Source organism: Candoia aspera, chromosome 4 (assembly GCF_035149785.1).
Source record: "Candoia aspera isolate rCanAsp1 chromosome 4, rCanAsp1.hap2, whole genome shotgun sequence".
Lineage (NCBI taxonomy): Eukaryota > Metazoa > Chordata > Lepidosauria > Squamata > Boidae > Candoia > Candoia aspera.
In genome coordinates, this window is record NC_086156.1 from 118,840,772 (window position 1) to 119,091,932 (window position 251,161).

General features: G+C 58.5%; 24 protein-coding genes across 43 annotated transcripts; 12 read left to right on the top strand and 12 right to left on the bottom strand.

The window, feature by feature from the left end:
* The first annotated feature begins 4,302 nt into the window (after window positions 1-4,302).
* On the top strand, window positions 4,303-8,062 carry PFN1 (profilin 1). Its single transcript, XM_063301828.1, has 3 exons — window positions 4,303-4,515; window positions 6,740-6,932; window positions 7,614-8,062. Exons 1-3 carry the CDS (start codon window positions 4,384-4,386, stop codon window positions 7,709-7,711), a joined length of 423 nt encoding a protein of 140 aa, XP_063157898.1. The 5' UTR covers window positions 4,303-4,383; the 3' UTR covers window positions 7,712-8,062.
* A 560-nt stretch (window positions 8,063-8,622) lies between these two features.
* RNF167 (ring finger protein 167) lies at window positions 8,623-18,658 on the bottom strand. 2 transcript variants are annotated; one of them, XM_063301811.1, is made up of 10 exons: window positions 18,583-18,658; window positions 14,771-14,899; window positions 14,259-14,339; window positions 14,073-14,189; window positions 13,795-13,882; window positions 13,617-13,704; window positions 12,889-12,994; window positions 12,262-12,355; window positions 10,015-10,095; window positions 8,623-9,787 (listed from the first exon to the last, which is right to left on the bottom strand). In XM_063301811.1, exons 2-10 carry the CDS (start codon window positions 14,864-14,866, stop codon window positions 9,426-9,428), a joined length of 1,113 nt encoding a protein of 370 aa, XP_063157881.1. In that variant the 5' UTR covers window positions 14,867-14,899; window positions 18,583-18,658; the 3' UTR covers window positions 8,623-9,425. The 2 variants fall into 2 exon arrangements, with proteins under 2 accessions (XP_063157881.1, XP_063157882.1); XM_063301812.1 differs by having other exon boundaries at window positions 13,617-13,707; window positions 18,583-18,656.
* A 345-nt stretch (window positions 18,659-19,003) lies between these two features.
* Window positions 19,004-23,224, top strand: SLC25A11 (solute carrier family 25 member 11). Its single transcript, XM_063301815.1, has 8 exons — window positions 19,004-19,139; window positions 19,266-19,418; window positions 19,518-19,724; window positions 19,817-19,907; window positions 20,252-20,342; window positions 20,662-20,761; window positions 21,085-21,136; window positions 22,839-23,224. Exons 1-8 carry the CDS (start codon window positions 19,057-19,059, stop codon window positions 22,992-22,994), a joined length of 933 nt encoding a protein of 310 aa, XP_063157885.1. The 5' UTR covers window positions 19,004-19,056; the 3' UTR covers window positions 22,995-23,224.
* Window positions 23,225-24,865: 1,641 nt separating this feature from the next.
* Window positions 24,866-29,617, bottom strand: CHRNE (cholinergic receptor nicotinic epsilon subunit). Of its 2 annotated transcripts, XM_063301802.1 has the most exons (12): window positions 29,535-29,617; window positions 29,318-29,457; window positions 29,155-29,194; window positions 28,746-28,854; window positions 28,522-28,677; window positions 28,245-28,348; window positions 27,887-28,087; window positions 27,622-27,736; window positions 27,422-27,536; window positions 26,135-26,339; window positions 25,316-25,446; window positions 24,869-25,226 (listed from the first exon to the last, which is right to left on the bottom strand). In XM_063301802.1, exons 1-12 carry the CDS (start codon window positions 29,599-29,601, stop codon window positions 25,071-25,073), a joined length of 1,539 nt encoding a protein of 512 aa, XP_063157872.1. In that variant the 5' UTR covers window positions 29,602-29,617; the 3' UTR covers window positions 24,869-25,070. The 2 variants fall into 2 exon arrangements, with proteins under 2 accessions (XP_063157873.1, XP_063157872.1); XM_063301803.1 differs by lacking the exon at window positions 28,522-28,677 and having other exon boundaries at window positions 24,866-25,226.
* A 1,095-nt stretch (window positions 29,618-30,712) lies between these two features.
* GP1BA (glycoprotein Ib platelet subunit alpha) lies at window positions 30,713-38,079 on the top strand. Its single transcript, XM_063302932.1, has 2 exons — window positions 30,713-31,333; window positions 35,487-38,079. The coding sequence occupies exons 1-2, from the start codon at window positions 30,713-30,715 to the stop codon at window positions 37,503-37,505; spliced, it is 2,640 nt and encodes an 879-aa protein (XP_063159002.1). The 3' UTR covers window positions 37,506-38,079.
* Window positions 38,080-39,433: 1,354 nt separating this feature from the next.
* MINK1 (misshapen like kinase 1) lies at window positions 39,434-69,276 on the bottom strand. Of its 9 annotated transcripts, none has more exons than XM_063301785.1 (33): window positions 69,099-69,271; window positions 59,773-59,838; window positions 56,949-57,005; window positions 56,630-56,755; window positions 56,427-56,537; window positions 56,177-56,267; window positions 53,185-53,315; window positions 52,940-52,994; window positions 52,755-52,833; window positions 52,223-52,398; window positions 52,063-52,132; window positions 51,769-51,976; window positions 51,525-51,641; window positions 51,239-51,325; window positions 50,968-51,153; window positions 50,638-50,817; window positions 49,974-50,234; window positions 49,495-49,589; window positions 48,656-48,771; window positions 48,140-48,228; window positions 47,785-47,808; window positions 47,187-47,368; window positions 46,956-47,073; window positions 46,465-46,608; window positions 46,008-46,119; window positions 45,386-45,544; window positions 45,156-45,299; window positions 44,829-44,963; window positions 44,499-44,599; window positions 44,229-44,378; window positions 43,967-44,126; window positions 40,830-40,969; window positions 39,434-40,591 (listed from the first exon to the last, which is right to left on the bottom strand). In XM_063301785.1, exons 1-33 carry the CDS (start codon window positions 69,153-69,155, stop codon window positions 40,508-40,510), a joined length of 4,011 nt encoding a protein of 1,336 aa, XP_063157855.1. In that variant the 5' UTR covers window positions 69,156-69,271; the 3' UTR covers window positions 39,434-40,507. The 9 variants fall into 9 exon arrangements, 8 of the variants coding, with proteins under 8 accessions (XP_063157855.1, XP_063157854.1, XP_063157857.1 ...); XM_063301784.1 differs by having other exon boundaries at window positions 51,525-51,644; window positions 69,099-69,270; XM_063301787.1 differs by lacking the exon at window positions 69,099-69,271 and adding an exon at window positions 60,776-61,042 and having other exon boundaries at window positions 51,525-51,644.
* Window positions 69,277-69,632: 356 nt separating this feature from the next.
* Window positions 69,633-84,030, bottom strand: PLD2 (phospholipase D2). Of its 2 annotated transcripts, none has more exons than XM_063301795.1 (25): window positions 83,949-84,030; window positions 81,850-82,011; window positions 81,628-81,758; window positions 80,165-80,307; window positions 78,708-78,807; window positions 78,333-78,398; window positions 78,179-78,237; window positions 77,991-78,083; window positions 77,744-77,896; window positions 77,325-77,474; window positions 77,152-77,235; window positions 76,642-76,720; window positions 76,434-76,544; window positions 75,984-76,163; window positions 75,435-75,567; window positions 74,773-74,891; window positions 73,866-73,979; window positions 73,426-73,680; window positions 73,134-73,222; window positions 71,904-72,017; window positions 71,735-71,784; window positions 71,343-71,477; window positions 71,098-71,251; window positions 70,580-70,697; window positions 69,633-70,097 (listed from the first exon to the last, which is right to left on the bottom strand). In XM_063301795.1, exons 2-25 carry the CDS (start codon window positions 81,902-81,904, stop codon window positions 69,873-69,875), a joined length of 2,910 nt encoding a protein of 969 aa, XP_063157865.1. In that variant the 5' UTR covers window positions 81,905-82,011; window positions 83,949-84,030; the 3' UTR covers window positions 69,633-69,872. The 2 variants fall into 2 exon arrangements, with proteins under 2 accessions (XP_063157865.1, XP_063157864.1); XM_063301794.1 differs by having other exon boundaries at window positions 69,636-70,097; window positions 73,426-73,530.
* Window positions 84,031-84,708: 678 nt separating this feature from the next.
* Window positions 84,709-85,504, top strand: C4H17orf114 (chromosome 4 C17orf114 homolog). The gene is made up of 2 exons (XM_063301830.1): window positions 84,709-85,185; window positions 85,273-85,504. Exons 1-2 carry the CDS (start codon window positions 85,095-85,097, stop codon window positions 85,431-85,433), a joined length of 252 nt encoding a protein of 83 aa, XP_063157900.1. The 5' UTR covers window positions 84,709-85,094; the 3' UTR covers window positions 85,434-85,504.
* A 906-nt stretch (window positions 85,505-86,410) lies between these two features.
* PSMB6 (proteasome 20S subunit beta 6) lies at window positions 86,411-88,052 on the bottom strand. Its single transcript, XM_063301820.1, has 6 exons — window positions 87,909-88,052; window positions 87,683-87,750; window positions 87,471-87,602; window positions 87,170-87,299; window positions 86,757-86,901; window positions 86,411-86,662 (listed from the first exon to the last, which is right to left on the bottom strand). Exons 1-6 carry the CDS (start codon window positions 88,002-88,004, stop codon window positions 86,535-86,537), a joined length of 699 nt encoding a protein of 232 aa, XP_063157890.1. The 5' UTR covers window positions 88,005-88,052; the 3' UTR covers window positions 86,411-86,534.
* A 3,525-nt stretch (window positions 88,053-91,577) lies between these two features.
* Window positions 91,578-94,566, bottom strand: GLTPD2 (glycolipid transfer protein domain containing 2). Of its 2 annotated transcripts, none has more exons than XM_063301805.1 (4): window positions 93,830-94,566; window positions 93,656-93,741; window positions 93,036-93,199; window positions 91,578-92,367 (listed from the first exon to the last, which is right to left on the bottom strand). In XM_063301805.1, the coding sequence occupies exons 1-4, from the start codon at window positions 94,500-94,502 to the stop codon at window positions 91,839-91,841; spliced, it is 1,452 nt and encodes a 483-aa protein (XP_063157875.1). In that variant the 5' UTR covers window positions 94,503-94,566; the 3' UTR covers window positions 91,578-91,838. The 2 variants fall into 2 exon arrangements, with proteins under 2 accessions (XP_063157875.1, XP_063157874.1); XM_063301804.1 differs by having other exon boundaries at window positions 93,656-93,744.
* A 2,745-nt stretch (window positions 94,567-97,311) lies between these two features.
* Window positions 97,312-99,499, top strand: VMO1 (vitelline membrane outer layer 1 homolog). Its single transcript, XM_063302933.1, has 4 exons — window positions 97,312-97,476; window positions 97,933-98,054; window positions 98,587-98,928; window positions 99,395-99,499. The coding sequence occupies exons 1-3, from the start codon at window positions 97,312-97,314 to the stop codon at window positions 98,888-98,890; spliced, it is 591 nt and encodes a 196-aa protein (XP_063159003.1). The 3' UTR covers window positions 98,891-98,928; window positions 99,395-99,499.
* An 86-nt stretch (window positions 99,500-99,585) lies between these two features.
* On the bottom strand, window positions 99,586-101,775 carry TM4SF5 (transmembrane 4 L six family member 5). The gene is made up of 5 exons (XM_063301824.1): window positions 101,545-101,775; window positions 100,846-100,926; window positions 100,411-100,550; window positions 100,019-100,211; window positions 99,586-99,744 (listed from the first exon to the last, which is right to left on the bottom strand). Exons 1-5 carry the CDS (start codon window positions 101,716-101,718, stop codon window positions 99,730-99,732), a joined length of 603 nt encoding a protein of 200 aa, XP_063157894.1. The 5' UTR covers window positions 101,719-101,775; the 3' UTR covers window positions 99,586-99,729.
* A 1,241-nt stretch (window positions 101,776-103,016) lies between these two features.
* On the bottom strand, window positions 103,017-110,198 carry ZMYND15 (zinc finger MYND-type containing 15). The gene is made up of 13 exons (XM_063302934.1): window positions 108,781-110,198; window positions 107,266-107,966; window positions 107,012-107,167; window positions 106,532-106,692; window positions 106,274-106,432; window positions 105,468-105,554; window positions 105,238-105,354; window positions 104,830-104,918; window positions 104,325-104,426; window positions 103,980-104,109; window positions 103,837-103,895; window positions 103,479-103,639; window positions 103,017-103,237 (listed from the first exon to the last, which is right to left on the bottom strand). Exons 1-13 carry the CDS (start codon window positions 109,195-109,197, stop codon window positions 103,057-103,059), a joined length of 2,520 nt encoding a protein of 839 aa, XP_063159004.1. The 5' UTR covers window positions 109,198-110,198; the 3' UTR covers window positions 103,017-103,056.
* A 4,218-nt stretch (window positions 110,199-114,416) lies between these two features.
* Window positions 114,417-125,207, bottom strand: LOC134497267 (serine protease 55-like). Its single transcript, XM_063302935.1, has 5 exons — window positions 125,108-125,207; window positions 124,611-124,827; window positions 123,865-124,118; window positions 115,630-115,769; window positions 114,417-115,016 (listed from the first exon to the last, which is right to left on the bottom strand). The coding sequence occupies exons 1-5, from the start codon at window positions 125,205-125,207 to the stop codon at window positions 114,666-114,668; spliced, it is 1,062 nt and encodes a 353-aa protein (XP_063159005.1). The 3' UTR covers window positions 114,417-114,665.
* Window positions 125,208-125,534: 327 nt separating this feature from the next.
* Window positions 125,535-128,850, top strand: CXCL16 (C-X-C motif chemokine ligand 16). The gene is made up of 6 exons (XM_063301813.1): window positions 125,535-126,407; window positions 126,502-126,625; window positions 126,730-126,812; window positions 126,965-127,171; window positions 127,261-127,467; window positions 128,641-128,850. The coding sequence occupies exons 1-5, from the start codon at window positions 125,927-125,929 to the stop codon at window positions 127,431-127,433; spliced, it is 1,068 nt and encodes a 355-aa protein (XP_063157883.1). The 5' UTR covers window positions 125,535-125,926; the 3' UTR covers window positions 127,434-127,467; window positions 128,641-128,850.
* Window positions 128,851-133,103: 4,253 nt separating this feature from the next.
* Window positions 133,104-133,912, bottom strand: MED11 (mediator complex subunit 11). The gene is made up of 3 exons (XM_063301825.1): window positions 133,663-133,912; window positions 133,461-133,591; window positions 133,104-133,387 (listed from the first exon to the last, which is right to left on the bottom strand). Exons 1-3 carry the CDS (start codon window positions 133,910-133,912, stop codon window positions 133,250-133,252), a joined length of 519 nt encoding a protein of 172 aa, XP_063157895.1. The 3' UTR covers window positions 133,104-133,249.
* Window positions 133,911-136,634, top strand: LOC134496060 (uncharacterized). 4 transcript variants are annotated; one of them, XM_063301816.1, is made up of 8 exons: window positions 133,911-134,001; window positions 134,094-134,157; window positions 134,255-134,309; window positions 134,430-134,503; window positions 135,091-135,321; window positions 135,464-135,526; window positions 135,871-135,934; window positions 136,226-136,634. In XM_063301816.1, the coding sequence occupies exons 1-8, from the start codon at window positions 133,911-133,913 to the stop codon at window positions 136,283-136,285; spliced, it is 702 nt and encodes a 233-aa protein (XP_063157886.1). In that variant the 3' UTR covers window positions 136,286-136,634. The 4 variants fall into 4 exon arrangements, with proteins under 4 accessions (XP_063157886.1, XP_063157888.1, XP_063157889.1 ...); XM_063301818.1 differs by having other exon boundaries at window positions 136,336-136,634; XM_063301819.1 differs by lacking the exon at window positions 135,871-135,934.
* ARRB2 (arrestin beta 2) lies at window positions 136,625-144,630 on the bottom strand. Its single transcript, XM_063301808.1, has 15 exons — window positions 144,480-144,630; window positions 143,856-143,886; window positions 142,560-142,620; window positions 142,199-142,243; window positions 141,356-141,558; window positions 141,154-141,213; window positions 140,970-141,037; window positions 140,494-140,629; window positions 139,556-139,640; window positions 139,228-139,300; window positions 138,920-139,057; window positions 138,648-138,731; window positions 138,481-138,563; window positions 138,343-138,397; window positions 136,625-137,296 (listed from the first exon to the last, which is right to left on the bottom strand). The coding sequence occupies exons 1-15, from the start codon at window positions 144,500-144,502 to the stop codon at window positions 137,203-137,205; spliced, it is 1,239 nt and encodes a 412-aa protein (XP_063157878.1). The 5' UTR covers window positions 144,503-144,630; the 3' UTR covers window positions 136,625-137,202.
* Window positions 144,631-144,895: 265 nt separating this feature from the next.
* Window positions 144,896-154,874, top strand: PELP1 (proline, glutamate and leucine rich protein 1). Its single transcript, XM_063301792.1, has 18 exons — window positions 144,896-145,263; window positions 145,357-145,421; window positions 145,584-145,689; window positions 145,804-145,953; window positions 146,033-146,104; window positions 146,194-146,253; window positions 147,217-147,367; window positions 148,598-148,727; window positions 148,819-148,906; window positions 149,101-149,189; window positions 149,275-149,391; window positions 149,751-149,901; window positions 149,991-150,129; window positions 150,392-150,447; window positions 150,765-150,971; window positions 151,233-152,054; window positions 152,303-152,956; window positions 154,673-154,874. Exons 1-18 carry the CDS (start codon window positions 144,925-144,927, stop codon window positions 154,763-154,765), a joined length of 3,489 nt encoding a protein of 1,162 aa, XP_063157862.1. The 5' UTR covers window positions 144,896-144,924; the 3' UTR covers window positions 154,766-154,874.
* A 576-nt stretch (window positions 154,875-155,450) lies between these two features.
* RNASEK (ribonuclease K) lies at window positions 155,451-157,216 on the top strand. Its single transcript, XM_063301829.1, has 4 exons — window positions 155,451-155,612; window positions 156,022-156,098; window positions 156,335-157,145; window positions 157,176-157,216. Exons 1-3 carry the CDS (start codon window positions 155,535-155,537, stop codon window positions 156,474-156,476), a joined length of 297 nt encoding a protein of 98 aa, XP_063157899.1. The 5' UTR covers window positions 155,451-155,534; the 3' UTR covers window positions 156,477-157,145; window positions 157,176-157,216.
* Window positions 157,217-157,692: 476 nt separating this feature from the next.
* Window positions 157,693-158,988, top strand: C4H17orf49 (chromosome 4 C17orf49 homolog). Of its 2 annotated transcripts, XM_063301822.1 has the most exons (5): window positions 157,693-157,792; window positions 157,872-157,966; window positions 158,044-158,145; window positions 158,294-158,628; window positions 158,754-158,988. In XM_063301822.1, exons 1-5 carry the CDS (start codon window positions 157,772-157,774, stop codon window positions 158,822-158,824), a joined length of 624 nt encoding a protein of 207 aa, XP_063157892.1. In that variant the 5' UTR covers window positions 157,693-157,771; the 3' UTR covers window positions 158,825-158,988. The 2 variants fall into 2 exon arrangements, with proteins under 2 accessions (XP_063157892.1, XP_063157893.1); XM_063301823.1 differs by lacking the exon at window positions 158,044-158,145.
* Window positions 158,989-165,414: 6,426 nt separating this feature from the next.
* On the bottom strand, window positions 165,415-176,903 carry ACHE (acetylcholinesterase (Yt blood group)). Of its 4 annotated transcripts, none has more exons than XM_063301800.1 (4): window positions 176,723-176,903; window positions 169,183-170,723; window positions 168,366-168,532; window positions 165,415-165,930 (listed from the first exon to the last, which is right to left on the bottom strand). In XM_063301800.1, exons 1-4 carry the CDS (start codon window positions 176,738-176,740, stop codon window positions 165,809-165,811), a joined length of 1,848 nt encoding a protein of 615 aa, XP_063157870.1. In that variant the 5' UTR covers window positions 176,741-176,903; the 3' UTR covers window positions 165,415-165,808. The 4 variants fall into 4 exon arrangements, with proteins under 4 accessions (XP_063157870.1, XP_063157871.1, XP_063157868.1 ...); XM_063301801.1 differs by lacking the exon at window positions 176,723-176,903 and adding an exon at window positions 176,360-176,697; XM_063301798.1 differs by lacking the exon at window positions 176,723-176,903 and having other exon boundaries at window positions 169,183-170,855.
* A 38,049-nt stretch (window positions 176,904-214,952) lies between these two features.
* On the top strand, window positions 214,953-226,780 carry MUC3A (mucin 3A, cell surface associated). Its single transcript, XM_063302936.1, has 13 exons — window positions 214,953-215,126; window positions 215,262-215,666; window positions 215,928-216,206; window positions 216,468-216,751; window positions 216,929-219,446; window positions 219,708-219,986; window positions 220,248-222,686; window positions 222,948-223,226; window positions 223,488-223,766; window positions 224,111-224,222; window positions 224,458-224,846; window positions 225,039-226,466; window positions 226,649-226,780. The coding sequence occupies exons 1-13, from the start codon at window positions 214,953-214,955 to the stop codon at window positions 226,778-226,780; spliced, it is 8,997 nt and encodes a 2,998-aa protein (XP_063159006.1).
* A 462-nt stretch (window positions 226,781-227,242) lies between these two features.
* On the top strand, window positions 227,243-236,915 carry LOC134496057 (mucin-3A-like). The gene is made up of 10 exons (XM_063301814.1): window positions 227,243-227,446; window positions 230,228-230,346; window positions 230,998-231,056; window positions 231,343-231,489; window positions 232,506-232,561; window positions 233,042-233,219; window positions 233,997-234,167; window positions 235,871-235,983; window positions 236,284-236,378; window positions 236,793-236,915. The coding sequence occupies exons 2-10, from the start codon at window positions 230,236-230,238 to the stop codon at window positions 236,826-236,828; spliced, it is 966 nt and encodes a 321-aa protein (XP_063157884.1). The 5' UTR covers window positions 227,243-227,446; window positions 230,228-230,235; the 3' UTR covers window positions 236,829-236,915.
* Window positions 236,916-251,161: the final 14,246 nt, after the last annotated feature.

Consider the following 251,161-nt stretch of genomic DNA (forward strand, 5'->3'; position numbering starts at 1 on the left):
ATTTCAGGGTTTTTTTAAAAATTATGTTATATAACATGAATGCACTGCTCAGAGGCCTTTAAGACTAAGCTGTTTTAAACATGAGATAGATAAAATGAATGTAGCATTAATGTAAACCTGCCCTGAATCAAGCTCAGTGAAAGATGATTTACAAACAGGATCAGGGACCAGTTTCCTTACTTGATAATAAATAGTTTCACTGCAACCACTACGGAAATAGTGGGTGGTTTCAGAGCAAGTTTGGGGTGGGGAGATGATGTAGAAGAGCAGAAAGTCTCCCCACTCCCTCGAAGCCGAAAAAAGCTTTACCGGTTGAACTGGTGATGGCCGGCGTGTTAACCAAGGCTACACCAGTAAGGAGGGAAAGACCAGGCTTGGCGATGGTGAAGCCTCCGCCTGTCCCCAACCTGCGCTCACATTACCCAGAAAGTCGCTGAGGCCTCCGACGATGGAGATGCTGCCAATCGATCGATAGGATCGCCTCGCCTCGGGAGAAGCAGAGGGGCCTCGGGGCTCCTCCCCGCGCGTTCCCGGACATCAACCGCTAGGGGGCAGCCGTGGCTGCCGCCTCACCCACAAAGCCCCCTGCCTGGGCAGTTCAGCGTCGGCGCGGCTGCCGAAGAACCCGGACAGCACCCGTCGCCCCTTCCCATATGCTGTGGCCCGATGTAGCAGAGAGGCCCCAGCGGGTCTTGCCTGGTGGGCACCCTGCCTGGGCCAAATCCTGCTCAGGCACTTCTAGGTTGCAAGCCTCCGGGTGCCATCTCACACCCCCTTCGCTGGCTGGCCTTTGGGGCTCAGCTCTGGGACCAAGTTCCCCGTTTGCGTAAACTCTGGGGAGCAGACAAAGGGCAGGGAATTCCCAAAACTGAAGATAAAGCTTAATTAGGGTTCGCGGCTTGGGCTTGGGTCTCTTATCATTTTTTTCCACTTCACTTTAAATTTTTGCTTTGGGTTTGAAGTTTTCCTTCTTCAGTTAAAAAAAGCAGCATTATATTGTATTTGGTTGTTCGTGCACGCAAGTGATGGCACCCTGGCCACTCCGTTTCCTCCAGAGCAGGGCTCGTGCACACCATTAAGGCTCAAGGCCCAGGCAGGCAGGCAGGCAGGCAGGCCGTGGTTTGGTGACAGCGACCCGCCCACCCATGAGCAGCCGGCTCTTCTCAGCCGAGCCAACCACATCACTGTCAAAAGTTCCTGCATGACTCAAAGGCTCACAGTGTCTAGAAGGAACTGCTTTGGGGCTAGCTGGGAAGTTGGTTGCTCTGTTCTATGGGCCCCCCTCCAACACCTCCACTGTGCAACGCTCACCTGCTGGGTCCGTGGCCCTGGGCCGCTCTGCTCTTCTTCCCCTTTCTGCCTGCTCCCCCCAGCAGCCCTTGAGACCTGCAGGTTGCGCCTCCCAGGATCAGCTGTCCCCTAATTCTAGCTCCCCATTGTGACAGTCTCAGCCCCCCCCCCCCCCCGTTGCCAGGGCTCCAGCTGCAGCACTTGCACCTACTCCTCTGGGTTCAGGATTCTTCCCAGACCCCAATCCACTTCTTGGTCTCTGAGAGCCCTGGGTCCCTCCACCCCTTTTCCAGCAGCCTCACCAAACATGGGGATTCAAACTCAGAACTTGCCTCAGCTTGAAGGCAGCCCATCCATGAGTGGCTGGAACTGCTACATCAACAGCTTGATGGCGGACAACCCAGGACATGGCCATCGTGGGCTACAAGGACACGCCCCCCATCCTTGTAGGGGGGGCTGTCCCCAACAGCTGGAGGTGCAGGCCAGAGAAGGGAAGATTCGGCCTCTTCACCGCCACGTCCTTCTCCACCTGGCCATGGGCTGTTTAAGGGCAAATGGGAGTCAGCAGACTGAGGCACTTCCACCTGCAGGAATGGAAATTTTTCCAGTTTTGCCTCCTTTCTGGGAGTGGGCTGTTTGGGTTTTAACATTCTGAAATGCTGTTTCAAACACAAGCAGCTAACAGGAAGCGTACCTCTAACACAGCAAAGCAAGCACAGCAACTTGTGGTTTTTATCTGCCCGGCCAAAGCTTAGTGAACGCTGCGTGTTCATTTCCACCATCATGCTTTGCCTGGTATGAGGCGAGGCGTGATGGAGGAGGACAAGTCTGGAACTCTACACTGGGAGCGTGCTTGGTACAGGAACGAGGAGGCAAAGCCCACCGTCTGCTTAGTGCAGACTCTCCGGGGTGTTGGAGAAAGAGCCATCCCTCCCCTTTTGGAAATTCAGGAGCTTGCAAATTACAGTTTGCAACCTTCTTCTGCACGCTGGCAGGAAAGCGCCCTCTTCTAGCCTGGAGAAGAAACACTCTGGGCTGGATGCAGGTTTTCAGCTAAGCCAGGCTTGCTTAATGACCATTTCGTAGTTAAGCCATAATTAACTCCCAGTTTGGAAACTTTGCAAACTCTGCGGGGTTGGGTTAGCACTGAGTAGGCCTTTGCACAGACCCAGAAGGAGCAGTGGCCTGTTACGATTTTCTCAGGCAGCGTTCCTGTGAGTTGCAGAAAAGGCCGAGAGGCAGACGCTGCAGGCGGGGAGCTGAGGAGGGCCAGGTGGGTTCTGACCTCTCCATCAACTCTGACAATGGAATGGGGCCCCCGAGTCCTCATAGGGCCCCAGACGACAGAACAGCAGGATGATGCAGACCTTGTAGACCAGCAGTTCTCCACTTTGGCGACCTTCAGATGTGTGGACTGCTGGCTGGGGAATTCTGGGAGTTGAAGTCCACACATCTCAAAGAGCCCAAGGGGGAGAAACAGTGCTGTAGAAGCTTCACCCAGATCAGCAGAACGGATTGGAGGCAACAGTCCGATCGGCAGCCAAGCTGTGCTCAGGGCTCCCAGAGAAAGCCTCCACACTGGCAGCAAAGTGCCCTGGAAATCGGGAGGGGAGGATCTTCACTAGCCAGTCATGCCAATGGCGGGCACCGTGCGAGGGGCCTTCGCACCACCGGCCTGCCTTCCCTTGGCTAGGCAAAGCAGCTGCACCCTCGTGCTCCCCTCTCCGTCGGCTGGAGTCTGAGCAGCCTTCTCTGAGGGTGTGCGTGCCCTCTGCTCCCAGGCATTGCTACATCCCTGGGGGGCGCTTCCCTGGAAAAGGATGAAGCAGCCCGTGGCTTGGGCAGAGAGCCCCCCCCAAGGACCAAGCCCTGTGTCTGAATGTGCCCAAAAGGAGCTGGAGGGAAGGAGCAGCAACAAGCCAGGGCTGACCCCAGAGAATGTGGGGATCACACCAGAAAGCCTCGCTGGCTCTGCAGCTGGGGGCGAATCCGGGCTGGCAGGCTTCAGAGGGCTGACTCTGCTGGAAGGCCACCGCTGTCCCTGGGGGCTTCACGAGGGGGATGCTCTTTGCACGTGGTCTGAGGCAGGTTCCCCCCACCCGTACCCCAGCGGGAGCCTCGGTGGGCACACCGGGCCCTTTCCGCCACTCTACAGAGAAGGCCGAAGCTTCTGCAGGGGCTGCCGCCGTTCCCCTCCTTGACATCTCGGCCCACCTTTGCAATCTGCCGGGCAGGTCGCCCCTTCCATTCTTCCGGCCGCCGCGAGCCGAAATGGGGCGGGAAACCCATTTCCGACGTAACCCTGGCTCGTGCGGGCCGCGAGGCTGGGGGAGGGGGCGCGCGGCGGAGGCCCGGGCCGGAGTGGCTTCCCCGCGGCCGCAGGGGGGCGGGTGGGTGCAGCCGGAGGGAGAACTGGCCGGTTCGCCCCCACCCCTTTCGCGGGCCCAGGAACTCCGTTGCCGGACCGCCCCCCCTCGATCCTGGGAGCTGGGGGGTCCTTCGCCACCCTGCCCCCCAAGTCCGCGGCCGGGAGGACGAACCGGGGCAGGGCTCCGCGGCCGGTCACGGGCGAGCGGAACAGCCCCGTTCGGAGAAGGCGGCCGGGGCGGGAAGAGGAAGGGGGCGGCGCGGAGCGGGGCCGCTAGGACCCCCTCTGGAGGGACGGCAAAAGCTGCGCGGCGGCGGCGGCGGCGGCTCCCCTTTGTGTTTGGAGTCGCCCGGCGCACCCCCCCCGCCCCAGTGCCCGCGCCCGCCCGCGACGCGGAGCGAAAGGAATGCAGGGGAGGAGCGCGTGCGCGTGCGAAGCCCCGCCTCCCTTGCCTCCTCCTCCTCCTCCTCCTCCCCCCCCTCCTCGTTGGGCGCTCGCCTCCTCCTGCTCTCGGCGCAGTCCGCTCCTGAGCTGCTCCGCCGTCGCCTCGCCCGGCGCGCCAGGGAGCCCCGCGCCCGCTCCGCGCCCTCGCCTCGCGGCCCGGCGGAGACCCACCAGCCCGCCCGCCGCCCCCGGCCCGGCCCGGCCCGGCCCAGCGCCCCGCGCCCCCCTCCCCTCGCTCGCTCCGCTCCGGTGCCGAAGCGCGTGTGCGCGTCGCTGCGGCCATGAGTGGCTGGAACTGCTACATCGACAGCCTGATGGCGGACAACACCTGCCAGGACGCGGCCATCGTGGGCTACAAGGACGCGCCCTCCGTCTGGGCCGCCGCCCCGGGCAAGACCTTCGCCAACATCACGGTGAGCGTCCCTGCGGCCACCCGGAAGCCGGGCGCGCGGTCGTGGCGGGGCTCCTCGGCCTAGCGCTCCGCTCTGCCGGGCGGCGGCCGCCCCGGGCCGAGGGCGCGGAGCCCGGCCGCTTCCGCTTCCGCTTCCTCCTCCCGGGCCGCCTTTGTGCCGATCGGCGGCCCGCGGCCCGCGCCCCGTTGCTGGGAGCCCGCGGCGGGGGCGGGCCGGGCGCAAGAGCGCGGCCGTCCGGGTCGGGGCCTCGCGCCAGAGGAAGTGACTCAACGTGGGAGCGGCGGCGCGGCCACGCCGGTTGGGGGCCCGGAGGCCTGACGCGGGGAGCGCTCCCGGACTCCTGCCGCCGCCGCGGCCGAGCTGGGTGCCGGGAAGGGGCGGGCGGGACCCCCGGGCGCCGCGAGGCTCCGGCCTCCTCGGGCGCCCCTCGGGAGCGAACTTTCCTGCCGCGCCGCGCCCCGCCCCGCCCCGCCCCTGCCGGCATGCGGCGACCCTGCCGCTTCCTTCGCCCTCCGGCGCGGGCGCTGAGAGGCGCCGGCCGCCCCCCGGGGTCCGGGGCGAGGGCCGGCCGCGTTCCTGGCCAACGGGGGACGGGGGGAGCGCGGGGCCGCTTGAGGCCCGGGGCCTGCGCCGCGCGCTCGTAGTTGCCGGGAAGGGCCCTCGCATCCGGTGCCGGGCTGGGCTCAGCTGCCCTGGACCGGGGAGGCCCTTCGCCGTCCGCGGCCGGCCGGCCGGCCGGCCTCCCCTCCCCCCCCCGTGCCACGTCCCCACGCCCGGAGCGCTCGGCCGGCGCCTGTTCCCGAGCCGGCCGGGCCGGGCGGGCCGGCCCTTCCCGGCCGGCCCCGGGCCAGATTTCCGGTCCCGCTTTTTTCTCTCCCGACCCGCGGCGTGTGGAGCGGCAGCGCCCGGCTCGGCTTCCCCGTTTCTGCGCGGGCGGGTGGGGACGGGCTCGGAAGCCCCCGGGCCGCCCACTTTTCGGCGCTGGGACGGGCGTGAATGGAGGAAAGGGCGGCCCGGGAGCCTCCCCCCGCGCTAGCGGAAGGGCAACGCGGGGAGGGGCGGCCGGAAGCGCGGCTTCTGCCGCTTCTGGGCGTCTCCGGAGGCTCCGAGCTCCGGCTCCTCGGTGGAAGCTCCCGCCGGCCGGCCGGCCGGCCCTGGGCTCGCCATCCTTGCAGAGAGAGTGGGCAGCGGGGCCTGGGCCGGGGCGGGTTCGGGGGGGGGCTTCTCTGCCCACGGGCCAGCTGCGCTGCCTGACGCCCCAAGCGGGGGAGGGCGCGCTTTGCCCGGCTGGCTCCCCGCTGCTGGGAGCCCGTGGTGTTCAGAGGGCTGGCGGTGGTGGAATTTCCCTCGCCCTTTGAGCTCAAGCGGTCGGTCCGCGCAGGCCAGCTGGGGCCTCCTCCCCACCGGGCTGTGCTTTCCCACGAGGCGGGCCCCCTTCCGACAAGGGGGGCCCGGGGGATCCAGGCCCGGCGCAGGCAGCGGCAAGCGAAGGTTGAACTGTGCTGGGTTGGACTGTGGGCCTGAAGGTCACCTGTGGGTGGGGAAGTGGGCAGAGGAGAACCGGGTGCAGGTGGGGGCCCTTTGTCTTGCGCTCCCGGCCCGCTACTCCTGGGCCAGTGGACCTGCAGGCAGCTTGCATGGGACACTGAGTGCTGCCCCAGCAGGAAAGCGGCCTGCATCATCTTGCCTGGCAGACAGGAGGAAACCTTTTTTGTTCAGATCTGAGTCTTGAGCAGCACAAGGCAAGGCTGGGAACGAATTGCTTTTGAATTGAGGGAGGGGGCAGCTGCTCTCCTTCCTCCTCCTTCCTTCCAGGGAGAGCAGGTGGGGCTGCAGACCCCAGGCGGGTCCCGAGTGATCAGTCACGCTGGCCAAGAGGACTTCCCCCAGGACTGGGGCTCCTGTTTGAGAGGGGCAGGCTGGAGGCTGGCTTCCAGGCCAAGCATCTGGGCCTCTTTCCTGGAGCCTGAAATTTTGCCAGCCTTTCGGCCTGGAAAGAAGTCGGTTTCAGCTGCTTCTGCTTTTGGGCAGGGTGGGGCCCTGGCTGAGGAAGTAGAGACTGTGGGGGGGGGCTGGCTGGGCTCATTATGCATGAGGCTTTGGGGGTCTTCGGCTCCCCTAATCCTACCCCCCTCGAAGCCCCCTTCACTGTTGGAAGCCTGGGCCTTCCTCGCCTGGGGGGGCAGGCCCAGGTGGTCACCCTCGCCTCTTTCGGTCCCTACAGCCCTCCGAAGTGAACGTCCTGGTCGGGAAGGACCGCAGCAGCCTCTTCGTGAACGGGCTGACGCTGGGCGGGCAGAAGTGCTCGGTCATTCGGGACAGCCTGCACACGGACGGGGAGAGCACCATGGACCTGCGGACAAAGAGCTCCGGCGGCGCCCCCACTTACAACATCACGGCTGCCATGACCAACAAGAGTGAGTCAGGGAGGGGTGGCGCTCTTGCAGCTGCCCACGTTTCCTGCCCGGGTGGGGCCACATTCCTTCCCTTGCCCGGCAGCTGTGGAGGGGCTCCTCTGTCAGCCCCTTGGGTGGGGGGCAGGGGAGCAAACAGCTGTGGCTTAAACCAGTCCACTGCAGATGAGGCAGCCCCTGTTGTGAGTCTGCAAAGGGCCATAAATCTTGCTCAACGGGAGTCCAGCCATAGGCTGGCAGGAGCGCACAGAGGGTCAGGGTGGGGTGGAGGACCTTCCAAGGGGCATATCAGGCACTGCACTGGACAGGGCTAAAATGTTCATTGTGGGCCTGAGAGGGGTGGGGGGGCACTTCCTGCAGGGCTCTGGCCTGGCCTCCCTCCATCCCTTTTGGTTACTTTTGACCCAGTTGTTAAACTAATTTTCTAACCATTTTAGCCAGACCCGCGGTCTCAGCTGCTCCCCAGCAGCACACGCTTTTCTAGGCCTCTGAACAGCTTTTTCTGACCTTGTTCAGGAACTTCCACTGTGCCCAATTTCTTTTATCCCCCACCCACCCATAACCATGGAACCTTAGGTGCTGAGGGCCTCAGCCTGTGTTGGGCAGAGGGGGAAGGACAGCCCCTCAGTGGGTCTTGGGGCCCCCTGCCTGGATTTGCCACTGACCCCTTCTCTCTGGCCACAGCAATCGTCCTCGTCATGGGGAAGGAAGGCATCCACGGTGGCTGCATCAACAAGAAGTGTTACGAGATGGCCAACCACTTGCGGCGGTCACAGTATTGACCCGCCTGCTGGTCCCATCTGTGGTACTACTGATGGAACGGTTTGAGGATGTCCAAGACGGCAGCGACCACCCGGGGGCCCCGGCCTCGCCATCGTGGGACCGGCCCTGGTACAAGATCGCCGCATATTCCAACATTTCCTGCTCACGGCCTCTCCTTCCTTTGCTTCTCCCATTTTTTTTCTAACGCCCCCACTCCTTGCAAACCTTCCTCCCTCATTTTCTTTTTTGCCATTTTTTTTCTACCACAAATCCTTATCGCTGCCAAATTTTCTGGTTGTTACAAGGTGTAGCTTTTTTGATGAAGAAAACTATATTGGAACAAGAAAAAATAAAAACAAATTGAATTCTAAGCATGGAGTGTCTTTGGAAGCATTGAGCGTGGCACCCTGCCTTTGTTACACTGGGCCCGGGCTTCCCGCTCTGGCGGGCCCGCCTGGCTGGTTGCCCTCCCGGTTTCTGGGTGGGGAAAACTATTGCCCGACGCACGGGCCAGAGACAAGCTTGCTTGTTCCTCCAGACAACAGTGTGTTCCAAGAATGGAGGCAATGGGAACAGGCCACTTTCTGTTACTTCAGTGGTCCGTTCAAGGAGACTGGATGGATGAGTAGAGCTGCAGAGGCTGCCCTAACTGGGCACCAGAGGCATTTGGCTCCCTGGCACCAGAGTGCCACTCAGGTGGAGTTCCCAGGCGAGGGAATGCGCTTTTTCGGGCTGCTGACCGCCTAGGCTTCGGCCAGGTCCGTTCTTGCAAGCTGGCGTTGAGCAGGGCACAAAGTCCAGCAGGCCACTCTTCTTGCAAACATGCAGCTGAGCCAGGCTTGTGGCTGCAGCCCACCCCCCACACTTTGATGCTGGGACGGAGGACTTTCTCCCACCTTTGGTTTGTTTCGCTACAAAAATGGTCCAATCAAGAATTTAAACCGTATTTTTATTGACTGACTGGAGGGCTGCTGGTCCTTTCATCTTCCCTTTGCCCAGCCCTGGAGGGGGGATACAGACCCCAGCCCTGCAGGAAAGCTGTGCCCTCTCCCCCCACTGTCCTTTGGCCAGAACCCTCCCAATCAGTCAAAAGCCGTTAACAGTAAAAACCCCCCAGGTGTTCAGTGGAAGGCAAGGTGGCGGCAGCAGCATGGCAGGGAGGCTTGGTCCCAGAAGGGGGCTCCTCGCTCCGTTTTCTGAGGGGCTTGCCCCCTGAGCAGCAAGAGGAAGGGAGTTCGGAGAATGAGGCTGCTGCCGCTTCTCTTGGCACGTGGCCAGTCCAGCCAAAGAGAACAAGAGGAAACCAGGCCTGCATGGCAAAGGGGGAAGGATCAGGCCCCCCCGCATCCCCCAGGCTACTAAGAAGCGCCCCCTGCTCTGCTCCAGGCCCTCCTGCTTGGCGGTGCTCCCCCAAGCAAAGTAGGGCACCTGGATTGCATCTGTCCCTCCAGCCCCCGCCCCCAGCCAGAACTCTGCCTGGGAAGGGGGCTGGGAAAAAGCACAAAGGATATGCGCCCTCTGGCCAAGCACTCTGCAAGGCTTGGGGGCTGCTCTGTAGGAGGACTCAGCCCCCCAGTGGCTTACCAGCCCTGAAAAGTTACAAATCTGGAAGCTCGGGGGTGTGTGTGTGTGAAAGTAGAGGCCTCTTCTGCATCCTTTCACACCCCCACTGAAAGGAGGGGGTTTGTCTGCCCCCTGGAGCGGGGGCAACAAACCACGGGCTGAGGCGGTGGGCTAGACAAGCAGCTGGCTCTGTAGGCGAGGGCTGGGAGGGGGCTCCCCCCCACCCTCAGCCAGGAGACCCTGGGGGCTGGAGGGGGGCGACTGGGCCATGCTGCCGAAGCAGGGGGGGCCCACGGCTGTGCTGGGTGAGGGCCGCAGCAAGGGGGTGCGCTCTGTATCATCGTCTTCCTCTTCCTCCTCGTGCCCGGCGTCCTGCACTCCTGCCTCGTCCTGGGGAGGCACATCTTGGTCAGCGCCCTCTTCGCCACCGTCTGAATCCGAGTCATCCGGGGAGCGGATCACTCGCTGCTTGCAAACTGGGCAGGTCTTCTTCGTCCGGGTCAGCCACGGATCCACGCACTTGCAGTGGTAGGCTGAGAGGGGACAAACGGGTCACAGCCCCATCCTCCGCTGGCATGCCCCGCCAACCTCCCCAGCTGGCTAGTCCTGACACCCTGGCCCACCTGCCTGCCAGGAGCTGGACCCTCCTCCGGCTGAGGCCCCTTTGCAGCTCCTGACCAGGGCAGGGCACAGTGCGCTGGCCACCCCCTCGAGCAGGCTGCCAGTTGCCCCCGGGCTGCTGGCAGGAGTCAGGCCTTACCATGGGAGCAAGGCAGGATCCGCAGCCGGTCTCCATCTTCGTACTCCTCCAGGCAGATGGCACAGACATCGTAGTCATCCCCTGGCAAGAGAAGCCGGGGCATGTCGGCCACCCATGGCCATCTAGGGCTGCGCCCTAATTTGCTAATGCCTGTGCCCACCATGCTCCCGTTGGCCACTCTCTGGCCAAGAGCATGGCTGCTCCAGCACTGCCTTGGGCAGGTCAGCCACCTCTTGTGGAAGGTGGCAGGGCTTCCCCCTCCTTCCCCGAGGACCTGTGGCCTGTGTTAGGGGCAGAGGAAGGGCATCTGGGTGGCCTCTGGGGGCAGCCACACCGGCCTTTCCTTGGGAGGAGGCACACCAGGGTGGGCACATCTTGGCTCAGTGGCCACAATCCACCTTGTGGCTTCTAGGAGAGCCTGGCATTTCTGGGGCGGGGCAAGGGTTCTCGGGATGCTTGCTCTGGCGCCCCAAAGAGATCTCTTCTGTGAGCAGGGCAAGCCCGGGGGAGGAGGCTCAGCCCTGAGGAGCAAGCGGCTGCTGGGAAGGTACTGACAGGGAGCGCCCCATCACAATCCCCACGGTGAGGGTGAAAAAAGGAGAAAGGGAGGAGGAAACAGGTGCCCCGGGGGTCTCTTGGAAGGGGGCGGCCCCGCCTGACCCTTCCCCCTACAAGGCGCCCTGGCCTGGCGCACCACCTCTCCCACCATGCCACCCGCCCCTCCACACACGTGGGCGCGGGGGGGGCAGGGCCTCTGCGGGCAGCGAAAACAGGAAGCCGGGCTGGGCGGCTCGCCGCGCCCGTGAAGGGAAGTGGTTGAGGGCGCCTCGCAGAGTGCAGAACAGCCGCGCAGCAGCGCCTTATAAGGCAAGAGCCCGAGCTGGGCCGGCCGCTTCCTGCCTCCCTTCCCGCTCGCAGGCAGCCGGTGGGGCTGCAGCAAGCCCGCCCGGAAAGGCAAAGTGCTGGCTTGGGGCCGCCCCCTGCGGAGAACGAAGCTGCCAAGCTCAGCCCGACTGGGGGAGCGGCTGGGGGAGTGCCGCTTCTCCCATCCCGCTTGTCCCTGCAGGCCAGAGGGGAGGGCGGGGCCGCAGCTCTCCGGGCTGCCTGGCCTGCCCAGGGCGGCGGCGCGGGGGGGGGGGAGATTGCTCCAGCGCTCCTGCCACCCTGATGCCGGGAATGAGACTGAGGGCCCTGAGGAGGAGGGGGAGCAGCGGGGGGCAGGGGAAGCGGCCCAGCCAGAGCAAGGAAGCGGCTGGGAAAGTTGGGGGGGAGGGAAGGCAGGCCTGCAAGGCAGCTCCCCTCTCCTGGCTTGGGGCAGCAGCACCAAAGGCCCCCTCGTGCTCCTGGCCTGCAGCGAGCCCCCCTGCCCCCTCCCCTTGGCCGGGAAGCTGAGCGGCCATTTTCGACCGGGTCCAGTCCTGCCTCTGAGGAGGCATTCTTCGGCAGGAGCTCCCCCCCAGCCCCACGACCGCAGCTCCTAGTATGGAGTGCGTTGCCGTGCGGTCTCCCTTGGCCCCGTTCCACCCTGGAGGGTTTTTCCACTGCTGGAACAACGGTGCCTACTTCCTTCGCTCCACGTTAGGAGGAAAGAGAGGCGTGGGCAGCCGCAAGCAGGCCAGGTCAATGGGGGGGGGGTCCTCATGTGGAGCAGCGGCCCTGGGGAGGTCAGGTCGGCTCAACCTTGGCTGCTGGGTGGGGGCAAAGAAGTTGTTCCTTGCAGGCCTCCCACTCCTCAGGCTACTGCTTGCTCAAAGCTGCCCCCCCCCGGAGGAGAGACAGCAGCAGCCACCCCAAAGACTTCCGGCCTGACAGGGCCTGAGAACTGGGGCTCACAAAAGTGGTCACCTTGGGGAGGGGGTTAGGGTTAGTCTCCCACTCTTTCCCCACGCAACGGAGGGGCTGGACACCCCCGAAGGCAGGACAGTGGAGCACGCAAGCTGTGTCTGCTGCTGCTCCTTCCCCAGGCTTGAAAAGGGAAGGAAGGAAGGAAACGAGCTGGTTCAGTGGGAGGCGGCGGGGGGGATGGTTGCAGTCACAGTGGTGTCATCTGCCGTGTGACGTGGCTGCAGAGGGCATCCTCTGGGGGAGCCAGGCAGAAGCCAGCCAGGCCCCCAACTCCGGCTCGCTCAGCCTACTTCTCCCTCCTCTGCTACAGCCGCCCCAGAGACCGTCCTAGGTGTCCAGGTGGAGGCAGAGGAAGGCAGGTTCTGATTCCCCCAGATCCACCCCCCCGAGGCCCCCACTCACCTTTCTTGTACTTGTGCACTGGGATCTTCTTCAGCTGCTCCTTGGAAAGTCGATCCTTTCGCATCCTCTTCCGATGTTGGATACAGCGGACGATCTGCCGCAGAGAAGGAAATTTCCCAGATTCCTGGCAAATCTCACCCACACACACCCTACACCGGTGTTTCTCAACCTTGGGCGCTTGAAGATGGGTGGACTTCAACTCCCTTGCTGGCTGGGGAATTCTGGGACTTGAAGTCCACCCATCTTCAAGCGCCCAAGGTTGAGAAACACTGCGCTGCACGCTCGCATTCCCAAAACGCTGGAGAGGCAGGGCAGAAGCGAACCTGTGTCTGGAAACACAGAGCTGGCAGGATCAGCTCGGCTTTTTCTATCGTCATCATGGGAATCTCGCTGTACAATCCAACCCAGGGCCAGCTGTCCAGTGCCCGCCACGCTTGCACTGAGGGAAACAAAACGCTGCCTGCCACACAAGATGGGCTGGGGCACAGGGCGTGTGGCGAACGCAGCTCTTGTGCGAGGCGAACCTGGGCTCAGCTTGTTTCTTTATTGTGTGTCCCCTCTGATGGGGAAAACCAAGGCTCAGAAGTACAGCTGACTCCCACCCCAGCTGGACCCAGGGCTGCTCACCAGGATGGTGCACATCACAGCAATCACAACGCCAACCACGCCGGTGAATGGGATGAGGTAGTAGCCCAGTGGGAAGATGTACTCCGGGATCAGGACCACGTGGCCCCTGAGGAGGAGGAAAGGCATCAGACGAGCCCTGGGAAACCAGACTGTGGAGATCCACTCCCCCTCGCTCTGGAAAGGTCCCCAGGCAGGATGGTTCCGCCAAAGAACGGTCCTGGCCACACAACAGAGGCCCTCCCAGTGGCCAGGCCCCGGGGTTGGAGCTGTCCCAGAAAGTTTTTGAGAATGGTTAGGAGTCGGGGGGGTCTCCCTCATGCCACCCACGTGGAATCCATGCCATCTGAATTCTCAGAGAAGGCTGTGGCTGGTCCTCGAAGGGATGCTGAGATTCAGAGATCCAGGAAACAGCTCATTTTTAACGCAGGATACAAAGCTATCAGAAGCCCCAGTGCTTTCGGAAACCACGTCCCTGAGCACGTGCACAACTTTCTAAGTTTAACGTCATGACCACCATAACTAAATTGACTTGTTTGACTCCTGTCTGTCAGCACCGTCCTTTCTTCTCCCATCACTGCGTTTTGCTCTTTTGACGCTTCCTGAACCCTGCTGTAAGCCCTTCTCTTAAAAAAAAGCTGGGAGGCAGCACGTAGGCCGGTGGTGGGCAAGTCCTTTCCTTCCGAGCCCTCCTGTTAACCCCCCACCTCCAGCTGTGCCGGGGCGCCTACCCTCTCTCATAAGTGAAGAGGCTACGCAGGTACGTGGCTGCTGTTTCGCCGGTGAAGACAGACGGGACGGTGATGCGCCTGCGCAGATCTTCTGGAGAAGAAAGGGGGCAATCAGAGGAGAATGGGCTGGAGGGGAGGGTCCCGAAGACCCAGAGCAAAGCGGCCTGCCTGGACTCACCGTCCTCCCAAACCATGTTGAGCAGATCGTCTGAGCCCACGTTGTGCACAATGACTCCCAGGAACCCAGCCTGCTGGGCGTGGTAGACCTGGCGGGGAGACGTGGGATGGGTGAGGCCGTCTCCAAGCCCCTCTGCTCCGCGAGCAGCCCAGAAGACCCTTGGGCACTGGCCGTGTGGGGGTTGGGGCAGCCCAGCCCCATCTCCCTGGCCCAGGACGGGCAGGGCAGAGTGGAAATCCCAGCGGGGGGGTCTCCTGGGCCCTCCTTTGGCCCCTCACCTTGATGTCAAAGCTGCAGTTGTACCGCCGGACGAGGGCGATGAAGACGCTCCTGTTGGACGGAGGCGCCTCGAGTGGCAGGCAGGCGTTGGCTGGCTTGGCTTCCACCAGGAGACCCTAAGGGGGAGGCAGGCAGATCAGGGAGGGAGGGAGGGGGGACACCTCTCCACCCACCCAGATACCCACCATGAGTCCTTCACGGGGCAGGGGGTACCCGAAAACGGCCGGCTGGTCGGGGAACTCCATGCTGGTGTTGTGGTCCGACACCTGAAGACAGAGGAGGGAGTGAACGGGGGCGGCCAGAGCTGGGGGGCAAGTAGGGAGCACGCCCGCAGTCACCCTTCGGGTGCGCTGCCTGCAGCTGCGGGGCCCTCCCCCGCTCAGCAGCCCCAAGGGAGCCGGCCCTTAGGTGCCCCCCCGCCCTCGCTGCAATCGCCCCCTTCTCCAGCCCAGCTGCGCGGGGTGCAAACCGCCCGGGCTGCTGCAGCTTCTCTGGGAGGGAGGCGGGACCCCAGGCGGCAAGCCGCTCCGCCCGGCCGCTGGGAGGCCATCTTGCCCCGCTGAGCCGCGCCAGGCCCTGCCCGCGGTCCGCGCGCCCTCTGGCGGCCAGAGCCGGCGTTTCAGGCGGCGGCCGGCAAACCGGGGGGGCGGGGGGGGCTCGGCCACGCCGTGCTGGGCGGGGGTGGGGGCGAGCTCACCGCGTGGATGTAGCCCTTCGCGGCCGGCAGCTCCCACAGCAGGCACACTGGCAGGACGAGGGCCGCGGCGGCCGGCAGGAGGTGCCTGGGATGCATCCTGGAGCGGGAGAGGGAGGCCGGCAGGAGCGCCTAGGGTGGAGGCACAGGCGCCCCGTCAGGGTGGGGCACGCCAAGGGGGCTTCCGGGCGGTCCGCCGCGCCCCTCCTCCTCCGGCTCTGGGGCAGGGGCGGCGGCCGCCCGACCAGCCGGCTCGGGAGCCCCAACAGGGACTGGCAGCGCTGCTCTCCCTCCCCAGGGGGCCTCCTCCCCGTGCCCCATTGCTCCAGTCCCAGGCTGGCCGCGCCCCCGTTTGTCATCGGGGAATTCCAAAAGATCACCCACCCATCCATCCGTCCCTCCATCCCTCCAAGAGGGTCCAGGCTCAGCCCCCGTTCCAGGACGCGGTGGCTCGGCGCGTGAACGAAGCGCCTGCCCTCCCCCAGCCCACTGGCACCACAGAGAGGACGTTCGGATCTGGCACGCTGGGCGCAGGAGGGGCACGCAGGACCTCCAGAGCAGCGTTTCTCATCCGTGGCCGCCTGAAGATGGGCGGACTTTAACTCCCAGAATTCCCCAGCCAGCCATGAACGCTGGAATTCTGGGACTCAAAGTCCACCCATGTTCAAGCAGCCACGGGTGAGAAACGCTGCTCCTGAGAGGCAAAAAGATCTCTAAGCGCCAACCAGCGAAGACCCTCCTGGAGCCGACAATTAAACCTGCACAGCATCAAGAAGCCCTTTTCTTCTGGTCGAGCTGAACAACTTCCCCACGGTCCCACGCCGGGGTAACGCTGGGCCTGCGTTTCCTATCACCGGAGGCCCCTCTCTCTCAGGCTCCAAGCTCAAAGGCTCCAGACCCTACAGGGCGCCATGCCACCCTCCTCCTCACCTCCCGCCCTGCCCATTCTCACCACCATCTCCAGCTGCCGAATGCTGTTTTTCAGGGACTGGAGCTGAGCCCGGTGCTCTGTGGGGGGCGTCCCCAGAGATTTATCTCCAGGCACGACCCTGCCCGCCATTTTAACACTGGTCCCCTTCCTGGGGCTTCACAGCACCAACTTTGCCTTCTGGGGGCAGCTGCGCATGGGCAGATGGGAGAGCCTGCGCCTGTCCCACCTGCAGCTCAGGGAAAGGGTCAACCCCGAAATAGGGCCTGCCTGCCCCCAGAAGCTGAACTGCCCCTTCGCCAGGTGGGCCCCACACCCCTATACAAGAAGCCTGGGTCCCATGGGGCAGCCCCACAGAGTTGCTCCCCGATTTTGAGTAGGAAAGGTGGCGTCCCGGGGGCACGTTTCCCCCGAGAGTCAGGATAGTGTTGCCACTAAGCAAATACAAAATTAAGAGGTGGCTGCAGAGGATCGACTTGAGGTGCCTCAAGGACCCCACAGTGGTCTCTGGAATTCAGGGCAGGAACCACCCTCTTCTCCCCCTAACCCTAACCTCCCCCCTTCCTCAGAACAACTGGCAAGCTGGCTGCCAGGGGCCTTGCTGAGCAGCAAGGCTGAACGAGGCCCTTTCACATATCACACTAAGCCATGGTTTGCTGCATCATGGTTTACTGATTAAGCCACAATTGGCTGGATTCACACAATACACCCAAGCCAAGGGACCCTAACATGGCTAAATATATTGTGGACCAAAGCCCCCAACTGTCGCTGAGCTTGGCATGTATTCTGAGCACTGAAGAGCTGAGCGTGGTGCTCAGGCCTACCCGAGGGACATTTTCTCCACCATGCAGTCCAAGCAGGCTTCTCCCAGGCCCTTAGAATCTTTGGTCCCACGGGACCCCCAGCAGGAGGCTCTGGATGATGGGTCCTGGAGGTGGTGCTGACAACCCCCCTACTCCCGCAGGGAGAAAGCCTGGCCGTTCTTGGCCTGGCCATCCAGAAGCATTGGGAGAACAGGACAGCTGAGTTTGTTTAGTGGTGGAATTAGCGCATCGAGCAGTCCTTCTTTTCTGATATCCTTAAACAGGTCAGCAAACTGTTCTTTAACAGCAGGTACTTCTGCAGGTCCTCCAAGACGCATTCCTCTTCCCCTCTCACCCAACCCCTCAGATGCTTCCGTTCATCCAGGCTGTCGTCCAGCGTCTTCCCTTCTTCTTGTCTACGATCACTTGAGCGACGTGTCCTCACCCCATCCCTTCCTGATTTCTCAGCAAATAATTCCAAATAACTCTTCCATCAGGGCATCGGGGGGCATCCTACGGAGCCAGCAGGTTGCTGGTGGCGAACATCGGTCTGCCAGCACACAGGCTGCTGCGTTTGTCCGTGGCACTGCGCCCTTGACCCGACATCTTGCTCTCCTGTCCCCATCAGGCACTGATGGTGGTTTCTTGTGGGTTTCCATGGGGCATTGCCCAGTTGGCAGAAGGGTTTCAGCTCTCAGCCCTTCCCTTCTTTTGCGGTACTCCTTGGGCGCTGGGTCCTGGGTCCCCTCTTGCTTACTTGGGACACCCTCTGGTTAGCCCTGATTTCTCCACCCCGCCATCGTGCCCACACCAGCGACACCCAGGTGAATGCTTCCGCTTCCATCTTGGGCGACGAGGGGCATGGTCTTCCCTCTCCTTAGGGGGATCTCCACCTGGGTGAGTTCCCACTGCCTCAAAAAAAAAAATTGGATGGACCAGGTTTACTGCTTTTCATCCCGACTGCTCTGCTTTTCCATCTTTCTGTTGTGAGCATCTTCTGAGGCATGTGATTTGGGAGTCACTGCTGCTGGTCCAGAAGAGCACCGTGCAGGTCATCCCGGGCCTCTCCTGATTCACCCCATCTTGCCAATTCCGACCCTGGCTGGGTCTTTAAGAGCCTCCGTTTAAACTGCCAGCGCCCCCTTTTCAGACCAGCTGAGTTTAACCTACCTTCTTTGGCACTCAGCTCCATTGCGCAGTCAAGGCGGCTTAGGCATCTCATCTCATCTCATCTCTCCCCCCCATTCTGCTGATGCACCCCTAACCTGCTGGAATCAGCTCCCACCACATCTGGGGTTGGTCCCTGGAAGTTCAAGGCCGCCCCTCCTTTGCGCAGAACCAGAGAGGAGCCAGAACTTCGCTCTTCCTCTCCCCAGATTTATGTCGCAGCTGCGGTGGAAACCAGGAAACGTTCCCGGTGACCAGGAGGTTGCTTGTTGTGTTTCACCCCCTATCGCAGACGGCCCTTCAACGAAAGCTGGAGCGCCGGGTGACCGAGGGTCACCACTCACACAGCAACGCCAAGAGCCGCAGCCCGGCCAAGCGTTCAGCGAGCCAACCCCTCGAAAGCGCACTCTGCTCCCGTCAGCCCAGCGAGGGCGAGAGGAGGGCTTCTGCCCGGGGGAGGGCAGCCCACCGACCGCCCCAGCCGAAGGGTCTTTCCCGCCGCCGCCGTGCCAGCCCCGCAGTCGCCGCGCCCAACCGGGCAGGGCAGGGCAGGGCAGGGCAGGGCAGGGCAGGGCAGGGCAGGGGCTGAATTCTTGCCGGGAGTGCCCGGCCCGCGGAACCCCGGCAGGCATTTTCCACCTGGAATCCGGCTCCGGGCGCATCGGGGGACGGCGCGGAGCAGGCGGGCGAGACCCCGCTCGGGGCGCGCGCAACTCACCCCTCTTCGCGGACCGGCTGGACGGGCAGGCAGCGCGCCGGGGGCGACCGGGACCAGCGGGGGCGCGTCCGCCCCGCCCCCAGGCCGGGGACGCGCTCCGCGCGGCGACTCCCCGCGGCGCGCCCGCGGCCCACGCGCCCCACCCCCCTCGGGGGTCAGCCCGTCGCGGCCCCACAGGGAACCCGCGCCGCCCGCTCACCTTCCCGGGAGGGGCGTCCGCCGCGCAGCACCTCTGTTTACAAGCCCTGCAACGACGCAGGACGCGGCGCTCTCGCGAGAGGCGGGCGGGGCGCCGGGGCCCCTCCCCGGACCGCGGGCCTCCTCCCTCCGCCCCACCCCGGCAGCGTCACCCCGACGGGCCGGGAACCCTGGGAGCTGTAGTCCGGACACGGAGGGCCTTGGGGCCCGTCCCTCCCCCCGCCCGGGCAGGCGCAGAGCCTCCGCCGGGCGCGGGGGCGAAGGGGCGGCTGGCGCCGCGGGGAGGGGGGCGCGTCGGGGGTCGGGCTCGCGGCTGGCCTTCTCGCCCGCAGCCCCTTCCCCCGGACTGGACTCCGCCCCGGACCAAACTCCCATAATCCTCCCGCCCGCCGCTGCGCGCGCACCCACGTCCCGCCCCCCCCCGCCCGTCCCCCCCCGCCCGAGTCACCTTGATCCCGGCGCGAGCGGAGCCGGCATGGCGGCGGGAGGCGCGACGAGGCCCGCGAAGGCCAAGACCTCGCCCAAGTCCGTCAAGTTCCTCTTCGGCGGCCTGGCCGGGTGAGGCTCGCGCGCGCGCCCCCGCCCCCCCCCGCGCGGCGCCTCCCGGGCCCGGGCGCCCCCCGCATGGCGCCCCTCCCTCCCTCTCCCTCCCTTTCTCCATCTGTGTCTCCCGCTGCCGCGCAGGATGGCGGCGACGGTCTTCGTGCAGCCGCTGGACCTGGTGAAGAACCGGATGCAGCTGAGCGGCGAGGGCGCCAAGACGCGCGAGTACAAGACCAGCCTGCACGCGGTGGGCAGCATCCTGCGCCGGGAGGGCGTGCGCGGCATCTACACCGGGTGGGTAGGCGGCCGGCCGGGCGGCGGCGGGGCGGCGGGCGGGGGGCGCTGCGGGCGGGCGCTGAGCTCTGCTGCTGCTGCTGCCGCCCCCGCCCGCAGGCTCTCCGCCGGCCTCCTCCGCCAGGCCACCTACACCACCACCCGCCTGGGCATCTACACCGTCCTCTTCGAGAAGCTCACGGCCGCCGACGGGACGCCCCCCAGCTTCTTCCTGAAGGCGCTGATCGGAATGACCGCCGGTGCCACCGGGGCCTTCGTGGGCACCCCCGCCGAAGTGGCGCTCATCCGCATGACTGCAGATGGGAGGTGGGTGCCCCCCGCGGGAGGGGCCAGGTGGCGCCACGGGGCTTCTGGGCAGTGGCCACCGGCCTCCCCCTCTGTTTCTGTCTCCCTCGCAGGCTGCCTGTCGACCAACGGCGCGGCTACACCAACGTCTTCAATGCGCTCCTGCGGATGACCCGTGAGGAAGGGATCCCCACACTCTGGAGGGTAGGCGTCCTGGGACACGAGTATGTTGCCTCAGCCCTGGCTGTGCTGTCACCACGCTCTCGCTTGGGGACCCGAGCCGGGCCGGGCCAGCTGCCGGGTGGCCCCGGGGCCGTCTTGGATTGCAACCAAGGGGAGCCTGGATGGCACCTTGGGGCCCCATGCCCAGCTCATTCCCCGGCCTACTTGCAGAGCAGTACCGCCTGCCCGGTCCCCTCTGCCAGGAGAGCACTGTTGGCCTACCCCCAGGGCCTCTGCCTTTCCCCTGAGGGGAGAGCCCCCTCCCCCTGGAAGGCGGGCAACAGGGGGCTGAGCACCGCCTTCCCTGCTCCACTCTTCTGCCCTAGGGATGCATCCCCACCATGGCTCGGGCAGTGGTAGTCAACGCAGCCCAGCTGGCGTCCTACTCCCAGTCGAAACAGTTCCTCCTGGACTCGGGTACGTGGGCTGTGCTTCCAGGCAAGGGCGGAGCCCTGGGAGCCTTTTGAGGGCCTGCCCTTCGGGCTGCCTTCTCCTGGCAAGCTCTTGCAGAAAGAGTGGACCCCTGGCTGCTGTCTGCACCAGGGGGCGGGGTGGGGGGTGTTGGTCCTGCAGCAGTGGGGAAGGGGGAAGCTCCCGGGGGCGGCCTCACCTTGCCCTGGCTGAGCGGCTCATCTCTCGCGCAGAGATCCTGGGCAGAGGCTTGGCCCAGACGATGCAGCACCACTTGGGGTGGGTGCAGCAGCAACAGCCCCCCCTCCCTTTGCCTCACCTTCAGGGTACTTTGAAGACAACATCTTATGTCATTTCTGTGCCAGCATGATTAGTGGGTTGGTGACCACGGCGGCCTCCATGCCAGTGGACATCGCCAAGACCAGGTCAGGCTCCTCTCCCGAAGGCGAGAGGCCGTCTTGCCCGGCGGGGGCCCTTATGGAGAAGGGAGAGAGAGCCCGGGGGAATCTGCCAGACCAGCCTTTCCCAGCCTTGGCAACTCAGATGCGCAGACTGAAGCGCCGGCTTCTTCAGCTGCTTGGGTCGATAAACGCTGCGCTGGGCCTTTTTCAGAAATCCCGGTCACCTTTAGGTTGGGGGCAGCGATGGCTTTGGCTGGGCCGTTGGCAGCCTCCCCAGGGCACAGGGTCCCTGCAGCCCGGCCTCTCCCTCCGGCTGACGGTCCCCCGCCTCTTCTGCCTTTCCTCAGGATCCAGAACATGCGGATGATCGACGGGAAGCCTGAGTACCGAAACGGGTTGGTGAGTGTGGTCGGCCTGCGTCTTGTTGCACCTGCCCTTGTCTTGTGCACAGGGGGGGCATCTGAGTGCTCCTCTGCAACTGCACCTTCGTTGACACGCTGGGCTTCCTCGCAAGTCAAAGCGGCAGGTCTGCGGTGGCGGCGGCAGCACCAAATCACTGCACGGTCTGGCCGCAGGAAGACCTAACTCCCCGCACCAAAGCCTGCTCAGGCCACAGAAAGGGTTTGGAAGGACTGCAACATGTTCTGCGCTGGGGGGGCTGCCGCTGGGGACTTGCTCCCTCCACCCCCACAACAGCACGCAAAAGCTTGGCTCCTCAGCTGGGGGGCAGGTTGGGAACCGTGCTCAGGTGGAAGGGGCAGCCAGGGCCCTTCAGCTCCAGAGACCGCCCAGCAGAGGCTTCCCACCGCCTTCAGCGGTTTGGAAGAGGCCTTCTGCCAGGCACGTTTGGTGTGTCCGCTCTGGCTGTGTTGGAGGAGCAACGGGGAGCTTTCCCGGGTCCCGTCTGCTGTCCAGAAAGGGAGCCGAAGCGTCCGAGATGGCCGGGGGCTGGTTGCCCGGGTTCGGGACTGGTCAGGGACAGCTGGCCTTGGCTGCTGCTTGTCAGCCCCTTTGGATTCCTTTGGGCGTGGAGATCCCTCGTGAAAGGGAGCAGATGCTGCCCTCCGAGGGGCGGGCGCTCCCTCCAGCTTCAAGGGGGCCTTTCTTGAGGGTGGGGGTGGCTCTCCTTCCAGTTCCCGATTTCTGGAAGTGCTCTGGGATGCCCAAACCTGGTGGGGTGCTGGAGTTTGACTGGATTGCTCCAAACCCACCAGAACAATTCATGATGTGGAAACTTTCCTTCTGTCGATGTGGTCTAAAACCGCTGGACTGTCCCAAGACCTTTTTTGCAAGTCCTGCAGCCAAGCCAAGGGCCCCCCACCTTGGCGTTTGGTTTAAGTGAAAAATGTATTCCTGTTAAACGCTGTTACTTTTAGCCTATTTCTTCTGCGGGATATTAGCCACCCCAACCATCTGCAGATTTAATCAGCCTTCCCTCCCTCCCAGTTGTTACTGGAATCCCGGAAAAGTGGAGACCAGGGCTGATCCTTGTGCCTCCCCCTTAATGGCCCTCTGGTTCAGTGTAGGGCTGAGGACTCTCCCTGGCTTTGGCACCACTGGCCGGGTTTGGTGTTTTCACGGAGCAGTTCCCAGGCTGGACCCTGAGCAGGTGTGAAATTGCAGAGGCCGAAGCCAGGGACGACCTGGATGAGCTGGGGAGGGTTCAGCCTCGCCTGGGCCGCCAGGGTGGGGGGCCTGCCTCGGAAGAGGGTGATGCGGCCGCACTGTGTCTCCCTCGCCCCACCGTGCTTCCTCGTGGGAGGGAGGGTCAGGCTGTGGAGGCGGCCAGGGGAGGGTGGGCATTGCTGGACTTTAGCAGGCCCCGGGCAGGGGGGCCGACTCTGCAGGGACCGGGCGGTGGGGCTCCAGGCCAGCCATGCACACCCACGGGCTGGTGACCTTGTGCTGGGGTAGTGGTGCTGCTGCTGTGGCCTTTTCTCTTTCCCTCCCAGGCTCGGCTGGAGGAGAGGCGGCCTCTGGCAAAGGCCCGCTGCCGCATGGGGAGCTTCTTGGCCCTCTGTCCACACGGGGCAGGGGATGCAAAGCGGACTGGCGTGTCGTGCTGCTTGTTCACGGCCTTGTGGCGTTTCTCCGTTTGCAGGACGTGCTGGTGAAGGTCGTCCGCTACGAAGGCTTCTTCAGCCTATGGAAGGGCTTCACGCCCTACTACGCCCGCCTCGGCCCCCACACCGTCCTGACGTTCATTTTCCTGGAGCAGCTGAACAAGTTCTACGGGAAGTTCTTTCTCGGGACCTGAGGGGCCCGTCTCCCTGATGCCCCCCCAGCCAAGGGCAGACGGAAAGGCCGGGGCCCCTCTCTTGTCCCACCAATCATGAGGACGGACTGACTCCTCCCAGGATGGGGAGTGGACACTATTTATTGAGGACGGGGAAGCATCTGGGCCCGGGACCTGCAGGAGGGGGTGCTGCAGAATCCGGCAGCCGCCTCATTTTGCTTTCAGCTGAGTAAATGTGATCATGGTCCGAAGCGACTGCCCCCTTTCTTGAGTCTTGTGGGGCCAGAGGGGGAGCCGGAGCAAGGGGCCTCTGGGTGGGTGCTCTTGGGGGGGGCCAAGGGAACATCATCCTGGCTGCCCATCTGCTTGGGGAAGCCCTCCCAGCCCTCTTCTGAGGGGACTCCTGATTTCCAAGTGTGGGACATGCCACCTTTTGTGGGGGCAGGATCCTGCCTGGGGGGTTCCCGCATCCCCTCTGCCCAGAGTAAGGCAGAGGCAGCAGAGCAGCCTTGGCCTAAAGCGCGGCCAGGAAGGTGTGCAACCCTCAGGAGCACCATCGCCCATCGGAGAATGCGGCGCAGCTAGCCGGCCGTGCAGACACCACCTTGTTCTCCTGTCCAGCTCTTGCGGAAGATGCATTCGGAGGAGCTGTCTTGAGGCGGCTTGTGTGGTGCTGGGGTGCCTCCCTCCCTCCCTCTGCATGGCAGGGGCCCCAGAAATGCATGACAGGCTGGCCCTTCTGAGGTGGAGCAGCTGGCAGATGCCCCACCAGGGGTTCTCTTCCAGGTAGACGTAGGGACACGCCACCTCAGAAAAGATGCCATCTGGCACGTGCTGCAGCCGATTCCTTTCCAGTCGCAGGATCTCCTGGTTGGGCAGCTTGGCCAGCAGGTCTGGGTGCAGTGCCTCCAGGAGGTCCTCCGACAGGCCCAGGTCCCTCAGTTCCCCCAGGCCCTGGAAGGCTCAAAGGGAGCCAGGAGGAGGGGGCCAGCAGACCCTGCAGCATCTGTGGGAAATGCATTGTTTGGGGCCTGCTGGGGGGAAGGAGAAATGGGGGCAACGGGGCTCCCGTCTTCCTGCCCCAGTCAGAGGGAAGCACAGACAAATGGCAGGAGCCCTGAAGCCAAAGTCCAGCAAGTGGAGTGGGCATTGGGGGCGAGGGTGGCCCTCCTTCTGGAGCAGAAAGTGAAGTGTTGCTGGACAGGGGAAGAGGATGCAGCAGAGCAGGAATGGGGCAGGCGAGGCTGCTGTGCAGTTGCCACCCAGCAAGGGAGCTTCCTGGTTTTTGGAAAACAGCCACAAAGGGGAGCGTGATAAGGGAGGGTTGTGGGACCAAAGACAAGTGGGTAGGAGAGGAAGGTGGGCGCCTGCTGGTATCTAGCAAGGATGTCCGGCCCCAGGCAGGCATTTGCCCCCTCCAGAAGTGGTGAAGGCTGGTGGCTTCATGATAAAATGTGGTGAGACTGAGGAGTGGAAGCAAGGGCTGCCCTCCGCAATTCCAGTTTCAGGTGGTAGCCTGGCTCTTCTGGGCCCCGAGACAGACAGACATAGGGACATGTTTGAGTCCTGCAGGGCCTGCCTTGTCTTCCGGGTGTCTGGCTGGCAGGATGAGCCACAGCCAGGAAGCCTTTGGCCAGATGCAGCCCCAGAGCCCTGTCCTTTCTTCCTGCTCCTGCAGGGAAGCGGGGGGGGGGGGGGTTTCCCAGAGGTGGGGCCAGGGCAATAATCGAAAAGGAAACTCTTTGGATGGGGGGGGTGCCATGCTCTGCTCCCTTGTGGGCCTGGGGCAGAGACACCCAACCTGACAAGACAAGGCTCGCAAGGGGGGAAAAGCCTGCTTCAGACAGTCCAGAGGGTCTTTGGCTTTTATTCAGACATGTTGGGGGGGGGTGAGCTTTGGGGCTGCGCAGAGCCCCTGAGCAGCTCCGCAGGAATGGCTGCCGGTGGTGCCTGGATCCCCCCCCCCCCCCGGCTTCTATCTGCTTGGCTGTCTGGGCTGGGGACTGGGCAGTCCCACAAACCAAGCAGGGTGGGGTGGGGGAGAGCCTCTTTTCACGTCCAGCCAGGTCAACGTGAGGCTGCAGAGAGGCCCCCACCCTACTGGTCTTCCTGGCCTGGGAAGGGGTCCTCGGGCACCGTGTTGAGGTGCCCCATGAAGAAGATGGCAAGAGTGCCAGTGGTGAAGAGCAAGATGGCAATCCAGAAGCACAGCTTGTCTATCATCTGCCCAATCAGCACCCAGTTCTCGATCTCCTGGAAGGGGGAGACATTGCACAGGGTCAGGACAGAGGGGGGGACGGAGCGGGGGCAGCTTCTCCTTGAGCTGGCAGTGACCGACTCACCGCCCCATCAGCATTCTGGTCCTTGGTGCTCTTGGTGATGAAGTTGCAAGCGTCCACACATTCCTTGATCTCCGGTGCCAGGCTGGATAGGTTCTTGTACAAGACGGTGGTCATCTGCACATCCAGCCCATCTGGGGGGGAGAGGGTTGGGTGGGAAGGCAGGCTGTGAAAATTAAAGTGTAATCCCCTCTCTCTCACTCACACCTGGCTGCAGAGCGCTTCTGCGTCTCACTTTTTTGGTGCTGAAATAAGAGAGCCTGTTGGGGAGTGCCGGTGCTGCCCCATCATTCATTTGTAGGGGGTATTTCTGCCCCCCCCTCTGGCCTCGCTGCACTGCTACGCATCGTTCTAGTGCTGGCAATTCTTCCCTGGCAGCTCCAGGGCTTCGGATGTCGCAGAAGCAAGGAACACGGGAGGGAGCTGGCAGCGATCTCAGGGAGCCAAGAAGGTCCTATTCATAGCTGAAAATGATGGCGGCTTCTGTGGGGATCTTAGAGACCTCTCCGCCACGCAGAGGCGACCTGAGTGCCCCCCCCCCCAGTGTATGATTTCAAGGGCTTGACTGGGACTGTGCGTCCTCTCAGGAATGCGGAGACCTCTTGCCTGAGCTCAGCTTTCCTTTGGAGGGCAAAGCGGGGCAAGGCCAGGCAAGATCATGTTTGGTCTTCTGCTAAGATAGCCCTCACCTTGGGCGGGCAGCCAGGCAGGCGGGAGGCAAGACATCCGGAGGAGTCCATCCTGCTTCTTGTAACCTGCCCTTTGTCTGCCTCTCCCCCCCCCGCCTGAATCACCGTCCCCTCGCTCCCAAGCCGCACGCACCATAGTTGGGTGCCCTCTGCAGCCCGTGCCGCTGCCCCTGGTGCTCAAACAGGATCTCACTCCGGGCCTTTTTTAGGATGTACTCCTCGGCCTTGACCATAATGGAGAAGGAGCTGTGCCGGCGAGGGCGGGAGGCGTCCTGGGGCTCATCCCCTGCTGGCCCTATGGTGGAGCCCAAGTAGTGTGGGAGGATCTTCAGGAAGAGCTGATGGAGAAGAGGAGAGTTGAAAAACTGGCACAGGAAGAGGCCCCATCGAGGGCAAGAGAGCCCACGCGCTGCCTCCCCTCCTCCTCTGCTCCTACCGCTGCCGTTCCCTCCAAGCCAGACTTGCCCATTTTTCTAAACAATGGTCCAAAGTACTTGGCAATTAAAATGCGTAGGACTGGATTCACCTTGCTCCATATTTACTGACTCTGTGCCAGCTGGCTGGGTTTCTCAGCCTGTGTGGCTGACCCTATGCATGAAGCCATGGGAAGGAGCGATTGGTGTAACTCCAGCTTCTGCAGACCGTAAAGGCTACTTATTTAACATATTTATGGATAGATGTATAAGGAACCCTTGCGGTTAGCAGCGTGTTGGGGCTGTGGCATGTGCGTTTCTGTGCAGAGGTTGCTGTGCCGAGAACCCAAAATATCTGCAGCGGATATCAGGATGCAGGGAGGTAGGTGGATCTACAGAGTTGTCGATTGAAGACTGAGGGGGTCGGGGCTGATGAGGGAAATGGAGCAAACGATTGCAGGTTACACCTAGGGGGTGAAAATCAAGCGCAAGCAGCTGAATTTGCCTTCCTGGCTAGACTGTCTACTGAAGAGGGGGAGGCCTTCCTTTGCTCATCTCCTGCCTTTAATCTCCTTTCTCCTGGTGTTCCTTCCTTCCGGCCTGTGAGAGGAACTGGGTGATGGGGTGGACGTCTGGAGGCCCTGACAGAGTTTGCCTTGCTGCCTTCCTGCTTCTGGCTGGGATTTTCTGATGATCTCCCCCGAAGAGGAGATGGCCTCGCTTGGCACTTTGAGATTCGACAAGGTCATCTACAAGGCTGCCATAGTCTACTGGCAATAGTCTACTCTGAAGTGTTAAAATCTGAAAGGGTTGTTGCTGAAGCCTTAAGAAGTGGAACAACCTACAGGGTTTCTGCCGTATCTCTCAGCACCGAAGCACAAAGTTTAAAGAGAGTGTCCATATCTGCATTGGCATCACACTTGGCTTCGGCCAAACCATCCTGGCATCATTTTCTGCCCTTTAACAAGTAACGGGTGCCCTCCCTGGCCCTGGGCCTTCCTCCTCACATGTTTGAGGTTCGGGGACATGAGATGGGTGCTGGGGCTGCGCAGGGAGACGTTCAGCACGACAACACAGTTCATGACAATCAGCGTGGCCACTGTCATCACAAAGAGCAGGTACCTGCCACCAGAAGGAGAAAGGCAACGGGAGGGGCCAGGCCATTCCTCCGGGCCCTCCCCAATGCTGCAGGCTGGCAACCACTCACTTGCCAATGAGGGGGACACTGAGCGACGTCTCGGGCACCTTCTGGGCGATCAGGAAGAGGAAGACCGTCTGGGCCAGCAGGACCGAGATGCTGACAGTGCACTTCTGTCCTCCGGCTGCCAGGCAGGAATCCCGTTGGCAAGAGCTGTGAGGCTGCTCAGGGCCTCCTGACACCCTCTCCCTTCAGAGGGGGCTCTCCCCACCCACCCCGGGCAGCCCCACCTCCCTGTCTGGGTGTCCCCAGCCGCCACGCCACAGCCCCTCACCCTGGGCAGGCAGGAAGTACACCAGGACTACCAGGGAGGAGATCAGGACGCAGGGCACGATGATGTTGATGATATAGAAGAGAGGCTTGCGCTGGATGACGAGGAAGTAGTGGATCTCGGAGAAGCCAGGGGCCTCAAGACCGGTCGTGGGGGCCAGGAGCTGGCGGGCTGGGAGGTGCCGGATGGCCCACTCCCCGTTCTCTGAAACAAAGGTCCTCCTGGCACTCCAGCTGGCAGCTCCGAGCCTGGGTTCCCCAGAGGACCCGGTCCCCCGAGGTCAGGGGTACCCAGGGCCACCCAGGGCCAGGGGCCTTGGCCCCCGCTTCCGGGGTTAGCATGCGAGCATCCCCCCAGCTACCTGTGAAAGCCTTTGGGTCAATTATGATCTGCTTCGCTGGTTCCTGGGTATTGTCATCAAGTCCATACTGGAGTTCTATTTCTTTGGCGTTGTGTGTTTTCGAGCTGGGGAGGCAGAAGATGAGGCCTCTTTCTGGGCTCAGAGGAAGGCCGGGCCTCCCCTGGCTGCCAACCTGTCTCTGCAGCAGTCCCCCCCCCCCACACTCTGCGGCTGCAGCGTCAGAGTAGCAGGGCCGTCCCGGGCCAGGTTGGCCCCGGAAGCAGCGACTCTCACCCACCGGAAAACGAGGGAGCAGTTTTGCCAGTCAAAGGGGAAGTAAGTGACCTCGATGGGGCAGGAGCTGCGGTAGATGGCGGGGGGGAGCCAGTACACGTTTCCCCCGGGGTAGATCAGCACGTTGACAGAATAGGACACGTCAAAGTTGCCATCGATGCTGGGGGAGAGGGCAGTGTTAGGAGGGGTTGCCTCCCCTTCGACAGCCCCCCCTGGCCCCCCACTCACTTGTTCTCCAGGACAATGTCCGGCAACCACACCAGGTCGGCTGGGACTCGGAGGGCTTTGTCGTACTCCTCGCTGCTAAAGTTCAGCCGATAGTCCACCCATTCCTGAGGTCATGTGGGGAGAGGAGGGGGAGGTGACCCACCCGGCCAGGCAGATTCCCCCTGGAGAGCCCCCCGTTCCTCTGCCCCATCTGGTGGGGTGGGGCCCAAGTGAGACGGAAGCTGGTGGCTGCTCCAGAGGCCTGGCAGGGGCAAATTCTCTGGGGTGGGAGGGGCAGATAAGCCCCTGCAGCAAGGCTGGGGGGGGCAGTGGCCAACTGAAGCCCCTGTGGGGACCCCCAAGTTGCGGGCGGCCAGCTGGCTGTCCAGCATCTGGCAGGTTCACAGTCCGGGGCTGGTCCTTGCCTGAGTAATCCAGACATTGGTGGTGAGGGTCTCCTCTTTGGTGTTCTGGAAGGGAGGGAGGGAGGGAGGAAGTCAGCAGACCCCTTTGTACCACTGTCCTCCCCTTCCCTCTGGGGGGTCAGTGGGGGAAGGCCAGGCTGTGCAGCTGGGGAAGGGGGCCCTCCATACCAGGGAGATGAGGTTGGTGAGGGTCAGCTTCAGAGAGATCTTCAGCACTTCGCCCACCCTGCGCACCGGCCACCTGGACTTGTCATAGTTGGCAAAGAGGCGGTTGAAGAGCTGGAGCTCCTTGTTGCCCTCTGGAGACCCTGGGGGAGGGGAGGGGGCAGGATTAGGTCCCAGGAAGTGGCTCCCCCAAGCAGCCAACCGTTGCCCCTCTCCTTACCGAGGGCTGCCCAGCAGAGAAGCAGCCCCAGCCACAGGTTTTGGCCCAGGCTGCCCACCGCCTTCATGGTGAGCCTGCAGAGACTGGCTTTGCGGAGGGGATAGAGCTATTTTGAGGCTGCTCCTGGTGGCAGGGGGCGGGGCACCGGATGTCCTCCCCACTCCAGCATCAGAGACATTTGCTTCCCAAGCTCTCCTGCACCTGTTGGCACATGCCTGGCATGCATGTTGAAGCAGCTAGTGGTGGAGGGAGATGCTTGGCTCTCCCCACACCACCTGCCTGGCCTTGAATTGCCTGGGGATTTGCTGCTGGGAGTGCTCCTGAAGCTGGCTGGACTCCATGCTCAGCCCCCTGGCCCAGGGCAGCCTGGAGAGGAGCAGCTGGCCAGGAGCTGCCCTCCGACCTGCTGACTGCCGACCCGCAGGAGATGGCAGCATGTGGACCCCACCCAGCCCACCCTCCCATCCCAAGTGCCAGCCTACCTAAGGGGCAGGCCCAAGGCCCCAGGAACCTGAAGCATCTTGAAGCTGATAGCAAAGGGAAGGCAGTGCCCGAGTCCCGATTCCCAACCTGATGAAAAACTGAGCCATGGGCCACACCTCAGAAGAGTTTGGGCAATCCGCCCCTGTAGTCAAATCTGCACCAAGCACGAGGGTCAGTGGCAATGAATGAGGACTAGAGACTTGGAGACATAAGCTCTCCCTCCCCACCCACCCCAGCAACCCCTCCACATCAGTCAGGTTGGGGGGGCCCTGCCACTTGTCAGAAGCTGTGCTGCCCCAGCAATCCACCTTCACCCCTAGCAACTGGGGGGCCGGGGACAGTGGTGGGTAGAAACACGTCTGTCTCTGAATGCGGGCTGCATGTGCCAGAGATGCTCAGCCTGGCCATCTGCATTCACACAATGCATGGCACCGGTCACTGTCCCAGGGGCGGGATTCAGGGCATGGCAGGGCCCCGAGCAGCAGTCGCCTGGCCTTGTGACCTGGGTGGATGAAGCCAACCCGTCTTTGGGGGCCCAGGATGGAGCAAGCAGATGGGGGACCCCCTGTGCCAGAGAACGGGGAGCTGTCTCCCCCCAAAAGTCTCCCGGACGCAACGAGGCCATCAAGGGCTTGGCTGACCCAGTGAGAGATCCCTTCTCAGGGTTCTGACGGAAATAACCTGCCCTTTGCCGGATGCTCTGCACGCTCCGCTTGGAGGTCCTCCTTCTGGGGTGCTCTTACCTCAAGGGGAACCCCCAAAGCCCAGGGCCCCTGCAAAGGCAGTCCCTTGAATTCACACACCTGCTGGTGGGCCTGGAGGGCTGGCTCCAGCAGCAGCTGGCTGGTGGGAGAGGGACCAAGGGAGGGCTGGAAAACCAGCCAGGCTCTTCCTCCCCAGGCCTCCATCTGGGCGGACAGATAAAGCCCCATCCCTCCACCCCCCCCACCCCACCCCTAGCAGCCGGCCTTTATCTGGCTTCCGTGGGGAGGGCAGGACGCCACATTCACACAACCCTTGTGGCTAAGATGGGACAGGCAGAGAAGGACCACCACCCTTGCGGCCAGGGGGCAGAGGCTCCCGGCTCCTGCAGCCTTGCAACCGAGCCGGGCCTCCCTTTGCTCAGGTCTCTGCCAGCCGGGCTGCCAGCCCTCAGGCATGCGATCCCCTTGGAAGGCCCCTTAACCCCAGGGGACTTCCCCCAAAGGACCCTGAAGCGGCGGGGGGGGGGAGCTCCCCAGCCATCGCAACACCACCTGAGCCGCAGCCTGGGCCTGGAGTGCAGCCAGTGTGCAAGTCAGGAGCATCAGAGCAAGGTAGGAGCGTGGTGGGGGGAGAACACCTACCCTGCGTGGTAGGCTTCTCTGTGGTGAAGTAGAAAAGCGGCAGGCAGTGGCATTGGTTCATGGGGCAAGAACAAACCATTGGAAGAAAAAGGAACTGTCAGACCACGAGCCCAGGAAAAAAGGCTCCGGGTCCCCCAGACGGGATGCCAGCAGGCCAGAAAGCGCTGGGGCTTGGCGGGACTGAAGAGAGGCAGCTCCGCTTTGCAGCTTTGTGCGATTGCAGATGCGCATCAACTGCGAGGTGACCTTGAATCTCAGCTCAAAGCATCTTTTTTCCCCAGAGCCTCACAGCGCTAGCAGGGGGCCCGAGTGGGTCTTCTCCCCCAGCCCCCCCCGCCCCCCCCCCCCCCGTGGCTGCAGCAGCCCTGGCACTCAGCGGAGACGTCAGGAGGCCAAAGGACAAGGATGCAGCTGGCTAAAACCCCGGGAGGCTTCTGGGTGGCCCACAATGCCCACACACTCCTCCCGGGAATCTGCCGCTCCCCTGGGCAGAGGCGTCTCCCGAGAGCGCCTTTGCCCGCTGGCCTTCCGCCCCGGTCGTGCCTTCCGCCCCAGAAGCCGCGGCTGCCCTCCGATGAGCCAAAGGGGTTTCGGGAATGGCAGCAGCTCGAGTTGAGCAAAAAGGGTTTATCTTCTGCACCAGCATGGATGGAGGTGACCCAGAAGTCAGGAACGCTCTCAGCTGACTCAACGGGCATAAATACCCTTTGCTGCTTCTGGGTTGTAAAGTCTCCATCAAAACCAGTAATACATTTTTCTTGCATTCCTTGAACATTTCAGAATAGTCGTGTGGCTTAGTCACGCAGCTGCTTCCGACTCCCAGTGGCCAGATGCCTCCTTTAGCCGGGATGCTCGCTCGGGGGAGCTGCTGCGTCTTCTGACGGCCTTTTCCAATTGCTCCGAATTTCCCCAAGCAACGGCATCTTCTCTGTGGCTCTCTTGCCTTTGCCTTACGTGTGCAAACCCTCCAAGCTTGAGCTTTGTTACTCACGCTTCCTGTCAGCACGCTGGTTTTCTTCATCTGGTCCTAAATGATACGACCTTCTTTCAGATCAAGGCCTTTGCCTAGCACCACAATTCAAAGGAATCCGGTTTTCTTTACTCAGCCTTCCTGACGGCCCAGCAATTACAGCCGTGTTGCAACCGGGAAGACAGTGGCCTTGACAATGTTGTGATTTTGATGCTTCTGCACAGCAACCTTTGATCCAGATGCGTCACGATTGTAGCGGGCATTGCTTTGTTTTACAGCTACAGTCACCACCCCATGAATGTTTCAGCTGAGGAAGATAACGTCTGTTACTACTTTAGCTTCTTCTTTGCCTATCTGCAGTGGGCTGGCTTTGCCTTCTGACATAGCTTGTTTATATCGAGCAGCAGACCAGCTTTTGCACTCCTTTGTCTCACCTTCGGCAAGAGATCCCTTACGTCTACTTTTCTTCCAGCCATCAAAGTGGCATCATCGCCATATCTGAGTTTGTGGGTCTTTCTCTCAGCAGTTTATTAATTCCAACTTCTATTTCTCCTAGTCCAGCATTTCTCATGATACATTCTGCATATAACTTAAGTAAATACAGGCTATACGGCCTTGGTGCGCTCCTTTCCCTATTCTGGACCACTGGATCCATTGCCCTATATTCTGTCCCAGCTCCTGCTTTCTGGTCACCATACAAATACTTTGGTGGGCAGGTAAGATGGCCTGGAACATTAATGTCTGGAAGGGCTGGTTATAAGTTTGTTGCACCCTACGCAGTCAAAAGCCTTTTACCTTTTCCTTTTCTTGTTGGCTTTGTCTTTAAAGATGCCTCAAATTTTAGCCTGGAGTTTTTCTATTGATCTAATACAATCCATTAAATCTATGCTTTACTTTTGCTGCATAATCAGACAGAGTAGTGTTCAGGTTGTGCTTTATTGGTCTGGTTATTTTGTTTTCTTTAAGTTACAATTTGCAGGAAGTTTGTGCTCCAAGTTGCAGCCAGCCCCAGGCCTTATTTCTGCTGACTGAATAGAGCATCTTCCCCTTTACTTACAGAGGCTATAGTCAATTTAATATTGGTACAGTATCGTCTATCCAGTGGGACATGGTGGTGCTGCGGGTTAAACCACTGAGCTGCTGAGCTTGCCGATCGGAAGGTCGGTGGTTGGGTGAGCTCCCGTTGCTAGTCCCAGCTCCTGCCAACGGAGCAGTTCAAAAACATGCAAATGTGAGTCGATCAATAGGTACCGCTTCGGCGGGCAGGTAACGGTGTTCTGTTTGGTCATGCTGGCCACATGACCACGGAAGTGTCTACGGACAAACGCTGGCTCTTCGGCTTTGAAACGGAGATGAGCACCGCCCCCTAGAGTTGGACACAACTGGACTTAATGTCAAGGGAAGCCTTTACCTTTACCTATTGTCTATCCAGTGCTGTCCAAGGGTAGTGGAGGTTTTTTTTTGGGGGGGTGGGGGAATAATTATTCTAAAGAAACTTTCTTCACATGTGGCTTTGCATTTATCAGTTTTTTAAAATCACAGATGAAAATCTAAGTAAATTGTTTAAAGTTCCACTTTTCTCATGGGGAAAGTTAAAATTGTTTTTCAAGTGATATATTTACTCAGAGGTCTTCCTCTGAGGTATTAAACCACATCTGGCTTGTTTAATCAGGTTGCTAAGCTATTAAGAACTTCTTTATGGTGAGGACAATTCCCCTAGATTTTCTTTATTTAAATTACAGTTCTCATGTAAAGATGGGAGATTGGTTTTTGTAGAAGTTCAGCTTTTTCATGTGGCTTACTATTCTGACCCTAGCTTCATTCTGGAAGATAGTTACATTGATTACCAGGAGGCAGGGACTAGATAGTCAGTTTCATCCTATTGGGGACTCCGCAGATGTGAGTAGCCAGATGTTATTCTATAGGTTCAGACTCTCTACCGGGAATCAGACCTTTGCAGCAGCTTAGGAGCTATCCCAGTCCTGGTGCTCAGCACTGGCAGAAAGGGATGTAGAGAATTTATCAAAATGGTATCCATATACTCATTGGGGGAGATGGGCGGTGATATAAATTTAATAAATACATAAATACATACATACATACTGTTCTGATAGATATTGCAGGTGTTCAAAATCCATCATGGATTTTGATATCACAGTGGGCTCAGCCCCATTTTTAGCCATAGTTCTTCTGCATTTCCTGCACTAAAGGCTGCAAGACGTACTTGGAAGTTTTGGAATGTAAATTACTTAACACCGCAAAATGACCGTACAGTCAGTTAATTCACAATTGGACCCAGATGCATTGGCTGGGTCTAAAACTCCTGAATTAGCATCAGTAATGGAATCTGTTTTAGTTCACATCCAAACCTCCATTTTAATTTCAATTAATAAAACCGCCCAGGGTCCCTCTTTTTGGGGGAGATGGGCAGTAATAAAATTTGAAAAACAAATAAAAATAATGGTTATGAAGGTGGATTCCTGGAAAAAGTCAATCTCTGTGGTCACATCAACACCAACATGATGGCACATGATCAATCAATTGCAGGGAATTCTGGGAGTTGAAGTCCACAATCTTCAAGTTGCCATGGTTGAGAAGCCCCGGTCTTAGGCTTATAATGCTGATAGAGCTGTTGGGCCTCCTGGACACCCCCACCCCCCACGGCCTGGAAAAGAAGCTGTAAGGCCAGCCAGAGGGGGCTGCCATTAACAACTGTTTGCAACCAAGGGATGGGCTGATGTAAAGAAGCCTTCAGGATCCTTGTAGACTGAGAGAGACTGAGCTTGTTAGTCCTATAAGAAGACCCAGTTGCCTCTCTGTTTTGGGCTCAGTGGGAAGTGCTGAGGCTCGGCAAATTCCTAGCAGTCACTCGCCTTCCTGAAAGGCCTCTAAAGGGTCTTCTCCAAGGTGGGTCCCAGGCATGGGGAGCTGCTCCTTCCTCGGTACTTCTGCATGGGCCCTCTTTCTCCTGGGGCTTTTCATCAGGCCCCAGAGGTCCCCATTCTCCATACCTCAGGTCAGAGGGATGCGGATGCAAACTTCTACATCATCCACTCCGAGTTCAGAACAATACCCAGCCCGAGACACCCCACCCCTCTTAAACAGCCATGGCTTGAATGCTGACCCTCAGACCCTCTCTGTGACTTCCCACAGATGCTGCAGGGTCTGCTGGCCCCACTCCTCCTGGTTCTCTTTGCTGCTGTGGCGGCAGCCATGCCTCCCCCAGAGCACTGCGAATCTGAGATGAACAAGATCAAGGATCTGCTCCAGGTGAGCTGTGTGGGCAAGGGGCTGACCATCATTCCCACTGGGTTGCCCAAGGACACGGGGATCCTGCTTCTCAGCTCCAACCGCCTGGCCCAGGTTACCACAGCCTTCTTCCAGCACCTGCAGCAGCTGAGTGAGCTGGACCTGTCCAACAACAGCCTGGAAGCCCTGGATACCAGCACACCACTGCCCAATCTCCAGCAGCTGCTCCTGTCCCATAATGGCCTGGAGAGCCTGCCCGCTTTTCCAGGACTGCCCAGCCTGAAGCGCCTGGCCCTGGGGCACAACAACATCTCCCAGCTGCCCAAGGGGGGCTTCCGCGGCCTGGGCCAGCTGCGTGACCTGGAGCTCCAAGGCAACCGCCTGCAGAGCCTGCCCTCAGGAGCCTTCCAGGGCCTGCGGGAACTGAGGGACCTGGACCTATCAGAGAACCTCCTGGAGGCGCTGCCCCCAGACCTGCTGGCCGAGCTGCCCAACCTGGAGATCCTGCGGCTGGAAAGGAATCGGCTGCGGCACGTGCCAGATGGCTTCTTTTCTGAGGAGGCCTTGTATGCCTATGTCTACCTGGCAGAGAACCCCTGGCGGTGTGACTGCCAGCTGGTGTACCTGCGGGACTGGATCCTCGAGAATGAGATCAGCGTGTACACTCGCACATCTGTGCAGGAGCAGGGCTCCGAGAAGGTGGTCACGGAGAACGAGCCAGGGAGCGTTCAGTGTCACGAGCCACCCAAGGAGAAAGGCCAGCCTGTCATGCATTTCCAGGCTGCCTGCAGGAAACTTGGGGATGAAGAAAAGATGGAAGATGGAGAACACACTGCAGACGACCCTGGGACTCTTGCTCCCACTCCTCCCTCTCTGAAGCCCACCACGGGTGTCCCCCCGAGTACCCTGCTCCCTGCGCCTTCCAGCCTTTCGCACAGCCCCATCACAGCCATCACCCCAACCGGTGCTTCTCCCACGACCACAAGCACTTCCACATTCTCTTCCACCCCCACCAGCCATGTTCCATCAACCGCTGTTAATGTTCCCACGACAATAACCATGGCTACTTTCACCCTTTCCACCACTGGTGTCATTGTGGAGAGGCCAACCGCAACCTCCAGCGTCCCCACACCAGGCTCCTCGACCACCCCCCCCCCAACTGCCCCACCCAAAACCTCCAGCGTCCCTACCGCAGCGACAGCAACCTCCCCCACCGCTTTTGCTCACAGAAGCACTGCCCCGATGCGCACAGCACCTGTTCCCCAGAGTACTCTGCCTCCGGCAAGGACTGTGGCCAGGCGTCCTCCAAGCACTCTGGCCCTTGTCCCCTCAACCGCGCCCGTCAGAACCTCACCCAGAATTTCTGCCTCCATTTCCACCCGCTACCCTTCTCCACCCCCTTCCTCCAAGCCCGCTGTTCACTGCCTCTGCCCTGCCCTGCCCGTCCGGGTTCTTGGAGTGGCCACTCATAAAGGGTCCCCAGCAAACTGGCCAGCTGGCTATTGTTGCCTTCTGCGTCTGATCCTGTATGTTGTCTGCCTGGCGCTTGTGGCCCTGCCAACCCTGGCGGTGCTCTGCTGGCTGGGCTGGGCCTACCTGAGCTGGTACCAACCAGCTCTGCAAGGGGCCCCTGGGGCACGTCTGGTCGGAAACCAGCAATGGCAGAAAGTCACCCCAAAAGAATGGCGGCTGAAGACCGCTGAAGCCCCAAGTCCTATGGCCGGGCCCCAGATCTATCACGTTTGCAAGAAGTTCAGGATTGGCCCTTCCCGCCACGTCACCTGGCTCCTCATCAGCCTGCCAGGGTCTGCCAGTGAGTGGCCCTGGGGACGCGGGCAGGACAGGCTCTCCTCCTACAGCTTGGACCGGGGCAGAGACACCATTGGGGCCGTGAGAGTAAAATATGCTGCGGACTCCTTATAAGGGCCCAGCAAGTCAGAACCCCGATGATTGGAAGGCCCAAATGTCCAAAAGAGGGGGGGGGAGAGTTTGCTTGAAGCACAGGGGGAACTGTCGCCCTCCGGCTCGAGGCCTGCAGTTCCACCTTCCCATCCACTGGCCAGACTGCTTGCAATCAGGGGGACTGCCGTCCGACTGGGGCAGGGGACGACCGGTTCCAGGCGCCAGTTGACTGGCCGCCGTGAAGGCACAGGGCCAGAAGAGCCAGGAAAGGCTCTCGCCAGCATTGCTTACTCTGCTCAGGAGGGCAGCTGCAGAGGCCCATCCTCAAGCATTTGACCGGGTGGTCAAACCCAAATAAGCTGCAGGATGCATGTGGGAGAGAGACGTGTCCTCTTCCCAACACGCTGAACTCAAACGACCTCAGCAGCAGTTCTGGCAGCTCTTGCTCCACAAATCTTGCAACCGCCCTCTCCTTTCCGCTCCCGTCCCTACTGCCTCCCTCTATCGTTGCTATTAGATTGACGTCCCGTCTTATTTTGGACAACTCAAGGCAGTGCATGTAACGCTCCGGCCTCCTATTCTCACTGCAACAGCAGCCCTGTGAGGTGGGTTGGGCTGAGAGGGGGGCTGGCCCCAAGTCACCCAGCCGGCTTTCACCCGAGGGAGGACTGGGGGGGGGGGAAAGGGCAATCACTTCACCTCCCCATTTGTCCCAGCACAGAGACACACTTGCCCCCAAGGAGGCTCCTGCGAAGACCGGCAGCCTCCCACCCCCACACTTCTGTGAAACGGTCGGTTGTAGCTTCCGGGCCGCCTGTTCCTTTTCAGAGCACATGGCACAGGAAGGCCCTTTGCGGACAGCCCGAAGTCCCTCGCAGCAGCAGCAGCAGCAGCCGCCACCGCCCACAGGAGGAGCACGCGCATCATGTCCCGGCCTTGCCTGAATGCAGCAGATCACACGGCGACAGCAGGGCTCCCCGCTGCCACGAGAGGGCACTCTTTTCCTGAGGATGCCAGGAATCCTGGGAGCTGATGAAGTTGGGCAAAGTTCTGCCAGGGGTGGATGACGGGTGGCGCCTTTGCTGGAGACTCGCACGGAGCCTTCTGGTCCCCTGTGGGCATTTCTGCACAGGGTGGGGGTTATGCAAGCAGCCTTCCAAACAGGAGCAAGGAGCTGGCGGGCAGCCTCCACACCTGGAGCTACTGCTTGGAGCACGCTGGAGCAGCGAGGGCCCCGTGAATGCCCCCCCCAAGTCTGGGGCCCAGTGCAGTGCGCAGGACAGCCACTTCTTTTTCACTGTCGCGGGGGGGGGGTGGCAGCCACCCTCTGACACAGCTGCATGTTTGCCCACAAAAGGGCGGGGACGGCGGCTGAAGACCCTGGTTGGAGAGGCACCCCTCCGGTGCAGCCGGGAGTTTCGGGGTGGGGCACAGGTAGGCCGCCCTTCCTGAGCATCTGCACTGGAATAAAACCAGCTTGTCTCGTGAGAACTGCCTGCCTGCGTTTGCTGCTTCTGGGCTCTTAATCCAGTTCCCCAGTTGGGGGTTGGGATGTCGTTTGAATGAAGACCATTTGCAGTTCGCTTCACTTGGCTGGCATTTTGGGCCCAGACATTGCTGCAGTTTCGGTTAACATTGCCAGGTCCCTCTCATGGCCTTCATGGAAGGGAAACTGAGCCTTTGGCCGGCTGGCGATGGTGGTAGAAGGTTAAGAAGAGGCCCTGCGCCTGCCTTCTCCTGCTAGGGCCACCCACATTCCTGCCCCCCCCCCCGGCCAATTGGGCTTCCATCCTTGCCTCGCCTTAAGGGGAAGCCAGCCAGCTGCTCCCCCAAAGCTGAGCAGAAACACCCCTCCGGGGCCTTGTCCAGGTAAGGCCAGGGGGGCCCCAAGACAGAAGAGGGGGCTTCCCTTTTCCACAGTGCAGAAAGGAGCACAACCAGACAAGAGGGATCACAGATTTTGGTTCTTTTATCAAGAGATGAAATGCCAAAGCCCCCGCTGATTCCTGGCGGGTGGGGTGGCCCCCTTTTTCCACAGAGAGGTTGCGGAGGGGATTATATACAAATGCAAGCGAACTGCACAAGAAATCAAGTTGCCCAAGAACAGTTGCAAACAGGAGCCTTTTCCTGGCCTGCGTCTGCACCAGCGGATCACCAGAGTAAGCCCTGTGGAAGCACCCCAAGCCTAACCAAAATGGAGGAGGGGGTGGGGGAGCCAGCAGGAGGAGGAGAGCGGAGAGCACCCCCTCCTGCCTGGGAGAAGGAGAGGCCCCCCACCCGCTCTTAAGGCCAGCAGAGGCCTCACGGGAGGAGGAGGAGGAGGAGGAGGAGGAGGAGAGCGGGGAATGTGGCCCAGGCCCCTGCGGGTGCCCCGTGCCCACCCTGATGAGCTGGGCCATTAAAGTGCTTCATTAGTTAATTACTTAAATTGCCATTACAAAAGAATAATTAAAGCAAAATATACACAGCCCCCCTCTTGGTTGGGTGGGGGAGAATTCTGATATACATCCATGTTGAGCCCAAAGCTGGGGGCCAGGAGGAGGAAGAACAGCTCCCCCCACCCCCTGTCCCCAGGGGACAGCCAGCACTGCCCCCAGGACTCCCGGAGAGCAGAGGAGAGCCTCCTTGGGAGGAAGGGCCTTCAGGACCGCGGTGCCTGGGTCAAAGCTGGTGGAGGAACAGAACAGTGCCAGAAGGCTGAGTGCGCATGAGTGTGAGGGTATGTGGCAGGGGGGTGCCGTTCATATCATCATCATCATCTCTTCCCCCCCCCCATGCAGTTGGGATGAGGGTTGTTCTTGCTCCAGTTCAAGACAGCGAGTGGCGGGGGAGGCGCCGGGGCGGGGCACGGGGGCTCTGTCAGGATGAGGCTCCGACTGCCAAGAGCCCCTTCCCCCAGCTGGCCTGCCCCAGGAGCCTCACCCTCCTCAGTGGCTGCTGGGACGGCCCACCCGACTTCCCTCCCGGCGACTCCCTCAGCTGGCTGGCTGGCGCCGGGCAGAGAGCAGGATGAGCGGCCTGCTTCACCAGTTCATGATGCAGTTCCTGTTCAGTGTCATGAAGTAGACTTGGCTGCTGCCGCCCGAGCGGACCGAGGCGAAGAACACCTGCAGGGGAAAGGTGGGGGAGGTGGGCCCAGAGGAGGAGAGGGAGATGCGCCCGCCCGGTGCCCGAGGAAAGCGAGCTCCCTGGCTGGGCCGGGCCAGTGTGCCCCCTGCCCCCTGGCTGGCCGAGGGACCCCTCCAGGCGCCCTCACCCCCAACTCCCCTCTGTGCAGGAAGCTGAGCAGCGGCAGGCCGGGGCTCCCACCTCGGCACATGAACGGCCCTGGTCCCCCTCAGCTACCTTGTCGTTCCGTTCGCACAGGAACTTCAGCCGCTGGGCCCGCTTGTGCATGAAGACGCCGTCCAGGTGCCCTGTCTCCACTGAGCGGATTTCGATGGCTTTTTCTCCCCAGCCCATGATCTGGTTGGAGCAGATGTACGCTAGAGGGAAGAGGGACGGACGTTGTTTGGATTTCCATGCCGAGCAGCTTCCTCTCTGCTGTGCTTCTGGGGTCGGAAATCACAAAGAAATGGGATCCCCCCCACCCCTGCCCGTAGAATAGGAAGGCCTTGGGGGACCGCTCTGTGCTGTCTCCTCCCTGAGGCCCCCCTTGCCCGGCAGGGAAGAGGCAGCCCTTCCATCCTTCCCAAGGCCGGCGGGGGGGACCCTCCACAGCCTGGGGAAGGGTCTCGGGCAAAATTACCCTGATCAGCAGGAGAGGCTATTCTAATTCTTCCCTACCGGAAGAGTCAGTTTGTGGAACAGCCAGGGAGAGAGTGTGACAGGTTTTTCCAAGAAAACAGAGGTTTAACTAATTTGGGTTCAGGGTACATTTTGAGCATTTATTTTTGTTAAGATCACAGCCCAGGCCTCCTGGATGAAAAAGGCGTGTGAATCACAACGTGGAAAAACTTAAATTAAAAAAAACAAAACACCAGGAAACATTCCAAGCTTTTAGATCTCTTGGGTTGGGCCAATCCTACGCTTTGGACATGGAATGAAACCAGCGCAGTGGAAATAGGGAGGACAACCCAGGAAAATTTTGGCTTCTCACTTGAAACAGCTGCAATGAAGTAAATTAATACTTTTGATAGGATATCAATCCATATTTTACACAAGCCTAGTAAAGTGAGCAGATACATGCTTTTTTAAATATAATAAATCTTTCAGAAATTTCCATTGCATGGTCAGATGATTCGGCTGAGCATTGCAGGAAATCTCTGGGGCTGCAGGTGTGGGGAAATTGGAAGGGCCAGCCTGATGGTATCACCCGTTGGGCTCTCCATGGAAACAAAGGCTGGACAGCTGGGTACGAGGAGCCAGTATCATCGTCCCTCCGGAAGTTGGAACAGGTGCTACCCAGTGGCCAGGGGGCTGCCCAGCATCTCTGTCCGAGATTCTGAGCTACGCTGGCCAGAAGGCGGCACGGTTTCACGAACGGGTGTCCAGTTGCAGAGGACACGGGACTCCAGCCTTACACGCCAGTAGACGCGAGTCTCTGACGTTGACTTCGTCGGACATGGAAAATGCTTTTGATGGGGTCCAAATAAAATACTGAGGACCTAGGAATGTATCTAGTTCGGCGAGAAATTCTCTCTGGGGTCTCTTGGACCCTGCATAGAATGATGAGAAAAGGCTGGCTCCGACTGTTTCTCTGCTGGAGAGAACAACCCATTCAGTGGAACTACGGAACATCTACTGTGGGCGTGTCTGTTCGTCCTGATCGCTTAGGTATCGTCACATAGTCTTGCAGGCCAATTAAGGCTTAAATATATAAATACGTTGTGTTATAACTATATCCCCCAAACCTGGAAGCGTTGAGTCTCCGAATAACTTTTCATGTACCTAGCTTGGGCCGTTGCAAAAAAGCTGATTATGTACTTATGGAAGAATGCTTGCACCCTGGGCCCCTAAGGGTGGTTATCAGCCCTCAGCCTTTCTGCTAGCTGTGTACCGAAGGAGCGGCAACGCCTGACAATGTGATTCAGTTTGGTTGAGGTTTAATTCAGCACTTAAAAACTGAAATTGAAATTGAAGAAAGTTACGTGATTTTTAATAGCCTCATATGTATTTATCTTTAAATAGCTCGTAAATGTATGCATGTGCATATCATGCGCACACGCAAATACAAAAAAGATTTAATCTAGGTGTTTTGAATTAAATGTAAATCATGTGTTTAGAACTGTTAGTTGTTCTCTGTCTTTAAAGGAGCTTTTGTGTTTTCCAGATTTTTAAAATCTTTTTTCCTCTTTTTCCCATAAGTATTTCAGTATAGCGTTTTCTTGGGACTTTTTACTATATAGCTTTTATATAATAGCTTAGGTTTTTATTTAATTTTTATTTTGTATTTATTGTAATGTTTTAAAGCTTAGTAAAACTATATAGGTAGTCCTCCACTTATGACGACAATTGGGACTGGAATTTCCATCGCTAAGCGATGTGGTCATAAAACACAACCACATCGTTTAGTGACAGCAATCCCTGCAGTCCCAGTTGCTGCCGTTAACTGAATCCTACGGTTGTTAAGCAAAACAACTTCCTGCTGGCTTCCCACAACCAAGTCAGTGGGGACGCCAGCAGGAAGTCGCAAGCCCCGGGCAGCTTGCAAGCAGGTAAGTGGCTGCTGCCGGGTGGGGGAGGCTACGAGGGGGTGTGAGGCGATGCGCAAGGGAGGTGTGGCAAGGGTTGGGGAGGATGCACAGGGGTGTGCGAGAGGAACAACAAGGGTGCATGGGGGTGCAAGTGGCTGGTGCAGTGTGAGTGCAGAAGGGCTGGGGGAGGGTGTGCGGGGGGGGGGGACTTACCCCAGTGACTTTCTGGGGAAGGCGGCAGGGAAGGTCACTAATGGTGATCATGTGATCACGGGGCACTGCAACAGGTTGTACGTGTGAACCAGTTGCCGAGCCCCCAGATCAAAGCCCCAGGTCACAGATTCCACTGCCCAGCTGCATCTGCCTTCCTTTAACTTCAACTCCAATTCCACATCCTGCTCTCTGGAATGCAATCCACACACCCCGAACCTTGCTGATCTTGACCCTGGGGCAGGGGGGCTGTGACCCCTTTCTGAGTCTGACTGAAGTTTGTATCTGTGGTTGTGGTTCACCTGACATGGGCTGTTAATGTTGGTGTTGATGATCCTGGCTGTTTCTTCTTTTGCTTTTAAAATGCATTAATTTTATTCTATGGCAACTGAGGTGGCCTGTTAATCAGCTGATTAAAAAATTACATTAATGGGATCGAGGGAGCCTAAAATCGCATTTTCTTTTTCGCAGCCACATTGGATGCTGATCCACCTTTGGCTTGCAATCTACTCCTACGATGAGATCTTTTCCACAGGTGCTGTTCCCCAGCCAGGCATCCCACATCCCATATCAGCCCCATCTGAGCTCCTGCCCTGCTGCTGAAACCCCGGAGCTCAGCTGACCCCCCAGGCTCACCAACGGAGGTGGGCATCTCCCCCCACTGCAGGACAACATCCTTGATGATGCGCCCGTAGGTGTTGACGTAGACACCCTCATCCTCGTAGCAGAGAAGCATCTCCATCCCATCCGTGTTGGGTAAAAAGACGATGGCGTGCGGGGTGATCTGAGACTGGATCTGTGGACCAAGGAGGAGCAACGGGGTTGCCAAAATCCCCATTTGGGCCTAGGGCAGGGCACCAAGGGGGCCCAGGTGCCAAAGATACCCTTCTTCACTCACATGGACTGGGATGTAGATGTCATAGTTGTTTCCTGAGTCCACATCAATGGCATGGAAACCGGCACACGACCCGTAGATGACCTTGAGCCGCTGGCCTTCCTCTACTGTCAACTCCACCAGCAGCGGCCGATGAGGCAGGTCAGCGAAGGACTATGGGCCACGCGCAGGGGAGAAAGGGAGAAAACCTACTCACCTGGCTGCCTGGGGAGCAGAACGATGACAGCTGCAGGCCCTCCATCTTCTGAGCTCCCCCCACCCACTGCCCAGTACCTTGAAGGCCATGAACTTGTGGTAGGGCTTCGGTGCCCAGGCGTAGACCTCCACCGAGCTCTTGAGCGCAATCACCAGAAACTTGATCCGCTCGTACTTCACTGCGGGAGAGGGGGAGTCCCCTTAGGGCCAGAACTGCCCAGCCCTCAGGGGCTCAAGGAGAGAAGGACAGTGTCAGAACTGGGCCCACCCTGTCCCTCAGGGAGTCCCTGTTGCTGGGGGGGGGGGGTTCAGAAAATGGGGTGGCTCTGTGACGCTCGTTTTGGACACAGAGATCTGGACGATGAGCCCCCAAGGGATGGCGCCTTCAAAGCCCTGCCCCCAGCTCACCCACGCGGTAGTGAATGCAGCCTTCCATGTCCCCCACAGTGGTCCAGCCTTGCTTCTTCTCGACTTCAGGGTCGTTGTGCAAAATCTTGTTCCGCAGCCAGGAGAGGTAATAGACCCGCAGCTTGTTCCTCTTCCCTACAGATGAAGGGGAACAGGGTGGGGTGGGGGGCACTAGGTCACCACCACTCTTAGGGAAGGAAGGAAGGGGGAAACGGGCCAGGGATGGAAAGGGCCCAAAGGGAGCACTGGGGCTTGGGGTTATTAGCTCTCCCCACTTCCCAGCAAGGCCTGGTCTTCATCCCTCTCTTGAGCCTGGTGGCCTCTTACCTGAGATGGTGGTCAGGAGGTTGAGGCCCTCCAAGACGTCCATCTGCTGAAAGCGGCGGCGGTTGATGAGGCTGTAGACCTTGCCCTGCCCACTGCGGTCCAGGAGCATCAGCCCATTCTCAGTGCCCACCAGCAAGTTCACTCCTGCAGGCCCCGCCCGAGGAGGAAGCAGAAGGTGAGTGGCCTGCCGCAGGAGCCCCTTCCCCAGCCACCCCCGCTCCAGCCCTCACCCCAGAGTGCTGCGCAGAGGATCTCGGAGTTGAAGCGCTTCTTGTACTTGCGGATCTCCGGTGTGTCGCTGTGGGGCCGCGTGTTGGTGGGGTTCACGTTGACCACGGAGCCCTTCCGGGCCTCCAGCTGCAGCTGCTCCAACCGTCCAGGGTCAAACGCTGCGGGCCAGAGGAGGCAAAGAGAAAGGGCTCAGTGGCCGGAGAAAGGGGGGCGGCGGTGGCTTCTAGGCCCTCTGGCCCTTGAGGGGCCACCACCCATTGTGCAGATGGCACTGGAAACCTGGGGGCAACTTTCATGGCCAGGTTACTGCCCAAGGTCCCTTGGACAGGAGGGCCCTTCAGCCGGACAGGAGGACGGACACGGAATGGAAACTGCTGGGGGACCTGCGGACCAGCGTGTGCAGTCTTGGGACATTCAAGGCGATTCAGGCAATCCAGGTTCAGGCACTGAGCTGGCCCTTCAGCCCACTGGCAGGCCCCATGGGCAACGCGTTGTGGGGCAATGCCGATCCTTGGGTCTGGGCACAGTGTAGGAAAAAAAACTCCCAGCGAGGCCAAGCAGGTGCCCCCGTCTCCTCCCTGCAGAGGAAGCCTCCCCCACTCACACCTGCTCCTCACTCACCAGTGATGGGGATGGTGTCTCCTCCCCCAGGGGAGCTCTGATAGATGCCCAGATCCACAAACATGGTGAAGGAGCTTTTGCCAGGAGCCTTGACGAGCCCCCGGGACTGGTACTGCAGGCGGGAGAGGGGGAAGACAAGCATCAGCAGAGGGGTCGTTTCCAGGGAGCAAAGCAGCTCTCCCGTCCACGCCCCTGCGTGCAGCCCCTGCTTCCTCCGAGCCAACCTCGCTCCCCACTCTCGTCAGAGTTTGCCAGCGTGTCCCTGGTGACAACCGAACGCCGAGGACCCCGGGCAAAGCCCTGGCGATCCTTGGGGGGCTATGCCTCTGGCAGGTGGGCCACAGCTGAGAAGAAACCCATGGAGACCTGAGGCCCTGGCACAGCCCCAAATGGGTCGTGCTCCCTTGGCCCTGCCCGAAGGCCCCTCTCCTGCCTCTCGGGCTTCCTGCCCACTCACGTCAGTGGCTGCGTCCTTGGCGGGCGAAGAAGATCCATTGCTGCTTTTGGCCTCTGTGGGCGAGTGGCTGGGCTGAACCACGTCAGGCAAGTTGGTGTAGCCGTTGCTGTCGCTGTGCAGGAGACCACGTTCCTCTTCGGGGGTCTGGAGAAGGGAAAGAGGAGGCCGGAGGCTGGGTCACCCACTCCGAGACTCCACTGTGGCCCACCAGGCACAACTGGGAAACTCACCGGCAGGGCAGGGGCTGGGCAGCAAACAGCCCTCGCAGCTGGCAGCCAGGGAGCAGGCCCAGGTCCTGCAAATCCCAGCCTAGCGCCTCGAGGGGGAGCTGGGTTTCAGGGTGGGGGAGAGGACCCGTCTGTCTTGGCCTGTGAGAGCTTCAGGCCCAGCCCAATCCTGGAAAAGGGCGCACCAGCTGGGCTCACCACCTGCTATGCAGGAAGCAGAAAAGGGCACCCTGGGGGTGCAGGCGGGCCGAGGGGGCTGCTTACCCGCTGCACCAACATGGTGCCCTCGCCGTAGGAGCTCTCTGAGCCGCCACTGCCACCCCCCGTCAACTCCTCCACGTCGTGCACCACCATGGTGCTGACCGAGTCCGTGTCTCCGTCCCTGCATCCGGAAGAAGCAGGCGCTGAGCGCTGCATGGGGCTGCACGTGCGAGGCCTTCCCCAAGAGGGGAGACGGGGGAGAGACGGACGCCCCCCGCGCCCCCCGCCCCTCACCTGGCCCCAGGGGTGGTCGTGCAGGGCTCGGAGCGCTCCCCCTCGCCCGCCTCCTCCTCCTCTTCCTCCTCCTCCTCCTCCTCGCTGGAGTCGATCTCCTCGCTGGAGGAGGAGTACTCCAGGGCCTTCTTGAGTGGCTTGGGGGCTGCCTCCTCTGGGCGCTCCTTGAGCAGGACAAAATTCTAGAATGCGGGGGAGGGTCCAGACATTGGTAAGAGCACCACCCCGCCAGGGCCTCAGGGGAGGGTCTGTCTCCAACACCTGGGAAACCTCCCCTGCCCAGGCTGCCAAGAACCTTCAGGGGCAGGACGGGGAGTCCAAAGACGCAAGTACCCCGCTGCTGCCAGAAAAGGGGGGCGCGACTGGCGCCCCCATCCCTCCCCAGGCACCTTCCCCAAAAACAGCAGGACGAAAGGGCACGTGCGGGGTGGCAGGCCGGGCTGGGCGTAATGTAGGGAAAATAGTGGGGACCGAGAATTGGGATTGGGGGTGGGAGCTCGGAGGCAGCAGGTGCACGCAACCCCCCACAAGCCGTTAGGGGCAGGAGAGACAGAGAACAGGCAGATGACAGGGGTGGGAGTGGGGAGGTGGCACTAACCTCACCAATTGCCCGCTTATAGCTCTGAGTCATGCAGGAGGGAAAAAGAAGGAAAAGATTAGGCTGCTGTTCCGAGGGCGCTCTGTGCCCCCCTCCCCTAGCCAGCTGCCTGCAGCACCGGGGCCCTGCCCCACCCTGCAGCAGGAGGCTACGTGGGCTGCTCCATTTCTTCCCCCTCTGCAAAACATTATTCCCCATTTCCGCCTGACACTCGGCCCAAACCTGCTAAATTCTTTTCTGGCAAATCTGAGGTCCCCCGGCCTGGCCAGCCACCTCCCTGCAAGGCGGGCCTTTCCTCACACAGCTGCTCCTCATCTGAGGCCCACCCTCCCCAGTCCCCCAGCTTCCCACTCACTGCTGGCCGCCCCGGCCGTGAGCGATGGTCCTCTGCTTTGACCTTCCTTCCTTGGGACAGGACGGGGGAGCTCTCCAGCTTCAGGGGAGCTGCGGGGGAGACCCAATTGCACACGAACAGAAGCGTTACCTCTCCCAAAAAGTCCACATCCGGGCAGGCTGAGCACCAGGGACACAGCCGCTCTCCTGGGCCACTCACTGCCTGGGCTGTGGGCAATGGTGCCTCAGAGCCAGACTGTCCTTTCACCCACTCTGCGCGCTTCCTCGGCAAAACGCACACGCCCATGCCTGTTCCACAGAACAGCACATCTTCCACACAACCCGACAAAGATGCGTACCGAGGCACTAAAGGTACTGGCACACACACGTTCCCCGCTCAGAAAAGGACATCCGAGGCTCTGGAGCCGCGGGTAAAAGCCAGACGCCCCTGAAAAATGTGGCTGGCCCCCGGGCAGCCCTGCTCCCACCCCTCTGCCCCTCCCTCCGAGGAAGACCCGGCCCCTCCCGGCCCCCTCACCTCCTACGCGGTTGCGCTCCAGGGAACCCGCCTGGGGCAGGTTGGCAGCCCCTGACGCCGGCAGCAGATTGTCCGCCCGCTCCCAGCCGGGGTCGCTCCGCCGGAGGTCTGGGTTACTGCAAGGCAGGGGGGGCGCTGTGCTCAGACTGCCCGGCCCGCCCTGGCCCCACCCAGCAGTGGCAGCGGCAGCAGAGCCCAAGCCCTCACCGAGGCGGGAGAAACGCCACCAAGCACAGGAGCCAACCAGCCCCGGCAGTGACGGAAGAACACCAGCAGGCTTCCATTACCTACTGGTGTTTGGCACGGAAGGTGGCGGGCACCGGGATGGGGTCTGGCCTGCAGGTGGGGGGAGAGGAGGGGCTGGCAAAGGATCCCGCCCCCCGGCCCTTTCTCCAGCTGGCTCTGCACGTGGATGTGCCACGCAGACTTGCTACGGGGTCTGTGGAGGGGAGCAGAAGCACGGCCGGGCCCAGGAGAGCGCAGTTGCTCTGCCTCCCTGCCCTGCTCCGGGGGGCTTCTCTTCCTCGCAGGAGGTGGGCCACAAGTCGCCTACGCACGACACCGAAAGCATCACCTCGCGCGCTCCCCGAGACGGCCTGATTCAGCCGCAGGGGAGAGCCCAGAAAGCCTGCCCACCACCCAGCCTGGGGGCAGCCCAGCCCACTGTTTCACGGAGGACAGGGTCCCCACTGGCCGCGGCTCGCCTGGGGATGGGATGCGGAACGCCACGCAGGGCTGGCTGGTGGAGGAAATTCCAAACGTGGGAGCAGCGCGGCCAAGGGGTCCCGGTTCCCCATCCCACCCCCAGAAGCAGGCAGTGCTGAGCTAGGGGTGCCCACCTGGCTCGGACAGCGTGGACAGGCCGCGTGCCACTGCCACTGGTCACTCCGCTGGTGTTGAGGGCAGTTGCTATGGAGGACGTCCGCTGGGGCACCTGGGGTGGGAGGAGAGGGTGAGGGGCAACAGGTGAGTGCCTTCCCCCCTCGGCACCAACGTGTCCCCCCTTTACCAAGGATCTGATGGAGGCTTTCAGGCAATGGCCCCCCTTACAGAAAACGCGTGCCGCCCCATCCTCCTGCAAGGATGCCCCTCCGCCCAGCAAAAAGCGGTTCGGAGCAAACTTTGCCAACCTTGGCTGGGGAGGGAGGGGGGCAGGAGGGAGTCACAGTGCCTGCAGAAGGGGAAGGGGGGCTGCTGGGTGGCCCACGGCGGTGCCCCTCCCACCCCAGAGCGCAGCCTGCCTACGTGCGGGGACAGCCACTTGCTCTCTGCCGGGCTCAGGAGTCCCCATCCAACTGCCCGTCCCCCCAATGGTTACCTGGGGGGGGCCATCGGGGTCCATTTTGACCCAGGGTCCTCGCTGCTCGGCGGCGGGCCGGGATGGCTGTGGGGCAGGCCCCTCAGAAGTGGGGTCAGAGTTCTGCCGGATCATGCCCGCTCGAGGAGGGGGCGGGACAGAGGAGGCGGAGTCATGGGCAGGGAAGGCAACCACATTCTTGCCGGGCTGGTCCTGCAGCGACTGGGAGCGAGGGACGGGGGCAGCGTATGGTTTGAGCGGGACGCGGTGGGCGAGGTGGCTCTGCGGACGGAAGGGCGTGTGCAGGGGTCACCGGGGAGGCGGGGCTGGCTGTTCCCCCCCCCCCCGAGCCTGTCTACAACGCTTCACCGGGTCCCCGGGCAAGGAGGAGGGGGAATGACCGCCGCCTGGCTCTGCCCTTTCCCCAGGTCAGCTCCCCAATGCCCTCCTCCCTCGCTGGAGCCATGTAGGCTCCCCGGGGCCCTTCACCTGAGGGAGGCCCTGCCAACACCCTGGCCGTCTGCTCAGGGGGCCCCGGGGGCCTGCAGCCTCCTGCTCCTGCCACCCATCTGAGTGAGGGAGCAAAGGCAGCATCCAATGGGAGAAGCAGCTGATGGCAAGAAGCAGCTGGGATGGGGGAGGAGGAGGGAGCAGAGCAGATGGGAGGGGGAGGGGGAACACCCACCTTGTGCTGCCCCTCCTGGGGCTCGACAGGGCGCTGCATGGGGGGCGTCTGCGAGGACAAGGCGAGCGACCCCGGCTCGGTGCAGGACTGGGGGGCGGCATCTGGACCTGGGCCCGCCGGCTTGGCCTTGGCTGGGAGCGAGGGCGAGTTCTCCTTGTTCGCGCAGCTCCGCTCCTCCACCTGCGGGCAAGGCTGGACTGGCCCACGGCCCTTCTGTAGCCTGCTGGCCCCACTCCCCAAGGAGGGCCGCCCTCCCGCCTGCCCGCCTCCCTGGCCCTTTGGGGAAAGTGCTGGGCCTTGTGCCGGGGGCGTCCCCAGCGCCGAGGGTACCTCGCGGGCCCAGGCGGGCTTGTCAGCAGCACTGCTGCGGGCGTAGTGGTAGAGCGGCTTCTTCTCCTGCTGCTGCTGCTGCTGCTGCTGCTGCTGCAGGGACTTCAGGTAGGCGTGCTCCTGCTGGAGCTGCCGCTGCAGCCGCTCAGACTGCCGCTGCTCCTCCAGCTGCTTCCGCTTGTACTCCTGCGGGGGCATGGAGAGGGGGCTGGGAGAACGGCCACCCCGCAGGCAGGCCCTGCAGGCCCTCCCAGCGGCCGCCCCCCTTTACCAGCAGCAGGGCTTGCTCCTGCAGAAGCTGCTGCTGGAGGATCTCCAGCTGCCTCTGCTCCTCCTCCAGCTTGTGCCTGATGTACTCCTGGGGGCGGGGGGAGAGAGGGGACAGAGTGGCAAGTGAGGAGGGGAGCGGCACCAAACCCCAAGAGGCAGGGAGGCAGACAGGGGGCCGCAGCCCCCCCACGCCCCGCCAAGCACGAAGCCCCGCCGGGGCCTGGCTGACCCCTGCAGCCCCCCACCGAGGGAGGCCAGGCCAGGCCAGGCCGTGGGCAGCGTCCCACCTGCTCCCGCTCCGCTTGCCGACGCTCCTCTTCCCGGCGCATCGCTTGCAGGTCCTCCAGGCGCCGCTGGTGCTCCTTCCCCTGCAGCTTCCGCTGTTCCCGCTCCCGGCGCTGCTGCTGCTGCGGCCGAGGGGAGAAAGCGCTGCAGCTTCAGCGGGCTGGGCCCATGTGACCGGGGCCCGGTCCTGGCCAAGTGAGGCCCCCAGAGGGAGGAGGCCAGCAGAGTCACGGCCCCCCCGCCCACCTCCTCCACTCGCCGCCGCTCCTCCTTCTGCTCCTCAATGCGCCGCTGGCGCTGGTGCAGCAGGTGCTTGATGTGGGCCTCGGAGTCGCGGTGCTGGGCGGCCAGCTGCTGTTGCAGCTTCAGGGCTTCGGAGTTGGTCTTGTTCTCCTGCTGCAGGCGGAGGAACTCCCTGCGCAGTGTGGACTCCCCAGGGACGTTCATGATGGAGCTGCAGGGGGGAGGAGGGCAGCTCAGCTGGCATCCTTCCCCGTGGGGCGGGTGAGGGTGCGGATCCCGGCTCCTCTGACCCCATACCTCGGCTCTCCTTCCTCGCCACGCCCGTCATCCTCCTCTTCGCTGCCGCTGTACTCGTACTCCGTCTCATCTGCCGGGGGGGAGACACCGAGAGGGTGATGTGGGGCAGAGTCCTGGCCCCTGCCCCCTGCCTGAGGCAGGCCCACCCCGCCGCACCCACCTTTCTCCCCCCGCTTCTTGCGGGTGCGGTCGATGTGGTCCTTGAGCTGGATGCGGACCTGCCGCTCGGTGGGCTGGTCCCGGATGAAGGGGAACTTGAGCAGCTGTTCGGTGGGGGGGCGGCTGGGGTAGGCTTTGATCAGGCAGTTGTCAATGAAGTCAATGAACTTCTTGGACCTGCTCCGTGGGGGGGGAGGGGTTGCAGAGGCGAGTTCTGGTCCTGCTGCCGAGACACAGGTGGGGGGCCTGGTGGCCCAGCCCGGCCTAGCCCTCCGGCCCACCCAGACCTTCCCCTCCGGCCCACCCCAGAAGCACAGCGCGCAAGTGGGACGGCCCTGTTTGAAGTCTTGTCCGTTTCAGTTCTCTGCCGGGTACGGTCTCGGCCAGATCCTGCGACAATGCAGCCCAGGAAAGGTTCCCTGCCACACGTCCTCCCTCACACCCTGTGGAGGAAACCTTGGCCAAGGCGAACGGAAGGGCTCCTCACAGTGCCCCCCCCACTGACTTCTCGCTGGCCCATGGGGAACACGTACCACTTCTTGGACTTCAGCTTGGGTGGCGGATTGCGAGGGATCAGAAAGAGAGCACGCATGGGATGCATGTCACACAGGGCTGCAACAGGAGAGAGGAGGAGAGATGAGTGGTGCGGTGCCATGGCCGACAGGCCCCTCCCTTCCCAAAGAGGCATTTTCCCCAAGATCCTGCTGGAGACGCTCACGTGGTGCTCCTTCGGCCATCTCGATGGCGGTGATTCCCAGGGACCAGATGTCACTCTGCGGAAGGAAGGAGGGTGAGAGAGAGGGAAAGTCTGCTGCCAACCCAAGGCCCGGCCAGCCACGCCTCACCCCTGCCCAGCTTCTCTTTGCTCGCCAGCCACACCTCTCCTCCTAGGTCTCCTCGCCCCCCACCCCGGCCTCTGTGCTGTTCAAGACAACCAGCCCTGCAGGCTTCCTCAAGACCTACTCTGTAGTCATACGTGGCATCAGGGTTTTCATCGCAGGCAATCACTTCTGGCGCCATCCAGTAAGGGGTACCGATGAACGTGTTCCGACGCCCTACCGTGCGGTCCAGCTGGGCGCTGACTCCGAAGTCAACTGCAGAAACAGAGAGAACGAGAGCAGCTTAACTGGCTGGCTACCTCGGGGTGGTTTCTGGGGCAACGGAGATTCACAACATTCACTGAAACAACCTGCAATGAGACCTTGGGCCCACCAGCCCTTCCTCTCCCTGGGACCCATCAGACGGGGGCCCCCACTGGTCCTGCCCTCCAGAAATCAGCAAGAGGCCATTCTGGGAGAAGGGGGACCCACAGGTTGGCACAGGTCACCTCTCCTAAGTTGGTTGTCATGACCTGGGCTCAGACGACTGGCCTGTTGGACACCCTGGTCTCCAGCTTCCATTGGTAAACCCCAGACCTGCGGGGACCAAGACTGCACCGACCCACAATAGGATGCGGATGAATGCACAGACCCAGCTGGCGATGATGGGATGTTGCCTTACTAAAGATTTGCCAGTCTCAGGGTTTCCAGCAACCGTGAAACCAAAGCCAGGGAAAGTGGGGCTGCTGGGATGGTTTGCGAGAGTCTTGAAGTGGCGGGGAACGCTATCGCAGAGATGGAGGGCTGCGGGCATCTGCAGGTGGAGGCGTGCCACGCTGACAGACTATAACTTCTGCTGAGCTGTCAAGCAGCGGCTCTCTGTGCGCTTTGGGGCCTCCTCCTGTGGCCAACAGAGGATTCCCAAGGCTTCCTTGTGATTTCACAGTCTCCATGGCCCTGACCGCATGGGCGGGCACTTGTGTGAGTTGGGCTTTTACTTTGGAGCAGATGAGGCATGGTCTGAAAACAGAGAATGTTAGCGTCTGCTCTCTGCCACGATCAGAAGACTTCCCTGGCCAACCCTGGGGCTCTGCAAGGGTGGTGGATCCTGGAGCAGTCTGCCCCAGGTTCCTTGGGGATCCAGAGGGTCTCCAGGGAGCAGTTGGCAGCATCCTGCAAATTGGCAGTTAAGTCCTGCCTCACACCCAGCGGGACTCAGAAGTGGCCAGACTGCAGGATGCGTTTGCTGCAGCGAGGCCTCTAACCAAGCAGCTCGCTGGTTTACTGGGAGCCGAGGGAAACAAAGCGAGTCAAAAACCACCTAAAGAAACAGTGGCACAAACCCCAAAGTGGGTACAGTCAGGACTTGGAAAGAGTTCAAGCCTACCCAGCAGTGTGCTTCTCCCCTGTGCTTGCTGTACCTGCAGATTCCCAGCTGGCAGCCCTGTTCAGAGCGACCCAGCCTTCTTTAGGAAGCTCCTGCCGCTCAGATCCATCTGGCTGAGATGCCAGCTGGGCAGGGTCCACTGTGGCAAGAAGGACATCCCCCTGGGTTGCCGTCTGGGATTCTTTTGACCGTGTGGAGCAAGGGACATGGACAAAGTCCCCCACTGTCTGAATTCCACCACCTGCAGACCCTCCTGCTCATCTGGATGGGGGGGAGAGGGGAACAGCTGGCTCCAGGAGATAGCCAATGGCTCTATGAGAGGCCCTCTCTGGACCCAGCTGTTTTTTGTCCACTAGCCCAGGGTCCAGCCGCTCGTCATGCAGGTGGCAGCAAATCAGCTAGGGGTTCCTAGATGGAACACATCCACGTCCAACCCTGGTTACAGGACAGAGGTGGCCCTGGTCACTCTGGTCAATGACCCCTGGGGAACGCAGAGGGCTGGAGCGTGCCCTCTTGGACCCTGTCGCAGCACTGGCATCCCAGCATCCTTCCAGGCCACCGGCAGGGGCTGGCAGGGGAGGGCAGGGCTCGAGGCCCTGGGAACTCCAGCCAGGGCTTCTCAGGGCTCGGGGCTTCTCCCATGCTATCTGACCTCTAAGCGGAACAGCTGAGGGAGTCCGCTTGCTGATTCAGAGCAAGACACCACCAGTAAGCCAACGACACTCAATTATTCATTGCCGCCTTCAGCTGAGCCAGAGACATTACCCAATTCCTGAGCGGATGCTCAGAGGCACAAAGTGTCCAGATCAATGTTTCTCACCTTGGCAACTTTTAAAGTGTGTGGACTTCTACTCCCAGAATTCTGGCTGGGGAATTCTGGGAGTTGAAGTCCAGACCCAGGCACCTTAAAGTTGCCAAGGTGAGCAGCACTGGTCTAGATAGTGCTGAACGAGCCAAGCACAGATGAACGTCCGTCAGGATGGTGATGCTCGTGGTCAGGAATCACTGGCATAATCCAGTGACACCAGTTCTGGCAGTTACTTGGGACAAGCGACCCTCCTCAGAAGGAGTGGGTTAGGGCCCTGGAGCTTTTCCAGGCTCATGGCTCCTACTTAAAGGGCATGCAGGAGCTCTGGCTCGGGGAACCTTCCCCACTTCAGCTGATGTGCCAGTCGAATCAAGACGCCTTGGTGATGAGCACGCAAGCCTTGGTCACCCCCTGGATGGGTTACTGCCATACATTCCACAAGGGGTTCCTTTTGGGAAAAACCCAGAAGCTTCAGCGGGCATGAAACGCAGTGGGCGGCTGGGTTCCTGGCAGAACGCCCCCACAGGCCAGGGCAATACTTACCAGAAGTCCCCGCACTGGTTGCCAGAGGCTTTCCAGCCCGCTTCGAAAGCTGGTTATTGCCTTACGCCCTTTATGGCATGGCACCCAGACACATCGGGTGATGTCTTGTGAAGCCAAATCCAGTTTGGTCATTGAGAGGGGCCCTGTTGCAGGTTCCCCCTCCTTGTGAAATACATGGGGGAGGGGCAGAGGCCTTCCCAGGGGCGGTCCCCATTTAGGCAACCCTCTCCCCCAAGGGATGGCCAGCCCTCCCTTCACTGGCACTTTGAAAGCTAGCTGAAGCATCGTTGTCCCAGCAGGCCTCCAGCAGGCCCTTCTCAGAGGTCCATTTATTGGTGCCCACGATGCCCTTGATGCCTGTGGGCTGGGTCACAAGGTGGCAAAGCGGCCCTCACATACCCAGCTTCACCTCAGCATTTTCAGTAAGAAGCACATTCTGCCCCTTGATGTCTCGGTGGATCACTTTGTGTGCATGGAGATGAGCCAATCCCTGGTGGGGAGCAAGACGGGAGAGATCACAACTTGCACAGGTGGGAGTGGGGAGTCCGAAGGGGCCGGCCGCAACAAGCCTCCCCCACCAATGGGATCCTTCACCCCTGGGAAGCAGTAGGGTGTCCCCCTCACACCTCTGCCCAGCCACAGCCCTTACCCGGAGGATCTCCCGGCAGATGTACGCAATACAGTCCTCCTTCAGGGCGTTGCCCTTGGTGTTCTTCACCAGATCAGTCACGGAGCCGGCCCCACAAAACTCCATCACCAGCTGGGGAAACAGGGGTGGGGGGGAGGTCAGGGCTGCAGTGCAGCAGCTCGGCTAGCCTGCTAGCTGCTCTCGGGGATCCCCTCTTGCCTCACCCAGAGCTGATCGTCATTCCCAGGGGGGCTCTTCTTAACAAATGCCCCATAGTAGGTCGCGATGTTGCGATGGTGGGAGTACTTCTTCAGCATGTTGATCTCCTGCTTAATCTCTTCTTCTTCATCCTTTTACGGAGGGGAGGCCAAGTCAGACGGGATCGTGCCCCGTCCCTCAGAATCTCAGAATTCCCTCCAGGGCAGCACTGACTGCTGGACACCAGGACAGCCACCCTTGGATCTGGGCGCGGCAGTCCATCCTCCTCCCTCCCTCAGAGCCCCCTGCCCTGCCCTGCCACCCTCCTTGGGTCAGAGAGCATACCTCGGTGACATCCATGACTTTGATGGCAGCCAACTGCCCTGTCTTGACATGGCGGCCCTGGGAGAGGGGAGGGGAGAATCAGCTCAGCTGGTCAATGCCCCGCTGCCTCTTGCTCCCCCCACCCCCGAGATGCTTCCCTGGAGGAGGACCATCCAACCACTCTCCCGACCGAGCTGGAAAATGGGGCAGGCACTGGGTCTGGCCCAGAAGCACGCCAGCCTTAGAAAAAGCGGGTCTCTGCCTGCGCCGGGCCTGCTGCTCCCTGCTCGGGTGTAAAGCTGCCTTCTTCCTAGGGGGGCCTCTGTGCTCCCCATGGCAACATCCAGCGTGCCTGACTTCCGATCATGGCTCCGGCATCTGGGCCTAGAAAGCCGTTGTCTCCCTGCCAGTGTGCTGAGCCCAAAGCCCTGTCACTGCTGCCACGGGCAACAGCGGGACCCGCCAGGCTAAGGACTGCGCTGGTTTTGAGAGTCTCTTTCCCACAGAGGCCCTTCCCTTCAGCCCCCCCCCCATCGCTGCTCCTTTCTCTGCCGCCTCACCAATCACAGCTGGCTTGAACCCATTCTCCCCCGCCGCCTCTGAGGGCTCTTTCTGCGGACCACAACAGGAGGGTAAGCTGCTCCTGCCCCCAGCAGGTGGGGCAGACACCCCACAGCGCGGAATAAAGGGGGAGTCCACCCGCCCCTCCTTGAGGCACCCGCTGCGTTCCAAGAGCCTCATGCTGGCAGAGGGAGCCAAGGACTCACCGTGGCCTCGCTCCCTGGCCCCTGCCCCCCCGCCTCTCCCAGGTCAGCTGCCTCCCTGCCTGGCAGGGAGCACACGGAAGGACCTGGAAGCCTGGAATAGGGCGCGCCTTCCCTCGGTCGGCCGGGGAGGGGGCAGAGGGGGCCGGCGGGGACCCTGGCGCTCCCCCTGCCCACTGTGTTCTTGCAGCCACCTTGCAGAGAACAGGAGAGGGCAATGCTCAAGGGCAGCCGGGATTCAAAGCCTCCGCTGCTGGAGTGCTGCCCTGTCTCTGGTGCTGGGAGGGACCCCCTGCTCTAAGCGCCCCGAAGCAGAGCCGGGCTGAGCGCCACAGATGGACCCCTGAAGGGCCTGGCATGCTGGGTGGGGAAGAGACGAGGGCTGACTCTCCTCCTGAGGAGCTCTGAGGGCCAGCTTGGAGGGCCAGGCCAAAGAGAGCCTTCGCTCCCCGCAGCTCTTTTCCCCTCTGGCTGGGGGGAGGACGGGTCCCAGCCCTTGAAGAAAACAGAGCCCCAGACCTCGTCACTTGGCCCAGCACCCGGGTTCTCATCTGCGCCCCTTTTCACAGCCAGGCCACTCCCCGACTCAGCCGCCCAGGAAGCGCGACTGTCGCCACGGAAACAAAGCCAAGCCCCCTCTTCAGCTCAGCATTGCTGGGCAGCCTTGCCTCCTCTCTGCATCCTCCTAGCGTGCCCACTGTTGCAGGAGGAGGAGGAGGGAAGAGCCATGAGGCGATTTCCAAGAGCCCCCCTGCCCTCAGCCATGTGTTGGCATTGTCTTCTCCGCCACACAGCCTGGCGTGGGCAGCTGTTGCTTGGCAACCACCTTCCGCTTCCTTTCAAGGGGGACCAGCGCTGAAAAGGCCCCCCCTCCCCTGAAGTGTGAACAGAACGATCTGGTACGCCTCCTCCCTCGCTCGCGCTGTGCCTCCCTGGAGTGGAAGGGAGGCAGGGGGGCAGGGAGGGCTGCAGCCGCTCACAGACCACCACGTACCCTTGGCAAAAGTTCTCGGCAGAGCCTCCCCTGCCCCGTCCCAGGCAAACCATCAGGGGCCACGTGCCAGCAGGGCTGGGACTGGCACGAAGGGCAAATCATGAAAGGCCTTGTGCTGGAGGACAGGAGAACCTGCTTCTGACAGCGGGCACGGCTTGGACAGGTGAGGGGGTTGGCAAAAGGAAAATCAATCCTGCCACAGAGGAAGAGGAGGAGGACCCCTCCCTCCCCAAAACATTTGGCCATGAATGGTTCAGTCAGGGGCTAGGATGGAAAACCAATGATTTGCATGGTGACCGATCTGCCTTCCTCCTCAGCGGGAGGTCAGACTATGGAGGGAAGCAAATGGGACCCCCACAAGTGAGCCAGTCTGGACTGGGGGGGCAGGTGGCTGTTCAAAGAGCATGCCAATACACAAAGGCCACGACCGTCCCTTCGCCCCTACTCGGATACTCAACCGCTGTAGGAGCTCCGGGCTCTTTTGCTGCTGCCCGCTCGCCCCCGGTCACCCCCCTGGAAACAAGCTTGCCCTCTCTTGTGTGTCTATCCGGACCTTCTTGCATCACGTGGGAAGCTGGGGGGAGGGGAGAGGAGTCTGCTCCTCCTGGCCCCTCGGACAGCTGGAGCATCTCTGGTGGGAAGAGGGGCCACGTGGGTGGTGGGGGTACCTACAGACAAGGCAGGCACCTGTGACTTCCTGAAGGGACCCCCCACGCTGCCCTGGCTCAAAGCTGCATGGAGCCCAAGCTTCCTGGAGAGGGGAGGCCGCCCGCCCATCAGCAAAGTCCGCAGGTGGGGAGCATCCCATCCCCACCAGGCAGGCTCAGAGGCAGTGGCGGCGGCAAAGGGGGACACCTGACTGACTGCAGGAGGCCCTGAAGTGGGATGGAGCTAAAGGCCAGCCTGGCCCAGTTCTCGCTTCTGGCCGGGAAGGCTGAGCAGCAAAGGCAGGGGACAGCTCCCCTACCGCAGAAAAGCCTCAGCCACGGGGCCAGCCAGCGTGCCCCCCCGGTCACAGGGCTCCAATCAGTGCCCGCCCTGCAGGGAAGAGACAACTCAGTGCCGCCCCGTCGCCCCGGTCGCTCACCTTGTAGACCTGCCCATACGTCCCATTGCCGACCACTTCCACCAGTTCAAAGATGCCGGCGGGATCCTGCGGAGGGAAGGAGGGGGCGGATTAGACCCACTGCCAGCAGGAGTGAATTTGGTGGCCGCTGGGGAGACAAAGGGCGCCTCCTCCCCACTAAGGCCTTGGCCAACACGGACCTGGCCCTGCCCATGGTAGAGGCTGGATTTGCACCATCTCTCAGCAAGGGATGGGACTGCTGCGAAGCCCCAGAAGGCCCAAGGGGCTGCCCTGGTTCCCCTGAGGGTCCCCACCCAAGGAAGCTGCAAAGTGGTGCTCAGAGCCGCCCCCCGCCCCCCCGTACCTTACACACACCCAAGGACCAGCTTTAACAGCGTTTCTCAACCTTGGGAACTTTAAGCTGTGTGGACTTCAACTCCCAGAATTCCCCAGCCAGCCATGAATTCTGGGAGTTGAAGTCCACACAGCTTAAAGTTCCCAAGGCTGAGAAACACCAGGCCATAAAATGCAGGTGTGGGGCATCCAAGCATATCAGGTGTGCGTGGGGCGCAAAACTGCTCTGAGCTCATCCATCTCCCGGTGCAGACCTGCGCTTCAGACTTGGCAACTTTCCATGAGGGGCCACTGTACCCCAGCAGTGCCAAGGAAGGTCGCTCCCGGGTGGGAGAGAAGATGCGCTGGGCCTCCCACTCCACTGCCAGAGGAGTCGCCAGGCAGCCCTGGTGCAAAGACAGGGGCTGCCCAGAGTGGAGGGCTGCCCTCTGAGGATGACCTTTCCTGCACCACCAGCGCAGCCCCAGCCCCAGAACTGGCTCAGCGAAGGGTGCCTCCTCCCCTTGGAGACCACCCAGCTAGAAGGGCCCCCCGAGGTCCCGGAATCCCACTCCTGCTCCATGTGGGGGTCCGGATGAGAGTGCTCCCTGGTGACTTTCTAGCCTTTGCCCAAGAGCAGTGGGGGAAGGGGCCCAGCAGGGCCTTGAGCTCGCTTGGGCGCTGTCCTCACCATTTTCCGGTGTCCTGCAACCCTGATTCATCTTCATCTTCTGCTGTATCTCGGTCACATTTCCTCAAGGCTACGCACCCCTGATCATCCTCACAGCCCTTCCCCACGGCTGCCCCAGTTTCTCCTGATTCTTTCTCTGTCCCGTGCAGAATTGGGATCCTGTGCGGTCCTCTGCGGAGCTCTGCCTAAAATCTAGGGTACGAGCCGCCTCTGCTGGTGGGCCAGGTCCCTCAGGACCAGTATTAATAGCTCCGCATTAAGGCAAGGGGGTGGGGTGGGCAGGGCTGTGCTGTGCTGTGCTGTGCTGGGAGGGCCCAGGCAGTCCGGACCCAAATCCAGGAAAGGCCTCTCTAAAGCTCCCCGGAGAAGTGGGGCCAGATCAAGCCTCTTGCAGCAAGGCCGCAGAGTCAGCAGACTGGAAGGATACGGCCTCGGATCTGTCTGGCTGCCCCAAGTGGTGGCGGGGAGGGGGCATAAAAGAGGTGTTGTTCGTCACAACCTGCAGCTGGCTGCCACGCGCAACCCATCTCCAACTTTCCTCTCGGTTTCTGGCTTGCACCCAGCAGCAGCAGTGCTGCCCAATGGGCATGGCACCCGAGGGGTGATTTGTGCAGAACCCGGGGCATTAAAGCTGAGGAGCACCCAGACTGAGCAGCTACCTCAGTTCGGAGCGGAAGAAGAGGGCCGCTTTGGGAAGCAGCCTTTCCTGTCCCAGCACAAGCCGACCATCAAGGAGAGGGGAAAGACTCCCACCTGTAACAGGACTCCCAACCCCTTGCGGAGGCCGCTGCTCCTCCCCACAGGTCTGATGCTCAGCCAGGGGCCCAGCCCAGCAGCCTTGGCCAAAGGGGTCTCCTCTCCCCACCTCAGGGTATGGACACCCCTGAGGGCAGAGGATGTCATGAGTACTGATGGCGAGCTGGAAGAGGCCTCTATCCAGGGGTGAAAACGCATGCGTAGTACTGAGGAATTAAGCAGCCATTCAAAGAGACACAGATCAGACCTGCCTTAACTTTTGGGGGTTTTATGTCTGGGTTTTTCCCACGCTTCTTTAGTTTGTTAGGATTCCATTTAACGTAGCAGTAATAAACACTAGAGACCTACTCCTCGTCTCAGCGTGATTTCTGACTGTTAGGACAGAGACAGAAGGGGGCGGTCCCTGCTCTTCTGGAGCTAGGAAAGCTCTACAGAAGCCCCCATTGAGAGGCAGCATTTAAGGGGTGCCCTGGCCACTGTGCCATCCCACAACCCAGCCAAACCACCAGAAACTCACAAGGTCGGCAGACCCCTCTCAGCATCCCGTCCGTACTGGGAGAGGCCACCAAGGCCATACACCGGGGCCTCTGCGCTTGTTCCTCCCACCCGTGGCCACCCTTGGGCACTGTGCAGCCCCCAGGGATGCAGGCCCCGAGCAGCAAAGGCCCAAAGGAGAGACAGTCCTGGCACAGAGTTCATTCAGTACCCGTGCCCTACTGGCCCCCTTGCCCCCAAGTCCAGGCCTCTCTTGCAAAGCTGCTCACAAGACCGCCAGCCCGCTGGCCGATCTCGTGGGCCACCCCAGCTCCCTGACCCTCTTCTCCTAAGATCCTCCAGGGGGAAACTGCACGCCAGGAAGAAGATAGCTCAAGCAAGCGGGGACCCTCCGTTGCTTTGGGTGGGTGGAGAAGGGAACAGGGGAGGGCCAGTCCCTCACAGCGCCCCTGCCAAGCTGCCTTCTCCCTTCAGAGGGAGTGGACGACAGCAAGCTGCTCAGCCCTCTCGCCCTCGGAGGGGCTGGGGGTGGCTGTGAGTCAGCAGAAAGAAAGAAGGAAAGATCAGACCGAGAGGACCCGTGCTGACAGCTGCCCACCCCACGGCCCCCTCCACAAACCAAGCCCACGCCGTGCACGGGCGGGCAGGTGGGCGGCAGGGGGTGTGGTAGCTGCTGGAGACACTCAGAAACGCCTCTTCACCCACAGTCAGTCAGTCGAGCTCCCCTGCAAAATGGCATGAATTAATTCGGGTCTCTCTCGCACATCCCTGTCCCATTTATATGCAAACAAGGCATTCCGCAGCAAAGGAGCTCAGGCACATTCATCTTCCAGAGCACAAGCCGGCCTCAAGCAGGGCCCGACGGCCTTCGGCAGGGGTGGGGGGGCACGAGAGAAGCCAGAACAGGCTCTGGGGAGCTTCCCCGGGCCTCCCCACGACAGCTGCTGAGAAACAGGAATGTTGCCCTGCAGGGTGGAAGGCAACCTTTGCTCCTGCAAGCAGGCCGGGCCAGCTCCCCTCCCCGCCTGGTTTGCAGATGGCATGCTGACATGCCAGCTCTGGGCGAGCTCTTCCTGGCCTCCCTGCTGCCCCCTCTTTTCCAGGGCGCAGAGCAGGGAGCGGCCAGGAGAAAGTTGGGGGTCCCTGCCTTCCCCAGGTCAGCTGCCCCAGGCAAGGCCACCCTGTTTCCTAGTCAGGGAGGGGATCTGTGGTCACCACTCTGAGGCCGCCTTCACACCCAGAGGGGGGCTGCCCCAAACCCCAGCTAGGCCTGTGGGGGTCCTCCAGGGCTCCTGCCTTTGGAGAGCGCCTGCAAACTATGCCAAGGCAGGGGGGGGAGGAAGCATACTAGCCACGCTCCCCCCACCAGGGCCACCTCCATCTTCTTGAATGAGGTGCGGCTACGGCTGCCTTGCTCCCTGTTCCAGCTCTGGCTCAGCTCTGCACACGGCCAGACTCTCCTGCCAGCCCCCGGCCGGCCTCCAGAGGAGACCCGGCTTGCCGCTGCCAGGGAAATTTCAGGGGGCAGGAGGAGCCCTGTTGTACAAGCTTCCACCACCCACCGTGAGGGCTTAAGGGCAGCGGCTGCAATGGGGCCAAGTGCCAAGTTGAGGGCCAGCTGGGCTGAAGGCTCCCTCTGGTGTCCCTTGATCCCCCCAGACAGGCCCAAATGGCCAATTGGCCAGTGGCTGGGAGCAGGGGAAGGGGAGGGCAGAGCACGCCGGAGAGGAAAGCAGCTTTCCCAGCCCGGCAGAGGGGTTCGCATCAGCTGGCCACAACCCGGCACCCCTTCCCCTTTGGACCCTCAGGAACTGCAGCCCAGCCCCCTAGCCAAAAATCTAATCTGATGCTGGACCCCTGCCCCAGCCCCCTCTGGGGGAGCAGACCCACTGCCAAAACAAGATCCCCTCCCACCCCAAGCCCCGCAGGTCAGTCTCCCATGAGGCGGAGATGGGCGGTGAATAAATTTATAAATAATTTTTTTTAAAAATTAGCAGGGAAGAGCATTTCCCACACTCCCCCATTCCCCTCTCCCAGCACCCTCAGCGCCCACCCGGTACGCAGGCTCCCCTCTCCCCTCCTCCTCAGACCTTCAGCAGGCCCAGGGCCGGCGAGCAGCCAGCCAAGGCGGCCGCCTGCAAATGCTACTGAGTGGGGCTGGGCAAGTCAGGCTGCCGCTGCCTCACCCTGGACGCATGAGCCACAGACTCTGCCTCGCTGTGCAGCAGCAGCAGCTGCTGCTTCTGGCCAGCAGGCCCCCTTGCCACCCTCCCCTGCGCCCTCAGGTGGGGGCTTCCCCTGCAGGAGGTGGCAGAAGCCAGGCCCCTCCCCCCCATGCAAGGTAAGTCCAAGGCAGGGGACCAACCAGCTGGCCCTCGCTCCCCAGCAATGCGAAGGTCAAGGCAAATGCCGACCAGTTGCCACTGGCTGTCAGGCCAGGCCTCGCCTGGCCAGACCAACCAGCAGCACACGCTTAATCCTCATGAGGCCTGCTGATGATGACGGGCTTGGGTGCCTTCACCCATTCTGGGCATCTCAATACATTTATGGAGGAAAGGCCCACCAGTAAGGAAGAAGAGCCTCTCTGCGCCCTGGAGGCACCTGGGAGAGGCCAATGGCTCCCCATGAGTCTTAGTCCTAGGTTCCCACCCATTATGGGGGAGCCACAGCCTGCCATCCTGCAGACAGGGACACCATCATCCCTGTCCTGCCCGCAGCAGCCGGGAGGCCCTGCCAACGTAGGAGGATGGAGGGAGAAGCGGAGGGAAGCGTGCCGAAAGCAAGGCTGGGTGCTACGCTCTGGCCCGTCTCGGGGAACTCAGGCCTTGCAAGGCACAGGTTGCCCAACAATCTCACAGGGACCAGAAGATGGATTTTTAAGGCACTGCAAGGAAATTATTGTCCGGTGCCAAACAGGTCATGATCCCACTGCTGTAACACAGGAAGATTTTCATTACAGGAACAAAACAAACAGCTGCCCCAATCCACCGAGGTCAGCAAGACTTCAGAGATGGGGTCTTTGCGAGAGGGGGGGGGGGAAGGGGGGGAGAGGAATGCCTCCTTTGCTTAGCGGGAAAAAAGCCCTGAACAGCTAAAATATCTTCAGTCTTGTCAACATGGCCTCAGACAGAAATGAAGAAGATGGCCGGGCGACATTATCCAGCAGCAGAGCACGCCTTAAAAATCTAGCCATAGTGACCCTAGTTCCCACAGAATGGCTGCTTGGAGAAGGGCAGGGGAGTGAGGCCCTTCCTGGGCCTGCACTTGCCCCTATCCAGGTCTTTTGCAAGCCGAGCCCTGCCGGGCCAAGGCGGCACCTCCCCCACAACCCCAGCCCGCAGCCAGTGCTGATCCCGCAAAGTGCTTATTCACCCACGGCTGCTACCGGGACAGAAAAGCCGGTCTGGGCAGATCCACCCTTAGCAAAGAAAGTTGCCCCACCCTCTGCACCTCCCGGGGGTGGGGGAGCTGCGCCTGAATCAGCTGAACGTCACAGGAGCCAGGAGGGAGCTGGCTCACCTGCCCTCACCTGGGGCAACCACCTCAGAGTCCCCTCTCTGCCCTTCCAAGGGAGGGGGAGGGTCACCACAGGATTGCGTTATCTGGCTGGGGCTGCACCCGGCCACAGCAGTTCCGTGCTGCCAAGTGGGAAGGTGGGGCCCAGCAGAAGCTGAGCCCCCTGAGCTCCACCACAGCCCTCCCAAGCCCTGCTATTTCAGCAGCCCGGAGTGGGAAAGAACTGTGGCCTAACAGGGAGGTTCATCCAGACCGCAGGAGGCCCCTGCCTGCCAACCCCCCGTGACTGTGCACGAGAAGCAAGGCCCCCAGGCTGGCGCTCGGTCACCCTCCCACTTGCCCAGGGCTCCGTGGAGGACCGTCCGGAGGGCAGCCGGCACCAGCCTTGCTCAGCATGCGGCACCACTGGATAGAGGGGGGAGAAGCTCGCGTAGGCAAGCGTGAAAGGAGGAATTGTGATTCAATTAAGGCCAACACGCTGCAGTCAACAAGTTCTCCCTAGCAACAAGCAAGAATGGTGGCGTGAACAAGCCCAGCGCGGAGATCCTTTTTCAGACTCAGAGGCCAGGCAAGGGGACCAGCCGCCAGGCACAGCCAAAAGCTGACCCATTGTGCCCACCAAGAGCCAGAACCATCCAGGAGGAAAAAACAGCAGAGGGGAGGAGACCAGGCCTGCCCCAGCCCCCCTCTGGGGCTGGAAAGATACCACAGCCCCTCTCCATTCTCCCCCAAGCAGAAGGCCTCCTCCCTCCCCCCCAGCTTCAACCAGAGAGCAGGTGCGCCACAAAATCAGGACACCCCGTGTGCTCCTAGTCAACAGGATGGGAAATTTCTTCCCAACTTCAGCAACGGCCATTTGATCAGGCCAGAAGATTAAGTGGAATGTAGGGGGGTGAAGCCTGCTGTGATAGGAAAGAAGAGCCACGTGCCCAAACACGAGCAGAGCAATGGAGTACCAGCTGGCCTACGTTGGGAAAGGGAGGAAATCTCTGTGGCAGCCATATAACCTCAGCGCCCTGACAGCAGGGACCCAGGCAGAGGCTGGGACAGATGGACCCCTTGCGTTGCCCCGGACTGTCTCCAGGGACCGAAGGTAGCTGTGTGAGTGCCCAGGCACCATGAGACCCCCTTTCCCATCTCTGCTCCCAGACCAGCCTTTCAGCCCAGGAGAGCAGGGCAAGGCTCCCCTACATGGGGCGGCCTTCTGGAGGATGCCAATGAGCAGTCGCTCGGTGGGGATGCCCGCTCCCACAGCTGAAGGAGAGCTTCCAGGGGAAGACTGTGAAAACGCCTCCCTGGAAGATTTAAGGCAAGAACCCCCAGTTGGGGGCTCTACTGACCATTCCCCAGCTCCCTTTCAAGCCAAGCAATTCCAAGCTGTGCTCGGCTGCCCCACTCGATGCAGGTGTGGCTCAACAGAAGTACCCATACCCCACCCCCGCAAGGGCCAGAGCCTCTGCCTCTAGCAATCTGACCCTACCGGACAAAGGTGGCCTGGGCACAGTCCACACAAAATCCCCTTCGGGGCACATGAGCATTTTGGCCCCTTCCTGCCCTCGAGGCCAACCACATGAAAGAGGTTTGTGGCCAAGGGGTCAACTCTCAAGACAGGGACGCCTCCCTGCTGCCTCACACTCCTACCCCCACCCAGCCTTGTGATTCCTGCCCAGAGGAGGACACTGTGGCCCAGCAGTGAACGGCAGCCCCATCCCCACTCACCAGGCCCTGGAGTGCCCTCCCTTCCGACCCCGGAGAAAGCATAACGCAGCACCTCCACCCTCTGCTGCAGATCTGTGGATCCAGAGGCTGAAGCCGGGCTCTGCCCTTACCTCAGATCTCACAGACGCTTCCTGTCACCCCAGAAAAACATGAAAGGCAGCCTCCCCTCCCCAAGCCCAGGGCGCAGCTCCTGCCCTGGCGTTCCCTCGGACGCCTGCCCAGCCTGCAGCACACCCCAGGGCAGCAGATTCCCTGACCTGCTTTCACAGGCAGCTCATGGGTAAATGTCGCCCTCTGTTCTGGGGCTGGAATCAACACAGGAGGCAGGCATGGCATTGGGATGGCAGGTTTAATCAGGGTGGGGGCACGGGTGGGATCCGGCCTCTCAGCCCAGGGCCGCCTGCAAACGACCTAGCGGCAGGCAGGGAAAACCGAGATGCTGCTGCCTCGCACCCAGGCCTCCCATCTCCTCCAGGCCATGAGGCGGGATGGGGGGCATCCTTCAGCTCAGAGGACTGTCCCTGAGCCGCTCCCCAAAGCTTCAGAGCCCCCGTAAGACCCTGGGCTTGGCCTCTTCTGCTGGGGACTGGGAGGGAGCTGGAAGAGCCGCTGCTGCGGCAGAGCGCCCTCGCTCTGTTCTTCCCTTGACGGGAAAGGGGAGCACCTCACCGGTGTGCCCGGAGCAGGCTTCCCCGTTCCGCAAGCGGGCTAGGTGGAGGAACTCTCCCAGCTCCCCACCCTCTCCGCCGCGACGCGCCTTACACAAAACCCCCAAAGGAGGCAAAACGAGGCCACCCGGCGGCTGCCGGTGTCGGGCGGCTGGATTGTACGGCACCAGGACCGCCCCGCCGGGCAGGGCGTTTCTGGGGTCAATCGTCAGCGCTGGTCGAGACCCTGCTCCCGCAGCGCGTTCAATCGCCGGACGTATTAGGCTCCCGACCTCTGAACCGATGCTGACTTAACTGGTCTTACCCCACTATGTCAACTTGAATCTTACTATTTATAGCTGCTGCTCTTCTTTTACTGCCCCCTCCCCCGTCCTGCTACTTTCTAATGTCTAAAAAACGAAACATGGTGCTGTTTTAGGATTAAAACTGTCCCCGGAGAGGTTAGTCCTGTAAGAACCGTGGGGCGAACAGGGCTCGGGTGGGTCTATGATTGCACGCGCGATGGCTGCGCACCTCCTGGGAAGACCTTCTCCCTCCATATGCTGCCCTTTACTGCGAACTGCAGACTGTCCACTGAGTCCTTACGGAGGCGGGTTTCGCCGGACAGCAGGTCCGGGCAGCTGATCTCTAGCGACTCCATCTTCCCGTTCCTCGCACCCCCTCCCGCACGCCGCGTCGCCTCCCAACAGCAGCAGCCCGCAGGCAGTGTCGGCCCGCGACTGCATTCCGGAGACTGAGAAGGGGCTTCGGTGGCGGGCGCGCACCGGCCTGTTTCGGGGCCCGGAGCCCTTTCCCTGCGGGAGGCCTCGAGATCAGAGGGCGCCGGGCCCGGGCCCCTGCGGAAGGCGAGGTCGGGCGGACGGGCGGGCGCGGGGCCGGCCTGGAGGGAGCTAGAGGCGCCCGCCGATCGCCGCTGCTGTTCCCCGGGAAGCCGGTCCCGCCCAGGAGGCTGCCGCCCGCCCCGCCCGGGGGCAAGGGTCGCCTCGGCGTCCGCGACGGGGTGGGGGGGCGCGGGGCTCTCGGGCGGGTCCGTAGGGGCGTCCCGGGGGCGGCCTCAGCCCGGCCGGCGCGGGCTAGACCCCTTGGCCTCCTCGGCGGGACGGAGGACGGGCCGGGCCGGGGCGAGCGGGGACGGGGACGCGGACGGGGACGGAGGGCGGCCCACTCACCCGGAGGGCGGAGAGGTCGATGTCGTCGAGGCTGCGGGCGGGGGCCGGGTCGGCCATGGCGGCGGCGGCGGCGGGGCTCCCACCCGCTACGGGCCCATCGCTCTGCCCGGCCGGCCGAGCGACCCTTCGAGCGACCTGCCGCCCGCCTCGCTCCGACTGAGCGGCGCCCGGAGGAGAGGGCCGCCGCACTGCGCACGCGCAGGGGCTGGGGGCGGGGCCTCCGAGCCAGGCTCCGCGAAGCGCTTGCGGGAGGGGGGGGGAAGACGGAAAACAGCGCGCGCAGGCGAGCATGCGTGGAATCGCTGGTCGTCTGGGAGCGTGAGGGCGGAAGGGGCGGGTCCAGGGCACTTCCGGCGGAAGGCGGTCATCGGGGGAAGAGGCGCGGCGGCCGCACGTGCCGGGCACTAAGTCGAGGCGAAGGGTTGGCCACGCGCGTCGTGCGAACCCTCCCGCCCAGCCCACCACAGGTCCGGCAAAGCAGTCGCGGGACAAGGACGCGCGGGCGGAATGCGTGTTTATTGAACGTGCGGATATGCGTCCTTCGCTCGCGATTAAAAAGTAGCTGATCCCCGCGGACGGGGGCATTGGGGCGACCGCCTCGACTGGCCAGGCGCTGGGCCCCTTTCGTCTGGCGCCCGCAGTCCTTGCGTCCCCCGCAAAGCTCAGTCCGGGCGGAGCCCCTTCCAGTTATCCCGCGAGGGAGCGGCTGCCCGGCCGGGGCGCGGGGCGTCCAGGGGGCCGGTCTGCGGGCCTCCCTCCGCCCGGCTCTCGCGCTCACGTCCACACCTCCGTGGGGATCATGCCCTCCTTGCAGTTCAGTGGCGGCAGGAGGTGCTCCTCAGCCAGGAACTCCAGCGGGAAGCCAACCAGGAGCCCCCGCACCGCCCGCAGACGGTCCCGTGCCAGGATGGGGCTGAGCGAGGCCAGGCTCTCCACCGCCACGTGTTCGCGCAGTGCCCGGTGCGACCGAACGGCGTTGGTGGGAAGACAGCGGAAGACCTGCAGAATTGGGGGCGGTGGGAGCCCAGGGTTGGGAGTTGGCTTAGTAAAAGGAAGCTCCCAGTTGGGAGGTGGCTGGTGCCATCCAGGGTGGGGGAAGGCAGCTCTGCTCCCCCCCCAAAAGACCCTGAGAGCAGACACCCAGACTCCCCCCCTCCATGGATGTCTGTCCTCCCTCTGGGCCTGCTGCCTCCTCCTGGCAAGGCAGGAACTCTGGCCGGGGCTCTAGCAAGGCCCTCCTGACCCCGTGGAGGGAGCTAAAACCTGCACCTGCCTAATTCCAAGGGTGGGTTTATGCTGGCTGGCCAGCCCAGCGTGGCCGCGGTGCTCTTTAGCTCAGCCCAGCTGACTGGGAGAGGAAATCCACACAGCTGGAGGCTAATTTACAGATCAGAGTAAGGGGCATCCTAACCGCCCCTGCGTGGTCCTCGTATCTGACGTACGTGACCTGTGAGACTCCCACCCCAGATGCTAGGCCATACCTCCTCATAAATGTGGGTATTGGATAAGGCTCGGGCACACCAGACCTCATGGAAGAAGTGGTTGCTGACGGGGTCCTGAATGCTGGCGTTGTTCTCCGGAGTTATCCCCAAGAGGTGCCTGCCAAGGTTTTCCACAGGGAGGCTGAGTGAGGGGTGCCCGTCTCTGCCTTCCAGCGGGGCAACAGCCTCACCGGCCCCTAATCCATGCAACAAGGAGGGGGCACTGGCGGCCCTTCCACAGTGGAGAAGGCATGGGGGGGGGCAAAGCAGCTTTCTTGCAAGGGAAGGGGGGGTGCATCTGGCTGGGCAAAATGTGCCCAGAGAGAGTGGGACTTCACCCTCAGCCCTGGGGCTGCCTGGGCAGAGGCAGCAAGGTTAGCTGGGGAAAAGGATCCTGTTGCCCTGCATCTGCCGGGCCCACCTGTCAGCCCTCTGTGGCCCCCAGGGGGCTCCACTCCCTTTGGCTTTTGCTGTGTGGAGAGGGTGGGGGGGGGCCCTTCTGCTCACGCAGGGCTCACCTGAAGCATTCGAGGCGCAGGCTCAGCGCGAACTTCCCTGCTGGGTACTCCTGCCCATCCATGACGGATGGCAGCAGTTCCGTGTCCTCCACCAGGACTGCCAACTCGCTGTCCCGCTTTCCCAGCAGACTCCGGTCGTTGATGTTGGCCGAACCTTTGGGCAGGGGAGTTGGGCATATGAAGCATATGACTGCCGGGGGCTGGGGTCACCCCGCACAGTGCCCCCTCCCAGCTCCCCAACCCACCAATGATGACGCGCCGGTCATCCGCAAGGAGCATCTTGCTGTGGACGTAGACCAGCTCGGTGAGAAGCGTGCCCTGCAGCTCCCCGTGTGTCCGGAGCCCACAGAAAGAGATGTAGTTCTTCCAGGCCTCCCCCACTTTTTGAGATGGCAGGGAGAGAAGAACAGAGCCTTCAGCCCTGCCCCTGGATGTTTCAAAGGCAGGAGGGCACCCTTCTACCCTCACTTCTGGCCCAGGGCCTTCCCACTCCACGCCCCAGCCCCGCACCGCTTGCCGCACTGCTTGCCGCACTCCTGGGGTGGACGGTTGTGGCAGAATCGGGGCACTGGAGGCCACAGCTCCAAGGGGCGGGGTTGAGCTCTGCTCCCGCCCTCCCCTCCCCGCCCATACTCACTGACTGCCTGAAGGCGACTAACAATGGACGACTCCCCACGGCAGAGAGTCCTGCAAAGTGAGAAAGGAATCAGGCCGCCTGGCCCTGAGCCCTATTCTGCCCCCCTCCCCGCTGCCCCCAACAGTGGGGAGCCGGGTCCCATGCCCCTGAACCCTGGGTCCAAACTCACCCGTAGGTAAAGTGAAGGATGGCTTGGATGGAGTTGCTGCCCCCCTGTGCAATGTCTCCCTCAAATCCAGGCAGGAGGGGGAGCAGCACGTACACCCGGAACGGCTTCTTCTCGCTGTGTTGGGGAAGCCCACCAGGGGGTCAGAGGATATGGCACAGGGGCTGCTTCCCTGCCACCCTCCCAGCCCTCTTGCTCCTCCTGTGGCTTGTGTGGCATTCCGGGCCTCGATGGAAAATCGAGGCCCCCTTTTCCGACTCAGGCGTTTGATTCAGAGGCAGCAGCTTTCGTGCACAGGAGCAGCTCCCTTCCTTGGGCACGTGGGGGGGGGGCTGGGCTGATGGAGGATTTAAATTGGGGGGAGGCAGGGGAAACGGGGGGGGGCAAAGGGAGGTTATGCAGAGGCAGGTTCCTGTGAGGCAGCTTCCAAGAGCCAACTGGCCATTGCGGGATCAATCCGTGCATCCGTGAAGGGAGCCACTACAGCTCACAAAAGCTTCTGCCTTTCGGTAAAATGTCTCAGTCGGAAAAGGGGCTACCAGACTCCTGATTTTTTGCCCCCATGGACTAACACAGTTCTCTCGGGTTGGCCAGAGCCTCTGATCCTGTACAGAGGGTACCAGGAATTTAAGGGGGCCCAACTGTTTTGGAATTTATGTTCACACCCAAGCAGCCACCCAGTTGTTTCCTGATCCAGGAGCCAGGATTCCCACGCTGCCTGCCTTTGACTGGTGGGGGGTGGGATGGGTCTCTCTGTGGCAGCAGGGTCAAAACAGGATCTGCCAGAGCTGTTTCAAAGTGCCATTTGGCAGGTCCTGGGGGAAGAAGATCCTCTTGAACCCCTGCTGTGCTGTGAAAGGGGTCCATCCTGGCTCCTGAGGAGGGAATGACCTTGGGAGACAGAGCGAAGAGACAGCTGAGCCCGCAGCAGGAATGTGGGTGGGGTAAGGGCTCGGAAGAGAATAGCTTAGTTAGGCTGTAGAAGTGACAGGGAGAAATGTCCTTTCAGACTTGCAAGATTCTGTTAATGTAAATAAATAAAGTGGGATTAGCTCATCTGGTCGTGTTTCCTGTCTGGGCTACCTCGTAAGGCAGACAAGGACTTGGCAGATAGCTTCCCTGACGGTGCATGGCAGCTCTTAGTACATGCACGGAGGCTCCTGCTATAAGTATGGAGTCACGCAACCTGGATGCATCAGCCCCGCCCCCCCGCCCCCCATCAGCCAAACAAACCTGTGAGCAAGCAGGATCCGTTGCAGAACCGCGTCTCCTACTGTGTTGAGAACTGAGCGTCCGTCTGTGCAGCTAATGAAGAACTGGTTCTACGAGAGGGAAAGGCACCTGGGCCAGTGTGCCAAGCTGCCCCTTGGCAAAGGGGAAGGGGGGGCTTGCCCCTCCCTGCTCTTGCAGTTCTTTTCAGGGCTCCCGTCCCACCCCACAAAGGCCTAACGAGCCATCCCTGCTAGAGTTCGTCCCCAGGCTGTCCTGTGGCCGAGTGGCTGCCCTGCCTGGGCTATGGCCCTACCTCGATGTACAGGTAATGCTGGCTAGTCTTGATGACATTCAGGTAGGCGTTGTAGATCGAACATTCATGGAGGCCGGCTGACCACCGGTCCACTGAGCGCAGCACCTGAGGACGCAGCCGGAGCTCTTTCAGGTCAAAAGGGGTGTGGCTGGATGCTGAAATGCCCCTCCTGGCAGGCATCCCCACTGCACCCCACCTTGCTGGGAGCCCTTTTACATCCAAGGTTACGGGCTCTGCCACCCCCTCAAAAAGATCCTATGCGTTCCGAACCCCAAAAGGCAAAAGAATGTGCAAAACTGGGGGGACCTCTCGGTCCATGCATCTGGGCACCTGGCATGTTGTCTCATCCCCAACGCCGTCCTTGAGCAAGGTGCTCAGCCTCGGCCCCTTGAGGCCCCAAGCTCTGCTCTCCAACCACCAGCGTGCCTTTGCTCCCTCACCTGGACATTGGCAACCTGGGCACCAGGCACGAGAAATGGGAACCTCGGGGGGACGTGGGGGGACTTGGGCAGCAGGTAGGGGTACTCGGAGCCCTTGTACTTGGCCTTGATTGTCTGTGGAACAGAAACGAGGGAGTCAGCATCCCTGGAGCCCCTGGCCAGCACACGGCCTGTAGCTTTCCTTGGCTGCTCGTCAAGCAGGCAAAAATTACTCGTGGTGAAAATACAATGGTGCAACTCCTCGCCCCCATCGAAACCTGTTTCTGTATTATTTATATGGGTCTCTGAATACTGACAAGCCATATAATGTACATCAACAGTTATCAATAAAAAGAGACTATGTAGGCTATAAAATTAAACAAATAGAAAGTACTCATAAACTATGCAACCTACTTTGACTGTCACTACTGTCACATGAAAGCGGTATCTATTTTTTCACTCCAAGTCCCCACAGCTGGAGGGAAAATGCAAGGCTGTCCCTGCCCCACCAACACCCTCCCCAGCAACTTTTGCCCTGCAGGATCACAAGCAGCGAGTGGAGAGATCTGTGGCCAAGACCCCAGAAGAAGCCAGGAGAAGAGGTACTTTGCCTTCCTGACCTGGGCCTTCAGCTGCAGCCCCCCCCCCCCCCGCTGCCCAATACTCAGGGAAGGGTGCAAGGGGTCAGTGCCTTGCACAAACACAAATTGGGCTGGTGGGTTTCTATTGTTATTTGGCATTAGTTACTTGTTGCTAACAATCTCCACTACAGAAAATGTATTTGCTTCTTTTTGCAAGTTACCTCCAATACAGCTGGAAAATACCATCCGGTTCAGTTTTATAGCTGAGCTGCTGTTGCGGCTTCTGGGGAGGAACCAAACCCAGATCTGCCCACCAGCCAGGCCGGCCTTCCCTGCCTGCCACCCACCTTGGTGAAGTTCCAGCGTTGAACAAAATGCCGGGCCACGTCCCGCGCTGCCACGCCGTGAACAGCCACCCCCACATCCCGCCAAGGCATCCGAGGGGTCTGGAATCTGTCAATGAAATCTGGCCCAGCCAAGGGGTGCGGGGTCACTGTGCAGCACCGGGGACGGCGGATTCCCCCAGCACGGGCCAGCGTCACCCTGAAAGGACCAGCAGGGGCGCAGCGGGGCTGCCTTTCCTCTGACGATGGGCCAGGGCTGCCTCAAATGCAGACAAGACCCGCCCGCCCCCTCTTCTCCCCCTCGCATCCTTCCATCAGAGAGCCTGCCAAAGGAAGCTGGTCTGGGTAAAGCAAAGCAAGCTGTGCAAGTGGGGTCTCTCCTTCACTGGAGACCTTTGAAGGGGCAGCTGGAGGGCCACTGGCTGGGGAGGCTCAGGCAGCCCCCTCTGGATACAGAGGGGGCTGGGCTACAAAATCAGCAGGGCCCCCTTCCTCACACAAACCAAAGAGCAGCGTGTGCGTGACAGCAGCAGGGGAAGAGAGGTTCCCACATCCAGCTTCCAGGCAAAGCAAATTCCAGCAGGTCTCAGAAGCCAGGAAGGCTGTTTCGTCCCCCCACACTGCCCAGAATCTCTGCCTGCCCACCCTCGCCCCTCCCCGCTCACCTTCAAAAGGCTTGTCCAGCTGCACCCAGTCCTTGGCAATGAGGTTGCTGTAGTCCTTGCCCAGCCAGAGCAGCCGGTTTGTGGCCAGGTCCACGGGGGCCTCCTCACCCGGCCCTGCAGGGGCGCCCCCGCCCTGAGTGAGAGAGACAGTCAGGGAGGAACATGGCGGCGAAGGAGGGGCCTGGGACCAGCAGTAGTGGGGAGAGGAAGAGAGCAGGTCTGAATAGCACAGGGGGGGCAACCACCCAGGAACAGCCCGCTGAAAGATGCCCATGGCTGGCCACCTCCCTACCTGCTCAAGGCCATGTCTGAGCACTGCTGTGGGGTTACAGGAGGTCGGCAGAGGCGAGCAGGGGCTGCCCATCAAGAGAAAGGGCAGCTGAGCTGCAGAGAGGGAGGGAGGGAGGAAGGAAGGTGAAGGAGGGAGGGAGGGAAGGAAGGAAGGTGAAAGAGGGAGGGAGGGAGGGAGGGAGGGAGGGACTTAGTTGAGCAGCAAGAGGCAGGAAACAGCTTGGCTGCAGGCCTGGGGCAGCTTGGGCAGTGGCTCACCTTGGGGCCATGGCAGTTCTCACCATCCAGGTCTGCAAGGCGATATTCTGGGGTATCCCAGCGCCCGTAGGCCAGATCCAGCCCTCCCAGGAAAGCCACCGACTGGTCCACCACCACCAGCTTCTCGTGGTGAGCCCACAGGAAGACGATGGAGGAGACGTGGTCCGGATGGCGCATTACCTGGCAGGGAGAGAAAGCAGAGCAGGGGATGGGAATAGAGCGGGGAGGAAGCCAGGAAGAAGGCAGGAATCTTCTGCAGAAGCCCCTGGAGCCCGAGAAAATCCCCCTGCCCACCCCACGTCCTGCTTTCTCTGGATGTGTGAGGGGTGGCTGAAGCCAGGAGGACTGGGGGGGCTGGGGGGACCAGGAACTGGGGGGGACTAGGAAGGGAAGGCTGCAGACCCACACCTGAATTCCAGGGCTGCCCATCAGAAAGAAGGGCACATTTACCTTGATGTTGGGGTGCAGCAGCATCAGGGCCCTTTTGCTGTACCCGCTGTTGATGCCCAGGGCCAGCTCCACCTCCTTGAACAGGAGCACGCAGACATGCACCCCCTGCTCCTGCAAAGGTGAGCCATTCGGGGGGGTCATCTGCTGGTCAGGGAGGCCAGCCCGATCCCCTTCCCCAGCACCGTGAGGCCCTGCAGGGGTCACTCACCGCTTTGTGCTTCAGGATGAGGTCCAGCCTCCACTCATCTGACTGAGCTGGACGCTTCATGTAGATCTCAGGGCTGAGCCTGGAAGAGCGGGAGGGAGGGACGTCCGTCCTTGTCCAATCCATGGATTGGCCCAGGAAAGGCAGGCTTGGCTCCTGCTCCCCTTCTGGCTTACAGGAGGGACCTGCTTCCCCCGCATCCCCTCTGGCAGGACTGGCTGCAGGCAAACTGCCATCCTGCCCTGGCAGATCTTCCTGCTCTGGGAAAGGGTTCTGGGCCCTGGAGCCCAACCTGAGCTGGGTGAGCTGCTCCAGTTTGCCAGCAGTAGCAGGATCCAGGCACTGCTGGCTGCTGGGCGGCCAAGGCTATGGGGCTGATTGCCCCTGAGCTCCTGGCTTCAGGCCCACGCTTGCTCTCCCAGAGGGATGGGAATGGGCAGCACAGCCAGAGGGGGCATCCTGCCCAGTCCCCCAGGGCCGCCCTCAGTCCTGAGCGGGTCGCTCCAGGCTCACCACCAATCCGTGATGAAGATTTCCTCCTGGGCCAGGACCAGGGCGTCTGCCACAGCAGCAAAATACCCGGCTCCATTAAGAAACCTGCCGCAGCAGAGTGAGAGGTGAGAGTGGGCCAGCCTCGGCTGTGCTGGCCCCACGCCCCCCCGAGCAGCAGTGGCAGCAGCGCTCACCAGCGGGCGGGGGTCTCCTCGCGGACAGGGGCGAACCCGTCGTGGCGGTGCAGCTGCAGGTGCTCCTGGCCTTTGCTCTCTGCCAGTTCGGCAACCTGTTGCCCCCACCAACGGGCCTGCCGGTAGCTGCTGCACTTCAAGACAAGGGACCTGGGGGGGACATGAAGCTCTCCCAGCAGCTGGCTGGGGCGCTCCATGCGTGGCCCCGGCCAGGCTCCCACCCTCTTGTGGGGCAGGGAAGAGACCAAGAAGGGCCGCTCACTGGCTCACGCCAGCTTCGTGGCAGGGGGAGGAGGGCACTTTGCTCTGTGGCTGCCCCCCCTTGGGGCTTTGCCCAGGCTGAGGGGTGAACAAGGGCTGCGCTCAGATGAAAGGCCCAGGTCATCTGCCTGGGCCTCCCTTCGCCCCTCCTGACTGACCTGCAGCTGTTGTCCACACGGACCCCGTACTTTGTCTCTGTGGGTTTCTTGCCCACCTGGACGCTGAAGGCTGGGTCAAAGAGCAGCACGCAGGAGATCACGCCCGACTCCGGCTTCAGGTAGAGCAGGAAGGCGTCCTTCACCACTAGCCACCTGCGGGGTTGAAGGGGAGAGGTGGGGTGTGGTGGGGGTGGCAGAGAAATCGGACCCCCATTCCGCCCCTCCCCCTCCAGCCCCCAGGACTGACCTCTTGGACCAGCGGTAGCAGACCTGGTGATGCCCAGCACAGTTTAGCCCCTGGATGTGGTGGCCCCCAGACCGCTTCAGGATCATGCCTTCCCTGGAGGGAGAGGAAGGGGACGCAGGGCTTGGAAATTGGTCTGTGGCCCAGCCCCCCCCAAATGCCGAAGGGCAGAAGACAAGGGCTCAACTCACAGGCCTTTGGGCCCAAGGTCCGGAAGGAAGGAGAATTGGCTCACGTCCAGGAACTCTGCCTGCACGGAAGGAGCAGGTGTTGCTCAGGAGAACCACGGCCAGGCCTGGCAACCTCCCCTGCCCCGGCCGAAGGGGAGATAGAAGGGAACCATACCATCGCATGGTAGTCCCGGTAAACACTCATTTCCAGCAAGGTGTTCAGGTAACTTTCAAGCTGTTTCTGTGGGAGAGGAGTCAGGAGGAGGGGTGGAGGGGCACTGAGCTGCCCCTCCACCCTTTGCCACGCCATGCCCTGTCAGCAGCCGCCACCTCCCTGGACATCAGGATGCAACTGAACAGCTGCAGTCCTTTCCCCCCCCATCCCTGCATCCTTCCACTGATTCTTTGAAGCCCCCCAGTCACCGGAGGCAGCTGAGGGGTCCTTCTGCGTGCATGTGGAGGACCTGTGCTTCGTGGAGCTGCCAGCCGGCTGAGCAGAGCCACGCTGCTGCCCATCCTTGAAACTCCATCCAGCTCTCTGCTGCCTCACCTGCTTGCTGGATGGGCGCCGGGAAACCTCACCGCCCCCGTGTGGCAAGGGGGGCAGTTCCAGGGAGCTCCGTGCTGGCCATGAGCCATGCAGGACAAACCTGCCAGGGAGAGAGAGATTCACAGCTCAACCTCACCCTGCCCAGAAGCAGCCAAGACAAGAATGCCAGCAGGTTCCCTCAGGCTCCTGGGGACTGGATAGGGAAGCCCCCCACCCCTGCCCCCCAGCCTGGGTCACCAGAGGGTTGGGAAGAGGCTCTCTTTGCTGAGTGGTGGGGGAGGCAGAATGCAAGGCCTGCAGTAGCCTTGGAGGGCAAATGGGTCTCCCTACAAGCCAAGCTGGAGAAATGGGGGTTCCCTTTGGGGGGAGAGATGTTGAGAGGAAGTGCCCTGGCTGAGTTCATGCCACACCCGGTGCGTGCAATAAAAGGTGCGTGCAATAAAAAACAACGAAAGGAGATTATTTCCTAACTGAAGGTTTTGCCTGTGCTAAGGCTTTCCTGGGGCTTATAAAACTGTTGGCAAATTCTGCTGACACTTATGTGAAGCAATTTAGCCTCTTCTTGCCAAGGCTGGATTTCTGCACAAGGCTGTGTGCGCAAGTAGAATCTTCTTGTGATTACATGAAGGATGATGCATGCAACAAAGGAGGGAGAAAAGACATTTGCACAAAAAAATCATGAATTTTATAGAGAGCCCCAGGACAGCTCTGTCAACCAGCCAGCTGAGACACATATTCAGGCTTGGCAAAAAGCTGCATCCAAAAGGTTCTCTTAACTGGAGTCCTTCAGACACTACAACTCCCATCTCTACAAATCATCACATGCATGGCCGATAGACTGTGTCTAGAGAATGTCACCCAAAAGCGGTCATTCCAAAAAATACCACAGGATTCACACGCCCTTTGCCAGCCACCATGGAATGTTTGCAGTAAAGTAAAGAGCCAGTCTGGTCTAGTGGTTCAGGTGCTGGGCTAGAAACCAGGAGACCGGGAGTTCCAGTCCCGCCTTAGGCACGAAAGCCAGCTGGGTGACCCTGGGCCGTCCCTCTATCTCAGCCCAACCCACCTCACAGGGTTGTTGTTGTGGGGAAAACAGGAGGAGGGAGGAGTATTAGGTGTGTTCGCTGCCTTGAGTTATTTATAAAAATAATAAAGGCGGGATAGAAAATAAATAAAATAATAAAAATAAAATAAATGGGAAGGAAATCATAGAGGTATTTAACTGGCCCAAATCCATCCCCCCACTTTAAGATTTACAACATGCTTAGAGAAGGAGAAATTAATAAATCTGAAAGCAGAGAGGGGGCCCTCCAGATGAGAACCATGCCAGGGATTGCTACTTGCGAGATCTGTGTCCCAGCCTGGACTCAGAATAGCCTTCCCCAACCTGGCCCCCTTCTCCACCCCTGGGGCTAGGAGGAGACCCTGCCTGGCTAGGGCAGGTGCCTGAATCTCACCGGGGTAGCGGGAGCAGGCTCAGGAGCAGGCGGTGCTTCATCAGGTCCCGGTGCAGCTCCTGGAAGTGCCGGAAGAGCTTCTTCATGCTCCAGGTGAACTGGCCGTGGCTCAGCCGCAAGGTGTAGACCGTGCTGGGCCGCACCTATTGGGAGGGAGAGTCGTGCAGGGCCCTTCAAGGCATTCTGGTGCAACCCCCCAACTCCCCTCCCCGTCAGCCACGGGACTGGGTGGAAAGAACACTACCAGCTGTGGTGCCCTGTGCAGAATTGGGCAGTTTGGGCCCTTTGTCCTGGAGGGAGGGGGGAAAAGCGTGGCCCTCTTGAGGGACTTCCCAGCCGTGGAGTCGAGGAAGCCGCTGAAGAGAAGGGCCCTCTGGCTTTGGGCCTCAGCCACAAAGGGGCCATTCTGGAGGGATGCCTCCCTCGTCAGGCAGGGAAAGAGCGGCATTGGTGTCTTCCCCTGTTGCCCCCCCAGTTCCCCATCTCCTGGGCCTTGGCTGCATCCCCTCCACCGTGAGCCTGCAGCCTCGACCCAATTCCTCCCTTAAGGTCTGGGTAGCACTTACAGCCGTTAACGTTAATTAGATAGCTGGAAATACACATCCAGTTACTTGGCACAACTTTGAATTGCACCTGAACTGAGACTTCCCCTTTTATGCCTTTGATTCAAAGCATCCTGCAGCCAGCTGCACGGGGGATGGATAGCACCTCCCAGAATTCCTGGCCTTTGGTCATGTTGGCTGGGAATTCCGGGAAGTTTGGAGGCTGTGCAGGCCAACCAACTTTCTGCATTGGCAGAAGGCCATTTCTGGTGTTCTTAGAAGCAAGATGATCTGGGGCTCCAAACAGTTTACCAAACAGAGAATATCCACAAACGATTTATCAGTCTTACAAACAACTGACCCAACAATTTGCACAATGTGGAACAGTTTAAATATGAACTTCCTTACACAAAAATGTAACTATTTCTCAGTTTATGCATTACCAAAGTGAGAATGTCTCCAAAACTGCATGTGAAATTGCTGTTTTTCCAGTTGGCAATTTGGAAAAACAAAGGACTTGTATCTCCCCCAGACCCCTCATCCTCTCAGTCTTCGGTTGACGAGAGTGAACAAAATCCAGTCCTCCTCCTGGGTCCTGTGCGATGGCTGGCTGGCTGGCGATTCTCCAGCCAGGACTAGAAGTAGGCTTGGGTGCCCCCAGGACATTCCCGGTCCCCCAGTCGGCTCCTTCTTCCTTCCGTCACTGCTTGGCCCAGCCACTGACCCGGTGACAGAAACATGGTTCTGCCTTGAGGACGGAGGGCCAGGCGCGTGCCTCCCACCACCATCTCCAGGCCAGAAGAAACTGCTAATGAAACTGTTTCCCAAAACAGGGCCCTGAGAACCGCCAGACTTTGCCACGTGGAACTGCAGGCTGGAGGCTCACAGGCAGGTGCCTGTAAAGGGACTGGCTCCCCTCACCTTGGAACCGCTGGTGTACCGCTCTGTGCTTTCCACTCGTGCCATGATGGGCACCCCCTTCAGGAAGAGCGGGGCCTGGGAGTGCAACGGCACGGGCTTGTAGATCACCAGGGGGAAATGGCATGGCTGACCTGGGAAAGGAGGAAGAACTCAGCCCAAGACCCTGGGGAATGCCAGGAGCCGCCCCCAAACTCCCCACCTGCCTGCCTGGCCCAGACGGACCTGGAGCCGCCTGGTCCTGAAGGGTGTCGCTCTCGTCGGCTTCTCCAAGCTGCATTGAAACGTCTGCAGAGGAACGGTTGAGTCTGTTATCTGTTCTTCTGTGACTGTCTGGTTTGGTTCTGCAACCACGCAGGAGATACAGACTTCCACGGATAGTTAAGTCTGCAGAAAGAATTATTGCAATCCGCCTGCCTTCTACAGAAGACCTGCATATTGCAAGGGTCAAAAGGAGGGCGGAGAAGATACCTGCAGACCCTTCGCATCCTGGACATGAACTGTTTCAACTTCTGCCATCAGGACGGTGCTACAGAGTACCGTATGTCAAAACACCTAGACATCGAAACAGTTTTTTCCCTCGTGTGATTGCTCTGTTGAACTCCTAATTAATGTAGCCTGACATAAGGATTGACAATGTATGGTAAGACACGACTGCTGAGATGTGACCGGTAATGCTCTGTTAAATGCGAACATATGTTGGACAACAGATGCAGTATACTGTCCCTTAATTCTCCTTTTAAATAGGAGTGTGTGTTAGTTAATAGCTGTAGTATTATTTCCTTCAATTTTTTTTCTTTCTTGATTGTCTAGTTTTAGTAAATAGCATTATTACTTTACTATTATTTTTGATGTTATGTAAATATATTGAGTGCTCTTCCACCGAAGTCAAATTCCTTGTATGTCTAATCATACTTGGCCAATAAAGTGTCCTGTCCTGTCCTGTCCTGTCCTATCCAGATGTTGCCTGCCTGCCCTGGAAAGGAGAAAGATGAAGCAGGGGAAGTCCTGGGGCCCATGGTCTCCTCTACCTGGAAGCCCCCCCCACACACACACATGCAGCAGGTGCCCATGCCTTGCAAATCAGCCTAACTCCTTTGAAGAAGGAAGGGGGGAAGGCAGCTGCTGGTCCTGAGCCAGAAATGGGCCTGGTGGCAGGCAGACACATTTGACAGGATGGCTGGTCAAGTGGGGGAGGCAGTGATGGGAAAGGGCTATGGCAGAGGGGGTGGACACACCAGAGGTCATCTCTCCCAGTACAGCCTTAGCTGGATGGAATTCTAGGTTCAAGCCCTGCAGCTGGGTTCACCTGGCCCCTCCCACTAGCACCATGTGGGGAGCAGCTACTTAACTTGGGGAGCACTGTACAGGCAGCTGGGGTTGGGCTATGGTACACTGTGCCCCCCCCCCATGCATGAGGAACTTGGGAGCTTCACTAGGCTATTTCAGTGCAAACTCTGGCTTCCAACAGACTATGAACCCACAGGGCTGCCTGCAAGTCAGAACAGGCAACTGCACCCTCCCCTCCCGGGGGGGGTGGTGGTTCAGCTGTGCCTTTGTGCAGACACACCACTGGGCCTTCTGGCAGAGGCAGGCACACATTTGCTGGAGGCCAGGAATGGCATGATGTGCTAACTTAACTGTGGTTAACTTGGGATTTCCTCAAGTTTCTGGGAGAGCAGGAAACATTGAATCATCATCCCCTGCGCGGGCCGAGGGCCGAGGCAGCCGGTTCGCCTGTGTTTGGTGAGTTGGGGATCCAGCCACCCCTCCAGTCTGCCCCCAGCGCCGGCTCGGTTACCCGGTGAGCGCGGACGGGCGCCGCCACTGCTTCCTCTTCCACCAGCGGCGTGTAGACGTGGCTCGGGGACCCCACTGAATCAACTCGCCAAGGCACGCCGGCCAACCCGGGCTCCGCTCCGCGGGCGGAGGTAGAGGGCGCCAGCAACAGCGCCAACAACCTCGCGGGGCGTCTCCGAGCAGCGGAGACCTGCGAGAAGCCCAGCCCCGCGTCCGCGGGCTCGGCGCACCCCCTCTCCCCCTCCCCGGGCCGGAATCCGGAGCCGAGATTGCGTCCTGCCCCTCCTTCGCTTGTGCGCTGCCTCCCCGCAGGGCGGCCCCTGGGCAGCGGAGTCCCGCAGGCGACTCGGTGGGGTTGAGTCATCCGTCGCTGCAACGAGGGACTGGCATTCTGGTCGCGGGCGGGTGGGCGGAACTGGGAATCGGGCTCGGGACTCGCCGCCAAGAGAAGGGCGGAGAAGCGGAGGGGCTCGCGAGCGCAGGGACGCAGAGACCGCGAGGAGGGGGGCGGCGCTAGTGGCTACCTGCCGGCGGCGGGAACGGCGGGTCCACGGAGGAGCGGGAGGAGAGTGCGCGGAGGAGCGGAACTGCCCCGCCAGGATAATCAAAAAGGGAAGGAAGGGCCGGAGAGGAAAGGGCTGGATGCCTGTCCCAGGAAGGAGGGCCGTCCCAGCATTGGGAGAGTGCACAGCGCAGCGCCGCCCCGCTGACGCAGGGACCGCCGGGGCATGTGCAGAGCGCCGCCCCTCTCTCGGCTGGCCGAGTAGCCGGCACGCCTCCATCGGGGCCGCTTCGCCGGCTGCCTCAGAGGAGGTTACGAGAGGTTGGCTGGACAGCACGGGTTGAGACCCGGGCCGGGACCCCCGAGGGCTGGACCGACGAGAACGCTGTGCGCCCCAGCTCGGCCTCCCGGGCGGCCGTTCCTTGAGGGAGACCCCGCTTTCCCTCCCTCCGAGCAAGCACCGGCCAACTGCTTCCCGTTTGCCTATAACCGGGTGGCGAAAGCGCGGGCGGCAACCAGACACCCCAAACTTTCTGAGCGCGGGAGTTTTCCTGCCCTTTTCCCGGGGGAGCCGCTGCGCCCAGGACTCTTCGGCCGGATCGTCTGCTCTGGGGCCTTCGGGGGCGGTGAGGTCTCTCCGCCCGCCTGGGAAGCAGCCCAGCTCGGCCCGGCGCTATCGCCGCGGATAGGATCCCTGGCGGGGGAGGGTGGGCGCTGCGGTTCTCTCCCCCTCCGCTCCCTCCAAAAGCCGCCGGGGTGGAGCGGGCAAAGGGAGAGGCCGGCGCCCAGTCCGTTCGGCGAAGGCGGCGGGAGGGAGTCCTCGGCTAGGTCGGCCCGGCCGCATCCCAGCGCGGAGCAGCCAGAAAGGCCGCGCGAATTGTGCCACGCGTTCGGGAATCGGGTGGGAATCAGGCATAAACACCCCCTTCTGCTCAGCAGGCAGGTGGCGGGCGGGAGAGAGGCTCCGGGGGCCGTGCCCCTCCCTGGCGCCGCGGCCGCTGTGGGACAGCCCCCCTCTGCCCGCCCCCTCGCTCCCTGTAATTGCAAGGACTCGGCTCCCCCTCCTGCCCCAAACGGGAAGGGAGAGGCAGGAGGCCGCTCGAAAGGGCAGCGCCCCCAGAGCTCTCCTGCGCGGCTGGCGCCTCCCGCTCCGTCTGGACCCCTCAGGATGGGCTCCAAGTTCCGCAGCTGCTTTCCGCGCGTGAGACGCGGAGGGTCGCGGCGGGCCGGCAAGGCGGGCCCGGGAGAGCCCCCGGAAGGTAAGGTGGCGCAGCAATGCCCTCCCTCCCGCCAGTCAGGCAGAGGCGGGGGCCAAGCCTTCACTTCTCCTCTCCCCCACCCCCCAGCAGCTTCTCCCGACGGCCCCGAAAGCGCGGCAGGCCGAGCACGGTCTACCCCCTCCACCAGCAGCGAGGGCGACCCGCAGAGCGGCCGGGCGTACTTCAGCGGCAAAGCCCGCGTCTCCTTCCGCCACCAGCTCGACTCGGAGCGGGACTCCACCAGCTGATCCTCCGGGACGAGCCGAATGCAGGGACGCCCGCGGGGAAGCCTCTTAGGAATAAAACGCTCCACCCTGTCGCCTCCTTTTCTGCGCAGCGATCTGGCAACCTGAGGGAGAAACCCCCTCTGCCGGGGGGGGGGGGCAAGAGCAGGAGAGCTGGTCCAAGGTTGCAGCATACCCAGCCCCAATCCCCCAGCCTTCAACAAAGGAAATGCCAGGCCAGAACCCCCATCCCCATCCTGGAGCCCAGGAGACTCTGTGGCTCAAGCGGAGGTGGAGGGGGAAAGACAGGCAACAGTTCCTACTTGGAGGAGGAGGTGCCAAGGAAAAAGCTGCCTGGAGCAGAGCCAGCACCCCACCCCTGCCGCCGGAGCAGTGGAAAACGCAGAGCCTTCCCCAAAGTGAGCTTTGGGCCTCTCCAATCCCAATCCCCCAAGTCTCCACAAGAGCAGGGAGGAGCTGAGTGAACCCCAATGGGTGTGTGACCCCCTTATCTCAGCCACAGGCTCAGTGTAATCACAGTTGGGAAGCAATCAGTACGTCAAGAGACCACGAGGAGGAGCGGAGGGAACCAGACTTGGGGGGGCGATGGGAAGAAAGGGCCCACACCCTCTGCTGGCTGTCCAGGGAGGCAAGAGGAGGAAAGGGGCAAGCGAGCAGCATTCACTCAACCCACCCCACCCCCCATCTCCACTTAACCCTATTTTCTGACTTTGCACAACGTCCCGGACTAGAACCACAGAGCCTGGGTCAGAACACCACCTTGAAATGGGGCTGGCTGCTGAGGATTTAGCGTGTTGCGTGCAACCAGCTATTTTTTTGGTGTTCCACCATGGAGAATGAAGACTCTTCCCTGCGAAGTTCTTCCTGTTAGAATGACTATTCTTACAGTGCTTGGGAAAGGTGCAGGCAGAATAAAACGGAAACTGCCGTCTCCCCTTGCCCCCCCCACCGGACCAAGAGGAAGCGGCAACCACACTCTGTGGAGATTCTCTGCCTTTAATACTCATCAAGCACACATGAAGACAAAATAAATTCCCATCCCCAACAAGTGCAGGCCGTTCCTAGCGTCATCCGGGGGGCAACCCCTCTTCCCACTCCTCCATCTCAGACGGAGGAAAACCGGGGTAGATCGTTGCCGAGAATGACCTTGCGCTCCACGCCGTCCTTTGTGATGGCAGCCAGGCGGATCACGCCCCCACTCGAACCGTCGCGATCCATGGCCAGGGAGAGTGCTGCACGGGAAAAAGGCAGGCAGAAGCAAAGTAAAGCCACCCCCTCCCCAAAAATCTGGCCCCTGCTTTGGCCCTGGGGCTGGGGGCTCTTTACCGTTGGCCGTGAAAGTCAGGCACTCCTCCTTACTCATGCCAGGCTTGTAAGAAACATCCACAAAACCGTATATGTAGGAGCTGCCAGAGCCCCCAATGGAGAAGGGCTGGCGAACCATCATCCCCCCCATGGGGACAGAGTATACCTGGAAGGGGCAGGAGAACAGGTGGTTAGAGGAACCTTCCACAGAGCAGAGGAGGCAGGCGGTGCTGGTTGGTTGGTTGCCAGCGAGTGGTTGGCAATAAGCCGCCACAGACCAACCCAAGGCAGCAGCTGAGTTCAGATAAAGGGCCCTCTGCCAGACAGAGCATCCTGCGGCTAGGCGGAGGGGGGCAGTCAACGCGCTGAGGGAATGGCTGGGCTGCGGCAAGGTCCCCCCCCAGGCTGAGCGATGCGCAGAAGCTGCCCCTCACCTGGCCCCCCTTGCGCCTGTCCCAGCCGGCCACCAGAATCCCGGCCGTCAGGTCCTCGCGGTACCGATAACACATCTCCTTGAAAAGGTTGGCCGCCGTGTGCACCAGGGGCTGCTGGTCCAGCTCGATGCTGCAGGGCAAGGCCAGGGAGTCAGAGGCAGCTTTCCAGACCCCGCTCCTTTCAATCCCCAGAATGCTTTCCTGGATCGCCCCCCACAGCCCTGGCAGAAAGCGAGCGGGGCGCCAGGAACGACAGGGCGGAACAGCCGCCCCCGGAGGCCCGCAGGCAGCCCGGCCTCACCTGTGGAAGCCCAGCTGGTAGGCGACGGCGTCGGCGATGGCCTGGGTGTCCGCGGCGGAGCCGGAGCGGCAGCAGAAGATGCGGTCATGGATCTGGGTCAGCTTGTCCGTGACGCGGTTGGCAATGTAGGACCTGCGAGCGGCACAGCCGTCATCCCCCGCGCGGCCCGCCCGGGACCCCCCCGCCCGCCCGCCCCACCGCCGGCCACTCACCCCGTGGTGGTGCGCGAGTCCGCCCCGATGACCACGCCGCCCTCGAACTCCACGGCCATGATGGTGGTCTGGGCGCGCGAGGGAGGAGGAGAAAGAGCGTCAGCGCCCGCCCGCCCGGCCGTCCATCCGCCCACCCGGCAGCCGGAGCAGCGAGGGGCGAAGGGCGGCCGCCGGGCCGGCTCGGACGGGAGCCCCGGGCAGATCCCCCCGCCCCGTCCGCCCTCACCCCGGTGCTCTCCGCCTGCTGGGTCCAGTCCGGGCAACCCCCCGCCAGTCCGAGACTCGGACCCGCCGCCACCGCCACAGTCATCGCCGCCGCCATCTTTGCTCCAGCGCGACACTGCCGCGAAAACGCCGACGCGTCCGGCACCGCGCTTTACGGCACCGCGCCTTGGAGGGAGGCGGACCCGAGGGGCCCGCGCCGTCACGGGCCGGTCCGCCGGCGGAGCTCGTGCAAGCGGCGCTCCCCCGCTGGCCTCGGACTCCGGCCTGTGAGCGTCCCGGTCACTCCACGCCTCCCTCCCGTCGACCGGCTGCCGGTCGCCCTTTTCTCAGGGAGTCTCAGGCGATGCCCTAGAGCGGCACCTCCTTTCCCGGCTCCGAAGACTTCCGGCGTTCCTCAAAGGGTAGTAGCGGAAGCACGTCAGCCCCCGGCGCCCTTCGATGTGCCCGGAGCGGCGCGCGGCAGCGTGCGAGGTAGTGCCGGGCGGGGGGGCAGCCGCGGCTGGGCGCTAGGAGGGCTCGCGCGCGGCGGAGGGAACGGCCTGGAAGATGCTGCCAGCGGCGCGGAAATTGGCCGGTGATCGTGACTGTGTCATTGGGGATTAAAAGCTCCCCTAGAAGTGAACCCACACCCGCCACTGGGAGGGAAAGATGCTGATTTTGGGAGGCTTGGAAGCAAACCATTTACATCTCCGGCACAAATTACGATTAGCCGTCACAGAATCCGCAGATGCCAGAGTCCTGGAATCCTGGGGTTGGAAGAGACCTTGGAGGTCTTCTAGTCCCACCCGTGCCCGGGGCAGGAAGCCTTGGAGCATCCTGGACAAACGCCTGCTGTCCAGCCTTTGCCTGAAAACCTCCAGGGATGGAGCCCCACGACCCCAGGAGGGAGGCCATTCCCCTGCTTAATAGCTCTCACAGCCAGGAAATTCCTCCATGCAGGTAGACCTCACTTAACAACCATTCATTTAGTGACAATTTGGACTTACAATGGTGCTGAAAAAACCGACTTGCAACCAGTGCTCACACTTATGACCATCATGGCATTCTGTGGTCATGTGATTTTCAACTTTCCCGGCCAGCTTCTGGCAAGCAAAATCAATGGGGAACCATGTGATTCACTTAACGACCATATGGTTCACTTAATGCCCATGGTGATTCACTTAATGACCGCCACAAAAAAGGTCATAAAATCGGGTCAGATTTACTTAATGACCACTTTGCTTAGCAACTGAAATTCCGGTCCCAGTTGTGGTCATTAAGCGAGGACTAACTACCTGTATTTCAAGTTTGGGTCTCTCTCTGTTAATCTTTTACCTGCTGGTTCTTGCCCAACCCTCAGGCGAGTTTGATTCCCAGTTAATGTCAGGTTAGAGGAAATGTCATGAGTACTGATGGCGAGCAGGAGGGGGCCTCTATCCAGGGGGGAAAACTCATGCGTAGTACTGAGGAATTAAGCAGCCATTCAAAGAGACACAGATCAGACCCGCCTTAACTTTTGGGGTTTATCTGTCTGGGTTTTCCCACGCTTCTTCAGTTTGTTAGGATTCTGTCTTATGTAGCAGTAATAAACACTAGAGACCTACTCCTCGTCTCAGCGTGATTCCTGACTGTTAGGACAGGAAATCCCCTATTATCACAGTGGCATGTTTCCTGGATACTTCAGCCATCTGGTCTGCAAAGACTTTGTCTGTGTCTTCTGTTTGGCTGGGTGGCCTGTGGTACTGTCAGGATATAGAGCGAAGAACCACGCTGAGATCAGAAGCTTTACCTCTAGTGTTTATTGTTCTGCTCTACGGTACAGAATCCTGCTAAATTGAGAAAGCCCCAGCAATTCGACCCAGGAAAGCCCAGAAGGCTAAGGCGGTTCTCTTCTGGATTTCTTGACAGGGAGGCGAGGAGAATCAGCGCTGCGCGTGCGTTTTTCCCCCTGGAGAGGCCCCCCCCCTCCTTCATCAGCAATGTCCATAACAGGTACATACCTACAACACCACCATTTTTTTTCCTTTTCCCTTAGTATTCACCCAGACACTTTCAGCAGGGTTTTCATCTTTAGAATTGAGAATTTCTGTAAAGGTGTAGTCATTCTTTAGTGCAACTCTACTCTCCCTTTTGTCTAGTCTGTTCCTTTTGAACAAATTATACCCTTCTAGTACTAGTACAGTGTGACGGTACTGTATTCCTAGTACCGTCACACTGGTCATTACGTCCTTTCAGTAGTGACTATTTATTTTATTTATTTATTGTTCAAATTTGTATGCAAGAAACATGGTTTTGGGTCACATACACTTTCCATAGTATACAGTCAGTTTGGTCTAGTGATTCAGGCACCAGGCTAGAAAGCAGGAGGTGGTGAGTTCTAGTTCCGCCTTAGGCATGAAAGCCGGCTGGGTGACCTTGGGCCAGTCACTCTCTCTTAGCCCAACCCACCTCACAGGGTTGTTGTTGTGGGGAAAATAGGAGGAGGAAGGTGTATTTGGTATGTTCGCCCCCTTGAGTTAGTTATAAAAATAAAGGCGGGATTAAAAATCCAAAAATGAATGAATGAATGGCCTGTGAGAGCCACCTGGATGCACCTTGGCCTGGAGGCAGCTTTCATGGCAAGGTGTCAGGTCTTCGCTTGCAAACTGACAGGAAAGAGATCAGCAGAAACAACTGCTTTACTTCTTGTTTAAGTGGGACTGTAATCTTTCAATCCCTTGAACTGTGTGCAGATCTTTTTCTGCCTTACAAAGCATGCTGACCTTTCCCCTTTTGCGAAGCTAGCAGCAGAGGGCCATGTGGGGACACCATGAGTCAGTTGAACGCTGTGCTGTCTAGAGGGTTGCCTTTCCCAGGATTAATGCACCCTGCTGCACAAAAGTGCAGAGTAGCCTGGTGTGTTTAGTAGAGCTTTGTACAGAATCATAGAATTGTGGAGCGGAAAGGGACCCTGAGGATCACCTGGTTCAACCCTGGTTCAGCCCTCTGCCATGTCCAGGAAATCGAGTCAAACCAACCATGCACGAGAGGTAGCTCTCCAGTTTCTTAAAAGCCTCCAGCAATGGAGAACCCACCGCCTCCATAGGTCGACTTTTCCACTGTGGGGCGGATCTTGCAGGCTAGATCACAAGTTGCTTATTGCAGAACTTTGAAACTGGCTGGATTTGCTCTTCCACTAAACTAAAAGCGTGCATGGGGTGCATCTCCCCGCTAGCTGGGACCTGAATGTCATGTGAAACCTGCCCTGTGTTCCCAGGGCCCTCCTTGCCAGCACCTAAGTGGCACTTTGAAAAGTAGAGATTGCAAGAACCAGGCACTCCAGCAACCAGCCAGACCTGCCCCCTGAGGAAAATGCGACTGGCCACAGCCCCATCTAACCTTAAAATGCAAAGGGACTGCAGAGCAGGTGGGGGGTCCCCAGAAAGAAGGCTCTGGGCTGGAATGGTGCTGCTTGGTTCCCTGCGCACAAAGCGGAGCCCCTGCAGCCTGGCAGTTCCTGGCCTGGGGGTGGGAGGGGCAGGCTGTGTCTGGATGCAGACCAACCCATAGGGGATCTTCCAGAGCGGGGCTGACCAACCCACCCTATGGGGGCAGGGCGTGAAGTGCAGTAGCGTTCGCTGCACAGTTGAAAGAAGGCCTGAGGCAGACCAGCAGAGGGCAGTCATGATGCTTGGTTCCTGTGTGGGTAAATTCTCCCAAGGGCATTTTATTGATTAAAGGGCTGGAAGACAGTCAAGTCTCCCTCCCCCCAGAACAGTTCCCCTGCTGTCTTCAGGATTCTGTCTTCAGCTACCTCCAGGATTGACAGGTGGGCTGCTGCCTGGGTTGTCCATGGGGCAGGGATGGTCCTCTTGAGCCACTTTCTGCCAGGGAGAGCAGATCTCGGGCCCTGAATCCATTCTTCAGGCAGCAGGAGCAAAATCCAACCTCTGCTCCGGCGGGTTCTGAGGTATTAGGGCAGCTGCAGCATCCCATGGGCGGAAAAGACATCTTGGGTGATGTTGTAGACTCGGCCCAGGCTCTCCACCGTGGTCATGACAATGGCCCAAGCTGCCTGCTTCTCCTGCCTGGCGATGATGATGCGGTAGAGCTCCTGGTGGGAAGGCATGGCTAAGAAGGCCAGGGCGGCCGCCTGCCGCACCCACCAGCTGTGGTATGGGGCCAGTGCCTCCCGGTAGGCATCCATGCACATCTGAGAGGGTTTGTCATCCTTCTGGCTGGTCCCCAGTTTGTGCAGGAAAAGTTCCAGCCACTTCAAGGCACGATGAAGGCGCAGCAGCGTCCGGCAGCCAGAGGGAGGCCAATCAGCTGGCAGGGATTGGAAGCCCACCAAACCGGAGGCCAGCTCAAAGTTCACCATGGACTGCACGGTGCGGTAGTGGAGGCCATGCTGCCCATCCTGGTGCTGTTGCATAATGGTGATCTTGGACTGAGTTTCCTGAGAAATTAGTCCGAAGGCGTTCCCCAGCACGTCCATAAACCTGTAAGGAAGAGTGTTCCTTCCAGCCACTGGCTACCCTCTGGGCCAGCCTTCCCATGCTAGAGCCTCCGATGCATGGAGACTTTGCCTCCCAGAGCTGCAGGTTGTGCAAAGAGAGGATCCCTGGGGGTCAGTAGCTCCTAGCCCGGATGGCGGTGGGGCTGCTGAGAGACTAGCAGGCTTCCTTGGCACCTGTTGGCCACCGGGAGAACAGACCGCTAGCTGAGATGGGCCAGGGGTCTGATCCGGCAGGGTCCTGCTTATGGCACACCTGGAGGGAGCCATGCTGGGGAAGACTGGTCTGGAAGGCACTGACACGCCCCCCTCCTCTTTCTGAAAAGAATTTACAAGCATCAGTGCCACAGGTAATGCTGGGAGGAAATCCAAGGCGGTCTATTTCTCAGCTGCCTTTGGGTCCCTGAGCCTGGGTCCCTGAGCCGTATCTGTGTTGCCTCAGCAAACGAGCCTAACAGCCAGCTTTTGCTGAGAAAGGGGAGGTGCCCTCAGACAGAGGAATCCCTCTCCGGGTGGGGCAGATGCTGCTGGCCATGGGGCATTCTTAGGGGTCAACTTTCCCTGTTGTCTTTGGGAGATGTGCCAGCCCAGATCTCCAGGGAACATACAGTATTGTGCAAGAGAAAATTGCCAGGCCCCCTTCGCTTTCCTCACTTGATCAGCTGTCTCCAGCCACAGAGGTATTCCTGGAGGAGGATCTCGCCCCTGGGAGTGAGGCTGTCCATGAAAGCCCTCTGCAGGCGCCTGATGTCGAACTCTTCGCCCCTGAGGGGGAGGGGTGCTTTTGGGGTCCCGGTGGGGGCAGGCCCAGGAACGTGCTGCAAGCAAGATAAACAAGGAGGTGCTGGGGGTGGGGGAACAGTGAACTGGGAGTGAAGTAGTTAAAACACCCCCCTCCCTGGTTTCCTTGTTTCCCCCCCCCCCCCGTCTTCGTTCAGTTCCGCCCTGCTAACCTATAGGGAAATCATGGTTCTGAAATGCCATTTGGGGCATTTTATGTTCTGCATGACGAAAACTGACTCTCCACATCGAGGGCCACTTTGGGCTTCCCTCTGTCTGTCCAGTCTCGCCCTCCTCTCAACTCAAAGGCGATTCCAGCTCTTGCCAACCCCCCCCCCCGCACCTACCAGGCGCTGGTGGGTCTAAGCTGCAGCAGGACTCCAGGCAGAGTTTTGTCAAAACCACTTGCAAACCTCCAAGCCCAGAGAGGAAGGTTCGGCCCCTCCCATTATGAATGGATGAGGTCAACAAGTCAGGCTTGCCCTTCTTCTCACCTCCTCTTCCTCTTCTTCCCCGGGCAGCGTCTCCCCGAACCAAGGGCAGGGATGCCCTCCCAAGACACAGGCAGAGAGGGAAAGCTCTGCTGCGGGACAGGAAGCAAAGGGTGGGTGAGCCTCCGCCTGGGCATTCCCCCCCCCCCGGCCCACCGCCCCCAAGCCCCAACTTACGGAGGCGCCGGCTGGAGAGGCAGAGCAGGAGGAGGAAGACCCCCAGGAGGAGGAGCAGGCGGCAAGGGCACAGCAGAGTCCTAGCGAGAGCCCCCATTTCCAGCCCTGCCCGGCGCTGCCTTTGCACCCTGCCCTCCGGACTCTCTTCCGGGGACGAGATAAGGACGATCGCGTCGGGCTGGGAGAGGGAGGGCCCCTCCAGCAGGGGAGGTGGGCTTCTTTGGTCCTGTCTGGAACTGGGGGCCGGCGGGGCCCAGTCATGTGGGCGGCCAGAAGGGCTGCCGGGACTCTGCAGGGGGGGGGGGCTCCGAGAAGGTCGGGAACATCCCGGGAAAGCCAATCTGACGGCTTCCTTCCCCAGTTCGAGGGCAGGAGGGATCAGGCGCTCTGCTCGCGGCTGACCTTCAGAAGGGAGGCGTTGGAAGGGGAACCCAAGCTGGGGGGCTACAAACAAGTCCCCGTGGAAAGGGTGGCTGCCTGGGGCTTCTGGGCTGGGGGGAAAGGTGTTGATGGAAGACTCGCCTCCGGATGGGGAGGAGGCTTCACTGAGTGTGTGCCAGCCTTTCCAGGCTTCCACTGTCCCCCCCCCCCCCCCCCGACCATCCGCGCGACCGTTTTGAACCCCTCTGCGAGGACGGGGCTCCAAAGCGTGTCCCACGGAGTGGTGGTCCATTTGAGGCTTCCAGACCTTCCAGGCGTGGCCACCTCCACCCTTTTGAGCCCCCGCCCGATCGGCCCGGCCCGGCCCGGCCCGGCGGCAGAAGGACGCATCCGGGGCGGGCTTCCGAAGCGGGCACTGTGATGGCCACCGCCCGCTTTGGATCTGCCGCTGGCCGCCTCCCGCTTGGGGTTCGGGAGAGCGGTTGCCCGGCTTCTCTGCCCAGCGCCGTAGGAGGACGCGCTGCCGTCCGAGGGTTGAATCTGTCCGACCCTGTCTGTGGGGTTTTGATACTTTATTTGCTTTATTTCGGGGGTAGGTTCATTTTTTTATTTTTCGGGCGGGGGGCGTGCCAGGCCATGTTTCTGATCGTTAGCTGCCCAGAGCGTTTGGGAAGGGGTGGCCTGGAGATGAAGCAAATGGATGAATTTGCGTCTGAGGCTCCTGCATCTTTCCCCCTCCCCCAAAGGACCCCCCGAAACGGAGGTAGCTCTTGCTTTGACCCCCTTTGTTAGTAGAGGTGGAGGCAGGTGGAGAAGGGGCGGCTCCAGACCCCCCGGTGGGAGAGGCCAACGTCTTCTTTGTAAGCGCGATGGAATGCGAGGGCGACCTTGGAGGACAGAGGGAAGAGGGGCTGCCGCAACGGTCAGATAAGAGGGAAGGGCATCCGGGAGCGGGTGGCGGTCTAAAGAACTGACTTGGGAAAGACGCACCCTGACGCCCAAGCGGTAAATAGGGAGGGCGGGAGAGGAGACCTGTCCTTTCGGACTTGCAAGGTTCTGCCGCAAGCCTTACAATAAAGCAGCATCAGCTCCTCTGGCCGTGTTTCCTGCCTGTCCACCTGGAAGGGCTGGCAGTAAGGGCAAGACGGGGACGTTCAGCCTATGGAGCAGTCGTTTCCCTGGCTCAGCTGCTCTGAGACGAGGAGGAGCGACCGGCCACCAGGAACAGGCAAGGCGCCGCGGATCACTCCCGCAGCCGCGGTTCAGCTGGGCGCCAGCTGAGTGACGACTAAGGCAGCCTGTCGAGCCACGCAGGCTCGCGGGGAAACTAGGAACTGAAACAAGACTTTTATTGCAGCTCCTCTCAGGCCGCTTTTATGGAATCTGTGATGCGACCAGGTCTGAAGTATCGTTGGGAGTTCCTACGAGCATGGCCCTGCCCTGAACGCTACCAGGCTCCAAGGCCACCTTTGTGCCAGGAATGAATGAGTGGGTAGAAGTGGGACGGGGAAGGGACAACAGACATTTCAGAGCATGGGGTTCAGCAGCGGGCCCGGGGAGGATGGGCTGGCAGTGCACTTCTGCTGGAGTGGTGGAATATGTACTTCCCCACCTCAGTGGACTGAAATCTAGCACCCCCCTCAAGAAATTCCTGCTTGACAATGTGTCAGGACTTGGAGAGCCCCCCCCCCCCAATGGCTGTGCCACAAAGGTGCCCATGCCTTCTGGCCCTGCTGCAGCTTCCTGAATAAGACCAGCAGGGATCTGCTGAGGTCCCCATCCTGAGATCCCCGGAGGTCTCCGCTGCAGCCCCTTTCTCATCGGCCTCTCTCTGACCCCTGAGACTCAGGAAGGGTTCAGGGCCCCTGGCAAATCCCTGGCATGGGTGGTCCAGCCACTCGCCACCTTCCTGCCTCCCAGGGCCTTAGGGCTCAAGCTGAGAAGCAGCCCGGTGGGGCAAGGGGCTCTCGGCTGCTCCAGGCACTCAGGAAGGTTGGGAGCTGATGGGGCCCAGGGGCCGAGCTTCCAACTGGGGGAAGCAGCTGGAAACCCCACTGAGGTCCCCGCTTCTCTGAATTGGCTTTGCCAGTCAGGCTAAGCTGCAAGGGAGCCAGGCCCAGGATAGCTGGCAGCCAAGTCGGTGAGCGAGAGCTGGGCTGCGGGCGATGCCCCAGGAAGGAGCAGCAGCAGCAGCAGCAGCAGCCAGGGTCTGCAGAATATTGGACCCTCCATACCAGGGGAGGGGTGGGGGGCCCTCAGGCAAAAGCCTGGCTCTTGGGCAGTTGCTTGACTGCCCCACCCACCCCTGCCTCTTTACAAAGCCACCATATTATCTCAACCTCACAAAGATCTTGGCCCGGTCCAGCCCAGGGCAGTTTATTTGGCCTCAGCGGCTCAGAGGTTGTAGGATAAAATGGGAGGGACCATATTAACCCCCACCCACCCAGCCAATTCATTCACTCCCGTTTTTACCTAATCCCTCTAAAAACATCCCAACCAGTAGCTGTCACCCAATCTGATGGTAGCCATTCTGCAGGTGTTCTCCTGAGCAGCCCCTTTTCGGATCCCCATGGTATTAAGGGAGTGTCAAAGGTCCCAGTGTTGGCAGAGAGGAAGGAAGAAAAGCACCCCCGCTGCCACATTTTCTGCCTAGGCAAGAGTCCAATAGCTCCCTTTGGTCCCTCCATGAGAGGCTGAGAGGGCCCCATTCAATTTTCCTTCCAGGGACCCTGGAGCCCCCATCCCCTTGCAAGGCCCTCGGCTGCCCCTTTCGGACCTGCCCCTCCAGGAAAGAGAGACGGCACAGCCAGAAAGGCAGAGGGCCCGATACCTCTGTTCTCAGGGCCCAGGCGGACTCCTGCCAAACGGGCCTTTGTCTCCTTCCTGGAAGAGTGTTTGGGACTTGGAGTTGGATTTCTGCATCTGTTTTGTTCTGGTCTAATCCTAACCGGTTGAACCTCTCCCCACCAGTGGCACAGGTGGGATCCCAGAAGGTCATTTGATCCTAGCTCTCTGCCCCTGCAAAGGCCAATCCGCTTGCCTTTTGGCAAGAGGGTATAAAACCAGAGCAAGCACACCTCCAGCCAGATGCGGCTGGGACCATGGCAGCCCCAAGGCTTTGGCTGTTTGCTGCAGCCCTGGCAGGAGTTGGCAGTGCCCCAGAAACCTGGCCTGTCATTGGGGTATCCAATGGTGGTCCTTGGGGCCCCTGGACCTGGCAGGAAATGTGCCCCCAAGAGACTTATGCCACAGGAGTCAGCCTCAAGGTAATCTCCCCTCCCCTTCCCTCCTGCCAGCTCTCCACCCTGGCCCTGGATTCAGGCTGGGGGACAGCCCCAGGTCCTGCTTGAAGAAGGGATGGTTGGTTGCTGGGACGGATGAGCCAGGGGAAGGAGCGTGGAGGGTGTGCAAGGGGCATTCTCCTTCCATGGAATGCAGACTGACCAGGGGAGCCACGGGAGGGAGGGAGGGAAGGAAGGACAGAAGGCCTCTGAACGTGTGCAGAACAATTTCTTAGTTTTTTCCCAGCCCTCAGATTAGCATCCCCCTCACCCGTTTCTCCTGACTCTGCGAGCGGCTTGTGTTCTGGCGCTACTCTGCCCACGGCCCCTCCTCGCCTGGCCGGCAGCCTTCGCCCCTGAAAGGTCACTCCCTGGAAGCCCTCCCTGCTGGAGGGGAGGCCTGGCCTTAACATCCCTACCCCGCCTTTCTTGCTGCCCCAGGTGGAGCCCTATCAAGGGCAGGCTAAAGACGACACGGCCCTGAACGGCATCCGACTGTATTGCACGCGTGGCAGCCACGGCGAGAAGTCTGAGGCGAAAACGGTGGAGTCACAGAGCAATGTGTGAGTCAGCACCTGGCTTGGTGGCCACCACAGCACCCCATCCCAGGGCTGCCCAACACCCTTTTCCTCATCAGTCCTCAGCGCAGCCCAGCCCAGCCCAGCCCAGCCACATGTAGAGAGGAACGTTGCCTCCATGCCAGCTCTGGCTGCATTGTTTTGCCCCTAGCTTTATATGGGCGTTCAACAAAGGCGCATGCTGTGCAATGCCGTGCAATGCACTGGGTACAGCTCCAGGATGCACAGGCAAGGCCCTCCTGGGACCCTGGAGGGTAAGTTCGCTTTCAGTCAAAAGCTTCCTCTTCCCAACTGACGGCCAGAAGCCAAACCCCACAGGGCCACCTTGCTGTGTTAAAGAAGACAGGGAGTGAGGGGGCAAGAGGAGAGGGCCCAGGTGGCTACTTTATTTTATTTATTTATTTATACATTTATTCACCGCCCATCGCTCCCCAACAGGGGGACTCTGGGCAGCTACTAGGGGAGGGAGGTGGCTAGCATTTTAATCAAGCCCCTCCTTGACTCTGCCTCCCTTCAGATGGGGCCAATGGACCACCTCCCTCTGGTGCCCCCAGGGCACCTATCTGACCAGCTTCTCCCTGCGGGTGGAGCACGTCCCCCGTGGCATCCACGACTACATGGGAGCCACCAACGTCCGCTTTGCCTGCTCAAATGGGAAGGTCCTGGAGGGTCAGGGCCTGCCCTGGGGGGAGTATGGAGCCTGGAGTCCCTCGTGTAAGAAAGGTCTGTGTGGGATCCAGACCAAACAGGAGTCCATACGTGGCGTTCTGATGGATGACTCCGCCCTCAATGACGTCCGGTTCTTCTGCTGCAGAGAGTGAACAGGTGCAGACCTCTGGCCAGGTCCCTGGGCAACCGAGTGAGTGGTCGGAGTGGTTGGGCACAGACGCACGGGCCCTGCCCTTTCTGCTGGGTTTTAAGAGGACAGGATCCAAAGAGCTGCGCAGCTCTGTTGGCTCCAGCCCCTCGCCCCATGGGAAACCTGCGAGAGGCAGGACCCGGTGCCCACAGGTGTTTCCCCGGTGGCCCCTCAGGCTGGTAGGAATATGCATCTGGCCCAGGCGGCCGCCTCTCCCTTCCGCCCCTGTTCCAGCCATCCACGCAGCCACCATCAGCGGCACAGCGAGTTTCACCGGCCAGCAGCCCTTCCTCTCCCCCCCTCGCAGCCCCCCCCATCCTGGGGAGGGTTGCAGCAACCTCTTTTGGGCCCCCCCTTCCTAAGCTAGAGCGCACCACTGCGGCAGAGTCACTTTGGCCTGGATTGCCCAACAGGTTCTTTTCTGCCCTCCCCAGGCCAGCTGCGAACTCTCTGCCTCTTGCTCCAGGACGCTTGTGGCTGGTCCGTCACCCCTGCGAGGAAAAGGCTCTCCGCTGGCTCCGCTTGCCCCCCCGGCTCCCGGCTGGGGAGAGATAGCATCTGTGTGCCACCCGGCCTTTCCTCCAATGTTGCCTGTCCCAACACCCGGCTTTCCACAAGACCCCCCACGCCCGAGGACCTTCAGGAGCAGACGGACACTGCAGCAGAGAGAGCAGTTTATTTTGGGATCTTCCAATAAACCATCCAGATTGCACTCCCTCTGGCCAAGAGATTTGGGGAGGGGACGAGCAGGTGGAGGAGTGGACGTCATCGGTGCAAGAGCGCTGGCTGGTCTCTGCAGTCTCACAGGCCTTCCCCCTGCCAGGAAAGTCGAAAGGAGAGCACTGGCTATGGGGTTGCAAAGAAGGGCTGAAACTCTCACGCAGGGCCCTCCTGCCCTGCTGAGCAGTGCTCGGCCAGTGGCCTCTGGACGCTTGTCCGCAAACAATGTGGGGCCCATGGGGCTCGTCTGGGGCCGTTTGCTCCCTGACCTCCCACCAGAGAGCAAGGGAGTGGCTTCTCTGGGCCAGTCCCCTCCTTCCCACTTGCCCCATCCAGGCTCCTTCACCTCCCACTTTGCCGGGCAACTTACGGCGCGATCGGTCGCCTTGCGGCAGTCACCACACACAGTCCCCAGGAGGCCATTCACCACTTGCACACTGCACAGCAGCAGCTCCAGGAGGCCCAGGCCCAGCAGGATGGAGAACAGGACTATGTGCCAGAGGACTATGGAGGGAGGGTTGACGCACAAGTCCCACAGCATCTTGTTCTGTAGGTAGTTCTCACTGCGGGGAGGGGGGCAGTCAGGAGAGCTCAGATCTGGAAGGGGGCACAGAGATGTCTCCCATGTTGCCCCACTCCCGTGACACAGACTGGCCCGTGGCTCAGCTGCCTGGCAGAAAGCATGTCCATGCCCACCATGGAAAGAATGGGAGGGGCCTTCTGTTCTGGGGGAAGACCTAGGGCCACCCACCCCCCGCTCACCTGAGGTTTTTGAAAGGGGATTCCCACTTCTGGGCCACTGTTTCACACCAGGGCCCATTGGCCAGTGCCGTGGAGGACACCACCACGCAGTAGAAAGCGCCAAGCCCCCCAAAGGCGGAGCAGAAGACGGAACGCAGCATCTGCCGGGGACAGGAAAAGGGGGTGGGGGGCTCGTCCCCTCTGGCTCTTCTCTCTCTCTCTCTCTCTCTCTCGCACCAGCAAACCACCTTCTGGGTGTGCTGAGGCTCGGTCAGGCCCACAGCTGGAGCACAGACACTCACCCCGACCTGTGTTAGCCCACCCGGCTTCGGTGCAAACTCCCCACGGCCCCACCAGTGGCCGCCACCCTTGTCCGAGCTTGGCCAGGCCCGCCCTGCAGCTCAGTGTCGTGGGAACCCTGAGAGTTAGGCCTCCTGGAGAACACGTGTCACCTACCCGGCAGCGATTCCCGCAGCACCCATAGCCGCAGCAGCCCTTCCCACCGGCCCGCACGGCAGAGCAGCCAGTGCAGAGGACCTGCGGAGAGAGGAAAGCAGCCGGCTGGGAGGCACCCTGCTGCTTCGGACAACCCCCCCCCGGGGAGGAGGCTCAAGCGAGACAGCCAGGGCAGGCAGCACTCCCTGCTCCCCTCCCCACCCTGTGCATGGCACCGGCTGGCACCCAGGTCAGAGCCAAGCATTGGGCAGGGAGGGGGTTCAAAGTCCAGGAGGAGCAGGCCTGAGCCTGGGGGGGGAGCAGGCCAGCCCAGCACAGCCCTCCCGGCCAGGGGAGGGCGTGGGGTGAAGTGGCAGAGTGGCCGCCCTCTCGGGCTCTCTGCTTGCAAAGGAGCTGGAGGGCAGCTGGGGCAGAGGTCTCCGTCTCCCCAAGGCTCCCACCCCTTGCAATCCAGCGGGCGCTCTGCCTCTGGGCGGGAAAAGGTCCTGCCCCAAAGAGCATCAGCCTCGCCCACTTTCAGAGCCTTCGGTTTCCAGACCAGGTCCAGGCAGCTCAAGAAAGTGAACCAAGCCTCCTTCTTTGCCCCCCCTGCCCCCTCCCCAAGGGTTCCGGTAGGAAGCTGCTCTCCAGCATGGACAGCTCCTGAGAGCCCCGGAAGACCCCTGAAGCAAGTCCCTCCCCCCCGTCTGGGCCACTCACCATCAGCCCCCCGCCGAGGAGGCCACCCATGAGCCAGGCCTGCAGTGTGATGTGGTCCGGTGTCCACTGGCTCTGAGCGTTGGGGAACAGCAGCAGGATGTTGGCCACCAGGCAGGCCAGGGCAGAGGCCACCAAGGTGAGGCCCACCAGGCGGGAGCATTTCCCTGTACACATTGTGGCGTGTGTGCAAGCAAGAGAGCAGCAAGAGGGAGTGTTTCTTCAGAGGAGCTGGGCAAAGGGCTCCCCTGGGTGCAGTGCTCCACCCCCTGCAGTCCCAGCCTCTTCCTCCTCTTCCGTCCCGGTGGCCCCGAAGCCCTGGGAGAGGCCCAAGGGCCACACAGATACTCAGCTGGAGGCAGGCCGCCCCTGCTTCCAGGCGCAGGATTGCTCTGCTGCCTGAGATGGGTGGGCATCGGTGGGCATCTCCTCTGCCCCCAGAGGGCACAGTCGAGATCCATGCCAGCCCAAGTTCCGAGGTGAGAAGTGGCAAGGCGAGCCACGGCTCAGCCCGGGCTCTGCAGCTTTCGAGAATCTGGAGCCAATTCTCAGTGGCTTGGGGAGGAGAGGACAGGGCATGGGGCTGGCACTTCCTTTGGGCAGCGAGAGAGACCTGCTCCGCAAGCCCTTGATCCTCCTGAGGATCCCCTGCTCAGCAACTCCTAGGCCAGCCTGCCTGCCCCAGCACCCCACCGATCTGTTCGGTTGTTGCTGAACACCCTCCGAGCTTCCCAAGGCAACCTGGTCAAAGCCCCCCCGCCATCGATGCTCACTCCCCCACCCATATCCGAGCAGCCCTCTGGAGAGAACCAGGGTGGGTGTGAATGTGTGTGTGCACACATGTGCACATGTTTGGGCATCAGTTGATCACCCTCTGCTTCAAAGGCAGCAGCTGTGCTGGGCCCGAGGAGGGGGAGGCGAGAACCGTCCAGGGCCAGAGGGAGCCCTTTCACCCACTTGGAGGTCTCCATTGGCAGACAGTCCTGCTTCTCGCATGGGGGCGTTCCTTTCTGTCCCCTGGAGCAGAGGGCCACCCACTCTGCCTGTGGCCAACAGAAGAGAGGAGTAGCCTGTTCCCTGGCCAAGGGATGGCTGCTGGGCCAGGTCTCTGGGCCCTGAAGGACCTGCCTGGGACCCCAAATTCCATGTGTCCCTTCCTTCAAGCAGGAGCCCCGTGGTTCTGCTCTGCAGAGACTTGTGCTGTGGAGGGAGGACCCACGCAGACCCCATTTTGGCCCCCCAGGCAGCCCGGGGATGACCCCCAGCAAGGGACCAGATGCTGGGGGGGCAGGGAGAAGCCCCCCCCCCCCCAGCCGAGCCAAACTGTAGGGAGGTTCTGCTCCTTCCGGGCAAAAAGTGAGCTGGGCGCGGGGTTTCCAGGAGGGAAGAACCAGCGTGGAATTTCTGGAGGCCAGAGGCCCTGGCACCTGCGGGATGCCAGCCAACATGCTGCCGAGTGAACCAGCACAGAGTCACAGGGTGCCCAGGGTGCTTTATTTCCTCTGCACCCCCCCATCACTTCCGCCGGCGCCCTGCCGCGCGGATCTGCCTCTTGTCCTTGCGCCGGCTGCGGGCTGGCTCGGGCGGGTCGGGATTCCCGCTGGCTAGGAGTGGCTGTGGAGGGGGCACCATGGCCTGCCGGTGGTTGTTGGCTGACGCCTTGTATATCAGGTGGAAAATAAAGGCATTGGAGTACCTGCCGGGGAAGACAGGGCACCTGAGGACAGGGATGGAGGGGACAGCCAAGGGTGGAGGCTGCTACCTCTTTTTATCCAATGGACAGTGCAGCACGGGACTGGGAGGATGCTGCCCACAAATGCCCCAACTTGGGCACCTCTGCCCTGGGAGACGCCTCAAGGGCTGCACCCGGGAGGTATGACACAGTTGCCAGCTGGAGGGGTATGGGGTTATGGGGTCAAGGCCTGCTTAGTACCCACCAGGGCATGGCGTTGTCAATGCCAGCTTGTCGGAAGGGTGAACGGAAGGGATTGATCTGGGCAGGACTGGCACTGCCCCCTGTGGCCATGGAGACAGCGGCCTCATCCACGGCACAGCTGTACGCGCTGCACTCGGTGAAGTAGGCCGGAACTCGGAGGGACTGTGGGGCAGAGAGACATCCTCATCACCTGGCTGCGGTGGGGAGGCCCGGCCCATGGCAAAGCGGTCAGCATTCCCAAGGGGCGTCTTGGTGCTGGAAAGCTGCTGCTTGGAGTGGGTGCTGCTTCCCTCTGGCAGGGCGCTGTGGCGGGCAGCCTTCTTGCCCTGCATGCAGGGGTGGGGTGGGCAGGACCTTACCTGCAGTCGTGGCAGAGCACTGAGCCAGGTCTCTTTGAGGGCGAAACCAGAGTTGAACCCTGAGCAGAGGCAAGGGCATGAGAATGCCTGCAGGTCCGGAACTCCTGCCCACCCTCCAGCCCCCGGCCTCATTTTCATCTCACCAATCACCAGGTCTGGTTTGGGAGCCTGCAGGAGGTGGTAGGGGCGGGCACTGAATCCCAGCTGCAGCTCACGGCGGCCTCCTTTGGACCGGGGGGCCAGTCCAGGCCGGACAGAAACGCCGTGCTCTTCCTGAGGGGGGGGGGCGGGGGGGAGAGCAGGATCCTTCTCACCCAGCTGGAGGCAGCCTGGAGGCAGCCAGTGAGTGGGGGCCCATCATGCCAGGCCAGGTCAGCCTGAAGAAGAAGCGGAGGGGCCCTCAAGACCCACGGGCCAGGGTTGGGCCCCTGCCCCTGGTGGCGTGGGGGGGCAGAAGACCCCCCTGATCAGAGATGAGGCGGACTCACATCTCTCTGCAGAAGGAACTGCTGGCCATCCAACTCGGGGGGCAGCGTGTCCCCCAGAAAGAGCAGCTCCAGGGAAACGTGGGGGAGCAACACCGACAGCTCCTGCGGGGGTGGGGGAGGGGAGAGGGGGGAGGGCAGGATTGCCCCTGAGAGAGCTGGCTGGACAGATGCGTGTGTGCGCACGCAGGTGGTGCAAAACGGTGCAAGGTGAGCAACAGGCGGTCACGCTCAGGCCCTGTCGCCCCAGCTGCTGTTCTCCGTCCCTCCCGCCCAGCAGCCTTTTGGGGGGGTTGAGCAGGGTGTGCTGGAGGGAGGAAGGCTGGTCCAGTGGAGGGACACCTTCCCCTGATCCCCAGCCTGGTGCACCAACAGTGCTGGACTGCAACTCCCATCGTTCCCAGGCAGCAGCACCAGAGGTTCTTTGGCAGGCCTGCTCCAGATCGGCACCAGCACTCGCCACAGCTGCCCCCTCGCTCTCTGCCCCTCCCCGGGGACCCTTCCCTACCCAAAACACCATCAGCACTGCAAACTCCTTGCCAGCCTCTACCACATGGATCTTGAGGGACTGTTTGTTCAAAATGTTTAGCTCTGGAACTGAAAGGAGGTGGGGGGTGCAAAATTAGGGACCCCCGAGTTGCTGAAGAGATCCGCCCTTCACAAGTCTCAAAACTTCGGAGGCAGGAACAGCTGCCCTTGGATTCCAACAGCAGGCCGAACCTGGGGAGAACCTCGTGGGTCTTCTGCACATCCTGCTTGCGCGGACGCCCCGCTAACCTGTGGTGGTGGGCACGCTCCAGCCCGGCCCCAGCCCCGGCCCACCGCCAAGGCAGCAGGGATGGCCTCAGGTCCTTGTGGGGGGCAGGCCAAAGGGCAGAGAAGGGCAGGACGGGGAGGCCGGATGCCCCGTACTCACAGTGCTGGGGGGCCAACTGGGTGATGATGTAGTAGGCAGTGAGGGGATAGCTCAGGAGTACGGCCAGGGGAGCCCCGAGTGGCAGCCCCCGCCACTGGTAGTACTCTCTCCAGGATGCTGGAGGAAAAGAGGGTTGGGGGGTGTTGGGGTGGGGGAGACAGTGATCAGGCGGGAAGTATCTGTGGAAGCGCCACGCAGCGGAGGGGAAGGGGGCCGTGCCACCCCCTCACCAAAGAAGGTCCGGGGTGTCGGGGGCTCTGGGGGTGCTGGGGGGAGCGCTGTCCCTCCTTCTGGCCTCAGCGCCTCGAAGGGGTTTCCTGCAGAGAGAGAGAGACCCCCCAGACCGTACAAAGGTGAGGAGGCCAGGAAGGCCCCCTCCCATTCTCTGTCTCCCATCCCCCTGGGTGTCTTGGGGGGGAAGCTGTGGGAGGGCTGAAAGAGCACTTCCCCCAGATCCAACAAAGGCAGGGAGACAGGTTGCCTGCCTGCCAGTTTTGTCACCCTAGGTGGGCCAGGCCGTGACCCTTGCTCTCTACACCTGGGGGGTGGGTGGAGGGGCGGGCAGCTCTGCACTGCCTCCTCCACCCTATTTATTCATTCATTCATTCATTCATTCATTCATTCATTCATTCATTCAATACAGAGGCCTCTAGGTTGCCTTGCTTCACCCTGACTCTGAGTGGCTTAAAATGTGAAACAAAGAATAATAGAGAGTGCAGAAAGCAACCCGCCCTGCCCACCCCACCAGCCTAAAGCCTGGAGGAAGAACCGGGTCTGAAGGGCCACCCCAGCTAATCAATGGGGCACAAAGCAGGCCAGCCCTGCCCAGTTGGGTAGGACGGACAGAAGCTACAGGGGACAGAGGTCCCTGAAAAATAGGCCCCCCACTGTGAAGGCCCCCTTGAACAGCAGCCAGAAACTTGCGAGGTGCATTTGTGAAGCAGTGGTGTCCGGTGGCCGCATCCTGCCATGCCCATACAGTAGCTGCCCATGCTGCTGCACTGCAGACCCACTGCAGCTCCCAGCCCCCGCCTACCACTTTGGAGGAAGGGCACGGGGTTCCCGGCAGAGCTCTTCCGCAGCCCCACACCGTAGTCTGGGGCCCGCACCAGCATGCTCTCTCCAGCCCAGTATCCACGGGTCAGCCCTCGGGCCACGAGGAAGCCCTCCTTGTTGAAGTTCTCACTGGTCACCTCTGGAGAGAAAGGCAGGGGTGGGACCCGCCGCTTGGCCCTGGTCTCCCACCCTCTCAGTTCAGCCCTCTGGGACGGGGGTGGGGCGGGGACCCACCTACCCGCGGCAAAGGTGAAGGGAAGGTTGGCGAGCTCCCTGGCATGGCTCATGTACCCAGCCATGCGCTGGCACCAAAACTGGTGCCCGATGTCCTCGGGGCTGCGGCTCCAGTCCAGCTTCCGGCACCGCTCTGAGCAATAGAAGACGGCACGGCACTGCTGGCTGGGGGAGGAAAGGGCAGCGGGCAGCGGAGGGCACCAGGCTGGCAAAGTGGCACGGGCTGAGGGCTGAGGGGAGAGGCGGGGTAGATTTCTCGAAGGGGTTGGGCCGGAGGCTGCCTGATGGTAAAATCAGTAAAATAAAACAGTGAGCTTCCACGAGGCTCAGGGCAGATCTGCGGATGGGCAATTGTCCTCAACAGATGCAGGAGAACCCTTGGAGATCTGGGAAGGGAGCCCGCCCCTGCTTGGGCAAACAGCTGTGACCAGAGGGAGGGCAGCAGAACACACAAGTGTGCACGGGCAATCCACTCTCTGCTTACCATGCTGTGATCTGGCCCTCAAAACTGTGCCGCTTGCACACGTGGCAAGCTCGCACTCGCGTGGTGGGGAAGGTGAAGGCTTGCTTCGGGCCCCAGCCCCGCATCGGGCCCTTACTCGTTTTCACACCCAGACGAGCGAGCAGTGGCTCCAGGGACCTGCAAGGGGCCAGACCAGAGAGGAGTCAGGGGAGGGGGGAAGGAGCTGCTCCCCCACCTTGCCAGACCCCTCCTCCGAGGACCCCCGCCCCTCTCACTTGTGCAAAGCGGGGTCTCCCACGGTCAGCAGCTTTGGCCGGCGGGGCTCCCCAGCCCCGAGTGGACAGAACATGCTGTAGCAGAGCAAGGTGACAGCCCGGGGCTCCAGGGCCTCGAGTCCGGCCATCCCCAAGGAGCCCCCCAGCAGGAAGTCAAAGCCCAGAATGGTGCCGTATTCGTCTGTCACCAGCAGGAGGTGCTCCACGTGCCACAGCGGCTGCCCTGTGGAGCAAAGCACACAGCGGGGCGGGGGCTGGGCAGGTCTGGGTCTTGCCCCCCCCCCACAGCAGATGCATTTGCTATCACCTGAAGATGGATTTGCCCAAGGGAGGGGGCCACCCCCAGGTGAGGGTGAGGAGTGCCTGCCTGGGTCTCCAACCTCCTTGTGAGTGAGGCCGGTTGCCCCACGGCTTCGGGAGTGCTGTAAGGGAGGGGCACTCGATCTCCCACCGCCCACCTCCTCCCCCTGGGGGGGCACATGGCGGGGAGAAAGCACCATGGATGTTCTCAAGCCGGCCAGGCTCACCAAGGGGGCAGATCCATCTTGGGACTCACACCCTCTCACTCCCGACTCGTGTGCATGTGCGTGTGTGTAAGGAAAGCTTTGCAGGGGCAGCATCGCTCTTTCCTCCTTCCCTTTGTTTCCTCCCCTGGGACTCTGGGGCAGCCTGAAGGTCACTCTGCTGCACTCGGTTTCCAATTACAAAAGGGTTAGGATTAGGGTTAGGGTTAGGGTAGGGTTCCAATTATAAAAGGGCCCCTAAGCAGGGTCCGTGGTCCATTGGTGTGTGTGGAGGAAGGTGTGTGTGGTGTGGGGGAGTGGCAAGGAGGACTTTGCAGCCGGGGGAGTAGTGGGGCAGCCCTCAGACGGGAGTCAGGAGCTCAGGTGTGAGTCCAGGAGGAACTGCCCTGGACCCCAGGAAAGCAGCAGCAGCAGCAGGCGAGCCAGAAGGAGACGCCGCCAGCCAGTCACCGGCCAAGCCCCTTCCTTTGCTGGCCCCAGCACCAGCTGAGACCGTGCTGAACCAGGGCTTTGGCCCCAGTGGAGGGCAACCAAAGCCAGCTTGGAGGGGCCACGGGGTGGCGAACGACTTTGGGGGAAGCTCAAGGAACAAAGGAGAACAGACTGATTAGGAATAAGATGCATGTGTAGATGTTAGCAGAGGTACAGCATCAGATAGTATAGGCCTAGTGACAAGTGGTAAGGTAGGAAGGAAGGAAGGAAGGAAGTTTATTGAGTGTTTTTTAATAAAAGCCTCCCTGGGGAAACACAGGGAAGGTAAAAACAGCCCCAACCCTTTGGGGCTGGTGCGAACATTTCCCCAAATAATCCCCTCACCGGGGTGGGGTGGGGGACTTTGCACTTGGTTCCCTTCAGGATTCGGGAGCGGCAGACGGGCAGCGAGGCCTGGGGGAGCCGCCTCCCTCCCTCCCTCCAGCTGGCCAGTGAGCCCCAGCCACCCTCAGCCCGGCCCTGTGCGGGGCTGAGCAACGGTGAAAGGCTGCCTTCAGAATCTGTCCTGCTGTGCAGCTGCTGCTACTGCAGCCCTGGATTTTTCTTGAGGGCCACCTGGGCGCTTCAGGTGCCTACCTGCCTCCGTTGCAGCGGCGTCTTCTTCCTCCTCCCCCCCTGCCCCCACGAAGGTGATGAAGCGATCCAGATCCTGCAGAGCCAGGGCCTCCTCGCTGTAGAAGCGGCCGCCCACTTGCTGGCCCGGGTCAGCAACCGTGAAGGCCAGGTTACGGTTGGGCAATGCGTGCAAGACCCAGAGAGCCGGGTCGGGCGGCAGGCGACGGATGGCACCCTCCTGCCTTTTGCGCCGCTCGCTCCCACGGCGGCAGGCCGCATCCAGAAGGAACCGCTGGTACCAGCCGAAGAGGAGCTCTGCAAAGTCCAGGATCTCCGCGCGGTAGCCGGTCACAAACTCCATGCCTGCGACAGGAGGCCGGTCCCGTAAGTTGCAAGGGGGCCTCCCCCTCCAGCCCCCACCATGGGCCTGAGGCTCACTCAGGGGGGCCCCAACGTGCCCAGAGCTGCCCAGGAGAGCGGGGGCACCGAGGAGGGGCCCCAGACCCACCAGGGCTGAGAGGAGAGTGCCACCTTCCCTGAGGGGGCCAAGCGCCCCTTCCCTGGGGTGTGCTTGTTGTTAATATGTTTTCTACTACAGATTAAGGTTACTATGGTATCTAATCATTTTGGCCGGGTGAAGAGATTGAATTTAATTGTCCCCTTTTTGGATGTTAATTTTTGCACCTGAGGGGAAGAAGTTGCCTGGACTTGTTTTAGTTTCAGTTTCCCTTCTGTGTAGGCATGTAGAGAGTTAAGCAGCTCTCACTGAGAGCCTGTAAATATGTTTGCTTTCTGTAAATAAAATTATTTTTATAGAAATGCCTGGTGTGTGACTTTTCTGATCTCTCCTGGGCCAAAGGCTTTCCTAGCAATCTGCTAACAGGTCATGGGCCCAGTAAACAGCCCAGTAAGCCCAGTAAAACCCAGAGAGAATAGAGAGATCAGCTCCACACCTCATGCACAATTTAAAGGCAGGTAGGAAAGACCTGTGAAGATTTTCTTTGGAGCCACCTGGAGATTTTCCAGCAACTGCCGGTCTACAGGACAAAGAAGCCAGCTGAGGAGACTTGCAAAAGAAGGAAGAAGCCATGGCTACCTCCCAGCCCTCAGCAATGCCTCTGGAGCACCTATCAGAGACCAACTATTTGAATTTGGCCCTGAAGATGGAGATGTATCTTCGCAGAGAGAATCTTTGGCTGCCAATTGGTGAGCAACCCCCCCAAAATCCCAGTGCTGAATTGCTGAGACAGGATGAGCGGGCTAGAGCCACCATTATCTTGGGAGTTGAGGACAATCAGCTAGTCCACGTGCGAGGCATGCAATCTGCAAAGCAACTTTGGGACGCTTTAAGAGACTTGTATGTAAAGGCAACAGCAGGGAGTAAAGTTACTCTGACAAAAAAGCTGTACAAAGCCTACCTTGCAGAAGGAGATAGCCTTCCTGAGCACCTGCATCATATTCAGCAGCTGTTTGTTGAGTTGCAGGAGAGAGGAATGGAATTTACACCTCTCACAAAATCTTATATCCTCCTGTCCTCACTAAATGAAACGTGGGACACACTGATTTGTACCCTGGAGGCTATGCCTGAAGCAGACCTCACCCCATCGTATGTTACACAGCGCTTACTCGCTGAATGGGAGAAGAGAGAGGAAAGATCCCTCCTCCATCTCTTCTGGAAAGCTGCAGTACCAGAAAACAAGGGAAAAGAAGGGAAAGGAAGCTGAGGCTACAGCACTAGACAGCCAGCAATGCTTCACCTGTGGTTCAGCTGGACATTTGCAGAAAGACTGTGCCTTGAGACCCAAGAGTAGAAAGACAGAGAAGAAGAACAGAAGAAGGCTCTTCAGACAACCCAAATTGCACAGGTGGCTGAGAAGGGTAATTCTGATGTATGGGTGTTAGATTCTGGGGCCAACTGTCGTTTATGTAATTGTAAAAGCTCTTTTGTGTCACTGTCTAAAACTGAAAGACAAAGTGTATCTTTGGCTGATGGGTCTGTGACCAAAATTATGGGACAAGGTGACTTGTATTTATCCTGCTTGGGAGAAACTGTAAAAGGTGTGTTGTATGTGCCAAATTTACAATCAAACCTTTTATCTGTGGCACAATTGGCTGCAACAGGGTATGTCATAACATTTAAGAAAAATGGTTGTGAGATATGTAAACATGGAAAATTGTGTGCTACTGGTATATTAAAAGACTCCTTGTACATGGTCCAAAATGCAAGGAAGCCAAGCTGCAAGGCTGCAGTTCACGCCATATCATGACCAATGTGTACACCTGATGCACAGGAGATTTGGTCATGCTAATGTCAGGTATATAGCACAAATGCCACAGCTGTGTGCTGACCTAAAGATAAAACCCTGTGACAAATACTTAGATTGTGTAGTTTGCAAAGAATGCAAAACACTAAAAGCTCCTGTGAGTAAGCACAGTGACAGAGTTACAACTAGACCTTTGGAAATTGTACACTCTGACATTATTGGTCCTTTTGCTTCAAGTCTTGGACAAGCAAAGTATGCAATGACCATCATTGATGATTTCTCAAGATACACATTTATCTACATCTTAAAACACAAAGATGAGGCATTTGAGAAATTTAAAGGTTTTGTGACATGGGCAAATGGAAAATTCCCTAGGCCTATATCTGCACTCCAATGTGATAGAGGAGGAGAATACCTTTCTCACAAATTCAAAAGGTTCCTAGCAGAAAAGGGGATAGAACAAATTCTTTCTAACCCTTACACCCCTCAGCAAAATGGTGTTGCTGAAAGAAAGGGCAGAACCTTGCAAAATGCAACAGAATGCATGCTTAAAGATTCACCTTTATCTTTTAAGCACTGGGGAGAGGCAATATCTATGGCCTGTTATGTACAAAACAGATTGTATAGCTCTGTGATTCAGGACACTCCATTCCATTTGCTTTATGGTGTGAAACCAAAGGTAAACCATCTTAGAGTGTTTGGTAGCACTGCTTGGGTTCATATTCCAAAACAGCAGAGAAGGAAAGGAGGCCCCACAACAAAGAAAGCCATTTTTGTTGGCTATGAACAAAGCCAAAGGAGCTACAGGTTCATAATGGGAGAGAAATTAATAATTAGCAAAAGCGCTTCTTTTGCTGAACAAAACTGGGGGAGATTAAATTCTAGCTCTCCAGTTGATCTGACCACCACAAGAGAACAGCAAGGACTTGCTGATAGTGATCTTTTGCCTGATGAGGACATTAAACCAGAAAAGCAAACTGAAGATGTCTGATGAGACAGATGCTTCTCAGGAAAGTGATAGGAGTCAAAATTTAAGCCCTGTATTACTTCGCAGATCTCAGAGGAGTAATAAAGGCGTTCCTCCATCACGTTTTCAGGCTGAAACAGTAAAGGCTTTTCACATATTCACAGAACCTGAGTCTTTAGAACAAGTGAATGCTTTACCACCTGAGATTGCACAAAATTGGCATTCTGCCATGCAACAGGAATTAGCATCCTTGAAAGAAAATAAAACATGGAAACTGGTAAATCTACCTCCCAATGAACTGGGGAGCAGATGTCAGTGACAGGAAATCCACCTCTGGGATTTTAATTCAATTTGCTGGGTCTAGCTTAGGCTGGCATTCTAGAAAGCAAACACTTGTTGCTCTTTCCACTGCAGAAGCAGAGTTTTATTCTCTAACACAAAGCTGTAATGAGGTTACATGGTTTAAACATTTGTTAAAAGACATAGGCATGGAAGTGAACCAGCCTATAACTGTTTATGAGGATAATCAAGCTTGCATTGCTATGGCAAAATCTGAAGCCTGCAAAAACAGGACAAAACATATCGATATTAGATATCAATATATCAAAGATATGATAAGCAAAGGAGAAATAATGTTGAAATATTGTGAATCAAAAGACATGATTGCTGATATTTTAACCAAGCCTCTTGCTGTACCAAGACACAAAGAGTTAACAAAGCAAATTGGTTTGCATCTTCTTCTGTAGTATAAAAAGGAGAGTGTTAATATGTTTTCTACTACAGATTAAGGTTACTATGGTATCTAATCATTTTGGCCGGGTGAAGAGGTTGAATTTAATTGTCCCCTTTTCAGATGTTAATTTTTGCACCTGGGGGGAAGAAATTGCCTGGACTTGTTTTAGTTTCAGTTTCCCTTCTGTGTAGGCATGTAGAGAGTTAAGTAGCTCTCACTGAGAGCCTGTAAATATGTTTGCTTTCTGTAAATAAAATTATTTTTATAGAAATGCCTGGTGTGTGACTTTTCTGATCTCTCCTGGGCCAAAGGCTTTCCTAGCAATCTGCTAAGATGCGTGTCGTGGGGGTCCTTGATGCCCACCAGCCCGGCAAGAGACACAGATTTGGCCCACTCCCAAAACACCCGCAGGGTCCCAGGAGGGTGCCCCCAGTCCTGCCCTGTGCCTGGGGGCCAGGCCAGCCCCCTCCCTCCTGGCCCAGCTTGCCTCCCACATACCTGAAGCAAGTGTCCGCCACTTCTTCAAAGGTAAATAGCCCAGGGTTTCCGGGGTTGCGCTGCGACATCAGGGGTTCCGGAACTCCCTCCCTCCTCCTGCCCAGCAGCCCTCTGCTCCTCCCCTGCCTGCGCTTGCTGGCCCTCCCCTGGGCCTGGCCAGTCCAGGGGTGCTGCTTTTGAGGTCCCCCAGGAGCAAAGGGTGGGGTGCCCAACCTTCCAAGGGCCCAGCTTTGCCGCCTCCCCGCAAAGGCCAGGCCGAAAGGTGAAGGCACTTAGTTGCCCTAACTCAGGTATCCTCCCTGGGGGCTCCCCTCCCTCTCCCTCTCCTCTGTCTTAAGGTTATGTTACAGCATCCACGAGTGGGAAGGGCCTCTGGAAGCCATCCAGCCCCCCCATCCCCCCATTTGGGGCTTCCCTGCCCAACCTCCCCTCAATCAGCCGGCTCTCTGACCTGGAGGCCCTGTCTGGACTCTCCCCTGCCCTGGGAGCTTGGTGAGATTGGCTTCCTTGGCGGGTACTGGATGGTGCTTGGCTTGGGTGTCCCTCAAGGCTGGGGTCAGGGTGAGGGTGTCACCCAGTTGCTTCCCCCACTGGTCCTCTGGCTTCCATTTCCTCAATGGCTGAGGAGAATTCAGAGCATCTGTTTTTGACTGCGACTCCCTGGGGCAGAGACCTGCCACAAACAGGCTAGAGGTGCCATTCAAATGCACGCTACCTGGCATGTGCCTCTTCTGCCACGCTCATAACCCCGGAGGCCTTCTGCTTGGGCTTCCTTTGAGGGTCTCCTCTCCCAGCCCCTGCCCTGCTGCTGCTGGGCTTTGGGGACTGCAGGACATGGAAGCCCCCCCCCCCCCCCCGGCTCTGGCCCGGCTGAGCTGGAGCAGGTCACCTTCCTTCCGCACAGCTTTGGCAGGTGGGGGGCATTTGCCAGCTGTTGGCCTTTTGACCATTCTTGGTACTGGTGGGAGGAAAACACTCGCCAAAGGCAGAGCCATCCCACGTAACCCAATTCTATGTGCTTCACGTGGTTCAGGTGCTCTGTGCCACTGCAGCAGACACAACACAAGAGAATGTTTCTCACATTAAGGATGAAGACCTCGACTTCCACTTACGGTCCTTGCGGCAGCTGCTTGGGGGGATTCGGCCCTTTCCCCTCCTCTGCCCCACCAGCTAGGGCCCTCCTGCGCATTCCCCTGGCTTCGGGGGCTTCTCCCCACCACCACACGAGCAGAGAGAGAGCCGTGTGTATCCAAGAATATTTATTGAACTGTTGAGCCAAGCTGAAAGCCAACCCCACCCCCACCACTCAGCATCCTTTGCAGCATGGCTCTCCCAGTGCTGGCCACGGAGTTGCCCGCTGGCCACCCTCAGCCCAGGGCCAAAACCAGCACCACCAGGGCACAGAGCAACTCAGGGAGGGCCGCCTGGTGCTCGCCAGGGACCCCGCTGTCGTCCACATCGGCCCAGAGGTCATTCTGCTTCTCATGCAGCGGGGAGTGACTCATAGCCATCTGAGGCACCCGGAAGGGGTGTCCGTCATGAGCAGAGGTCTGCTCCAGCCAGGAATGGTAGTTAGATACCCGTGTGTACACGCCTGGGCTGTGGGGTGCTGCGCAGCTCCGGCCCCAACTCACAATGCCAACCTGGTACCAGCGCCGGGGGCTGCCGTGGCTGCCGTGGCTGGGCGGGAGACACATCAGGGGCCCCCCACTGTCCCCCTGCACAGGAAAGAGAAGAAGAGGGGCCGGAAATCAGGGAGGGGCTGGGGGTGCGGGATGGAGGGAGTCTTCCACAGGGAGGGAAGGCTGGGGGCTTCAATGGATTCAGTGGGAGGCGCACCGGGGTGCTGAGGACGGATCCCCCTGGCTTCCACTGAGGCCAGCAGCCCTTCCGGGGCAGCGAAGGGGAAAGCAAGCAGATGCTCTGGGGTCAAGCTGGTGTTGCTTGGCTGGGGCTGGCCCAATGCCCCAGAGGCTCTCAGGCTCTGGGTCAACCGTCCTGTGAACCAGTTTGTTTCCTTTGCAGAACAGGCGGTGTGAACATGGCTGTGTCTCTGCTGAGCTGGGTTGAAGGAGTCTTTGCTGGGCATCGAAGAGGCCCAGGCAACGGGCAGGCAGTGGGCGCTGCTGGGTCCCAGGGGCCGCACCCAGCCTGAGCGAGGTGGGGCAGGCCAGCCGGGCAGGAGGGGGGCACTTCGTAGGTGAGGACAGCCCTGCCCCTGTCCTCCCATAGACTTGCGGGGCTCTCTGAGCCTGGTGCTCCTTTGGGGCAAGAATCTCTGGCCTTGCACCAGGCATGCTGGAAGCGGTGGGCAGCACGGGAGCTTCCTACCTGGCAGGCATCCCGGCCACCTTGCTCGTATCCAGCGCACACCATGTTCTTGGTGATTGAGTACAGCCACCGCAGACACAACGTCCAGTCCACCAGGCCCACCTGAATATCCAGCAACTCCAGGGAGCCGTACTGGGAGCCTAACAGGGGACAAGCAGGAGAGAGGATAGCCACGGGCAGGCTGCTTGGTCTAAGCCCCAGAGATTTTTCCCTGGGGAGATAGCCGTGACCAGGTCTGGCCTCAGAGGGATGATGGAAGCCTGGCAATCCGTCTCCTGGCCCTTCTGGACCCACCTTCCCTGTTGCTGGCGTAAAGCCCATCTTATCAGAGGCATGGGGAGCTACTTTCAGTTGGCGTGGGGTGGGCAGCACATGCGTTTGTACTGAGCAGAGCAACCAGGGACATTAGATTTAGAGGAAGGAGCCAATGGGAACAAACCTTTTAGAGGAGGACAAAGAACCCTGGTCAGAACTGAGGCCAGGGTGAGGGAACTGGACTTCCTGCTCAGTTGTGATGCTTGCGCAGATGCTGAGCCCAAGATGCACCAGGAGATGTGGCCATGGAAGGAGGCTCAGCTCTTTGTCCACCAGCAGGCTGAGAGGACAGGAGCCCCTTCCCTAGGGAAGGCTGCAGGAGAGCAGGCAAGGAGGAGGTTTACGTGGGACAGGCGGACGAGCGTGTTTGCAGGGAGTCTCCGAGCAGCTCCAAGCATCACAGAGAGCAAGGTAGGGCAGAAGGACCCACACTGGAGCTGCTGGAAGTGCAAACTCGGAGGCAAAGCTCAAGTTGCCTTGGCCTCAGCCTGACCAAGATGCAGGAAGAGAAAGTGGGACCCTGGAAGCCGACAACTGGCTCTGCAGATGCAGCCACCAAGAAAGGTCTGGGCTCTGCCATGAGGCCTCAGCTGCCGTCTTGCAGGATGCCCGGGAGGAGGTGGGTTGCATCTGACAAAGAAGGGGAGGGAAGCCTTTGCCAGGCCTCTTGCCAGTCTTATCAGGAGGGTTGCAAAACTGGGACTGAGGCCACCAGCCAGGAGACTGAGAGAAGCAAAGCCTGACAGGGAGCTGCACCACTGCCATCCCTGCCTTGGCTCTTTCCACGGCCACGCGCAGAGCACTGGGAACAAGCAGCCCAACTCAGGAGAACCCATGAACTTGGCTGGGATGAGACCCTGAAGGCCCAGCGACTTCAGAAGAGGTGGGTGGGTGTGGCACATCCATAAAGAAAGCCTGTTTCCACACAGCAGTTCACAAACTGGAATGTAGAAATCCTGCAGGGAGTATGAATTTGGGCACAAATACCAGGAGAGAGAAAGAAAAGTGCGATCCCCAGCAGGATTTACTCCAGACTGCTGGCAGGCCCAAGACATGGTGGGAGCCTTTCTGTGTTAGAAGACCAAACATTCTGAAACAGATGTTAACAGTGGCAAAGGGAGGTTTCCACTGTCTGGGTGGCAGCTGGATGTCGAGCTCTGCCAAGGGTCAGAGGCCCAACAAATCCCTCTCTCTCTGGCCACCAGGTGGAGGAAGGGGGCTGCTATCTCAACTTATCCTTGCCAACAGGGAGGCCTGCTCAAGGAAGTAAGGGGAAAGGGACCACGTTATCCTTGAGCTCGTGATGTCAAGGCGAGGAGGAGCACAGAAGTGCCAGACTTGTGCAATGGATGCCAGAAGAGCAGATCTGGATGAATCTGGACAGGTCTGGTACAGCCCTGAAGGCAAAAAGGGTCTGAGAAGAACAGGAATTCTGCGCTGGGGGACACCAAAGGCCCAATCACAGATGATCCTGACAGCAGACATCGACTGGGGATACGCACAGAGGATTCTCAAATGGCGAAAGGAAGAGGGACCGGCCTCGGTGATTGATGGAGACTGATACAAAGCAGGGTCAGTCAGAAATCAAAGCCAAAAAGGAGAAGGGGGCAGACTGGAACAGGGATGGCGAGGAGGCTCCTGTTTTTCACTGGTGGTCTTTTTCCGGAAGGGAAACCAAGCCCCAGCTGGCCGTCCCGGTGCCACTGGTGGGAGGAGGCAGCTCCTGCTCAGGGTAGGCGAGGACAAAAGATATTTGTTGGAATTAGTTCCAGCCTCCAAGACCAGGCGAATGACATTCCCCACCGCAGGTGATAGCGGGCCTGTTCTCGGTAACCTTTGAGAACCCCTGGGGGTTTGGTGGGGTCCCCCAAGGCTGGAGGAGAAAAAATGCTGTCCCCATCTTCAAAGGAGGGAAGCTGCAGTGCCCAGGACATCACAGACCATCAGTTTCATCTCTACACTGGACGGGGTCCTGGTTAAAGAGTGCATTTGGGATTGCTTAAACAAGGATGCGGTAATTTCACACAAGCCACAGTGGGCTTGTCACAAACAATCATGCCCGACTAGCTAAGCAGTGTCATGGAGTGTCATGTTTGCCGTTGCAATGTTTGATTTACATCGTAACGTTTCGCATGCCACGGTGCTGACGCGCGTTCCGGTTGGGAGGGAGCTGCTGGGAGACCTTGTACCAGGCTGTCTATCTGTTTTCATGGGGATGGAATGTGTTTGGGTTATCGTTGGTGTTCAAGGTCTTTTTACCCATTGATTAGCAGAACTCATTAGGGGCACCTGGAATGGGGAATTTGAAACGGTTGTACGGAGGGAGGGCTTACATTCACACTGAGGGTTTTTAGTTTGTATTTGGCGCGCTTCTGCTCATTCTCCTTCAGCAAAGGATCGTTACCTTGTCGTGGTGCTGGAGCTTGAGCACCTCAATGATGCCATGAGCTAAACCGTGAAGGGCCACCCAAGACGGGAAGGTCATGACAGAGAGGTCAGACTAAATGCGATCCCTGGGGAAGGTAATGGCAACCCACCCCAGTATTCTTGCCATGAAAACTAAATGGATCAGTACAACCAGAGATATGTCGGTATACCATCGGAAGATGAGACCCCCAGGTCGGAAGATGGTCAAAATGCTACTGGGGAGGAACAGAGGATGAGTTCAACTAGCCCCAGACGTGATGACGCAGCTAGCTCAAAGCCGAAAGGACGGCTAGCGGCCGACGGTGCTGGTGGTGAACGGCGAATCCGATGTTCTAAGGATCAACACACCATCGGAACCTGGAATGTAAGATCTATGAGCCAGGGCAAATTGGATGTGGTTATTGGTGAGATGTCAAGATTAAAGATAGACATTCTGGGCGTCAGTGAATTGAAATGGACTGGAATGGGCCACTTCACATCAAATGACCACCAGATCTACTACTGTGGACAAGAGGACCACAGAAGAAATGGAGTAGCCTTCATAATTAATAGTAAAGTGGCTAAAGCAGTGCTTGGATACAATCCAAAAAACGACAGAATGATCTCAATTCGAATTCAGGGCAAGCCATCTAACATCACAGTGATCCAAATATACGCCCCAACCACAAATGCTGAAGAAGCTGAAGTAGAGCAGTTCTATGAGGATCTGCAGCACCTACTGGACAACACACCTAAAAGAGATGTTATTTTCATCACAGGAGACTGGAATGCTAAGGTGGGCAGTCAAATGACACCTGGAATTACAGGTAAGTATGGCCTGGGAGAACAAAATGAAGCAGGACATAGGCTGATAGAATTTTGCCAAGACAATTCACTCTGCATAACAAACACTCTCTTCCAACAACCTAAGAGACGGCTTTATACATGGACTTCACCAGATGGACAACACCGAAATCAGATTGACTACATCCTTTGCAGCCAAAGGTGGCGGACATCTATACAGTCGGTAAAAACAAGACCTGGTGCTGACTGTAGTTCAGATCACGAACTTCTTCTTGCACAATTTAGGATCAGACTAAAGAGATTAGGGAAGACCCACAGATCAGCTAGATATGAGCTCACTAATATTCCTAAGGAATATGCAGTGGAGGTGAAGAATAGATTTAAGGGACTGGACTTAGTAGATAGGGTCCCGGAAGAACTCTGGAGAGAAGTTCGCAGCATTGTTCAGGAGACGGCAACAAAATACATCCCAAAGAAAGAGAAAACCAAGAAGGCAAAATGGCTGTCTGCTGAGACACTAGAAGTAGCCCAAGAAAGAAGGAAAGCAAGGGGCAACAGCGATAGGGGGAGATATGCCCAATTAAATGCAAAATTCCAGAGGTTAGCCAGAAGAGATAAGGAATTATTTTTAAACAAGCAATGCGCGGAAGTGGAAGAAGACAATAGAATAGGAAGGACAAGAGACCTCTTCCAGAAAATTAGAAACATCGGAGGTAAATTCCAGGCCAAAATGGGTATGATCAAAAACAAAGATGGCAAGGACCTAACAGAAGAAGAAGAGATCAAGAAAAGGTGGCAAGAATATACAGAAGACCTGTATAGGAAGGATAACAATATCGGGGATAGCTTTGATGGTGTGGTCAGTGAGCTAGAGCCAGACATCCTGAAGAGTGAGGTTGAGTGGGCCTTAAGAAGCATTGCTAATAACAAGGCAGCAGGAGATGACGGCATCCCAGCTGAACTGTTCAAAATCTTGCAAGATGATGCTGTCAAGGTAATGCATGCTATATGCCAGCAAATTTGGAAAACACAAGAATGGCCATCAGATTGGAAAAAATCAACTTATATCCCCATACCAAAAAAGGGAAACACTAAAGAATGTTCAAACTATCGAACAGTGGCACTCATTTCACATGCCAGTAAGGTAATGCTCAAGATCCTTCAAGGTAGACTTCAGCAGTTCATGGAGCGAGAATTGCCAGATGTACAAGCTGGCTTTAGAAAAGGCAGAGGAACTAGAGACCAAATTGCCAATATCCGCTGGATAATGGAAAAAGCCAGGGAGTTTCAGAAAAAACATCTATTTCTGTTTTATTGACTATTCTAAAGCCTTTGACTGTGTGGACCATAACAAACTGTGGCAAGTTCTTAGTGGTATGGGGATACCAAGTCATCTTGTATGCCTCCTGAAGAATCTGTATAACGACCAAGTAGCAACAGTAAGAACAGACCATGGAACAACGGACTGGTTTAAGATTGGGAAAGGAGTATGGCAGGGCTGTATACTCTCACCCTACCTATTCAACTTGTATGCAGAACACATCATGCGACAAGCTGGGCTTGAGGAATCCAAGGCTGGAGTTAAAATCTCTGGAAGAAACATTAACAATCTCAGATATGCAGATGATACCACTTTGATGGCTGAAAGTGAAGAGGAACTGAGGAGCCTTATGATGAAGGTGAAAGAAGAAAGTGCAAAAGCTGGCTTGCAGCTAAACCTCAAAAAAACCAAGATTATGGCAACCAGCTTGATTGATAACTGGCAAATAGAGGGAGAAAATGTAGAAGCAGTGAAAGACTTTGTATTCCTAGGTGCAAAAATTACTGCAGATGTTGACTGCAGTCAGGAAATCAGAAGATGCTTAATCCTTGGGAGAAGAGCAATGACAAATCTCGATAAAATAGTTAAGAGCAGAGACATCACACTGACAACAAAGGTCTGCATAGTTAAAGCAATGGTGTTCCCCGTAGTAACATGTGGCTGCGAGAGCTGGACCATAAGGAAGGCTGAGAGAAGGAAGATCCATGCTTTTGAACTGTGGTGTTGGAGGAAAATTCTGAGAGTGCCTTGGACTGCAAGAAGATCAAACCAGTCCATCCTCCAGGAAATAAAGCCAGACTGCTCACTTGGGGGATTGATATTAAAGGCAAAACTGAAATACTTTGGCCACATAATGAGAAGACAGGACACCCTGGAGAAGATGCTGATGCTAGGGAGAGTGGAGGGCAAAAGGAAGAGGGGCCGACCAAGGGCAAGGTGGATGGATGGTATTCTAGAGGTGACGGACTCGTCCCTGGGGGAGCTGGGGGTGTTGACGACCGACAGGAAGCTCTGGTGTGGGCTGGTCCATGAGGTCATGAAGAGTCGGAAGCGACTAAACGAATAAACAACAAACAAAATGTAACAAATATCCTTTGCCTCCAATGAAAGACATGTTAGCCCACCTATGAAAAGGGAAAATTTTCTCTAAACTCGACCTCCGTGAAGCCTACTTTCGTATACGCATACAGGCTGGAGACGAGTGGAAAACCGCTTTTAATTGCCCCTTGGGCTCCTTCCAGTACAAGGTCCTCCTGTTCGGCTTAGCCGGCGCGCCTGCCGTTTTCATGCAACTGATTAATGAAGTGTTACATGACACTTATTTGAAGGGGTCTTTGTCTATTTGGACGATGTACTTATCTACTCTGAAACCGAGGAGGAGCATGAACGCCTTCTGAGGCAGGTGTTAGAAAAACTGAGGGCAGCCAAGCTGTATGCCAAACTGTCCAAATGTGAATTTCACAAAACCCAACTAGACTATTTGGGCTATCGAGTCTCTGACAAGGGGATCGAGATGGACCCTGAGAAAATTAGGGCCATCTTAAATTGGGAACGCCCTCGCACCCGATGCCAGCTGCAAAGTTTTCTGGGGTTCAGCAACTATTACCGCCAGTTCATCCAGGGGTTCGCTGAAATTGCCTTGCCCCTCACTGACCTGCTTCGCACAAAAGGGTTGGGGGAAACACGTAAAGTAAAACACCCCGGGGCAGTGTTGAATTGGACTCCAGAATGCCAGGGGGCATTCGAGCAACTAAAGACTTTCTTTACTGCGGAACCCATTCTGTGGCAGCCTGATCCCGAACGCCCCTTTGTTGTCCAAGTAGACGCCTCTGACTTTTCTATTGGGGCTATATTGCTGCAAAAGGACTCTGACAACATCCTGAAACCCTGCGCTTATCTGTCCAGGAAATTTTCTGAGACTGAGAGCTGGTGGCATGTTTGGGAAAAGGAGGATTTTGCTGTTAAACCTGCTCTAGAGACTTGGCGCCACCTCCTTGAGGGGGCTGCCTACCCATTCGAGGTTTGGACGGACCACAGGAATTTGGAGGCTCTCCACACCCCCTGCTGCCTCAGCCCCAAACAAATTCGCTGGGCTCAATTTTTTAGTCGGTTTAACTTCCAACTAAAGTTCATACTGGGCAAGAAAAATTTTCTCGCGGACGCTTTGTCCCGCTTGCTGCAAGACTTTGACCAAACCCCTCAAGTGATTGGTACTGTTCTCTCACCACAATTGGGACTGGCTCCCTTAGGATAGGCAACCATTACATGGAGTCTCTCATTAAGTGGTAAAAGGTAGGCTAGATAAGGCCATTGGGCTCTGTCCTGCGCCCTACGCCGTTCCACATTTTTAGTGATCTGGATGAATGGCTTGAGGGGATAATGATCAAAATTAGGAGGAGCAGCTAACACTTTAGGAGAGAGGATTAAACCAGACCTAAACTGGCTTGAAGAGTGAGCTGAAAGGATGGAATATAAGAGAGAAATGCAGAATTCTGCATCTGGGAAGGAGGACCGTGCTGCTGCACAGTCTAAGAGGGAGGACACACAAAAGGGTCAGTGTGCTTGTCAAAGGCAAGTGGGAGCCAGCTGTGTGGTGCAGCTGCTGAAAACACCAGTGCTGTCTCGGGGGGCCTTAAGCGGAGCACAGCATCCAGTTCAGCGGTGGTTGTTAGGCTAACATGGTATCCAACCCTAAGCAACTCTGGGTGGCTTATGTATCCAAATAAAGCAATATGAAGGAGCAGAAACAGGCATGATGGCAGTCTTTAGATAGATAAAGGGTTGCCACAGAGATGTGAGAGAAGACTTGTTCTCTCTCATGCTGGCAGGCAGGACCAGAACCAAGAGGTTAAGACTGTCTGGAAGGAGACCCAAGTCAGAAACTGGAGGAATTTCCTGATGGCAAGGACCGTTTTGCAGTAGAAATGGTACATTCCCCTTCGTTGGAGGTCTTCAAACATACCTATCTAGTGAGCGGAGGGCTGGACTAGATGACTCTGGATGCCTCATCTAATTCTATGGTTCTAGAAGTTCTTCCTCCCTCCCTTTCTGAAGCCATTGAGGGCCCTCCGATGCCCACAACCAGCTCCCTTCTGGGGCAGTAAAGTCTCTGGAGAGAGGGAAGCCTCCTGCAACCCTGCGAGGCGCATAAAGGACGGGCAGCGCTTCGGCTGCACTGCTGAACTCCTGCTGTGTGCTTAGCCGTCGGCCAGGCAGGCAGGCCTGAACGGGGCAAAGGGCTCGGCTCCAGGGCCGGGCCACTTCACAGTACTGCAGGGAGGAGCACCTGCCCAGCAAGGCCCCGAGCTCACTTCAGGGTGGCACAAACAGGCGGGGACCCGGTGCTGGAGGTTCCTGCCAGGGCGATGGGGGAGAAGCTCCTGGCTCACCAGCTCTCATGAGGCCCCAGCCGGCGACAAAGCAGCTCTCCCACATGTTGTCGTCTGGGACAATGGTGCGGTCCGGCAGACACAGGGCGGAGTGGTACCAGCTGTACGGGATGGGCTTCTGCAGCAGCAGCAGCGCCAGGTCGTTGTTGTAGGTCTTGGAATTATAGAGGGGGTGGAGGTGGATCTTGCGCACCCAGCGCGTGACGTTGTTCCTGCCCAGGTAGTTGCTCCCTGCGGCTACCCTGATGCCTTCCCTGTACCGGGTGGGGGGGCAGTGGGTGGGCGGGCGAGGTCCAAGAGGGGGGGAGAGAGAGCAGCAAAGCATCTGTGTGAGCAGAAGATGCCCACTGGGAGAGGCTGCCAGCCAGGGCTGCCAAGCAGAGCATCTGCTGCACAGGAAAAGCTGAGGGACCCAAACCACAGAAGACCAGGGCTCCTCTCCTGCCAGGGGCAGCTATTCTCACACGGGCATGGAAAACCAGGAACAAGTGGCTTCCAGCATCTGCTGTCAAGTTAATGCAGGGCACCCTCTGTCCAGGAAGGGGCCTTTGCTGCTTCTGCTGAGAGGGGCTTCCCTGGGAAGGAGAGGCAACTCTGCTGAGAATGGCTGCAAGAGGAGGAAGGGCTGGTCCTTGTCCCCCTCGGAGCTGAGAGAGGCCACAGCTTGCTCCCCCAAAGCTGCAGCAGGCCACCCCGTCTCCTCCCGCCCTCCCACGGCCCAGGGGAGCTCCCCCCCGACTTGTTACCTTCTGTCCGTGAAGCAGTGAGCGGCGGAGAGCACCCACCAGGGGTGCACGATGGACCCCCCGCAGAAGTGGAAGGAGCTGGTCTGTATGCTGACCAGCCAGGGCCATTTCCCAGGACGAGCCCTGGTGCCCCCCACGATGCGGGCATCGCCTGAAGGGAGGGTGTGGGGTGCATCAAACTCTGGCCGGTAGCCGCAGCCTGCAGGAGAGAAGCGGCCTCCCCGTTAGGAGGCCCGCTGCCCCCACAAGGCTGCCCCCTCCCTGCTGGGCCGGGGGAGGACAGTGGGTGCCCTCCCAGGCTGGATGCAAATGGGCTCTGGACCCAAATGGGCTCTTTCAGCAAGCTGAGTTCCACGGGGCGCCTCTCAGCTTTCGAGCGTGGTTTTGACTGCAGCCCAGCCTGCAGGCCTGGGGTCCCCCATCCAACAGCTAAGTATCCCTGGCCTTGCTTGGGTGGGTGGGGGCTGCCCCATTCGGCACTTCTTCACTTGGGGTACCGTATTCTGAAGGCCTCTGGGCCACGTACAGCCCTGGTACCCCAGGTTGGCATGCCTTCTGCCCTTTGCTGCCAGTGACATCACCGGTCTGCTGTGACATCACAAGGAACAGGAGGGCCCTCCGGCCGCCCAAGGCAGGAGGCTCTTCCCTGGTGGCTTCTGTCTGCAGGGTTTCTCTTCTCCCCCCTCCCTAAGAAATGGCCCTTGACACCTTGTGCCCAAGCACCCATCCTTTGCAGCAGGAGCAGGCAGACCAGCAGCACCAAGGTGTCCATGGGGCACTCCCAGAGGCGGTGGGCGTGCCCTTGCGTATGGGCGGGGCCTCTGGCCCCACCCCCTAACATCACAGAGCTCCAGCTGATGACCTCAGCAGCGCAACCCCCCCACCCCCCGCTTCCTGCCCTTCTGGGCGGGGGCGGAAGGGAACTCTTGGCCGAGGACCCGGGCAGGCAGGGGAGGCCTTCGGCTTCAGGCTCGGGCCTGGGGTGAGGCAGGGAGTTGATCCCTGCCAGCGGCGGGTAGCCGCAACCTGGCGCCCTGCCCGACGGAACCACGGGGAGGACCGTTCCGGCGTCGGAAGACTGAAGGCGATGCCTTCTACCTGCCTTTGCGCTCAGAGACCACAGCGGACAGCTGACTTGGGCGGCTGGGGATGTGCGAACCGACGGGCTTTCGGGCCAGACAGTCGTAGCTGATTCGGGCCGCCGCGATTAAGCAGAAAACGCTAGGCTGGCCCCCCGCCCCCGGTACAGCCGTACGCAGGCGTCCTGCCCGAACCGGGAAGGCCAGACATGGAGCGCCCGTCCCGTCCCGTCCCACATGGGCTGGGGCGAAGTCGCTCCGTTCTGGAGGGGCCGGTTCCGTTTCCCCCCTCCGAGGGGAGGGGGCGGGAAGTCCGAAGCGGGGAGCACTGCCTGCCTCCGCGCCGCTCCCCAGGAAGCGCAGGCGGACCAGCCCCCCTGCGGCCGCGTTCCCCGTTCACCCGCCCTCCCCGGATGGCCGAGCGCAAGCCGCCGCCGCCTCGTCACGACGGGGCCACGCGGAAGTGCGGAAGGCCACCACGCCCCCTCGGCAGCCCAGGCGGGAGGCGTCCCGTTCGGCCCTGGAAAGCCCCGCGGCTCTTCCGGCTGCTCAGCCTCCGCTTTCGGTTTGGGAAAGAGGAGGGGGAGGAGGAGAAGGAACAAGGAGAAGGAGATGTCGGCGGCAGGCGCCTGTTGCGGCGGCTCCGGCCTCGGCCTCGGCCGCCCGCGCAGCCAGCTGGTGCTGCCGCTGCTGCTGCTGCTGCTGCCACCCCAGCCAGGTAAAGCCGCGGGGACGCTCTCGGGGGCCCGGGCCGGGAGAGGGCGCCACGTCCCCGCCCCTCCTGACCCTGCCGCCGCTGTGTCTCCCCGCAGCGCTGGGAAACGAGGGGGGAGCCGCCGGGAGCTGCCAGTGCGAGAGGCACAGGGAAGAGCCGCTGCTGGTGACGCGCTTTCCCGACCGGCTGGTGGCCTGGGAGCCCTGCAGGGGTCTGGTCAGGTAAGCCCCCGCCCCATTCCCGCCCTCCTCGAGCGGCTGGGAGGCAAGCCTGGCGGTGGCTGCCCTGGTCCCTAGCCACCCACCTCTGCCCTCCTCTTTGGCAGGTTTACCTTTCCCAAGAAGCGGGTGTGCGGCTTGGCGGACGACCCATGGGTCCTCCGGCTCATCTCTTGGAAGAGGAACAAAAGTGAGTCTGCCTGGAGGGAGGGGGGGCTGCCGGGATGGAGGGGGAGGGGCTTGGAGACCCCCCCTCCGCTTTTGGGCAAAGCGCTGCAGAGACACCCGAGAGGGCCTCCATTGCCCAGTGGCTGGGCCCTGAGTATGTTTCCTTCTCAAAAGGAAAGGGGGCTGCGAGGCCCAGCTCCTCTGAGAGGTGTTGCCAGCCCAGCGCCACCAGCAGCACCCCATCTCTGCCTCTGAGCTCCGCGGGCCCAGCCCTAGGGCTGCTGAGGGAGACCCCACAGTCACAGCAGGCGCTGGCCTTCACGACCGCAACTGCTGCCCCTGCCCCTGAAACCTGGAGGAGCACGGCACTGCCCTGGAATGGTGAGTCAGGGTGGTGGTGCAGGAGGGCGGGTCTCTCTGGGAGGGGGCCACCAAAAGGGCACTAATTCCAGGGGCCGGTCTGATTGCAGATGCCGTTGCTGCGGGCAGCCCCAGCCACGTCCCGCAAGAGGGCCTGCCAGCGCAGCACAACCAGGCTCCCATCCTCTCTGCGCTTGCAGTCGTCCTTCTGGTGGCTGGGACCGTTGGCCTGGTGTACTGGCGGAAGCCCGCAGGGAGACGCCGGGCAGCCCTGGTCCTTTGAGCTATGGGGGAGCCCTTGCCTCACTCCTGCCCAGGTCCGTATCCTTCTCTGCTGTTCGCCCTCTGGGTCCTCAGGCCTTGCCATCGTTAGCTGTTTGGGATGCCTTGCGTAGCAAAAGGGCTCACGGTGTTTCTTTCCAGCTCGTGGAGCGAAACCGAAAGGGAAAGAGGGTCCAGGAGCCACTATCCAGCAGCGAGGGAGGCCCTCCACCCTCATCAGACACTTGGCGCGCCAGACGCCTGGGGTTAGGAAATGAATCCTGGAAGCACATAAATCAGGGCTGCGTAATGCAGTTAGCCAGCAGATGGTGGGAATGTGAACGATCTGGAAGGAGCGAGACCAGGGAGCTTCTCTGTCTACTTTCTCCGGACCCCTGTTTTCCGAGACCCACAGCCCGTCCCCGCCTTCCCTGCCCCACACGTTCCTTGCTCCTTCCTCCTCCCTGCCGCTCGCCTGGTGCTCAGAGTTGGCCAGAGGGCTGGATTGAGAGCGGTGTGTGTGTGTGTGGCCTCCCCAACAGAGAAGCTTCCTGGCCTCTTTTGTTTCAGACCTGTTCTCTTCCTGCCAGTTGCTGGCTAACTGCACTACACAGCCTTGATTTACGTGCTATCCCTTTACAGTTTTATTTCTCTGCCAGCAGAGACTGTCTGTTTAGTTAAAACTCTGAACCTGGGCCTGCTCCTGCTGGGCCTGCTCTAAACTGGCTAATGCCTCAGGGAAAGGAGTCCCACTGAGTGGTGCCCATCTGCCTGCCATTCCTTCATAAAGTCCCACCTTCTTCACCTGAGCTGTGCAATATGAGCTCCTTTGAGGTGCATGGCCCCTGTGACCTGCAAAGAGGGGATTGGTGCCAGCAGAAAAGCCTGAGCACCTGCTCAAAGGAGAGAGAGAGAGAGAAAGGGGTGTGCTAGCTATAAACAGCACTTGTAGAGCCGCAGGGCTGGTCAAAATTTCAAAGGAAAATGGTCTAACAGTTGAAGTGAAGCAGAGATCCAGCAGGCAGGTCGTGTGGAAAGCCTCCTTGGAAGGGGGGAGGTAAATTTCCAGATTCCCAGGTTCTCCCCTATTTTCCCTCTTCCTTCCTGGCAAGCCCCATTGCCGGTTTCCACTGTATTCTGCTTTGTATTGTCCTGCCCCCTGCGCCCCCCCCCCATTTCCTGATGCTTCCTAGAAACGTTTTGGAGCCAATTCTGATTTTCCCTTTCAGGTGTGGCTGGGCAGCCCGCTTCCAGTCCCGGAGCAGATGTAGCAGCTGGGAGGATCCAGCCTTGCCCTGTGTGCAGATTCTGGGGTGTCTCAACACTGATGAGTGCTGGCACTTTCTTGCAACCGCAGCTAAGTTTTTTGTGGCTTGCACTATTCTTATGGACCTTTGACTTTTCCTTTTGTACAAATAAAAAATATTTTTGTAGAAAAAGCTGCTTCCCCTGGCGAGCTTTGTTAGATGCCTAATAGTACAGTCATATCTGAGCGGAAGCAGTTCCTTGAATTCTGAAGCGAGAGCATGAACGGCAAACCAATTCCCACCCTCTACTCCAGGGTTTCTCAACCGGGCTTTGTGGCACCCTCAGGTTCCACGAGAGCTCCCTAGGGGTTCCCTGGGAGATCACGATTTATTTAAAAAGCAATTACAAATTCAGGCAACTTCACATTAAAGAGATACGTTCTTTATTTTCAGTTTAAGAACACTGTTAGTGCATCTTGACAGGCCTACCCAAGAAACGAATATAATAGTTTTGTAACTTCTGGCCTATCTTTGAGCCTGAATGTGCAGGGGTTCCCCCAGGCCCAGAAAATATTTCAAGGTGTCATGTTCACTGTTTCAATGTGCACTGTACATCGTAACGTTTCACATGCCGTGGTGCTGACGCGCGTTGCTGTTGGGAGGGAGCTGCTGGGAGACCTTGTGCCAAGCTGTGTATCTATGTTCATTTCAATGGAACGTGTTTGGGTTATGTGCTCGGCTCAAGGACTTTTCCACCGCATCATCAGAAGCCGTTGGGAGCTCCTGGGATTGTGAGCCTGGGAAGATTCTACGGGGGGAGGGATCTCATTTGCACCGAAGGGTTTTTAGTTTGCATTTGGCACGCTTTTCCCATTCTCAGCTTTCTCTGTGATCCTGCATACTATTCTTAAATAAACCAGATTTTATTAAGCTCTTGCTTGTGAGTCAGAGTATTTTAGGATAGGCAACCATTACACAAGGGTTCCTCCAGGGTCAGAAGGTTGAGAAAGGCTGGCCTAAGAAAATGCTAGGATAACAAGCCAAACTCTCAGCTCTCCAAGGGTGAAGGTTTTCTGTATGACTTACATCTAGAAATATCAGCTGACAGTTTCTTTCCCATGTCTGCTCTTACTTCTTGTCTTGGGGTTTTTTGGCTAAAGTTGGAACAAGCGGAACAGGAAAAGAAACATTTGGTTACTGCAGGTGACATCATCTTGGCCCCACACAGTGTCAGCTGTTTTACCAAGAGCAGAGCAATCTCTTCCCACGAAGGACTGACTTCCTTCTTTGCTGGTTGGGCAAGCAAGGTGGTGTGAAACCTACTGTATGCATGGAAAGCGCCCTCTGGAGAACACTTAGTGCAAAGCAACCTGCACCGAACCATCTTGTTTGGGAAGTTGGGAGAACTGCCTGTGCGAAAACAAAACACCACATTTGAAGTTCCAGAGTAAATATTTGTGAACAGAAGGTAGCTGAACGAAGGAGCATGTTGAGATAGGCTGAAGGACATGTGGGCTGGGAGACGGGGGTGGTGGCAGGGCGGGGGAGGGATAGTGAACTCATGATTGCAAATGCAGAATACCTGGAACAAATTCCTTCATTTTTCAGATTTTTGAGCAACTTTATAACATAAAATCGAGACCTGCATTTAATGCAGATGCGGCAGTATTTCTGTCTGACCCTGCAATATGTGCCCTCGCTGAAGGTGGGGGTCATCCTGCACCCATTGGGAGCTGCGTTCAGGTCTCGACCACAAGCTCCCTGCTCCCCTCCTCCCCAGCAGAACCACATCCCCCTGCACAACCCTGAGATTCTGGTCTGCCGTGACACCAGTTGCTCTACAGCCGGAAATGGGGTGTGTGGAGGGGGGGTGGAGCAGCTCTGGCCCAGTCTGCGAAGTCTTTTGGGGAAAGCCACAGGCTCCCAGGAGACCTTCACCCTCCAGGAAAAAGCCCCCCCCACCTAGTTCTGAGGCACACGTCTGCGTGTGAGACATCACACCTTTGTGTAAACGGGGCCCTGCAGAGGAACTCTGCATCTCCAGCTGTGCGGCCTTGGCTCAGCTGTGCTGGGTGGCCCAGGAGCCTGGACCCCGCCCCTCCCCGGCCCCCGCCCCTCCCCGGCCCCCTTTCCCTTTCCCGCCACTCTTCGCTTGTTTGCGCTTTGCCTGGAATTTGCCACAGGACCCCAACCCCTGGCACGGCCCCAGAGGGAGGCAGAGGGCCCGCGGAGGCTGCTGGAAAGAGGCCCTCTCCCAGAGGACCCTGCCCAGGACTGGAGGGAGGGCTCCCCCCCCCCCGCTAGAGGATCTTTTGTCTGGAGAAAGGAAGGGCCCTAGGCAGCCGCCAAAGCCTTGCATCCAGACTGGCTTTGGGCACCTGACTGGCCAAAGGGGCCATGTTGTTTTCAAGTGGTGGCACTTATAATTTACCTTCTGGCTTTGTTGCTCACAGTTTGATTACCCAGTGAAAGGCACCAAAAGTCTCTCTCAACTTGAGCTCGCCTGGTGACTTCACAGACACGGCATGTGGCTTTCTTGTCAGTGCATGGGAGGGGTTGCCCCTGCCCCCTTTTGACTCCCCAGCCTGGATTGATCCAGTCTCCTGTTGAGGACTGATCAGGCCCAATCCTGCCTCGGTTTTCGAGACCAGCCAAGGTCAGCACACCCACCTACCCATCATGCCAAGTGCCATCTTCCAGCACAGAAGAGATAGTGATTTATGGCAAAATGTAAGAGAAAAAGAAGCGCCTCTCAGCATCAAACCATCATGCTGACTCCATCAAACCGTGGCTTTCCTGCTCTTCTTCTTGACCCATTTGTCCTCCTTCCCCACCACATTTCTTCTGCAATTCAGCCCTCCTTCCTTCCTTCTCTGGCACGTCCAAACAACCTCAACATCCTTCCTTCGTAACAGCGTTCAATCCACGCTCCCCCTCAGCACTGTATGTTCCTGTCTCTGCTGGCCTCATCTCAGGCAACGGACGCACTTTTATGCCTCTCTTCTGGTTCCCAGTTTTCACTTCTGCCTAATAAAGTGGTCAGGAGCGCGCTCTTCAACTCAGCAGTTTTTGCTCCTTTTCACCTTACACAATTAATAATGAACCACGCACATTAACTAGTGGTTACGATTCCCCTTTACCCTGCCCTATCAAAGAAATCAGCAGCACTCCACCTTCTCAGAACACTTCCGGGTCCAACCCCCCGCCCCGTTCTGATGTACTTTCTGCCCCCTTGGGAGATGCCCTCAAAAGGCGAGTAAAGGCACTAACTGGCACGCCTCCCAAACAGCCGCAAGTGTTTCTTCCTGAGCCAACCCACCTCTTGGGACGCTGCAGAGGCCGGCGGGTGTCTCCTTCCCTCCTCCCTTGAAAGAAAGAAGAGGATGCTCTGGATCTGAAGGACTTCTGGCCTGGCTGATCAGATGGGAGGGCAGATGGAGGAAAGAGCAGGGGGCGGGTGGGTAGGAGGAGTACCTTTGACCAAAAAGCCCTCTGCGTAGACTAGTGTTTCTCAACCTCGGCAACTTTCAGATGTGTGGACTTCAACTCCCAGAATTCCCTGGCCAGCACAGCCCAAGAGATGCACCTGGTGGTTCCAAGGGCCAAGCAGCCTCGCATGGGGGTGGACATTGCCTGTCTGTCTGCCACCGCTCTGCACTCTGTCCTAGAGCTGAGGACAGAGGAGGGGAGCCAAAATGATCAACAGCCAGTTAGCCTTCCTAGGAGTAGACCGAACCTCTCAGGACTCTGGCTGGGAAAAAGGGCAATTGTGGGATGGCATAATCTGCCTGACCCTTTATGGCCCTCAGAAAGCAGCCAGGGAAACTTTCCCCCCTCCCTCTAAATGCTAGGAGCAAGGGACCCCCAAGGAAGCTGAGCGGAACAAGATTTCGAACAGGCAAAAGAAACACTTTTCCACGGGGCAGATCATTCATATGGGTAATTCCCACCTCCCAAGACGCGGGAATGGGCAGTGGGGTGAGGTGGGGCAGCTTTAAAAGGAGTATGGATAAAGTTCCATCGCTCTTGATGATTCAGTGCTGCCTTTGGGCCGAGAGCCGCCTGCCTCTAGATGCAAAGTGCTGGCCTTGGATAGGCCTTAACCGGACCCAGCTCACAGCCGGCAATGTGCCATCCTCAGCCCCTGAGGCTCGGCTCATGCACAGGCTCTGTTACTGAATTAGCCCACTCTCCAGGATTGGGTCGGGCTTCAAGCCATAGAATAAGTAACCTGGTGGGCTGGACTTGCACACCACACAGAGTCAGAAAAACCACACCAGGTTGTTGACCAGAACAAAGTTTAACGAACAGGTGGCAAGAAAACAGATTTTTCAACGGCCTGCAGCCCATCGCGTCCCCTGAAAGCGATGGCCGAGGGGGCTTCCTTCACCGAAGGAGCAGTAGAAGCACCAAGGAAGGAAGGGCTGACCTCTGCCAAGCACCCCCCATTTGCCAGCTCTGCCCACCCCAGAACGTCCTCCACGGCAGCAACTTTTGGGAAGCGCCACCTCTCCGCAGCATGCTCCGGGCACGGAAGCAGCCGGTCTGCCCGGGCTTTCGGCACGCTCAGTCAGGAAAGCGCCCGCTCCGGCTACTGCTCCAGCATCTGCTCGCAGGCGCGCGCCAGCTCCCCCAGCCTGAGGCGGGCCAAGTCCACGCGCTTGAGGGCCATCTGGCAGTCCTTGCGCGCCGCGTAGCTGGAGCCCTCGTGCGGCTGCCGGGTGGCCACCTGCGCCGGGGAAAAGGGAGGGGTCAGCCGCGGAGCCCCGCGCCCGCCCGCCCCGCCCCGCCCGGGCGCCCACCTGCGTCAGGTAGCGGATCTGGCCCGAGAGCTCCGCCTCCACCTTCTGCACCGAGGCCCCGAACTGCGCCGCCTGCCGGTCCAGCAGCCGCTCGCTGGGCTTCTCCTTGGACAGCTCCAGGATCACCGTGCCTGCGGGGGGCACGGAGCGTCAGCGGGGGGGGGAGGCGCCCCTCCCCCTCCCCCGACGCCCCGCGCCCCACCTGCGCTCTGCAGCGCCGCCCCGATCTCGCGCTCCAGCTCCTCCAGCAGCCGCAGCCGCTCGTTGGCCAGGCCCAGGCTGTAGGCGCCCCCCGCCGCCGCCGCCGCCGCCATCCCGGATCCGCCTGGCCCCCTCCACTCCCGTCCCGCTCTGCGCCTGCGTCCGTCCGGGGAGGGCGCGCTCGCTAGAAAAGGGCGGACTGCAAGTCCCGGCGGGCTGTGCGGCGGCGGGCACGTGACGGCGGGAGGCATGCGGCGCGGGGGCTGGAGGGAGCACGTGAGGGCGGAGCTGCAGGGGCGGGAGCGGCGGGCGCGCGGCCTGCGGGCGCTGCTGGAACGACGTGAGCGGCCGGCGGACGCGCGGGGGCGGGGTGGGGCCTGCGGAACGCGCCGCCACCGGAGCGGCGGTCCTGAGCGCTGCTTTCTCCCGCAGACCAGGAGCTCCGCGAGCGGCTGGAGGCGCGGGAGGCGCAGCTGCCGGGCGGAGGCGCCTCTGGGTGAGCGGGCCGGGCCGGGCCGGGCCGGGCCGGGCCGGGCCGGGGCAGGGCGCCTGGCCGGGCCGCGGCTGAGACGCCCCTCTGCGCTCTCTTCCAGGCCGCCCTCGGAACCGGCCGCCCTCCAGGTGCAGCTCCGGCGCGAGCGAGGAGAGGTGAGAGGCCCGGGCGCGGGCGGAGGGGCTCCGCGGGGAAGGGCGGGCGGGCGGGCGGGCTGGGCCCGAGGGGCGCCTGCCGCCGCTGACGCGCTCCCGTCCCCCTCCCCCCCCCCGCAGCTGCGGGAGCAGGTCGCGCTCCTGGCGGATCTTCTCCGGGGGGCCGAGGCCGAGAGCCGCGAACAGCGCGCCAGGTAGCCCTTCCCTTCTCGCCGGTGGGGGTGGGGTGGGGTGGGGGGAGGCGGCGCCGCAGCCCTCGCTCCCCGGTGCCGCCTCCGCTGGGGGGCGTTCTTTATCCCCGGCCACGCCGGGCGAAGAGGAACTCTCCGGCCCGCATTGCCCGGGTCGCCCCCGGCGCTTCGCGTGAATCCTGGCGGGCGTGGAATGATAGAGGTTGGTGCTTTGTCTCCTTCGCCCCGTCCCTCGAAGGGAGGCCGGCCCCGCAAGAGCCGCTCCAGCTGCTGCTCCAGCTGCCGCTGCCGGTCGTCAGGCCTCGGCGCAGGGGTTGCCCGGACCGCTCCCGCCGACCGCACTCTCCCTTTGCAAAACGCCAGGTGTGCCGAAGCCCCACTGGTGCCTGGCGAATTTAAAAGGGTCCCTTTGGCTGCCCCTTTGGTGCCCAGCTTCTGTCCCTTCAGCGCCTGCTGATCCCAACCCGGCCCGTTGGGGGGGGGGGGAGATGCCTAAGACCCTCGTCAAAGGGGGGCAGCCCTTGTGGAGTGGAGGAACTGTTGTCACAACACCCCTAAAGGGCGGGATGCTTGCTTCCCTGCTCTGCCAGGATGGGGTGCCTGGCCCGGGACCTGGCCACCCTCACCCGCCAGCACGAGGAGGCTGAGTGCCGAGCCTGGAGGTTCTCCCAGGAGGCAGAGGAGCTGCGCAGGGAGCTGGAGCAGGCCCGGGGGCTGCTGCAGGAGGCCCAGGCGGGACGGGTGGCCTTGGAGGCCCGCTGGGTGAGAGAGAAGGCCCTGGAGGCCAGGCGGATCAACTGGGGCAATGAGCAGGAGGAGAAGTGAGTGGCAGAAGACGGGGGCAGGCCCCACGCCCCCCCCATGCAGAGGTGGAAGCCCGCAGCCCGAGCAGCCACAAAACTGCACCAAAGCCCACATTGGGGAACCCCTGAACCCACCCAACACTATATTTCCCCTGTTCAGGTGCCGGAAGAAGGTGGTACGCCTCCAAGAGAAGCTGGCTGAGGCAAGGGAGCAGGCTGGCCTGTGAGTTTCTTCTTCCTTCTTCATGCCCCACCTGCCCCAACTTCAGTGGTCTGATGAAGCCCCCAGATGTGCACACTGCCCCTCATGCCATTCTCACAGCCGGGCAGTTTGCAGGGCCATGATTCCACCCCGCCCCAGGCCTGCTGGGGGTGCATGAGTGTATCCTCCCCCCCCCCAGGCTGAGCTGGCTCAAGGGTTCTGTCCACCTGTCCCCAAGTGAGCAAGGCTGCTGGGGAGGGGAGGGGAAACCCTGCAGAAAGTATTGCCATGGCCTTAACTGCAGGGGGGGGGGGAGTGATGGGCAGCTGCACCTTTTGAAGCTGTCCTTCCCCCTCCCCTCCCAGGCCTGGCTTGGATTTGGATGAAAGGGACGGCAGCTTCAGCACCTCTTCCCAGGAAGCAGAGTTGGTAGGTGGAGGGAGCCTGGGTTGGGCATCTCTGCCCTGTGTGGTGGGTGCCGGGAAGGGGCAGTGTGCTCCTCCTTTGCAGCAGAGGGGCTTTGGGGCTCACCTTGACTGGGGAAGGGGAGGAAGAGGGTGTGTGTTGAGAGGGATGCCAGCTCTTTCTCCTGCCCAGCCCCACGCCCAATCTCGCTCCCTGGGAACGCAGGTCCAAGGCTGCAGGTCTGTCCCCGCCACAGCATACACGTGTGCGGATCTGCTGCCACCATGTTGCCTGCTTGTCCACACCTTGCTGCAGGGGTGGGCCCTGAAGGGGCCAAGCGCTGCACGGGGCAGCTGCTGGGAGCAAGATGGATAGCAGAGGAGGCAGTGCGTGGGGATTGCTTGTCCTGCCACTGCCCGCAGCAGGGAACCAAATAGTCCCTGCAGATTTGGGCTTTGCTGGTTTTGGGCCCAGGCGCTGGGAGGTGCTCAAGACGAGGACCGGTGAATGCCGCCCAAGGGCCTTTCTGCAGCTGTTGCAGCCAAGATGGGAGTTTTTCTGCTCTGTTGTTTGGAGGCGGCTGCCCAAATGTTGGTCTCCCCTGCAAAAATGGGCAGAATTGAGTAAACCAGAGCCCTGTTGCTAGGCCGAGGTGTCTACCTCTTCAGCTGTGTTTCCCCACTCCTTTTATGTCCAGGAAATTAATAAAAGCTGTTTCAGTTCACTGTTTTATTCAGTTGCTCTTTGCGCAGATGGCTGGTCTGTGTGCCTCTCTGGGTGCAGGTTCGTGTCTGGGGGCTTGGGCAAGGGGTGCCCTCCCCAGCCGGAGCAGTAGTGGGCCTTCCCGGGCCTCAGAGTAAAATGCATCCAAAGCCTTCTTTAGCTCTGGGTGAGAGCCCCCCTTTTAACTTGGGGGCCAATTCTGTTACCAAAGTCTTTCAAAGCATTTAAAGGAAGAGATATAAAAGAGAACTTTGCAGGGGGGGGGAGCAACAGCAAAATGGTACTTTGGGGTAGGACCATCTGACAGTAATGCCCAATAAACAACTCCAGTGCGTGAGACGGGAGGGGGGTCCTTAGACATCAAAATCCCTCTTGGAAAATTATGCAGTAGCAGCAGGGGAGCAGGAGAAAAGCTGGGATGACCCCCTCCCCGATTTTAGTCGCATGAAAACCCCACCCCCAGTACAGCAATGAGACAAAGCGGGGAGGGTACAAATGGCTCTGAAGGCAAAGGGAGTCATGGGACAGGGTGTTGGTGGGGGAGCTGTCCCCCCCCCCCAGAGGATTTCCTAACAGAAGTGGTCGGTGTCCTCGTCGTCTTTCAGGCCCTTTAGGCGCAGGCGGGCAAAGTCCTCAAACACGATGTCGTCATCCTGCCCATAGCTTGGTGGGGGGAGAGAAGGAGGGATGGGTTTTAGTCAGTGCTGAGGGCAGGCTGTCGGTACTGCCCCCCCCACTTTTGTTCTTAGAGGCCCAGTCCCTGATTGGGGGGTGATGCTTCCCCAAAAGCAAGAAAGCTCAGCATTAGAGCAGCTGGGGGGGCGGGTGCCAGACAGCAGAAGCCACTTCGTGTCAATGCTCGGCCAGTGGGGCAGTCAGGCAGGTGGGGCGAGATTCATGCAGTTCTACAAGGAGACTGCCCCCCCCTGCTCACATGGAGTTTCTGTGGCTGCCTAAGGGGTCAGATGCTCACACACCCTGCACCTGGCACAAAGTTAAACATGCATCCGTCTGCAGATTGGAGTCCCTGCTTACCTATTTAGGCACAGTTGTTTGCAGATCCAGAGTAAGAAACAGTGAATCTGGGAGGGGCAAAGGCATGGACCCCCTCCAGTACTCTGTTACACCCCCTTTGGCTGATGCATCCCTGTCCAAAAGCTTCCTCTATTATCTAAAAATGCTGAAGCCTGGTGATCATGAAAGCTGTTCTGAAACCTTTAGTTCCTGCAGGCGCTTTAACGTTACTGAAATCTGGGAAGACTGGAAACGTGCAGTGCACGCGAGGAGGATGCATTGGACAAGGATGCTGAGGATATTTTTTTCCTGGGCTAGAAAAGTTTGTTAAGGAAGAGTGGGAAAAAAATTCTAACGCAAGAACAGAACGACTTTCAGGGGGCTACAGGGAATGCTCGGAAGCAGCCACTCCCGCCAGAGGGCCTCTTGGAGAGCACTCCGAGAAAGAACCAGTGAGAACCGACGTCTGCACTCCGGGTATGGGTGCGCTCCAATCTGACAGGTGGATCAGCTCTGCAGCATCCAAAGGGGGCAGCAGCCAAAACCGTGCTTTGGACCAAACTTCTGCGGACTGCCTGATTCTCTGCCTCCCGCCCTGTCTGCAATGGCCAAATGCCCAAAGGGGGGGTGCTGCGCTCTGCACTTCTGTTCTTTGCAGCCCCCTGCCTGGAAGAGAAAACACGCCCCCCCCTTACTTGGTTTCAAACTCAATCAGGTTGGCATCAACTGGTGCATCTGATTCTGGAACGGCTGGGGAAGAACAAGAGGGGAGGGGTGAGCAGGCGACAGGGAGGCAACCCTGCCCAGGGGAGGGGAAGGGGCTGGAGCCTCACCGTCTGGGGCCTGCATTGTCGGAGAGGGCTGCTCAGGTGGCTTCGGGTGCATCAGGACAAAAGGCAGTTCCACTGCAACGTCCCTGGCAGGGAGAGAAGCCTTTGGTCACTCGGGGGGGGGGGGGGGTCAAGGGAAGACCAGGTGGCCCCTGTCTGGGACTACTTACCCTCCCCGGGAGACCACCAGCTTCACTTTGACCCTGTAGGAGACCAGGATGCCCAGGACTTCCTTGTTGGTACCCTCCGTCACACTGCAGTGCAAAGAAAGGAGGGGCTGGGTTGGAACCATGTCCCACCTCTTACTTGGGAGAAAGGCTGCCTGGCTCTTGAAGCAGCAAGTTTGCGAGCCCTGCGTTTGCAGGGCCCAGCCTGCCTGGATGCCCAGGGACCAAGGGCCGCCATGCCAGGGCACCCCCCCCCCCGCCACAGCCTCGCTCACATGGTGGAGGAGGCCAGGTTGGTGTCCTCGTGCTTCAGTTTGCCGTCCAGCGCCAGGCCCCGCTTTTCCCGGTTGTTGCTCAGCAGCGGTGTGAGTGTGTACACCTTGCAGAAGGTGGAGCTGGGGGCCACCTGGTCCCTGGCAGGACAATGAAGGTGGAAGATGGGTCAGAAACGCTGCCCCTCCCCCACATTTTCTCAATGGGGCTGGGGGGGGGAAGCAGACCTCAGTCCCCATGAGGCTTCAAGGATATATTTTAACAAAAAGAGAATCCCCGCAGTTCAGCTGTGGTGGGTGGGAATACTCACTCATGCTCAATCTGGGCCACGGGACACTTGTACTGTGCAGTGCTGAAGAGGCAGATGTCTGCGTACTGCCGCACTGCCAGAAAGGAAGGCGGGTCAGTCGGAGAGCATCTCTCTCCGCCTCTTAACCCAGGAAGGGGCCCAAGCTTGCCTCCCTGCCAGCCTGCCCACCCGCCCGCAGGACGGGGATCTAGCTGCCTGAGGAGGAACAGCTTGGAGCCTCGGCCTCCCTGAGCCCCCCGGATGCTCTGCCCGCTCAGCGGAAGAGGAGTACTTGCTCTGAGCTCCCCCCACCCGAGTCAGGTTTCCAGCCAGAGGGGCCCCTTCCTACCGGCCACCTTCACTTTCTTGACACTTTTACTGGAGTTGTTGGTCACGTGAACGTTGACACTGATTGGCTCGCCATGATAATAAAGCTAGCGAGGAGAGAAAACAGGCACACGCATGGGTCCCCCACTCCTGCATGCCAGATCCCCCCAGCCCCTTCCCCAGCCAGGATGACCAGCTCACAGGCCGGGAGGGGTTGCTTGGGTACAAATGTGGCTTTGCTGTTGGGAGGAAAAGGGTTTTCACAGCCTCAGTTGCTGACCAAGCTCAAAGGAGTTTGAATGCCACCACCTGCAGTAATGCTGCTGGGCAGATGGTAACAAGCACAGAAATCAACACATGCAGCTCCTAGAGTGCTGATGCTCCTGAAGGTAAGTAGGTATTAAAAAAATAAGTTTATAGACTGTGGCAGCTAATAATTGACCACTCCACGTGCCCTGGTTTTTCAGTGTTCTATCCAATCTCTTCTTGTTGTTCTACCTCACTTATCCTTCAACTTGTAGGATTTTTTTGTTTTACAGAAATGTTTTACAACATTTTCAAATTTGTGCTGTGTAAATATACTACCCTACATATTACTTACAGCTTTTGGGGAAAGGAGTACTTTTCTTACCACATATATTTTTTATAGAATTTTTCCTTCACGTTAGCTTTCTCATAAGCTTTTCCTAACATGCTCGTTTCTAAAAACACTTCTGAATACAGGCGTGTTTCTTTGCAGCTCCCAAGTTACGAACCACGTTGCAAAACCTGGGAAATTGCAGATATTAGCCCAAGCCGCGTGGTTTCCTGTTTAGCTTCCTGAAGGGTAAATTGTGAAGTTCTCAGTAAAACGCAAACCAAGCCAAAGCGCTTTCCCTGCCGAGCAGGCAAGTCCCTGCCTCAGCTCTCGGGAGCATCTCCTGCACAGATGGCTGAGCGCAGTTAAGCCTCCCCTCTTACCTCCTTGTCAAGAGACGCTTCCAGGTGCAAAGAGCGGTCGGACATCAGGAAGTGGCGGGTGGTCTCAGCCATGGGCTGCGGGCCAGGCTTCTCAGGGGCATACTGGACTTTCCGGATAACCAGGCGGACCGAGTTCCTGGGGCAGTTGCGGTGCCAGGAGGCAGTCAGCAGAAGCAGGGGAAGGTGCCGAGCCCTACCGTGTGGTGCCAAGCGTCCTGTCTCCACGCTCAGCACCTGGACCACCCCTCCCAGGGCGCAAGGGGCATTTTTTGCTCCTTTCACCTTTTTTTTTCATATCCCCCGAACGCAGCTTGACAGGGAGACGGCTTCCTGTAAGCCCACACAAGGTGGGCAGGGAGATGCCAGGAGATACGCAACAGAAAGGCGTACGCTGGAGAGGGCCACAGGCATGCCGTGCTTTTAAAACCTTCTGGAGTCCTCCCTGCCGGGTCCCATGGGCCTGGCTGCTCACCCACCTTTTGTGAATCTTCTCGTCCAGGTTTTTGGCACAAAACGCCCGAATCTCAAAGTCCACACCACAAGCCTGAAAGGGGGAGGGCCGTTCTTAGGGCTGCCCACCCAGGGGTTCCCGTCCTCTCCCGGTCCCTGCCCTTCCTCCCCCCGGAATCTGCCCTCTCCCAGTCCCCGTTGGCGACGCACCTTTCCTGTGTCCTCGGGCCCCGGCTGCAGCGTCACCGAACACGGCAGGTTCTGGGGGATCTGTGGAAGAAATGGGAGCTGCATCGGAGGGGGCTGGTCTTGGCAGGGAGGGGCTTCCCCAGTCTGGCTACTGCTCCGCCTGGGAGAAAGAGAGGCCCACTTGGGTGGAAAGGAAAGGGGTTGTGGGGAACAACTGGCTTACCAGGAAGCTGAAGGGGTGGGCGTTGGCACCCAGTTTGCGCAGCAGTCGCTCCTGCAGGCGGGTGAGTGGCTCAGGCTCAGGGGTGCCCTCGGCAGGGGGGAAGGCCTGCCAGGAGGCCAAGAAGAGATCCTTGCGGAAGGAGAGGCCCAGGACGTCCAGGTCCTCACGGCCATAGCGGAAGGCGCAGGTCAGCGTCACGAATACTGGGCAGGATGGAAGCTGCGTTAGAGGCACCTTCTTCCAGCCCCCCAATATGTCAAGGGAAAGAAAAAGGAAGCCAGAAAGGGACAATCCTGATTCCTGTTTGAGAGCTGTTTCCAGGGTCTCCCACCTTCCCAATGGCCAGCCTGAAGCACAGAGTTACAGTGCAGTTCAGCACCTACCACCTAAGCCCTGAACTTTAAATGGCAGCGCGTGACCACTCCTCGCTCAGTTATGGCTCAAGCCCCTCCCCCCATTTTTATTTTTCAAAGTAATTATACTCCAGTTCCACCTTGCACAAGGCAGCAGCCAATTTCTTAAAACCCCGACATGGCAAAGATGCTTCCCGCAAACAGCAAAACCAGCTGCCTGCTTCTGTCTCTGCATTTAACATCCCTGAAGCTTTTGCTTTTCGAGGAGCCCCTTTTCTGAATGAAAAAAAGTGGCGGAGATCAGCTGAAACAAACCTGCCTTTGCGCTCTTTACCTGCTTGGCGGGAACGTTTTCTTTTGTTAGGATTTCTATGGCAGATTCCCCAAAAGCTCACTTTCCTTTCCTCCCACCTCTCCCACGCAAAACACAGCCTTCATCCCAAAGAGGATTTTGCCAACATTTCCTCTTCTGACTTAACACTGCACTCACCTTTCCGATCCTTGAGATACTCCGGGTCAACGAGAACGACACCATCTGACGCGGAGAAAGGAAGAAATGAGAGGTAGGTGACGAGAGACAGGGAGCCCCCAACCCAGAGCAAAGTCTACACCACCCAGAGGTCTGCTTCCAGGACCTCGCAGGCATCAGGGCTGACGTGCTAACAAAGCTGTGCAAACCCAGAAGCTTCCTCCAGACAGAACAAAACCGGAGCCCGCTCTGTCCCCAGCTGCCCTCGTGCTTTTGCGAACAAACACCCCGGAGGACCGGCCCTTCTTATGCTGTGGCTCACCCGCCGGGTTCCCTGGAAGGCCTGGAGGGGGAGCCGACCATTGCTCGGCCCTGCACTTACCAACAGGGTCGACTCTGTCCAGGTGATCCACGAAGTCACGCTTCCCCAGGTAAACAGTGAGCTGGTGGAGGAAAAGAAGGGCGCCGTGAGCTCCTCCTGGCAAAATTCAAAGGTCAGAGCCCGATCCCCCCTCCCCTCCAGATTTGGCGCTACCTTTCCTCTGGCTTGTCAAGCCCCCAACCCCCGGGCCTGAAACCCCGTTGAGCACCCCCCCATTACAGCTTCATTGCCAAAGCTCTGCAGGGCCAGCTAACAGCCTCTGACACCACCTGGCTGCCCAGTTCCTTCCGATACACCTTGTGGCTGGCAGACAACTCGCATCGGATCTGGTCCAGCTCCAGGGGCTCCATCCTGTCCCCCTCCCTCTGGCAACCGGGGCAGCCCCCTCCCCAACACACCGCGCTGCCTGTTTGCCTGCACCTGTTACCTTGCGGCCCCCCGGGAGCCTCGTCACCTGGCATCCCCAGGGACGGCAGGAACCAATCTGACGGAGGAGCATCACTGGGGAGATGCGGGGCGTCAACAAACCTCCAGCCCTGCAGCTGCTGCCGCCCTGGCCCAGCAGCCTGTTTCCCAGTAACCAGCTTCCTCCCTGTGGAGGATCACCCTGCCTGCCTGCCTCCTCTATGTTGCCTTCACGGTCGCCCTTGGGCTGTTCTGCTTACAGTCCGGAAGCTGCAGCTTGGCCTGCAGACGAGAGGCTTCCCCTTCAGGCCACAAGGCCCTGCCCGTCAGACTGCAGTGCAGGCCCTAAAGCCCTCGGCCCAACCCTTCTTTTCCCCAGCCCCCACCACTCAGTCCTGCCACTGCCCGCCCCCACATCAGAGACTGAGCACCGGCAGCTGAGGATGAAACTCCTTATACTGACTGGGGAGGGCAGCCCCCTTTTTCCTGAGACTCAAGTGGCAAGTCCCAGGCAGGGGGAGAGTGCGCAAAACACAGCTACTAGCTCTCTGGCATGCAGGTTCTGCTGGGAGAGGAAGGAAGCCGGGCGTGAGAGAAAAGAGGACAGGAAACCCGCCAGGGAGATGGGGTGGGAAAGCCACCCCAATGGCTTTAACAATAGCACTGAGACACCTGGGACCATCCAGAACAGCGGGCAAGCCCTGCAGAAGCAAATGCTGCCCCCATGGGAGCAGCCAAAAGCGATCCCTCCGCCTAGAGCCCAAAGGCCTTGCTGGAAGTGTGTTCGCTCTCCAGGCTGGTGCTTCAAGACCCCAGGTCCCCTGCCTTTTCTCCAAACTACAGAAAGATGACGCGTAGAAAAACAAACCTAAGTCGTTGCAAATCACTTACTTTGCAGTTTGGGCTGGACTTTTTGAAAACTCTGTTGCAGAGAAAAGGAAGAAAAAGGAGGATGTGGTTACACAGAACTCCCTTCCCTTCCCCCTAAAAGAGTCGCCCTCCCCCCATCACTTCTGGGACCGGGTGCCCCTCCGGGAGGGAACCAGGTGTGTTGCCGGGGAACGGAGGGGCAGCAGGTGCGCCGCCCACAGGCGAATAGAACCGCTGGGCCATCTGACTGCGATGGGGCAGGGGAGGGCGCCGCCCGGCTGCTGGGGGGGCACGTGAAGAAAGGGGGCAGCTCCTCGGGTCCCTCGAAAGGCGGCGGACCCCGTCCACAGGCCCGCCGGCGTCGCCCGGCGTCCGGTCCCGCGCTCCCCGTCCCACTGCTCCCCAGGCGCGGCGGGCACGCGGGCCGGGGCAACGCACGGCAAGCGGGGCAGGGCCGGCCCCAGGCGGTCGGGCGGCTGCGCGGCCTCGGGGGCGGCCGGTGCCCCCGTGGGGGGCGGGCGGGCGCCACGTTGCGCGGGCCCGGGCCAACGCCGTTCCGGGGCTCCGCGCGGGCACCAGAGCCGCCCCCCGCCCTGCATACGCGGCGCGGCCCCCGACAATGTTCCGGCCCCCCGCGGCGCCTACCTGGTGCCCGCCTTCTCCCCCATGCCGGCGGGGCTCGGCTCGGCTCGGCTCGGCTCGGCTGCTGCGGCTGCTACTGGCGGGGCGGCTCCGGAGGCGCGGCGCGGCGGGAGGACGGTGCGGACCGCAGGGAAGCCATGCCCGGCCTGGGGCCGCCGTCACGTGGGCGCGGACGCAGCCAATCACGGCCGCCGCCCCGCCCTCCGCGCCCGGCCGTCGGGCTCGCTGCCCGCCCGGCCGCCGCGGGGGGTCGCGGCGGGGGCGGGCGCGTCCCCGCCGGCGGGGTCCCGCCGCTGCGGAGGGTGGCGCGCCGGGCCGAGCCCGCGTCCCGGGCCAGGCGGGGGAGCGTTCGGGCCTCCGCTCCCGGCATGCCCCGCGCTGGGAGGGCGGCCCCGCCTTTCCCGCCGCGCGCAGGCGTAGTCCGGCCCTGAGGCTCGCGGAGAACGCGATGGCGGCGGCGGCGGTGGCCGTGGCGGCGGCGGCGCGGCCCGGCTCCTCGTCGTCCTCCTCCCCCGGCGACGGTGGGGGCGGCTCCTCCTCGTCCCCCGGCGCCGCCTCCCCCTCGCCGGCCGCCACCTGCTCGCCGCCCTGCGCGGTGGCGCCGGGGCCGATGCTGGCGCTGGAGGCCTTGGCGGGGCTGCTGCTGCCTCGTCGGGGGCCCTCCGGGGGCGACGGCAGCCACGCGGGGGGCGCCGATGCCCCGCCGCCGCCGCCGCCGCCGCCCCCCGGGCTGGCCGGGCTGGTCCGTTGCGTGCGGGACTGCGGGGGCGGCGGCGGGCACGCGCAGGTGAGCCCGGGGCGGGCGGTGTGCAGCCTCTGAGCTCGTGCAGAGCGCCGTCTCTCCTCGCGTTCGCGGTCTGAAGCCCTTTGCTCGTTCCAGCCGTCGCCGTCGCTGAGCAGCCTGGTCGTTCTCAGCAGCGCCCGGATGGCCTCCATGAAGACGCGGTGAGGCCCCTGGCTGCGGCCCCGACCCCCCTTTCAGGCCCCGCACCCCGGCCGGCTGCCCCAGCAGGAGCAGCAAGTCTCCGGGCGTGCGGGCCTGCCTGTCTCTCCTGCTTCCGCGGTGCCCTCGGGCGCCTGGGCCCGCTCACGCTGCTCTCCCCCAAGGTTCGAGGGCCTCTGCCTCCTTTCGCTGCTGGTCACGGAGAGCAGCACGGAGACCTTCTCGCAGAACTGCCTGGGCTGGCTGCGAAGCCTTCAGCACCTCCTCCAGGTGAGGGGGATGGGGATCTGGGGCCGTTCTTGCCCGCTTTCCCTCCCTGGAAGGCCTTTCAGGTGCCGAAGGGTGAATGAGCCCTGCCCCACCCGCTGCCTCTCTCCCGCAAAGTCTCAGGATCCGCCTGCCACCATGGAGTTGGCCGTCCTCGTTCTCCAGGACCTCTTGCGATATTCCTCCCAGCTGCCTGAGCTGGCCCGAGACATCGGCACGAATCACATTCCTGGACTTCTCACCTCTTTGCTGGCTCTCAAACCAGAGGTGAGCCTCTCCCCCACCTGGGTGCACCCCTCCTGGAAGGCTGCTCTCCGCTGACCTCTCCTTCCCCTCCTTCACCCAGTGCCAGCTCTCTATCCTGGAAGGAAGCAAAGCGTGCATGACGTTTTATCCCCGGGCCTGTGGCTCCTTGCGCGTGAGTATGTGGCACCAGGCGGCTGCTGAGGGCAGGGCGCGCGGCTGCTGCTCCCGGATCCTGCTCACTGCTCCCCTCCCCCGTCGCAGGGCAAATTGGCCACCTATTTCCTGTCTTGCGTGGATGCGGAAGCGCCTCACCTGCAGCAGGTAAAAATCTGTGGTCTGCAGACACCTTTTGGTGCTCACGGCTGGCTTTTGGTGGAAGGAGGGGGGTTGCAGTCGTGTTGCCGCTTGTCTCAGAAGTTGGAAAGTTGGTGTGTTTTTGCTTGCTGAAGTTCCTTGTCTTGGGCCCTCTTGGTTGTGAAACTGGTTGCGGGGAAGGTGGTATTGCTGTTGCGTGCGTGTCGAGGGGAGAATCTAAGCCAGTGGCTTCAGTGGAGTGGATATTAAGCAGTAACTTCGTCGAGCAACTGTGGCCGTTGGGTGATCTTGTGAAAGATGGGCAATCACTGAATGTCGCGGTTGGAACCAGGCTTGGCTTTGTCTTGTCCAGCCCTGGAATTTACTGCTGGAGTTTCCCTTTCCAGCCTCTGGAAGCTGGTTCCAATCTCTGTTAACAAACAAATGCTTCCTGCCACCCACCCAAAACCTGCTGCCTTCTGCACAACAGCTGGCGGCTATTGTGTGGGTTTGTAGGGCTCTTTGTCTCTCTGGCCTGAGCACGTCTAGCGTTTCTCTCCGTTTCTTGTAAGATGCTCCTTTTTGGGATCAGTGCAAAATGCGGGAAAAGGGTGGTTTTGGTTAAAGTTGACTTTCTAGGGTTGCATTTGCCTTTTTTGCAGCTGCATTCAGTTGTCGGCCCATGATCGCCAAGAGCCCCACGTGTCTCGTGGCCTAGTATGGTCTCTCCATGCTATGCTCGTGATTTTTCCTACCCAGTTGCAGGAAGCACCGTGAGATCTCTGGTCAGGGAGTCCTGGAGATGGAAGGAGGCCTTGAAGTCATCCCATCCGGCCTCTGCTCCAGCACCCAGGGAAGGGGAGCCCTGTGCCCCTCGGGGTCCTCCGTTCCCTGGTCTGGCAGTTCTTGTCTGAGGGAGTCAGTGTGGTGCTTCCTCTGAGCCTGGAAGCAAGCTGCCCGTGTAACCCCTGCTGCCTCTCTTTCCCCCAGCTGGCCTGCGAGTGCTGCGCGCTCCTGCCTTCCTTGGGTGCGGGGTTCGCCCAGGGACTCAAGTACCGGGAGTCCTGGGAGCAGCAAGTTCATTCCCTCCTGGCCACACTGCACCGCTTCCTAGGTGTGCTGTACGAGGGAGCAGAGACAGGTGAGCGGGCGCAGCTGGGGTGCGGTTTCCCCACGGGCCAGTGGGAAGGGGGTCTTGCAGGAGAAAATCAGTGTCTGGTTTCCCACTCCAGCTTCCTTTGGTGTCTGGCCAGAAGCTTCTGCAGCGGTGCTTAAGAATTGCTGTGACGGTCTGGCTGACATGATGTCCAGCAGTGGGCAGCCTTGGGCTGGGCTGGGGAGGCACTCGAGAGACCCCCATGTCCCAGCAGCTGGAAATAGCCTGCTCTGCCTTGGGTCTGGGGGCGATAGAAAGCTCCCACAGTAGCGGCGAAGGAGGACCCGGGATGTCTTGGGCATTGAGATTCTGAGCCCCCTAATTCCCCCAGCTTGGGCCCCGGCTGTAACTACGTTCGGGGATGCTCCGCCCTGGGCATAAACGGGTCCTTCCTTGTCTTGCTTGGCGTTGACTTAACTGCATCGGATGCTCTTGCGGTTGCTGCCTGGAATCTCTTTCTTGGAATTTCTTGGGATTGGAGGAGCTCCGGAGCTTTGACGGCAAGAAGGCTTCACAGTGGAGGGGGAAGGAGCCTCCTGTGTGGCGAGCCAGCTGGAAAGGAGGGTGGGGCTCCTGCACTGCAGCCTCCTCGATTTTGAGTCTCAGGGCCGCTGGCCTGGCTGCTGCTGTGATGCTGATCGTCTGTGCGTGAGGGGTGTTGCTGGTTCTGCGGGAGTCAGTTTGGGGACAGCGTGTGACAGTATTCTTGTCTGATGTTTACAAATGCTGGTTGCAGCGCTGACGCTGGGGAGCCGTTTGCTTGAGTGCTTTGTTGACGGGTTCTTTTCCAACTGCGGTGAATGGGTTTTTCTCAGCAGGATCAGAACTGAACGTTGTTTAAAGACCGCAACGGATACTTGAATATAATTACCCGTTTGAGCAGGGAGACGTTTTCTTTGGTGTTTGCTAAAGTATCTTTTGGATCGCCTTCCTTCTGCACACACATCAGAGAATTACAGAGAACCGCAACCATTTCAAAGCAGACCTTGCTATTTGGCCATTTCTCCCCAGGGGGCGGCTTGTCTGTCTCTGCTTGAGAGAAGGTCCCTGGAGAGGACCGCCCGCATCTCTGGGCGCCCAATAAAGCCTGAGCTACCTGGTTTGAGTCAAGCTTGCATTCCCACCCAGGGGTGATGGGGCAGCCGATCGCCCAAAGTTAAAAAAAAAAAAAAAAAAGCGGCGGGTGAAGCCGCGTGCCCCTGCTCTTCCCTTCAGAACCTCTGCACTACGACGGGCCTGGGCTGGAGATGCTGCTGCCGCCGCCACAGGATGAAGAGGCGAATTTCCTCCTCCTCATGAAATACCGGTTTGCGGGCTTGGCCAAATGCCTCTGCAGGATGCTGAGGTTCGGACTCCCCCCTGGCGCCCTTTCTGTCCAGCTGCTTCTGCCATGCAGCAGGTGCAGTCTCAACAGGCACGCCTCCCTGCTCTTTCAGCAACAATTTTGGGGCTCCTGTCGCTGTTCCCGCCCAGGCCATCCTGGACCTTGTTTGCCGAGTCCTCGATGTCTCTGTGAAGAACATCGTAAGTGCTCAAGGTTGCCCTTCCCTCTGTGTCTGTTCTGTATGCCATTGGGGGGGTTCAACCGTTTTTGCAAGGCTTTGCAGTTAGAGCTGGCTGTGCCCATTCTGTGCCCCGGAAGCAACAAGGGGGGCTCCCCCCCCAGGGGATGTCAAGGACAGTAGCCTCTGGTCAGCTGACCCTCCGTCTGCTTTCAGAGCTGGTTTGGGGATGGGCCCCTCCGGCTGCTGCTGCTCCCCTCGATCCACCTGGAGGCCCTGGATCTCTTGGCTGCTCTCATCTTGGCGTAAGTCTGGGTGGAGAAGGGGCCAGGGACCTGTGGGGCCGTTCCAGGTCTCCAGACAAGGCCGCTTCTGTGTCCCTGTCTGCAGTTGCGGCCCTCGCTTGGTGAGGTTTGGGGGAGCCCTCTGCCGCCTCTTTCCCCAGGTGCTGAACACGTGGCGTGCCGGCCAGGATCTCCGTTCACCTGGACTGGAGCGGCCTTACAGGTTGGTGGGGAGCCCCTGGGGCTGGCTGCCAGTCCCCCCCCCGCTAGCAGCCCACCTTGTGGGAGACCCTGTTGTGGTTACCGCCAGCCCCTTTGCTGCAGCAGTGTCTGCTCGAGCCTTGGACCCTTGGCTCCTGCCATCCTGATTTCCAGGGTGCTGCTGTGGCCACGGGGCATGGCTGGCCACGGTGACTGGTGCCCGCAGCCCCTTTGCCCCATCCCTGGGAGGAGCAGCAGAGCAGGCTGTTCTCCCACGGCCTGATCCTTTGGCTGGAGCTGCTGCCAGGGATGGAGCTGGGCTGGGCTCTGCGTCCCCCCTGGGGCAGCAGCATGATGAGGAAAACCCCCCCCCCTCTGCAGTGCAGTTCGGGCTCGGCTGTACCAGGTCCTGGATCTCTGGGTGCAAGTGACTGGAGCAGCCTCTGGGGTCCTGCTGGGGCACAGCAGCCAAAGCGAGGCTCTGTTGGGACACTTGATCCATGACATCAGCCCCCCGAGCGATGCCCTTAAGGTGAGGCCTCCACCCCTACTGCATCTTCCCTGCTGGTGGCTATGGCTGTGCACTCTGGCCCACTGTGCCTCCATGCTCCTGCCCTCCAGATCCAGCCGAGCGCCGACTCTGAGGGGAAGCCCAGCGCCGCCAAGAAGCCCAAGCTGTCTGCCGTGGGTGGCCTCGTGTCCCTGCTCCACAAGCATGACCCCCAGGCCAACAGTGACGTGTGCCTCGCGGCCTTGCAAAGTAAATTGTGTGCCCGGCGGCTGTTGCTGGAGTTGGGCCCCCTTTGGGGTTGGAAATGTGGAGCCCCTGGAAGGGCCAGCCCACCTGATGAAGACAAAGGTTGGCCCGGGGGAACCAGACATCCCTCCCTCCCGGCTTCTTCCTAGGCCTTCCGATCTCTCCAGCCTCGGTCTCCATGAAGGGGGCTGGCATTCGTGAACGCATCTGGCCTTGGCATCAGGACAGTCCTGCCCTCCAAGCCAAACGTCCATCCTTTTTCCAGGTCTGAGCCGTGCCGTCCTCCTGTCTGGCAGCCTTATGAAGGAGCAGGTCCACGTGGTGAGCCAGTCAGACCTCTCACTCCCCCTCCCCTGCCTTTCCTGCCTGCTGCTGGGGATGTCACTGCCTCAGCCGTCCAAGTATGGGAGGGCGTGTTGGGAGGGCAGCAGAGGCTGTACGGAAAAGGCAGGTCCTGGGAGACCCATGCCAAGAGATAAAGGTCTGGCTACTCAGAGGCACGTGCTGCTCTTGGAAGGCACTCTGAGGTCTTCCAAATGTACGGAGCAGCTCAGCGCTTTTGGAGGTCGGGGAGGACGTCCCCCCATCTGCCTCCCTGCTGCTGCTGAGAGGCTGTGGCCCTGTTCCTTCCTCTCCAGAAGTTGCAAGAGCTGGCGATCCCGCTGCTGATCCAGCTGGGCCAGGCCGAGCTGCCCCCAGGGTCCCCGTACGCCAGTGCCAGCTGCCGTCGCGAGCTCTACCGACTCCTGCTGGCCTTGAGCCTGGCTCCCACCCCTTCCTGTCCCCCTCCTCTACACTGTGCTCTCCGGCTGCTGAGCCAAGGGCGCACGGATCCCAACCTCCTGGTGCGTGAGGGGGAGATCGAGGAATCCCTTGCTTCCCCCGGGACCCTCCCCCTCTGTTGTTGGCACATGGGGGGGGGTTCAGCCTGGATGTTTGGGTCAATCGGTGCTTTTTGGAGCTGCCCTTTTGTATTGGGGCAGTGGGTTAAGCTCGTTTTTGGGGCTGCCGGGTGGGGTATTCCATCCCCCCCAGCAAGGGATGGCCATGTCCTCTTCCTGCCCTCCTCCAATTCTGTTTCCTCCAGCAGCAGCTTTGTCCCGTAGGTCTCCTCTTTCTGCATGGAGGCGGCCATCATCTGCAATTCCCTCCTCCACCCTCGGGTGCCATCCTTGCAGCTCCACCTGGCCGGCCCATCTGTCCACTTGCCCGGCTCCTCAGAGGTCTCCCCTGCTGTGGCCGTTGCCGCCGCCGCCACGTCCCCCTTCTGCCCAGCCCTCCCGCCGCCCTTCCCGGCTGCCCGGCCCCCGGCCCCTGGCCCTCTCCCGGCCAACTCGCTGGGCCTACCCCTGTCAGGCCTCCCGACTGCCCAGCTCCCCCCTCGCCTGCTCCCCGAGGAGCCTGCCCCCCCTCTGTCTCCTGGCATGGCTGAGGCAGCGGCCCTGGCCGCGGGGGCCAAGTTGCGGCGCTCTGTCTTCATCCATTACGACAAGGAGGAGGAGGAGGATGTGGAGATCTCCCTGGAGAGTGACTCGGACGACAGCGTGGTCATTGTGCCCAAGGGGCAGCTGGGGAAGACGCCTAGCGCCCCCTGCTCCGGTGCAGCCCCTGTGGCTGCCCCAGTTGCCGCGCCCCCACCCGCCCCGCCTGCCACTGCCACCCCTCTCCCTGCATCCCCCTCGGCCTGCGAGGAGGCCCCCCTGGAGCCCCCTGCGCCCCTTCCCCTGGGGGCCCCACCGCCTCCCTTGGCAGCGGCGGTGCTCCCACCTTCCCCGGTTGCAGTAGCTGGTGAGGCCCCTGTCCCTGCTCTGCTGGAGGAGGACCCCACTGTCATCAACATCAACAGCAGTGAGGAGGAGGAGGAAGAGGAGGAGGAGGAGGACTTCCCCGAGGATGAGGAGTACCTGGAAGAGGAGGAGGAAGAGGAGGTGAGGCTGACGCCAGAGCAGCAGAGGGGCCCCCAAAGCCCACCCCTGCCTGGGTGCCTGCTCCTGGGAGCCAGGCATCCCTGGGGGAGGCGTGGTGTGGGCAGGGCCTGTGGCGCTCACCCTGCTGCTTGGCTCCCACGAGGGTGTGGTGGATGGCTGTCCTTGGGCAGGCCCTTTGCGGTCACCAATGGGGAGCAGCATGCAGGCCCTTTGGGGAGTTGAAAAACTTTGCCCCCTTGGCTGGCCAGGAGGAAGATTTTGATGAAGAGGAGGGGGAGTTCGAGGAGGAGATGGACGACGAGGAGGAAGAGGATGATTTTGATGAGGAGGGCCTGACGGAGGAGGAGGAGGAGGAGGAGGAAGAGGAGGAAGGCCTGACGGAGGAGGAGGAGGAGGAGGAAGAGGGGCTGCGTCCTCCTCTGCCCTGTAGGAATGAGGACGAGCCTCCAGCGCTCCTGCCTGTGAAAGACGGGCCACCCAGCCTGGAGGAGGAGGAGGAGGAGGAGGGGGCTGGGCTGCTGATGGAGGTTGATGAGGAGGCCTTCCATCCCCCTGAGGAGGAGGAAGAGGAGGGAGACAGGACCGTGGGGGCCCTGCTGCTGCTGAAGGCAGAGGACGTGGCCTTGCCTCTGGTCCCTGGGGCCCAGCCCCTTACTCTGCCCGCCCTGCAGGAAGCGCCCTCCCCGCTGGCGGCTCCCACGGACCAGGAGGGATGCTCCGAGGAGAAGGAGGGTGCAGTGGAGGCAACCTGTGCAGCTTCTCTGCAGCAGGAGGTGGCCGTCCACGCAGGCTGCAGCGGGGAGTGTGCAGAGGCTGGCCCAGAGCCCAGTGCCAGGCCAGGGGAGTCAGAGGAGCAACTGCTGCAGCCGGACGAAGAGGTGGTGGAAGTGAAGGAGGAAGAGGTGAGAGCCGGAAGCCCTGCCTGGTGGGGACCCAGAGGGGGTTGCTTGGGTGGGGCCAGCAGAAGGGAGCCCCCCCTGCCCCTGGGCAACCGCTCTCCTGGTTGGGAAGCTTTCCCACGGATTGGAATTTGGCCAGCGCGAAGGAGAGGGTGCAGTGGCACTAATGGTAGTGGCCCAGGGGCAAGCGCAACCCCCCCCCCCACATTGTGTGTCCCTGGAATGGAGGCTCAGGCTTAAACGTGCCAGGGCCCGGCCGGAACATTGTGTCTCCCCGCGGAAGCCAGCGTGTCGGTGCTCGTGTGCCTCAGGAGAACGATCCCAGTTCTGGAGTTGCGTTCTGTTTGCGAGCAGAGGCGGCCCTGCCCGTTGCTCGTGCCTTATTTTAGGTGATCTGCTTGGCTGCGCTCATGGCCAATCTGACTTTGCCCTACCAGCCCTTACTCTTGGAGGGGGCTTAAAAACAATGCACAGCCCTCGACTTGTGGTAAGTTCCTGGATGTGTCCGGGTGGATTTGTTGGCAGCATTTAAGCAATTGGTTTGCTGCTGTCTTTTTCTGCAAAGCTTTTGGGCTCCCTCGGTGAGCCCTTAGTGCTGGGGTAACTTGGTTTCCAGTCCAAGTATTAACTGAGTCTGGTTCTGTTTAGCTTTGTCAAAATCACCCTCGGCTGGCTTGGCGCTCCGTCTCTAGCTGAGTTTACAGGGTAGTCAAGTGAATGTTCTTTTCGGGGGAGCGGGGAAGCACGTGCACCAGGTAAACGACCCCCAGCCTGGCTTGAGCCTCTGGATGCCTCAGCGGAGGAAAGGGGAAATGGGAGGTCCCAGTGAGGAGGTGGAGCAGAGGAGCAGGCTGCTTAGTGAGAGGATGAGTGGGAACAAGCAGGAGATAGGTTAGCCCAGAGGGGAGGGGTTTTTCTCCACCCTGGCCTGGGTGCCCCTAGAGCTGCCCCACGTATCCTTCCCTCCCTCCCTGCCTGGTGCAATCCTGGGGGAGAGCAGGCTGTGCTGTGTCTGGCTCCCATTTTCAGAGGAATCCCCGAGCTGCTCAGTCCCATGATGCTGCACTGCAGATGCCACCTGTCTTTTCCCCTTTGGAGGCCCTGTTCTGGCCTGGGAGGGGGCTGCTACAAGACCCTCTGCCTGTCTCTGCACAGAGCCATGGCTCTTAAACTGGGGGTGACTGGCACATATCCTGGGAGCAACGGAGCAATTCGTAGTTGCTCATTTCTGACTTGAGGATCCAGTTTGGGACTGCTGCCGCCAAGGGACTTGTGAAAAACAACAGTGCGTGTTTTTGGGGCTTGGTAATGACATTACTCAAGACCAGGAAAAGGAGTAATTGGGTTAAACAGTTTAACCCCTGGCCCTTGCTCCCTGGAATGAAAGGGGAGAGGAATACCCATGCCATACACCTCCGCTTTGAATTTACTACTAGGCCCTTGCTAATGTGGAACTGCATTTATTTTGTGTGGTTTTCCCAGAAAGGGTTTTGTAAGTGGCTTGCCCCGCCACTTTTGGGGCTGAGCGAGGAGCCGGCCCAAAGCTGCCCTGCTGGCCTCGTGCCCGAGGCTGGAGTCACACTTGCCATCTCCAGGTTTCTGGCCTGGGGCCTTAGGCTCCTTGACCCAACTGACAGCCCTTACGTGTGTGTCCGGCAGGGTCGCTTGGCCTTGGCTACTGCTGGGCCCAGCTGATCGCAGCTCTTTTTTCTCCCTCAGGGCAGACCGGTGGATGAGGCGGAAGCCATGTTGGCAGACTTTGTGGACTGCCCCCCGGATGAGGAGAAAGCCCCCTCCCAGGCCTGCTCCTGAGGGAGGGTCTGCTCTGAACGGCCTTTGGAGCACATTGCCTTGCATCGGGTGCACGCTTTTCTTTTCCCTTTTTATGCTGAAGTTCAATAAAGTTTCTCCCTGGCGCGTATGAACTGAGTTTGGGTTGCTGCGGCTGGCGGGATCCAGTGGGAGGGTGCTGCCTTGGCATGAGCCGCTCTCAGCTGGTTGTGCCAGCTATCCCTTCCCCGGGGCGACCGTCCTGCGCTGTGCTCTGCTATCGGCGACCCCCACCCGGCCCGCCTCAGCTCAACCGAGCGCGCAGGAGACTCCCGGGGACGCGCGCTGGGCCTTCCCTGCTTCGGGCAGAGCGGCGCAGGATTCGAACCGGCGGCTTTACGAAGCCGACTGTTCCGTGTGACACCAGCGGGGTGTCCTCGTCTCATGCCGCCGCCGCCACCCACCCTCCCCGTTTCCAGCCACGAAAGGCGTCCTCTCCTGGTCTGCTCGTGCAGTCTCCCCCTTGCCCGTTTGAAGTGGGGCGGTCCGCGGCAAAGCCACCAATGCGCGTCTCCGCTGCGCTCCTGCCCCGCCTCCTGGCCTCGTCCATCGCCTCCCGGCGCAGGGGAGGAAAGCGCGGCGGCGGCGCCCCCCGCTCGCGTGATTGGTGGCGCCCATCTGGTGACCTGCAAGGGCGACCGGCGGCGGCCGAGTCCGCTGCTGCTGCTGCTGCTGCTGCTGCTGCTGCTGCGGGGCGGGCGGGGGCTTCTGGGTCGCGCCGCGCTGGCCTGCCGTGGTCCGCCGGGCCGCCATGAGTTCGCTGCTGTGCTGCGGGCCGAAGATGGCCGCCTGCGGGATTGTGCTCAGCGTCTGGGGGGTCATCATGCTGGTAAGACGCGCGCCTGGCCGGGAGAGCCGGCGGTCTGCCGCGGGGAGGGGGCGGCGATGACGACCGCAGGGTGTCGGCCCCTTCGTGAGCGCGGGGCTCCGCTGCCGGGGCCAGGCTGCTCCGCGCCCTATGAGGCGCCCTTCCCCGCTCGGTCCCCGCTCCCCCGGAAGCGCCTCGGCCCAGGCTCGGCTCCCCAGCGCCTTCACCGCGGGCGGGGGCTCCAGCCGGGGTCGGCGGTGGGAGCCCTGCCGGGAGAGAGGGAGCGGCCCCGTCCTTCCACCCGTGGCTAGCTGCAGCGATGGGGGCCCCGGGCCCGGCAGCCTGGCGTTGGGGTGGCCTTGCGATCGTCCTGCTGGGGGCTCCGCCGCCGCCCCTGCAGAGCGCGGCATCTTCTCTGCTCCCTTGCCAGGTGCTCTTGGGCCTCTTTTTCAACGTCCACTCCGCTGTCCTGATCGAAGATATCCCTGCCACCGAGGACGATTTCAAGTGAGTTTGCCCCCCCCCCCCCCGCTCTCTGGAGGCGCATCTTATCCGGGCTTGCCTGGCTCTCCCAGCGGGAGCCAGGTGCTTCCTGGGCCAGCCTCTGCTGGTGGTGGGGAGGACGCCGAGGAGGATGCAGGGCCGTCTGTGTGTGCCTGTGTGCTTGTGTAGGTATACGTGAGCAGGGGGTTGGGGAGCTCCTTTCCAGAATGACCCATCCTTTTCCTCCCCCTTTGTTACAGATCTGGGATGACTAAGATCCACACGCTCTATGACCAAGTTAGCTACAACTGCTTCATCGCTGCCGGCCTCTATTTCGTCCTGGGGGGCTTCTGCTTTTGCCAAGTGCGCCTCAACAAGCGGAAGGAATACATGGTCCGCTAACAGCCCCCCTTCTCTGCCGGAGCACCCTTGCCCCCTCCCCCGTCGGTTCCCTCTGTGCGGGAGGGTCCTCAGTCTCACTGGGGTACTGGGGGAGAAGGAGGGGGGCCTTCCTTGCGTTTCTGTGTGTGGAACCCCTTTCTCCCCCCTTGGGCAGGATGATGACCTCTGGCCACCTCCGCTTCAGCTCTTCCCTTCACTCCCGTTATTGGAAGCCGAGGCCGGCCCGGCCGGTGCTGCCTTTCCTCATTTGCCCTTTGGCTGACCAAAATGGAACATCCATGTTATGTAAATAGCAGAGGCCTCCCCCCACACTATATTTGGCACCTCCCTGGCCCCAAGGCTGGGCTTGATTTGTCTGGTGTGCCAGCAGCCAGTCCTCTCCAGTTTGATCTGTGTTTCGGCTCCCTGTTCTCTCTTTGTCGTAATGCTCCTTTGCTGTAATGCTCCTTTGCCGGAGGTCCCTGCCCAGTGGCTGGAAGGAACTGGTGTGTGGAGGGAGGGGGACTGTGAACTCTCTCCTCCCCCTCCTCCTTGCTCCTGGGGGGCTGGGGCAGGCTTCCTGGGGGGCTGGGGCAGGGCAGGGGAGGGGAGGGTTAGGCCAGCCCCTGCAGTGTGTGGTGAGGGCAGGCCCTACTCCTGTGTACCCACCCAGCGTCTGTGCCAGTCTCTGTGCTAGCCCAACCGCTCAGAAGAGCCCAGTCCTGCCCTAGACGTGTGTGCAATAAACATTATTTGATCTGGCTCGGTGGTCTCACTCTTTCCAAGGGCTGGGTTCCTGGGGTGGCGGGAGCTGGGGGGGGCAGCCTGCTGCCGGGGTCCTGGGCTTCCTGGAGGGGTGGGGGGGGGGGTGGTCTTGGGAGTGGCCCGAGCAGGGGTTTCCTAGCGAGTTGCCATCGGCTGCGGGCCGGGTTGTAGGCCCAGGGCCAGAGCGGGGGCGGCCCCGGCGAGAACAGCCGGGGGATGGAGAGACGCAGACTGGTGCTGCCGCCGCCGCCGCCAGAGCTGAGCGGGCCGATGGTCCCCGCCGCTGCTCGCCTCGCCCCGCAGGGACCCGGAGCCGGGCCAACGAGCGCAGCCAAATGTCCCCGTGGCTCTACGGGGTCGCCCGAGCTGCGGCTGGGAGCCTTCTCCCCGCTGAGCCGCTGGTCCTATCATCCGCGGCCGGCGCAGCCTCCAGCCGGCCGGAGGCTCCCAGCTGACGCCTCGCACCATAGAGCGCCCGGAAGGAGCGCCCAAGCAGAAGGCGCCTGCGCGCAGGGCGCACCACAGGGGGAGCCGCCGCCGCCGCCGCCGCCATGACCTCCGCCTCCACCAAGGTATCCACCGGCCAGGGGGAGGGCGCCTCTGAGCGCGGGCAGAGCGCCTCCGCGCCCGGCTGACCGCCTTTCCCCGCAGGTGGGCGAGATCTTCTCCGCGGCCGGCGCCGCCTTCACCAAGCTGGGCGAACTGACGATGCAGCTGCACCCAGTGGCCGACTCGTCCCCGGCCGGGTGAGCAGGGCGGGGGGCGCGGAGCTCCGGGGCGCACTCAGAGGGCGGCCGGGGCCCTGACTGTCCGCGTCCCGCAGGGCCAAGTGGACGGACGCCGAGATTGCTCTCCTGCGGGCCTCCGTGCAGCGCTTCGGTGACGACCTGCACCGCATCAGCGCCCTCATCAAGGACCGGACCGTGTAAGCCGCGCCCGCCCGCCCCGCCGCGTCCGGCCCGGCCCGGCCCGGCCCGGCCCGGCCCGGCCCCGCCCCGCCCCGCCCCGCCCCGCCCCGCCCCGGAGACCGCCTCGCCCCGGTGACCGCCTCGCCTCGTCTCGTCTCCCCTCAGGGCGCAACTCAAAGCGGCCGCCAAGCGCAAGGCTTACGAGGACACCGGGCTGCCCCCGCCGCCGCCCGCGCCGCCCGCCGACTCCCCGAAGAAGCCAGCCGGCCGCAAGCCGCCCGTCGCTGGCCCGCCCCCGCCCGGCCCCTCCTCCGCGCCCCTGCCGGCGGACGCGCCCGCGCCCAAGAAGCCCAAGGCGGCCGGGGAGGGCCGGGCGGCGGTGGCGGCGGCGGACGTGACCCTGAGCGCCCTGAACGACGCGGACGCGCACCGGGACCTGGGCGACGCCGAGAGTCTGGGCGACGCGCCCCCGCCGGCCAAGAAGCTCAACTTCGACCAGGGTAAGAGGGGGTGGGGGGGGGGCGGACCGGGCGGCCGCGGGGGGTCCCGCTGCTGCTGCCGCTGCCGCTGCCGCTGTCCCGGCTCCGCTGGCGCCGCGCTCTCGCTCTCTCTGTCTCTCTTCCAGACAGCCTGAATTTGGACCCCGGATTCCTCATGGCGCCCAGCAGCACAGACCTGCCGCTCCTCTCCCGCTGAGCCTCCCCACCGTCCTTCGCGGCGCCCTGGCGGCCTCCCCTTCCCCCTCCCGCTCCACCTGCCCACCTTGGACAGGGCTTGGGGCAGGGGCGCCCCGGGTGGCCAGGGCTGCTCTGTGCCTCCTCTCGTTCTTGTTCTCGAGCCAAATAAAGGCTGCCTCTCTGGTCTGTGTCTTCTTTGTGCCTTTGTTTGGCCGGCGAGGGTGGGGCGCCCTTTCCCCCGACCCGAGTGTGGCCACCCCCACCCCGGGTCTCGTGGCAGGGTGCCACCTCACTGCAGCAGCACGAGGAACACTGGCTGCGAGGAGCGGCGGTGCCAGTGTTGAGGTGCTGCTAGAGCCGGGCTGGCAGAACAGGTGGGCCGCAGGGTGGCCCCAGGCTGCAGATGGGGTCCTCGCCGCCTGCCGCCTTGTTCCCGGGGGTGATATGGGGGTCCGTGCCTGGCTCCCGGTCGAAGGCGTCCTGGCCGCTCGCGTTAGCACCACAAAATGGGTTGTGGATTCCTGATGCCAACAAACCATGTTGTGCTGCTGCTGCGCACGCCAGTTTCAGTGCTCATCTTGGAAACGTGGGTAGGGCAGAGGAAACATTGTGTCAAGAAGCACCCCCACTCCCGCGGCTGCTTTGGCCCCGTCTTCTGGACCAGCAGCCCTTTCTCTGTGTTTGCTTTCCAAAAGGAGATGTTTCCTTGGCAGCCCTCAGGACAGGGGGGAGGGGGTGCCCAGAGGCAAGGAGGGAGGCAGAACCCCGGCCAGGTTCCCAACTGGGGTGGTCCTGCTTACCTATCTTTTTCTGGGATCTCGGGATCTGGTATGCCAGCCTGTGTGGGGAGGCCACTGCTCCCACTCAACTGGCCCCTGAACTCAAGTGGGTATGGGAAGGAGGGGGCTGCGAGGGAGGCGGGAGGGCACAAGCGTCCAGACTGGCCAGTCTTCTGGCCATAGGGTGCACGGGCAGGCCAGGAAAACTGGACTTCCCCAAAAGAGTGACACAGCCCTCTTGGTGGAGCAGAAAATGGAGACAATGGGCAACGCCCAAGCCGGCTGGACTGGCCCCCTCCCCCCAGGCCCAGCCTAAGCTCCTTCCCCCGCACTGATGGGCTGTGAATGTGCAGTCCACTGCTTTGCCCCCAAGTAGGTCAAATGAGCCCCGAGCCTTGTCCCCCCACCCCACCCCAGCATCTGCAGTGGTCCATGAGAGGACTTGACTTCAATTGCCCTGGGTGGGGCTTGGCCTGTTCTATCGCCACGTACATTACTGTAGGAAAGCAATTTGTTTCCCTCCCTCCTCCCCCCACAAGATTTATGCTCGGTTTTGCCAGTGCAGCATCCGAATTGCATCAATGGATCGCCCTTGGATGAAAAAAGAATGAACTGGTTCTGTTCCGTTGGCCCTGTCTTGGGGGAGAAGCCCCCGGGCTATGGGGCAGGGAAGGAACGGCAGCAGCACGATTTCTGGCCTGGGGGCAGTTGGGAGAAGAGGGGTGGGGGCAGATGGTCTGCCTGTGATATGCTAAATCACAAGATTTGGAAGGAAGCGCCCCATAGGTCGTGGTTAAATAACAGGAGGTAAGCATTCAGGACCCACAGTGGGAATTCAGACTATAGGCAATGGTGAAAATGTCTACCTTCGCTGCCATACTGAATTTTAACTCAGAATTCACCTTTCAGTCCCATTGGCAAGACTACAGCAATGCCCCTCCAATGTCCCCAGCTGCTTTATGGGGGGGGAGGGGGCAGTGTTTCTGTCCTCCGTCTGCAGGAGCTGTGCTGGCCCCTGTCTTGAAGAGGGGGGGTGACTGCATCAGCTTCACAAAGTTTAGGGAGGCCCGAGTGCCTCAGAGGGTGTTGACTGGCTTAAAAGAAAAATCTGGACACTGTGGCTGTTTGGAAGGCTGGTGGGGGCAGGGGGTGGCATTGGATTTCTAGGTGGTGGAACAAAGTGTGCCCCATATCAGGGATTGGTTCTGGGGAGGTCTTGGAGGGAGACTGATTTGGGCCCAATCCTTGAAAAAAATCCTTTAAAAAAATTGGATGGGCTCAGGAGGGCCTGGAGGGGGACTGACAATTTATTTTTATTTTTGAATATTTGGTAGGAGGTGATGAAAGGCTGAGGTCTCCACCGCTCCAGCACCCTGATCTCTCTGATCCTCTTGCAGCCCCCGTTTCAAACCCGGGGCTCCTTGGGGCAGTGGGAGCTTCCCCCCGCCACCACAGCCCTTCATTTGGCAGCCTAGCCCTGCCCCCCTCCCCGGTCCCTGGAGGAATGGACTGCAGGATGTGTGGATGGGGTGTCCTCGGAAATGCAAGTGTCTCTTGCACAGAGGGGTTTCTTCTGGGAGCTGGGATGAGTGGCTGGGGGCACTTGGAGGTGCCCGCCAGCTTCCCTCCCCCAAATCCAGCCTGGCTCTCCCTTTCGTTTGGGCCCTTTTCACACAGGGTGTGATTAGGCTGTTTCTGCAAGGTTGGTTCCACCCACATCTTTTCCACTGCAATTGACTCCCTCTGGCTGGGGGTCCTGTTGTGGCAATTTGGGGGCATCGGCAGGGGGTCGTGCCCCCCTTTTGCTGACGAGTCACCACTTGACTATGGCCTGTGAGCCTTTCCTGCACCATCAGGGTGCCGCCCTAGGCTCTGAGAGGACAGCACTGCCTGCCTCTGTCCTTGTACCCCCTTCCAAGCCAGACCCACGCCACCCCCATCACTGTACACCCCTGGCTTACCTGCTCTGCAGACCCTCGCCCCCTCTGGATGATCAGGGGCCGCGTTTTCCAGAAGTCGTAGTTTAGCCCTTAAAAAAATATTTTGCAGCCACGGAAAGCAAAGGTTTGGCTGTGCCCTCTTGCCACCCATTCTTGGCATTCGGCTGTCTCTGTCTCCATGCGGGACTCGCCCCCCCCCGAACGGGGAGCATTTGCCCCTCTTCCTGCTCCAACCATGAAATGTTGGGGAGCTCCTTCCAGCTCGCCCCAAAGATTTCTCCCTGTTTTCCAGGGAATCCAGGATTGGAAAAAAATAAGGAAAATAAGTGGGTGCCCCTGCGCGCCCCCCGAAGCTGCCAGCCCCTTCCGTGCGATTGGGAAAGGCAACGAGAAAGAGGGAGAGACAGAGGAAAAAAAAAACAGGGCAACTGAGAAAAGCCTGGTCCTTTTTCCCCTTACGCAACTTTCTACACTTGAATAAACCCCTTTGGGGTGAAGGAAAAAATCTGCAAAAAATTCAGAGGGGAGGCCAAGCACCCCCCTGGAAGTGTGTGAAATTTGGAGGGGATCCAGACAGCCGTTCTCCAGCAAAAAAATTAGCTTTCAAACGGCTCTCTCTCCCGCCAGCTTTAACGTCCCCAGCTGACTTTGTCGTGGTGCCAACTTGTGCGGCTGGCTTGGCAGCCCCCCAGCTTTTCAAACAGTCATTTTGTCTGTGCGAGCGGTGATCAGAACCCCTGGCCTGGTGCAGTCCTTATACCCGTGGCCCTAGACCCCCACTGCCCTGGCTCCCCGGGTCCCATCTGTGGAGGGCGCTGGATGGCTCTTTTCTTAACATACAAGGCCACGGTATTGAAACGTGTGGGGTGTGTGTGTGTGTCTGTGCGCACGCACCCTTCTGCTAGCTCCAGTCACGAATCTGTCGATGTAAAAGCACAGCCGGGTTTACAAGCCACCCTAGAGCAGCAAAAGCTCGCCCCCTCCTGAAACGTCCGGCCACATGGGTTCCTGGGACAGGCCTCCCTGTGGAAGGGAGCCAGGGGAGCCCCCCCCCGAGCCCCGTGTGCCCCTCCCCACACAAATCTCATTCCTGCCCCTCCACCGTTTCTCGGCCTGTCTGTCTGCAGCAGCTGGCTGGGGGGGGGGGGCAGAGAGGCCACCTTTGCTTGAACCCAGGGCCAGGGCCAGGGCAGGAGCCCCCAACCTGCAGCAGCAACCAAGAAGGACCCCCCGTCCCAGCAACGAGGCTCCGGGCTGGGAGAGGCAAGGCTGTCTCTGAGGGCAGGCAGATGCCTTCTGGGCTGCGTCCACTCCCAGTGGCCACTGGGGGGGAGCCCCTTTTCTCTTGGCTTGTTGATTCAGGGGTTCTGTGGACAGGAACTAGGTGGGGGTGAGAGAGGGGGGCAGCAAAGCCCAGTATTGTGGCAGGGAGGGGACTGGGGGCAGGGCTGTAGCCCCAGCATGGCTTGTGGGAGACCCCCCTCCCCCCTCCCCCCTCCCCCAGGCTTGGCTGGGGACGCGCCCGTCCAGAGCAGTGGTCTCTCTGGCCGGCTGCTGAAAGTGAGGGGCAGGGGGATTGTCCGGCCTCCCCCTTTGGTCATGCCCTCCCAGCCCCAGTCCTTGATCTTGGACAACCCCCCCACCCCCCGCTGATATGGGTGAAAGCAGAGAAAGGAACCAGGGCATGTCTCTGGCAGACGTGTAATACAGAGATGAAAACACGGGGGACCCCTCCAGCTTTGCCAAGAGACGTACAAAATATACATCAGAGAAAAATGATCCTGCAAATTGCTCTCCTCCACTCCGCCCACCCGAAATACAGTTTACTGCCATCTATGATTCTCAGGTGGAAGGACGGATTCAGACACCTTCTTAGGCACAGTCATGATCAGTGCAGGTACAATTTTCAGATTCATTGAGGGGACTCGGACTACCCCCCCCTTTATTTCCTCTGCAACTGAAGGGTGTGTTTGGGAGCACAACTGCAACTCGGTTAAGTGTTGGGGGGCTCCCCCATATCGTTAAGGAACCCTCCCCTAAGCGACGTTTTCCCCTTGACCCTTCCGAAGAGGGACCGTTGCAAGAGAATGAGGGTTGGCAGACGGGGAGCCCTTCATCCCCAGGCCACGCCAGTGCTGTGCATATCCAGCCCCCCCGCCCCCATTCGGGGCAGAGTGGTGGGGCAGCGTCGGCGAACTGACTTCATAGCAGGAGCCCCCAGCCGTTACCTTCCGGCTACAGGTTGGGGGCGCCTGGAGATGCCAGCCACGACGAGCTTCCTGGGAGTCTCCGACTCACCCGCCCCCCATACTGTAAGCAGCAGCAGAGGTCGGGGCGGCGCGGTACCCCCTCCCCCATTGGGAAGCCTGGCTCGCTTTTTGGCAGGACCCAAGACCCCCGCCCACAAGGAACTTGGCTCCTCTCGCTCCCTCACTGGCGCCGGTTCTTTTTTCCGCCCCCCCCCCGCCCCGCCACTCTCCTCTTTTTGCGAGAGGCTGCTGCTGTTTGATGTTTGCGGAGGGGGAACGGGCTAAGCCCCCTCTCCCGCAGCCTCGGCCGATCCACCTTGGCAGATGCCGAGACTTCGGGGTCCCGTGGGAACTGGGCAGGCAGAGAGAGAGAAGAGAGGACCAGTGGATCCCCCACCTGCCCCACACATTTGCCGGCTCATTCTCAAAGCTTCGGCCATGATGGTGATGGTGGTGATGATGGTGATGGTCTCAGAGCTACACCCCCTGGATGGTTTCCGGGAGGGGCTCCCGATTTGAGGCCGGCTGGGGGCGCAGGACAAGCGAAGCTTCAGCTCCGGTCCAGCATCCCCGGTGGCGCAAGAGGAAAAAGGCGCTTGAGGGGGGCGGGAGCGGTCCAGCCCGCAATCCTGGGCAGAGGCTCCCGCGGTGCCCCAAAGAGAGTCCCGGGAGAGGGAAGGAAGGCGGGCCCGTCGGGAAGTTGCACCATAGGCTCCCTTCTCACCCCCTTAGCCTGGCGGCCCCGGAAAAAGCAGGGCGCTGCTGGACCATCGCAGGGGATGGGCTTCACCCTCGCCCCGCAGGCCCGGCCCGAGCCTAGAGCAGAATTCCTCCCTCCAACGGTCACGCAATGGAACTGCACGTGGAGAAGGATGCGCCGACACATCCTCGCCCACCGCTCCTGAGAAAGGACACGCCGCCGCCCGGAGCGGGGCAGCGGTCGTCTCCGGAAACCGCGAGGCCGGGCAGCGCTGCCCCGCGAGGCCTTTCAAGAGCCCAGGGCCCCGAAGTCCACCCGAGCGTCTTCAGCTCGCCGCCGGTTTTGTTCCGTGGCAGTCTGCGGCCCGGAGACAGGAGGAGAAGGACGCCCCCGCTTCCCGACGCTCTCCGGGCCCATCGCTCCAGGAACAGAAAGCTCTGTGCACATGCTCAAGAAGCATCTGCTTCAACTTATCCGGATAGTAAGGGGCGGAAGCCGAAGGACGCCGCCCTTTGCTCTCCAGGTAGCCCTGTGGAAACGGGCCCCAGATTTTCCTCCCTCCGCAGGTCTGATTAGGATTGGCCCCGCCGAGGTTAGGGAAGCCACGCGGGGTGTGGAGCAGCGAGGACAGCCCGGGCGTCCGGTTCTTTTCATCCAGCATCCAGCATCCGGCTCAGCGCGAGGCTTCAGCCCGCCCAGCCTCCCCTGTCCCGCCCAGGGCCCACGCCCGCCCTGGCCCAGCCAGGCAAAGACCAGCCGCGGGGAAGCCACAACTTTATTGGCAGCAGGTCCGGGGGTCACACACAGACGGGAGCTCAGCGCGCGGCGGACAGGCATGCAGGGTGCCGGCAGGCGGGGTCGCGAGGGCCGGAATCCGGCGGAGGGCAAGGGGGCCGCTGTGGGTAGCCTGGGTGGAGAGGCGTCCTGGGACCCGCGGGGTTGCCTGGAAGGAGGCAGAAAGCGGGGGTGGGGTGGGGGTGGGGGTTGTCGCTGCAGCTCTGGTTGCTATACAGTTCAAATATAGATATATCTATATAGATATATATATATATATAGATTTACCACATTTCCTCTTTAAATAAACATTATATACAAATCCCAGCTGAGTGGGGCAGGCTCAGGGCACAAGATGGGGAGTGGCTGGGGGCTGGGTGAGAGACAACTGGTGGGGTGTCCTCCCCAAGTGGAGCAGTAGATCAACTTGCTGCTGGGGGGGAGGGGTCCCCCTGGACTGGGTGGTTGGACTCTTCTGGGTGCTTTGGACCAAATGGCAGACTGGTCCTTTGACCTGCAAGGTTGGGGGGGTGGGGCTGGGGGGTGATGCCACTCCTCCCATCACAGCTCTGAACAGCGGTCCTGCTTGTTGTAATGGTCGAACTGGTTCTTCCAGTGCATCATGTAGGCACTCCAGAGATGGAACTCCAGCTTCCATTGCCGCTCCGCCTCCTCAATGTTGTCTGGGGTTGTGCCAGCAGAGAAGAGAGTGACGGGCAGTGGGGGGTGGGTGGGGGGCAAGAACATCCAGGGACATGGAGGGGGAGAAAGAGAGAGAGGTGTTAAGGGAAGGCGATCAAGTGGGGAAGAAGGCCTCCTCCTGGGCCCCGGCTGGGGGTGGGTGGTTGGGTGGAGGACCTTTTCCTTTTCTCCATGGGCCTGTGGGATCCCCTGGACAAAAGGCAGGGGGGGCTTGTTCTTAGCGATGGAAAGGACTGGTAGGGGGACCCAGAGAGCTTGGTCGGCCTTGTGGTTCTGGGCAGGACCACCCTCACTCAGGAGGGTGTCTCCCTCCCTGCCCCAAGGTGCCAAGGCCTGGTGGCAGGGGTGCCACGTCCGGCAGGGGTGCCATGTCTTTGTGGGAGGAAGAGCTCGCAGGAAAGGCTGCAGCTTCTGAAGATGAGCACTTGCTGGGGGGTGTTTAATCTTGAGGGGTCTGTGATTTAGCTGGTTGGAGGGGCAGACCGGGGGAGGGGGGCAGGTGGTGCCTGGGGGCTAAGGAGCCTTGGCCTTGGTTTTGCAAAGCAGCTTGGGGAATGGCAGAGCCCCAGAGAAGTTGTGGGGGAGGGAGGGGCTCAGGATGTGTCCTGAGGATGAGTGATAGGAGGATTTTGGATGCAAGGACCCTCCTGAATCCCCCTCCTCTTTTTGTTTGCCTCCAGCAGCCCCCCACCCTCTCCGGGCAGCTTCCTCCCCCATCATGGGCAACAAGAACCCTCACCAGGCCCAGCAGCTGCCTAGTTCACGCAATCTGCTAGGGCGATGGCAGGAGGCCCGGCCCGCATTGGACCGCCAGTGTCTGGCCAACCTTGCTAGGGATGAGGCCGGTTCCTTCTGCTTTTCCAGTTGGAAAGCAGTCGGCAGAGGAATGGCTGCACGTCTACCAGATCAGCAGACGCCTGGTGTGGAGCATCACATGTGGTCTTCAAATCTGCAATGGGCTCCGTGACTGTGAAGCTTGGGCTGTGGGTCTGGCAGGGCAGGAGGAGTTGAATGGCACCCCCGGATTGCCTGTGAGAGGGGCTGGGAGACCCCCTCAAAAAGGTGTGGGGCAGCAAGGCCTGCTCCTGCTGGGCCCAAGGGAGCCCCACTTTTCCTTCTGCTCCTGAGCTGGGAATCCAGCCCCTCTCCCCCCCACCCCACCATCCACCAGGCTTGGGCCATTGGCCTTTCCTCCCCTGATGCCCCTGGTCTTGTCCTAGCCAAGCAGCGATGCGAGATGTGCAGACATCCCTCCCGCCACCTGGGGGAGGGGGTCCAGTGCCTACCGAAACCTCTCTCCACTCTCAGGTGCCCAAAGAACATAGTCCACCACCTGGGGTGGGCTTGGGGTGCTGATTTTGCACCCCAGCTTTGTCGTCTCCTTCACCCCAGATTTTCCCTTTGCCAGGCTCAAGACTGGACATGAGCCTGATGTGAAAAAAGCATCTGGAAAGGACGGAGTGGGGGAGGCACATCTTACCCCCCCCCGCCCTGCCTGGTCTGCCCCAGAAGCTGTTCCCTCTCCCCTTGGCTTGCTCGCCTGTGCTGCTTCTGGCTTCAGGATGCGCATCTTGGCTAGCCACCAAGGAAGACGCTGTCCAGGAGCACTGGATAAATTGTGCAAACCAGCTATCTGGCACATCCTAAAGCCGCAGGGAAAGCCGTTGTCCCCAACGAACGTGGTCACAGACTTTTTCTCAGGAGCAAGACTGATATTTCTCAGGTTCCAGGGTGGGGGTGGAAATGCCAGTGGGTTCTCCAGCTGTCCTGGGACTCGGAGCCTCTCCCCCCTCTCCCCTTTGCGCCATTCCAGGATTCCTGGGCACTTCCCGCCCGGCTTCCCAGCATTGCAGAGTTCTCCCACCGGGGTCCTGCACAGCTGCAGTGGGCTTTCCTCCCACTGTCTCCCTTTCCAGGCAGCAGCCACTTCCTGCTACCCCCTCACCAGGCCTGGGGGGCACTCAAGGTGGAAGCTGCCCTGGGAGGAGGAGGAAGGGGAGGAAGACGAGCAGAGGCAGTGGGGCGGAGAGGGGGCCGTGGCTCTGGATGGAGCCATTGCAAATTCTGGCGAACTCTACAAGGGAGAAGAGAACGTGGAGTTAAAGCCAGGTGGGGAGGACAGCTGGAGAGGCCCTTTGCCAGCCAGAGCAGCCCGAGGGCTGTTAGTTAAGTGGAGCCAAAAATGGTGTCTCCACATCATGGGCTGGAACCATCCAAGTTTGCAGCGGGGGGGGGGGGGCATGGGGCTGCAGATTGACGAGAGGGTCTGCTGGGCTGAGAGGAGCAAAATGTCTGGCCTGGAGAGATGGCTGCTGCTGGCAGAATGAAGGGAGTTGCTGGAGCTGATAGAACAGAAGACCAGGGAGAGAGGAAGCCTTGGCACCCCTCCCCCCACTGCCCCAGGGCCCCGACCCACCTGTCACATTCAGCAGTTTGGGGAGGAAGCGGTTCCAGAAAGCACAGATCTGGGCACGCAGGCTGCGGTCCATGGCCAGTGGCTGGGTGTTGAGCTTGACGTACTGCTGCTTGGAGGGGGTGTACGTGGGCCAGGCACCCTCCTTATCTGCGGGGTCAGTGGGGCTCCTGTGTTGAGACAGAAAGGGAACCCACTGCTTGCAGGCAGGCCTCCCAGCTGCTGCTGCTGCCACCTTATGACTTTCTCAGGCTGTGTGCAGCACGGCACCATCATCCCATTGCCTTTCCAACCTTCCGACCCCTGCTGTGCCAAGCCTCCATCCAAGCCTTTTCCCCTTCTCTCCAGGCAAGACCCTGTCAGGGTCTCCCATTTCCAAATCCAGTGTGCCCTCAGACCTCCCTGGGCTTCCACCCACCCCACCCCCATTTCTATCTCCAATTTAGGAACCAGACATCTTTCATGCAGATGTGCAGGGACAAGGCTTGAATGACGTCTCAACATTTAAAAGCAGATTTTAAAAGTCCCCCCTTCCTGTCTGGCTGCTAAAGCTAATGTAATAATAAAACAAAGGCACCCATATTGAAGCATAAACCCACTCTAACTCCAGCTGTCATTTCAGTTTAAAGCCTGAAGATCTGCGTGAGTGTTTTGTCCCCAGTATTCATTTCCACTTTTACAAATAGTTGTCTCCTGCATCCCTGGTCTCTCCCTTCCCTTGATACCCTCCAAGTTTCTGTTTCCCCTTCATTCCTTGACAAGTAGGACCCTCTGCACTGTCAACTGTTCTCCTTTCCCCTGCCCTGTCCTCCCCAGTTACCCTGTCCTGGCGAAGTTGACCCAGTAACGCATCATCCTCCGGCTGAGCTCCTTCTCCTGGGCAGTATAGTTGAGGCTGTCGTTCAGGGGCAGCCCAAAGACAAACTCAATCTCATAGCCATGGGGCACCCCCATCCACAGGGGCCAGATAAGGTTGGAAGCTCGGTGGTCAAAGAGGTAGGCGTACACCTTGTTGCCACGCTCAGCATAGCGCGTCGCAAAGTGCATGACTGGGCAGATGACGTTGTGGTCCCCCACAATGTCATCCATGGCCTCCCGGTTCTTCTCCTGGTTGTCCTCGTCTTGCCAGTCAGTATACTGCAGTACCACAGCCTCGGTGGCAATATCGTTGGCATGTGGCACGCCGAGCCGCACCCCCTCCAGGAAATCTTCCCGACTGATGAGGCTCTCATTGTCCTTGCTGAAGCCGGGGACCCCATAGATCAGGAAGTAGGTGCCCTCGTCCTTGACCACCCCCAGCAAGACCTGGGTCTCCTTGAAGTTTCCTGTGCTGAGCATGGCTTCTGGGGTGTCAGGAAAGAAGTCCCCGTCAATGACCGGCACAAAGGAAAAGCGGAAGATGCTCTTGTAGGGTAGGACGGACCACTCTTCGTCAATCAGCTCCTGAGGTGTTTTGGAGCGCAGGCAACTTACCAGCTCAGAGTCGTTGGTGAAGAGGCAACCCACCCTCTTCCCCAAGAGGGTGGCGCGGCGCCGGCTCTCCGCTGGTGTGATGGTGGCCCATGGCCCGTTGGGCGCCCCGCTCTGCAAAATGGCCCGTTGGAATAGGGAGCGGCTTTGCGAGGAAAGAAGGTGCATGCCCACGGAGGCAGCCCCAGCGCTCTCCCCGAAGATGGTGACTGTTCTGGGATTGCCCCCAAAATACTGGATGTTGTTCTGTATCCACTGCAAGGCCAGGCGCTGGTCCAGCAGCCCCATGTTGCCCGGGGCCTCCTGACTCCCCAGGAGAGCCAAGAAGCCGAAGGCCCCCACGCGATAGCTGATTGAGACCAGGACCACACTTTGCGTGTAGGTCAGGAAGCGCCCGTCGTAGACGTCCAGCGATGCAGAGCCGCTGTAGAAGCCCCCTCCATAGATCCAGACCAGGACAGAGGTGTTCCTGGGCCGTGGTGAGGGCACCCAGATGTTGAGGTAGAGGCAGTCTTCGCTCATGTCCCTGTTTGGGTTCCACATTTCCGTGCCATGGAATCCTGGGTAAGTATTGTCCACCAACTGGTAGCAGGCATGTTGGTAGGAAGTGGCATTGAGAACATGTTGCCAGGGCTTGACCGGTTCTGGGCGCAGGAAGCGCAGCCTGCCCACGGGGGGCTCGGCAAAGGGGATGCCAAGGAAGGCCGAAATGTGACCATCGAGAACTGGCATCCGGATGCCACGCACCCAGCCCGTCTGAGTGGCTACTTTGAGCTCATCTGTCTGGCCAGGCGAGACTGCTATGGAGGATGGGACGCAAAGGAGGATCAGGAAGAGCTGGAGTGACCAAGGCCATGGCGCAGGCATCTTGCCAGAGTGGCAGGAGGTCATCTGCAGGGGAGGACGAGCAGAGTGAGAAAAGGCCTCAGCACCTCCCCCAGCCTGGTCCTGCATGTGCCTGATAAAGGCACCCTGTTGCTATCGGCTCAGCCCATGCCAACGGCTGACTCCCTCTGATTCCCAGGCGATAGCCGTGCGCTGAGGGAGGAGCGAGGAGCAAGTCCCCCACAGTGTCTTACTGCTAAGGGGGAGGCCCTGACCCAGCGGCAGTCCTGACCATCATAGGTTGCCGAGGGCATCATGAAGTTGCCTTCCCAAAAGGAGAGCTTTCCAAAGGCGAAAACAAAATGGCCCTTGCAGGTGCTCATTGGTGGCCACTGTTCATTGGGCCCCTGCTCCCCTCCCCTGCTGCAGCCCTGGGTGGCCTTAATGTTATTTTCCTTCTTCTTGTCTTTTAGGGAGGGATGAGGGGGAGTCTTGTGCTGAAATGGGCCAGGTAGTCACAACTGTATCTATGCCCTCCTGCGTTAGGCTGGTAGTTCACCTAAAGGTCTTCTAGCCACAAAAGTCTTTGTATCATGGGCAAAACCCAGGCATTTCCATCGAGAGAGGGAAAAGGCATCACAGAGCATGTGCAGAATCCCTCCCACTAAGCAATTACAGGCTGCCCTTGCAGACTCCCAGGCCAAAGGAACCCTGTTCACAAAAAACATTTCATCTGGTCAGTTCCTAACCTTAATTCTCCTTATTGGTGCCTCTGGCAGTAACTGGGTCAAAGGCCCCCATTTGGGGCACAGAACCCCCCCTCCCACTCCCTTGTGTCCCATGAGCCTCTGCACTAGGAGAGCAGGGCAAGGCTTTATGGCATTGCCAGCACCCTTTTCCTCCACTGGCAGGCCACAACGGGTATGCCTGCTGCCAATGGCGGGGGTGCTTTGGGGTGCTGCCAGGCCTTGAAAAGGCCCACCTTTCATCCATTCAGCGTTTTTGGTTGGGGGACTGGCTGGGCAGGGGGTGAAGGACCCAGCTGGCCCGTTGGAGACACTTCAATCCAAGGCTGTTTCAGAATGGCCTCCTGCTCTGCCGCTGACTATCAACACATCACATCCTGCCCCCCACAACTGGCTCAGGCCCCTTGTCTCAGTAGGGTGAGTTTCCCATGGCTTTTAGTCCAGTCTGAGGGGCAGCAACTGAGTGTCTGGAAATACTAAGTCCCGGAACCTTTTGACGGGAGGAAAGGATGTTGATGCGTGTGTTCGTGAGCCAGGGTTTTCCTGCTCTCAGTCCATCCCCGGTGGACCTTCCACTCTGTCCTGCTGACTCCCTTCCTCCCTGCAGAGGAGTATGATAACTCTGAAGACGGGTGGTTAAGCTATGCAGACATCAGCTTGGAGGGAGGGGGAGGGGGAGGGGGGAGATCGCCTGCCTTGATCCTCTTTGGTATGGGGTGCAGGGGTGGGGGGTGAAGAGAGAGGAACTCTGTCAGACTTTCAAGATTCCGTTCTTAGGCCTAAAGCAGAGTTTCAACAGTCCTTTCCTAGCCTGGCCTACCTGGAATGGCTGAGGGTCCCCCCTGCCCCCCATGTTGGATCTGCCTGCAGTCTGGAAGGACGGCTGTTCCAGGTGGGCTCCTTTGCGTATTCTTTAAGCGGCCTCCTCCCCACCCCACCCCGTGTTGCTTTTGTAGTCAGACTGCTGAAACGCTGGCACTGAAAGTGATGGGCATCCCACCAAGGATAGCATCCCTGGACAGTCCTCTCAAAGAACGCCCCCTCTGAGCCAACTGAGAGCTGGATGCTTTTGGCATGCTCTGGGACCCATTGATTAACCCATCGATTGAATGGCGCCTCCTGGTGGGGCCCAGGAGGCAGGTCTCCTCTGGGGTAGGGCCTGCTCCAGAAGGCCTCCCTGCCTCATTATGCAGTCAGGTGAGAAATAACAATGGGGACAGGTGGAGGGGGGCTTTTTCTGAATCTGTTGCTTGATGGGTCCCCTTACAAGGATCAGCTGAAATGGTGAGTAAAGAAATGGCCTCAGGATGAGAAATAAAAACCTGAGAAATAAAAACCTGTATTTCACGTGTATTACACGATGAGGTGAGAGAAGGGGGGTGGGGGCAGGATCCCGTGGATGCCTTTGGGCACAGGAAGGCAACTTCCAGCAGGAGGTCAGGAAAGACTTCTTTGCTGCTCAAGGCCACTTGGGCAAGGCACAGCAGATTGCCCAGACTGAGCTTTGTGCTGCGAGTGTTTAAGGGGGGTCTGCTGGGGATGCTGGGAACTGGATGCCTGCATGGAGCAGGGTTGAACTAGCTGGCCTCAAGGGTCTGTCCAAGTCAAGAAGCCTGGGAGACTGGGAGCCTCTCTCTTCCAGATTATACTCTGGACTTCTCTTTGTGGCAGTCACTTACGGAAGAGCCTAATGGCATGTGGGCTGAAAAAGGACAGGAGACCTCCAAGCAGCATGCAGTGGGATTTGGAGAACCCGTTTCCATTCCAGGCCAGTTGCCCAGCAGCTGTTCAGCTATTTAAAGACCTCCAGTCTGAAATAAACCAGCAGAGCTTTGCATGCATGTATGAGATGAGAGGGTGCCAGCAAGCAAGGGAATGCAAGCAAGGTGGTGGGGGTACTGGAACTTTTGTGGTGAGAATGTGCAGGAGAGGTGCCCCTTATTGGCCTGGCAGGAGTGTTTAAAGAAAGAGCGCAGAGGTACCCATTTGAGGCCTTGGGCATCTGCTCAGGCTGGAGGTCAAAGTAGCTGTCTCTTTGGCGGTGTGTGTGTGTGTGTGTGTGTGCTGTTGCCTTTCCCCCAGTGAGGCTGGGCAGGAAAATGGCTCCCTGGACGTCCCTGTCATCATGGGCCTGTCAGGGGATGCCTGAGCCGGAACTTGCCCCCACTCCCTGCATGGATTAGCAGCTGAAAACTGACCCAGACCTTGGCACTTGGGGCATTTGAGCGCCTTTGTACTGTGGGCAGGCAGCCGCCAACTGGGTTCCCTCCATAAAGAGGCAGGCTGGTGGTGGGAAAGGTCTTCAGCCATGCCCACTGCTGGCTGCGCCCCTTCCTGGAGCCTGGCCTCCTGCCTCCCCACACGGGGGAGGGTCTCCTGGCCCCCTTGCCTGCATGGGTCCTAGAGAGGACCCTCCCTTGAGCAGCCTTGCTTGGGGCTCAGCCCCTCCCCTCCTGCCTGTCCTGAGGACCCCAACCAGCCTGGCTTCCGCCGGGAGCCCTAAGTCCTCGGCAGGACTGCATCAGCTGCTGAGAGACAGTGTGGCTGCAGCCTCGCTTGCTTGCCCCCACCAGCCCTCCCCGGCTCCTCCCGAGGCATGACCTGATCAAACCCGTGTTCTTTGTTGTGGTCTGACTGGTTATCTGCAGCTGCTGGGGCCATGGGCCCTCTGTTAGCCTCGCACGGGGAGCTAACAAGTGCTGCGCCAACAGATGCCTACAACTGGCAGGGGAAATGCCATGGATCAAGGCTGGGTGGACACAGCCCTTGTTTTTCTAGCCCAGCTCATCTGATGCATGCAGCTCTCCTCACATGGGTTGTCTGCAGAATGGGGGCGAGTGAGTGGCCTGGGGAAGGACCGAGCTGGGTCCCCTCAAGCTATTGGAGAGGAGCACTCAGACGCTTGCTGGGCATGCAGGTGGGGAACTCAGGGGACGAGGGACTCCCACATAGTTCCTGACCGTGGCCCTTCGGTGGATTGAGGGGAGCTGGAGTCTGAGCCACACCAGAGAGAAGGGGCTCCTGCGCTGTTGCAGGGCCCCACCCGGAGGACCTTCCAGCCCCATTGGGCAGGGCAGGGAACCGTGGGGTGTCCCTTTTCCTTCTTTCCAGTTGCTCCTGAGAGGACACAGCAGCAACTGCACCACTCCAGAGAAGCTTACCAGCCCGAGTCTGATGTGGGGCTGAGAGTATCCAGGGCATGCACGTCCCTGCCCTCCCACTTCCCCTTTGTAGAAGCTGGAGAAAGGGCTGTCCTGGGCTTGGTGCAACCAGATGAGGGCGCCTGCCAGGGTTGGAAACCACCTTGCCTTGTTTCCCATGCAGAGGTGACCCAGCCTCACAGACAGCCAGAAGGAAGAGGGGCTGGAAGCCACAGTTTGCAGAAGAGAAAACAGCTCCTGCGCCCCAGCCTGTTCATCGCTCGCTCAGGGGAGGCCTTCCAAGGTGGCAGTCGAGGAAGCAGCAGGGAGCTAGGCTTCAGCTGTGGGTAGTCATGCAACTGGAACACTCAAGCCCTAGCTTGGAATTGTGACAAGTGTCTCCAGATCCTTGGGGGCTGAAATTCATTGCAAGTAATTTCAACTTGCAAGTTGGCCTAAGGGCACCATCCTTAATGGCTTTGTGGGGGGTGGGGCGGGGGGAGGCCGCTTTGCCTCCCATGCTACAAATGCAAAGGAAGCTGAGCTGGCCCTAGGGAAATTCTTTCAATTACAGTGCAACAGTACCAAGGATCATAGGACAATGTCCAACCTTTGCAGTCCCTGAGAAAATCATTAAACAACCAGGTGGGCTTGAGAGCTAAGCAGGGCCTGCCAGGTCAGGGTCGGATGGGAGACCACAAGGGCAACCTGGTGCTACAGGCTAGCCTGGAAGGTTGGGTCCTGCCAGCAATGGCCTTTCTAGTGCAATCACCACAGAGTCTCCCTTCTAGCCAGCCCCCTTGGTGTCACTGACTCACTTGGAACTGCAAGGATCAGAGGAGCCCCAACCTGCTTTTGCCTCCCGCCCTCAACTTCCCCAGGGAGGGAGACCTCCACCAGGCTTGCCCACCTGCCTGGGCGACAGGGCTGGGAAACACTCCTCCCAGCTCCTTCAAGAGGTCTAGAGGTGCCATTCCCAGAGGAGGTGGCCGCCAGCGGGGGGGGCGCGGGGGGCTGGGGCGGGGGATGCTGGGCGCCTGGGAGACCCCCTGTCTGGTGTCAGCGCGAGCAGCCGCACGTGTCCGGCGGGAGCATGCGTGGAAGGGCTGGGGGAGGGGACCATCTAGTCTCAGCGCCTCTGGAAGTCCCTCCCTCCATCTTCCCGGCCGCAGGCGCTCAGGCTTTTAATAGACCTGCCACCCCCAGCCCCCCGCGGCTTCCCGCAGCTGCTCTGTCGGCACGGGAACAGCCTCGCAGCTGGGGGGGGGGCACAGGGGCGAACCCCCGCCCCAGGCACGCGAGCTGCGCCTGGCTGGAGGAAGTCTTTGCCGGTCCCGGGGGCCCCGGCCGAGCGCTCCTTCCGCCCCTCCCTCCAGCACGGGAGCCCCAAAACGGCGTCTCTTTCTCCCTCCCCGCCCGGCTTTCAGGGGTCACGGGCGCCTCCTCCTATTCCTTCGCCCCGCCCCGCCCTCGGGAAGGGATGGATGGGGGTGGAGGACGAATCGGGGCGCTGTGGCGCTCTGCATGTTCCCAGAGGCTCAGAGGCAGACGGAGCCGAAGCCCTCCACGCTCGAACTCCATGGGGAGTCTCCGGGCGGAGGAAAAGCCCACAGTTCCCCGTTACTTTCGGGGAGGATCAAAGCAGCCACTTCGCCTTCTCTGATTGCGGAGATGCGAGGAAGGGGAGACGGCTCCCGGAGGAGGCGAGGCACCGGGGCAAACGCCCAAGGAGGAGAGAGAGGAGGGCCGTTATTGCAGACGCTCTCCGACCGGCAACCGTTCCCCACACCCAGGCCCCCAGGCGTCTCCCGGTTACCTCGGAGGAGGAGGGCGCCTCTGCTTCTGCCGCCGCCGGGGGCTGGGCTGCGTCTGCGACTCCGGGCGGGCGGTGGCGGCGGCGGCGGTAGCGGCGGCGCCCCCCCCCACCCAGCCGGCCCAGCCCTGCCTCCCGCGGCTACGGCCACGTCTCGCGAGCCTTGCCCCTTCCTCCCTCCGCCGGGGGGCGGGGGGAAGAGAAGCCGGCCGGCCGTGGCCCCTTAGCCAGTGGAGGGACTGGTCAGTGCTCCTCGCGCCCTGGAGACCAGACCCGTGTCCCCGACGCCCCCGCAGTGGCCGGAGTGGGCCCAGGTATGGGGCTCCTGAAAGAAGACCCCCTTCCTCCTCGCCCCGTCCCACTTACCGAAGATTGGGTGGACATGCTTACAAGAAAAGCCCCTTTCTCTGCCGTCCCCCCTCCCCGGAGTCCTCTCCTGCAGGATTTCCTGGCCGCTGAAACGAAGCAGGCCGGGATGCGGAGCCGGGCGGACTCGCGCGGGGGCCGCAGTCCGGCGACTTCTGGGCAGGGGCGACTCTCGCTTTCCAACGTTCTCAACCTCTCGGGATCCCCGCTCCAGCCGCCTCTTGCTTGACTCCCAAACGCCATCGAGCGCATTTTAAGTGGTCCCTCAGCTCAGTTCTGTGAGAGGTTCCCTTCCTCGCTTGCCCACCACTCTCCAGACTCTGGCTCAGTCACCGCAGTGGCGGGGGCAGCCCTGGGCAACCAGACTCTCTCAATCGCAAAACAGACGGAGCATGTAATGTGCGAATGGCATTTCACGTGTGTAGGAGCTTCCACATCCTGCAACCCCCGCGAGGAGGCGAGAAGTGGGTAGACCAGAGCGGGACCACAAGCCAGGGCCCCCCGCCGCGCCCGGTGTCTCCAGTCCTTTGCGCTCCAAAGATCTGACATTCTTGGAAACGCGGGAGTGGATCCCTCTCTCCTCCCGAGGCGCCTGGATCAGCCCCCGCGCAGGAGGCATGGCGCTCTGCCTCTGAGCGCGTGCAGAGGGCTTCCTTCCTGGAGACGGTAGGCCCCACGCTACTCTTCGGGACTCGCCTTGGCGGTCGCTCCAGCACCTCGGCGGTGGACAGCTCTGCAGCTCGGGCTGAACTCCCGGTGGGAGGATTCTGGCGCAGCCGCGAGTCCAGCCGCGGCCGAGGGAGGGTCGGCGAGGGGCCAAAGCGATCTCCGGGCTGGAGAGCGGCTAACGCGTATTTTGGGAGTTGACGCCAAGAATCCGGTGGTAGATCCGGTTACGAGGAAGGAAGGGAGGAAGGGAGGAAGGGAGGGAGAGGGATCAGGGACAGGGGAGGGGCGCGCCGGGGACTGCCGCGGGAAACAGCCCGCAAGCAGTCGTGCCGGCTCGACTGACCCCAGTGCTCGGGGCCGCGCGGCCCACCTGCCATCCCTCCAGCCACCAGTGGGAGGCGACCGCGCCTTCTTTCCAGGTTCGGCCTTCCGTCCGGCACGTCCACACGTCTGTTGGAAATTTGGGGAAACCCACCTCTCACCCTCCAGGAGAAAGAAGCGTCACTCCTGGCAGAGATCCGCGTCTGAGCCGAAACTGCCGGGGCCGCCAGAATTCGTGCAGTTCCTGGGCTGGGAGCACCGAGCACGACTGCGGTGGGGCGGGAGTTCTTCCCGGCCTCGCTCCCAGACTCTGCCTCTGTGCGCCGGGCCTCAAGGGGGCCGAGGCCGTGGAACCGAGGAATAGGATCACATCGATCAGTGCGTCCATTTTACAGATGGTCGAGCTGAGGCCCAAGAGGAGAAAGAGGGGAGGCGGGCTGGGAGGGGTTAGGTTCGCACAGAGCAGCCTGGTGGGCAGTTTCCCGTTCGGCTTCCGGGTGGGAACAGGCAGTCTGGATGGCCTCTTTTGTACCTGTGCTTCCTGTGCTATGGGAACACGGCCCCTTGGTTTAGGTAGCCCAGGTTTGGAGGGTGGCCCGTTTGGAGGGTGGCCAGCCAGGGGGCACGAAGCCCGATGTCGAGTCAGGCCGCCCTTCAAGCAGAGGCAGGCACTGGGGGTGGCTAGATCCCTGTCTTGCTCAGCTGGGGAAGGGGAGCCCCCCATTCCGTGACTGGAGGGGTGGAGGTGAGCCTTGGGCAGGCCAGAGGACAGCCCCAGATGGCCCTTCATCTTGCTGACCCCAAGGAATGCTGGAGGCAAGTCGGGAGCCCATCACCACAGGCCTGGGGCACTACAGGGGGCAGAGCCTCCCTTCCCATCCTGCTGAAGGAACTCCTAGAGGCCCGGCCCATTGGCTTCTGCAGCCTGGAGTGGGGCCAAGGGGCCAGTCCTGGTGGAAACAGCTGCCCTCCCCCTTCCCACCTGTCCACCCCCTCCCTGCCTGTCCCAAAGCCACACCACACTGAGCTGCCAGGACTGTCTTGGTAATGGTGGGCTGAGTTTGCACCTTTACACAGGCCTCAGGATGCTGCTCAGGAGAGGCATCCATGCTCATGAAAGGATGCAGCCCTTTGCATATGCTCAGATGCATCCTCTCCACCATACCAGCTTCAGGAGCAAGTTGCTGGGACACAGGTCAAACTCAGTCCTGGGGGGGTGGGGGGATAATGCAGAAGAAATGCCAGTAGTTCCACATGGCCATATTGCTAGACCAGTTCATCCTGGGAGTCCTGGTCTGAGCCCTCTCTTCAAGCCTGGGGTCTTCCTGGGTGGGAGGTGGCCTTAGGGTTGGGGTTCTTTCCTGTTCTCACCCCAAGTATGGTGGGGTGAGTGATGTGGAGCCCCCCCCCCTTCTTGCCTTCCTGGCTCAGAGATCACAGCTCCTTTTCCACCACAGCTCCTGGGCTTCTGTCCCATGCCTATGGCCTGACCTCTGCGGGTCAGCCTGCCCAGCCCCACAGAAGTTCCTGCCCACCCCCACACAGAGGCCTTTGCTCTCACTACACAACCCATCTCAACTAGCTCTGCCTGAAATGGCACCCCCCTCCCCTCAGCCCTGTATTTCTCCTATCCAGGCAGTCCTGAGGCTTATCCCTCTCTCCAGATGGGCAGGAGTGGCACTGCAGTCAGGGGCATTCTCTTCCTCATAGCTGCTTGACATTCTTGGGTGTGAGAAGCTGTGGCTCAGAGTTTCTCTTTGGCATGTGCTTGTTTCACTTTTGTGCAGTTGAATGGGCTGCTGGGAACAGGGAGAGGAAGAATGAAGATCTGAACTGCCCTGGGGAAAAATGTTTGCAATGTGGGAGGCAAGGACTTGGGCACCACTTGACTCAGGTCAAGGCAAGAGACAGATGCATCAGGCCTGGTTTCCCTGGTGACCTCAGCTGATCTTTCCATGCTGAAGGGGGCTTAATTAAGGCTGACATCACCTGAGATGCTTAAGGGGCTGAAAGAGCCAGGGAGGGGCTGCTGCTGTGAAAGGCTCTCTGCTCGCAGGAATGATAATAATGGCAACAAGAACTCTTCCTAGGCTCTTATTATTCCACTTGGCAACCATGACCTGTTGGGTCATCTTTTCAGAGATATTTCCTTACCAGATTCCTCAATGCCTTCAACAATGGCAGAGCTTCTTATGTACTGGAAAAGTTCTTAAATATTCAGGGAGGTATTCAGAGATGGATCTGCCTTGAAAACAGCCCATGTCATTCCTATTGAACTGTATAGTCCAGTCAAGCATCAGGAGTTGACCACAGGAAGTGTTTTATGACATTTGCATTACGTCATAAAATGTTTTGTGGTAATTTTGTTTGTTTGTTTGTTTTATGAAATTTACCAAATTTCAATTCCATGGGAGTCAGGGTCCCAGATTTTGGATGCATTCCATAAGTTAGCCCATTTGAGGTACCTTGTTTCAAAAACTGTTGGCCAATGACGCACTGTTTTGCCCAGTTAAAGGTTAAAAGCAGACATGAGAGTAAATGATTCTTCCTAGGCTCCTGGTTAGAACCTGTGTTACTGGAAAATACCCTGTCTAAAGACTTATATTCATGAGATGAATAGAGGGTAAATAAATGCAAACAAGTAAATATTAGATAGATAAGGCCACTGCAGACTTGAGGTGGCATCCAGGGTTAAAAATGTCATAAACTATACAACCCAATGCAGAAATACTACTTGGTGGCCCACTGACCCAATGCAGTAGTATGCACTGGAGTATGAAGGAAGCCAGAAGCATGGAAGGGGGAGTCTGGAGGTTTTCTCCCCCTCAGCAAAGGTTGGAGGTGGCCAGTGGGAGGAAGTGGGGCTTGGTGAACAGCTGCCTCTTTGGAGGCCCCCAGCCTGGAGCACCAATGAGGCAGCAAGGCCTCCTGCAGGGACACCCCCTTGAAGCCCCAGCAGCCAGTGGGAGCTTTCCTCTGGCTGGGCTACCGAGGTCTTGCTCTGTGGTCCTTTGGGGGCTAAGCAAGCATCTCCCTTTCTCCCTGGCCCCCAGGAACTGTCCATGGGTCTGACTGATGCTTCCTGTGGCCTGTGGCAGGCTGCACATTGTATGTTGTTTGATGTTCTTGTTGGGCTGCCTTTGGAGGCCTTGTCTGCTTCCCGCTGCTGTTCATGCAGTACCACCCAGTGTCATGACCTCGTTGCAAGGCACAAAGAGCCTCACAACGTAGATCATGATCATCAAGGAATAGAGGAAGAAGATAATTAAACCAGGGATTAAAACAAGCACCCAAAGCACCCACACCCATGGACCCATATACAGCTGAAAAGAAGGACATTGGATGAGCAGAGATAAGCTGCACCTGGTGCCCTGGAGGACACACCAGAATCGAGAGGACAAGAGAAGACACCGGGAAAACGCCCATGCAGCAATCTAGGATCCCATCAAGAGGGATTGGGACAATAGGGGGTGGAGGAGCCCGGGGCCATACAAGAGGGTATAAAATGGGCACCTCCACACCACAACCCCCATTCCCGTTTTTCGTTCTGTCAGCCACCATTCCAATAAACCAGAAATCCTTAATACCCATTAAGTGAGTCTGTGTCTTATTGCGAAGCGAGACTGACCCTGACATAAAAACGGGAACCCCCCCCAAATTTTTTTACCTAGCACCTATCCAACAAGCTTGTGAGGGACCCAGCTAGGTATGGAAACTCACGGAGCAAGGCAGCACAACCCCTCGGCACCTGGCGACGAAGCCCCGCTCCCCTCGGGCGGGATGTGGCTGAGGTCCGGGCGGTGTAATGCCCCGGTAAGTATGGGATCCAGCTCGGGGGAAGCGGAGGGGGAGGGAACCACCCCGGTGCCCTGGAGCCCGCGGGCCACCGGGGGCGAGATGACGGGACCCTCTCCAGGCTCGCAGGCGACCCCGGAGGAAGCACGAGACGAACCACCACCCAGGGCGCACGGACCCGAGGGAGTGCCTGGCACCCCGGAGGGACCAAGGGAAGGTCCGTCCTCCACGACGGCCAACGGCAAGGGCAAGCAGAATGGCGAGCGCACCAGTGGGAGTCCGCAGACGGCGGTGAGGCTCGATGCGCTGGAGGAGGGGGTGCAGGCGATACGGCTGATGCTACAACAGCTGACGGCAGCGCAGGGACCCCACGGCGGCAGCAGCGAGGAGGCACACCCGAATGAGAGGCGGCGGGGTGAGCGCGGCGGCGGCGACGGCAGAGCCCAGCCCAAGGAGCCCACCCGACGACCGGAGGCGCACCTGGACGAGAGACGGAGCGGATACCCAGCGGACGGTGGCGACTATGGTGGAGCCCGATTCCAGGAGCCCACCCGCCGATCGGAGGCGCACCCGGACGAGAGACGGCGGGACGACCTCAGCGGCGGCGGCGGAGCCCGATCCCAGGAGCCCACCCGACGACTGGAGGCGCACCCGGACGAGAGGTGGAGGGATGACCCGGCATACGGCGGCGGCGACAGCAGAGGCCGGCTCCAGGAGCCCACCCGATGGAGAACGTCCCACCCCCCCACCCGGGCGACGGGTTGACTGACTTGTGAGGAGACCCAGAGAGAGACACGGATACCGCAATAGGACTGGAGACAATCTGACCCGCATCAGCCCCCGTGGAGCACGCTGCACGGCCCAGAGGGGACCGGGAGCCAAACCAGAACGGCTGCCAAGGATTTTGGCATAAAGTTTGACGGGGACCCCTCTAAACTCTCATTTTTCCTAACGAACGCGAGGTACTACCTTGAGGAATGGGGTCCCTGCTTCTGAACTGAAAGGGGCAAAGTGAATGCCCTGGCCATAAAGCTAAAAGGTCGGGCCGCCGATTGGTACGTCCAGCTGTGCCAATCAGGTGCCCGGGCGCTGCAGGACAGCACAGAATTCCTGCAGGTGCTGGAGCTGCACTTCAGGGACCCCCTGGAGCAAGAAAGAGCTAAAAGGGCACTGAAAACACTCAGACAAAGCCAGCGCTCCGTGGCAGAGTATGCCATGGAGTTTCAAGCCCTAGCCGGAAAAGTGGACACCTGGTCTCAATCGACTCTGATTGAGAAATTCAAACAAGGACTTAACTTAAATGTTCTCCGGTGGGCACTCTGCCGCAACAATCCCAACTCCCTGACTGAATGGATCCAGCTGGCGGGGGAAGCAGAGGACGCCCACGACACGTTCCTCCACGCCAAGAAGGAGGCGCAGCAGATGGAGGCAACGAGACCCCCACGAACAGCTGCGAGGCAGGGGAAGGCAAGACCCCAACCATGGAAGGAGGAACGGGACTGGCGCTTTGCCAAAGGGCAGTGCTTCACGTGCAGCAAGGAAAACCATAAGGCAGCAGCATGCCCCAAAGCGACACCCAGAGAGAGCACGAAGAGGGCACCAGCCGCACCAACCCCAGCGCCAAGAAAGCGACCAGCAGCGAAGGGGGAGTACCGAGCCAGACACTTCCCCTACAGCTCAGAGGAGGAGGGAAGCAATCCCGACGAGCCGACGGGAAACGACAACCACCTGGCCTAAGGGGTGCCGAAGGACAGGTGGAGAACAGTGACAGGTGCAACGACAAAGGGGTGAGTGAGGAATGCCCCACCCTCTATGTCCGTGTCACCCTCACCCATGGGGATAAGACTGAAAAGGTCTGGGCACTAATTGACTCTGGCTGCTCCAAAAGCCTAATGCACCCAGACCTGGCAGCTGCGCTTAACCTCAGCTGCTATCCACTTCAGCACCATTTGGTGTTCACGCAGCTTGACGGATCTGCAGCGGGAGGGGGCCCGGTCACCCAATGCACCAGAGAAACCGCGCTAAGGCTCGGCAGCCACGAGGAAAAATTGGCTTTCATCGTGGCACTGGTGGGGCAACCCCTACTCATACTAGGGATCCCATGGCTCGTGCAGCAAAACCCAGTCATCAACTGGAAAACCAGAGAGATTAAGTTTGCTGACGGGCATTATCAAGCACCTTCAGGGAACAGGGTCCCCCGAGCGGCCATGGGGGGGGCGACGACGACTGCAGAGCACAGAGAGACGGCACTACCAGAGGGACTGCCAACCAAATACGCGGACTTCGCCGACGTCTTCGGCGAGAAAGAGGCGGACAAACCCCCCCCCCACAGGAAAACGGACTGTACCATTGAACTGGTCCCGGGGGTACCCCTACCCAAACCCAAAATATATGCCATGACCCAGCGGGAGCTGGCAGCATTAAGGGACTTTGTGGACAAAAACTTGGCAAGAGGTTTTATCGAGCCTGCAAATTCTCCAGTGGGAGCGCCAGTCCTCTTTCATGAGAAAAAGGATGGGTCACTGCGGCTCTGTACAGATTACCACGGATTAAACGCAGCAAGCATTTCAAATAAATACCCCCTACCCTTAATAAAGGACATCTTGTCCCACCTGGCAAAGGGTAAGGTATTCTCTAAACTGGACATAAGGGAAGCCTATTACTGTATACGGATACGGGAGGGGGATGAGTGGAAAACTGCCTTCAACTGCCCATTGGGGGCATTTCAATATAAGGTGCTCCCTTTTGGACTGGCAGGAGCACCGGGGGTATTCATGCAATTAATCAACGAGGTCCTGCGTGACCACCTTTTTAAGGGGGTTTTGGTTTACCTCGACGATGTATTAATCTACACGGAAACGGAACATGAGCACGAACGCTTGGTAAAAGAAGTGCTCAGGAAACTCCGCAAGGCAGAGCTGTTTGCCAAGGTCTCCAAGTGCGAGTTTCACAAGAAACAAATTGACTATCTAGGGTATAGGATTTCAGCTAAAGGAATAGAAATGGACCCAAGCAAGGTCCAAGCCATACTGGCGTGGGAGTGCCCACGCACGAGGAGACAACTCCAAAGCCTCCTCGGATTCACGAATTTTTACAGGGGGTTCACCCCAAGGCTGGCAGAGATTATTTTACCCCTAACTAACCTACTTAAGACTAAGGGCTTGGGGGACACGCACAAATCAAGAAACCTGGGGGCGCTACTAAACTGGACAGCTGATTGTCAAACGGCATTCGAGAGGCTAAAAAACCTCTTTACAGCTGAGCCAGTGCTACAACACCCCGACCCCACCAAGCCTTTTGTGGTGCAGGCAGATGCCTCTGACTTTTCCATCGGAGCCATCCTGCTTCAAAAGGACTCCGACAACCACCTAAAACCCTGCGCCTACCTTTCCCGCAAATTCTCCGAAACAGAGTGGAGATGGCATGTATGGGAAAAGGAGGCGTTCGCAGTAAAGATAGCTCTGGAAACGTGGAGGCACCTGCTGGAAGGGGCCACCTGCCTCTTCGAGGTCTGGACGGACCACAAGAACCTGGAGGCACTCAGCACGCCCAAACGGCTCAGCCCGAAGCAGGTGCGTTGGGCTCAGTTCTTCAGCCGGTTCAATTTCATGCTGAAGTTCATACCAGGCAAGAAGAACTTTCTGGCGGATGCCCTCTCCTGACGGCCACAGGACGACACGCAAGCCTCCGACATCATGGGGACAGTATGGACCGAGAAACAGCTGGGCTGCCCAGCTGTCACGCGCAGCCAAACAAGGAATCAGCGCACGCCAGCACGAACAACAGGGAACGATCAGAGCCGGCGTTCAATTTCACCGAACTGGCAACAAAGACTCACACAAGCACTACAAACAGATACATGGTTGCAAAACAACCGACACCATGTATCTGTTAAGGACAGCATCGCCTGGAAAGAGAAAGCCTTGTACATGCCAGAATCACTGCGGGGGGAAATCTTACACAGATCGCACGATGACAAGACTGCGGGACATTTTGGGTTCGTAAAAACCCTTCACCTAACAAGGAGGCAATTTTGGTGGCCAAACCTGAGAAAAGACATGAAAGACTACGTGGCCAACTGCCCCACATGTGCCACCACCAAACGAAAAGGGGGGAAACCCCAAGGGCTGCTACAGCCAGTAGCCAGCCCCTCCCGCCCATGGGAAGAAATTTCCATGGATTTTATTGTGGACCTCCCACCCAGCCAAAGGAAAACAGTGATATGGGTGGTAAAAGACTATTTCTCAAAGCAGGCACACTTCATCCCGTGTGCAACCATCCCCTCCGCACAACAACTGGCACGCTTGTTCCTAACACATATATACAGGATCCACGGCGCCCCCTGCAGGTTGGTGACCGACAGAGGCACACAGTTCACGTCAAAGTTTTGGCGGGAATTTTTAAAACTAATTGGGACTAAGCAAGCACTGTCCACTGCGTGGCATCCACACACGGATGGATCTACAGAGATCCTAAACTCAACACTTGAACAGTTCCTGAGGGCATTCATAAACTACCAACAGGACAACTGGGTAGACCTACTACCTTTTGCAGAGGTAGCCTATAATAATGCAGTACATCAGAGCACTGGCCACACCCCATTTAAGGTGGTCTACAGAAGGGACTTTGTACCGATACCAGAACTGCCGCAACCAGAGTCCCCGCCCTGCTCACCAGACGACTGGGCGGCACAGCTGGCAACAACCTGGCCAATCATCCAAACGGCCCTAGCAGACGCACAAACCACGTACAAAAAATATGCGGACAACCACAGGGCAGAGGCACCGAACTACAAAGTGGGAGATAGGGTCTACCTCTCCACTAAGTTCATAAAAACCTCACAACCCTCGAAGAAACTGGCACTGAAATTCATCGGACCCTTCAAAATCACACAGGTAATCAACCCAGTTACTTTCAAACTGGAACTGCCCCACAACTTGAGACGGGTCCACCCAGTATTCCACTGTGCATTACTGAAACCAACAAGCACATCCAAATGGCATATGGAAGAACCTCTGCCCTCACCCATAATGATAGGCAACCAACAACATTTTGAAGTACAAGAGATACTGGACTCAAGAAAGCAAAGAGGTAAGCTGCAATACCTCGTTAAACGGAAACATTTCCCACACCCAGAGTGGGTCCAGGCACAACATGTCATGGCAAGACAACTAGCTAGACAGTTCCACGAGGCATACCCAGAGAAACCAGCACCCTAAAGACATCTTTGGGGGGCAGCATGTCATGACCTCGTTGCAAGGCACAAAGAGCCTCACAACGTAGATCATGATCATCAAGGAATAGTAGAAGAAGATAATTAAACCAGGGATTAAAACAAGCACCCAAAGCACCCACACCCATGGACCCATATACAGCTGAAAAGAAGGACATCGGATGAGCAGAGATAAGCCACACCTGGTGCCCTGGAGGACACACCAGAATCGAGAGGACAAGAGAAGACACCGGGAAAACGCCCATGCAGCAATCAAGGATCCCATCAAGAGGGATTGGGACAATAGGGGGTGGAGGAGCCCAGGGCCATACAAGAGGGTATAAAATGGGCACCTCCACACCACACCCCCCATTCCCGTTTTTCGTTCTGTCAGCCACCATTCCAATAAACCAGAAATCTTTAATACCCATTAAGTGAGTCTGTGTCTTATTGCGAAGCGAGACTGACCCTGACACCCAGCCTGGCCTTTGTCTCCCCTGTTCCAGGAGGAAACAGGGTGCCTCTGCTTGTCCAGGCCTCAGGGGTTGGTTTCCTGCTGGCAGACCGGGGGCTCCAATGGACAGACCTAGCTGAAGTGTTTCCCCTGCTCCAGCAAGGGAATCTGCAAGGGAGGAGGCCACGGCATGGCTGTCCAGCAACATTGCCTCCTTCCATGGCCCCATCCCAGAGAATACCCCACCCAGTAAGCAAGCACCCTGTCCCAACCCAGCCTGCCTCTTCTTCTCCTTTGGCCTTCAGAGCACATCTCCTGGGTGCTTGATGGTGCTCACTGCGGCTCTTACAGGAGCTGGGGTGGGGGGAGGTGGTGGAAGGAAGTTCTGGCAGAGGGCCTTGAGCTCCTGACTTCAGGCTCTTCTGGGACCTGGGCCCTTCACCCCCGTGTTTCAGGTAGCTCTGGGCGGCCCCTGATCACCCCCCCAACACCTTGTAAGCAGTGTTCCGCTCAATCCGGGAACCTTCCAGGGCCCAGGCCTGGCACAGTTGCTCCTTAGCAGGACTTCTGTGAAGTGGCCCTGACAAGTCAAAACCATCTTCAGTCACAGCTGAACACTGCAGCCAGCAGTCCTCCCATTTGTTGGCCCTGCCATCTCCCCACATTTAGCTTTGATGGGGGACCCTCAGATGTAACAGGCCACACACTCCTCCTGCTTGCATTTTCTACCCTTCCCATCCTCACCATCTGCAGAAGCTGCAATGACGCCAAAAGGAGGCACCACGAAGACTCCACCCTTCCTTGTGTGTCACGGTCTTGGCACTGGCACAAGAACATACTCTAGGTCAGGGAATGTACCAATCATGACACACATTTTGTCACTGCCCATCCTGCCCCCCTCTGCCCCCCCCCGCCGGTGAGGGCCCAAACACACACCGCTTCCTCTTCGGAGCCAGGAGAGTTTTGCTGCAGTGGTGCTTCTTCCTGTACGGGCTGGGTCAACAGCCCTCGGTCAACAGTGTGGAGTCCAGACAAACCTGTTTGCAATCTTATCTCGGGTGGGGCAGCTGACACACTGGAGTGCCTGATAGGGCAGGACTCAGTTCCACCATTCCTCCCCCCCCACAGTTCTGGTCTGCAAAAAGCAGGTGGCTTTTGAACTGAAGCAGCCCTTTCTCTTTGGGCCAGGAGTTGCCTCTGCCATCAGTGCTTCCAGGCATGCAGCCTCAGGCATCTGGTGTGGTGTTTTGTTGGTTGCCTGACAGCCAAGGCAGAGCCCCGGGCCTTGCCAGGAGCTGGGTCCACGACATATAGAAAATGCAAATTCTTTCATCCAAGCTGCAGGGAGCCCCAAACGGTCTGCTCCAGGCCATGGGAAAGTGGTTGAATGTGGCAAGTGAGGCTCAGGGTTGATACATGCAAAAGGGGGGTGGGCCGGCAGACACGTGGAATCTCAGATGGGCAGAAATCTCAAGGTTTTGGTGAAGAGTCAGGAGGATGTGGTGTGGCTGGGCTGAACAAGGCAAATTCCAGGCTGAAATAAAATGGTCTGGATAGCAATTTTGGGGTGAGCACAACAGCAGCTCAGGGGAAGAACGCCACATACATCGGGGCTGGAATATGCCAGGCCAAACCGCCAGAACCCCCTTTTAAGGGGGTAACAAAAGCCGGGTTTCAGTCCTTCTTGTGGGGAAAAGCTGGGTGTGGGAGACCCTCCAGTTGGGTACCTCCTCTCCTCCCTTTCTTTGGGGCTTCCTGTGCAGAACTCACTGAGGCCCAAAGGGAGGGGCTGGAACAAGGGCTTTTCCACATCTCTTTGCCCCCCTCCAGGGTGAGGGCTGGAAAAGGGCAGGGGATCCATCTGGCCATCTGCGGTTCCGAGGGGCCTGTCCTGTCCCTGTGGAAGCAGGGAGCTGGGGAGGGGGCGAGGGCGCTCTGAGCCGCCCCTGGGGCTGCCCTGGTTTTGCAGCACTCTGGGGCCGAGCCAGGCCAACTGAGCGGACCCTGCCCCCCTCCCCTCTAGGTTGGGGACTCCAGAGGTGACGGGGCGGCCGAGGGCAATGAAGAGCTATTTTTGGCACTGGGCTGGGTGGCTCCTCTTAGCCCCGTGCCTCCAGCCTTTCACCCTTAAGAGTGGGTGGGCCTCCAGCAAATGCGACTGGCGTCACCGGCCTTATCAGGAAATGATGCTGGTGATGGGAGAGTCGCGAGCCTTGCACACGCGCGCATGCCCTCCCCACCATACATGGCCCCTCCTCTTCCCCAGTCCCATTGGGAGCATCAGGTGGCCCCACCGCGCCCAGCCCTTTCGTGCCAGGCCCAGCAGCAAAGGGCCTTGGTGGGTGTCCCTGCGGAGTAAGGAGGGCAGCACTCAGCACTCTCCGCCACCGCCAATCCAGAGAGAGCAGATTGCCTTTCCTGGAGATGAATTGGAGAGTGGCAGGACCCGCAGGGAAGGCCGGGCGCTCCCCAGGGCCGCCTTTTCCCTCAGACCCCACAAGGGAGGCTCTGGAGCCCCTGCCCGGCCTGGCCCTGCCCACCACCACCCCGCGGGGCAAAGGACAGCAGCTGGCACTCCTCCTCAGGGGCCCAAAGGTGGGGGTAGGCTTTTGAGACCAGCTGGTGGGAAGTGCTGGCCTGATCTTTTTGCTTTTCCTTCTTCTGGTTTTAGGTTTTAAGAAATGCCAGTCCCAAAAGGCCTCGTGGGCAGTGCTGTCCTCTGCCCCCACTGACCCCACCTCCTCATTCCCTCTCTTCTTCTCCCATGTTCCTGGGAGTGCCCAGCTAGGGTCACAGGTTTCCCTGCAAATATTTGCCCAGTGTCCTTTGTTGAGATTATTTACCCTGGGCGGGCTTGCTCTTGGCACATGCCTGCCAGGAGCAACTGACCCTCTGCCCTTGCCCAGTGATTCCCTTGGCCAGACCCGCCCCCCCCCAGGCCGGCCCACCGCTTGCCAGAGTGCTCTGGCGTGATGGGTGCTGGCATAGATGCTGCCCTTGGGTGTGCCAAGCCCCACCCCCTCAGCATCCTCTTGAAGGCCAGGGTGGCATTGCTGGGTGCCACCTCTCCCTCTGGCAATCTTTGTTTGGAGCTGTGTGCTTCAATCCTGCCTTGGTGCTGAGCAGCAAGAAAGGCCGTGTCTGCTCCTCGTTCCGTGGCCTGGAAGTGCCTGGACCTGCCCTCCCTCCGTGGCTGCCTCTCTGCAAGGACCAATGCCAGGAGAATGGGGGTGACTCCTGCAGCCTTCTGCCTCTGGGGGGGACTGCTCCTGATCAGTGCTGCCAGTAAGGATTGGGAAGGGGGGGGGAAGGGGGAGGACCAGTTTGCTTGCTCTCTGGAGGAGCCCAGGCAGCCTAGCTTGCCCCCCACCCCCCAAATGGGACCCACCCACCCATTCAACCATTCTGGGATCTGGCCGGGGGCTTTTTTCGCCCCCTCCCTTATTCGCAGGCTACATCTGGGAGGTCACACATTTCAGGTGATTGTGGAGGAAGATGGTTGCTCAAGGCCAGGCTGATTGCAAGGATGGAAATGCAGAAGAATAATGAACCACACAGGGGCAAACTAATTCCAGTTGTGGGTCCTCTCGTCTTTCTGACCGCCTCGTTTCCCTTTCTCTGCTCGCTTTTTCTTTCTGCACGTCACAAACACTCCTTCCCTGGAAGGGAACAGAGCAGTGGATGGGCGTGGGAGGTCTTTCCCTGGAACTTCTAGGACTTCAAGCTGTAGGAAGGAAGCCCGACTGGCCCGTGGGGTTGCCTTCCTTTGCCTTCTGTCAAGGGCCTGGACGTCCCTCCCGGTCATCCCTACTGACGGTGGAACCATCAGGGATGGAAAAGTCTTTCAAAGCAGATGCCAAAAAATCAGAAGGAGGTGATAACACCTTTTCCCACTAGCACATTTTATTAAAAGGCACAGCAGCAGCTCTCTTCATCAGATACGGCTCCCGAAAGCTTAGGCCTTTTAATTAAAAAATTTAGTTGGAAAATATGCTGCTGACTCCTGATGTTTTGCCACCACAGACTAAGAGGGCTCTCACCTACAAGGGCGGATGCTGATTCCCTGCTTTTGAAGGGCCCCGCTGGGGTCTCTGGGACAGTCAGAAGCAGGTTCCATGCCATGGACAGATCCTTCCCCAACCTTGTGTTCCTTCCAAAGGCTTGGAAGAGGCCTCCTTCCTCTGGTGCAAAGGAAAGGAACACCCTGGCCAAGCTGCCTTTTCTACTGCATCTCTTTTTTTAAAGCTAGTGGCCCCCATGACCTCATGTGGAAGCCAACGCCAGCCACATTCAGCAATGTCTCCTGGCAGAGGGATACCCTTTTCTGTAGCCCCCATCACCATCAAGACCTACCCCCCATCCCCCAGATAATTCAAGGCAGAGGAATTGATCAGTGGTTTTCAGTCTTCCCCTGTTTCAGCTTACCTCTAAAAAGAAACCAGACCGGGTCTGCCAGAAGAATGAGAACGTTTTTGATAGTGAATTTCCAGGTGAAAAGGACAGGGATGCAGGTATTGCTGTCCCTGTATTGCAGGGTCTCTCAACCAGGGTTCCGTGGCACCCTCGGGTTCCGTGAAAGGTCCCTAGGGGTTCCCTGGGAGATCACAATGTATTTAAAAAATTATTTCAAATTCAGGCAACTTCACATTAAAGAGGTAAGTTTCATTCTTTATTTTTAGTTTAAGAACATTGTTAGTGCATATAGACAGGCCTACCCATGAAATGAATATAATAATTTGGTAACTTCTGGCCTATCTTTGAGCCTGAATGTGCAGGGGTTCCCCGAGGCCGGGAAAATATTTCAAGGGTCCCTCCAGGGTCAAAAGGTTGAGAAAGGCTGCTGTATTGTATGTGGGCCTCTTCCAGAAAGTGAGAAAGTCAGGTCTGCTTTGATTTGGACTGAGGCAGGTTGAAGAGAGGGATTCCTCTGGGCTTGGAGACCCCCTGGGAAAGTATGCAGGTGCTGTCCTTGTGAGGGGAGGGTGCCCCCTCCCACTTAGAGAGTGGGGGGCTCCCTTGGGTCATGGATTGCCTGGCAGGCTGGACCCTGAGGGGCACGTCCATGTTGCTGTGTGTCCATAGCATTGCAGAGTGAAAGGGGACCTGGGGACCTCGACCTTGCCCTTTGCCAAGAGCTGAAAGCACCTCTGCTTGGCCCCCCTTCAGCACATCCGCAGCAGGAGACTCTGTGGGTCCCCGACTCCACTGTCCAGCTGCCCTCACTGATTATTTCCCTAATGTTTCATTGGAATTGGCTTCCCGGAACTTCACCTCATGGGTCCAGGCCTTGTGGGGGTCTTGGTCCTCTTCTCTTTGGGGAACTGAAGAAGGGCCTCCTGTCCCCCACCTTCTCCAGGCTAAACAGTCCCACCTCCAGGCTCTCTTTGGAGACCCAGTTCTAGTCTCTGATGGTGCTTGCCCTTCTCTGAAAGTGCTCTAGTTTCCCTAAATCCTCCCTTAAATATTTTTTTAATCCCATCTTTATTATCTTTATAAATAACTCAAGGTGAGGAACATACCTATTACTCCTTCCTCCTCCTGTTTTTCACACAACAACCACCCTGTGAGGTGGGTTGGGCTGAGGGAGAGAAGGACTGGCCCAAGGGCACCCAGCCGGCTTTGTGCCTAAGGTGGGACTGGAACTCCTGGTCTCCTGGTTTCTAACCAGGAGCCATGACCACTAGACCAAACTGGTTAGGATGCCCAGAATTGGCAGGGTACTCATGCTGGAGTCTGACCAAATTGTTCCAAATCTACCGGAATAATTCATAGTTTGGAAACTCTACTTGATACAGCCTGATACTGTTGGACTGTTCCAAGACCACTTTTTGCAAGTCCTGCAGCCAAGGCAAGCCTCCCCCACCACCCACCTTGGCATTTGGTTTAAGTGAAAAACTTATTCCTGTTAAACACTGCTACTTTTAGCCTATTTCTCCTGCGGGATATTAGCCACCCCATGATGGAGTTTTTAAAGGTTAATAAAAGAACTCCAAGCAGCAAACAGCAATCTTGCAGAGTAGAAGCGTGAACCCAAAAAGGAATTTGCTCATTAAGCTTAATTACGTTCAGAAATAAATTCAGTCTTCACACTGTAGTTAGATGAAGAAAATAGAGATAGCTTGCTTTTATTCAGTGGATCTGGATACAGGTAGGTTCACAGTAGAAAGCGTTTAATCATCACAGGTTCTTTGTAGACACTTTCTATGTGGAATAAAAAGGGCAAGGAGCTGCATTCGGCAGCCCCCCTGCTTGCATGTCTGCCCAGAAGGGTAATGGAGATTGTTAATCCCCAAGCCCAAGAAGAGGGAGGAAGCAGAAATCAGGTGACCCACATGACATCCCACAAGCACAATAGAGATGCGATTTGCTAGAGCGACCCCCTTATGCTTATGAGACAATGCTGAGTTGATCCCTGATAATTCCAACACCCCAACCATCTGCAGATTTCATCAGCCTTCCCTCCCTCTCAGTCATTAATGGAATCGAAGAGTGGAGATCAGGACCGATCTTTGTGCTTCCCCCTTAATTGCCCTCCAGTTCAGTGCTGAGCCACCAATGGTGCCCTTCAGGATCATTTTCTGATCTGTTAGTGACTCGGGAGTGGGGCTGAAGGCTGTCTGGTGTGAAGAAGCCATTGCAGGGCTCTCTTGAGGAATCTCTGGGGGTTCAGGGCTGACTGGATCTGGCCAAGGGCTTTCCCTCACCTTGGGTCTGTCTCAAAAGGTCCCTCCTGATTGCCCTCAGCTGCTCCACCTTCTAGAAGGCCTTTCCCTGAGTAATCTACCTTTCCTGGGCTTTTAGAGAAGGTTTAAGAAACCACTTTCATGATTAAGAACATGTTTTAAATGTGGTTTTAAGGTTTTGATGCTATTGCGATGGTTTACATTTTTTCCACTGTGATTTTAAAAATTATTCTGTAGTAAAACAGTTTGGAGAGACCTAGGGCAAGGAAGTAAATAAACAGCATTAATAATGAATGTATAACATGTCTTATGCTGACTCTATCCCCCAAGCATGCAAGCATGTGTATACGCACACACACACACACACACACAGTCTGGGGAATGGTAGCAGTAGATTTCGATTTGCTCTGTTTTGTTGTGTGTGCCTGAATGTGTGGAAGACACTTTGGTGTCTGTCCTTGGTTCAAGAAGATGACTAAGTGGGATGCAGGTTCAAAGTCACCCCTACTGCTGCCTGCCTGGAGTACATCCTTCCTCAGCTTCTTTTTTCTTTTTGAAGGACAAATAATTTCCTTTAACTTTTATTTCATTCCGAAGTTGCTCTTTCCAAATAAGTCCTTACTCTCTGTTGTGCTTCTTGATGGAGTTTTTAAATGTTAATAAAAGAACTCCAAGCAGCTAACAGCAATCTTGCAGAGTAGAAGCATGAACCAAAAAGAGAACTTGCACATCAAGCTTAATTATGTTCAGAAATAAATTCAGTCTTCACACAGCAGTTAGATGAAGAAAAGCAGAGGTAGCTTTCTTTATTCAGCAGATCTGGATACAGGCAGGTTCACAGTAGAAAGGCACTTAGTCATCACTGGTTCTTGGACTTTCTACGCGGAGTAGAAGGTCTGTGTGCAGGCAAGATGTTAGAGGACGAGGCCTGCGTTATGCAGACCTCCTGCCTCCATGTCTGCCCATGAGGTAAAGATGGAGACTGTGAATCTCCCAGACTCAAGAAGCAGAAGGGAGAGGAAATCAGGTGACCCACGTGACTTCCCACAAGCACAACAGAGACACACCTATCAGACAAACCCTTTTATTATGTTCATGAGACAATGCTGAGTTGACCCCTGATAATTCCAACACCCCTTCTCAGGTTAGCATGTCTCAGAGTCCACAAGGTTCAGCTTCTTCCACAGTTCTTGGTAGCTGCTCCTCAGCAACAGCTTCATGAGAATGTCCGCAGTCATGTTCCTTGTGGGAGAATAGTCTGACTATTCCTTGCTCTTGCAAGTCCTTCACTACATGATACTTAACATCAATGTGTTTAGTTCTCCCGTTAATCTTTTCTGACTGTGAGAGTCTAATACAACTTTGGTTGTCTTTGTAGACCTGAATAGGGGTAGATGGCTATATTCCCATGTCTTCAAGCAGTAGCTTGAGCCATGAAACCTCTCTGCATGCTTCTGCTGCTGACACATACTCCACCTCTGTAGATGAATGCGCAACTGTCACTTGCTTACGGCTTCCCCAGCTTACTGCTCCACGCCCATAGAAAAATACATGCCCACTAGTGGATTTACAGTCAGTAATGTCTTCTGCCCAATCTGCATCTGTAAACCCCACTAGTTTAGGATTGTCAGTGGCTGGTAGCTTTAGTTTCAGGTGTATAGTGCCCTTAAGGTACCTTCCCACCCGCTTAACACCAGTCCAGTCTCTCTGTGTGGGTGCGCTTAGAACATTTACTGCAGCTGCTATGTTTGGCCTAGTGGTAGTGGCTAGATACAATAGCTTACCTATGGCACTTTTATAGCCATTGTTCTTGGGTAAAACTTCACTAGCTTCCTGTTGCTTGTGGAGACCTGTTTCCATTGGTGTTGGCATAGGATTGGCATTTTGCCGTCCTAAGCTCTCCAACAGATCTAGGATCTTTTGCTTCTGGCTTAGAAGAAAGCTCCCATCGTCTTCCTTTTCAATCTGCATCCCCAAGTAGTAGCTGGCATTGCCCAGATACTTGACTTCTACTTCTTTGTTCAGGTTGGACACAATTTTATCAAAGTCTCTTTTGCTGTTGTGGCAAATCATCAAATCATCCACATAACGAAGAATGTACACCTCTCTGCCATTTCTGTGTCTTGTGTAGAGACAGGGATCAGTTTTGCCTTGAACAAAACCTTGCTTAAGAAGTACTTGGTTCAACTTCTTATTCCATGCTCTTGCTGCTTGCTTCAGGCATAAATCCCCTTCTGAAGTTTGCAAACGAGTTGCTGTGTCTTGGGGTTGGCGAAGCCTGGAGGTTGCAGCATGTACAGTTCTTCCTCTATCTCTCCATGTAGAAATGCAGTCTTTACATCTAAATGTTCAACACTCATGTTCCTGGAAGCTGCTAGACTTAGGAGCATTCCGACTGTGGTATTTTTTAAAACAGGAGCAAAAACATTCATCATAATCAAGTCCATACTTTTGTGAATAGCCTTTTGCGACTAGTCTAGCTTTGTGTCTTTGTTTGTTGTTTATTCGTTTAGTCGCTTCCGACTCTTCGTGACTTCATGGACCAGCCCACGCCAGAGCTTCCTGTCGGTCGTCAACACCCCCAGCTCCCCCAGGGACGAGTCCGTCACCTCTAGAATATTGTGTCTTTGTACTTCTCCATTTTCATCTTGTTTGGCTCTGAAAACCCATTTGCATCCTATGGATTTCTTGCCTGTTGGTAGTTTTGTCAAAGTCCATGTTTTGTTCTTGTGCAGAGCCTCTAGCTCTTCTTGTGCTGCCTTCTTCCACTTGCTTGCTTCATCTGGTGGCATTTGCTGCACTTCGTTCCACGATGCAGGTTCTCTTGGTAATGACGACCATGCGAGGTAGGTGAGTCTCTTGGCTGGAACTCCTTTGTTGGGTCATGATGAGCATCTTGGAGCAGGCTCAGGAGTGGCACAGTGGTTCAACCCCTTCTGCACCCTCGGCCTCATCATCTGACTCTGGTGCAGTTTCTGCCCGGGCTTCTATCTCCCTCTGGGTCAGTGTGGTGGTTGCATCTTCGAATGTTGGGCTAAACGTCTCAAGCTGGTAACTGCCGCTGTTGGTTTCTGCGCAGTCACCATCAGCATGACTATGGTAGCCTCTCTCTCATTCAGCAAAGTACACCACTCTGCATGTGCTTACTTTTCCTGTCTTTGGGGTCAGGATTCTGTATCCCTTGCTTCCTGGAGCGTACCCGATCATGATGCCTTCTTCAGCCCTGGGGTCTAGTTTGGATCTCTTCTCCTTTGGTATGTGTGCATAAGCCTTGGATCCAAATACTCTCAGATGCTTTACGCTTGGTTTGAGTTCATGCCATAACTCAAAAGGTATTACCTTGTTGGCTTTGGTTGGCAGTCTATTCTGTAAGTATGTAGCTGTTAAAAGAGCATCTGCCCAGTATTTGTCAGGCAGACCTGCTTCTAAAAACATACATCTTACCATGTCCATTAGTGAGCAATTTTTCCTTTCTGCAACTCCATTTTGTTCAGGTGTGTATGGAGTGGTTAGTCTGTGTTCTATACCTAGTTGTGTTAGGTAAGTTTGCATGGTTTGTTAAATAAACTCACCTCCGTGGTTGCTTTGGAGGGCTTGAGGGGTTCTGTTGAACTCATTGGTCACCATGGCTACATACGCTTTCAGCATGTCCGCTGTTTGGGATTTCTCCTTCATTAGGTAGGTCACACAGCATCTGGAAAAATCATCTATAAAGCACAAAACATATTTATTTCTGCCTGCTGAGGCTTGAAGAGGTCCACACAAATCAGTGTGGATAAGTTTGAGTGGCTTGGTTGCCCGCCTTTCCCTTTGTTTGGGTATGGCTGGTCTTGTTGCCTTTCCTTTGATACATATCATACATCTTGGTTGGCCATTATCATGGTTGCTTATTTCAAAGTTTCTTACCATGCCTTCAGTTTTCATTCTAAAAGTTGCATTAAAATAATGGTGTGCAAAACGTCTGTGCCAGGTGGTGGCGCTGTTGTCCTCCTTTTGCTGCTGACAGGCGAGGCTGACATCTGGTGGCAGTTGTTCACAGTGCACCTGGTAGATGCCATCCTTTTGAAAGCCTGTAACATAAATCTTTTCTCCACTGGTGACTTTACATTGTCCATTAGCTTTAAACATTACATCAAAGCCTTTGTTATTCCATGTTGAGACGCTTAGCAAATTAACTTCCAATTCTGGTACATAAAGAACATCTTCTGCTACAAGATCTTTGTATCCATTCCCACTGATGCATCGCAATGGCACCCTTCCTCTTCCTTGAATCAAAGTTGAATTGCCATCTGCTAACGTTAGGTTTCCTCCTGTGGTTTCATTTAGCTCACAAAAGTCACTTTTATTCCCACATAGATGCCTGCTGGCCCCCAAATCGATTACCCATCGTCTAGGACCTTTATTGGTATCAGTTTTATAAACTGTGTGTAAAGCCTTTTCACTTTTAAAAGATTTTTCCTTGGATTTTTCCTTGGAAAAAACTTTCTTGTCTTTGCAGAATCTTGCAATATGTCCTGGCTTTTCCCATGCATTACGCACAATGGCTCTCTTTCCTTCTGACTCACTAATTACTTTGGTTCATGTTTACCCTTTATTGCTAGGTGTCATGCGCTGCCTACTACTGAGTAAAACACAGACACTAATTCAGGGAAGATCAGGTTCTGGTTTATTTCAGCATAGTGCATAGCTAGAAAAAGCTGAGAGTGAAGGGAACGCGCCGGTGCGGGGTTTAAATAGCCCGTGCCGGTCAGCGCCCCCCCCCCCTTGGGTTGTGTCATCCCCCCAAGTCCTGTATGCTTCGTCGCCGGTAGGTGAGGGGTTGCGGGGCCCCTGCTGGTGCCCCGGGCTTCGCTCATAATCGTTTTCTTCCTCCGGCCGGTGATTGCTGTCAGCTGGGCGATATCCGTTGCGTTCCTGCTGACAGCTTCAGGTGTGCCTCGTGATCCGCCCTGTCTTTGTCGCTCTTTCTTCCCCCTTTGTGTTCTAATGACTGGTTCTTCCGCCCGGGGTTGTTCCCTTCTCCTCGGGGTCTGTGTCTGTTGTTGTGCGTGCTTTGCTTATCTTTAAATCCCTTACTCTTGTTTCCGTGGTATTGTCATGTGTGCCGTTGTGCTGATGCATTCAGCTCAACGGTGCTCATGACACTAGGGAACCAATGTCTCTGCCAGCCTCTTTATTATTATGCAAATTTTGTCTTAAGGCTTCTGATCTGATCACCCCAAATCTTTGGGAGAGGGTCTTTCCTTCTATATTCAGACCAACAACAAATGGGAAGAATTTATTTGGCAAAGTATTCAGCACGAAAGACTTCTTAAATTTTTCATTCATAAGATTCTGGACTGTGCTCAGCTGATCAAAGATTGCCTGTAGCCTGATCAGATTATCATTTACATTTCCATTGTCTTCCAAATTGCATGCATGCAGTTCTCCTAACAAAGAGATTACTTTCTGGTCATCAGCCTCTGAGTACAGGGTGCATAAATTCTCAATCATTTCCTTAGCAGTAGCAATATTTTTATCTCTGCTAATCTGTGATCTGGGAGAGACCTAGCAATAAGAATCTTAGCTCTCTTATCCTTTTTCTTCCACTGGTTTTTGACTTCCTCCCCATCCTCTGGTTTAGGTTCGGAAAGATCCAAAGCATCTAAGCATTCTTCATAATCCAGCTGCATCCTTAATCTGAAGGCCATGCTGAGTAATTGTCCTCAGTCAATCTTGGTATGGGGGAAACTCTCTCCTCTTTCTCCATTGTTCAGAGAGAAGAAAAAAACTTTCTGAACTTTGCTTTTTAAAATGTGCAAGAGGCTTCCTTTTGTCTGTGAGGCCAAAGCCTTTTCCAAATCAGTTCTTGGCCAGTATACTGGACTAAGCTGGGCTGCACTGGTCTGTACTGGGCCCATAATCCTTGATGGAGTTTTTAAATGTTAATAAAAGAACTCCAAGCAGCTAACAGCAATCTTGCAGAGTAGAAGCATGAACCAAAAAGAGAACTTGCACATCAAGCTTAATTATGTTCAGAAATAAATTCAGTCTTCACACAGCAGTTAGATGAAGAAAAGCAGAGGTAGCTTTCTTTATTCAGCAGATCTGGATACAGGCAGGTTCACAGTAGAAAGGCACTTAGTCATCACTGGTTCTTGGACTTTCTACACGGAGTAGAAGGTCTGTGTGCAGGCAAGATGTTAGAGGACGAGGCCTGTGTTATGCAGACCTCCTGCCTCCATGTCTGCCCATGAGGTAAAGATGGAGACTGTGAATCTCCCAGACTAAAGAAGCAGAAGGGAGAGGAAATCAGGTGACCCACGTGACTTCCCACAACAGAGACACACCTATCAGACAAACCCTCTTATTATGCTCGTGAGACAATGCTGAGTTGACCCCTGATAATTCCCACACTTCTGAGGTCTTCATCTCTGGTGTTGCTCATATCTAGCCTTTCAGGTGGAGGAGCATGGGGCTTGTGGTAGAAAGCAGCTGGTGGTCAGTGCCCTAATGCTTGTGGTTGGTAGCAACAGGCCTGCAGCCTGGGGCTGTTCAGGATAGTAGTTTGTGACTTTACAGGCTATCATGCCATTGCAGAACTCCTTGGCAGGAAGAAATATTAGCCTCTTTCTTTTCCTCCAAGTAGGACATGTTGAAAAAAATCACCTTATGCCTTCCACAGGTGATACCAATGGGAACAAAAGCACTACCGGCACAATGACATCCCATAACAGCACACCAGAAGGGACTTACAGAAATTCACAAGTTGCATCAACGTCTCCTCCTCCAACCTTGGAACACTCCCCCATTACAGAGGGGTCTTCCTACTCACCCTCGCTGGTGCCTTCCAGTCGGAGACCCACAAAGGGCCGAGAGACCTCACTTCCTGTATTGTCCAGCCCCTCCAAGACCTCTACGCCAGAGACTCCCGAGACCGCTACCCTTTCCATCACTTCCTCAGTCCCCACTGGTCCTCAGAGGGTCTCCTCCGGCACCACGGAGTCACCGTCTGCGGCCTCCCAAACTTCTGAGAGTCCGAGCACAACCCACACCTCCTCCACTGCACTTTCGCCCACTGTGACAATGCCGCACAAAATGACATCGGAATCCACCCCTCTGAGCACGAGTGTGGAAACAGCAAGCAGCATGCTCATGGTTACAAGCAGCCTCTCGGTCAGCACGGCCGTTCTTGAGACCAGCTTAGCCTCCACGTCCCAAGCCCAGGGGTCGAACAGCACTACCGGCAGAGTGACGTCCAGTCCGAGCACAACAGAGAGGACTTCCACACACTCACAAGTCACATCAGCGTCTCCCCCTCCGACCTCGGAACACTCCCCCGTTACAGAGGGGTCTTCACACTCACCCTCACTGGTGCCTTCCACGTGGAGCCCAACAACAGGTTCAGAGACGTCACTTCCTGTGTCATCCAGCCCCTCCAAGACCTCTACACCAGAGACTCCCGAGACCGCTACCCTTTCCATGAGTTCCTCAGTCCCCGCTGGACCTCAGAGGGTCTCCTCCGGCACCACGGAGTCACCATCGGTGGTCTCCCCAACTGCTGAGAGTCAGAGCCCAACCCAGACATCCTCCACTCCACTTTCACCCACTGCGACAATGCCCCGAAAAACGACAATGGAATCCACCCCTCCGAGCACGAGTGTGGAAACAGCCACCAGCGTGCACATGGTTACAAGCAGCCTCTCTGCCAGCACAGCAGTTCTTGAGACCAGCTTGTCCTCCACCTCATCCACATCCCAAGCCCAGGAGTCAAACAGCACTACTGGAAGAGTGACGTCCAGTCCCAGCACAACAGAGGGGACTTCAACACACTCACTAGTTACATCAGCGTCTCCCCCTCCGACCTCGGAACACTCCCCCGTTACAGAGGGGTCTTCACACTCACCCTCACTGGTGCCTTCCACTTGGAGCCCAACAACAGGCTCAGAGACCTCACTTCCTGTTTCGTCCAGCCCCTCCAAGACCTCTACGCCAGAGACTCCCGAGACCGCTACCATTCCCATCAGTTCCTCAGTCCCCGCTGGTCCTCAGAGGGTCTCCTCTGGCACCATGGAGTCACCGTCTGTGGCCCCCCAAACTGCTGAGAGTCAGAGCGCAACCCACACCTCCTCCACTCCACTTTCACCCACTGTGACAATGCTCCACGAAACGACATCGGAATCCACCCCACCGAGCAGAAGTGTGGAGACAGCCACCAGGGTGCACACGGTTACAAGCAGCCTGTCTGCCAGCACGGCAGTTCTTGAGACAAGCTTGGCCTCCACCTCATCCACAGCCCAAGCCCAGGAGTCAAACAGCACTACCGGAAGAGTGACGTCCAGTCCCAGCACAACAGAGGGGACTTCAACACACTCAATAGTTACATCAGCGTCTCCCCCTCCGACCTCGGAACACTCCCCCGTTACAGAGGTGTCTTCTCACTCACCCTCACTGGTGCCTTCCAGTGGGAGCCCAACAACAGGTTCAGAGACCTCACTTCCTGTTTCGTCCAGCCCCTCCAAGACCTCTACGCCAGAGACTCCCGAGACCGCTACACTTTCCATCAGTTCCTCAGTCCCCGCTGGACCTCAGAGGGTCTCCTCCGGCACCACGGAGTCACCATCTGTGGTCTCCCCAACTGCTGAGAGTCAGAGCCCAACCCAGACCTCCTCCACTCCACTTTCACCCACTGCGACAATGCCCCGAAAAACGACAATGGAATCCACCCCTCCGAGCACGAGTGTGGAAACAGCCACCAGCGTGCACATGGTTACAAGCAGCCTCTCTGCCAGCACAGCAGTTCTTGAGACCAGCTTGTCCTCCACCGTGTCCACCCCCCAAGCCCAGGAGTCGAACAGCACTACCGGAAGAGTGACGTCCAGTCCCAGCATAACAGAGGGGACTTCAACACACTCACTAGTTAAATCAGCGTCTCCCCCTCCGACCTCGGAACACTCCCCCGTTACAGAGGGGTCTTCACACTCACCCTCACTGGTGCCTTCCACTTGGAGCCCAACAACAGGCTCAGAGACCTCACTTCCTGTTTCGTCCAGCCCCTCCAAGACCTCTACGCCAGAGACTCCCGAGACCGCTACCATTCCCATCAGTTCCTCAGTCCCCGCTGGTCCTCAGAGGGTCTCCTCTGGCACCATGGAGTCACCGTCTGTGGCCCCCCAAACTGCTGAGAGTCAGAGCGCAACCCACACCTCCTCCACTCCACTTTCACCCACTGTGACAATGCTCCACGAAACGACATCGGAATCCACCCCACCGAGCAGAAGTGTGGAGACAGCCACCAGGGTGCACACGGTTACAAGCAGCCTGTCTGCCAGCACGGCAGTTCTTGAGACAAGCTTGGCCTCCACCTCATCCACAGCCCAAGCCCAGGAGTCAAACAGCACTACTGGAAGAGTGACGTCCAGTCCCAGCACAACAGAGGGGACTTCAACACACTCAATAGTTACATCAGCGTCTCCCCCTCCGACCTCGGAACACTCCCCCGTTACAGAGGTGTCTTCTCACTCACCCTCACTGGTGCCTTCCAGTGGGAGCCCAACAACAGGTTCAGAGACCTCACTTCCTGTTTCGTCCAGCCCCTCCAAGACCTCTACGCCAGAGACTCCCGAGACCGCTACACTTTCCATCAGTTCCTCAGTCCCCGCTGGACCTCAGAGGGTCTCCTCCGGCACCACGGAGTCACCATCTGTGGTCTCCCCAACTGCTGAGAGTCAGAGCCCAACCCAGACCTCCTCCACTCCACTTTCACCCACTGCGACAATGCCCCGAAAAACGACAATGGAATCCACCCCTCCGAGCACGAGTGTGGAAACAGCCACCAGCGTGCACATGGTTACAAGCAGCCTCTCTGCCAGCACAGCAGTTCTTGAGACCAGCTTGTCCTCCACCGTGTCCACCCCCCAAGCCCAGGAGTCGAACAGCACTACCGGAAGAGTGACGTCCAGTCCCAGCACAACAGAGGGGACTTCAACACACTCACTAGTTACATCAGCGTCTCCCCCTCCGACCTCGGAACACTCCCCCGTTACAGAGGGGTCTTCACACTCACCCTCACTGGTGCCTTCCACGTGGAGCCCAACCACAGGTTCAGAGACCTCACTTCCTGTTTCGTCCAGCCCCTCCAAGACCTCTATGCCAGAGACTCCTGAGACCACTGCCCTTTCCATCAGTTCCTCCATCACCGCTGGTCCTCAGAGGGTCTCCTCCGGCACCACGGAGTCACCGTCTGTGGCCTCCGCAACTGCTGAGAGTCAGAGCGCAGCCCACACCTCCTCCACTCCACTTTCGCCCACTGCGACAATGCTCCACGAAATGACATCGGAATCCACCCAACCGAGCAGAAGTGTGGAGACAGCCACCAGCGTGCACACGGTTACAAGCAGCCTGTCTGCCAGCACGGCGGTTCTTGAGACAAGCTTGGCCTCCACCTCATCCACATCCCAAGACCAGGAATCAAACAGCACTACCAGCAGAGCGATGTACAGTCCCAGCACAACAGAGGGGACTTCCACACATTCACAAGTCACATCAGCGTCTCCCCCTCCGACCTCGGAACACTCCCCCGTTACAGAGGTGTCTTCTCACTCACACTCACTGGTGCCTTCCACTTGGAGCCCAACAACAGGTTCAGAGACCTCACTTCCTGTTTCGTCCAGCCCCTCCACGACCTCTATGCCAGAGACTCCTGAGACCACTACCCTTTCCATCAGTTCCTCAGTCCCCGCTGGTCCTCAGGGGGTCTCCTCCGGCACCACGGAGTCACCGTCTGTGGCCTCCCCAACTGCTGAGAGTCAGAGCGCAACCCACACCTCCTCCACTCCACTTTCACCCACTGTGACAATGCCCCACAAATTGACATCGGAATCCACCCCTCCAAGCACGAGTGTGGAAACAGCAAGCAGCGTGCACACGGTTACAAGCAGCCTCTCGGTCAGCACGGCAGTTCCTGAGACCAGCTTGGCCTCCACCTTGTCCACCTTCCAAGCCCAGGAGTCGAACAGCACTACAGGAAGAGTGACGTCCAGTCCCAGAACAACCGAAGGGACTTCCACACACTCACAAGTCACATCAGCGTCTCCCCCTCTGACCTCGGAACACTCCCCCATTACAGAGGGGTCTTCTCACTCACCCTCACTGGTGCCTTCCAGTGGGAGCCCAACCACAGGTTCAGAGACCTCACTTCCTGTTTCGTCCAGCCCCTCCAAGACCTCTATGCCAGAGACTCCTGAGACCACTACCGTTTCCATCAGTTCCTCAGTCCCCGCTGGTCCTCAGGGGGTCTCCTCCGGCACCACGGAGTCACCGTCTGTGGCCTCCCCAACTGCTGAGAGTCAGAGCGCAACCCACACCTCCTCCACTCCACTTTCACCCACTGTGACAATGCCCCACAAATTGACATCGGAATCCACCCCTCCGAGCACGAGTGTGGAAACAGCAAGCAGTGTGCACACGGTTACAAGCAGCCTCTCTGCCAGCACGGCAGTTCTTGAGACCAGCTTGGCCTCCACCTCATCCACATCCCAAGCCCAGGAATCAAACAGCACTACCAGCAAAGTGATGTACAGTCCCAGCACAACAGAGGGGACTTCCACACATTCACAAGTCACATCAGCGTCTCCCCCTCCGACCTCAGAACACTCCCCCGTTACAGAGGGGTCTTCTCACTCACCCTCAGTGGTGCCTTCCAGTGGGAGCCCAACAACAGGTTCAGAGACCTCACTTCCTGTGTCGTCCAGCCCCTCCAAGACCTCTACGCCAGAGACTCCCGAGACTGCTACACTTTCCATCAATTCCTCAGTCCCCGCTGGTCCTCAGAGGGTCTCCTCCGGCACCACGGAGTCACAGTCTGTGGCCTCCGCAACTGCTGAGAGTCAGAGCCCAACCCAGACCTCCTCCACTCCACTTTCACCCACTGCGACAATGCCCCGAAAAACGACAATGGAATCCACCCCTCCGAGCACGAGTGTGGAAACAGCCACAAGCGTGCACATGGTTACAAGCAGCCTCTCTGCCAGCACGGCAGTTCTTGAGACCAGCTTGTCCTCCACCTCATCCACATCCCAAGCCCAGGAGTCGAACAGCACTACCGGAAGAGTGACGTCCAGTCCCAGCACAACAGAGGGGACTTCCACACATTCACAAGTCACATCAGCATCTCCCCCTCCGACCTCGGAACACTCCCCCGTTACAGAGGGGTCTTCTCACTCACCCTCACTGGTGCCTTCCACTTGGAGCCCAACAACAGGTTCAGAGACCTCACTTCCTGTTTCGTCCAGCCCCTCCAAGACCTCTATGCCAGAGACTCCTGAGACCACTACCCTTTCCATCAGTTCCTCAGTCCCCGCTGGTCCTCAGAGGGTCTCCTCCGGCGCCACAGAGTCACCGTCTGCGGCCTCCCAAACTTCTGAGAGTCCGAGCACAACCCACACCTCCTCCAGTCCACTTTCACCCACTGTGACAATGCCCCACAAATTGACATCGGAATCCACCCCTCCGAGCACGAGTGTGGAAACAGCAAGCAGTGTGCACATGGTTACAAGCAGCCTCTCGGTCAGCACAGCCGTTCTTGAGACCAGCTTGTCCTCCACCTTGTCCACCTCCCAAGCCCAGGAGTCGAACAGCACTACCGGAAGAGTGACGTCCAGTCCCAGAACAACCGAAGGGACTTCCACACACTCACAAGTCACATCAGCGTCTCCCCCTCCGACCTCGGAACACTCCCCCATTACAGAGGGGTCTTCTCACTCACCCTCACTGGTGCCTTCCAGTGGGAGCCCAACAACAGGTTCAGAGACCTCACTTCCTGTTTCGTCCAGCCCCTCCAAGACCTCTACGCCAGAGACTCCCGAGACCGCTACACTTTCCATCAGTTCCTCAGTCCCCGCTGGTCCTCAGAGGGTCTCCTCCAGCACCACGGAGTCACCGTCTGTGGCCTCCGCAACTGCTGAGAGTCAGAGCGCAACCCATACCTCCTCCACTCCACTTTCGCCCACTGTGACAATGCCCCGAAAAACGACAATGGAATCCACCCCTCCGAGCACGAGTGTGGAAACAGCCACAAGCGTACACATGGTTACAAGCAGCCTCTCTGCCAGCACGGCAGTTCTTGAGACCAGCTTGTCCTTGACCTCATCCACATCCCAAGCCCAGGAGTCGAACAGCACTACCGGAAGAGTGACGTCCAGTCCCAGCACAACAGAGGGGACTTCCACACATTCACAAGTCACATCAGCGTCTCCCCCTCCGACCTCGGAACACTCCCCCGTTACAGAGGGGTCTTCTCACTCACCCTCAGTGGTGCCTTCCAGTGGGAGCCCAACAACAGGTTCAGAGACCTCACTTCCTGTTTCGTCCAGCCCCTCGAAGACCTCTACGCCAGAGACTCCCGAGACCACTACACTTTCCATCAGTTCCTCAGTCCCCGCTGGTCCTCAGAGGGTCTCCTCCGGCACCATGGAGTCACCGTCTGTGGCCTCCGCAACTGCTGAGAGTCAGAGCCCAACCCAGACCTCCTCCACTCCACTTTCACCCACTGCGACAATGCCCCGAAAAACGACAATGGAATCCACCCCTCCGAGCACGAGTGTGGAAACAGCCACAAGCGTGCACATGGTTACAAGCAGCCTCACTGCCAGCACGGCAGTTCCTGAGACCAGCTTGTCCTCCACCTCATCCACATCCCAAGCCCAGGAGTCGAACAGCACTACGGGAAGAGTGACGTCCAGTCCCAGCACAACAGAGGGGACTTCCACACATTCACAAGTCACATCAGCGTCTCCCCCTCCGACCTCGGAACACTCCCCCGTTACAGAGGTGTCTTCTCACTCACCCTCACTGGTGCCTTCCACTTGGAGCCCAACAACAGGTTCAGAGACCTCACTTCCTGTTTCGTCCAGCCCCTCCACGACCTCTATGCCAGAGACTCCTGAGACCACTACCCTTTCCATCAGTTCCTCAGTCCCCGCTGGTCCTCAGAGGGTCTCCTCCGGCGCCACAGAGTCACCATCTGCGGCCTCCCAAACTTCTGAGAGTCCGAGCACAACCCACACCTCCTCCACTCCACTTTCACCCACTGTGACAATGCCCCACAAATTGACATCGGAATCCACCCCTCCAAGCACGAGTGTGGAAACAGCAAGCAGCGTGCACACGGTTAGAAGCAGCCTCTCGGTCAGCACGGCAGTTCCTGAGACCAGCTTGGCCTCCACCTTGTCCACCTTCCAAGCCCAGGAGTCGAACAGCACTACCGGAAGAGTGACGTCCAGTCCCAGAACAACCGAAGGGACTTCCACACACTCACAAGTCACATCAGCGTCTCCCCCTCCGACCTCGGAACACTCCCCCATTACAGAGGGGTCTTCTCACTCACCCTCACTGGTGCCTTCCAGTGGGAGCCCAACAACAGGTTCAGAGACCTCACTTCCTGTGTCGTCCAGCCCCTCCAAGACCTCTATGCCAGAGACTCCTGAGACCACTACACTTTCCATCAGTTCCTCAGTCACCGCTGGTCCTCAGGGGGTCTCCTCCGGCACCACGGAGTCACCGTCTGTGGCCTCCCCAACTGCTGAGAGTCAGAGCGCAACCCACACCTCCTCCACTCCACTTTCACCCACTGTGACAATGCCCCACAAATTGACATCGGAATCCACCCCTCCGAGCACGAGTGTGGAAACAGCAAGCAGTGTGCACACGGTTACAAGCAGCCTCTCTGCCAGCACGGCAGTTCTTGAGACCAGCTTGGCCTCCACCTCATCCACATCCCAAGCCCAGGAATCAAACAGCACTACCAGCAGAGTGATGTACAGTCCCAGCACAACAGAGGGGACTTCCACACACTCACAAGTCACATCAGCGTCTCCCCCTCCGACCTCAGAACACTCCCCCGTTACAGAGGGGTCTTCTCACTCACCCTCACTGGTGCCTTCCAGTGGGAGCCCAACAACAGGTTCAGAGACCTCACTTCCTGTGTCGTCCAGCCCCTCCAAGACCTCTACGCCAGAGACTCCTGAGACTGCTACACTTTCCATCAATTCCTCAGTCCCCGCTGGTCCTCAGAGGGTCTCCCCCGGCACCACGGAGTCACAGTCTGTGGCCTCCGCAACTGCTGAGAGTCAGAGCCCAACACAGACCTCCTCCACTCCACTTTCACCCACTGCGACAATGCCCCGAAAAACGACAATGGAATCCACCCCTCCGAGCACGAGTGTGGAAACAGCCACAAGCGTGCACATGGTTACAAGCAGCCTCTCTGCCAGCACGGCAGTTCTTGAGACCAGCTTGTCCTCCACCTCATCCACATCCCAAGCCCAGGAGTCGAACAGCACTACCGGAAGAGTGACGTCCAGTCCCAGCACAACAGAGGGGACTTCCACACATTCACAAGTCACATCAGCATCTCCCCCTCCGACCTCGGAACACTCCCCCATTACAGAGGGGTCTTCTCACTCACCCTCACTGGTGCCTTCCACTTGGAGCCCAACAACAGGTTCAGAGACCTCACTTCCTGTTTCGTCCAGCCCCTCCAAGACCTCTATGCCAGAGACTCCTGAGACCACTACCCTTTCCATCAGTTCCTCAGTCCCCGCTGGTCCTCAGAGGGTCTCCTCCGGCGCCACAGAGTCACCGTCTGCGGCCTCCCAAACTTCTGAGAGTCCGAGCACAACCCACACCTCCTCCAGTCCACTTTCACCCACTGTGACAATGCCCCACAAATTGACATCGGAATCCACCCCTCCGAGCACGAGTGTGGAAACAGCAAGCAGTGTGCACACGGTTACAAGCAGCCTCTCGGTCAGCACAGCCGTTCTTGAGACCAGCTTGTCCTCCACCTTGTCCACCTCCCAAGCCCAGGAGTCGAACAGCACTACCGGAAGAGTGACGTCCAGTCCCAGAACAACCGAAGGGACTTCCACACACTCACAAGTCACATCAGCGTCTCCCCCTCCGACCTCGGAACACTCCCCCATTACAGAGGGGTCTTCTCACTCACCCTCACTGGTGCCTTCCAGTGGGAGCCCAACAACAGGTTCAGAGACCTCACTTCCTGTTTCGTCAAGCCCCTCCAAGACCTCTACGCCAGAGACTCCCGAGACCGCTACACTTTCCATCAGTTCCTCAGTCCCCGCTGGTCCTCAGAGGGTCTCCTCCAGCACCACGGAGTCACCGTCTGTGGCCTCCGCAACTGCTGAGAGTCAGAGCGCAACCCATACCTCCTCCACTCCACTTTCGCCCACTGTGACAATGCCCCGAAAAACGACAATGGAATCCACCCCTCCGAGCACGAGTGTGGAAACAGCCACAAGCGTACACATGGTTACAAGCAGCCTCTCTGCCAGCACGGCAGTTCTTGAGACCAGCTTGTCCTTGACCTCATCCACATCCCAAGCCCAGGAGTCGAACAGCACTACCGGAAGAGTGACGTCCAGTCCCAGCACAACAGAGGGGACTTCCACACATTCACAAGTCACATCAGCGTCTCCCCCTCCGACCTCGGAACACTCCCCCGTTACAGAGGGGTCTTCTCACTCACCCTCACTGGTGCCTTCCAGTGGGAGCCCAACAACAGGTTCAGAGACCTCACTTCCTGTTTCGTCCAGCCCCTCGAAGACCTCTACGCCAGAGACTCCCGAGACCACTACACTTTCCATCAGTTCCTCAGTCCCCGCTGGTCCTCAGAGGGTCTCCTCCGGCACCATGGAGTCACCGTCTGTGGCCTCCGCAACTGCTGAGAGTCAGAGCCCAACCCAGACCTCCTCCACTCCACTTTCACCCACTGCGACAATGCCCCGAAAAACGACAATGGAATCCACCCCTCCGAGCACGAGTGTGGAAACAGCCACAAGCGTGCACATGGTTACAAGCAGCCTCTCTGCCAGCACGGCAGTTCCTGAGACCAGCTTGTCCTCCACCTCATCCACATCCCAAGCCCAGGAGTCGAACAGCACTACGGGAAGAGTGACGTCCAGTCCCAGCACAACAGAGGGGACTTCCACACATTCACAAGTCACATCAGCGTCTCCCCCTCCGACCTCGGAACACTCCCCCGTTACAGAGGTGTCTTCTCACTCACCCTCACTGGTGCCTTCCACTTGGAGCCCAACAACAGGTTCAGAGACCTCACTTCCTGTTTCGTCCAGCCCCTCCACGACCTCTATGCCAGAGACTCCTGAGACCACTACCCTTTCCATCAGTTCCTCAGTCCCCGCTGGTCCTCAGAGGGTCTCCTCCGGCGCCACAGAGTCACCATCTGCGGCCTCCCAAACTTCTGAGAGTCCGAGCACAACCCACACCTCCTCCACTCCACTTTCACCCACTGTGACAATGCCCCACAAATTGACATCGGAATCCACCCCTCCAAGCACGAGTGTGGAAACAGCAAGCAGCGTGCACACGGTTAGAAGCAGCCTCTCGGTCAGCACGGCAGTTCCTGAGACCAGCTTGGCCTCCACCTTGTCCACCTTCCAAGCCCAGGAGTCGAACAGCACTACCGGAAGAGTGACGTCCAGTCCCAGAACAACCGAAGGGACTTCCACACACTCACAAGTCACATCAGCGTCTCCCCCTCCGACCTCGGAACACTCCCCCATTACAGAGGGGTCTTCTCACTCACCCTCACTGGTGCCTTCCAGTGGGAGCCCAACAACAGGTTCAGAGACCTCACTTCCTGTGTCGTCCAGCCCCTCCAAGACCTCTATGCCAGAGACTCCTGAGACCACTACACTTTCCATCAGTTCCTCAGTCACCGCTGGTCCTCAGGGGGTCTCCTCCGGCACCACGGAGTCACCGTCTGTGGCCTCCCCAACTGCTGAGAGTCAGAGCGCAACCCACACCTCCTCCACTCCACTTTCACCCACTGTGACAATGCCCCACAAATTGACATCGGAATCCACCCCTCCGAGCACGAGTGTGGAAACAGCAAGCAGTGTGCACACGGTTACAAGCAGCCTCTCTGCCAGCACGGCAGTTCTTGAGACCAGCTTGGCCTCCACCTCATCCACATCCCAAGCCCAGGAATCAAACAGCACTACCAGCAGAGTGTTGTACAGTCCCAGCACAACAGAGGGGACTTCCACACACTCACAAGTCACATCAGCGTCTCCCCCTCCGACCTCAGAACACCCCCCCGTTACAGAGGGGTCTTCTCACTCACCCTCACTGGTGCCTTCCAGTGGGAGCCCAACAACAGGTTCAGAGACCTCACTTCCTGTGTCGTCCAGCCCCTCCAAGACCTCTACGCCAGAGACTCCTGAGACTGCTACACTTTCCATCAATTCCTCAGTCCCCGCTGGTCCTCAGAGGGTCTCCTCCGGCACCACGGAATCACAGTCTGTGGCCTCCGCAACTGCTGAGAGTCAGAGCCCAACCCAGACCTCCTCCACTCCACTTTCACCCACTGCGACAATGCCCCGAAAAACGACAATGGAATCCACCCCTCCGAGCACGAGTGTGGAAACAGCCACAAGCGTGCACATGGTTACAAGCAGCCTCTCTGCCAGCACGGCAGTTCTTGAGACCAGCTTGTCCTCCACCTCATCCACATCCCAAGCCCAGGAGTCGAACAGCACTACCGGAAGAGTGACGTCCAGTCCCAGCACAACAGAGGGGACTTCCACACATTCACAAGTCACATCAGCATCTCCCCCTCCGACCTCGGAACACTCCCCCGTTACAGAGGGGTCTTCTCACTCACCCTCACTGGTGCCTTCCACTTGGAGCCCAACAACAGGTTCAGAGACCTCACTTCCTGTTTCGTCCAGCCCCTCCAAGACCTCTATGCCAGAGACTCCTGAGACCACTACCCTTTCCATCAGTTCCTCAGTCCCCGCTGGTCCTCAGAGGGTCTCCTCCGGCGCCACAGAGTCACCGTCTGCGGCCTCCCAAACTTCTGAGAGTCCGAGCACAACCCACACCTCCTCCAGTCCACTTTCACCCACTGTGACAATGCCCCACAAATTGACATCGGAATCCACCCCTCCGAGCACGAGTGTGGAAACAGCAAGCAGTGTGCACACGGTTACAAGCAGCCTCTCGGTCAGCACAGCCGTTCTTGAGACCAGCTTGTCCTCCACCTTGTCCACCTCCCAAGCCCAGGAGTCGAACAGCACTACCGGAAGAGTGACGTCCAGTCCCAGAACAACCGAAGGGACTTCCACACACTCACAAGTCACATCAGCGTCTCCCCCTCCGACCTCGGAACACTCCCCCATTACAGAGGGGTCTTCTCACTCACCCTCACTGGTGCCTTCCAGTGGGAGCCCAACAACAGGTTCAGAGACCTCACTTCCTGTTTCGTCCAGCCCCTCCAAGACCTCTACGCCAGAGACTCCCGAGACCGCTACACTTTCCATCAGTTCCTCAGTCCCCGCTGGTCCTCAGAGGGTCTCCTCCGGCACCACGGTGTCACCGTCTGTGGCCTCCGCAACTGCTGAGAGTCAGAGCGCAACCCATACCTCCTCCACTCCACTTTCGCCCACTGTGACAATGCCCCGAAAAACGACAATGGAATCCACCCCTCCGAGCACGAGTGTGGAAACAGCCACAAGCGTACACATGGTTACAAGCAGCCTCTCTGCCAGCACGGCAGTTCTTGAGACCAGCTTGTCCTTGACCTCATCCACATCCCAAGCCCAGGAGTCGAACAGCACTACCGGAAGAGTGACGTCCAGTCCCAGCACAACAGAGGGGACTTCCACACATTCACAAGTCACATCAGCGTCTCCCCCTCCGACCTCGGAACACTCCCCCGTTACAGAGGGGTCTTCTCACTCACCCTCACTGGTGCCTTCCAGTGGGAGCCCAACAACAGGTTCAGAGACCTCACTTCCTGTTTCGTCCAGCCCCTCCAAGACCTCTACGCCAGAGACTCCCGAGACCACTACACTTTCCATCAGTTCCTCAGTCCCCGCTGGTCCTCAGAGGGTCTCCTCCGGCACCACGGAGTCACCGTCTGTGGCCTCCGCAACTGCTGAGAGTCAGAGCCCAACCGAGACCTCCTCCACTCCACTTTCACCCACTGCGACAATGCCCCGAAAAACGACAATGGAATCCACCCCTCCGAGCACGAGTGTGGAAACAGTCACAAGCGTGCACATGGTTACAAGCAGCCTCTCTGCCAGCACGGCAGTTCTTGAGACCAGCTTGTCCTCCACCTCATCCACATCCCAAGCCCAGGAGTCGAACAGCACTACCGGAAGAGTGACGTCCAGTCCCAGCACAACAGAGGGGACTTCCACACATTCACAAGTCACATCAGCGTCTCCCCCTCCGACCTCGGAACACTCCCCCGGTACAGAGGGGTCTTCTCACTCACCCTCACTGGTGCCTTCCACTTGGAGCCCAACCACAGGTTCAGAGACCTCACTTCCTGTTTCATCCAGCCCCTCCAAGACCTCTATGCCAGAGACTCCTGAGACCACTACCCTTTCCATCAGTTCCTCAGTCCCCGCTGGTCCTCAAAGGGTCTCCTCCGGCGCCACAGAGTCACCGTCTGCGGCCTCCCTAACTTCTGAGAGTCCGAGCACAACCCACACCTCCTCCAGTCCACTTTCACCCACTGTGACAATGCCCCACAAATTGACATCGGAATCCACCCCTCCGAGCACGAGTGTGGAAACAGCAAGCAGTGTGCACACGGTTACAAGCAGCCTCTCGGTCAGCACAGCCGTTCTTGAGACCAGCTTGTCCTCCACCTTGTCCACCTCCCAAGCCCAGGAGTCGAACAGCACTACCGGAAGAGTGACGTCCAGTCCCAGAACAACCGAAGGGACTTCCACACACTCACAAGTCACCTCAGCGTCTCCCCCTCCGACCTCGGAACACTCCCCCATTACAGAGGGGTCTTCTCACTCACCCTCACTGGTGCCTTCCAGTGGGAGCCCAACAACAGGTTCAGAGACCTCACTTCCTGTTTCGTCCAGCCCCTCCAAGACCTCTACGCCAGAGACTCCCGAGACCGCTACACTTTCCATCAGTTCCTCAGTCCCCGCTGGTCCTCAGAGGGTCTCCTCCGGCACCACGGAGTCACCGTCTGTGGCCTCCGCAACTGCTGAGAGTCAGAGCGCAGCCCACACCTCCTCCACTCCACTTTCGCCCACTGTGACAATGCCCCGAAAAACAACAATGGAATCCACCCCTCCGAGCACGAGTGTGGAAACAGCAAGCAGTGTGCACACGGTTACAAGCAGCCTCTCGGTCAGCACAGCCGTTCTTGAGACCAGCTTGTCCTCCACCTTGTCCACCTCCCAAGCCCAGGAGTCGAACAGCACTACCGGAAGAGTGACGTCCAGTTCCAGAACAACCGAAGAGACTTCCACACACTCACAAGTCACATCAGCATCTCCCCCTCTGACCTCGGAACACTCCCCCGTTACAGAGGGGTCTTCTCACTCACCCTCACTGGTGCCTTCCAGTGGGAGCCCAACAACAGGTTCAGAGACCTCACTTCCTGTTTCGTCCAGCCCCTCCAAGACCTCTACGCCAGAGACTCCCGAGACCGCTACACTTTCCATCAGTTCCTCAGTCCCCGCTGGTCCTCAGAGGGTCTCCTCCGGCACCACGGAGTCACCGTCTGTGGCCTCCGCAACTGCTGAGAGTCAGAGCGCAGCCCACACCTCCTCCACTCCACTTTCGCCCACTGTGACAATGCCCCGAAAAACAACAATGGAATCCACCCCTCCGAGCACGAGTGTGGAAACAGCAAGCAGTGTGCACACGGTTACAAGCAGCCTCTCGGTCAGCACAGCCGTTCTTGAGACCAGCTTGTCCTCCACCTTGTCCACCTCCCAAGCCCAGGAGTCGAACAGCACTACCGGAAGAGTGACGTCCAGTTCCAGAACAACCGAAGAGACTTCCACACACTCACAAGTCACATCAGCATCTCCCCCTCTGACCTCGGAACACTCCCCCGTTACAGAGGGGTCTTCTCACTCACCCTCACTGGTGCCTTCCAGTGGGAGCCCAACAACAGGTTCAGAGACCTCACTTCCTGTTTCGTCCAGCCCCTCCAAGACCTCTACGCCAGAGACTCCTGAGACCACTACCCTTTCCATCAGTTCCTCAGTCCCCGCTGGTCCTCAGAGGGTCTCCTCCGGCACCACGGAGTCACCGTCTGTGGCCTCCGCAACTGCTGAGAGTCAGAGCCCAACCCAGACCTCCTCCACTCCACTTTCACCCGCTGCGACAATGCCCCGAAAAACGACAATGGAATCCACCCCTCCGAGCACGAGTGTGGAAACAGCCACAAGCGTGCACATGGTTACAAGCAGCCTCTCTGCCAGCACGCCAGTTCTTGAGACCAGCTTGTCCTCCACCTCATCCACATCCCAAGCCCAGGAGTCGAACAGCACTACCGGAAGAGTGACGTCCAGTCCCAGCACAACAGAGGGGACTTCCACACATTCACAAGTCACATCAGCGTCTCCCCCTCCGACCTCGGAACACTCCCCCGTTACAGAGGGGTCTTCTCACTCACCCTCACTGGTGCCTTCCAGTGGGAGCCCAACAACAGGTTCAGAGACCTCACTTCCTGTTTCGTCCAGCCCCTCCAAGACCTCTACGCCAGAGACTCCCGAGACCACTACACTTTCCATCAGTTCCTCAGTCCCCGCTGGTCCTCAGAGGGTCTCCTCCGGCACCACGGAGTCACCGTCTGTGGCCTCCGCAACTGCTGAGAGTCAGAGCCCAACCCAGACCTCCTCCACTCCACTTTCACCCACTGCGACAATGCCCCGAAAAACGACAATGGAATCCACCCCTCCGAGCACGAGTGTGGAAACAGCCACAAGCGTGCACATGGTTACAAGCAGCCTCTCTGCCAGCACGGCAGTTCTTGAGACCAGCTTGTCCTCCACCTCATCCACATCCCAAGCCCAGGAGTCGAACAGCACTACCGGAAGAGTGACGTCCAGTCCCAGCACAACAGAGGGGACTTCCACACATTCACAAGTCACATCAGCGTCTCCCCCTCCGACCTCGGAACACTCCCCCGTTACAGAGGGGTCTTCTCACTCACCCTCACTGGTGCCTTCCAGTGGGAGCCCAACAACAGGTTCAGAGACCTCACTTCCTGTTTCGTCCAGCCCCTCCAAGACCTCTACGCCAGAGACTCCCGAGACCACTACACTTTCCATCAGTTCCTCAGTCCCCGCTGGTCCTCAGAGGGTCTCCTCCGGCACCACGGAGTCACCGTCTGTGGCCTCCGCAACTGCTGAGAGTCAGAGCCCAACCCAGACCTCCTCCACTCCACTTTCACCCACTGCGACAATGCCCCGAAAAACGACAATGGAATCCACCCCTCCGAGCACGAGTGTGGAAACAGCCACAAGCGTGCACATGGTTACAAGCAGCCTCTCTGCCAGCACGGCAGTTCTTGAGACCAGCTTGTCCTCCACCTCATCCACATCCCAAGCCCAGGAGTCGAACAGCACTACCGGAAGAGTGACGTCCAGTCCCAGCACAACAGAGGGGACTTCCACACATTCACAAGTCACATCAGCGTCTCCCCCTCCGACCTCGGAACACTCCCCCGTTACAGAGGGGTCTTCTCACTCACCCTCACTGGTGCCTTCCACTTGGAGCCCAACCACAGGTTCAGAGACCTCACTTCCTGTTTCGTCCAGCCCCTCCAAGACCTCTATGCCAGAGACTCCTGAGACCACTACGCTTTCCATCAGTTCCTCAGTCCCCGCTGGTCCTCAGAGGGTCTCCTCCGGCGCCACAGAGTCACCGTCTGCGGCCTCCCAAACTTCTGAGAGTCCGAGCACAACCCACACCTCCTCCACTCCACTTTCACCCACTGTGACAATGCCCCACAAATTGACATCGGAATCCACCCCTCCGAGCACGAGTGTGGAAACAGCAAGCAGTGTGCACACGGTTACAAGCAGCCTCTCGGTCAGCACAGCCGTTCTTGAGACCAGCTTGTCCTCCACCTTGTCCACCTCCCAAGCCCAGGAGTCGAACAGCACTACCGGAAGAGTGACGTCCAGTCCCAGAACAACCGAAGGGACTTCCACACACTCACAAGTCACATCAGCGTCTCCCCCTCCGACCTCGGAACACTCCCCCGTTACAGAGGGGTCTTCTCACTCACCCTCACTGGTGCCTTCCACTTGGAGCCCAACCACAGGTTCAGAGACCTCACTTCCTGTTTCGTCCAGCCCCTCCAAGACCTCTATGCCAGAGACTCCTGAGACCACTACCGTTTCCATCAGTTCCTCAGTCACCGCTGGTCCTCAGGGGGTCTCCTCCGGCACCACGGAGTCACAGACTGTGGCCTCCCCAACTGCTGAGAGTCAGAGCGCAACCCACACCTCCTCCACTCCACTTTCACCCACTGTGACAATGCCCCACAAATTGACATCGGAATCCACCCCTCCGAGCACGAGTGTGGAAACAGCAAGCAGTGTGCACACGGTTACAAGCAGCCTCTCTGCCAGCACGGCAGTTCTTGAGACCAGCTTGGCCTCCACCTCATCCACATCCCAAGCCCAGGAATCAAACAGCACTACCAGCAGAGTGATGTACAGTCCCAGCACAACAGAGGGGACTTCCACACACTCACAAGTCACATCAGCGTCTCCCCCTCCGACCTCAGAACACTCCCCCGTTACAGAGAGGTCTTCTCACTCACCCTCACTGGTGCCTTCCAGTGGGAGCCCAACAACAGGTTCAGAGACCTCACTTCCTGTGTCGTCCAGCCCCTCCAAGACCTCTACGCCAGAGACTCCCGAGACTGCTACACTTTCCATCAATTCCTCAGTCCCCGCTGGTCCTCAGAGGGTCTCCTCCGGCACCACGGAGTCACAGTCTGTGGCCTCCGCAACTGCTGAGAGTCAGAGCCCAACCCAGACCTCCTCCACTCCACTTTCACCCACTGCGACAATGCCCCGAAAAACGACAATGGAATCCACCCCTCCGAGCACGAGTGTGGAAACAGTCACAAGCGTGCACATGGTTACAAGCAGCCTCTCTGCCAGCACGGCAGTTCTTGAGACCAGCTTGTCCTCCACCTCATCCACATCCCAAGCCCAGGAGTCGAACAGCACTACCGGAAGAGTGACGTCCAGTCCCAGCACAACAGAGGGGACTTCCACACATTCACAAGTCACATCAGCGTCTCCCCCTCCGACCTCGGAACACTCCCCCGGTACAGAGGGGTCTTCTCACTCACCCTCACTGGTGCCTTCCACTTGGAGCCCAACCACAGGTTCAGAGACCTCACTTCCTGTTTCATCCAGCCCCTCCAAGACCTCTATGCCAGAGACTCCTGAGACCACTACCCTTTCCATCAGTTCCTCAGTCCCCGCTGGTCCTCAAAGGGTCTCCTCCGGCGCCACAGAGTCACCGTCTGCGGCCTCCCAAACTTCTGAGAGTCCGAGCACAACCCACACCTCCTCCAGTCCACTTTCACCCACTGTGACAATGCCCCACAAATTGACATCGGAATCCACCCCTCCGAGCACGAGTGTGGAAACAGCAAGCAGTGTGCACACGGTTACAAGCAGCCTCTCGGTCAGCACAGCCGTTCTTGAGACCAGCTTGTCCTCCACCTTGTCCACCTCCCAAGCCCAGGAGTCGAACAGCACTACCGGAAGAGTGACGTCCAGTCCCAGAACAACCGAAGGGACTTCCACACACTCACAAGTCACCTCAGCGTCTCCCCCTCCGACCTCGGAACACTCCCCCATTACAGAGGGGTCTTCTCACTCACCCTCACTGGTGCCTTCCAGTGGGAGCCCAACAACAGGTTCAGAGACCTCACTTCCTGTTTCGTCCAGCCCCTCCAAGACCTCTACGCCAGAGACTCCCGAGACCGCTACACTTTCCATCAGTTCCTCAGTCCCCGCTGGTCCTCAGAGGGTCTCCTCCGGCACCACGGAGTCACCGTCTGTGGCCTCCGCAACTGCTGAGAGTCAGAGCGCAGCCCACACCTCCTCCACTCCACTTTCGCCCACTGTGACAATGCTCCGAAAAACAACAATGGAATCCACCCCTCCGAGCACGAGTGTGGAAATAGCAAGCAGTGTGCACACGGTTACAAGCAGCCTCTCGGTCAGCACAGCCGTTCTTGAGACCAGCTTGTCCTCCACCTTGTCCACCTCCCAAGCCCAGGAGTCGAACAGCACTACCGGAAGAGTGACGTCCAGTCCCAGCACAACAGAGGGGACTTCCACACACTCACAAGTCACATCAGCATCTCCCCCTCCGACCTCGGAACACTCCCCCGTTACAGAGGGGTCTTCTCACTCACCCTCACTGGTGCCTTCCAGTGGGAGCCCAACAACAGGTTCAGAGACCTCACTTCCTGTTTCGTCCAGCCCCTCCAAGACCTCTACGCCAGAGACTACCGAGACTGCTACACTTTCCATCAATTCCTCAGTCCCCGCTGGTCCTCAGAGGGTCTCCTCCGGCACCACGGAGTCACAGTCTGTGGCCTCCGCAACTGCTGAGAGTCAGAGCCCAACCCAGACCTCCTCCACTCCACTTTCACCCACTGCGACAATGCCCCGAAAAACGACAATGGAATCCACCCCTCCGAGCACGAGTGTGGAAACAGCCACAAGCGTGCACATGGTTACAAGCAGCCTCTCTGCCAGCACGGCAGTTCTTGAGACCAGCTTGTCCTCCACCTCATCCACATCCCAAGCCCAGGAGTCGAACAGCACTACCGGAAGAGTGACGTCCAGTCCCAGCACAACAGAGGGGACTTCCACACATTCACAAGTCACATCAGCGTCTCCCCCTCCGACCTCGGAACACTCCCCCGTTACAGAGGGGTCTTCTCACTCACCCTCACTGGTGCCTTCCACTTGGAGCCCAACCACAGGTTCAGAGACCTCACTTCCTGTTTCGTCCAGCCCCTCCAAGACCTCTATGCCAGAGACTCCTGAGACCACTACGCTTTCCATCAGTTCCTCAGTCCCCGCTGGTCCTCAGAGGGTCTCCTCCGGCGCCACAGAGTCACCGTCTGCGGCCTCCCAAACTTCTGAGAGTCCGAGCACAACCCACACCTCCTCCACTCCACTTTCACCCACTGTGACAATGCCCCACAAATTGACATCGGAATCCACCCCTCCGAGCACGAGTGTGGAAACAGCAAGCAGTGTGCACACGGTTACAAGCAGCCTCTCGGTCAGCACAGCCGTTCTTGAGACCAGCTTGTCCTCCACCTTGTCCACCTCCCAAGCCCAGGAGTCGAACAGCACTACCGGAAGAGTGACGTCCAGTCCCAGAACAACCGAAGGGACTTCCACACACTCACAAGTCACATCAGCGTCTCCCCCTCCGACCTCGGAACACTCCCCCGTTACAGAGGGGTCTTCTCACTCACCCTCACTGGTGCCTTCCACTTGGAGCCCAACCACAGGTTCAGAGACCTCACTTCCTGTTTCGTCCAGCCCCTCCAAGACCTCTATGCCAGAGACTCCTGAGACCACTACCGTTTCCATCAGTTCCTCAGTCACCGCTGGTCCTCAGGGGGTCTCCTCCGGCACCACGGAGTCACAGACTGTGGCCTCCCCAACTGCTGAGAGTCAGAGCGCAACCCACACCTCCTCCACTCCACTTTCACCCACTGTGACAATGCCCCACAAATTGACATCGGAATCCACCCCTCCGAGCACGAGTGTGGAAACAGCAAGCAGTGTGCACACGGTTACAAGCAGCCTCTCTGCCAGCACGGCAGTTCTTGAGACCAGCTTGGCCTCCACCTCATCCACATCCCAAGCCCAGGAATCAAACAGCACTACCAGCAGAGTGATGTACAGTCCCAGCACAACAGAGGGGACTTCCACACACTCACAAGTCACATCAGCGTCTCCCCCTCCGACCTCAGAACACTCCCCCGTTACAGAGAGGTCTTCTCACTCACCCTCACTGGTGCCTTCCAGTGGGAGCCCAACAACAGGTTCAGAGACCTCACTTCCTGTGTCGTCCAGCCCCTCCAAGACCTCTACGCCAGAGACTCCCGAGACTGCTACACTTTCCATCAATTCCTCAGTCCCCGCTGGTCCTCAGAGGGTCTCCTCCGGCACCACGGAGTCACAGTCTGTGGCCTCCGCAACTGCTGAGAGTCAGAGCCCAACCCAGACCTCCTCCACTCCACTTTCACCCACTGCGACAATGCCCCGAAAAACGACAATGGAATCCACCCCTCCGAGCACGAGTGTGGAAACAGTCACAAGCGTGCACATGGTTACAAGCAGCCTCTCTGCCAGCACGGCAGTTCTTGAGACCAGCTTGTCCTCCACCTCATCCACATCCCAAGCCCAGGAGTCGAACAGCACTACCGGAAGAGTGACGTCCAGTCCCAGCACAACAGAGGGGACTTCCACACATTCACAAGTCACATCAGCGTCTCCCCCTCCGACCTCGGAACACTCCCCCGGTACAGAGGGGTCTTCTCACTCACCCTCACTGGTGCCTTCCACTTGGAGCCCAACCACAGGTTCAGAGACCTCACTTCCTGTTTCATCCAGCCCCTCCAAGACCTCTATGCCAGAGACTCCTGAGACCACTACCCTTTCCATCAGTTCCTCAGTCCCCGCTGGTCCTCAAAGGGTCTCCTCCGGCGCCACAGAGTCACCGTCTGCGGCCTCCCAAACTTCTGAGAGTCCGAGCACAACCCACACCTCCTCCAGTCCACTTTCACCCACTGTGACAATGCCCCACAAATTGACATCGGAATCCACCCCTCCGAGCACGAGTGTGGAAACAGCAAGCAGTGTGCACACGGTTACAAGCAGCCTCTCGGTCAGCACAGCCGTTCTTGAGACCAGCTTGTCCTCCACCTTGTCCACCTCCCAAGCCCAGGAGTCGAACAGCACTACCGGAAGAGTGACGTCCAGTCCCAGAACAACCGAAGGGACTTCCACACACTCACAAGTCACCTCAGCGTCTCCCCCTCCGACCTCGGAACACTCCCCCATTACAGAGGGGTCTTCTCACTCACCCTCACTGGTGCCTTCCAGTGGGAGCCCAACAACAGGTTCAGAGACCTCACTTCCTGTTTCGTCCAGCCCCTCCAAGACCTCTACGCCAGAGACTCCCGAGACCGCTACACTTTCCATCAGTTCCTCAGTCCCCGCTGGTCCTCAGAGGGTCTCCTCCGGCACCACGGAGTCACCGTCTGTGGCCTCCGCAACTGCTGAGAGTCAGAGCGCAGCCCACACCTCCTCCACTCCACTTTCGCCCACTGTGACAATGCTCCGAAAAACAACAATGGAATCCACCCCTCCGAGCACGAGTGTGGAAATAGCAAGCAGTGTGCACACGGTTACAAGCAGCCTCTCGGTCAGCACAGCCGTTCTTGAGACCAGCTTGTCCTCCACCTTGTCCACCTCCCAAGCCCAGGAGTCGAACAGCACTACCGGAAGAGTGACGTCCAGTCCCAGCACAACAGAGGGGACTTCCACACACTCACAAGTCACATCAGCATCTCCCCCTCCGACCTCGGAACACTCCCCCGTTACAGAGGGGTCTTCTCACTCACCCTCACTGGTGCCTTCCAGTGGGAGCCCAACAACAGGTTCAGAGACCTCACTTCCTGTTTCGTCCAGCCCCTCCAAGACCTCTACGCCAGAGACTACCGAGACTGCTACACTTTCCATCAATTCCTCAGTCCCCGCTGGTCCTCAGAGGGTCTCCTCCGGCACCACGGAGTCACAGTCTGTGGCCTCCGCAACTGCTGAGAGTCAGAGCCCAACCCAGACCTCCTCCACTCCACTTTCACCCACTGCGACAATGCCCCGAAAAACGACAATGGAATCCACCCCTCCGAGCACGAGTGTGGAAACAGCCACAAGCGTGCACCTGGTTACAAGCAGCCTCTCTGCCAGCACGGCAGTTCTTGAGACCAGCTTGTCCTCCACCTCATCCACATCCCAAGCTCAGGAGTCGAACAGCACTACCAGAAGAGTGACGTCCAGTCCCAGCACAACAGAGGGGACTTCCACACATTCACAAGTCACATCAGCATCTCCCCCTCCGACCTCGGAACACTCCCCCGTTACAGAGGGGTCTTCTCACTCACCCTCACTGGTGCCTTCCACTTGGAGCCCAACAACAGGTTCAGAGACCTCACTTCCTGTTTCGTCCAGCCCCTCCAAGACCTCTATGCCAGAGACTCCTGAGACCACTACCCTTTCCATCAGTTCCTCAGTCCCCGCTGGTCCTCAGAGGGTCTCCTCCGGCGCCACAGAGTCACCGTCTGCGGCCTCCCAAACTTCTGAGAGTCCGAGCACAACCCACACCTCCTCCAGTCCACTTTCACCCACTGTGACAATGCCCCACAAATTGACATCGGAATCCACCCCTCCGAGCACGAGTGTGGAAACAGCAAGCAGTGTGCACACGGTTACAAGCAGCCTCTCGGTCAGCACAGCCGTTCTTGAGACCAGCTTGTCCTCCACCTTGTCCACCTCCCAAGCCCAGGAGTCGAACAGCACTACCGGAAGAGTGACGTCCAGTCCCAGAACAACCGAAGGGACTTCCACACACTCACAAGTCACATCAGCGTCTCCCCCTCCGACCTCGGAACACTCCCCCATTACAGAGGGGTCTTCTCACTCACCCTCACTGGTGCCTTCCAGTGGGAGCCCAACAACAGGTTCAGAGACCTCACTTCCTGTTTCGTCCAGCCCCTCCAAGACCTCTACGCCAGAGACTCCCGAGACCGCTACACTTTCCATCAGTTCCTCAGTCCCCGCTGGTCCTCAGAGGGTCTCCTCCGGCACCACGGAGTCACCGTCTGTGGCCTCCGCAACTGCTGAGAGTCAGAGCGCAACCCATACCTCCTCCACTCCACCTTCGCCCACTGTGACAATGGCCCGAAAAACGACAATGGAATCCACCCCTCCGAGCACGAGTGTGGAAACAGCCACAAGCGTACACATGGTTACAAGCAGCCTCTCTGCCAGCACGGCAGTTCTTGAGACCAGCTTGTCCTTGACCTCATCCACATCCCAAGCCCAGGAGTCGAACAGCACTACTGGAAGAGTGACATCCAGTCCCAGCACAACAGAGGGGACTTCCACACATTCACAAGTCACATCAGCATCTCCCCCTCCGACCTCGGAACACTCCCCCGTTACAGAGGGGTCTTCTCACTCACCCTCACTGGTGCCTTCCAGTGGGAGCCCAACAACAGGTTCAGAGACCTCACTTCCTGTTTCGTCCAGCCCCTCCAAGACCTCTACGCCAGAGACTCCCGAGACCACTACACTTTCCATCAGTTCCTCAGTCCCCGCTGGTCCTCAGAGGGTCTCCTCCGGCACCACGGAGTCACCGTCTGTGGCCTCCGCAACTGCTGAGAGTCAGAGCCCAACCCAGACCTCCTCCACTCCACTTTCACCCACTGCGACAATGCCCCGAAAAACGACAATGGAATCCACCCCTCCGAGCACGAGTGTGGAAACAGTCACAAGCGTGCACATGGTTACAAGCAGCCTCTCTGCCAGCACGGCAGTTCTTGAGACCAGCTTGTCCTCCACCTCATCCACATCCCAAGCCCAGGAGTCGAACAGCACTACCGGAAGAGTGACGTCCAGTCCCAGCACAACAGAGGGGACTTCCACACATTCACAAGTCACATCAGCGTCTCCCCCTCCGACCTCGGAACACTCCCCCGGTACAGAGGGGTCTTCTCACTCACCCTCACTGGTGCCTTCCACTTGGAGCCCAACCACAGGTTCAGAGACCTCACTTCCTGTTTCATCCAGCCCCTCCAAGACCTCTATGCCAGAGACTCCTGAGACCACTACCCTTTCCATCAGTTCCTCAGTCCCCGCTGGTCCTCAAAGGGTCTCCTCCGGCGCCACAGAGTCACCGTCTGCGGCCTCCCTAACTTCTGAGAGTCCGAGCACAACCCACACCTCCTCCAGTCCACTTTCACCCACTGTGACAATGCCCCACAAATTGACATCGGAATCCACCCCTCCGAGCACGAGTGTGGAAACAGCAAGCAGTGTGCACACGGTTACAAGCAGCCTCTCGGTCAGCACAGCCGTTCTTGAGACCAGCTTGTCCTCCACCTTGTCCACCTCCCAAGCCCAGGAGTCGAACAGCACTACCGGAAGAGTGACGTCCAGTCCCAGAACAACCGAAGGGACTTCCACACACTCACAAGTCACCTCAGCGTCTCCCCCTCCGACCTCGGAACACTCCCCCATTACAGAGGGGTCTTCTCACTCACCCTCACTGGTGCCTTCCAGTGGGAGCCCAACAACAGGTTCAGAGACCTCACTTCCTGTTTCGTCCAGCCCCTCCAAGACCTCTACGCCAGAGACTCCCGAGACCGCTACACTTTCCATCAGTTCCTCAGTCCCCGCTGGTCCTCAGAGGGTCTCCTCCGGCACCACGGAGTCACCGTCTGTGGCCTCCGCAACTGCTGAGAGTCAGAGCGCAAGCCACACCTCCTCCACTCCACTTTCGCCCACTGTGACAATGCCCCGAAAAACGACAATGGAATCCACCCCTCCGAGCACGAGTGTGGAAACAGCCACAAGGGTACACATGGTTACAAGCAGCCTCTCTGCCAGCACGGCAGTTCTTGAGACCAGCTTGTCCTCGACCTCATCCACATCCCAAGCCCAGGAGTCGAACAGCACTACCGGAAGAGTGACGTCCAGTCCCAGCACCACAGAGGGGACTTCCACACATTCACAAGTCACATCAGCGTCTCCCCCTCCGACCTCGGAACACTCCCCCGTTACAGAGGGGTCTTCTCACTCACCCTCACCGGTGCCTTCCAGTGGGAGCCCAACAACAGGTTCAGAGACCTCACTTCCTGTTTCGTCCAGCCCCTCGAAGACCTCTACGCCATTGACTCCCGAGACCGCTACCCTTTCGATCAGTTCCTCAGTCCCCGCTGGTCCTCAGAGGGTCTCCTCCGGCACCACGGAGTCACCGTCTGCGGCCTCCGCAACTGCTGAGGGTCCAAGCACAACCCACACCTCCTCCAGTCCACCTTCGCCCAGTGGGATGACCCCACAGAAAACGACATTGGAATCTACCCGTCAGAGCACGGGTATAAGCAGAGGTGGGATCATTCATCTTTGTGTATGTACTCTCCCTTCCCCAAGTATTTCTTCCTTTGTGTTTGAGAAGTGTCCTATTATACGCATAGAAGCAGGAGGGATTAGAAATTCCCCGTGCCTCAGAGTCAGGTAGTGCACGATAGACTGTTATTTTTTCTTCCAGCTGCTCATTGGTGATGTCAGGTGATGTGTCTCGTTCGAGAATAGTTTCTGATTCTTCCCATTGGAAAGTTTCTGTAGAAGAACATTTGGTTACATTGTAGAACACGATCTAATTCTAATTCTGACTTGAGATGATATGGTTTATGAATTGGTTTGTTCTTACGTGTGGGGTTTTTTATGTCTTTTTTTAGGTAACTCTCAGTGGGTAATGCTTTTAATGATTTCTTGCCATTTTTTCCTTTGTTTGGGCTAATTTTGTCCTTTTTTGTGAAGCTTCTACCACTGAAATTGTTCCCCCCAAATGTTTGAATGGAGGGGTTCCCATTGGGGATCGCTGTCGATGTCCATCACCTTATACTGAGCCATTTTGCAAAGAGGCACAGAATGAAGTGCTTGTGGGTAAGTTCTCTTTTGTGCTCCTCTCAATTTCCTTGATTATGATGCTGGGTGTTGGGGCACCCGACTTTCATGTGGAATTCATGGCGGTCTTTGCAGGCCCGGCCATAACATGCCTGTATCTGAACAGCTTCAGAGCACTTTTATATATTTACATCCTGCCAAAATCCCCAAACTCTGGATGGTAGAATTCAGATAAAAAAACAGAAAAATGAATAAGGTATTATTCTGTGGGACATCTGGTAATTTTAAAATCCTCTGCAGTCAATTGCTATCCGACTGACTCTTGTTCGAATAAGTTTTTCCTAGCCTCCTTCAGTGATGCTGTGATTTTGAAGGCTGATGAAGATCCTGCTGACTTTGCAGGCTATGGGGCGATTTCCTTGTTAAAAGCATGGCTGATTTATAGATCACAGACAATGTGACCATCAATTATTTATCCTGCACCACTCCCTGCTTTTATAAACGTTTGTCAAAGGTCTGATGGTATTTGATCACTAGATGACATTCTGGATATACGTGCAGATAAAATGAAACCAGCAATGAACTTTTTGCTGGATGTGGAAGACCTTGAAGGAGGAGAGCTGTGTTAGTTTCCGGTGGCATATAATCAGAAGTCCGGGAGTGCCTTTTCTGACTAACTGGAATTAGTGGCTGCTGCTCAGGAAAGGTTCTGCCTCCGAGTGCTTCTGACTGGGTGTGGAAAAGAGCTTTGATCTGAGTTATTGCCAAGAACGGAGTAATAGAGAGTTAGTATATGTTATGTTAATCTATAGCTAATCTAATAGCTAATGAGCCTAAAAATATTAAATAATAGTTTTTATCAGACTGAATCAGCTAAAGATTTATTTATTTAAAGGCTTTCTATAAAAAGTGTGACCCTGGGTGGCATACAGTAAAAAACAAAATTTCAGTGAACAAAAACACAATAGAAAACACAGTTCACTGGATTCCCCAGATAATGTTTTTTAAAAGATGGGCTCCCCACCCCATTATATTGGAAGCTTAAAATGAATTAGGGCCTCCTTGCTCATATAGGCTTGTCCTCCTATTGCTGTGCTTTGGCTTAATATCTCTAAGACTGTTAAAATGTTGTCAGAAAGATCAGTAAGGTTTAAAGATGTGAATGTTGCTCTTGAAGTAAATACCAAAAACTTGAAACATTATTCTGTTAAGAAGTATAGATTTATTAAGCTGGCGGCAGGGGCAGCAAAAAAGATTACTTTTCGGTGTTAGTAAGACAGCATGATAGATTTATGCTCTTGGACCATCAATAACTCTTTTTTATTACAAATTGGGTCTTTATGAGAGTAGTAGAAAGATGGGTCAGTCTTAAACTGTGTGGCCAAGTGTTAATGATATGTTTAAAAATTAAGCTGAATTAAGAAATAAAGGAGAGAGAGAAAAAGAAAACAGCAACAACACAAAGGCAAATAAAGGAGAAAAGGACGCAAGGAAACAGCTGAAATATAGCAGCCTTTATGAAACCTGGTTTAGCTGCTTCCTTTTGCTTTTTTCTCCTTTGTTTGCACTTTTTCCTTTTTTACATCTTTATTTCTTCCTCACCCCATCCCCTATTTTGTATGTTCAACCAATATACAGTATTGAGTAGAAATATACTTTTTACTCAGAAGTAAAAAGACATTCAAAATATCTATGTAACATATCTGGAAAATCTTTAGTAGGATTGTAATAATTAGTAAAGGCAGTGTATTTATTAAAAAGCTTTATCACCAATGTTAAAAAAATAAACTTCTGGATCACTTATTTCTTCTTCCACCACAAATTTGGAGCACATGTCCATCAAATCACATGTCAGAAATGAACGGCATCACACGGTTGTGCGGTGGGAGAAGATCGGCTGAGGTTAGCTTTAAGGGGCTGGGCAGGAGAACAGGCTGAAGGTGAACCCAGACGAGATGGCCTCCTTTCTCCATCATGGCGAGTCTCTTGAGGAGATAGTGCTGCTCCCGAGAGAGCGGATCTCTGACTCAGGGGTCTTCCTGGACTTCTACTGCTGCTACTGCTGCAGAAGGTCCCTTGCTTAGCATTGGCTGTGCACCAGTTATGGTGCTGACTGGAATGGGAGGCCTTGCTGTTATGCCTTATGCCCTCCTTACCACTCGCCTGGACTGTTGCAATGCACTGTTCAGTGGCCTGTCTTAGGAGACCGCTTGGTCCAGAATACAAGGGTCTGGGAGGTGGGGGATGCTCAGGACTGTGGCCGTGTGACCCCCAGTTCTGTAGGTTTTCAGGAGCAATTGAAAGGGCTGGTTGTCCCCTTCCAAGCCTGCGTGGCTTGACCCTTGGATCCTACACATTCAGCTACCCTGAGTGAGCTCAGAAGGAAGGAATGCTGAGGTCCCTGCCCGTGGGAGGGGAGGGTGGCGAGATGGAACACCTTCCTAGTGGCACCGCCTGCTCTTTGGCACACCCTGCCTCCTAGAAAAAGGACCCCTCCCACCCTGGCCATGAAAATGGTATGGTTCAAGGGTGTGTGGGCACCAAAGGTATGAAGGTGTTAACAGGAACATTGTTTTTATGGGCTTATTCTTCAGATGGGTACATGGGCACCAAAAGAACCAGGGTGTTAGCTGGATTTCTCTTTTTATGAGTTTACTGTTCTTCTTTTGGGAAGTGGAGATCTGTGAACACTTGGATAAGTAAATAAACCCTTTCGATTGAAGCCTGAAGGGGAGGGGTAAGGGGCAAGGGAGAGTGGTAGCACGCGGGCACTTGTTTGGAGACCCACTGATGCTTTAATTCTCCTGCATTTTCTGGCAGTGAAGGTTATGGCTACAATCAACATCACTGTCAAAGTGATCAACATGGAATTTAAACCGGGGATGGCTACTCCTGGCTCGGCTGATTTCCTATCCTTTGCAGCACACTTTAAGAGACAGGTGAAGTGGGTGGTGGGTGGTGTGAAGGGGCCCTGACATTCTGCTCAGAGTCCTGCGAGTCCGGAGCTCCTCTCGTCCTGTCCCAGGGTCTGTGGTTTACAGCCAGTGGCAGCAACGGCCTCAGGTATCTGCAGCTCAGATACAGCACAATGCAAAGGAGGCCTGGTCAAGGGCAGTAGTTCCCCCTCTGCCTGGTGATGAGGCGGGGGGCTTGGAGGGACAAACTGGCCCTTTGATCTTTTCTGACTGTTGATCAGGCTTTGGTGCAGGCAGATGTTCCCAAAATCTGACACACAGATTTAGTTTTGTAACTGGATGAAGATTGGAGACCAGCAAGTTGGTTTTGAAAAGCCAGGTTCTTGGTCTCATCCTGGATGATCAAGAAAGGTCAGGCCTATGGCTGACCAGGCTTGAGGTGCTCCGTAACTGGGGTGGAGGCCTTGGCTTCTGCCTGTGGCCTCTTGGTGGGCGCTGAACATTGGAAGGACTTAGGCTTGCCCAAAGGCCCCCCTTGCAAATTTGGGGTGAGATAGCACCCACTTCGGGTGGACACCAGCCTCTCTGCACATTCCAAGAAGTCCTTTCATAATGATGACATCTCACTTGGCATTTTCTCTCCCATAATTGCCCCTTCTCTCTCTGTGCGTGCAGATGAATATTTTCTATGCAGATGTTCCTGGGTACCAGCATGTAACTGTGATTCAACTGAGGTAAGCGATGTGAGAGCCCAGAGGGGACTGTTTGGGGGAGACAGTCGCTTGTCCACACATTCCCCCAACCCCTCCTTGGGCAACAGCCCCACCCTAGGCAGCAGAACTTTACTCCAGATGCTCTTGCAAGCCCTCTGCCCAAGATGGCCAAGGCCAGGACACACATCGTCTCACAGTGGTGCCATTGGAGCAAGGCTTGGGGCAGAGGCAGAAAAGCCAGCAGGCCTGGTGTATGCCTCCTTGACATTGTGAAGAAGTTTTTTCCTCCCTTTTTCTTTCCTGCCAGCAAGGGCAGCATTAAAGTGGATCATGAGGTGGTCCTGCAGGTGTCTTTCTCTGAGTTTAAGGCCTTCTACGCTGCAGCCATGCGGAGAATTGAGGAGAAGCTGCACAGCACGGCACCGACAATATGCTCCTCTGAGGACAAAGGTGAGTGTGAGTGCGTTGGCTCAGCCCCACTGCTGGCAGCCCCGGTGCAGAGGGACTCTGAGCCAGCCAGCCGGCGGGTCCCTGGCAAAGATCCCACCTGATTTCCTTGTCTGGCTCCTGATGAGGAAGTGAGGGCAAGCCAGCAAACCTGTTATTGGAAAATTGCCCCAAAAGGGGCGGCAGAGGGGCAGTGGGGGCTGCTTTGCTGCTGTTGTTAAGAGAGTGAAGGGCAGGGAAGGGGGCTCTTCTCCTGCCCCCCCCGGCCCTTCTTGCTCTGCTGTCGCTGTTGGCAATGCTCCTTGGGGAAGGAGCAAGGGGCAGGGAAGGCAGAGGGTCTGTGCAGATGTGGGGACAGGGCCCTGGGGTGGAGGTGACAGCCAGCTGGAAGAGCAACCTCCGGCAGGTGTTCCGTGAGGCCAATATGCTCCAGGCCTGGGAAAAGCCCGCTTCCTGGGCAGCTCCGGTTTCTCTGGCAGCCAAGGCTGAGGGGGCTGCCCAGGAAGCAGGCCTGTGGCTGGGCCGGAGTGACAGCTCTGCCAGCTGCCGACCTCCCTCCTGTGACCCAGAGCGTTGGCCCTCCTCTGTTTTCACCGGGAAAGTGCCACTCCCCTGATCTGCCTCAGAAGCAGGCTGGCCCCAAGAGCAAGGCCTTCTTGCAGGTCTGACCCTCCCCCTCCCCACAGGGCATCATCCCAGCAGGGAAGGGGCATGGAGGGGCCTCCTCTCCATTTGGGGGGAGCACAAGGACGCTCCTGAGCACCAGGGACGGTCCTGCAAAGGCCAGATGCTTCCAGCAGATGGCCCTGGAACTCCAGCTGGGGCTTGGTCTGCCTTCTGATGGCTGTGGGAGGGATTTAGGATTTTAAAGAGCAAATTGTTACTTGGGCCCATCCTCTTGCGGGGAGCTCCCATCTGTTTGGTTCTCCTCTGGGCTCTTTGCCCAGATTGGTGCTCATGAAAGTGTCACTTTCCCAATGGCAGCAGAAGGCTTTTAATCACATGCTTCTCTCTTTCAGATAGTCTGTGTTTTAAATCAAATGACTCTCTGGTGACTCCAGTGCCACTCAGCCTTGAAGGTGAGAGCTGGTGTGTGTGTGTGTGTGTGTGTGTGTGATAGAGAGAGAGAGAGAGAGAGAGCAGGTAGAGGGCGACGCCTGGTGCCATGGGCACCTTCCTGGGCACCTAAGGGGGCATGAGAGAAGCAGCAACAGGGCAGAAGGAACCAGAGGAAACAAGGCAGGCCCTTCTGCCAGGGGTCTCAGTGGGGCGCATTTTATCTGCGGGAGCATGAAGAAAATATCCACCGGGCAAGGACAGTGGCATGAGACACGTTCTCCCACAACACGGCGCTCAGCCTCATCCGACAACATTGCGCAAGGGACTGGGGAGTGGCTGTGTGGCACTTGCAGGGCAAGAGCAGCAGCAGAGGTTGGGTGGTGCTGTGGACTCCTGGGTTCCCAGAGGCACCCGGGCCAGAGGGTTGTGACTGGGATACTGCGATTGGGTTGGGCGCATTGGTCCTTGGCTAACTCAGCTCTTCTCCTCCACCCTGCTAGATTTGTCCAAAGTATGCAAGAAGGACTCTGTGATCACCCAACAGCTCCAGCCGTATTATGTGGCCCGAAACGTCAGCAACCAGTTGAAGTGTGTCTCCAATTGCAGCTTTTTGCACCCTGAACCCTTTCGCTGCGAACAGGGAAGCTGCTACATTAAGCCCAATGGGCCAAACTGCTAGTGAGTAGGGCATGGGGCAGCTGCATCCGAGGCATGCAGGGCCAAGCCCCTTTGCTACGTCATTAAGCCAACCTACTGAACTTCCTTTGGAAATCCTAGCACAATTCCGTGGGCAAAAAATTTCCGGAGCCCCTGCCCCTTCCTTGTGAGGAGGCAGCAGAGGAACAGCCTCAAGGCCCGCAGAGTGGACTTCAGCCCAGGCTCTCAGGCCCCACTTGGGCTGCTTGGGGTTGGGAGCAGGGAGGGCCTGGGAGGGTGGGGGAACAACCCTGCCGACTGGGAGAAAGAGCCCCCCCCACCCGAGACCTTTAAGGAGCACATCTGAAAGGGGGCTGCCCAGAGTGGCCCTGGTTGAAAAGGGGCTGCCCTGGGGCAGATGCTCTTGGCCAAGAACAGCTGCAGATGGCACTTCTTGCAGCACTCACCCCCAGCTACAGCCCCCCACCTCCCAGCACGGTTCCTTGGGTGCCTTGGGAGCAAGGCGGAGTGGATCACATTGGGCTGTGCCCGATGGGCTCTTGAAGCCCAGGACTTACCCGCAGCTTGGTTCTTCCTGCTGTCCCACTGGTGAAGGAAAACAAAGAGGGGGCTGCCCCCTCCTCCCTTCGGCTCACGGTCCCACATGCTGCGGGGCATCCGGGATGCTGCACATTCAACCAGAGTCTGTCGGAGTGGGCAGCTATCCTAAATGAAATGCAATGAATACATAATTAAAAACCTCCCGTTTGTAATGAGGGTGGCATCCCCAGGCCTGTGACTCTGCCTTTCCTTTTCCAGCTGCGAGCAGTCGGATGCCTACTGGTACACTGGCCGCCACTGTGACCAAGGCATCAGCAAGGTGGGGGTGGCCGTGGGGGTGGCCCTGGGTCTGGCGGTGCTGGTGCTCCTGATCCTCATCCTGGCTGCCCTCCTCTGCTGGCAGCGCTGCTGCCCACAAAAAGACCGCAGGTGAGTTGCGCCTCGGGGGCTCTGCTGCTTCCATGGGCTCGGGGCCTTGACTTGGCCTTGAGGGGTGTCTCCATGGCCAGTGCTTGGGAAGCCCTTATCCAGTCTCTCCCAGCTGCCTTGCGACCCCTTCCCTCCCTTGCCCACATCGTGATGCGGGCAAGGGATTGGCTTTGCGGTTGTTGTGTTTATTTTTCACAGGTACGCACCACTCCTCAAAACAACTGTTTTCACAGGGCAATTTGCCAGTGGCTTAAAACTGCAATCCAAACAGAAACAGCAGCAGCTGGAAATAAGCAAACATTTATAATTCTAAGCCACAGGCGTGAAATCCGCTCAAAGGCTCCCACTGCAGCACAAAAGAGTGTAAAATATGAACGTATTAAAAAGACTCAGAGTAGCCTATTGAGCCCCGTGGTTGGGCACTGAGCACCCAAACTACATATGTATCAGCACACACACATGCACAGAGATATTTGCACTTCTCCCAGCGATGCTGATGACCGATGGGGGTCAGAAATTACTTCCCCCCCCCCAACCTCCTGTGGCTGCAGTTCAGCTCTGGCTGGTTTTCTGCAAGGCCCAACAGCTCCTCGGGGCAAAAGCCAGCTCTGGAGGGTCCCTTGTCTGGCCACAGAGGTGTTCCACGGCCGAGGCCAGAGGCTGCCTCTGCTAGAGCCCTCCTCGCTGCCACCGTGCGGGGACGGAGCTCTTCTCTGGAGGGAGGCTCAGCAAAAAGTGGAGCCTTGCGCAGGCTCTGGAAAGCTGCCATGCTTGCATGGCCTGGAGAGCAGCTCTCCACTTGTGACTGGCGGAAGGGGGATGCTCCTTCCTATCCGACGTATTCTCCAAAGAGAAGCAGGTGGTTACCAAGGAACGGACATTCTTTTAGCGATTCACTGCAGAAAGCCCCCAGCCAGCTTTCACACTTAAGGGAGGACTCGAACCCATGGTTTCCTGCTTTCTAGCCCAGCACCTTTGCTGTTGCACCTGATGGGCTCTCTCTCTATTCCCCGCCTAAAAACACCAGGTGGCGTTTGGCAGTCACTATCAGCACAGAAGGGCGAGTGGCTTCTTCAGAAGGAGGCTCCGGAGCAGCCACCCAAAACGCCACGCTGGATGGATTGGGGGGCTTGAAAGGTGGTGGCAATAAACTTTCCCACCAGGAGACCTGGCACTTCAGCAGCTGGCTCGGGTGGCAATGGGGAAGCTGCCCCGCCTCTATGGACATCTCCAGAAGTGGCTTGCCCAGTGGCAACTTGGGAGCCAGCCACTGCTCCCCGGCCAACTGGGACCGTCCAGACGCAGAGCGCTTTGGGCAGGCCAGGGCAGAGGAAGCTCGGACCCCAGCTGGAGCTGCCCACCCCAGTACTGCCAAGCATCTAAGGTCCAAGGCGGCCCAGGAGAAGGCCTCCCTGGGTGGCACCTGTGATCTGCTGTGGTTGGGGTCTGGGTTCGAATGATACAGCTGTAGCTAAGGATTAGCACCCCAGAGCACCCCAGAGGCCAGGGCGGGGATTCCCTCTTCCGTGGCACGGCTCCTTTCGTGTCACCCATCACCACCTTCCTCTCAGCTGCTCGGGCGGGAAAAGCAAGAGTGCGTCTTTCCCAGCTGAACATCTGCCGTGGCAGCAAGTTCAGCCTGAAGTCCCACTGGCGGCCTGAAAGGACAGCTCTCCCTGACGCCTCTTCTGCATCTCTCCCAGGCGGCTGCGTTCAGATCCCAACGAGGAGAAATGGTACGAGAATGAGTCAGACTGGGTGGCCAGGCCTCAGGGCTTCGCCCCGCAGAGCCCCGAAGCCCAGCACCAGGTGCCAGGTAGGTCCTGCCAGGAGGCTCTCTGGAAGAGGCCAACCCACGCTCCCTTCCTGAGTCTGCCAGAGGGCAAAGGCGCCCAGGGGCTGGAACCTGCCGGGGTGCCAAAGGGGAACAAGGGGCTGGAAACCTCTTGGCCACTGCTCCTGACCTGCGTGGTGTCTGAGGAGGGGTGAGGATGTGCGCAGGGTTCCCTCACTGGCCCTGTGCCTGGACACCCCTCTGCCCCCATTCTTGGTGAGGGACCCTCGAGGCCAGGGGCATCGATGGGCCTCACAGGGCCCCCTCTGCTCTCTCCCGCAGACCCCTCTGCCAGCGCTGGCGGGGAGGACGCCCGCTCCGCATCTGAACAGGGAGGCTTCCAACCTTGGCTGGACAAAGTGGACACATCCCTCCAGGTCCAGAAGTGGGGGAGAGGGGGTGGGAAGGGGAGGGGGATATGGACGGCAGCCCCCCCCACCCCGGAGGACCGAGGGCAGGACTGGGGCTGCTAAGCTTGGAGAGGAAAGGAAGTAGGGCAGGAGGAGGAACCGGAGCACAGAAGGCACCCCCCCCTGCAGCTGGGGCAGGGAGGGGGCAGCAATGGATGTCAGCAAGGACAATTTCTAGAGGGAAGGAGTGAGGGAGTGAGGGAGGGGGTCTCTGGCCCCAATCTCAGCTGGGGCCTGCAGACACTCCAGCCATCAGGCAGGGCTCCCACAGGGGCTTCCCAGGGGCCCCACTCTGGCCCCTGGGGAAGGGGGAGCTGGCTTGCCTCCCTTGGTCCTCTGGATGGTCCAAAGCCAACACCCCATTTGGCCCTCCTTTTGCAGGCACGGATTGCTCGGCCCCGAATAACCCAGCTCTGAAGAAGCCTTGGGAGTCAACGCTGGATCAGAGCAGGGCCAGTGGTGGCTTGTCCCAAGGTCCGGGCACTCCCTGGCGGTCTGCTGTGTGCCCCCCCCCCCGCCATCCCCAGAGCTGGGCACTGGGGTGCCTTTGTTTTTAGCCTTGCAGCCGAGTAAGCAGCTCGCTCCTCTCTGAGAGCGTGTGTGCATGCACAAGCCTGTAAATATGTTTTTGTGCTTTCTGTAAAATAAATTTTTATAGAAATGTCTGGTGTGTGATTTTTCTGATCTCCTGGGCCAACCGCTTCCTAGCCTACTCTGACAGCCTTGGGGTGGCTCCTGAAGCAGTGGGTGGGGAAGGGGCCTTGGCAGGATGCCGTGGACTTCTGCTACCCCTGGACGCTGAACTGCATGTGAGCTGTTGCTGGTGGCAGCATACGCCGTTGGAGTCCTGCAAAGACACGGGGCCCCTGGGGGCAAGAGGCCTGCTGCCGCCACCCCTGGCTCGCGACTCCCATGCTGTCTCTGCAGGCAGGAGCACAGTGAGTCGTGCTTTGAGTGAGATGAATGGTGACTAAATTTGAAAAACAAACAAACAAACAAACAAATAAAACCGCTAAAAAGCCATCCAAGGCCACCCTGCCTTCCCCGACGACTGTCACCCTCCTGCTTTAGTTTGGACTGCTGCTTCCTCCTCCTGCAATTACCCGGGCGTGGGGGAGTGCCCAATGCACCGCACCCCCGGACCTCCAGGAGCTCATACTGGGATGTGCAAGTCACACATATGAGAGGGATGGAGCAGGGGGGCGCATATGTTTGCCCTGGGCTTCTGTGGGCCAGGCACTGACAGGGCTTACCCCGAGCTTAACCCCCTGGGCTGAGGGGGTGTGTCCTGCCAACAACGGTCTGGCTTTGAACCTGATGCTGTGCCACGACCCATCCACGCCCCTCTGGCCTCGGATCAGCTCTGGGCACAGCCTTGGGAGCAGCGCTTTGCCTGCCTTGCAAGTAATAAAAGAGAATCAGCTGAAGGGCCCCTTCTTGGTCTCTCAACGCGAGGCAGGTGGGAGGGCAGCGGCCCAGCCAGGCCTCCTTCAGTCAGCGATTGGTGCTCGGTGAGGAGGGCTTGGACCACGGAGTTTCTGCCCAGAGATCCCCGCCTGGCCAACTGCAGGTGGACTCCATCCTGCTGAGGCCCACTGGGGGCTGCTCCCCTCTCCAGAGGAGATGGCCTTGTATGGCCTGGCCTGGCCTGGTGGCATAGGGGGTGTGATGCTGGTTGTCTCATTGGGCGGCTGAAGGGCCTGTCACAGCCCTGGTGGCTGAGGGGGGCAGTGGGGCAGAATGGCAAGTCCCCAAAGGCTTGCAGGGTATCTCAGGGCAACGTCTGTCTTCTCCCCACCCCCCCCCCCATGTCTGTGGGGTGAGGGAGCTGGCTGTGAGAGGCAGGGCGGCTTCCGGTTCCTGAGCTGGGGGATCCTGCTGCTGTGCCCCCGACAGGCAGCCCCCGACGCAGTTCCCTCAAAATGTTCAGTCATTGCTGTCAAGTGTGGAGCCTCCTGGCTGCTTGTGGTGATTCAGGTGGGGGACCCTCCCTTGCGGTCAGCCCAGAAAGAATTTGGGATGGATCCGGAACTGGTGGGGAGCTAAGTGGTGGCAGAAGCAGGACTTTATTAATAAGCATCCTGGATAGAGGAGACTCTTAAAAGAATGATGTTTGTGCTGGGGGGGGGCAGTGGACTGTATGCACACAGACACGCACACACACACACACACACGCATGCACACACATTCCCAGAGTAGGCCTCCAACTGCTTCCCCTGCCCCCAGGGAGAAAGCCAAGTGTCCTGTGCAGACCATTCCCAGGAGGACCCTGACCAGCTTTCTGCGCTTCTGCTGCCCTCCCGCTCCTGGCAGACATCTGCCAAGGCAAGAGCAGTGCCCACTCAAGAAAGCTGCCCTTGGTGGGTAGCTCTGGCAATCAGCAAACGCCCAGACCCCAGGAGGGAGCTCAATGCCTCCCGCCAGCACCAGCGGTGGGGCTGGGACTGAACCAAACTGGGGAAGTGAAAGGCAGCTTTTCAGAGGGTGCAAGTCAGTTCTGCTCTTCCAGTATTCCTTTAGGGAGAACCTTTATTAAAGGCCTGCTGACTCAGAGGAAGCGTGCGGTAAAATGGAGAGGCTCAGCTCATGCAATGCTTTGTGCGAATGAGGGCAGCTGCTGGATTCAGCGTGCAAGGTGGAATAAGTGGGCAGCTGAGCAATTGGCTCAAGCTGTGGTTGGGGGCAGCTGAGGAGAGCCGAGAAGCCCTGGGGAACACGCAGAAGCAAGAACGGTTGGCGAGGACAGAAGCTTCAGCGAACAGGTTGGCACAAACTCCATTCTGTTTTCCTTCTCTTATCTCATGCCTTTAATCATGAAAGCAGATGTTGACAAATAGTGCTGCTAATTCAGAGGGGATGTATTGGACTGATAGGGATTGTTGTAATTTTGTATGAATTTTGCTAAAACCTACAGTTGCAAATAAATGTATATACAATACATTGTTTAATTGTTGTGACCTGGGATGTGCCCGCTCGAGCTGATCTCACCGGATGGGTGGAAACATACTCAAGCAGGTAGTTCCCCGAGTAGCCAGGCCCTATGCCATGGAGGGCTTTATGGATGATAACCAACACATTGAATTGTACCCAGAAGCCAACCGGTAACCAGTGCAGCTCATGAAGCAGTGGGGACACATGTGCACACCAAGGCATGCTCTCCACTACCTGTGCCACAGCATTCTGGACCAGCTGCAGCTTCTGCGTGGCCTTCAAGAGCAACACCATGTAGAGCTCATTACAGTAATCCAGTTGTGAGGTGACCAAGGCATGAGTGACTGTCTGAGGGGCCTCAGTGTCCAAGAAGGGACACAACTGGCACATCACATGGACCTGTGCAAAGGGCCCCTTGGCCACAGCTGCCACTTGTTCTTTGAGCAGGGCTGTGAGTCCAGGAGGACCACCAGACTGTGCACCAGTCTTGCACGGGGAAGTTCTACCTCACTGAAGACTAAAGATGGAATATGTCATGACCTCGTTGCAAGGCACAAAGAGCCTCACAACGTGGATCATGATCATTAAGGAAAAGGGGAAGGAGATAATCAAACCAGGGATTAACACAAGCACCCAAAGGCACCCACACCCATGGACCCATAAGCAACTGAAAAGAGAGACGTCAGAGGAATGAAGATAAGACGCACATGGTGCCCTGGAGGACACAACCGTCGCAGGGAGACAAAGAAGACACCGGGGAAAATGCCCAAGCAGCCATCAAGGGTCCCATCAAGAGGGATCGGGGCATTGAGGGGTGGGGAAGCCCGGGGCAATACAGGAGGGTATAAAAGGGGCGCCCCCACACTACCTACCCCGTTCCCGTTTTTCGTTCTGTCAGCTATCATTCCAATAAACCAGAAATCCTTAATACCCATTAAGTGAGTCTGTGTCTTATTGTGAAGCGAGGCTGGCCCTGACAGAATATCCCTGGAAGTGGGGACAGGGGTGGGGGCAAAAAAACAAAGCCACTCAGTCTTGTCAGGACTGAATTTGAGTCTGTTTCTCCCCATCCAACCCCATCCAGGCTCTGGGCACTGGTCCAGGACTTTGAAAGCATCATTTGGTTGGCCTGGGATTTAGTTATTAATTTATTTACAGCACTTATATGGCTGCCTACCTCATATAATGATTCTAGGCAGCTCACAACAATCCATAAAAACATAGCCCAAGCCAAAAGTACCCTCATCCCCAGGTGCCACACCAAACTTCCTCTCAGCTCAACCCCCATCCTAGCTCAGTGCCTGGGGGAAGAGGCTGGTCTTTGTGGCCCTCCAGAAGGCTGAAAGGGCAGGCATCCCTTGGATATCAGGTGGGAGGCTGTTCCAGAGGGCTGGGGTGGCCCCTGGGAAGGTACGTCTCCTGAGTCCCATCAGGTGGCAACATTCAAGGGAAGGGACCTGGGTTGAGAGGTACAATTGGGGACTGTCAGCTTGTTGATGATGCCTAAACCCAAAATGACAGATGACCTCATCCAGCAGTTCACACAGCTAAGCAGCATCTAACACGGGCTTTCACTCATACTGTACTTGGTTAGAGGCGAGAGTCGCTGGGGGTTGGGCAGCATCTAAAGCATCGTTGTTGTCGTCATCTGCACAGTAGTGTCATGTGCTGCCTACTACTGAGTAAAACACAGACACCAATTCAGGGAAGATCAGGTTCTGGTTTATTTCAGCATAGTGCATAGCTAGAAAATGCTGAGAGCGAAGGGAGCGTGCCGGTATGGGGTTTAAATAGCCCGCGCCGGTCAGCGCCCCCCCCACCTTGGGTTGTGTCATCCTCCCAAGTCCTGTATGCTTCGTTGCCGGTAGGTGAGGGGTTGCGGGGCCCCTGCTGGTGCCCCGGGCTTCTCTCATAATCGTTTTCTTCCTCCGGCCAGTGATTGCTTTCAGCTGGGCGATATCCTTTGCATTCCTGCTGACAGCTTCAGGCGTGCCTCGTGATCCGCCCTGTCTTTGTCGCTCTTTCTTCCCCCTTTGTGTTCTCTTGACTGGGTTTTCCGGCCGGGGTCGTTCCCTTCTCCTCGGGGTCTGTGTCTGTTGTTGTGCGTCGCTTTGCTTATCTTTTAATCCCTTGCTCTTGTTTCCGTGGTATTGTTATATGTGCCGTTGTGCTGATGCATTCAGCTCAATGGTGCTCATGACATACTGCCCCCTTTTCGAATGGTAGCCCCCCCTGGCATTCCGGTTTTTCCGGGAGAGCTGTCAAAAATTTTTTTTTTTTTTTTTTTTGTATTTCCCGCCGGAGTGCTTTCACCCCTCCCCTTGCTCTGCCCTCTACCTCGTTTCCATCTTTTGGGTGTGTTCCGAGTGCGCATGCCTCGACCACACCCTGCGAGTGCGCATGCCTCGACCACACCCTGCGAGTGCGCATGCCTCGACCACACCCTGCGAGTGCGCATGCCTCGACCCCACCCTGCTCGTTCTTGCTCAGTTCGTCGTGAGAGGAGGCGTGGCTGGTCGGGTGCTGTTTCAACTCCAGGTAGGATCCTTATCTTTTTGTTTTGTTGATTGTTTTGTTTTGATGTTCGTCGTGTTGTCATGTGTGCATCCTGGCCATTTGCCCTCTGGCGATGCACCTATGACCAATCTTCCCTCCCCAATGGGCCCGGAGAGGGTGGGGGGAGGGTGAGTCTCAGGGGGGAGGAGGTCTACTCAAGTCGCAGGCTTGGGGGCTCCCTTCCCCTGGGGGCAATGCGGGTGGGGGGGGGGAGGCCCGAGGGGGGAAGTGTGTCCTAGGGGCTGGTTTGGCTGGGCGCCCCTTTGGTTTGTCGGGGTACGTCGTGTGGAATGCTCGGGTCAGGTCCGGTGCCTTAACGTGTTGAGCCGCCACCCATTCTGGGTGGGGGAAGTGTTTCCATTTTACTAAATAGTATAGTGTGCCCCGTTGACAGCGGGAATCGAGTATTTCTTTTACCTCGAAATGTTGTTGGCCGTCGATCATCACTGGGGAGGGCAGAGGCGTGCTTGGGTGCCATCGGGAGGTGGTTGCTGGTTTCAGGAGGCTGCTGTGGAATACCGGGTGGAGTCTCCTTAGATTGTGCGGCAGGTCCAGGCGTACTGCCACCGGGTTCACTATCTGTGTTACTCGAAGCGGCCCGATATACTTAGGCCCCAGTTTCTTCGAGGGTTGAGGTGATTTCATGAATTTGGTGGACAGGTAGACCATATCCCCTACCTGGAATGTCGGTTGCTGGCGCCGGTGCTTGTTGGCCTGTTCTTTGTAGGCGGACTGTGCTTCCTTCAGCGCTGCCGTGATTATTGGCCATGATTCCGCTATCTTCTGTCCCCAGTCACTAGCACCCACTTGGGGTCCCGGGGGTTGCGGTAGCTCCAGTATGGGTACGAACTCGCGCCCGGAGACTACTTCGAACGGGGTTTTCCCTGTACTCGTGTGAATGGCGTTATTGTAGGCGACTTCTGCAAATGGAAGCAGGTCGACCCAGTCGTCTTGGTGGTAATTGGTATATGAGCGTAGGAATTGTTCTAGTGTGGCATTGAGGATCTCTGTGGCTCCGTCCGTCTGGGGATGCCAGGCTGTGGATAGGGCTTGTTGGGTCCCAATCAGTTTTAGAAAAGCCCACCAGAATTTCGAGGTGAATTGTGTGCCCCTGTCGGTCACCACGCATACAGGACATCTGTGTAACCTGTACACGTGTACGAGGAAAAGTTTAGCCAGCTGCTGGGCGGATGGGACTGATGAGCAGGGGATGAAGTGTGCCTGTTTAGAAAAGTAGTCTTTCACTACCCAAATGGTTGTTTTCTTCTGGCTGGGTGGTAGATCTACTATAAAATCCATGGAGATTTCCTCCCATGGTCGGGAGGGCTCCGCCACCGTTTGTAGTAGTCCCGGGGGCTTACCCGGTGCCCGTTTGGCCATAGCGCATATCGGGCAGGATGCTACGTAGGCCTTAACGTCCCGTCTCAATGCGGGCCACCAGAATTGTCGTCGTGTTAGGTGCAGGGTCTTTAGAAACCCGAAGTGTCCCGCTTGTTTGCTGTCGTGTGATCTGCGCAGGATTGCCTGGCGCTGCGAGTCCGGGACATATATTCTGCCTTCCCCCCATGCTAAGTCCTGTTCCATTGTCACCTTGTCGGGGTTTGCTAGTAGCCAGGGGTCGGTTTTGAGGGCGGCGGTGAGGTCCGCGCGTATCCCTCCTGGCAGTTGCGGGTGGCGCCGTCTGGTCGCTGGTTGGCTTGCCGTCAGTTGAGACGTGGGGTTGAGCTGTTTCTGAGCGCTGCTTCGGGTGGTCACTGCCATTCCCAGCTGGGAGGCGGATAGGACCGTCCCAATCATATCTGGGACAGGCTCTTCGTATTGGGGCAGTTGGGAGAGGGCGTCAGCCAGGAAGTTCTTTTTGCCCGGTATGAACTTCAGTTGAAAGTTAAAGCGGCTGAAGAATTGGGCCCATCTGATCTGTTTCGGGCTGAGGTGTCTGGGCGTCCGGAGGGCCTTGAGGTTCCGGTGGTCTGTCCAGACCTCGAATGGTTGGGTGGCTCCTTCCAGTAGATGCCTCCATGTTTCTAGCACCGATTTTACCGCGAACGCCTCCTTCTCCCATACGTGCCAGCACCTTTCCGTCTCCGAGAATTTCCTTGACAGGTAGGCGCATGGTTTCAGGATTCCTGCAGGGTCCTTTTGGAGCAGTATGGCCCCCAGGGAGAAGTCTGAGGCGTCGGCTTGGACCACGGACGGCTGTTCTGGGTCCGGATGTGCGAGGATTGGCTCCGTTGTGAACAGCGCTTTCAGTCTGTTGAACGCTGTCTGACACGCGGGAGTCCAATTTAGTACTGTCCCTGGGTTCTTGGCTCGCCGTGTGTCCCCAACTCCTTTAGTTTTGAGGAGGTCTGTTAGGGGGAGGGCTATCTCCGCAAACCCCCATGCGAATGACCTGTAGAAGTTCGCGAAGCCGAGGAAGCTTTGAAGTTGGCACCTGTTACGTGGGCGTTCCCAATTCACCACCGCCTCGACTTTTGCGGGGTCCATTTCTATGCCTTCGCTGGAGATTTGGTACCCCAGGTAGTCTAGGCATGCTTTATGGAATTCGCACTTAGATGGTTTGGCATAGAGCTTCGCCCTTCTTAGCTTTTCGAGGACTTGCCTGACTAGGGTTACGTGTTCTTCGTGCGTCTGGGTGTAGATGAGGACGTCATCTATGTAAACTAGTACCCCTTTGAACAGGTGTTCATGCAATACCTCATTGATGAGCTGCATGAACACTCCCGGAGCCCCCGCTAGTCCGAATGGCAGTACCTTGTACTGAAAGGCGCCTAGGGGGCAGTTGAACGCTGTTTTCCATTCGTCCCCCTCCCTGATTCGGATCCTGTAATAAGCCTCGCGGAGGTCCAGTTTGGAGAATACTCTTCCCGTGGACAGGTGGGCGAGCATGTCTTTCACAAGGGGTAGGGGGTATTTATTGGATAGGGACGCCGCATTGAGGCCCCGGTAGTCGGTGCAGAGCCGTAAGGTGCCGTCTTTTTTCTCTCGGAATAGGACGGGCGCTCCGACCGGTGAGCATGCTGGCTCTATGAAACCCCTAGCCAGGTTTTTATCGATGAACTCCCGGAGGGTTGTCATCTCCTTCGGGGTCATCGAGTAAATCTTCGGCCTGGGTAAGGGGACATCGGGAAGCAGCTCAATTCTACAGTCCATCTTGCGGTGGGGGGGTAATTGGTCCGCCTCCTCTTCCCTGAAGACCTCTGAGAAATCAGCATATTGTTCAGGTAGGTCTTCTGGGGTTGCTGTGTTGTCCTGGGCTGCTGCCTCTGTCCGTCCCACTGTGGGGTTGATCCTGCCCACCGGAACTGGCGCCCGGTACGCGCCATCATTGAATTGGAAGGTGCGGGTCTTCCAGTTAATGTGCGGGTTGTTGGTCGCGAGCCACGGTATTCCTAGTACTATGATGGGTCGCCCTATGTGGGTTACCACAAAAGATGTTCGCTCGGTGTGGGTGCCCATTTGCAGGGTGACAGGCTCGGTCTGCGTCGTGGCTGGTTTCCCTCCCGCTGTTGAGCCGTCCAGTTGGTGGAAAGCCAGCGGTGTGGGGAGGGGGAGGCAAGGCAGGTCGAGCTTGGCGACGATGTCAGGGTGGATCAGGTTCTTGGGGCACCCCGAGTCCACTAGCGCCGCAGCCGTGGTGGCTCTGTTGCCGAAGGAAAGCCTGATTGTCCCCATTATTACGGAGCTTTCATCGCTCTGTCTATGTGTTTCGCGCCCCTGTTCCACCGCCTGCCTCGTGGCGCGTTTTAAGGCAGGCGGGGAGCGTTTCCCGCCAGCCAGTCTGGGACTTCGGCATCCTCCCCCGCCAAGTAAGCATCCAAGTCTTCGTCCGGTGTCGCTGTGGCTACGGTCATCCAGCGGTGGGTTAGTTGGTTTGAACGTCGTTTTCGGTGCGGGTTTGGGAGCACTAGTTAGTGTTCTGTTGGAGAAGCAGTCTGCCGCTTTGTGCCCCATTTTCCCGCACTTCGCGCAGGGTCCGCGAGCAAACTTCTTCTTTTGGTACGGGGGACCGGACGGCCCCAAGTGTGGCGCGGGTACCTTTGGGCTGGTGCTTGTTTTGTCCTCTGCCGTCGTCATTAAGAAAGTGCGATGAGTGTGTTCCGCTCTCACCGCTAGGTAGATCCAGGCTTGCAGTGTCTCCGGGTCATCCCGGTAGAGTGCCCATTGGAGTACCTCGCGGCTGAGGCCCCTTTTGAACATCTCTATCAGGGTAGTCTCGGACCAGTCGTTAATCTTCCCTGAGAGGGCTTTAAATTCGAGGGCGTAGTCCGCGACAGTTCGTGCGCCCTGTTTGAGGGCTTGAAGTGCACTTTTAACCCTCTCCTTGGCTAGCGGGTCCTCAAAATAGTGCTTCATCTCAGTGATGAAGGCGTGGAAGTCAGAGAGGGCTGGGGAATTGGACTCGTACATTTGGACGTACCAGTCCGCCGCCCTGTCTTGCAACTTGATCGCCACGGCTGCGATTTTGTCCGCTTCGGAGTCAAAGGAGTGTCCGTGCCGCCCCATGAACTCCCTGGCGTTCGTGACGAAAAACGACAGCTTCGCGGGGTTCCCGTCGAAGAAAATGGGGAAGTCCTTTGGGGCCCTGGTGTTCGGTGGATCCCCTCTCCTCGCGTCCCGTCCCATGGCTTCTTCCGCCGGGGAAGCTTGCCTGTTAGCATTTGGCCTATGGGGGTGCCAAGACCCGCTCGGGGTTTGAATAGGGGTGTGTACCTGCACGGATATGTTCATGTGAGGCATGGAGGACATCAGCGACTGCAGCATGGTCCCGAGGTCCCTTAGTTGGGCTTCCATGGCCGTGAGTCTGGCTTGCGTTTCTCAGTCCAAGGTCCGCGCCGCAGCTGTGATCGGACCGGTTGGCGTCTCCGTGTAGTTGGGCCAACGGTGGGGGTCAGGCATTTCCGTCCGCTGGTCAGCTCCCTCGACTTGGGAGCGAATCGGCTGGTTCGTCCCTCCGTCCTCCACCGCGTTTCTTGCAGTTGGGCTGAAGCTCCACACCTGTGGCTGGGGTGCGATGTGGGGCGGGGAGGTCTCCGCGGGTCTCGGGAGGTATGTTGCTCCCTCCCGTGGTCGGGTCGCCTCCGCCTCCCTCCGGGGGTGGGGCTGAGGCTCGGGATGGGCCGGGAGGGTGTCCGTGGCTCCTGGGGTCCGCGTTGCCTCTGGCCTCTGTCGGTTCTCCTCCACCTCTCGCCATGCGGCTCGCCCGTCCTGGCTGCGACGCGTCGGCTCCATCGCTCTCCGCTCGTGTTCTTCTCGCCGTCTGTTCCTCCCATGGCTCGTTGTTGTCCGGTGGGGCTTGGCGAGGCTGAGTTTATGGCTCTCAGCTTTATGTCATGCGCTGCCTACTACTGAGTAAAACACAGACACCAATTCAGGGAAGATCAGGTTCTGGTTTATTTCAGCATAGTGCATAGCTAGAAAATGCTGAGAGCGAAGGGAGCGTGCCGGTACGGGGTTTAAATAGCGGCACCGGTCAGCGCCCCCCCCACCTTGGGTTGTGTCATCCCCCCAAGTCCTGTATGCTTCGTTGCCGGTAGGTGAGGGGTCGCGGGGCCCCTACTGGTGCCCCGGGCTTCTCTCATAATCGTTTTCTTCCTCCGGCCGGTGATTGCTTTCAGCTGGGCGATATCCTTTGCGTTCCTGCTGACAGCTTCAGGCGTGCCTCGTGATCTGCCCTGTCTTTGTCGCTCTTTCTTCCCCCTTTGTGTTCTCTTGACTGGGTTTTCTGGCCGGGGTCGTTCCCTTCTCCTCGGGGTCTGTGTCTGTTGTTGTGCGTCGCTTTGCTTATCTTTTAATCCCTTGCTCTTGTTTCCATGGTATTATGTGTGCCGTTGTGCTGATGCATTCAGCTCAACGGTGCTCATGACAAGTAGCATGAAATCACAGCTGCCAGCTCTTTTAGCTGGTGTTGGCCTTCATTCGCATCGAGTTCTTCTCAAGAACCCAGCATGCCATAAGGTATCGGCCCAGTAGATGCGTGGATCCAAGCAGTGCTTTTGTCTTTTCAACCACAGTTACGGTTCTAATCGAAATTATTCAACCCCCATTGCAAATCAGGTTGATGGTCAAAATGCACAGACTTGCAGCTGATTGCAATGAACGAATCAAACAAAAGCAATTTAAGTAGCTCAACACAATGAACGCTTCAAGTGGTGTCCCCAAAGTCAACTGAAAATGCAACTTATAGTGACTTCTCCAGTCTCAAAATTATTCAACCCCTTCATGGCAAGTGTCTTCAGTACTTAGTAGAGCACCCTTTTGCTGTTATGACCCGCCGCAAATGAGATGCAGAGCCAGACACCAGCTTCTGGCAGCGTTCCTGAGGAATCGTAGCCCATTCCTCACGAGCAATGGCCTACAGTTCAGTAACATTCTTGGGTTTGCGTGCTGGAACCGCCTTCTTCAAATCCCACCAGAGATTTTCTACGGGGTCCGAGTCAGGTGACTGTGATGGCCACTGTAGAATCTTCCAGGACTTCTTCTGCATCCAAGCCTTATTGGAATTTGAGGTATGCTCGGAATCATTGTCCCGTTGGAAGGTCCAATGACGCCCAAGCTTCAGCCTCCTTACAGACGGCATGACGTTTTCTCCTAGGATTTCCTGATGCTTCAATGAAGCCATCTTGCCGTCCACACGCTGCAGGTTTCCAGTGCCAGAGGATGCAAAGCAGCCCCCGACCACCACCGAGCCACCACCATGCTTAACTGTAGGCAAAGTGTGCTTTTCAGCGTATGCTTCATTCTTCTTCCTCCAGACATACCGCTGATCCATCGGGCCGAAAAGTTCCAGTTTTGTTTCATCGCTCCACAGAACAGAATCCCAAAACTTCTGTGGCTTATTTACATGATTTTGAGCATATTGGAGACGACTTTTCTTGTGCTTTTGGGTCAGTACGTCTTGGAGTTCTGGCATGGAAACCTTCTGTGTTTAGCGAGCGCCTTGCTGTGCTCACTGAAACCTCTGCCTGTTGCCACCAAGTCTTGCTGCAGGTCTTCTGCAGCCACTCGAGGGTTCCTCTCCACCTGCCTTCTCAGAAATCTGCTTGCAGCCATTAACAGCTTCCATTTTCAGCCCCGTCCAGGTGGTGTAACCACTGTTCCTTGAACTTTGAACTTGCGAACTGTGCTTCCACCAGTGTCTCTAGGAACACTCTGTTGATGTTTTCCTACTAACGATTAAGACTGCTATTGTACCTAATCATTTTTGGCCGGGTGAAGAGGTTGTATTTGATTGTCTCCTTTCACGTACTTGATGCAAATCGCCTGGGGGGAGGAACCTGCCCGGACTTGTTTCTTACTTCCTCTTTTTTTTCTCTCTGCCGATATGTAGCAAGCCAGGAGAGCTAAGTCCTTTAAATTTCGTTTTGCTTTCTGTAAATAAATTATTTTTATAGAAATGCCTGGTGTGTGTGACTTTTCTGATCTCTCCTGGGCTAAAGGCTTTCCCAGCAATCTGCCAACACACTCAGTGCCTTCGCTATCTCTTTGTATCCTGTTCCTTGTTTGTGAAGGGCGATGATCTCTTCTCTTACCTTTTTGGACCATTCTTTCAACTTAGCCATACTGTATTTCTAACATGCAGTCAAACGTGACACTCAGCAAACCCCTAGCCACTTCAGGTATTTCGAGTGTTCCTGCTCAAGCACACCTGGTGCAACTGATGAAGCCCCTGAGACAACACCTGTTTTGCATACTGTATGTGTGCTGTTGTGACGGATTCTATTCAGGGGGTTGAATAATTTTGAGACTGGAGAAGTCACTATAAGTTGCATTTTCCGTTGAATTTGGGGACACCACTTGAAGCATTCGTTGTGTTGAGCTATTTCAATTGCTTTTGTTTGATTTGTTCATTGCAAACAGCTAAACCTGATTTGCAATGGGGGTTGAATAATTTTGATTACAACTGTATGCTACATGCCAAGACTTTATCAGTTTGTATTCAGAAATCCCACAATATTTTAACCTGCTCATTTTCGACTATTTTTTCAACTATATGTTCTCACCAATTCTTCATTACTGGCAAATGATAATTTTTACAGGTGTTCCAGTGAATTATTTTTGCAACTGTGTTATGCCATTGTTTATAATGTTTGTGCGATTTTCTTGTGCAAGCTGAGTATGTGAACTACTGTTTCTTCTTCTTTGCACAATCTGCACTTCAAATCATTTGATGATTTTTCAGTTCTGGCCTTGATTGCATTAGTTTGAATAGCTTGCTCTTGAGCAGCCAAAATCAAGCTCTCAGTTTCCTTTTTTAATGTTCCAATTGTAAGTCACTGCCAGGTTTTATCTTTATTATTATTATTAATCCACTCTTTGTTTTCATCAGTGTTCTAGGTCAGTGTTTCTCAACTTGGGGCTGTATTTCAAGGGGACTACAGGTGAAAAACATGTAATGGAGGGCCATGGCACATGCCGAGAGGGCCACAGAAGAGCAAAGTGTTTTATTTATTTATTTAATTTTTATTCCTTTATTATTTTTATAAATAACTCAAGGCAGCAAACATACCTAATACTCCTTCCTCCTCCTATTTTCCCCACAACAGCAACCCTGTGAGGTGAGTTGGGCTGAGAGAGAGGGACTGGCCCAAAGTCACCCAGCCGGCTTTCCTGCCTAAGGTAGGACTAGAACTCACAGATTCCTAGTTTCTAGCCCAGCACCTTAACCACTAGACCAAACTGGCTTATACTGTAAATATTGTCTTGCTGATACCAGAAAATGCACCAGTTACTGGTCTATGTCTGTATCCAGTAACAGGACCCGGATAAGGGGGCCACAGGAGAAAAACAAGGTTGGAAGGGGGCCATGGTCAAAAAAAGGTTGAGAAACACTGTGCTAGGTGTCTCTTCTGGCATTTCATCTCTTGAAGTTCCTCAGAAAATCAATGGACCATCTTGGATTGATGTACAATGAGAGGCCAGGTAGAAGCAATCCAATCTGAAGCCACAATGCTCATTCCAATTTGTGAGCGAGGGCTCAGTCAATCTGGGAAAACTCCTGAGCTCGCTCAGGAACCCCAGAGGGTCCATTAGTGCCTGGGGTGGTCTGAACTAATAGGTCCCACCTCCCCACAATGGGAAGGAGCAGCGCTGGTGAGCTGAAAGATGATCAGAGAGTGACCTGATCATGGCAACGTAATATTCTCATTCCCAGAAATGCCGCAACTGCCCAAGACAAAATCCAGGTCCAGAGTGCAAAGCCTGGGATACGTTGGAGTCTAGTCCAGGGCTGCCACAGTGGCTGTGAACTCCTGGGCCATCCC

What these genes read in the sequence shown, in the direction of transcription:
- PFN1 (XM_063301828.1), top strand. Translation starts at nt 4,384, where the DNA reads ATGAGTGGCTGGAACTGCTACATCGACAGCCTGATGGCGGACAACACC. An exon ending in AGACCTTCGCCAACATCACG is followed by an intron (nt 4,516 to 6,739) that starts GTGAGCGTCCCT and finishes CGGTCCCTACAG; the next exon opens with CCCTCCGAAGTGAACGTCCT. An exon ending in GGCTGCCATGACCAACAAGA is followed by an intron (nt 6,933 to 7,613) that starts GTGAGTCAGGGA and finishes CTCTGGCCACAG; the next exon opens with CAATCGTCCTCGTCATGGGG.
- RNF167 (XM_063301812.1), bottom strand. Translation starts at nt 14,866, where the DNA reads ATGCATCCCAGGCACCTCCTGCCGGCCGCCGCGGCCCTCGTCCTGCCA. An exon ending in CTCTTCACTTATGAGAGAGG is followed by an intron (nt 12,995 to 13,616) that starts GTAGGCGCCCCG and finishes CCTCCTCCTCAG; the next exon opens with GGGCCACGTGGTCCTGATCC. An exon ending in GATCCTGCCTTGCTCCCATG is followed by an intron (nt 9,788 to 10,014) that starts GTAAGGCCTGAC and finishes GTCCCCTCTCAG; the next exon opens with CCTACCACTGCAAGTGCGTG.
- SLC25A11 (XM_063301815.1), top strand. Translation starts at nt 19,057, where the DNA reads ATGGCGGCGGGAGGCGCGACGAGGCCCGCGAAGGCCAAGACCTCGCCC. An exon ending in CTCTTCGGCGGCCTGGCCGG is followed by an intron (nt 19,140 to 19,265) that starts GTGAGGCTCGCG and finishes GCTGCCGCGCAG; the next exon opens with GATGGCGGCGACGGTCTTCG. An exon ending in ACAGTTCCTCCTGGACTCGG is followed by an intron (nt 20,343 to 20,661) that starts GTACGTGGGCTG and finishes CCTCACCTTCAG; the next exon opens with GGTACTTTGAAGACAACATC.
- CHRNE (XM_063301802.1), bottom strand. Translation starts at nt 29,601, where the DNA reads ATGAAGGCGGTGGGCAGCCTGGGCCAAAACCTGTGGCTGGGGCTGCTT. An exon ending in AGTGTCCCCCTCATTGGCAA is followed by an intron (nt 27,537 to 27,621) that starts GTGAGTGGTTGC and finishes TTCTGGTGGCAG; the next exon opens with GTACCTGCTCTTTGTGATGA. An exon ending in TGTCCCCGAACCTCAAACAT is followed by an intron (nt 26,340 to 27,421) that starts GTGAGGAGGAAG and finishes CTTCTCCATCAG; the next exon opens with CTCTTCCTGAAGATCCTCCC.
- GP1BA (XM_063302932.1), top strand. Translation starts at nt 30,713, where the DNA reads ATGCTCTGCACGCTCCGCTTGGAGGTCCTCCTTCTGGGGTGCTCTTAC. An exon ending in GTCAGGAGCATCAGAGCAAG is followed by an intron (nt 31,334 to 35,486) that starts GTAGGAGCGTGG and finishes GACTTCCCACAG; the next exon opens with ATGCTGCAGGGTCTGCTGGC.
- MINK1 (XM_063301784.1), bottom strand. Translation starts at nt 69,155, where the DNA reads ATGGCCGACCCGGCCCCCGCCCGCAGCCTCGACGACATCGACCTCTCC. An exon ending in TCGACCTCTCCGCCCTCCGG is followed by an intron (nt 59,839 to 69,098) that starts GTGAGTGGGCCG and finishes TTCCCTCCGCAG; the next exon opens with GATCCCGCCGGCATCTTTGA. An exon ending in AGGAGCAAGCCCTGCTGCTG is followed by an intron (nt 51,154 to 51,238) that starts GTAAAGGGGGGC and finishes ATGCCCCCGCAG; the next exon opens with GAGTACAAGCGGAAGCAGCT.
- PLD2 (XM_063301795.1), bottom strand. Translation starts at nt 81,904, where the DNA reads ATGCAGCTTGGAGAAGCCGACGAGAGCGACACCCTTCAGGACCAGGCG. An exon ending in GGTACACCAGCGGTTCCAAG is followed by an intron (nt 80,308 to 81,627) that starts GTGAGGGGAGCC and finishes CCCTCCCAATAG; the next exon opens with GTGCGGCCCAGCACGGTCTA. An exon ending in CGTGTGGACAACAGCTGCAG is followed by an intron (nt 77,475 to 77,743) that starts GTCAGTCAGGAG and finishes TGTCCCCCCCAG; the next exon opens with GTCCCTTGTCTTGAAGTGCA.
- C4H17orf114 (XM_063301830.1), top strand. Translation starts at nt 85,095, where the DNA reads ATGGGCTCCAAGTTCCGCAGCTGCTTTCCGCGCGTGAGACGCGGAGGG. An exon ending in CCCGGGAGAGCCCCCGGAAG is followed by an intron (nt 85,186 to 85,272) that starts GTAAGGTGGCGC and finishes CCCACCCCCCAG; the next exon opens with CAGCTTCTCCCGACGGCCCC.
- PSMB6 (XM_063301820.1), bottom strand. Translation starts at nt 88,004, where the DNA reads ATGGCGGCGGCGATGACTGTGGCGGTGGCGGCGGGTCCGAGTCTCGGA. An exon ending in GACTCGCGCACCACCACGGG is followed by an intron (nt 87,603 to 87,682) that starts GTGAGTGGCCGG and finishes TGCCGCTCGCAG; the next exon opens with GTCCTACATTGCCAACCGCG. An exon ending in TACCAGCTGGGCTTCCACAG is followed by an intron (nt 87,300 to 87,470) that starts GTGAGGCCGGGC and finishes CTTGCCCTGCAG; the next exon opens with CATCGAGCTGGACCAGCAGC.
- GLTPD2 (XM_063301804.1), bottom strand. Translation starts at nt 94,502, where the DNA reads ATGGACCACCACTCCGTGGGACACGCTTTGGAGCCCCGTCCTCGCAGA. An exon ending in CCTCTCCAGCCGGCGCCTCC is followed by an intron (nt 93,745 to 93,829) that starts GTAAGTTGGGGC and finishes CCTGTCCCGCAG; the next exon opens with CAGAGCTTTCCCTCTCTGCC. An exon ending in GGGAAGAAGAGGAAGAGGAG is followed by an intron (nt 93,200 to 93,655) that starts GTGAGAAGAAGG and finishes TCTTGCTTGCAG; the next exon opens with CACGTTCCTGGGCCTGCCCC.
- VMO1 (XM_063302933.1), top strand. Translation starts at nt 97,312, where the DNA reads ATGGCAGCCCCAAGGCTTTGGCTGTTTGCTGCAGCCCTGGCAGGAGTT. An exon ending in CCACAGGAGTCAGCCTCAAG is followed by an intron (nt 97,477 to 97,932) that starts GTAATCTCCCCT and finishes TTGCTGCCCCAG; the next exon opens with GTGGAGCCCTATCAAGGGCA. An exon ending in GTGGAGTCACAGAGCAATGT is followed by an intron (nt 98,055 to 98,586) that starts GTGAGTCAGCAC and finishes GCCTCCCTTCAG; the next exon opens with ATGGGGCCAATGGACCACCT.
- TM4SF5 (XM_063301824.1), bottom strand. Translation starts at nt 101,718, where the DNA reads ATGTGTACAGGGAAATGCTCCCGCCTGGTGGGCCTCACCTTGGTGGCC. An exon ending in TCCTCGGCGGGGGGCTGATG is followed by an intron (nt 100,927 to 101,544) that starts GTGAGTGGCCCA and finishes CTCTCTCCGCAG; the next exon opens with GTCCTCTGCACTGGCTGCTC. An exon ending in GCTGCGGGAATCGCTGCCGG is followed by an intron (nt 100,551 to 100,845) that starts GTAGGTGACACG and finishes TGTCCCCGGCAG; the next exon opens with ATGCTGCGTTCCGTCTTCTG.
- ZMYND15 (XM_063302934.1), bottom strand. Translation starts at nt 109,197, where the DNA reads ATGGAGTTTGTGACCGGCTACCGCGCGGAGATCCTGGACTTTGCAGAG. An exon ending in GACACCCCGGACCTTCTTTG is followed by an intron (nt 105,355 to 105,467) that starts GTGAGGGGGTGG and finishes CTTTTCCTCCAG; the next exon opens with CATCCTGGAGAGAGTACTAC. An exon ending in AGTTCCTTCTGCAGAGAGAT is followed by an intron (nt 104,110 to 104,324) that starts GTGAGTCCGCCT and finishes CCCCCCCCTCAG; the next exon opens with GAAGAGCACGGCGTTTCTGT.
- LOC134497267 (XM_063302935.1), bottom strand. Translation starts at nt 125,207, where the DNA reads ATGTCACAGCAGACCGGTGATGTCACTGGCAGCAAAGGGCAGAAGGCA. An exon ending in CACTGCTTCACGGACAGAAG is followed by an intron (nt 124,119 to 124,610) that starts GTAACAAGTCGG and finishes CACCCGGTACAG; the next exon opens with GGAAGGCATCAGGGTAGCCG. An exon ending in CTGGGGCCTCATGAGAGCTG is followed by an intron (nt 115,770 to 123,864) that starts GTGAGCCAGGAG and finishes GTCCCCTGTTAG; the next exon opens with GCTCCCAGTACGGCTCCCTG.
- CXCL16 (XM_063301813.1), top strand. Translation starts at nt 125,927, where the DNA reads ATGGGCTGGGGCGAAGTCGCTCCGTTCTGGAGGGGCCGGTTCCGTTTC. An exon ending in CCCTGCAGGGGTCTGGTCAG is followed by an intron (nt 126,626 to 126,729) that starts GTAAGCCCCCGC and finishes CCTCTTTGGCAG; the next exon opens with GTTTACCTTTCCCAAGAAGC. An exon ending in CACGGCACTGCCCTGGAATG is followed by an intron (nt 127,172 to 127,260) that starts GTGAGTCAGGGT and finishes GTCTGATTGCAG; the next exon opens with ATGCCGTTGCTGCGGGCAGC.
- LOC134496060 (XM_063301816.1), top strand. Translation starts at nt 133,911, where the DNA reads ATGCGGCGCGGGGGCTGGAGGGAGCACGTGAGGGCGGAGCTGCAGGGG. An exon ending in AGCCGCGAACAGCGCGCCAG is followed by an intron (nt 134,504 to 135,090) that starts GTAGCCCTTCCC and finishes CTGCTCTGCCAG; the next exon opens with GATGGGGTGCCTGGCCCGGG. An exon ending in GGCAATGAGCAGGAGGAGAA is followed by an intron (nt 135,322 to 135,463) that starts GTGAGTGGCAGA and finishes TCCCCTGTTCAG; the next exon opens with GTGCCGGAAGAAGGTGGTAC.
- MED11 (XM_063301825.1), bottom strand. Translation starts at nt 133,912, where the DNA reads ATGCCTCCCGCCGTCACGTGCCCGCCGCCGCACAGCCCGCCGGGACTT. An exon ending in GGCGGCGCTGCAGAGCGCAG is followed by an intron (nt 133,592 to 133,662) that starts GTGGGGCGCGGG and finishes TGCCCCCCGCAG; the next exon opens with GCACGGTGATCCTGGAGCTG. An exon ending in AGATCCGCTACCTGACGCAG is followed by an intron (nt 133,388 to 133,460) that starts GTGGGCGCCCGG and finishes TCCCCGGCGCAG; the next exon opens with GTGGCCACCCGGCAGCCGCA.
- ARRB2 (XM_063301808.1), bottom strand. Translation starts at nt 144,502, where the DNA reads ATGGGGGAGAAGGCGGGCACCAG. An exon ending in AGTCCAGCCCAAACTGCAAA is followed by an intron (nt 142,621 to 143,855) that starts GTAAGTGATTTG and finishes TTCCTCCACCAG; the next exon opens with CTCACTGTTTACCTGGGGAA. An exon ending in GGCCCGAGGACACAGGAAAG is followed by an intron (nt 141,038 to 141,153) that starts GTGCGTCGCCAA and finishes TCCCCCTTTCAG; the next exon opens with GCTTGTGGTGTGGACTTTGA.
- PELP1 (XM_063301792.1), top strand. Translation starts at nt 144,925, where the DNA reads ATGGCGGCGGCGGCGGTGGCCGTGGCGGCGGCGGCGCGGCCCGGCTCC. An exon ending in GGGCCTGTGGCTCCTTGCGC is followed by an intron (nt 146,105 to 146,193) that starts GTGAGTATGTGG and finishes CCCCCGTCGCAG; the next exon opens with GGCAAATTGGCCACCTATTT. An exon ending in CCCCGAGCGATGCCCTTAAG is followed by an intron (nt 149,902 to 149,990) that starts GTGAGGCCTCCA and finishes CCTGCCCTCCAG; the next exon opens with ATCCAGCCGAGCGCCGACTC.
- RNASEK (XM_063301829.1), top strand. Translation starts at nt 155,535, where the DNA reads ATGAGTTCGCTGCTGTGCTGCGGGCCGAAGATGGCCGCCTGCGGGATT. An exon ending in TCTGGGGGGTCATCATGCTG is followed by an intron (nt 155,613 to 156,021) that starts GTAAGACGCGCG and finishes CTCCCTTGCCAG; the next exon opens with GTGCTCTTGGGCCTCTTTTT. An exon ending in GCCACCGAGGACGATTTCAA is followed by an intron (nt 156,099 to 156,334) that starts GTGAGTTTGCCC and finishes CCTTTGTTACAG; the next exon opens with ATCTGGGATGACTAAGATCC.
- C4H17orf49 (XM_063301822.1), top strand. Translation starts at nt 157,772, where the DNA reads ATGACCTCCGCCTCCACCAAG. An exon ending in TGACCTCCGCCTCCACCAAG is followed by an intron (nt 157,793 to 157,871) that starts GTATCCACCGGC and finishes CTTTCCCCGCAG; the next exon opens with GTGGGCGAGATCTTCTCCGC. An exon ending in GCCGACTCGTCCCCGGCCGG is followed by an intron (nt 157,967 to 158,043) that starts GTGAGCAGGGCG and finishes CGCGTCCCGCAG; the next exon opens with GGCCAAGTGGACGGACGCCG.
- ACHE (XM_063301798.1), bottom strand. Translation starts at nt 170,786, where the DNA reads ATGCAGGACCAGGCTGGGGGAGGTGCTGAGGCCTTTTCTCACTCTGCT. An exon ending in GTCAACTTCGCCAGGACAGG is followed by an intron (nt 168,533 to 169,182) that starts GTAACTGGGGAG and finishes GTCTCAACACAG; the next exon opens with GAGCCCCACTGACCCCGCAG. An exon ending in CAAACTGCTGAATGTGACAG is followed by an intron (nt 165,931 to 168,365) that starts GTGGGTCGGGGC and finishes GCACAACCCCAG; the next exon opens with ACAACATTGAGGAGGCGGAG.
- MUC3A (XM_063302936.1), top strand. Translation starts at nt 214,953, where the DNA reads ATGCCCCGAAAAACAACAATGGAATCCACCCCTCCGAGCACGAGTGTG. An exon ending in CGAACAGCACTACCGGAAGA is followed by an intron (nt 215,127 to 215,261) that starts GTGACGTCCAGT and finishes GTGCCTTCCAGT; the next exon opens with GGGAGCCCAACAACAGGTTC. An exon ending in AGCACTACCGGAAGAGTGAC is followed by an intron (nt 216,752 to 216,928) that starts GTCCAGTCCCAG and finishes TGTTTCGTCCAG; the next exon opens with CCCCTCCAAGACCTCTACGC.
- LOC134496057 (XM_063301814.1), top strand. Translation starts at nt 230,236, where the DNA reads ATGGCTACAATCAACATCACTGTCAAAGTGATCAACATGGAATTTAAA. An exon ending in AGTGCCACTCAGCCTTGAAG is followed by an intron (nt 232,562 to 233,041) that starts GTGAGAGCTGGT and finishes CCACCCTGCTAG; the next exon opens with ATTTGTCCAAAGTATGCAAG. An exon ending in CCCAATGGGCCAAACTGCTA is followed by an intron (nt 233,220 to 233,996) that starts GTGAGTAGGGCA and finishes TTCCTTTTCCAG; the next exon opens with CTGCGAGCAGTCGGATGCCT.